The sequence below is a fragment of the Motacilla alba genome, chromosome 2 (assembly GCF_015832195.1).
Source record: "Motacilla alba alba isolate MOTALB_02 chromosome 2, Motacilla_alba_V1.0_pri, whole genome shotgun sequence".
Taxonomy (NCBI): domain Eukaryota; kingdom Metazoa; phylum Chordata; class Aves; order Passeriformes; family Motacillidae; genus Motacilla; species Motacilla alba.
This window is the reverse complement of record NC_052017.1, coordinates 5093103-5381460: the sequence shown is the minus strand read 5'-3', so window position 1 is coordinate 5381460 and position 288358 is coordinate 5093103. Positions and strand designations below refer to the sequence as shown.

Sequence of the window (288358 nt, the reverse complement as noted above, 5' to 3'; positions counted from 1 at the left end):
ACTCTGTGGCAGGTGGTGTGTAAAGGGATGTGTGACACAGCTACAGGCCTCAGAAATGCAACATTATCTCTGAGACAGCCTTTCCTACCCATCAGAGCCACGGCACTGCTCTCCTTGAAGGGTGGGAATTACTGTTCCCCAGTTTGAGCCAAGAAGTTACTGAATGCTGAGGGGTCCACAGGCTGCTTCCAGGAGGGATGGGAACTCTCTATCATCTTGCACATGTTTGGTGCCTCAGTGCTTCAGGAACCTGATAATATCATATGTCTACTCTTCCAGGTTCTCTCCTCCAGCCAGTGCCTCAAACTTTCTCTGTGATTTTTCCTGATTTGTTCTAAAGATTTTTAACAATGAATAAACAAATGAATAAAAAATATTACAACATATACTTGCATATTATATACATATATATCTGCAAGTCTAATTAACCATATATTATAATTATGATAGATTATGATTAATATTTAATTCTATATAATATGCAATAAATAATAAATGTAATAATAATGCTTTTCTCCCCTGTATTTTCCTAAACATACAGCACTCTTCCAGTACCAGTGCACAGGTTTCTGCTCAGGATCCAGTCCTAAAACCAGGCTCTTCTTGCATAGCATAGTTCTGATCAGCCTCACATGTTCCTCTGATCAGTCTTGCAGCTCAGCTCTTTCCATTGTAAAAAGCTTATTTTCCACCTCCATCTCTCCTGAATAAAGAATGACCATCCCACCTTCATGGAGCTGGGACCAGGTCCCAAACCTCTTCAACACCCAGGTGTCTCCACAGGGGGAGAACAATGCACTCTTAGGTTCACCCCACATGGGACGTGTTTTGTTAGAGATTTAAAGAGTTATAGGAAAGCAATTATTTTTATCGAGCATTTCTCTTGGAACATTGTGCAACACAGGCTGATTTTGGTCCTATCCAAAGCTCATCCTTGTCCCTGCACAACCCACTGCTGCCCTAGTGCTGGATGATGGCTTCCTAGAGCTCCAGCCTTCTTGTTCGAGAGCCTTTGTATGGAAAATCCCATTTAGAAAAGTCAGTGTTCACAAAGGAGACAGAGCAGTCCCAGTACTTTATTTGAATAAAGGGAGACATTGTCCACGAGGTTTTCTCTCTTGGGTTTCATAGAGTGCAGCCTCTTTTGATCCCAAACTCCTGGCCACATGTGGCCCTCTTCCTTTCCCCATTGCTGAGGCACCAGGAAGGTGTAGCCTACCACATATTCCCCCTTTTAACCATGTCTTTTTCCCCCACAGTTCAGTAACTTGGGCTTGTCCAGACCTTTTGTCAAACTGTCAGGGCTCTGTAACAAACCCATGGCTGTTAGAGACATTAAGAGCCATTTTAAAGTCAACATCCATCCCCTCACCCATGGAACTGTTTGTAAAGACATCAGCACACATCTTTCCCATCACCCTCACACCCACCCCAGCCTTTACCATCCTAATTTCCTTCATCGTTTTGGAGGTTTCCACTGTGAAATCCTGTCCAAAACCTTGTCCCCTTCAAGTTTCTTCGGGTTTTTTGTAGGGAACACTTCAAAGGCAGATCTGAGCCCGGTGGCCTCCTGTACAGAAATTAACTTTTTCAGTGAATCCATCTCAGGATTTCTAGTTTGCCTTCCTTCAGTGTTGTGGAAGTAAAAGCAGTCTCGGGTTTTAACCATTTCACAATTTAAACTCGTTCCCTCTAGAAAATGAACTAAACCCTTTTGCCTATGGAGTTGTTTTAGCAAAACTTCTGTCTCAAAATCCCTGGAGTAGTCAGCATGAATTCAGAGAGTAGTGATGGCTGGGAGAGACTTCTGGGGCTTGGCTGAAGCGTGGGGAAGGGTCAGTGGTACTTTGATGGGACAAATTTTTTTCCCTTCCATGGGAAAACACTGGGACAGTGGGAATATGGAGGCCAGTGGGAAGTGAGGATGGTGAACGACTGCACAAGCAGGACCCAAGCAAAGAACAAGTCCCAGACTCCTCTGACAAGCCCAGGGACAAGCCCACTTCCTAGCGAAGTGCTTACTTTAATTAGGTCAACATTTGTGGTCAGCCAAGCTTCCACTTCAGGTGTTCTTCAAAAATTCAGCAAAGCTTCAGGCAGGGAACTCTTACATTTGTAGCACAACCTCTGGGGTGCTGGGGCTGCCATAGTTGCTTACAGCAGCTCACACTGTTGGACACTGCTGGTCACACCTGTTGGGAGGGCTCCAGGAGTGCTCAAATCACCGTGAAAACACAGCATTTTCAAGGGTGAGATGTTTCTTGCTTCTATGTGTTGGTGAAAAAAAAAAGGAAAATATCTCCACTGGAGTGACTTTACCCAATCTGATATTCAGAGCTGGAGATAAGCCCAGGGGAGTGGTGGGCCCCATGGCTGAGGATGTGTGGGAGCTCACAAGAGCTGCGTGCCCAGCAACGCCTCAGCAGCACTTTGGGCACCAGCCTGGCAAGAGAGATGCTTCACCAATGCATGGGTTTCAGAAAAGCTGGATCCCCTTTAGTTCAAGGAGGAGAATGTCCTCAGAGCTCCCAAATCCACTTTTAAAAGATTTATTTTTATTTTTATTTTCCCCAAGAGAGGCTCCTGCTCTGCTGTCAGCACTCCCATGCCAGCTCGACGTGGCTCTCCTTCATGGGACACTGGGCAGGGAGGGCTCTGCAGCACCGGGATGTGACCGCTGGGTGGGAGCTGCAGCAGCCTGGTGGCAGAGCCTGAGGGCAGGACCGGGCTAAACTTCCTACGTGGCAGGAGACACCTCTGCCTACGTGCTCTGGGACTGCAGGCAACGTGCTGCCCTCAGGCACCGAGCAGCAGGAGCAGCAAGTGTGGTTATGGCATCTTGCTGCTGTGGAGATTGAAGTTTACTCTGCATTTATCTCCTCACAGCAAAAGCCTCTTTTAGTGCACACTCAGAGCTTGCGTACAAAGGTTTGCTTCTTAGGAAAAAAACCCCAAAAAACTAAAAAAACAAAAGGCAACTGGTAAGAATATGTTTGTTCCCAAAAGTTCCAAAGGGGAACCTTTGTTTGTTTAGGAGGTGTCCCTCTTCTTCAGCTGGCAGGAGTGCTGCAGGAGTCATCACAAAAAAGCTTTGTGGGAAGTCAGATCTGGGAAGAACACAATCCCCTACTTATTCTTGCCCAAGTTTTCAACATCTGTCTCAGTGTTCAAACCAAGCCACATCCCCTTTGAACCGCTCTGTCTCCAAAGATGGTGTTGGAGTACCCTGGCACGCCTGACCCCTGAGCCTCCAGGGATGCTCCATGCCAACATATGCATTGCATAGATTAGGATATTCTCAGCCAAGACAATAGATTTAATCCTTGGTGACAGTGTGTAAATAAAACAGATTTTAACATCTGCTCTTCTGTTTTTAAAAAACAATGGCACTTCGTAAATAATACAGCATTGTAACTCCCAGAAGGCTCTAACAAGTACTTTATTAGGTGTCACGTCAGTGCCCCATTTTGCAGCAACTGCCCAGAACTAGATATGCTATAATTCAGTTACACTGTAAGTAGCTACTAATGAGGCACATTATTATAAAGAGCCAATGCCGTGCAGCTAGACCGCAGTAAATCTGGAGTAATTCCAGTGAAATCAGTGCTAAAGCATGAATATGCCCTTATGACATGAAAAACAAAGGCTTGCTCAAAAAAAGGAAAAAAAAAAAAGAGAGGAAAGTTCTGAAGAACTGTGACATTTTGAGGAGGGGTTTGTGGAAAGCTCTTAATTCTTATTTGTTTGCCCTTCCCTCTTTTCGTTCTCATCTGTCATTTATGTATTGAGTATCCTGACAAGTCTGCCTGATGATTAATGCTGCTGTTTTGTGGGTTTGCATAGTGCCTCCTGAGTACTTAGCAGGTCTTAGAGAGTTCAGTTCACTAAGCTCTCAGCTTGTCTGGCAGTCCCAATGGCTTAATAATGCAAAATCATAAACCAGTCTGCAACTGATTCAACTTTTCCTGTCTATTCTTTAATCGGAAGCTGCTATGTGGGATCTGGAAGACAGCAGCATAATTAGGTGTGTGCTGACTGGGATTTCCCTCCAGCAAGCACAGTTCTGACCTCCAGCTCCACATATAAGCAGGGATTTTGGGGAGATGGATTTTGTGGGGATAATAATGCTTTCTTCACTGTAGGATGGAGAAGTTCATAAAGCAGCTTTTTGGGCAGAGAAAGATTTCTGTTCTCTTTCCTGAGATTGCTCACTCAAATATGGTCTTAGAGCAGAGCTGAAACTGCTATATGCTCTCATAGTATATCAAATGGGATGCAACATAGCTGCATGATGTAACCCAAAAATTACCTCACCCTCCTTAAAACCAGTCTTATTCATCCAGTTTCCAGCTGATAGATTTATTTTTAGCCCTGAATGGCATTACCTCCCATAGCAGACAGAGAGGCTCGTTTCTGATCTCTGCCTAATTAACAGGGAGTGTGTTTGCAGAGCCCAGCCCTGGAGTGTGTGTGAGGACAGGTCACTCCGTGGGCATGTGCGTGGGTCGGAGTGCGTGTGCTGGCTGACAGCACACCCATCACACCCATCCTGCCAGGGGGGTCACAATCCAATTTGCTGCTTCCTTTCGATCCCAACAACGTCATTACCTCCTGCTAATGTGGTTAGGAGGGAGCAGGAGATGCTCTGGGATGCTGGATGGAGGTGGTGAAGCAGCACCAGAGCACGTGTGCAAACCCTGGGCTATGGGGGCAGTTGCAGCTTGCAGGGCACAGGGATGCTGGCCATAAAATCAGGGATCCTGACCATAAAATTGGAGCTGGGACACTGACGCACATCCTGTGATGAGATTGCTCTAGGCAGTGTTAGGCAGCAGCCTGACACCTGTGTAAAATTACTTTTCTGTTGTGATTTCTGCTGTTTAAGACAAATCAACTCTAATTCAGCAAAAAATAAACCTCTGTGAAGCTTCACCTGGGCTTCCCTAGGACTGCTCATGAGCCCCTGATGGGCAGATGCTCCCACAGACTCTCCAGAGACAGGAGTGGCAAGCATCCATTGGTCTTGTAATGTTTCTTCTCTCCCATGCTGGGATGCCAAACTCACAGCAAAGCTGGACAAAACACTTTTTTTTTTCTTTATTAAGCAGTAAATATTAAGTGGACCAGCAGTCTGCTACCCTTCCTCCTAGGGGAGCACCCTAATCATAAAGCTATAGGATCACACTTCTGCTTTCCTGCCAGCCCAGCCCAGTTATAATGTAATTATTTCAAAGACCAACATTTCATCAACATCAGGGAATGAAGCACACATCAACTCTTCAGCATCCTCTACGATTCTGTGGCCATGGAGCCCAGGAAATTGATTCTTACATAATGTTTTGGGTTAGAAGGGACCTTAAAGATCATTTAGTTTTGACTCCTTTCATCATGGGAGGTTCCCCTCCTGTTTTTGGGGGCAGAACCATGATTTAGTCTTCCATAAAATAATCAGCTTCCTCAGATGTGGACCTTCAGGAGGAGCATGAGGAGCTGTTGAATTTTGGAGAGGGCAAAGCATGATCTTGCAAACATCTTCGAAGCACATCTGCAGCCCAAACTGCACCTGGTAGCTCCTAAATTTGCTGCATGATCAGCTCAAGGAACAACCAAGGTTTAATAAACCTTTTTAAATTTTCAAAGTGAGCAGTTGTTTCTCACAGTGCTGGGATATTTGGTTCTCCCAAGACGGGTGCATTGGGAAGTGTTATTGTCAGACCCTGAAGTACCTGGAAATGCTAATTTAAAAAGACACTAGCAGCTCTGAGCTTGAGAGCCTCCTGAGCCCTGCCTCTGCAGGACAAAGGGTTTTCACCTGGCAGCCCCAAGCAGCTGTGGAGGCCATGGGGACTTCAGTGCAGAGGGAGGGATGTGCACTTTCACCTGCAAAAGGAGGGTGATCAGGTGAAAAACTCAACGAGTGTGAAGGGCTTGGCTCTTTTGACAGTAGGAGCAACCAAATAATGCAGACAAGCAGAAATACAAAAAGTGTTTGCACTGTGCTCCAGCCACAGAGAAAGAAAAAGAAACCAGATATCTGCTGTCCCAGTCCCTGAGTCTGGATGTAAATTCAGACTCCTTTCCCTTTGGTGCAAAGGTGGACTCAATTTCCACTGTTCTATGTAGGAAGTGTTTGTGTTTTAAAAGCCCCCCCATGTTTTCTTATGTGTCTTTGTTACATAGCTGATTTTTACTCTTTTTTTTTTTTTTAACAGCTTTTTCTTTTTTTTTTCCTCAGCTATCTCATGCAAGGTCTATTTTTTACCCATTTCCTCTGGCTCGGCACAGTGAATCACTGTTCACACAATGCTGAATGAAGCCACTAATTAAATATGTGATTTTTATTAGACTGTAGACAGGCTATACTTACAAGATGGTGCAGTAAATGGCTTGTTTGTACTATTCTTTAACTTCTCTCCTGCCCCTACCCAACTGCTTTGAGTGCAAACATGTCTACACTCACAAGGTATGGTGGCAAATTCTCTCTGGATTCATGCTTTTGTACACAGATCCACATTCTTAAATAAGGAAGTCTGGAAAAGTAATTGCATGGCTGCTTGTGACTCATTTGGTTACTCTGAAGTAGCTCTGAGGCTTGAAAGGGCTCTCCGTGCTCATGCTGAGCTGTTTGCTGACTTTGCAAGGAGTTCATTGAAGGGAATACCTGCTCTGGCACTCACACAGAGGTCAGTCAGAAAAAATTCAGGATGGAAACGTGCCCAGGGGCACAGTCTTATGCAGGTCTGAATTACAGAATCACAGAGTGGGTTGGGCTGGAAGGAACTTTAAAGATTATCTCATTGCAACTCCCCTGCCATGGGCTGGACACCTTCCACTATCCCAGGCTACTTCAAGCCCCTTCCAGCCTGGCTTTGGACACTTCCAGGAATGGGGCAGCCACAGCTTCCCTGGATAACCTGTTCCAGTGGCTCACCACCCTCACTGTAAAGAATTTCTTCCTAATTTTTCATCTAAATGTCCCCTCTTTCTATTTAAAGCCATTCCCCCTTGTCCCATCACTCCATGCCCTCTCCAGCTCTCTTGGAGCCCCTTTATACATTGGAAAGGGCTCTAAGGTCTCCCTGGAGCCTTCTCTTCTCCAGGATGAACAACTCCTGCTCTGTCAAGCCTTTCCTCATAGGAGAGTGCCCCAGACCTCTGACTCCTTCCTGTCCCTCCTCTGGACCACACCGATGAGGTTCTCAGCATTGCTTTTTTTGCTTAAGCAGGAGCAAGGTGGCAGATTTCTGGCAGAGCTCTGGTTAATAATGAATCACATTCCTCTGCTGGCCCTGCTCACATCTGTGAGACAGCCCAGCCACCTCTCCTTTGTGCTCTGCCCTGCCAATGTCTCACTTCAGACACGGAGCTGGGCTGTAGCTCGGGGCACCCAGTGTTTTATCTACTGTAGTAAAAATTCATTTATCATGACACCTCAAGGGGTCTGTGCAGCAGGTGAAAAATGGGTGGAAGTAGGCAAAGAAATACATCACTTTACAGTCACTCTTTCTGTGATGGAACAGATTAAAAGCAACTATGCAAGAAAATAGAATCCCAAATCCCAGCAAAAAAAATAAAAAATAGAGCCTTACAAAGATAAGAAATATGATGTTGGGGGGAAAAAAAGAAGCTTCCCTTCTGTTTCTCAGACAAACAGTCTTTTGTAGTGAGGATGTGTGCTATTTTCTTATGGCTTTTAAATTGGTTTCTTGATTTGTTTCTTTATCTGCTCCCCGAGACTTTCCTGATTAGTTGAGATTTCTGCACTCACTAGTTGATTAAATAATGAATACATTTGTTTGATTTGCAGTTGCTTACTTAATTAAAATTTCTTTTCAGTGCCCCAATTTCCATTATGATTTCAATTTTGCATTTAATCACTCTGTTGTTCTTTGCTGCCACCTCTCTTAATAGAGGTCTACTCTCCTCTCAGCCTTATTGCAAAGCCTGTCTCAGCTGCTCATGGGCAGAGAGAAAACTCCATTTGTGCAGTTGATTTAGACAGGAACTTGAAGCCTGGAGGGAGAGAGAGGAGGTTGAACTTGCAGGAATTTCCAAAGATTATAGATGTGGTTTAGTCTAGGAAATTAATGAAAACTATTTCTATCATTGTCTGGTCAAGGAGCATCACATTTGCCTGTTGAAAAAGATCAGATTTTATATTTAACATCCTGTAGGCCAAGGCTAAAGGAAGCTTTCTCCACCTTATATTGCAGACAGAGTGATCACCACTGTTAGCCAGTGGTTTGTAGCAGTGGGAGAATGTGTCCTTCCCCAGAAAATGTGTGGTGAGGCATGAGCTCAAGGTTTTAGTGTAAATCCATTTTGAGGAGACTGCATTTTCTTGCCTTTATTCTTCTTTCTCTTCATTCTCACTTTCCTTCTCACCTGGATCTGCTCTTTCTTCTATATTTGCATTCTTGCAGCAGACACGAAATTTCTGCCCTGAGCTTGCTCCTCAGTCTGAACCTTTTCCTATTCACTGTTGGGATCACACATGAAACGGTTAATGCTGTGCCATCACCAAAGTTTAACGCCAATATCACAATCTAATTATTAAGAGGGGAATCCCACTTTTGATGGTGGTGGGGGCTGCAGACATGGGCACATTCCTATGCAACAATTCACAGTCAAAGGGGACCCTGAGTCAGGAATGTCATATTGGTATTTCAGAAGAAAAGGCATCTGTCGTCCCATGCACAGTAAGCTCAGCAATTTTTTTTTAACAGCTAGGCAAGGCAGAAACACTTCATGACAAACCCCTCCCCAGGCACATGATAATGCTCTTATGATGGGGTTTTTGGAGAATAAAATATTTATTACATATTTTGCCATCTGCACACGTATTGCAGTAAGAGTCATCAAAATGTGTAGCTGGAAAAACTGATCAGAGGTGAAGAGGGTACAACACAGAGGGGTTCAAGGAGACAGGAACTGAGGACAACTGATACTTTGGGAAGCTGGGAGGAGGGAATGACCAGGGTTAATGGCTTAAATCCTTATCCACCCAGGAAATCCCTTTAACTCCACTGAAGTGAATATATGTCAGCTTAGAAATCACAAGAACATCTGGTTTATGTATTTGCAGAAGTAGGATTGGTTAAGGACTCAAATTTTTCTGTGCCTCCACATCTGCAGCTATTAATTCAGCAAGAAATAAAAACGTATCCTTTAAAGCTGCCCACAAATAACTGACTCTTCTGGAGTTAGGAATTATTTCTGCCAACACCAAAAGCAGTAGGAACAGATCTCGTAATCTTGACAACTGTGTGTGATAAGTCTATGACAAATGTGCCTTTTCATAGAAAGTAGAAGTCAGCTATTCATAAAAAAAATCTCCAAAAACAAACAAACAAAAAAACCAAACCCCAGAGCTGAAAGAAACCTTGAAAATTTATCTTTCCTGAGCATAAGACTTCTGGGAGAAAGAATCAGAGCAAAAGCCTTCCTTCCCCTAAAAGCTGTCTTGTTTTTAGAGAAACAGACACAGAATAAATAAGTGAAAGAAAGTATCTCATCCATCACCTCTTTGAGGAGGGACTAAAGTGTACTGAGGGGAGCAACACCATGAAGATGTTTTCAGAAGGGATGTGGTGGACCTTAAAAATAAATACATGGCATTAAGTGCATTAATCCTATTCAAACACTTATCCTGGACATTTCAACAGCTCTCTTGCTCAAGGAGCAGCTACCTGAACCTTTCCTGCTCTGAGCTGTGATTTGGATCCATCCCAGTGACCAGTGGTAATGACCATGAAAGTGAGCCACATGCGAGTAAACATCTGACACTGCTGGAAACACCCATTTATGAATTATTTATCTGCTTCTCTTACAGACAATGGAGTTTGGGAGTTAGAAGAGTGTGTGGCTTTGGAAGCACAATTCACCTTGTCCTCTAACGCTGGTCAGATGAATCCTCCACAAAGTGAATGGTTCTTTGCACTGAGTGCAACAAGAGCTAAGCCTGATGGCATGCAGGAGCCTGGGTGGCAAGTGCCTGAAGCTGAAGGGAATTAATCTTGCATGTCGTGTGCCTCTGTAGTTCTTCTGTTCTCTGCATTGATGGACCAGACAATATACAGCCAGGTCTTATCACTGGGAGGAAAATATACATATATGCAGCAGGGAAAACAGGAGCAAAGGCTGGTCCCACCAACTGAACCAGAGGTTATCTCCTGTCTCAGCTGGCCATTCCAAGTAGCATTTCCTTTAATATAATTTCTTCCAAGGTTAGGTACGAAAAGGTCCATTTGAAGTCTCTGCTGAGACATAGGTGCCTCACAAAGGATGATTATGCCCCTCTTAAATTAGAGATCTCAGGTAAGTGGGATGAATCAGACTCTGGAGGAATTTATTCCTCTCCACTATCTATTTAGGTTCAATTAATATTATAGAGTTTGGCATTTGCTGAGAAGTAGCAATAGCAGCAAACTTGCTCTTGCCATTTAAATCTTCAAGTTAAGTTGCATACATGCACCTGGTTAAAACTGCCTCCATGAATTTGAGAGATAAAATGTAAAGAAAGAAAATCAGCCTGATGCAGGATTTTATTGCTTTTCTTAATTCTCTCACGATTCAACAACTTTCCCATTGCAACCTTTTGCAGCTCAAACTGGTTTAACTTGTGGATTAACCACCTCCAAAAAGATAAATCCCATTTTGCCAATGAAAGGCTTGTCCCACTATAAAACATGTCTGTGGAGATGTTGAACATCTCTTGATGCAAACATCCCTGGGGAAGGCTTTTGACTTGGTATTAATCACAGTCTGAAGCACCATCAGCCTTAACATTTCAAATTCAATTAGCTCTTCCTCACGCAGTTCATAATTCAGATGGTTTTGTTGTAAATCAACCACAACATAATAACCTGAGTCACTTTTAAGCACTCAGTGGACAAGTGTGTGCTCGGTTCTTCAATAAGTATTGATAGCAGGTTCAAGTCACAGAACAAAGATTCAATTATACCCAGGACCAGCAACGTCTCGAGTATTTCTGATCAAGGAATTCATTACAGAACGAGCCCTGGAGAAGTTCATAATTGAATCATTTCAATGAAAAGGGGATGCTGTCATCCTCAAGGCTGATGGGTGAAAGTAAAACAGGGATTTTGGCATGGCAGCACCCCTGTATTATATGGAAGGACCATAGCCCAAACCTCCCTGAAGGCACAACCCATTCACACAATTGAGTCAACCTGGAATTAGGGGAAATACTGGGGAATGTGGCAATGTTTAACAAATGCCTGACTGATGTAATTTGGACCCTTGATTGTACAGACTGCCTTGAAACCATCTTGTTTCAGCCTGTTCCTTACACTGCACCACTGTGGAGAGCAGCTCTGGGAGGAAGCTGATGGCTCCTGGTGGTGTTTTGGGAGGGGGTGGACTGGGAAAATGAAGTATTTTCACAGAGAGGCTGTTACGGAGCTCCACAGGCTGAGAAGTGGAGCAATATGGAGGGAAAGCCCAAATGCTGTGAAGGAGAGAAAAAACAGCTCGTGGCGAGAGCAGACATCTAGGAAGTGCTCGAAAATTACGTGTGACTGAGCATTAAAATCCTTTAAATGAACATTTGGGCTTGTGTTTACCCAGGAAGGTTAGCAATAAAGGAAACAGAGACAAGCACTCTAATGAGCTCTCATCCCCTGAGGCATGTGTTGCCTTTTTTTCAGGTAACAGCACCCTTTCCAGTGCTAATGATTTTCTTCTGTGTTGCAAGGCAGATTTTCTTTTGCCATTTGCCCTCCACCTATTCACGACAGATGGTGTGATGTGCAGTTTTGGGAGCTAGTCTAGGGTGCATGAACTGATGTGCATTAGGCTCACAAATTCAATTGTGTCTTACCTGTCTGACCGAGGAATCCATCTACTAGAATAAGTAAAGAGTCAGAGAAAGGCAGCAGCTTATGTTTGTTTATTGTGGTATTGTGGTTTTTTTAGGGAAAAAAAAAAAAGAGAAGTAGTTTTGCCTTTCTGCCAGAACTTTAAATCACATTTCAACAGAATATGTCAGGGGCTTAAGGTCATCCTCTTATGAAAGCACTGGCAGAGGGTCTGGAAAGTTTCAAGCTGAAATAAAGGTTTCTGGTCTAGATAAATTCAAGGCATGCAGCAAGATGCTCTGCTCTCATGGATTTAGGTCCAAAGCCTGCAAACTCTGAACTACTTAGCTCACATGAGTAGATCAGTTGTAAGAAGCCTTTGTATCCATTTCCGGGAGACAGAATAAGCATGTGCATAAATAGCAATAAATCAGGTAAAAATCAATGTTTTCCACCCTCTTTGGAGGGCTGTGCCTGCTCATTCAGTCATGATAATGATAATTCTAGCTGGTGCTCATCCTCCCCAGTTTTCCCTCTGTTGTAGGAGGCATGGTTGAGGCTCAGGACAATTTGTGCTCACCCACACATGACCCACAACTAACCTAGAGACTAAAGCAGCATTAAAACCTGACCTAAAGCAGCATTGTGGGGCTCAGTATAACGTGATTGTTAAAAGACACAAATATGGTAAAGACACAAATATGGTAAAATTAGAGTATTAATCACCAGAACAGGATTTGCCACGTGCAAAAGTTTTTTCCCCCCAGATCATACAGGGCTGTATTGACAACAAGTTCACACTGGACAGAGCTGTGCTCCTGGGGGATTATTCCTTTCCTCTTGCTGGACTGGAAGAAGAGCGTGTAGGGAGAGCATTGAGATGAGGTGAGTCCCTAAAGAGCAGACTGTAACAACTTGAGCCATCACCCAGGTTTGATGCAGGGCTAAGCCAGACCACTTTGCCAAAGCAGGGAGCCAGGTGAGGACAGTCTGACCTCTTAGGCCAGCAAAATATTGCACAATTATTTGCACTGGGTTAAGAGAAATGGCATTATTGCTGTTTACACCCTCAATAATACTGCCACAAATTTATGAGGGGTCAGACCTAGAGCATCTGTTGACCAGCTCACAAATTCCCTTTTAGGACAAATTTCCTCTGTAAGCAAAAGATTTAAAAACATCTCTGGCACAGCAGCCTGGATGGAGGAAGGCTCATAAATTGTAAATTCTCAACATTAGTGACTGTTTTCAACGAGCAATGAGATCTGGCAAGGAAAAACAGGTGAGCAGTGTTGTTATATTTATTTATCTATTTAAGCTGTAGCTCTCACAGTTTTTTACCCCATTCACCTCTTCCTAGCTGTCCAAATTTGTGGTCTGTGTGAAGATTTAAGCTCTAAGTCAGACACTCACATGTTTCCTCCTTCCTTCTTTGTTCACAGAATGTGCTGGGTTGGAAGGGATCCATCAGCATTGTCCAACTCCTGTCAACAGGACACCCCAAAAATCTCACCATGTCCCTGAGAATATTGCCCAAATGTTTCTTGAACTCTGTCAGGCTTGGTGCTGTGACCACTGCCCTGGGTTCCAGTTTCCAATCACTCTCTGGGTGAAAAACATTTTCCTGGTATTTAACCTAAACCTCCCCAACTCTGCTTTGTGCCATTTCCTCGAGTCCTGTCACAAGACTGAAGAATTCAGCTGGATCTTTGCAGTGTGGCACCTACACCAGCTTTGGATAATATTGATGTTTGACATCAGCAAATACTGGGTCAAAAGTGTGCATGGAAAGTTCACCTGCAGAAGGAAGAGTGTTAAGTGGGAATGCAATGGGAGCATAAAAGATAAAAAGCCCTGAACTGAGGCTTTACAATCTCAAGCTGCACTGTTTATAAGGTCTCCTTTTCACTTTGACCCAATGTGGAGGTCGTGATTAAAGTCTGGGATGTTCTTTTCTGCAGTGTAAAATACAGAGCAAAAAAAAAAGTCACCTTGTTCCTCCTGCTGCCTCTCCCCTCTACCTTGCAACACGTTTCTCAACATGTTCTACCCAGAGACTCCTTCCTCAATGGAACAAGTGATGGGACAGTGAAGGAAAAATTCTAACAAACATTTTCTCAAGGGAAAAATGGCAAAAGTTGTTAAAATAGCATAATTTTAGATGGAATTTTCAAATTAAGCTGTCTGGTTAATTTTCCTTGATAGTGAAACAAGAAAGATTTCTCTTTCTCCTAATCTCTCTCGCGTCAGGGAAGCACAGGCACCATTCCAAAGGCACCATTTTTTCCTAGTTTTCAAAATTATGTTGCCAACACAAAAAAAAGAAAAAAAAAAGGAAAAAAAGAAAAAAGAAAGAAAAAGAAAAAGAAAAAGAAAAAGAAAAAGAAAAAGAAAAAGGGAAAAAAAAGTCAGCTGAATAAAAATTTCTTATGGAGAGTTTTGGCTAAAAGGCCAAGGAGAATTACCAGTTATGCATTCAAATGGTTCTATGCCAGACCAATCAGCATAAGAGGTGTGGACCAAGCCCTGGCTTTTGAGGACATTAAACAATCTGAAGATATTGAAGTGTGACTTTGTTTAAAGCTCTCTCCTGGGGCATCATTTTCCCTGGTGATTAATGGTGTTCCTGTGACTCAAACCCTTGGTGATGTCAAGACCTGCCCTTGTCCATCCCAGTTACCAGAAATGTAATGCAAAAGGAGGGTTCAGCCCAGAATTTCATGGAAAAGGGCTGAGTACAAGGTTTGATGTATTAATCACAACAGTGTCAAGGATTGAGATTGTGTGGAACAGAAATTTGTCTTAAGAAAGGGGCACCACAGTGAAGTCCAGATGATTTCTCCTCCTTGACCTTTGAGGGAGTCTCATGCCCTACTCTAGAGACCAGACACACATATTAATACTTTCCTGGTCAACACTTGCATTCGGTTCATTCTGCATACAGTATTTCTTCAATTTCCTTCTCAAATCTGTGTCAAAATGAATGGAAAGATTTGGTACCCCTTGAAGGTGTCCCTTTGAACAAGACTGAGCTTGCACTTGGCCTTCCTCAGTGCTAGTGCAGGACTCAGCATTCCCCCAAATCCCAATCCCTTGATCTTATCACAGTGAGGAAGGTGGCACTAACAAGAGCTCACCAGAGGAAATGCACTATTGAAATAATAAATATTCTGACTTTTTCTTCCTTCCCTGATCAAATATGACAGCAGAGGTCTAAGATGGACAACCTTTTTCATTTTCCCCCATCCTTCAGTGTTTTGATATTCTTATTCTTTTTGTTTGGGATCATGAAGCTCTTTACTTGCTTTCACGCACAGAAAAAAACTCACATTGGTATTAGGTGCTCGAATTTGGGCTGGGGAGGTAAAATGTGGCCTTTTAGCAGATGTGGCTCCAGGCTGCAGGATGAAGGGGACCAGGCACTGGATGGAGGTGCAGCCTTTTTCCTCCCCTTTGCATGGAGTGGTGCTGGAGGGATCCTGGCTCCCAGGGAGAGGGATGAGCACAAGAAAGCCAGGCCAATGCCAATTCTGGGAAAGTGGATTGTCTACAACATCTACTTTTCCTTGTTGCACATCTTAACCCGTTTACTTATCACATGGTCTTGTGGGAGCAGGCCTGTAATTGAAGCCATATTTGTTTTAATTGCCTCTGGCTTTCCTTGCCACTTGGCACATGTACAAAATGAGGAAAGAAAAGCTTTTATGGGAGTAAAATTCTATAAAGAATCAGTCATGTACAAAACAGACCACATACTCATGGGGGGGATGTGAAAGTTGCTTTGACCATGGGTTGTTTTGTGCCATTAACTTATTATTATGCATCCCAGGAATTGGTGGAAAACCTTTTTGCTTCACAAAGTCTCTCCTTTGCAGTGCTACATCAATTTTACCTAAAGCTACTGCATCTTAGTACTTACAAAGGGGATTAGACAGTGCATTTGCCACAAATAAAAGGAATCTTAGCAGTTTCATGACAACAAAACTGACCACACTTTGCTGGGTGCTGGCACAAGGTTTGGGTGTTGACTTCTCCCAGGGATGACATGTTCTAGAGCTGATTTCATACCCTGCACCAGCATTTGGGCATCACCTATCCAACCAAACTACTGAATTTCTGAAGAACTTTCACAGGGAAGGTCTGGAGGGTGGCAAATCACAGGGAGAGCAAGCTGCCATGCCAACTGCTCCAGCCCTGTCAGCATGGGGGGGTCTGGGGCTGGAGCCAAGCCCTCGCAGGCACACAGTCCTTTCGCCACTCCAAGGCACGAGCAGATGGGGAAGCACAGCCCTTTCCCAGCCCCTTATATGGAACAGATTTCAGTAAAGGAGATAATCCAGCCCGAAGGGGTTATACAGATAATACCCAACAGGCATGATGGAGACACGCTCTGTGAAATCCCTTATATGGCAGAGCTGGATGGGCTCAGATCTCCCAAATATCTGGTGCATAAGGCAGCTCGGCAAGGGGTCAGACAGCAGGCAGAAAGCCCCAGTGCAGAGACAGAGCTCATCTTCCAACCACTCCCTTTAACAGCTGATCCCAGAGCAGTGCAGCCTCTCTGCCTCCTGTAACCACCTTTGGAGGGGATTAATCTCATTTCAGTTGAGGTGCCTACCATGCAGACACCTGCAGAAATGCTGCAAACTCCCACTGAGGTCACTAGAGAGACAGGAGCACTTCCAGCCCTGTTTTTCTGCCCTGGTTGGAGCCACACCATGGAGATCATGAAATGTTTTACTCCTCTCTGGCTGTACCAGTTGGTGCCCCCACCAGACCCAGACATTCTCACTCAGACAAACAAACCCATCAGTTAGTTGCATGTGAAACCTGGCGCGTCTTTAGATACCTTTTTCCCACCCCCACTTCAAAAATAATTACTCAGCCTTATTTTTTAGTTTGTTTTAATAAATGCGTTCTTTCATCTTCAAATAGATGAAAAGCACTTCATGTAAGTATTCCAGAACAAAATGACGTGTTGTTAAGGCAGTTCATGATTGTTGTTTGTATCCAGAAAACTATGCTTCTTGAAAGATTTTTTAATAAATATGAACTATTCTTTCCAAGTCAAGAACTTGTAAATTTGTGACAAAATTCCAGCCTTGTTAGACTCAACTCAAAACAGCTATTTTACATTTGAAAGCAAAAGAAAAAACAACCAAAGTGACTGGTTGCTACATTTTCTGATGTGCATCTCCTTTTGAACTTTATTATAGTCACTGTGCAGCTGAAGAACAGCTCTGGGTAGGTATATCCAGCTTCATAAAGCCCATGGTGCTCCACCAAAGGAGTCAGGCTCAGAGGGCCCAGTGTCAATTTCCCAGTGGGGAAAGTCTCCTCTTCCCTGGAAAGGAATGCACCTTTCTCCATGATCCCTCTTCCTTCGTGGCAATAACCTCTCCCTTGTTGCTCATGCACCATGAAATATGTCAGAGGGTGCAGTAGAAGGATATCTTAGCAACTGGTAATTTTTGGAGTGGAATCAGGATTTATATAGTCAGTTTTGCAAAAAAACAGGTGTTAGAATATCAGGCTGGGATATTGATAAACCAAAATTTCTTCTGACAGTGGAAAAAGTGTCCTCTTGAGCCTCTGGAAAGATTAAGCCAGTGTGAAATATTTTACATATTTTTCCCCTTTTAATTGTTAATTACCAGTATGGTGCTCTTTGTAAAATGAACAACTTGAACTGCTCTGAAGTTTCTGAAGTTCCTAGGCTGAATTTTTCTTCTGGAGAGTGTCCTATAATAGAAAAGGAGCCAGTCCCTTGTGTCTCTGCTCCATAGGGGAGAGTAGGAGGGAACCTGGGTACTGACTTGTTACTGCCTGAAATTTCTGAAAGGGAAAAAAATGCTGAAAAGTTTCAGAACAGCTTCATAAGTAGTTTGCCTTATTCCTCTCCTAACTGCATAATTTTCTGCTCACAAAATGTGTGATTTGCACACGCTTGCAGGAGTAGGGTCTACCCTGCTGCAGCTCGTGTTCCTTGAGCTGTTTATTTGTCCTTGCTCGCCGCTCTGCCATGGCTGCCTAGCAACTCCGTGGGATGAACCAGCTCCCTTTCATTTAGGTGTTAAATAATCTGAAGTGCAGTGATTTTTTTCCTTGCACAAACATCAGAGGACTTAATAACAACAGCAACCAAACACAGCACCGGAGTAATGAGGATGATGTCCTAATATAATGGAACAACCTGATACCTGGTGGTTTTGAAACTCTGGTTTGAGATGTTTCTTAAAAAGCACATGTCCACAAAAACAAGCAAATTATTTTATGAGCCTTGCATTGGTAAATGTGGATAGGTAAAGTAGTGATCCATTCACTACACACATTCCAGATGTGCTCATCTAAAGCTTCATGAACTACCCAAATAAATGTAAACGTTAAAGTTTGGCAGATGAAGTTTCCCCTTACTGTTGTGTCCCATTCCTGTGTGGAATGGAAAACTCAAGAATGGTAGATGTTTGTGGTTGAAAAAGAATGGCAAAAGCTAAAGTGGTCCCAAAACAAAGCTCACAGAGTTTTATTAGCAAACTGCAAACTCATCATGTAAAATGGTAAGTTTTGTCCCTACCCTGCAATAATAAGAGGAATTAAAGTATAAAAGAAAAGAGGGAAGAAAGAGACAGTGAAAGGGAGATCAGGTAGGAGAGGAAAGGAGATCACAAGTCCTGGTTCCAGCACTGATCCAGCCAACAGGGTGTCCAGGGTCCTGTGAGCACTGCCCAGGTTTCATGGGGGTACCTTTTCACAGGTAAGTAAGGTTCAGGTAAATCCCTGCTCTGGGATGCCCCACTCACTTCTCCTGCAAGTGAAAATGCAAATGCAAATGCACATGAAAATGCAGTCCATTTCCCTGGATCCTTCTGGAAATGGGTCAGAGGGCTCTGAGGGTCTTTGATAGCCTTAATGCCCCTCTATTGTCTTTCCCACTCCTCAATCCCATTCCTATGCTTGTGCAGTTCTGTGCTGGGTGGTCTCCATGGACCAGCAAATGGAAGTTGGTCCCAAGGGAAATGCTGTCCTGTCTCCTCACAGGCCCCTTCTCCAGCTCCCAGAGTTTGAGACATGGCAGTGCATTCACTCCTGTTCCCCAGGTTTCCACACTTAAACCAGAAATTCTTGCTGCAAAGTATTTGGCGTTGACTCATTAAAATTTGCTTTGGGATTGTTAATTTTAATTTGTGATCGGAATAAAAATAGACTTTGGGGGAGAAAAAAAAAAAGAAAACACCCAGCATTGTTCTTTCAGGAGAGATGTTTGTGCTGCAGAGTCCTACCTGGGATGGACAGAATCTGTCAGCTAGAGATGAGGGACAGGAATGAATGAAAATGGAATAGAAAGACCAAATCCACTGTGGGGCATGAGCATTTCATAGTCCTGAATAGTGCAGTAATGCTGGTGGTTCAGATGGTGCAGGGAAGGAGTGGAGACAGAACTTTTCTGTAATATATTGTGATGAAGATAGGAAACTCTCATCTTGTGAGGCTCGTGGGTGGCTGCTTCTGCTCACACAGAGAAGAGCAGCAATTTGCTTAAAGGTCATGGCTGTGCCAGGCAGTGGGAATGCAGGCTAAGGTGGATGCTATCCTGGGACCTAATCAGCTCAATTCAGCTTGAAATTAATGAAGTTGCCACAGCAACCTGAGATGGCGACTGTGTTCAGGTGGATTGTAATGGGCAAGTTATTTCAGAGGTGTGGAGAACCAGGAGTGCTGTGGGGAAAAAATGACAGTTCCCAGTGTCTCAGTTCAACCCCGGTGGGCAGCTCAACCCCACACAATTCACCCTTCATCCACTGTTTGGTTACAGATGTAGTGCATCCAAGTGACTCCTCCTCAAGAAATGCACAATTATTAACAGAGCTGTTCACTTTTCCAATGGATTTGCAGTGGACTAACACTGATGAGATAATAGAACTAAAAGCACATCACAGCTTTGAGTTAGAAGAAGCATGAAAAATAGTTTTTATTTAATATTCTGCTTCCCCCTCTAAGTTTTCTCCTTTGTCAACACAGAGCAAAACCAATTAGTCACATAGACCTGTTGGAAATCAATAGTAAAGTCAAGTACATCTGTATCATTTAATAATGAGGTGTTTAAATAGTTCTTCCAGAGGCAGACTCTGCCTCAGAGCAATGGCGCAGATCTCAGACTCTGCTCATCATGGAAAGCAAAAAAGCAAACATTTTACATGTTAGACTACTCACATAATTGTTTTTCTCAAAGAGCAGGTCCTCCTGAAAAACTGCTCTGTAGATGGAGGTCTTTGTGCCAAACTCCTTGTTAATCCTTTTTCCTTGTAAATATGTTGGCAGAGAATGCAAGTCCATTAAGACTCAATTTAATATCTACAAATTCCTATTAATCTATAAATGCCCTTCCATCTCTTTATCCATTGTTCTGTCATTGCCTGGTTTTCTGCTCCTTGTGTAACGTGTCGTGGTGGAATATGGTTTGGTTTGGGAGAACCTGCTGCTCTGGCTTTTTGAAGAGCCTCTACAACAGTTTTTATTACTTTAAAAGTGTGTTAAAACAGTGTGCTGTCTCAGTTAAGCTTCTGCTTTTCCAAAGGAAATCCATTTAGCTTTAACATATTTCCTGCCAAACGGAAACCCGAACTGTGTAGCCTGGGTGAGTCTCCTTTGGGGATAGTCCTTGCCTTTCCTTTCCACTTGCTACTGAAACGACAGCAAAATCTGCTGGCCAGCCCGCCCTCCCTTTTATCAGAGGCAAAATTAACTTGTCCCTCATGTGTTTTGGATTCCAGTCTAAATCTGGACACGGGGAGTTTTGTAGTTGGTGCTGACCTTGAAACAGGACACGGAGGTGTCTCTGAGCACACCTGGCTGCAGGGTCCGAGCAGCTGAAAGGTCTCCAGGAGCAGAAGTGTTAACTACAGCCAGCCCCAGCCTGCTTTACTTCCATTTGTCTCACCCAGAAAGTCCCTGCTCCTTTTGGCTGAGAGATCTTTCTGTTCTGGTTTGTACCCCAATAAAATCCAAATCAGAGGTTTGAGACCCCATCAGGGCTGTTTTGGGGACAATTCAGTTCAAGGTGACTTCACATTGACTTCACCCCTGCCCTGGGCTCCTGTTGTAAGTACAGATCCTCCACTGAGCATTTTGCAGGCTGTATTTATAAGGCCTGTTACAAGGGCATCCTGCTGTTGGGTAGGCAGGAGAGTGGGTGCCACTCAGGTGATGTTTATTTTAAATAATATCATTTAGAAGTGGTGAGATAGGCAGCAAAATCCAAACAGGGAGCAAGGGAGAGGTGGGGACCACGTCTGTGTGCATCCATGAGTTCTGGTTGGCAATGTCTGTCTTGCCTGGCTCCAACCAGAAACGTTTTCCCCTTCCTTTTCCCTCTTTTTCTGTCCTCTCTAACAGCTCATAAATTATGCTAAAAAAAAAAAAAAAGCTTTTTTTTCCTGCAGTGCTTTGTCTCCTCCTCAAATTCCTGCCACATGTTGGGACTCTTACCCTTTCTGCAGTGAGAGCTGGTGATATCAGAGGCAGAGGACTGTGACCTTTAAGTGTGAAAAAGTCAGAGGAGGAGATAAGTTATAAGAAGGTTCCTGCATGAAATAATTCAGTGACAAGGTGTTTTGAGGGACAAAATAACTACTAATGTACAGGCTGTAATTCAACAGCTGAGGGGAAACCCTAAGTGATCTCCAAATAAAATGATAAACTAAAAAAATGGCTTTAAGACTCAAAGATTTATTTTGCTATCTGAGCTCTGTGCTCTCCCAGTGTACACAGGGATGTAAGGGCCTGAACCAACCCTGAATTAGGAGCAATGATGATACTGCAATGTTTGAAAGGCCTGTTCTATGGAAAAGTGAAAATCCTGCCAGTGAAGGAGAATCGATGGTACACAGCAATAAAATATTGCAAATGAGACTGAAATAATTTGTTTAGTTGTTGCATTTTGCCTAGGCTAAAAGCAGTGCATTATGTCTCTCCAAATTTCACTAACGCTGAAGAAACACGTGGACCTGCACATGACCAGGTCTCCAGCGAGCCAGAAGACTAAGGCAGTCCTGTGGATAACTTTGGGTTTGGAATTCTATCAGCTCTTCTGGCTACATCCTCTGTCCAGACTTCAGAGCCAGATTCCTCACGCTGGCAACCTGGATCAAAGGCAGAGGGAATGTTTCAAATTTACATGGGCTTAGGTGGGAGGAAGATCAGAGCAGACTCGTGACATGGCCAGTGATAGGACATGAGGGAATGGAATGAAGCCGTGCCAGGGGGAGTTCAGTTTGGACATTAGGACAAGGTTCCTCGCTGAGAACATGGTCAGGGAAGTGGTCACAGCACCAAACCTGCCAGAATTCACAGAATGGTGCTCTTAGTCATGGGGTTAATTTTAGGTGGTCCTGCAAGGAGCACTGAGTTGGGATTAGTGTCCTTGTGGATCCCTTTCAATTCGAGGTGTTCCACGATTCTACATTTTAGAAGTCCATCAAAATGGGAACTGTAGCTGAACAAAGAGAGAAGGTAGTGCTCTCTGATCACCACAAAGGGGAATGATGTCCCCAAGTTTTGGGGGTCATTTTAGAAGGTGCAGAGTCAGGAAGCACATCAGTAAGGATTTTGTAATGTCTTCATAACAGTGATGAAGGATGACCCTTGATTTAATCACAAAATCAAAAGGAGGAAGAAGCTTTTATTTTAGGACGAAGTAGGAAGGAAACATTCAATGTTGAGCTCCTGCATTTGCTCAGGTTTTGTAGCTAAACTTCTTTTCAGAAACCCTTGAGGAGAAAATATGGAAATTATATTGGCTGGTCATGTGCTGGAGGCCTCTGACACATTTGGGTGAGAACCATCACAGAGAAGGTTTTCCAGAACAGGCAGATGTCACCCTGAATGCTGTGTCTTGGGCTCAGTCCTGGTATGTTAAAACAGAGCTGTTGTCTGCAGATGCTAACAGGAAACTACTCATTTTTGACAAATTAATGTCACATAACAAACACAAAAATATCTGTGCTGTGCCAAGCCAGAGCTCAGTCTTGGCCCGTGTCCCACTGTCACCTTGAGCAAGGGCAGGGTGGGCACACAGGAGCAGTGCCCTGTGACATCCCAGCAAACTCTCTGTGCTTGGCAGTCCCAGGAGGATCTTTCATTCATTGCTTTGCACTGCCACATTTTGAAAACACCAAAAAAACCCAGGATATCTGGAACATTCCCTGGTCCAAGCTCCAAAGCTGCAGTGCACAGACAGTGCAGAATATCTCATTTTATATCTATCCCACATGCCAATTTGCTGGTTTATTTGACACCTCCCTACTCCTTGGACCACAGGAGCCAGAGTCTCCTTCTCTATTCATATTTTTCCAGGCCAGTCATGATTTTGTACCTCTCTATCACAACCTCCTTCACTTTATCTGCCCTCTATTAAATCCATCTCCACACAAGAGCTGTTCCATACCTTTGATCCTGCCTGTCACCCTTCTCTGCACCAACTCAGCAGCATCTTTTGGGCAAGGGGGAGATGGGAACCTGGGGAAGACTCACCCCACATTTATGGAGCAGCATGTCGGTATCCGTCCCAGCAGTGCCTAAAAGTTGTTTTGCTGCTCAAGGCCACCCATTCAGCTATTTTCTTAGAATACCTGTTTCAGCTTCCAGATTTCTTTCCTATATTGCAGCTATTTCTCAAAAATAGAGGGTTTTGCCCACCTCTGTCTGGAATTGGCTGTGTGGTGGTGGCACAAGCCAGATTCCCAGCTCAGCTGGGGAGAAGATTAGAGACTTCAAAACTTGAAGTCACATGAACAAAGCAGTGCACGTGGAGGGAAATCAATGTCTCTGTGTTTGCTCTGGATACAAAAAGCACTTAAATCACTGATTAAAACCACTGCTGCTAGCAGACATCAGGGGTGTGGATGAGAAGAAAGCAAATAACTCCATGTAGACCTTTACTCCAGAGCTGTGTTGGTAGATACTAGGCATGATGGCCCCTGGTTGCTGCCTCCCTGCCAAAACACTTGGGGCATTTATTGTTATTGTTATTTATTGTTATTTTTAGCTTGTTTGATGAGGAGGACTTCCAGAAATAGTGCTAACTCCAGAGTCTTCAGAGGGTTTCTCTAGTGCAATTACTGCCTGGAATTCAAATTGTGGGGGGAAGCCCCAGTGCCAAACATGTTCAACCACCCTGCAGACTGTGCAGGATTGAAAAAAACCCCAACTTTTCAGAGAAAATTCTTTCCCTTCCCACAGGGCACAGGTTACCAGAAACCTCCAGGACTGTCAGCAGTTGGTAGCTGGAGCAGCTGAAGTCTTCTCTGAGCTTTTTGCCAGCTCTGTAAGAATTATAAAATTCTTAAGTTATGTAAATAAATCCCTTCCCTATATGTTGCTTGAACTTAATTGGGTGATGAAAATATTGTAAGTTTGTGCTTCTACAGCATCTTTCATGCAAAGATATCAGAAGTGCTTCACAAACATTCACTAATTAAGCCATTAAACCATACAACACCCCACTGAGTCTGGAAGGATTTATAGGGATGTGTACAGTAAGAAGATTAAGTTTTACTCTTAGTAGTTTGGGAGGGGTTTTGGCTGAAAAATGGAAAAGTAAATCCAGAAATTATTTTTCTATAGAAATGACTTAAACATCTAATATATTGGGATAATATCAGCAAATCAGAGACAAGCAGGTTGTGGGTGGGTAGTCTTGGGACCACATCAGTGAGCACCACACTGGGAGGTTTCTCCACATTTTCCCTACCCTGCAGATCCAAGAAAAGTAGGCACAGCTTGATGTCAATCCCTTCAAGTTTAAAACAGCCCCTGCCCACTGGCACTGCAGAGTGCCTACACTTTGAAAAACACAGGTGCCCACACAGAGGGCCTCTGGCACCTTTCCCACATCCATCACATTAAACACATCTGTGCTGGAGAAATATATATATATATTTTTATATATTTATGTGTGCTCAGAAGCTGATGGTGATGCATATATTCACCCCTGACTTGGATCTGACAGCCTGGATGGGAGCAGAAGGGAGGATGGGGCTGTCACCTCCTGACTACCACCTCCAGGAGGATGAGGAGTGCGCCGGGTCTGGGGAGGGGACAGATCCCACACTTTCCCACAGGATGCCACAAGAGCAGCGGTGCTGGGTATCAACAGCCACCACGGTGTCAGCAGACCCCACTCAACAGCTCAGGCTGAGCTTTTGGGTTCTCAGCCACTTCGGTATCACCCCATGGCACGAAAGCTGTTGGGTATCGCCTCTGCCTGTCATCTGCTCTGAGCCAGGGTGTCGGGGCTGATGGCCGGGGGACTTTGGAAAGTTTTTCAGCTCACAGATAAACAGCAGCAAATGTTCTCAGGACAACACATTCTGGAGTCCCAATCTTATCAGGGCACTTAGGACGTAGCCTGTATACACGTTTCAGGCCAGACAGTCAGAGCACACAAACAGCCGTGAGGAGCACGTTGGAGGCTGCAGGATTTTCTTGCTGCTTCTTTCTTTGTCTTGCCATCCTGCTCTACCAGGGAATGCTCTGCAGGGCTGTCAGAAGAGTGCTGAATAAAGCTTTGCAGAGATTGATGCCAAACCTCGTATCGCTGAGTGCTTTTACAGCAAAAAAACTCAGCCAGTTGTCTCACGGGGGTGGTGGTAGAGAAAAGCAACTCAGGTCATCCACTCAAATTGTGAGGGGGTAACGTGAGACAGTTTTGAGTCCTGTGCTTCCTGCACACAGCTTAAAGGGTGCATGGAATTTGGGGAAGGAGTTTGTTGTACTGCTGGTGTGCAGCCCCATTCACTTTGCATTGTCCAGAAGAGGCTAAACCAGGCTGGCAGTGCAAGCGTGGGCTTGGGGCTTCTCTTGTGGCTTGACCCAGCTTTGCCAAACAAGCTCAAACCTGCCTGCACTGAATATTATAAACTTAGCTTCAGTCCCTGCTGTACATTCATGAGTACTTGTGTAGTTTGTAAAAAATCATCCCACTGCTGTGACTTGGAGAGCTCAAAAACACCAGAGACAGAAATAAACTCTTGCATTTCAACAAGTCTCTCATAGCTTTTGTTTGAGTACAGTCAGGGAGTTCAAACTGAAATACAGGCATTGCAATTTGGGCTTGGGAGAATCAATATGTTTCACACCTACGTGTATGGTGTTACCTAAAACTCCTCCTCCTCCTCCTTCCTGTCTCTGCCTGGAGTCTTTGCTGCTGCTCAGTTCCTGCTGGCAGATCCCTGTGATCTTCCTCCACCAAAACAAGCTCCCCCGCTGAAATCCTTCCAGCCAGGGGATGTGATGGATGTGAGCCCACGCATCAGCTCCAGCTTCACGTTAAAGTCAGATGGGAACTCCGGGTGAGCTCCCACATATGGTGAGGGATGCTGCCTGACATCACATTCCTGTTTCCTACACTCTCTTCTGCAGCTTCTACACGACAGGTCTGTTTAATTATGCCTCCATCTCCTCTGCTGGTTCAAGACAGAGCTGTGGTCAAGAGCGGACTGAGCAAGGAACATTACTGGCCTTTGACAGCAATCAACCTTGAAAATAGAGACTAAGAGTACTTGTTTGCAAGCAGAAAGGACAAGACTGTGAGGGGTAAAGGGTTCATCTTCCTATTGCTTCTCAAACCTTCTTCCCAGCATTGTTTCCCCTAAATGCAGATGTAATTTTTGGTGAATGTTTGTGATTTTGGTGCTGCAAACACTTTTTCTGAGCCTGCTTTGCTGCTGCTTGTAACCAAGCTCTTCTTGGGGCACCTGTGTGATAGGGTGAAGGACCCATGGTCTGAAGAGTCATCCAAGCTAAAGTATTGCACTTTGGGCTGATTTTTGTGTTACTCTGCTTCATTTGGAGTTGGACATGATGGCACAGTCCCTCCAGAAGTGCTATGATGTTCCTGGGTATCAAAGGTGTTGCTGGGGATGTGTCTCTGCAACCAGAAAACCAAGAATAAAACACCAATAATCATCAGTTTAGTTTAGCTACGATTTTCTCTTTTCTTCCTTTCATCACTTATATTATGGTATTTTAAAATTTCCAGGCCCTTTTATCCTAACTGAAGGAATCTCCATTCCTACCAGCCACTAAAAATCAGATTCTGCCAAAACCTCTTCCTCAGTACCTAACATGAGGTTAGATATGGGTACAAAAGAACACAACATAACTTGACTCACTTTTCCTTACACTTGCCTCTTCACAGCACACCTGTATAAACCTATATTGTCATCTCACATAAATCAGATTAATGCTGGTGTATTTTTAGCCCTTCTGTCTCCTACTTTTTCATACTTCCCTGTCCATCATCTACCCTCTCCCCTGCCTATTGAATGTTTGCAGAAATCCATCCATGCCAGGGAGTCTCCAAAGTCACAAGGACTCTCTTGTTATGGCTGAGGACACTTCTGGGGGTCTTGTGGTCCACAGCCTCCTCTGACTGGGGGTGGAAGGGCAATCTGAGGCTTATCTGGGCTCAGATTATGTTCACAGACATAGGGAAGAATACAGGGATTTAAAACTTTTCCTTCTGTTAAAAAATTGTTTAAACAAGCAGTTGCTGAGGGAGATGGAGTTGTTTGGCCTTGAGAAAAAGGGGCTCAGGTGGGACCTAATCATGCCCTAAACCTCCCTGAAAGGAGTTATAGTGAGATGGTTGTGTGTCTCTTCCCTCACCCACTTAATGAGTGACAGGATGAGAGGAAACAACCTCAAGTTGCACCAGGGGAGGTTTAGATTAGACATTAGGATTTTTTTCCACAGAAAGAATTGTAAAGCATTGGTACAGATTCCCCAGGGAAGTGCTGGAGTCACCATCCCTGGAAGTGTTCAAAAATGTATAGATACAGTACTTGAGGACATGGTTTAATGGTGAACTTGATGGTTGGATTTGATGGCCTTTAAGGTAATTTCCAACATTAACAATTCTAATATTCTCTGGTCCTAAGAGATCATAATTGCCTTTCACCACCAGAGAGATGGATATGCTTCTGCAGTGGGTTTTTCACATAATTTTGTATTACTTATTTTTGATTTTTATCTTACCAAAGATCTTTACCAGGATCAGAGAGTTGAACACCCACACTGAGGCTTTTTTTATAAGGTCACTTGACATCTTTATTCCAAGCCTCTGGTATTATCTTGTATGAGAATGCACTTAAGATAAACATCTGTCTGAGGCTTATCTGGGCTCAGATTATGTTCACAGACAGCAAGAGAAGAATACAGGGATTTTAAACTTTTCCTTCTGTTAAAATTTTGTTCAAACTTTACTTAATCTGAAAAAGCAGAATGACAAACTTAATTCAACATCCAATGAAGTTGTTTAAAAAAATTTCTTCCTGGGGTATGAGCTGACCTTTTCCCAAATAACAGAATGCCAGTGGTTCCGTCACAGGCCCTCTTGAAAATGCCAGCTAGGTGTTTTTCTGCCATCTTTCCCCACAACTCCTATAGGAGCTGGTTTTCTCAAGGCCTGACTGTGCTTGTCCTTGCAAAAACCCTGAAGGGAGCAGAGATGAAATCATTCCTACTTTACCAGCTGGGAGCTGAGACCTGGAAGAATAAATCTGGAATTTTGAAGCCCCAATGGAGCAATTTAGCTGGGCAGATAACAAACTTTGGGCATGAAGCACACAGGTGTAGATCCTCCTGTGTTTGGACGTGACCACGTGGACAGGCTGTCCTTGTGGTGACCGTGGTGAATTGTCACTTCAAGGGCAAGGAGCAGACACTGAGTCTGTGGCTGTGCCTTCTCTAAAAGCACAACAGGGAGGACAGAGCCAGGGCGACACACTGCTGCCAAGGGACCTCCTCTGAACTATTGCTCCAGGCTGTCTTTAAGTTAATGGAGAGAAATAGGTGTCTCAGGAGAGTGATCCATCTTCTCCTGATACAGCTGTCCATGGGGAATTGCTCTCTGGAATTGCCTGTTTCTATTGACTTCCAGCGGAGCTGAGAGATTCTGTCTCTGAATGAAACCTCATTTTAGGTGAGAAAGTCAGAGAGAGGATCTGACCTGGATTCTGCCAGTGACAACCAGCCCCTGGAGCAACCTTTCCCATGGCTTTGCAGTACCCAGGGCACATCACCCCATACCTCAAAGCAGCTGGTTAAAACTGAGTATTCTACAAAGCAACTCTATGGTTAACCAAATTATGTTCCACAGGGGAGACACTTAGCAGATCTACAGAAGGTTTACCTGCCTTCCAGAGGGTTTTCTCTTACCATTACTCCTTGTTGCCAAGCAAACTGGTAAAGTTAGAGGCAAAACTGTCCCATATCAAATCTTCAGAGTTTACATTTATAATAATCTCAATCACAAACCACCAAAGAAGAAGAGGCTACATTGCAGTGACATAACCCATGAGCCGTGAGCATCCCTGAAGGCAAGCACTCAGCTGTTCAGCCTTAAAAAGAACAGTAAAGAGAAACAAGATCCATGTGTGAATTCTCTAATTCCTTTAAGATTTTCCACAACTTAATTTCATGAAGGCAGTTAAGGGCTTGCCAGCAGGCATTGTAAAAAAAGGATAAAATATTCCTGATTACAAATACTGGCACAAGGTTTAATATTGTATTTTTGGGGTGACCCATGGGAGGAAGGAAGGATGAATCTGACTCCATGTTCTCAGAAGGCTAATTTATTATTTTAAGATGCTATATTATATTAAAGAATACTATACTATGCTGTGCCAAAGAATGCAGAAAAGATGCTTACAGAAGGTTAAAAAAATAATAATGAAAAATCATTACTCTCTCCAGAGCCTCGACACAGCTTGGGCCTGATGGGCCAAAGAGTCAAAACAACTCACATGAAACCAGTGAAACAATCACCTGTTGGTAAACAAAGTCCAAACACATTCCAAAGCAGCAAAACACAGGAGAAGCAAATCAGAAAATTATTGTTTCCCTTTTTCTCTGAGGCTTCTCAGCTTCCCAGGAGCAAAATCCTGGGTGAAGGGATTTTTCAGAAAATATGACTGTGACAGTTTAATAGTAGGATTAAATTTAAAAAATGTCCCATTCTTCATGACCACAGCTGCACTCCCTCTTCTGCATCTAGGAACCAGCATTACATTGGCAGAACTTATTTCACCTGTACCTGTTCAGTAGCCCTGTACATCACAAACACAACCAAAGCAAGAGGTGGCCTCATGTGGCAGTACCAGTTTTTGGTTTCTCTGGGTCTGGATTGAAGGCACTTGGGGCAGTAGTTCATGTTTTACTCAGGTGTTTATTATTTCTTATCAATAAAGCAGTCTCACTACTGTGAGTTTGGCAGCTTTTCATTAGAAGGCACAAAATGGCCAACAGTCTCTTGTTCCAAGGTCTTTTAAGACTGAACTGTCCAATTAAGAACTGACACCTAGATTATTTTCCCTTTTAACCCAATAATGGATCCCAAAGAGCAATGTGGACTTTTCTGCCCAATGACAAAATGCCACCCAAACCCATGGAGAAGAGAAAGAAGAAGCATCAAGAAGAAACTCAGGAGGACACCCTGTGCCTCCATCTTGATTCCATCCACAACATACTAAAAATCCCAAACCCTAAATTTCTCACCAAGTGATTCATCTACACTACTGTCTATAATCTATTTCACACTTTTGTGGATTCTGCTCTATCTTGAAGCCTAGGAAACTTTCTCCATGAATGAGGGTCAGAGTCAGTGCTGCCCTGGGGTCAGGGCACCCCAGAGCAGACAGAGAAATATTCCTGGGTTTCCTGGGTTTCTACAGCCTCACTCAGTGTGGCTTTACTTGCAGAGCTGACCCCTCCCTCAGGAAATCCAGCTGGAGAATGGACAGCTGTGTGCAGCTGCTGCACGGAGCGCCAGCTCTTGTCTGGCTGCATCTGCAAGAGAGATGTCACAGGGGCAACTGCAGATGAGCTGCTGGGTCAGCCTGTGCCACCCCCTCCCTGCTGAGACCAGGCTGTCCTGGCACCAAGAGCATCTCTGGGCTGGGAAGGCTCATTCTCCCTGGCTCAGGGGTGAGAGGAGCAGTGCAGCTGGGAGCTGGGGGCACACTCCTGGGGCTGGGGAAGGGAGGATGGATGGGAAGAGCTGGCAACCCACGCAGGAATGAACCCTCCCTTGGCAGCTGTCATCTAGTGAGGCTCCTCCAGACCAAATGGCACTCAGAGATACCATGCCCCCATCTCCTCAGCAGCCAGTGGGTGTTTGTAATACTTGCTCATGCTAATCAAGATCTATATCACTATTCCCATAATTATGGGCTCTGCAAGAGGCAATTCTCATGTCTTGTGAGGTGGTCTGAATTCCAGACACCTTATTTTATCCACAAGGATTTAAATGGTGCTCTGAAGGCAGGATATGGAGAGGGCACCCAAGAGGTTTTTGCCTGTGTCTACTTTTCTATTACCAACATGGAAAAGATTGTTATAATAGTCCCAAATAGCAGCTCTTTTGAGCACACCTAACTGTCCAAGTAATATTACTCTGTAGTACCTTTCTCTTGTGCTAGCACCTCTGTTCTCTTAATTATTCTTAGCCGTAAAAACAGACATACATTTGAAGTGAGCCAGACAAAGCACCCTGTCTGTGAGACAGTCCAAATATTAGAACAAGCAGCCAGTGGTTGTGAGAGGGATGACATGAAAGGGATGGGAAATCCTTCACCTTTTTGCTTGGAGTGCAAGGAAGGTTTCCAGATGGAGAAAGCCTGCCTTGCACCTTGCAGCCATGCAGTGAGGCTTCTCCCACTGAGTGGCTAACAGCTTCCTCATGTCTGCTGGGCAGGACACCTTCCCTCACCCCACGACCTTTCCTTCTGCCAAACACAACAAATATGGGTCAATGGCTTTTGAAGAGGGAAAAACTCCAGAGCAATCCTCTCCTGACGCTGAAATAATTCCAGTGCTTGAAAAGTGAGAGCAGCTGTGGCTGCTTCCACATCCACAAGCAATGCAGCTTGCTCATTGCCAGCAACCCTTAATCCTCTTTGAACTCCTGACTTTACATATCAGATGGTTGCTCCATGGAGTAATATCTGTGTATTACTGCCCATTCACTGTAAGTATTTTACAGGGTGATACAGAGATGAGAAATGTATTCTCAGGAGGCTCGGGCACAAAGGTTACTGGATGCAAATCATATTTGTGTCGGCACTGGCACATGTTTGCAAAACCAGGAGCAGGGTATCAAGTGTTAAAATGGGAAAAATTCCCTCTGCATCCTGTGAAAATGCTGGCAGCCCAAGGGCAGAGAGTGCCCGTGGGTGTGGTCATGCTGTACTGGCACTGCATGCTAAAAGTAATCATTTCATACACCAAATAAAGGGATAAAACTATTTCAGTGAGCAAAAAGAGGTCTGTCCTAGTTTGGGGAGAGATGATAAAAACCTTTAGGTCTGTGTGAGAGCCACAGATGAAGGAGCACACTCTATTAGTGCTTGCTCTTAAATTTACTTATTTTGCTGTAGCCTGTGTTTTCCTTCAAGTCCTGGCTTTGGGAATGTAGTGTGAGGTGTTTAAAACAATTTCCTCTGGAAGGACTTTGAAAAAGTTTTTTGTCTTACAGGGGAGAAAATGCTGTTCATCTTGTAGCCTGAAAACGTGACCTGCAGATGCTGAAATGTCAGAAATAAAAGAAAAAAAACAAGAGAGAATTTTTTTTTTCCCATTTAATACCGTTTTGTTCTCTCACCTGGCTGTTGGGGGCAGGAAGAGATAAAAAAAGGGGGAGCCTGTCATGATTTAGTAGCATTTGTATTTGAAATTCCAGCAGACAAGGGGAATGGGATCCCATGGAGATGGATACTCCCCCAGACTGGAGTCACTCATGGCTGGGCAGAAAGGTATTCCTAAACGTATGAATTACACACAAGTTAAGGATAATTTTGATTTTCCCCAAAAAGATATTTACTAGTTTGGTTATTTTTTTTTTCTTTTCAAAAAGTTGATTTGATTTGGTTTGATTTCTGGTGCTTGTTTTATTTTGTTTTGCTTGGTTTTGTTTTAATAAAATTACTTGATTTCCTTACAAGACTGAAACTTGTTAATCACAAGCAAACACTTCTCAGAACAGATGGCTTCACTGCAGAGTAAATTTCTCAGTGAAAGGGGATTTTGATGGACAGACAGTGCTCAGCTTTCCCCTAAACTCTCCCTTTTGTACAGGGGCACTGGCATGAGGGTTACATGGTCAGAAATGTTTCAGCTGTGTGAGCTGCATCCCAAGGCAAACCAGCCTTGGAGTGCACACTAGGCTTGGGTGCAAGCTGATTTTAGTCATTTGAATATATCTAGAGCAAAGTTCATGCTCATGCTTTATGCTGCCAGTGCTTTCAGGGGTGCTGAGCTCTAGGGTCTCCATCAGGAGCCAAACCCAGGTTTGGGTCATCATCCTTGCCAGGTGGTGTCTCTGATCCTTCCTTCACACCTGCCTGCAGTGCTCTGCAGCTTTGACAGCAGAAGGAAGGTCATTGATCAACAGCTTCCTTGTGGAAAGACATTCACCCAGTTCATTCATAATTCCATAGATTAATCACAGACTCACAGAATGGTTTGGGTTTGGAAGGGACTTTAAAGATCATCTATTTCCAACCCCCACCTTCCACTAGACCAGGTTGCTCCAAGCCTCATCCAAACTATCCTTGAACACTCCTAGGGATGGGGAATCCACAGCTTTCTTCTTTGTGTTTGGGTCAGCCTGAAGAGCAACATCAAGGTTGAGTCTTCCAGCCCTATCCTGTCAAGCCTGTCCTAGGAAAAAGACTGGAAAGAAAGAAGAAAGTCTGTTGCTGCCCAAATCTGCTGCAGAAAGCAAAACCTGAAACAAATATGAAGAAGGGTCAGGAGGTCTGAGGCCCTGTCCTGTCCCCTGAGCAATTTATCACTGCCAAAATCTTACCACAGCCGTGTTGCTAATGGCTCTTGAGTGAGGTGCGTGTACTATTAGCATCCAAAAGCCTTCTCTGGGCTGAGCCCATACTTGGGAGGCCTGGCCACAGATCAGACCAAGGAGCAGCTCCACATCCCCATCTCACAGAGGGATTGGCTTTAACAAGCCCAGAGGGGCATGTGGGGACAGGACTGTGTCCTGCAGCCCTCCCACTGCAGCTGGGTTTTGACTGGAACAGAGGTGACCCCAGGAGCAAGAGGCAGAACAAGCTTTGCCCTCAGCTGCTTGTGGAGAAATCCAAAAGTAGGACATTCTCCTGAGTTTCTGCCCACAAATCTGAGTCCTTTACGTAAAATACTGGTGGTGCTTTGGAAGAATCAACTTGAAGGACTTGGACAAATTTTACTGATGGATGACAAATGACAGGGATTTCACTAGCTAGAGACCAAGAATATGCCAGAAGAACATAATCCTTGTACTGCAACACAGATTTAGAAATACTATTTTGCTCTGAACTTCACTCCCTCACATTTTTCCTGAATAATATGAAAACATAAGGTTTACAAAGGAGAAAGGCAGTTTTCCAGAACACACCAGCTCCTGTCCTCATTTTCTATGCAGCCATGGTGTCAATCACTGAACACAACCTGAAGGCAGGTGTGATCACAACAGCAACAAAAATTATAATTCTTTTTTCCAAAGTCCATTTCTGAAGCTTACAATCCATACTGAGGCAAGAGGCAAATTAAAATGTGAATTTGCTATTTAGATCCAGGGATATTCCTTCAGCTCAACACAAGTTAAATATTGAGGGGTTGCAATAAAGGGATCCAAAGCCAGAAGCAGTGGAACTGTAACTCATTAACATCATTATTCACTAAGAGCTTATCTGATATCCTTGCAGAGCAGGTCACACACACAATAGAAGGATTTCTTTGATAAATGAAACATGCTAAAAAGTGAAAAGATGCTGGAACTGCCAGGGCAAAGGTAACTTGAGGCTGCCTCACGCTGTGATACACCCCAGGGATACTTATGACTGAAACAGGGGGTTCCTTTCTGTCCTTGTAAGAGCTTGTGTACACCTTACCACAGGACAGTGGCAGGAAAAAGCATTAATAATAACATACATGGAGAAGGGACACATTTGGAAGACACAAAAACACAGAATCATCAAACGGTTTGGGTTGGAAGGGACTTCAAAGATGATCTTGTTCCAGCCCCTCTGCCATAGGCTGGGACACCTTTCCCTAGGTTAGGATGCTCAGCACCCCATCCAGCCTGGCCTTGGACACTTCCAGGGATGGGCCAGCCACAGCTTCTCTGGGCAGCCTGCTCCAATGTCTCACTTCTCTCAAAATTTAAAAAAAAGGAAAATATTCTTCCTCATATCTAACCTAAACCATAGGCTTCAGGCTAAAGGATAAATAATGGGTTTGGGCATCTGCTTCTATGTGGCTTCTCTGACAGGGCTGATATTTAATTATGGCCTGTGCTGTGTGGTAGCTCTTCCCAGTCTTTCCTAATGTGCTGGGCTGGAAGGGTAGGGAGAAGCTGTCAGTAGTGTGCAGCAGCATAACCCAGATCCCTGGCTGCCAGCCAGTGTGGATAACAGACATTCACTCAGGGTGCTCCTCTGACAGACCCCAGAGAACCTTCCCAGAGCATTTGTGGGCCTGGAGTTTGCACCACTTCCACTGTACACAGGTGCTGCCATCCTCTCTTGCACCACCCTGCTGCCACCTCACTCTGGAGGACAAAATTCCAGGTGCCCCACAGTGGGCAGTGAAGTTCTCTCCTCCAGCATCCACTCACCTGGCCCTTGTTTGAAGATGTGTACTACAGCCAGAGCATGGATGAGTTTCCCTAGAACTGTGGATTTACTGCTTGAACTCCTTGTATGCCATGCCCTGTTCCTGCTGCAGTTCAGAGACATTGTGCAAAAGGACTAAAATTTGTCTCTTTGGTGAGTTTCATCTGGAAAATTTAGCAGGTAGTAGGTTATAGCACATCTTGTCTGCAGGGATTGCTCCTGCACAGGGAAAATCCCTCTTGCACAGCATCCCTCGGGAGCACCAAATCACACCAAGCTCTCAGTCCTTATCTCCAAGACACCAGCAGGTCCCTCCTCCCCTCAGAACTCCAAGGGCTGGATGCTGACAGTGTGCTCTGGAGGCACTGCAGACCTGTCTGTGGTAGGGGTGATGCTCACAAGAGCACGAGGAAGAGCTGCAGCAGAGGCCAAGCCCAAGTTCAGCAGGGATGTAACCCAGGAGCTGATCAAACCTCAAATCTCAATGCCTTCTGCTCAGAGCAGGGCATGCTTCCTTCTCCTTGTTTACCCACAGCAGCAGGTGCCCAAACCTGTGGGGTTTCACCCCCGGATTGGGGTGACCCCAAAAGATGGAAAAGTCTCTCCTCCAACCCGTGCCTTCGAAGAAAGACTCAGTAGTCTTCTGTTGTCTGTTCTCAAGGTAGTTTATTGTTGGTTATCTAAAAGATTCTTCTCCTGAGCTGCTGTGGCCCGTTCAGCAGATCAGACAAAGGCACACTGCCCTCCCAGGGGCTGGTGCCATCTTTTATATCACACATTACGTGTTACATGTTTATACCTTTCTCCCAATACCTACTATCTATATTGAATGGTGACTTTCTACTCTAAACCAATCTGTGAGTGCCAACATCACCAAAGACATGGAGGCTAGGAAGGAGAAAGAAGGAGGGCAGGGCACACCCAAATCCCTCCATCTTAGAACCCCCTGACCCCCATGTACAAAACTTGGACCCCTGCGTACAAGGCTTAAAACCCCCCTGTACAGCACTCCAAAATCCTTCCTTTCGTGACTACTTCTACTACAATATCTAAACTTTTGTGACTTCTTGCTCTTCCCGCAAAGTTGGTAAACTGTTTCATGGGTCAGATTCAAAGCCACAGGGGTCTCTGGCTGCATGCCAGGGTCTCAGATGCTTTTGACCTGGGTCCGGAACATCCAAGAATGTCTGCGGGACATTCTGAGTTCTGACACAAACCCACATTTGGTGTCCTCAAAACACAGCTGAGAAAAGCCAGTGCTGGTGTTGTTGTGGAGCTGCTGTGCTGATAAGGGATCATGAGTTTGCAGAGCACCCTCAGCGTGACAGCAGCACATGCAGCCCATCCCAGGGACACTCCCCAGCCACCCAGAGTTGGCAGAATTGTTGCTCCTGAGGCATGAGTGGTCTGAGAAGGAAACTGGAGGAGACACAGACTGCTGCTTGGACTGAATTGTGGGGGGAGTCTCCCATTCCCACCCTCAACATAAAACTCAGAAAGAGGAGCCATGGAGGCTCTACGTGCAGCAAACTAGGGTGGAGTGACAACAAACACTGTGCTTGCTGCTCAGGCAGATCTAAGAGAAGGTTTCATGAAGCAAAGGACTGGTCCAGGGAGGTGGGACTGATGCCTCAGGTTTTAGCTTTTATATTTTTCCGATTCTGTGCTGCTTTAGTGTGTGGGTCTGAGCTTCATATCAGGGGATGGTGAGCTCTGTGCACAGAGCAGGGAGACAAAACAGTTCCTGCTCCAGCTGGGCACCAAGGACAAATGATCCAAATCTCAGGCCCAAGAGCATAAACAACATGGGCTGAAGAGAGAAAAACAAGAAGGATGGGACTTCATAGGTTAAAGCTGTAGTTGGACAATTAACTCCAAGATACAAATGGAGCAGAACTTATAAAAGTGAGAGACCCTGTGACTGGTTGTCCATTTTTTGTGGCCATTTTAGGTTGTGCTGCCCAAGGTGGATCCATTGAGGCCTCTTAATAAATCCCTACTTTATTCTTTAGCTCTGTCTACCCTCTGCTCTAGGTCAGCCTTCACAAGGCACCAGGATGTCCAGGGAATGTCCAGACATGCCCAGACCCAAAGGTTAGGGGAGACAGATTTGGATGTTGATCATGTGTGGAATCTTGCCCATAGGTTTTGATACCTTCTGCTGCTCCCAGCCACTGCCTGCAGTTCCAAAAGCAGCTGAAATGCCAACATCAAAATTCCCAACCTCTCCTCCAACATCCACAGCTCTGTTTCTACATGTTGGGGATTGCACTAGACACCACCAACAAGTTTTGAATTCCTATTCAACACTGTCCTTTCAGGGAGCTGACACATGTGGAGATGTCATATGTCTCTTCCCACAGGTCATCCCACAGAAACATTGCTGAAACAGCCTCACCCTGAGCCACTCCAGCAGGTGCCATGTTGAGTAGTGTTCATGTTCCAGAGCTGACACAGAGGAGGGCCAGGCCAGCACATAATATTCAAATTAATGGATTTGATCTTCAAGACACCCCTAATAGCCCATGGTGCAAAGCTCTGTGATGGTGTAGCCTTTGCTGCAATCCAAATTATTCCCAGGGTACTCCTGAGGTAAAGCCTAACACTTTAGGGGATGCCTGCATGGTGTGGCTCTACCACAGCTTTCACTTTCCCCAGGTGTGACATCTATTTGACAATTTATTTTCTGAAAAGCCTCAATCATTTCAAAATAACTAGGCTTTTTATTTCTTTTTTTTTCTTTTCTATGGATAATTAAACTTTGCTCTATTGAAAGGCTTTCAAAGAACAGCTGGCAGAAAATAAACCCTCAAACTCCAAGAAAAGAAGGAAGGGTTGCTTTTACAGAGTAATCTAAATTACCCACACTTCAAAAGCAGAGCACAAAGGAGGCATTTAAATAAGGGCCGTTTGTTCTGTAGTTGCTGTTACTGGACAGTGCTGCAAACCCTTTTTTTAACTCAATATAAACAGCCTTTTAAAATCCAAAGAAGTCTTTAAAAGGCCATCAGATTAGGGTTTGAGAAAAATTGTTGCCAGATTACATTGAAAGTTAGTCCACAAGCCAGGGGGAATGCTTCATGGGTTTGAGTCTGTTTGCTTTTATGATCCTCACTCTTCATTTCTGGCCTGCAGTCAGTCACGGAGGGTTTGCTGTTCCTTCCAGGCTTCCTCTGCAAAGAAACAAATGGGAAGATCTTCCCCTCCAGCACAGTGCCTTGGGGATACCTTGCCATCCTGCTGTGTAAAAGGCAGCATCACCATTTCCAGCCAATTCCTACATTCTTTAAAACCCTGCTTGTGTTCACATCAAGCTGGAGGAGCAGGAGGAGGATTATACACAGGCTTTTGTTTGTAGAAAGGATCCCCCAACCTTGTGAGCCTCTGACCCTTTCAATAGTTGTGTCCCCCACAGGACTCATTGCAGCAGGTAAGGAGCAGGGAAGACATGTACAGTCACACAGCCAAGCTTGATTTAATTAGAGATGCTTTTAATTAAATCTTGTCATTGAAGCTGTAGCAGGAGCATGCTTAGATAAAAATATAATGAAGATTTCCTTGGCATCAAAGAAGAAAGGTGTGACTTCAGCTTAATTACTTAGACCAGCAGAGGTAGAACTTGGCTGTATGTGAGAATTGGCACCAAATTAAGGCTGCAAACAAAGGCATTTGCTGTACATCCTGTGGCTGTCCTGCAGCCTTTACTGGCATGGTGCCTGTGCAGTTTCATGACAGCTGAGATACAGCCCTTGTTTAGGTGGAACAATTGATCAGACCTACAATTACACTGTGATAATTGCTAAGAAAAGAGGCCTCTGCTGTAGGCAGGCAGGTAATAAATAGGATGTACATTAGTATTAGGTTCCCTTGAAATTCTCAGACCAAGAGGCAGGTTTAGGAGATCCCTGAATCTTGCTCAAATGCAGCTGGGAAATATGAATCTCATGGATCCTGGATGGTTAAAGTCCTTAATTGCTATTGGAGGACACTGTTGCAGGAAAGGAGCTGTTGATAAATTTCTCCCCTTCCTGGTTTCCCTTCCAGAAAGGGGATGTTTCTCTGATTTGTGAGTCACTGAATGCTTGGAAGGAATGTCTAATTTGCCTCCTCATTGCCAGACACATCCCAAGCTCATCATCTTCTACCAGGAGGCAGAGAGAATGACCATTAAACCCCACAGTGAATGAAGAAAATCACATGCAGAATTTGCTGCCTGTGCCTTTCCCATGGCACTCCAGGGTTTTAATGCAATTTGGTGTATCCCAGCCAGTGGTGCTTGGCTGCTTTTAATTAAAAAAAAATTAAAGGATTTATGTTGGGATTAAATGGGATAATTATTGATTGATCTCTGCCTTCTAAATTGAAAAGCATTTGGATTAATCAGCTTTTAAATAGGAAATCACTTGGCTCTGGACAGGAAGCCAACCTCAGGCTCTGCACTCTAGCAGGGCTTTATTTTGCCCCTTCAAACCTGCTGGGAAATGTTTTCCTTTCTTTTCTTCGTGCTTCATACCCAGAAGAAAACTGCTTTCACTGAGACAGGCTCTGTGTCACAAGTGTTAAGATCACCCTGCCTTGCACTACTGGCAGAGAACACCTGCCAGGCTCTGCAGCATCCTGATGGAGCTGACCAGGAGTTCTGGCTCCCTCTCAGAGCCTTGTGCTGGGAGCTGGGCCAGCCACCTCCCCGAGAGGTCCAGTCTGGAATGAGATATTCCATGGAGGAGGGAGCAGCTTTGTACCAGCAGAGATGTGGGTAGCTCCATCTTGCAGGCCAAGCAAAGCAGACACCCAAAGAGCCAGCTCAGCAGTCAGGAGAGGCTGGTAAATAAAACAGTGTAAAGCTGGTTCTTGCTCAGTGCTGGGACTGTGTGCATCACCCCATCTGTAAAAGCAGTTGGAAATCAGATTAAGCAGGTGAGGAAGGTGGTAAGGCAATGTGAACTAAAAATAATAATGGCACACTCAAAATAATAATATCCTCCATCCCCAGCTGCAAAAGTAGGCTGCTGACCTAAGCACTGTGAGTTCAGGCTTCTACATTTATCCTGGGGCAGAGATTGTGTAGCTGTGTGACTCTCATCTATACTTGGAGTATTCCACCTGCATGGAAACAAAAATCTTCTTAACTCACATGAAACCCCAAATGGAGAATTTGGAAGAGATGATTTGCTCTTTTAGGGACTTCCAACAGGATTTTTCAGCCTCTGAATGAAAGGGTTTGGGTTAAAATTAAATACAATTTTCAGTTTCAATTAGTCATATTTCCAATGTTAGAAATTAAAAGCAGATTTTAACTTCCCCCTTTGTGAACGAGGAGAACAATGTGAGAGGAATGTCCAGATCACAATCTTTGTCTTTTCCCAAAATTTCCCCATTTTGTTTTTTAAATTTCTCCCTTCAAAACACTTTTTTAAAGATTCCCCACATGGAGAGAGCAGAATACCCATCCAGAGAGCCTGCATTTTTCTAGGAAGCTTTTCTGCTGAAGTGCTTCAATCAGTGGGATGCTGGTCCAGCAGTGACTCATGCAGACCTCCCCCACGGTTTCACCCACCAGAGGGAGGTGACCTGGCAGCAGACTACACCCCTCTGCAGATGGAAGGTAATTCACACTTGAAAGGATGATTTGAGTTTTTCAGCTCCCCAATAATTGGAAAAAACGACCTTTCTTCAGCTGAGTGAAAGCCTCTCTTCCACAGACAACCAAACTTGGAGAGAAAAGCACCCACATTGTGTCAGTCCCATTCTTCTTGAAATTCTCACCACCCTGGCCACAACCCCTGAATGATCCATCCTGCAAATCTTCCTTAGGAAGAGCATACTCAGAGCTCAGCCTCACTCACAAGTGTGTCAAGAACTGCTGATGTGGTTATGGGAGACTTTCTTACTCCCTACAACTCCCTGAAAGGAGGTTGTAGTCAGGTAGGGTTTGGTGTCTTATTCGAGGTAAAAAGGGATAGGGCAAGAAGAAAAAGTATAATGTTGTACCAGGGGAGGTTTAGATTGGATACTAGGACAATTTTCTTCATTGAAAAGTTTGTCAAGTACTGGAACAGGCTTCCCAGTGGAGTGGTGGAGTCACCACCTCTGGAGAAACTGCAAAGCTCTGTAGATGTGGTCCTGAGGATATGGATGGGTGATGGACTTGGCAGTGTTGGGTTAATGACTGGAGTCTGTGTTCTTAGAGATCCAACATAAATGATTCTATGGTTAGATAATGATGATATAAAAATGGATGAAGCATTATTTGAACTGCAAAGTGACTTTTCTCATCTCAGGGTGACCAGCTGGTGCATTTTCTAGAGTGGCCTGGTCCTCAGACTGACTTCACATGCCTTGGGTAGAGGAGTTCTAATGGACATTAGGAAAAGAATGAGTTCCACCAAACGTTGTTCAACCCACTTGAGCCATTCAAGCTTTCCTGCATCACACTCTGTGTCTGCTTTTGGAGATGAGCACAAGGAAGAGCAGTTTTTTCCTACCTGTGCATGCAAAAATATATGTACAAGCTATTTTCAGTATTTTCTGCTTACCCGAGGCCTACAAGATAGTGTAAAACAGAGCTTTGTCAGCCTTTTAAGGAGAGACTACGCAAAAAAAATTGAGGCACAATAAAATGAGTCAATTAGAGAAGATAACAGGCAGTGCTTTTATGGCTAAGATTCATTACATTTGAAATATGTAAAAGCCAGTGATATAAAAACCCAAAGGGTAGACATCCTGCTTTGAATGCAGGCAGGGAAGAGTAAAATTCACTCCTGTTGCTCCCTTTTCCAAAGTAAACAAGCTGAGCAAGGCTAAAGAAAGGGAATTTTTCAGAGTGCACAACCAACATCACCATCTTCTTAAGCTTAATCTTGCTAAGATCTTTTCAGCAAACTGCACTGTGCCATTGCCCATAGTGACAGCCAAACCCACCCTCAGGTCTGTCAGTCAAAACCAACAGTCCTGACTGAGCATCTGATAACACCACACTGCTGTTTTCACCTGCCTGATGTGGGATTAATGAGAATATAGAGCCATATTTTTTTTTTCCCAGGGATCACAGCAAAACAATAAGAGGCAATGGCACGATTTGTAGCAAAATTACGTATAAAAAGAGAGAAAATCCCCAGAAGAGTGATGCAGCCTGGAGCAGGGTCCCAGGGAGCCTGTGCCATCCCTGTCCTTGCTGAAATTTGAAACTGAGCAGACAGGACTCTGACCCACCTGATTTAACATCAAATTCTTGGAGTGCACCCTGCTTGAGCAGGATATTGGACCTCCCAAGGTCCTGAATGGTTTTATGATCTCATGGCACATTACTGACTTACCCAGCAGAGATCAAAGCTATAAACCACGAATTTTACTTTTGCCACAGGCAGTTTTTCAGAGACCTTTGGTCCATACTTTACATGCTTTGCAAGGTTGGGACTAAGGGCTGTGAATTTGATCTGATAGGCCCTGGGCAGCACAGGAGGCACAGGAGTCCTAATGTCTGAGCAGGAGCTGATATCACCAGGGACACCCTCAGCTCACTGCTGTCTGGAGTTTCCCATGCCAGGCATGTTGCACTGTGCTACCTGAAAGGCAACAAGAAGCATTAACAAACAAACATCTTCTCTGGCCAGTAGAAAAGGATATTTGGGCAGGAGAGAACAGAAAGACTGAATTTCTGAGTGATGCTCTTGCCTTTAGCAGGTGTTACTCATGGTAGGACACTGCCTCATGCCTGAGGAACTTCTAAGGCACCCACAGATTTGCCCCTCCAAGAGGCTGTTGCATTGAAAACCTCTTACCAGCTCTTTGCAGGCAGAAATTGGGGCAGGCAACAGCTGCTAACAGCTCTCCTGCCCACATCACTGTGACCTGCTTCAGCAGCTACCTCTGCATTCTAGGGCAGCCTTGGTACAGGATGACTGCACAAAGGTAACCTTCACCTATCTCCTACGAGCCTCAGCATGCAGTTCTTTCTTCTCCTACCCTATCACTTTTCCACGACCTCAAACTCCCCCAGCAGATTGTCAGAGTTTCAAATGATTTATTCCAGTAATGGCAAAAGCCCTGCAGACTCCAACCCCTTCTCCTCAGCAGCTGCTGCTGTCTGGGACAGCTCAGGTCACCAGAGGGTGCTGCTGGTGCCCTCCAAGAGCCAATATGGCAGCTGGAAGCTAAAGGTGTTCTTCTCCCCCAGCTCCTTTTTTTTCTGAAAACCTGTGTGTTTTCAGGCAGATTGGCCTTTTCTCCTGTGCTCTCCCCCTTCCTGTGATGATAGGCTGTGTAAAGCCACCTTTCTTTGCAGTCTCAGGCTTGAAGCATCCTGGAGAGTGATGGTGTGTGAAATCCCGAGATTTTGTTGACACTCCTTCACAAAGCCACGTGGCAGCCCTGGGTGCAGGAGCAGGAGGTTGGTGAGGCTGACTGGTTGACCATGGTTACACTCTGAGAGGATTTTCCACCACCCCACAGAGGAAAGGAGGGGTTGTGTGCATATCTGTGCTTGTGTGCCGTGCACAGCGCACAGAGAACCACCTAAAACTTGTGCATCAGTTCCATGGGACAGCAGAAAAGTCCATCTGGACCTTTTGGCTTCTCGTGCCTGAAGGTGTTGTTGTGATGGATTATCCCCATAGTTTCTGAGGCATCCTTGAATTTTGTCTTACATGTTTCTGTGCTATGTTTGCTTTTAGCCAAGTTAATCTTGGCTGTCAGTTAATGAGTTGAGTACAGTTAATGATGTTCTACTCAGAGATTTGCAGTTTAGTGTCACAATATGACACAAAAAGACGACACGGACACTGCTGTTCTCCAGGTGAACAAAAAAGAGGGACCTTTATTTTCTGACTCCAACATTTATAGTTTTCCAAAAGTGACAGTGGATTGGAGGGGGACAGTGCCACCTCTCCAATGACACTGGACAGACCAAGAGTCCATCAATTCTCTCCTCCTCCATGAAAGAATGCAAAACATAAGTTGTTTACAGAACTGTGTGTGAGAAAGTTTGTTACAAGAATGCAAATATCAGAAGGCTTAGCAAAGTCTTAAAAAATCAGGGTGACAGTTTAGCATGAGGAGGCTGGAGTCCCTCCCTGGGCTCTTCACACTGCTTTCAGAGACCTTTCAGGTGCACAGCAGTCACGGAGCATTTTGCAAAGGAGTGCCTGGAAATGAATGCTGCAGTCCTAAATGAGCTGCCGTATAATCCCTCTATCTGCCTCAGACTGTCTCAGATTAATTCTATTTGCCAGTCACTTTCCCCTCTCTCTAAAAAGGAACGTATTTTTAGCCTCTCAACAAATCTGATGCAGTGGAGTTTCCCTCATGTGTGTTCTCACTGTCTCCATTTCTAAGTGGTTTTTTAAAAACTCTTCTTAATTTCTTGTAGCCCAGGACTAGGAATTTAAGATTTATACTTCTTGCAAGAGACAGAGCCTCCAAATTCCACCAAGACAAAAAATAATAATAATTCCACCAGTGTGAGTTTGTAGGGTCACAGAAATGCTCTTCCTGGAGACAAGCTCTGCGGTGGAGCCAGTGGCTCTCTCCTGCCCGTGGCTTTAACATGCCCTGGACAGGCCAGTTGTGGTTATATAATACTGGCTGTGGAGCAGATGCTGCTGTGTTGGGGCTGGGAGATTACAGCTGGCATGCACGACTAATGGCAGCTTTCTGACAAATGCAGCCGCCTCTGTCGGGCAGGGATTGCAGCGAGGCAGCTCCAGGTGTCCCTTCCCTGCAATCCCATGCAGCTGGGATGGACACAGGGACTGGAGGCTGTAGCAGGAGCAAACAGCCTTAAAAACAACAACAACAAGGAAAAAACACCCCAGCAAATTTGCCAAAACTTGCTAAACACACATGTGACTGGATGAGCACTGCAGGCTGTGACTGAGGGCTGTCAGACACGGGTGTCACGTTTGGGGGAGATGATCTCCCGGGATGGTTGAGGTGTTCCTGTGGCTGAGTGTCTGACTGAGCATTTCTTCATGCTCTGTTGTGATTCACCACATGTTTGGCCTATCGAGTGTCTCATCACCTTTTCCAGGGCTGTGACTTGGCTCTGTGGCATGTGCAGCAGGATGCCACGGCGGGATGGGACAGCGGGCCCTTATCAGCGTGCCGGGGACAGCGCTGGGAGAGGCTCTCACACCTCACTATCAAAAGGCTACCTAAACAACCCCAATCTGGTCTGACTCCCATCCAGGAAATCTCATGAGCCATCTCTGGGTGAGCTTTTTCCAGGCAGGTAGTTGGGAGGGAAGCAGAAGGAGAATCCCCAGCTGCTGCCCACAACAGTGCAGCTCTCAGTCCCCACCCTTGAGAGCCTTTCCATGTCTGACTGATCAATGCCAGTCCCTGCCATCCCCAGGGAGCTGCAAACGCAGCCTCCCAAGTGTCCTGCAGTTCGACAGACACAGCCTTTGCTGTCTGCTGACTCCCAGCACATCCCTCCAAAATCCTGGGCTGCTACATCATGTTAAAGTGATGGATGAGGAAGAGCTGTACCCAGCAGATTCAAACCTCTCCTTGTTAGTGCTTAAAGGTTGCTTCACATCTGGATCCCATTAAAAAAAAACAAAAAAAACAAACAACAAACTATCCATTTCGGTTGCTAAATAAAGCTCATCCAGGTGTAAGACTAAATGAACAAACATTTCTAGTAAAACTGGTATTGTCTGGCTTATGTGCCACCAGTGATGACCTTATGCTACCTTAACAAAAAGGCTAAGCCGCACTAGGGATAGGATCCAACTGGATCCCTTTCCTCATTAAGTAAAATAATCATCAGGCCACCTCCTACTCATCCCCATTTGGCCATTTCCAGCTCCACACCTTCTGTTTTTTTCTGATATCTGGCAAAATCAGCCTTTTGCTCTTCCCACCTGCACTTGGGACAGGCATGGAGATGAGAGGGAGTGCTGCATTCTCACGGCTTACACCATGGGACATCCCATCTCTCTGTGTGGAGATGTGGGAGGGTTCCCAATTTGCCTCATTCATTTCTTATATCCGTACTGAGAAGGGGCATTTCTGAGAAAGGAACTAAAAGGAGATCTGAAAGCTGTTCAAGTGCCTTAAACTTCATAGAATTATAGTGTCTTTCAGGTTGGAAGGGACCTTAAAGATCATTTCATTCCTACTCCCCTTCCATGGGCAGGGAACGCTCCACCACTCTTCCAGGCTGACCAAAGCCCCACCTAACCCAGCTTGAACGCTTCCAGGGGTGGCGTATCCACCACTTCTCTGGGAAAAATTTGCCTCATAATGTCCCTTGGGAAGGTTTACCCAGGACATTCTTCCTACTTTCCAGTCTCAATGGAGTAACAACCTCTCTGCTCACAGTCCTGAACAGTGACAGGTCAGATGTAGCCTCATCCAAGGGAGGATTGGACCTTGCTGGGCTGCAAACATGTGTTACTTTCTAATGAACACTGTAATTATTCCTTTTTTTTTGCCCTTCCACCTCATCTGTGTACACACACTCCATTCATTCACCCACATCACAAAGGGCAGAGGATGGTGACAGATTCTTCAAGGGTCTATTCTGCATTGCAACCCTTTGGTTGCATTTGGGGCTGGGTACAAGCAATACCTGAGTTAATTTTAAACCTGTTGACTTCCAGCAATCAGGTTAGAACAGCATGGGGGTCAGCATGGGCTGAAACATGTCCCCAAGCCAGCAGATGAATCAGCACACAGAGGGCTCTGCCTCATGTCTGTGGTGACACTGCCAGCAGTACCTGAGCTGTGCAATTCCCATTTCCCAAAGGCATGTCTACACAGTGCTGCAGCTCCTAGCAGGGGCGTCACCAGAATAAAATCTTGGGCTCCAGCCACTGTCCAGACCACAAAGCCTCCCTTCTCCTGGTAAACAGCAGCTGCTTTGCTTCCCAGAAGTGACCACACTTCAGCAATGGCTGTTGCAATGTAAATATTTTCTAACCCCCCCAGAGACACGTGGGCAGGCTGTCCTTAGGGGTTTGTGTCCTTAAAGTGAGAGATGCAAGTGTGGAGCTGGATGGTCACACGGGGTTTGTTCCTTCATACAGAGTACAAGAGCAGGTGATCACATATTTGCTGTTCAAGAGCAGCTGCCAGCTGAATCCCACCACAAATGGTTCAGTAGTCACCTAATCAAGGATATTAGAGGTGCTGAACCACAGGAGGAAGAACAGTGACCTTTTAAGGACCCTGATTGTAGCAGAAGAGTGGCAGCTCCACGGTGCCATGGCATTGCTGGCGCTGGGCAGTCCATGCCATGTGTCTTCAACCCAGCTCCTGTGCTCCTGTGGGAAAGCAACAAGAGATGGGATAGCAAGTCATCATGACTCCACAGGCTAAGCCCCACAGACCCAGAAATACCCAGAGAGGCAATATTTCACTGTGTGGCTGGAAGGAAGCTGTGCAAGTGATTATAGAGATTATTGACATCACCATTGCCACCAAAACCCTCTAGGACAGCGGTCGTTTTCTTAGGCTGTTCCAGGGAAAGCTAACATGGCAGAGGAGCCAAAAACAGTTACAGCAGACCAAGGAGGCTTCAGGTAACAGCTTTTAGTTGCTGATGCACAGCAGGATACTTCTCAACCCCTTTTTCAAATATGCATGAGGCTGGACCTCATTCAGTTGCCAATAGCATATTAAGAATATTCACATTGAAGAAATCTTAGATGACCTTGGTTCTTTGCAGCAACAGCCACCTGGGACAAAGGCTGGTTTTGCTCAAGCCAGGGCTGGACTTGATGTGGATTTTTAGGGAAGCAGGCTGGATCTGGGGCAGCTTTCCTGCCTCTGCAATCACAGTGTGGTGCTGCAGCAACTCCCAGCTCTGCTCACTGCTGCATTAACCATGGAGAGGCACTTCCAGGTGCTACAAAAACCCCAGTGGGAAATGGGGACTCCCACCTCCAGGACAGCTACTAGAGAGGAATTAAATTCTGCCAGCAGTGCCAGAGACATCTGGTGTGAGCTGGATGCCCAAGCTTGACCAAAGCTTGAAATTGTAGCCTGAATCTTAACAAAACAAAAGGCAGATAAAGGAGCAGCACATTCAGAGAGAAAACTGAGGAGTCGAAATGCTTGAGCACAATATTTCAACGTAGTGTCTTCAGCCAAAACTGCCCTTAATGAATATAAACATAGTTTTGGTTCAGTCAAAATGTTTAACATAAAGTTGCCCAAACGATCTGAATTTGGGACTTTGTTCAACTATTGAAAGTAAACCATCTGTTGGCTGCACTACTCTCACTGAAAGTTAGGAAAAATCCTGGCCAAGAATTACCAGTGAGGAGCTGCAGACCTCCATGCCTGGGGGAGGGAAACGGGTGAGGAGCTGTGGTGTTTCTGGAGAGTACCTTGGCATGGCTGAGGCTCCTGGTCTGCCACGTGGCCTCCCATGAACATCCCATGGCCCTCTGAGCTTCAAACACCAGCCATGGGCAACAGGACAGGCTGAGTCTGCCCCAAGGCTGGAGGACATCCACTGCCCCTGCTCTTCAGAAAGCATTTTGAGAGCAAAAGGGGAATCCTCGACTTGTTTTGCCCTCTCAGAGGTCTGAGCATGCAATCTTTATAGAGATTCCAAGTGTCAGCAGAAAGCTCACTCCTGGAACTTGCCCACTGCTTCTCTGTGGCAGAAACTACATTTGCTCTACATAAAAGCCTTTGCTTGCTCACAGCTGAGTGATCAGCAGCTTTTAATGTGCTATGACAAGGACGACTGGGTGTTGAACCTCTTGGCTCTGCTGCAAGATCACTTTTAGCCTGCAGTGCAGTTCGAGCCTTCCTGCTGAGTGTGGCAGGAGACATACCAAGATTTCTTAGATGCCTCTTTGCTCGGCACAGAGGGACAGCTGCTGTTGGGAGAGCTGCCCAGAGCACCCTTTGTGGCTCAGCAGCACTCGGGCTGGACACAGGGAGAGGAGGAAAGTGGATTTACTGCTGAGTCAGATGCATTTGTCTCACTCTGGCCTTGGGTCCTGGGGTGATGTTGCTGACACGCAGCAAACTGTCTCTAGCACAAGAAATATCACTGATAAACATAAAGTAAAGAGTTTTAACAAGCAGGAATCAACAGCAACACCAAAGTACACTCACATCTTGGGTCATTGTCTGCTTGGGATGGCATTCTGGCCCAGCAAGTTTTCTCCCCATGAGTGATGACAGCAATAGCCAGGTCGTGCTTTGCATTCTCTGCGGTCATCTTCTTGCAAGCCAGCAGATATTTGAACCCCACTACCATTAGATTTTGTGGTTATTTTATAATGCAAGTGTAATTGAGCCCCTCTGTGGCTTTGGCTTCATTAAGGTTGCGCTCATTTTTAGAGTATGAAATAGCCTACCTTTTCCATCCTCAGGAAATTCAGAACAGGTTTTGGCCCAGCGAAATGTCCTCAAAAGCCCAGGATGGAGATGAGGGGTCCTCTCCTGGTGACTTGCTTTCAGAAATTCCTCCTGCAACCCCGTATTTCCATGTGTACACACACATGAATGCAGAGCTCTGCTCTTCTGGTTTTATTTTTTAAAATATGATGAGATTGGTTAGACTTAGAAGGAAAAAAAAGTCAGCAAACATCCTTTTCCCAAAGCCCCCAGTTTCTAGGAGCCTACCAAGGAGAGCTCTCAAACCAGCATCTATCACACTTTTTGGTGGCTTGACAAGCCAGCCAGGTTTCTCACTGGGACTGAACAGATGGAGAAGCAGCCTGTCCAAGGGAACTTCCCAGGCTCTCCCTGGCTGGAAGAGCCCTTTGTCAAAATGATTATTCCTATGCCACTGAACAAGACATGACCAGACACAGAATTCAGTGCTGCCACACCATCATCCAGACTACAAAGCTGCTCTGAGCACTGCAGCACTTGCTCTCTGTGTGCTTCCTGGTCATGCTAACAGCTTGGTGCTGTCCCCAGGTCATCCCATGCCATCCATATTTCATCCCTCTGCACCCTCATACCCTTCCCAATTTCTGATTGTCTCCCATCTCCAGCTGCCTGTCCTACCAACATTTCTTTTTCCAGCAGCCATTTCCCCTCCAGGAAGGTTTGGAGGTTTTGGGAGGCACTGCTCTAGCAGCATGTCCTGACGGGTGAACAGGGAAAGATCCCTGGGACAGCTCTGATTTAGATCAGTCTCCCAGACATGATTTTCAGGGTTCAGACTAAGGACTGCTTCAGCTAAGCAGGTTGGAAGGTGAGACCCCACTCAGAAGGACCAGAGTTTATTCCTGCCATCCTATTAAGCCTCTGGGTAAGAAAATCAACCTGTGACTGGTTTTGGTATCCAGCAGGAATGTCACCTATATGAATTGGAAACACAGCCCAGGATGTGGTCCATGCAGATTAACAAGCCTGACTGTCTCACTGCCCCAAAGCTGCTGATGACTGAGTTAACAGAGGGCATGCTTTTATTTGGCTCACCTAAAAGCTAAAGACAGAGTAAAAAAAAAACCCAAACTCAATAGTTGGAAGTTAATGTATATCCTTACAAAGAGGAAAATTGGCAGAAAACTACTATTTGGAACCAGCATAGGGCATCTCAAGCACTTTGGAGGTGGGAAGGAATGCAGCATGTCTCATTCTGGATGTGAGGTGTGCCTTGTGCCCAGGTTTTTAGACAGAGCTGTAAGCCAGGGAATATTTTATTCACATTGAAGGGACCACCTTCTCTTGGCTTTTGTCAGTGACATGACGCCCTTAAGGAAATCTGAGCCTTGCAGACTGAGCTGTCTGACCCCATTAGCTTGGGAGGGAGATGAGTGTTTGGAATGGAAACTCTCATCCTGGATCTTTCATAGACCAATGAGACAGAGCACCAAGGTGCAAACATGGGAGTGAGTCACAGCAAGCTGCGATGAAGTAGAGATGATATCGAAGCATTAATAACAGCATCTTCACAGTGCTAGGAAAACCAGCTTTGGTGATCCCAAGGCAGGGGAGAAAACAGACTTACAGGGTAAAGAAGCTGTTCATGGGCCTGATGGAGAGCAGGAATTCACCCTCCATCAATAAAGGGATTTATTTGCTGAGTAGGTGATAACATCAAACTGACACCCCTGGAGGGAGAGCATCCCAATTTAGGATAGCATCACGAGTATGTTTTGCCAGTCACTATGAAGGTATTTACATGCATTTAATCCACACAGTCAGCTGGTGTGAGAGTCAAAGCTCTCAAATTAGAGCTGGGTAAGGACCTTAAGCTTTAGGCTTCAGGGATTTGGACACAGCTCTGAGACCAGAACTGTGATACTTGCAAGCATCAACTGCCTACACCAAGAATGGAGAGGATTAAAAAAGCTCAGATTGATAATTGCAAACATCATCAGATAAAAAAGATTGCTGCAGGATCATGTTTCATCTCATTCTTTACTCTGGGAAGGTTCTTTTAACTTCATTTGGAGTTTACTTCAGGACAGATTGCTAGGATGACATGTCCTGCTTGCCTACATGGAGGTGACAAGATAATTTTACTGAAAATCCCCCACCCTCCAGCAGTTCTGAGCACTTGAACTAAATTCCTTTCAGAGGGAACTAAGGAGGGGAGTCCAGTGTGAGCATGAAGGAGTGTGCTTTGTCCACCCTTCTCAATACAAGTTGCAACACTGAACTGATTTGGGAGGGGTAAAGCAGCAAATCATCCCTCCCTGTGTCTGCGCATCCTTATAAAGCAACAGCCTTACCAGCCCTGTTAGATTTGGACTGGGGCCACGTTTACCACCTTTTGGGGCCTGGGTAGTTCTCCACCTTCCCCCTGTCAGTGTCCAGGAGTGTTTCTATGCCAAACACTCCAAGAATGTGAAGGCTGACTAATCTTCAGGCTGATCTTCCCATCCTTCCCAGGGAGGCTGAGGTGAGAGGGGATCACAGCTGCTGGGTGGCAGGCTCACAGTTGGGCTCCTGGAGCTGTTAAGTCCTCAAGACCCTACTAAAAAGTGAGCTTTGCAGCCTTTGTGGGTTTAAGGTTCCTGGCATATGCATACCATATGTGAAAGGCAGGATTTTCTTACGGTGCAATAGGTTAGGACAAGAGTGGGGTGAAAAACTGGGGCTTTATCCTTGGTGGCCACACCTGACCTCTGCACCCATGACCTCAAGGGGGACAGTGTATCTTTAGCTGCACTAAGGCAGTCCAGTGTCAGGCTCAGAACAGGGTCAGAAACATGATTTCAGCTGAGCATTTCCCTTTCTGGAAGGGAAAATATCCTCCCTGAAGCCTAGAAAGCCTCTGTGAGTGAGAAGTCAGGTGTTTTCTGGCCTCTGTTGTTTTCTCAGTGGACAGTAGGATAATTCACTCAGCCCAGCTCTACTGCAAATGCCATTGCAAGGAGCTGCTTTATTCCCAAGCAGCCACTCCTGGCAAAACAAAACAAACAAAAAACAAAACAAAACAAAACAAAAAAAAAAAAAAAAAAAAAAAAAAAAAACACCATGGCTTGAATGGCAAAAATCTTTGGCCTTAAACCAGGATATTTTAGTTGTGGTTTGGGTTTTTTGTTTTGGTTTTTGTTTGTTTATTTGTTTGAGTGTTTTTTTCTTGAATCCTCTACTAACATCCAGCTCTGCAGTGTTCCCTCCTGTAAGGACAGGAGAGAAACAGCTTGGCTAATAATTGCTCATAGGAGTAGCATCACTGGGGTTGAATATTACAGGGTTCCTGAGGGGCTTTCCTCTGACAATGAGGAGAAAGAGGACTTGAGTCCAAGTTCCCAACACAGCCATGAGTTTTAAAAAAATAAATAACCAAATCTTATTTCCTGTGGGTGTATTTTCTAGCCCACCACATCTTTTCTTTCAACTTACTGTATCACAGTGCTTTGTGATGAACTTTCTGGGAGGTGCATCCAACCACTGGAGCCCCACTGACAGGAGCACATGGAGATTGCTGCCTTCTGCATCTTCTCACTGCCTGAAGAGGAGAGTGCAGCGAAACCCTGGGGCTGCAGAGCTTGCCCAGCTCAGCCCTGCAGCATTTCTGCGGAGATAAATGATTCCTGGAGCAGCAGGCCTGCAGATAAGCAGTTATCTGTGCTGTGCACACACTGAGGTGTCTGTAGTGGCACTGCACGCAGCCCTGAGCTGCATCACTGCTGATGCTACCCAGGTGACTGTCACCTACTGTGAGAGATTTATGCCAGTGTCATCACCACTGAGCTTACCCCCCTCACCTGCCCTCCACACTATTCAGCAGCTGCTCCTACCAAAGCAAATCAAGGTACTTGCAAGTTTCTAATCCCCACCTTGCTTCTCCTATTATTTTCTCCAACTTTTTCTGAGAAGCCCTTCACATTTGTACAGCTGTGGAGAGAGGTACAGAGAGAATCTTACCTCTAAGGTGCATAGCTGTCCTCCCAGCTTCTCCTGGAAAACAAAAAGTAAAGTACCTTCCATCTCAAGTACCTTCCCATTGGATAATGGAGTCAATCCAAAAAAAAGCACAGGACACCAGAACAAAAACCATCTGGTTTTTTTTGTGTTTTGTGCCGTGGAATTGCTGGTCCTTGGTGGCAAAGCAAAGGCAAATTAACTGTTTCCCCTACAATATGACACGTTTATATGACCTGCCTGTGTGAGGCATACATATGGCCTACCTGTGCCTCTGTGTGAAAATGTTTTATTTTTCCTTAAGACTTGACCTCCTTTTACAACCTTTCCTGCTTGCCAGATTTTCACATCCTCCTCAGCTGATTATTTTTGAAAAGCTCATAGGAATTCATTTATCTCTGAGGCTTCCATCCCTCAACAAAACCAGACTGAAATAGGCCAAGGGAGAGACACAGGCAGAGGTGTATGGACCCTGTGACTGTACTTTCAGCAGTAGCCAGGTAGGTCCTGAGAGGCACCTGCCCTCCTTTGAGGACTGGCATCTTCCCTGCCTGGGTAAGAAGCTCCTTCTCCTACTGCCCAGGAGAAACAGCTATCTTTACCCCATTTCAACTATCCTTACCCCATTTCAACTGTCTTTACCCCATTGCAACTATCTTTACCCCATTTCAACTGTCTTTACCCCATTGCAACCACAGGCTTTAGAGAAGACCCTGCACATGTGCAGCACAGCACTGCTGAATCTCTTGGCACAGCTACAAAGCTCCTCCTGCAACATCCAGAGCAACCCACCTCAAACCACAGCATCCCACCTCCTCACAAGGAGGATATTCTCTTCTGCCTCCCTCTAAGGTTTTCCAGCAAACCTGCCAGCAAATCCAGACTCCAACAGACCCAGCCAAGCCCCAGAGCATCCCTTCAGTCCCCACTCCTGTAGAAAAGAAAGGAATTTGATTGAAGCTCCCTCTGGCTCTTTCTCTGCCTTGTCTGGCCTGTGGGGTTATGCAAGGACAGGGGGAGGTGATGTCCTCTCCTATTTAAGGTTTAGCATGGCTGTGGCTGCAAGCAATGGCTTTTTTGATGACTTAAAGGGAACCTATAAGGAAGATGGGGAGGAATGTTTTAAGGGAGTTCTGTTGTGATAGAACAAGGAGTAATGGTTCTAAACTAAAAGACAGGAGATTCAGACTAGTATAGGGAATAAATATTTTACAATGAGGGTGGTGAGGCAGTGGAACAAGAAGAGCTGTGGCTGCCCTATCCTTGGAGGTGTTCAAGGCCAGATTGAAAGGGGCTCTGAGCAACCTGGTCTAGTGGAAGGTGTCCCTGCTCACTGCAGGGCAGTGGGATTGGATGGCTTTTAAAGGTTCTTTCAAACCCAAACTCCTCCAAGATTCAATGAGTCTATGTCACCAAAACTGCCACCAAGGGCTGAACTGTCCATATTACACTGAGCCCTGTCACTCCAGGTTTGTATCCTCCATAGTAATTCTTATAATGAACACAGTTTGTCCCTGAGCTAAAAATGAAAATTATTTCATTTTTGCTTGGTCTGCAAGTTTTGAAAAGGAATTAAGACAAACTTGTGCAACTGGGACTGTCTATCTAGATGAAAAAAAAAGAAGTGTTAAAAACCTGGTTTCCCTATGGGAATTGCTAAATTCCCTTTAGCTTTAGAGAAACTGAGGTTCCACAGATGCCACAGAGGTTCTAAAGTAGAGTTACATAGTTCAAGTCACCTTTAAACTCCTCTTAGAACCATGCATGGTTTTATCATAATTGTCTGTGTGTTTTGTGTTTTTTTTCTCTTGAAGCCCCATTTTTTGAACTAATATAAAAAACAAAAAGCTTGAAAATATGACCAGATCATATAAACTTGAAGTTTTGGGGTATTAAAAATAAAGTAATGGTAGTAGTAATAATAATAATGAGAAGAAGAAGAAAAAGAGACAATTCTTTTGAATTAAAATCTCATTATGTAAGCCACACTGCTGATGTTTGAATGTGGCTTAGAGGTTTCTAGGACTGCAGTTATTTTCTAGGGAAAAAACACCTCAAATGCTCTGACCCGGCTGCGACTCCCAACCCAACGCGAAGCAATGAAATTCCAGGGAAAAAACAACTGCAGCAGCAGTCTCAGAAACTGTGCCATGGCAAAGGCACGTGGGCCAGGAGCTGCCCAAAGCCCTGCTTGTCAGCTGGCTAAAATAGCTCGGGCGGAGGTGCTGACAAACCCATGCCTGTGCTGCAGCCCAACACCTCCAGCCCTCGCGGGGTTATCGGTGACGTTTGACCGCGAAGCATTTTTTTGCTGGCTGCCAATAGCTATTCCCCGAGGACTATTTGCTTTCACATGCTTTCCCTTTGACACGGCTGCTATTTCTTTGCAATATGTAAACACTCAGAAGGATTTCCATGTTTGTTCTTCACCCAGCCTGGACAGTCTTTCGCGGCTCGATGGGGGAATTGACACGAAGGAGCAGCCGCTCCGCAGGCGTCCGGCGCTTTCTCTCCCTGTGCTCTGCTCCTGTCTGTTTTCTCCAGTTATAAACCCAGTTCTGCTCCAGTCTCCACACCCCTGGCACACAGCAGGAAAATGCATTCCTGGTGCCAGAAACACAACTGCCATCCTACATGGGCGTCCTTTAGAGACCAGTGGAGGCTTTGCACTGCAGAGCATTTATTCTTTATTTCTCCACTTCCTGCAGCAATGATTTCTGACTTTAAAAAGCCTCTTTCAATCTCAAGCAAATTACTAATATGTGACTTTTCCGGAGAAAACTTACTGGGTTGCCTGTGCTGCTGTTAACTCTCTCTCTTAATGCTGACTTTTTTCCAAAGGGATCTTGATGTATAATAAGATAATTTGCATCAAAAGTAAAAAGGAACAGAAACCACTAAAGAAAAAAAATCTCAAAATGAATCTAGAAATTGCAGGCCCTGACTCCAACCCAATGGATTGCACCTAGGCTTGATTTAATAGATCTGCTGCTTTGTAAAATCAACTTTATTTTACTTATTAATGTAGTTAAGCTCCAAGAGAGTAGCTACAAGAGATTTAAATTGGATATTAGGAAGAAATTATTCATTGTGATGGTGGTGAAACACTGGAACATGTTTTCCAGAGAAGTTACTGCTGCCCTATCCTGGAAGAGTTCAAGACCAGGTTGCACTGGGCTTGGAGCAACCTGGTCCAGTGGAAAGTGTCCCTGCCCATGGCAGGGGGGATTTGGAACTAGGTGATGTCTTAGGTTCATTCCAAGCCAAATAATTCCATGTTTTAAAAAAAACAAGTATAAAAATCCACATTTTCTGAGGAGACAGTCCCCCAGGTTCCATGCTAGGGCTGGAAAACAAGAAATGCAATTGGCAAATGTTGGGGTTTTTTAAATTTCATCCTGAAAAATAAAATCCTGAAAAAATGAAATCCTTCAGAAACTTTTCCAAGACCTGCATGAAAATAAGGAGAGTTCTGTAACCCAAAGCATCCCCTATCCCCTAGTTCCAATCCAAAGTGATTGGAAAACATCTATAGAAGTTAGGGAATTACAGTAAAAATCTAGAGGTGAAAATCTTCCTAGTGGGGATCATGACACTGAATTTCCTCTGCACGGGAATGTTGGCCACAAATTCTAACCAGGAATTTCCTTAACTAACCTGACATGTCTCCAGGGAGAATTCTAATTTCAGCAAACTGCTCCTTCCTAACCAAAAATATCTTCCTGAATTTCAGACAGATTCATTCTATACACGTTGACTCAAAAGTCAAATTATTGTATGACATATTTTAGCAAATGCTTATTAAAAAAAAAACCTCTTCTCCACAAGTCAGACTGCCCCAGGTTAATTTAAAACATAATTATAAACTGATTTTTATTAAACTAATTCAAAGGTCTGGCTGAATTTTTTTCATTGCAGTTCAAACTAGTTTTCCTCCTCCAGCTAATTCTACTGGGCAGGATGGGTTGAAATATCAATGTTGGGTTGATCCTCTAAATGATTCTGTTTGAAGAAAGATTTCTGAATCTGCTTTGAATTCATTTGATGTAGCCATAAATTCTCCACTGATTTCAAGAAGCCTTTAATTCTCTGTAGTTTGCCTTCCAATGTAAGGTGAACTGGAGGGGTTTTCATCAACAAGCCTCCTAGCAAAAGTCACCATGCATTCCCCAAAAAAATATGTAGAAAAAGAGTCAGAGAAATAATAACATAAATGTTGACAACATAACAAAAAAAATGCAGAAGAAATATTTGTTATCCTTATTTATTTAATAAAGAAACATAATAAACTTGAATTTTTCCAGGTACAAACAGCTTAATATGTCCTATGATATTGGCTGATATTTTCCTTGCTCTTTTTGTAGCTTGAGTGATTCATGTGGTAGCCTTTATTGAACAAATCAACAGAATAAAATGGTAGCACTCACCATGCTTAGAGACAGTGTGGGCCAACTATTGAGTTTGTGTCTTAAACTAAATCACTGCACTGGGAGGTTGTATCATGGCTCGATTCGGATCGGCATCTCCAGTAACAAAGAGCTTATTTGACATTTTTGAGGGGAGTTCTGCATACCATACAAAGATACCATTCCCTCTTCATCTCTAAAGAAACACACCACAGAACAATAGAAAACCCAATAGAAAACCGACCTTCCAGTTACAAAGGTTTTTGAAAGTAATTTACAATTCAGTTTTAGAAAGTTGCACTGTAAACATCTAGAGTTAAGACCCTCTTTCAGATTTTTTTTGCATTACTTCTTTTTTTTTAAATAGAGGTTTTGGGTAAAAGAACCATTTGTAATTGCATCAGTACTATAGGGTCTCACAGCAATGACACTAAAATGTTCAACTCAAGGGTGAAATGACCAAAGGAAGAGCTCTTCTCTAATAAAATCAGTGATCAGCTAATTGTCTCTTTACATTCCGTTCATTACTGGGCCTGACTCTTAATAAAAACAGTGGTTGAATCTTTTTTAATATAAGTTGCAAATATTTAAAATATTGTTAAAGCAGCATAACCAACAACTCACTTCTGAGTGCAGGCTGGCGTTTTCCTTGGGTTTCAGACAGTTTACATCATACATGAAAAAAAATCACATGAGAAATGCTCCTTTTTCCTTAGCATTTTTCCCTCTTTTTTTTTTTTTTTTAGTCTAAAGCTTTGAAAGGAAAATAATTTTGCTACTTGTCAGCCAATAAATGCTTGTTCAGCAAGTAATGAATGTACTATTTTCTAATTAAACAGTTTCATTATAGGCAGCAGCTTGTTGCTAATGATCGATAAATCCCATTGAGGAGAAAACATTTTAATCAGTAAGTCGTGTCCTCCGAGTGTCAGCCACTCTATAAACTCACAAGATACATATATATGTATAGATATACGTATGTGTGTGTGTGTATATATATATGCATATAAATATAAAAATCGCATACTCTTTCTGGGTGATATGTACAGTCGGAATAACATTACAGCATAAATACACAGGGAATATAAAGTTTCTCTAATTTGAGAAGCCTTGAGCAATTCTGAGTTTTTGGGGGAGGTGAGGAGTGGGAGGGGGGAAGGAATAAAGAATGTTTTTACTTCAAGGAACGACGAGTAGTCCCCTTAAGTTAGAATCTAATTACATACAAGATTTAAAGGCAACAAAATGCCCAGAGGAACAGCCCTATGTTATACACCATAGACATGGGGTTAAAAGGGCAAGAGAGCATGATTATAATAATACTTATATAGTATGGTTCATTCCCTTATAGCACTTTGCAATCAGAAAGTCTTACAACACCCTTGTGAGGTAGGTAAGTATTATTATTCCCATTTTACAGATGGGTAAACTGAGGCACAGATAGGTTAAATTATTTGCCTAAAAATCATGTAGTAAGAATCAGGAATAGACCCCAGGAATCCTGATGGCAAATCCTCTGAATTAACCGATAGACCACTCTCAAGTGAATGCCTGAGACACCTCTCAATGAATGGAGAGAATATATTAGCCCATATTTACACAGATACATTGTCATCCTTTTGACATATTGTCGTACATATTCTGACTTGTTTAGAGGACAGATAACAATGGCCATAGATAAACTTGACTGTAACGTGTTGCTTTAATTTTTGTTGCCAACCCCATGTGGTTTTTTGACTCCTTCACAACCTGGGATGTAACTAAATGTTAATGACAATACCCCTTAAATACATTCTTGATATCTTTGCTTCTCCAAGGTGAAAAAGCACAATTACTCTTCCTTTAAAGTGCAATGGCTCATTACAGAAATCTCAAGATTTTCCATGAAGTCCAACCAAACCCAAGTACAATCAGTCTGAAGGTGAAAAAGAAAGAACTTGTCTGTAATGATGGACATGTCTCTATATTCCATAAATAATTTCTCACATTCTATCGAGGCTGAAAGATAATAAATAATAATCTATGTTAGCATGTAAAAACCTCTAATACTTTTCTACAGCCACACATCCACCTTTCACTGCATTGTCATTTCTTTGGCCTGAAGCTGAAGGACACATCAACTGTAAATATTCCTTTGCCTACAGGAATGAGGATATAGCTGTTATCTAGTAGATCCTTGTAATCAGTTCCTGTATTTCTTGTCCTTCCCCAGAAATCTAACCATACTATCTGAGAAAATGAAAGATGGACCTTGAGTAAAAAGGATTCAAACCCTCAAAATTTGTGTACAGATCCAGAGGTAATTCCCCTCCCACCTTCTTGATCACACTGTCACAGCTGTTCTGCACGGCCCAGTTGGCATTGATTTATTACCACTAGTAGTATTTGTAAATTTTTTTTCAGTAATATTGATGCACCGAGCTCCAAATAAGGCTGTTTAGCTCAGTGTTCCTGGGGAAAATGTAACCTATCCCACTACCTTAACAGAAACTTTGCCAGCCTAGATGGTGCTTTGGATCACTACACACAAACGTGATGCGCTACTTCTATGGCGAGTTTGATTGCGGATTTCAAAGCAGATTCTTGAAACATACTAAAAAATTAGTGCTTTTATTAACAGTTTTACAAACAGAATCCATTATTGTCTAGTTTCCTGAAGGATAGAACAAGCCATTTCTCTCACTATTTTGACATCATTTGCTTCTCTGTTTTTTGTTGTTGGTTTTTTTTTTTTGGTTTTTTTTTTTTGTGTGTGTGTGTGTGTTTCTGCTGATGTGCAGTTGCAAGTCCCAAGAGGGAGGGCTTGGTGTAATCAACAGTTTAAATGTTGCTAATTTGATACTTTAATTATCAACAACTTTCCTCTTCAAGTGATGGGGATCCTGCAAGTTTCTATTACCTTGACTCAGAGTTCATCATGAAGAGTGTAAGGATCATTAATCTCCATGGAAAAAGAGACTTCTTTTTTTTTAAGTAAAAAAATATCAAATATAATAAATTTATGAAAGACCATTCACAACATATACAGTAAGTGTTACATTTTGCTACAGCAGCTGTGATTTTTTTTTTTTCTTTTTAGAATGCAAGGTCATACATCGCCATAAGTAAACACACTAATATGAGTAAGACCTTAAATGAATGTATACAGCCAGGCTTTATCTGTGGATAGATATACACTGTGTTTACTGTTTTACAGTCTAGCCTATTCTTATTCACACCACTGATATAACAGCTATGACCCTGCAGAGAATCTTCCTGTGCATATATAAATATAAATATTGAGCCAAGTCAAAAAGAGCAGGGTCAAATGTTATATGACTTATTAGACTCCTGTAGTTAAGGGTAAAAACTTCACTGTTTCTTTTGCAACTAATTTTTAATAAGAAGGCTGCTTCAATCGTTGTGTAGTTACAGCATTACATTCTGTAAACAATGTTTTAAAGCATTCTAAACAAACATTTAAACAATTGATTCTTTATCCTTGTCGGGTGAGAGAAGACAATCTATAGCCTCATCGCTTTTGCTCATGTCCGTTATCTTCAGCTGGAGGTTTTCACTCGTGCCTCTGGTGACGCTGTCGTAGGAGGGAGGGAAAGAGGTGGAGGACAGAGTTTCTGATTTGTCTATGGGCCTGCCGTAGTTTTCATTCATCATGAACGCAATGAGACCCTCCTTCTCGGGCGCATCGTCCTCCAGGATGCTGCTCTCCAAAGTTCTGTGCCGGTACAAGTAGGATGCCTGCTTCATGGAGCGCCGGAACAAATGTCTCCTGTAGGCCCTCTGGATGACGATGGCGGAGACCTCCTCTTGTTTCCGCCTGAGCGTCGTTGTAATCGGCTCGTAGGAGATCTTGGAGGGATTGGCTGCCATGAACTTCTCTTCCATCTGTATTTTAAGGGCATCCATCTCCCCGGATTCTCCTAGCACCCTTTTTGTAAAAGCAAACAAAATATCCAAGCAATGGATCCTGTCCCCGCTGACCATGGGCAGGTCCATCGCTATGAGTTTGATTTTGTTTGGTTTCGCTATGCGCAAAGGTTCTGACAGCGCGTCTGCAAAGTCTGAAAGTGCAGAATACTCAATAAACTGAGTGGCTTCGGGGTCAAACTTCTCCCAGATTTCATAGAACATATCAAAATCATCCTCGCTTAGAGGCTCTGTACTTTCCTCAGTGGCTACACTGAAGTTCTCTAAAATAATGGCTATATACATGTTTACAACAATGAGAAATGATATAATGATATATGTGACAAAGAATAAAATCCCTACGGCAGGGCTCCCGCAGTCTCCCTTTGAGCCATTTGCATTGGGAAGGTTTGGGTCGCAATATGGTGGTCCAGTGTTTAAAATGGGGTTGAGGAGACCATCCCAGCCAGCTGACGTGGTGATTTGGAAGAGACAGAGCATGCTGTTAGCAAAGGTTTGGAAGTTGAACATGTCATCAATCCCATACTCCTTCTTCACATAGGCAAAGTTAGCCATGCCAAAAATGGCATAAATGAACATGACCAGAAACAGCAAGAGGCCAATGTTGAACAGAGCGGGAAGGGACATCATTAAGGCAAACAGGAGAGTTCGAATTCCTTTGGCTCCCCGGATGAGTCTCAGGATCCGGCCAATCCGAGCCAAACGAATGACTCTGAAGAGTGTGGGGGAGAAGAAATATTTCTGGATGATGTCAGAAAGTACGGTGCCTTGAAAAGAAATGAGACAGACAGCAAGTTAGTACATGGGAAATAATCCCAGGCTTTCCTTTTAAAGCAATCAGTCAGGATTATTGAGAAAATAAATGGAAAGTTGCCCAGAGTGGAAGGCTCACAATGAAGGGAAAGGCATTGTTGCTTTTTCATGCCCATTTAATCCATAAGAACTTGTGAGACTGTAAGCAAAGAATGGTAGTTGCAGTTTTATTAAGGGAAAGATTTCTGTTGGTAATGAAAAACCAAGATCAAATCAAGACACAGATAACTGCAGCTTTTTGACCATGACCCACCTGAGAAATTTGTCTTGAGTGCAGATGTCAGAATTTGTCTGATATGACAACATTTTTGTCTGTAAAATAATGAGTCAGAAATGCTGGTGTGCTTGGCCTGGTTTTTTTTTTGAGCTACCACCAGAACAGTGCTGGTTTCTACTGTGTATCTGCTTGGTTGGTTGCTTGCTTATAAATTTTTCCAGTTTCCCTGATGGGCTGGGAAGGAACTAAAGGCTAAGACTGTGCTAGCAAGGAACTGAACTTGCACCCCTGTACTAAACTTCCTGCAGGAGCAGAGCACTTGGTCCAGAAAGTCTAATGCCAAGTCCCTGGCTGCACTGAGCCCTGCTGACCTCCCATAAGAAAAAGGCTCACTGGCATGGCACAAGGCCTCTGACACTGAAACATCCTGGCTGGTCACGGGACAGCACTGTGAGCAGCAGGACAGCTCTGGTTAGCTGTGTGCTATGGGCATATCCAGAGCTTCTGACATCAAGGTTCTGGTGACAGCTATGTGGCAGTGATGTTCCCTGGGTGACTCAAACCTATGAAATCCAGGATGTTCAATGCCCCCAAAGTGCAGGTGGGTGTCTGAGCACCAGAGATCTGCACTGGGGTCTTGCAGCTTCCCCAGTCCACTAAGGGTGTTCAGAGTAGCAGGAGCATCAGCTGATGTTTTCCTAGCAGGACACTTTTTCATTCACCTATTCCCTCCCTCAAAAAGGAAACTTTTTTCCAGAAGAGTTGAATTTCTGAGCTCCTTTTATTCACTGGATCAGTTGATCACCTTCCAGTTGCTGCTACTTCCAACTTTTGCGAAAATTCTTTTGGTAGGATTCGGATTCTTTTGACCTGCACTTCTTTAGCATCGAAATAACATCTCCAGAACAGCAAATGGCACAGGTTAACAATAAAACTGTCTCACGGTGTGGAGCTCTAGTAACAAGGCTAAGAAAAGTCAGATTCACTGCACTGCCCAAACCTGCCCTGAAGAACTATTTCAAACTTTTGTAATAAAAAGCAAATAGCAAAGCAGTAACAATCCACGTGTGCCACTTTCATGTGGCTTTTTTATTTCGCTTTCATTGGTTATGCAGAACTGGTGTTAAGTGCATGTGGTGGCCAGTTCATGTTTTATCACCATGAATCATTCAGTGTAGAGTTTGATAAACCACCTAATTTTTCTGATCGAACCAGTTTTTGTTAGGCAGTGGTATGCTAGTTATAATTACAGATTAAAATTGTGTTTAGGATTCAATTCTCTGAGTTGAAAGCATATATTATTGCACAAAACTAATTTTGCCAATTAATTTTACATCTGCCTTTCTAACCTTGGAGTCTGGGTGAAAATCCAGGGTCACCTACCTACGATGGACAGAATCACAACCACAAAGTCAAAAATGTTCCAGCCGTTGGTGAAGTAGTAGTGTCGCAGAGCCAGCATTTTGAAGATGCACTCCCCAGTGAAGATGGCAACAAAAAGCATATTGATCTTGTGGAGGATGTTCACTTTTTCTTGACTTTGGTCATCTGTTTCCACCATCATGGTAACCATGTTAAGGCAGATGAGAATCATGATGGAGACATCGAAGGCTTGTTTTGAGACGACATCGAAAATAAAACCTTGGTATTTGTTCTGAGGGAAAGGAAAAAGTTTAGCTGGGAAATTTGAGCCATGTAAAAATGATCTAATTGTCTCCTGATTGATCAGAAAGTAGAGTAAAACAGGCAATATATTGCATCTGATTGGTACTTTATAAACTTAAAAGTGATGATGAATATTTTTGATGGAGTTTTCAAACCCATTTGCTCCTAATGCTTTTTGAATCTGCTGTAAACAAGACACTGGACTGTGGCCATGAATTTATTCAGTGCGGGCAGGTGGCCACTGGCATATGTAAATGGCACATGTAAATTGCAATGTTAGTCAATGCTGCAGAAGAGGGAAATTTGTACCACAGGTCACTGGACTTGTAAATATCATCCAAAATCAAAACGTATAATTATTAAGTGCCTTTTGTTTGGGAGCAATAAATCTTCCTATCCTGGGGAGTGGAATGGTGCTAATTCTAATAAATAAACACTCAACTATTACACAAAGTTCAACTGAATTATGTTCTTCTTACCAGTGGCCTTGGGATTGGCTTTTGAGGTTTCTTAGATCCCAGCTTTTTCATTGCATTGTAATATTTTTTCTGTTCTTCTGTCATGAAGATGTCCTGGCCACCTAAGTATAGGGTGAGAACAACACTATTATTTTCAATGAAGAGAGCTTGCCTCTGCCCCCTAAAGTTCAAGGATGAATCCTCTCCTATTTCATTTCCCTTTCTGTGTAGCTTTCATCAGGCTGGACTGCCCAGAGGGACAGTGGTGTTGGTGCACAGAGGACACCAGGCCAGTCTGTGCCCCCGTGTCAAATTTTGTGCCAGAGATCCTCTTTGCCTGAGCTGTTTTGCTGCATTCTGTGGGGAATAGAATCCCCCACCCTATATTTTCAGGATGCTTATCCTCTAGGGATACTACAGACTGCTACAGCTGTGCTTTGTAGAAGTCCTGAAGGTGGTTTCTGCTCTGCCACTGCTGATCTCAAGGCTGCTGTGGCAAAGCCATTGCTGATAAATTTGCTCCTGGCCTCGGTCCCTGCAGCAGTCACAGGATGATGTGTAGCATATGCACTACTTATCTTTTTCTTTTGTTGGTTAAAATTGTCAATGATGACACCAATGAAGAGGTTCAATGTGAAGAAAGACCCGAAGATGATGAAAATCACAAAGTAAAGGTACATGTATAAATTACATTCCCATTCAGGCTGCTCCTCGCACTGCAAAGGGAAAAGGGAGAGTGTGAAAATGACACCACCTCTGCACACATCAAAATATTGATGCAGTCAAAACAAAGCTGTCCATTGGAAATAAAAGTTAAGAAATATGAGAATAATACTGTAACTCCTGTGAGAAATCAGCTCTCCTCTGAAGTTTACCACTGGCATCTGCAATGCCACAGTCATTTCAGCAACACTTACAACACTGTCACAGCAATCACACTGCCCCAGAAAGTGCAACTCCAGAATCAATCCTACCAAATGTTCTCAGTCTGAACCCAGAAGAGGAAAAGAATCCATTTTCTGATTATCCTAATGCCTGTATAAACTAATGGTACTAACAATAAAACAGAAGTATGATTGCAGTATAATTGAATCCTAATGAAAAACACTGCATTTATAAGTGCAACTTCTTTTTAGTGAGGGGTGGAATGGAATAATGTCTATTGCTGAAGAAGTGAGAAAGAGGTGACTTGAGTCTGATAACCTCAAGTCACCTCTGCCATGTTTGGCAACAGTGCTCAGATTTGCCCCATCAGCTCCTGTATCTAAATAAGGTGCATTCCCTAAATGCCATATTTTCTTATGGGTAATCCATGAGTTTCATTCAGCAGCAGGGAGGATACCTGTGCACATGTACCAGAAAAAATCACCATCATGAGCTATGTTATTCAAAGGTACTTCTCTGCTCCTGTGGTGCCATGAAGTTTTTCCACCCCTTATTCCTCCCCTAAGGCCTCAACTTTTGCCCTAAATTCAGCCTTTTAAATTCCTAGTACCAGACAGCTGCCTCAAAAATTAACAGTAAGTGTAAATTTGTTCCTCTAATACAATTAAAATAAGGAAAGAAAACTGTAGATCTTTTAATAAAAAGATAAACAAACCACACATGGTGTAGCAAGGGAAATGCTTTTTTTTGTTTGTTTGCGTTTATGGAAACCTGAAAGCTGAACAGGATGAAGGTAAGAACTGAGCTGTCACCAGTCACCAGCACATCTCAGTCAGAGCTGGAAGTTCACACCACCCTCTTTGTCTGCCAGGAGCTTCTCCACACTCCTCCAGTGGAGCTGCAGAAAAGTCACTTGCTCAAAGTGAAGGTGTAGGGAGGGTTAAATATTTGTCTCACAGGGCAATTCAGCTTAAAGCCAGCACTTTTAAAGACATCTTATCAACAGAAGCTGGAAAATAAGGCAGTAAACAGGGAGAGGGGAAGAAATATAGGGATCAATTTAGGTCTTTGATGGACTCAGACTAATTCTTGAGGTGCCTCTGTGTCCTGGGAGTTCTGCAGCAGGAATAGATAAATCAGTTGTGTAGGAGTAAGGGCCACATTTACTTTAATTTCTGGGTCATCATGCTCCAGTACAGATACCAACAATGAGGGTCTGCAATGTCCCAGCCAGAGTAAGACAGGGACTGGCACCCTGCATGTATTTAATTTTGTTGTGCTTGTTGTTAAGCATCATCAGTGCTGCAAAAGGCAATGGAACAGGAAATTATTAATTTCCTTGCAGAGACTTACCTCTCTTGAATCCACTGCTGCATACATAATATCCATCCAGCCTTTAAATGTGGCCTGAAAAAAAATCCCACATAAGACATAAGCATATTAAACAACTACACCCTGAAATGATATAATCTCTATGATGAACTTTCAAAATGCAATGTTGAGCATGTACTTCACAATTAATACATTGCCTGCCTTGCAATCTAACATGTGTCCTTGACTTTATGCTCATTTAGATATTTAAATTAATTCCGGTATGGTTTTCTCCTGGATTTTCTCATTTCTGTTTTTCGACTTTCTGCACTTGCAGGGATAAAAGAGAGGTTTTTAGAAGAGATTTTAAGAAGGAGAGAAAACATAACAATTAAATCTTTGGAAGTTCTGACCTGAAAAATTTCAAATAATGAAGAGATACGGCCACACATAACATTAAAGAATATTGTCTTGCACAAGCCTTGCACAGGTGAGATGGATCCCATCCATATCCTGCTGAAGCTTGGATTCTGCCCTCTTCTAAACCAGGGCAAATCACAACAATATTAAACCCCAGGGAGTTGCATAAATCACAGCTGACTTGAAAGAAGCAAAGGCAATCAACACCTGCTGTGAGCCTGGCCCTGGAAAATCAATCTGCTTTACTGTTCAGATTTTCTTTTTAGAAAGCTTTATGAAATCAGTAGTTTTAATATTTTTTTTAAAAAATAATTGTTTAAAGAAGAAAAGATTCCACAGAAGTCAGTGTCTCTTATTGGAATGTTCAATGCAGAAGGGCAGGGACAGCACTCCTAGGAGAAACACAGGGAAGTGACTCTTTACTATTCTGTAGCGAACCCACGACTCTTTGATCCCAATATTTGCCTCTGATTAGGCACAGCCTGATGCCAAGCACACCTGGCATTAGGTCTGACTCTGGCCTAAGCCCCACTGCCTTTATTTGGGTTCTCTAGAGTTGTTTCTCATTTGACTTCTGACCTACTTAGACCTACCCTGACCTAAGTCAGAGTGAGCAGGTAATGAGGCATTTTTAGATTTATTAATTTCATCAGATTTACATAGATTTATACATGTAAGACCCACGCCCAATACTTCTTTACATCATACTGACACTTGAATGGAATTTTGCCCTCTTGTGTAGGCATTCAATTCCAGATGATGCCAGTAGGAATTTGGCCAGAGGTTACCAAGAGAAACCCAGGCAGCTGGGTTGAGGTGGGCACATTCAGTGGTTTTAGAACTCTCTATTATTATATTAAGTCCTGGAGGTAATGCAGCCTTCCCAATTCCTTCTGAATAGTACTGAGCCAAAGGAAAATGTACAAGAGATCAATGATATATCTCTCAAAAGTATACATAAAACAGTGTTTAGAAGGTTGCACTTATTCTTATCTACTGCCTGAAAGAGATTAACCCACTCACCCAAATCAGAACCCTTTGGAAAATCTCTTCCATGGTGCTGGGAGTTAAAAATCACTTTAGATGAAGTATCTACAGGAACGATCAGCAGTTTTATCAAAACAAATAGTTATTTGAACCTGGCATGCTGATACTCCTTAAATATCCTAATATTTTCCTTTTTTTCCCATTCTCTTTCTAATCTGATGAAAGACTTTCTGCTGCCATTAGAGCTTTCAGCTCCAAGTGCTGCTCAGGAAGGGTGGCTGGGATGAGACATGAAATCCTTTCTCTGTGGCACAAAATTATGTGATCTTAGCCTGTACTTTTCTCCCACTTAGGAGGAAATATTTCCTTTTGAGCAGCTATTTTACCCCTCAATGTGTACCACAGACTCCAGCAACTCTCCTGCAAGGCACAGGGGTATGTAGTGATAAAGGATGATGAAGTGATCTGACAAAAATAAATATTAAGAGAATGAAGTGCTGTGATGTTCTGTTTCCCTCAGTGGTCGAGAAGCAAGAGAATTAAAAATCTGTGGGACATCTGGAAAGCTTCCCTGGACACTTCACCTGCAGAGGGTAAAAGATACTGAGAATGAAAGAAATATAACACTGAGAAAAGAAATTATTCATCTGGAATTAGTAACCACTTACACTCTGGATAAGGAAGTGACAAAATCTGTGTTTGAGTGTTTGTGATATTATCCTGCCTGGAAGCCATCCAGAGAAGCACCATTTTCTACTGAAACTGTCATGTGATGAGATTATCTACTGATAAACTCATCCTGGGATGGGATTACATTTCGTTATTTCACTGGTGGTTAGAGCTGCAATGCAGCAAATTAGTGGGGAGGAGGAAAGGTGGGATAGCACTGACTGCCCTCAAACCAAATGGTTCCTTGAAGTAAAGCAAGTCTTTAGATCTGTAAGCTTCTGGAATTTACTTTTTATTTTTCTTTTTTTTCTTTTTATTTTTCTTTTTTTTCTTTTTCTTTTTCTCTTTCTTTTTCTTTTTCTTTTTCTTTTTCTTTTTCTTTTTTATTTTTCTTTTTCTTTTTTTCTTTTTCTTCTTTTTCTTTTCCTTCTTTTCCTTCTTTTTCTTATTTTCCTTTTTTTCTTTTTTTCTCTTTTTTCTCTTTCTCATTTTTTTTCCCAGGAAAGGAAATTGTTCAATAAAAATGTCTGCTTCTCACGGCTGAAACCCTGGCCTTCACACTGCTGTATGTTTCTTTGGGCATTACTATTGATGAGAGAAATTTCTGAAAAGCTAAACCAGAGATTTTTTTGCACATTTTGTATCCACAGTGACAGTAAAATCAGGCATTGCAGTTCACAGAAGTGCAAGAGATGGTGTAATGCAGTAACTTTAGACACACAGCTCTGCCTCACGTCCATTTTGTGTCTGATTTATGGTCTCAGTCAGGACTTCAAACCTGGCATGGGGGATTGCTTTAACTCTGCAGCTCCTGCTTGCTGTGCTGGTCTGGAAGTGCTTCTGTTATCTCCCCACTCCTCATCTGGAGTCCCAAAGTGACACAGTTAATAGGACAAATTCAAAATAAGTAGGATTTAGTCAATCTATGTCTATTCTGTCTAAGAAGAACTTTTCCAAACAAGCCAGATGCTGCATGAAAGACCACTTATTTCATGGGTATTCTTCAATAGATTGCTGAAATTTCAAAATATATTGCAAAAAAAAATATGCAGAGGTGATCACAGGGTGTAAGTGTGGGATTACACAAGAGAAATGCAAAACTGGTACTGGAAATTTAAGATATTTCTTTGATAAGCTCAAATACAGATTTATAGAACACAGGTGCTTTGACACTTTAAGGAAATTTGGAATACAGAAAAACTAAACCTGAAGCACTGGGTTGTAGCAAGACATTTTTCCTGTTAGATTAGGGTTTTAGGAGTGTTAAATCACCAGGAAAGTGAATCATCTTTCTTTCAAGTCAAAAAGTTGTGATGACAAAGATCTTTCCCTCCCCATGAATGAAGCATTCCTCTTGCTTGCAGACTGAGCAGAGCAGTTACCTCTGTTATTTTATTGAGCTGATTTGGGACAGCCTGCTTTTAGTTGGAGGAGCTTGACATTTTGCATGAACTTTCTCAGACTCATTAACCCAAAGTGGCAACTTCAGGTCAGCACAATGAATCCCAATCAAGGTAGGAAAAGAGCAGAAGACATTTGGGGCAAATTTAATGCAGAAAGTTTTCCTGTGGGCAGACTCATGTCCTAAAATACGCTGCTGAAGAATACAGAACATTGAGCAGATTTCTTTTACACATTTCCATTTGGATTTGCAGGCATTTCAAAGGAACTTCAGAGCCACTCAGATCCGTGCTGGGGCAGTTGAAAATGTCAGCAGCCAAAAGACAAGTCGCACTTGAACGCTCATGTTTTGGATCCTGGCGGGTTGTAACCCAAATGCTTATCTCCTCCTTGCCCTGCTGTGCACAGGGATGCACAGAGGTGTCTGACTCTCCAGGAGAGCTGGGCTGTCAGCAGAGCCCCTGCATTTCCCACGAGGGTTTGCCCATGAAATGTGAGCCCTTATGGAGAATATTTGGCAAGGGGCGCCTGTGACCGACGCTCCTGGCAAAGGAGATGCAGATGTTTGTGCCCCTTCTTTGTGTGTGTCACCTTTTCACTTTACTGCCTGTGGTCAGCAGCAGACATAAGAGCTCCAGGTGCAGGATTAAAGCCAAAATCAACCCCCTAATGGAATCTGGCTCCTGCTCTTCCTCTGTGAAGAAGGAGCTGCCACCTGTCATAGAAATCCTACCTGATTTCCTGCTAAAACCAGTTTGTTCAGCCTGACCAGGCCTTGGTTTATAACACTTCTTTTGCGACTAAAAATCTATTTCTCTCCTACCCAATACAAAATCACAGGTTTGAAAGAAATCTGTAGGGTCATCAAATCCATTTTCAACTGGAAAAGAGCAGTATTAGCCCCTTCTCTTCAAATGTGTGCTGAGATCCACCTTACAATCAGTTATGTTTCTTCTGCCACCACTGATCCCAGCAGAAGTGACTAGAAAATACTGCTTCAGGATATTCCTTAAGAAATGCCAGCTTATGAAAAGCTAAAGATTTTCAGAAAACTGGAGCTTGATTCTTATAAAATAAATGGTGAAGGAACAGCTACCTCTCTGATGGAGCTTCCCCCCCTCAAAAAAAAAATTAAGTAGGCAATTGTTATGTAATCACAGGAATTAAAAAACTTCAGGTAAAGCACAATATTTTAAACCTGGAAATTCTTGCTCATCTACATTGGATGTCTAAATGAAAGACAAAGAAAACACTATTTAGAACAGAAAATCTAATTAAAGGCATTCAAAGTGAAATAATCTACTCTGCATGGCTGAGCTGAATATCATAATTACGTGCAACAGATAAAAGCTCTCAGTCTCAGCAAGTTTATGTCATGGAAAGAATCAAAAGTGGTTGTGCCCATTCCAAAGTTTCTGCTTTCCAGAGGGTGTGAAAGAAAAACTCAATGGGCAGCGATCAGAAGATCTCAAACTCAAGTGTTTGTGTACCAGGAACTGCACACATAAGAACAAGGACTTCTACCAGAAAGGAAAATTGCTTCATGGAGCAGTTCGATGCATCTGTGACAGAGAAGACCAGATCTGAGAAAAACAAACTCTCTTCCGGGGAAGGAGAAGGGCTGGCAGATCTGATGGGGACCTGGGCCCCTTTGGAAGGGCAGGAGGGGGCTGAGGGCAGTACCCTGCTGCATTGCAAAGGGTGAATTCTATAGGGGACAAATGAATTGAGCTCCCAGAACACAATTTTTTATCCCAGAATTGAGGGATGCCATCACAGGTGTTTCAAGAAAGAAAGCTCCCTGTCCAAAGACGTAGCAAGGAGCTTTAACTCTGCATGCAAAAATGGCAATGAGCAAACACTCCAAGCGCACATCCAGCCCCTGTCATCATTTGGCTCCAGATTAGGTACAATGGAAATAAGCATCATAACCACTACGTTATATGAGGGGCCTATGGAATTGAAACCAAAAACAACTTGTCTGAAATCACCCAGCAGTCCAGCAGCAGGGCTTGGACAAGGTGGCCTCCCCTGTGGTTCTGTCTGTTAGGTTGTCCTATGTCAAAACACAGTGAATCTCAGTGCATACAACCCATTTATCTGTCTTTTAAATTTGATGGTGGGAAGATTCTAGAAGTGGCTTCCTTCTGCCTTTACAGCACAAATATTGCCATCAACTTTGACCCTCAGCAGTCTCTTTTCTGCCATGCTCTTGCCACCTTCCCAGAGAAGCTGGGCTGGGGGCAGTGTCAGCAACCTGATCTTCACCATGACCCACAGCTAGATTCAATCTGAATCATTATTTTAGCAGGTGGACACAAGGTGAGGCACCAGCGTCCTTCTTGAAAATGGAAAGTGAGCAGAGGGCCATAAATTAAAACTACAGCTTCATGCAGTAACTTCAGTTGGGAAACAGAAGGCACTAAAACTTCATTTTTTTCCCAGCAGGATATAGTGGATTCCCAGGCTGTTCAGCAGGGCCAGTGCACTCTGTCTGCATGGACAGTTCTACCTCTTTCATAGATTTCTTTTCTGGAAGTGAACTTTGCTCTGGATTACAACATTGACAAAATGGTCTTTAATTCACCTCAATAGTCCAATCACCTCCCAGAGAACTGTATTAGTGACACAGCAGCAGAAACCCAAATTAAAACCATGAACTGCCATAATATCTCTAGGCCAAGTTAATATACAAAATGTGATTTATTTACGCTTGAGAAAAGTTATTGTCCTGAGACACCCAGAAAAGCCCAGAGGTTAACCTGAGCTTTTAAGCTGATGGTTTCAGTGAGAACCAGCAACATCTGCCCATGAGTTTCTGGTGGCCACACTTACCACTTGCAGCAGAGCCAGGTACCCAGCACCAACATTATCGAAGTTAACTTTAACCTTTGTCCAGTAAAACGTGCCTGACACGTTGTAAAGTATGCAGTCACTCATGTTGTTAATAATTTTAGAGTCCAAAGGCATATCTCCTTCTGTCTTATTAATGCACTTCCCAAACTTCCCAGCAAAGAGGTTCACTCCCATGATGCTGAAGATGAGCCAGAAGATGAGGCAGACGAGCAGAACATTCATGATGGAGGGGATGGCTCCCACAAGGGCATTGACCACCACCTGGAGGGAAGCAAGAAAGGGAAAACAGAATTAATATCAGCACTTTTATGGACACTTCATTAACAAGCTGTTGTGCACCCTTGATTAATGAGTCTGAACCCTCACATGGTGACAGGTGGACAAGCACTGACACCACCTAAGGAGCCAGATCATCTCTAAAGGCTTCAAAAACGACTATTTTTTCCTTTTGGTACTCAAGGAAAGAATCTGTTGACATCCCACCCAAGGGCTGATGCTTTTTCAAGAGGAATCTCTGAATTCAGAAGTCATCTTGACCTCTCAGATCTTTCTAGATAGTACATTTCAGTCAAACTATAATAATAATGTGATTAATTGGAAATGGCTGGGGTGCACTACAGTGACTCAAAAAGGGAGAAAAAAAGCTTTCTGAAATCTTTGAATCCACTCAGGCCTCTGTAGCCAGTGGGTTGTGAACTATAGCTGTGATAAATTTTGCTTAATTAAATAATAACAGATTGAGACATACTGTACTAAGCCAGCTTCCCCTATCTGATCAGTATGCATGATTAAATGAGCAAAATCATTCTAATTTAACAAAAAATGCTTTTTTTCCCCCCATGTATAATGCTGTAAAATTCCTACACATTAACCCAGGCAGGGCTGTAAACCCCTGCATAAAATCATACATTAAAACAAAAAGCAGAAGGAGCTTTTAAGGTATGTGGACGATGGCACTGGAAATGGACACCATGCTGAAGTCAAGAAAAAACACAAAGTTCAGGCCATCTAGAGATCCTCCACAGCTGGCAGGTTTGAATGCAGGACTGTGATACCACCACATCACCCAGGCAAGGTGCACATCATTTGCTGTTTTGAGCACTGTTGGGGCTTAAGGTGGTTTAGGCATCTGTGCACATCAAATCTTACACTGAAGAACCAGAGAAGATCACTAAAGAATCAATCACAGAATATCCTGAGCTGGAAGGGTCCCAGTTCCCAGTCCTGCACAGGACATTCCAACAGTCACACCATGCAAGACATTTTCTGAGGGAACAACTTTGTCACAAAATGTAGTTTTCTCCTTTCCTATGCCAACCAGGTTTCTCCATGCTCACAGCCTTTGGAGATGCTGCCTTTGCATGGTGCAGGCAATGCTGCCTCCCAGACGGCTGCAGACACCAGCCCCACAACATGAATTTCTCTCCATCCCTGTCTCATACTTTGGAGATTAAAATCTGATAGGAGGCCACTCAGCTCTTCTTCTTCTCCATCTACATTTCTGAAAGTGAGACAAGGTGATATTGATCCATAAAAATTAAACTTTATTCAATTGGTGAATGTGATTATGGAAAATGTCAGCTCTTCTTTTCTCTTGTGTTAGTGTCCAATTTTCTGACAAGCTAATAATGTAACATTCCCTTCTCCATCATTTTTGCATTGCTGTGGAAGAAAAATACCCAGAGGAGTGAGATGGTTTTCATGCATGTATAGCAGCAGCTTCCTCTACAGCACACAATACAAAATTATGTAGATCTTCCAAAACTCAGATTTATATTTTGTGCATTTATGAATGAAGCTGATTTTCACACAGGAAAAGCTGTTTCACCAATTGTTTTGTTTTGTTTTTCTGTATAGGCCCATTCCTGATGACTTTTCTCAGATTTTTTTTGTTTTGTTTGTTTGCTAATTTTATCTTTCAGTTTTGGACGTCAATCAATTTCTAGCCTCATCATTTTTAGACCAAATTTACCATGTTAACCAAAATGCCAAATAATTTCCAAATCAAGGGCTTGTTTGGATATAGTCTTGGCTCTTGTGAAAGTAGTTTCCAATTGCTTCTCTGCTCAACAATATTTTTCTTCAGTTTTAACCCATGCCAGCAAAAACACATGCATTTGTGTTACATGTGCTGCTGAACCCAGGTTTCAGCAGTACAAGTGATGGCCATGCCCACATCCTGCTTTTTCCCTTCTGCTGAGTTATGTTCAATGGCCTGTAGATAACAAAACGAGGCACAAGGCTGGAGCAAATCCTGCAACACCTCTCTGAATGAATTATTAACAGGGGGGTTCATTCTTCCCTCGCTGCTTCTGCTCTTACACCAGGGTGATGCCATTTGTTCTGGTGGGAGCATTCTTGTTTTTCACTGAGACAAGTGAGAGGAAGACCTGGAGACATTAAAGGCAGGTCATTATCATAAACTCATATTAAAAGTTCAGCTGCATATCTTGCCATGGAAAGGGAGGAATTTCTGCTGCACTTTGGAATAGCAGCACATATGTCCATGTGTAGAAAAGGTTTCATGCTTGTTGGTTTCCATCAATACCTTTACAGGTGAAACCACCTTCCAGGTGACTTCTCTAGGGACAGCCTAGAAACTGAGCCACCCTCTGCCCTAACTCACAGTGTGCAATCCATAACCTGTGTTTGGTCCTCAGCTCTCCTGATCGCACAGGCCACCTCCTCAACCAAAGCTGATTCAGATTTTTAATCCAGAAATAGACTTGCACGATGAGTTAATCCTCCCCTTGCTCTGATAGAGCCCATCAGACTCCCCACAGTGATTTCAGACCCAGACTATAACTCCCAGTGAAGCTCAGGCACAGCTTTTGCAAAGACATCTAATTTACAGTGTCATGATGTCAAATAATGGAGGAAAAAATGTATTATTAGATAATCTGTTCCTGGTGCCCTTTGTCCTCAGTTTTAGAAGCAGTTGCTGCATTTTTAGGTGGAATTTGTTGAATTTGAGGCATCTGCTCTCAGATGTCTTCTATCATTCCCATCTTCACTGGGGGGGAGTTACCACTGTGCATTGCTCTGGGTAATTAAAAAATCAGAGCTTCCTTGTAGCTATCATGTTTCTTTCAGATTTTTAATCACACTCATAGTTCCCTGCAGAGACTTTCCCATTTTTAATTCCCCCTTTCCAGCCCTTTCATGGAATTTCAGTGTTAAAGCACTGCACTGTCCCCCTGTTTCCTGGGTTATTCCCCTGCATATTCAGGGATTCCAACAGTCACCTCATTTGTCAGACTGGCCCCAAAACTTGTGTCCTGGTGAACAGTCATGCTGATCCCTGTGTCCTTCTCAGCTGCTGTTTTCCAAGAAACATCCCCCAGAGTGACCTACATTCCTCCTCCCAAGGTAGCCAATGTATGTGGGTTTATTAAAATGTGTGTTGTACAACAGATCTATTTTTCACTGTGATCCAGATCAGCCAGCATAATTCCCTTATCTGTAATTTCACTTACACTGATTTTGAGTGCTGCCAGCAAAGATTTTATATTTTCTTCCAGATGCTGTTGAAGTACAGATTAAAGATGGGTCTCTTTCTGAACAATACCTCACCCTGAGATGCTCATCACCAAATTTACAGTGTAGTCACTGCTTACAGTTACTTTTTGAGATCCATCAGCCATTTCAAAATGTGTTTACTTGTCTCGGTACAAAGCTCATGTTTTCATCACAATATCTCATGGTATCAGATTCCTTTCTGAAATCCAAGGATTCAGTATCAGCACAGTCACTGTCATCAGCATAATTTGTAATCAAATCAAAGGCCCATATCAGTTTTACAAGAACTATTCCCATGAAATCATGCTAACTAGCATTAATTATGCTGTTTCTTTCCTGCATACATCTTGTAGCAGTCTCACCATGACTTTACCCAGTATCATTTTCACATTAAATGGTCTCTCATCATCCCCCTCATCCTTCTAAAATACTGCCTAAAATACTGTAAATACATCCTTCAAAAATAGCCTCCCTTGCAGGGAAGTGCCACCTCTGAAATAATTCCCTGATGGACAACAAATGAGGAGACATGAGAGATGTCATTATTTGGGACAGGCTGATCTAAGGTACTTTATTCTGGGCTCATGACTGTAAAGCCTCTGAGTCTACAGTCCTGTCAGGTGGGATCTTGGTCTTTCTGGGGTCTTTTCCTGAGGACTGAGGGGCAGGATTGCAGCAGTTCATCCTTATTTTGCAGACCTCTCATGGCATAGGAGCTGCTGAGACTTGTGCCAAACTTGCAGAGCTCCCAGACTGTTTGAAGATAGGGAGAGAACTGAGGTCTGATGGCAACAGGTCCTCTTGGCCACCCAAGGGCTACTCTGTGCCTTTGTCTCAGGGAAAGTTGCTTCCAAAATTTAGGCACAGCATCAATGAAATAAGTCTCTTTCTGCAGTAAATGAGAACTTTCTTGGTTCTGTTCTAGCCCTGCAGACATGTTTCAGTTATTCAAGAAAGAGGCATTATAACAAAACAAACTATTATTATTTTTTCACTGTCAGTGTTTGCTTCTCAACATTATCATTATTTAATCCATCACTGTGCTGGCAATTTTCCTGTGCATTTTGGAGCATATGAACTCCTAATAATGAAAGGTCTAACTGTCCCTAGTCTTGTTAAGTGTGGTTAGACAAACTAAAACTAAAATGATTTGCTTTTCCAATAGCACGTATTCTCAATTATACTTTATCATGGTTTACAAGCTAATTCACCACCTCTGATAGCTCAGAATGACTGAATATATTTCAGCTGCAGCCATGGTACAGGAAAGAAAAGGGGATATTGAGTCAGAGACAGAGGGGTCTGTAAGAATGAGCATGCTGGGAAGGAAATTTGCTGGGCTGATCCATGTTAAGATCTTCACCAAGCCAGCCTCTTGCTATTCTCAGAGAAAAATGAGGAGTTTTTCATGTTACTTTTTGTCTGTTCTACTAATGCTTTTCTGATGTTTTTGGCTCATTTCCCCACTGCTATTCAGGTTTGAATCCAATTTAGTTAAACTGATGTGAAACCATGAGTAAACAATTTGTATGTCAGCTTAGAACACACTGAGTTTTGCTTGGGCTTGTAAATGCACCAGTAAAAGCTAAGCCTTCATAAGCCAAGTCTAAACTGATTTGAGAGAATCTGTGCACAAATCACTCTGCTAGTTGAACTACTGCTTTTGCTGATAATGAATGCTGAAATAGTTCCATCTCTGAATGTTTAATAAAGACCTAGAGTGAGGTCATCAAATGACAGGAATGAGATCTTTAATTATTGTCAGTAGTGCAACCTCGCTTTGAGCCTTTGCACTTTGGTTTTGTGTTATTTGGTCAATTACCTCCAAAATATTGCCTGACTGCTGGAAAGATTGTGATGATCAAAGCAATTCAGGTTTGGGTGCCTGGGTAATCAGAGCCTTTTGAATCTTTTTGCCTAAGTACTAACACAGAGGTGGTCTGCAACTATACTTGCCTCATCTTCATCCACAAAAATAATATGATTTAGCTAATCACAAAATCTTTGGAGCAAAGTGTTATATTGCCAAATCTGGTCATCCACAGAAGAGGAAAAGAATGGACGTGGGGCTTTCCTACACTGTTGTATGGTGATGTTTCCTGGCTCATCTCAGTTCTTAGGCTCTCCAGCTTTCAGTCTCTTGCTGTGAGAGCATTGCAATGCGAATAATTCATTGCTGGGAGATCAGTGCATGAAATACACATTTAGTCACTGATGATTCAGACCAAAATTTTGTCTACAGGAAAGCTATACCCTGAATATACATCACTGTGAAATATGTAGCATTTTCCTTGGCCTAGCAGAGAGATTTGGGAACATCAATATAATTTGACATAGAATTTTGTCACAGATTTGCTTTACCTTGCTATGCAATCTGCAAGGTTAGCAGCAACCTCAGCTCACACAGAACACAGCTGTCACCACCTGCAAGTCATGCGTGGTGTGAGGAATTAAATAAAGTGCTTATCTAAACAATAATTGATTCTTGTTTGCAGGTAGACTTAACAAATAAACAGGTATGCTGTGGGAATATAGCCACGGTGGCAAAGGAATGCAGAAAAGAAAGAGATGGATGCACAAGATGGAGCAACAAGCACAAGCTGCATGATTTTAATGTTAATCCCAACATTCCTCATTAAAACTGCAATCTGTTCGAAGGGGAAAAAAAATCATTCATTCATTTGCGTTCCCTATCTTTAGCATTTCTAATTTTTGCTTTAATTATTAGTGAAAATGTCCTTAAGAACTTTCTAATCACTCTCATTTTAACACATGTCAAAACAGGGAGCAAACTTTAGCTTGGCTGCTCCCCTGATGCACCTTACAATGCAGAGGTAGTTGATAACCAGATGCTTCCTCATCCGAAAAGCTGCTTTTTTTAAGGTGTAGTGTGTCAAGCTAGGTAGCAGGATTAATTTATCACTAAATACAACCAAGGATAAAGATGCAATGATACAACCAAGACCCAGGAGGGATTTGTTGCCGTGATAAAGAACTGTCATTCATTTGCTTTGGCTGACAAAGCCACGTGCAGCAATCCCCAGTTACACTTTGATCCACACAAAGGTGAGCTTTGAGGGGTGCAGCAATCCCCTGTTACACTTTGATCCACACAAAGGTGAGCTTTGAGGGATGCTTTGTGTCCTCTTACCCTCATCCCCTCAAACCGTGACAAGGCTCTCAGTGGCCGCAGGGCACGGAGGGTCCGGAGGGATTTGATGGGTCCCATCTCGGAGTATCCAAGAGTGTTGGCAACCAGGCTGATTAAAGAGACCTGGATGGAGACACAAAGTGAAAATGCAACCCGTTAGAACACTCCTGACCTTCTCCTGTTGTCACATTTCTCTTCACAGAGAAAAGCGAGGCACAGTTCTTCCCAAGAATATTTCTAAAATTCACATTCTCTGAACCTCAGAGAAAGGAAAAACAATTCTTATCATTTGCTGTGCCTGTGTTTGTGCAAAAGCAGAATGCAATATGGTGACTGTTTATCCACAGTGATGGGGTTTTGTCTCCTTGGCCTATCAGGGCCAAGTGTGTGTGTGTGTGTGTGTGTCGGGACTGTCGGCTGAGAGTCATGAGATTCTGGGTAGTTGTGTGCAGAGCTGAGTGCTTGGCAGATTCAGTTTAGATGTAATTTAATATAGTGTAATATAATATAGAATAATATAGTATAATAAAGTAATTAATTAGGCTTCTGATAAGATGGAGTCAGATTCATCATTCTCTCCCCCAACGTCAGGGGCGAAAATATTCACTATATTTTCCTTCTCTTCTGGCTTTCCTTCCTGGAAAGAAAGAGCTGGTTAGTGGGACAGTGGGGAAAAAAGGTCTTAAATAGGAGCCATTACACTGGAACCACACAGAAGAAAGGATGATCCTTCACAAAGTGGATGAAAAAAAGATCACCATAACAGACCCACCCCTCAGTGCTGTTTCTGTGCACTCCCCGAGGTGTGTGTAAGTTCCACTACCCAAAAATGAGTCAGGTAAGTGTTACAATTGAGAGTTTTTTGGAAGAAAGCACAGTTAACCCTTTCCAGCAGAGATAAAGGATTTTGGTATTTACATTTAATCACTAGTCTTCACTTCTAACTAAGTGATTAGAAGCAAGTCTCCTACATTGCTGGCAGACATGACTGTACCACAGACCTTAGAATGATGTGCATGGCTCTTCCATTCTGCTCTTACTCACTTTTTGTGGTTTCTGCACAGTCTCTAAAGGAGATGGAAATTTGACAGGTGCTCAGTGTTGAGGTTCACACCTTTCAAAGAGTACTTTGAAATTAACTTCCTGAATCTGCAAGCAGCATGGAGGGGTTCCCATGCTCTTCATGTTCTCAGAGCTTTTGTAATGCCCTAGTTGGTCAGAAATGTAGGTGGTATCAGGCACAGGATTGGATTCTGAATGAACTGAGTGGCAGTGGAGATTATGAACAAATGGAGCAACAGGGTTCTGCACGCTCAAATCAGTGTTCACAGCCCGAAATCTTACTGAGCAAAGAGTGAAAACAAACAGCTCTCCAGCACTGTAGGTATCATGCCAATTTGCATGTATTAAAAAAGCCCAAAACAACAAAAAAACCCAACCAGAATCAATCACCACACACTACAAAATACTATATTTTTAGAAGGAGAAACCTGTGTGTATTACTTATCTTCCTTTTAATTTGTTTGGGTTTTTTTTCTTACTTACCATTCTCACAGCCCCAGTTATCACAGTACTGGATATCTCATACTCACCAATGGGAGTGTGCAAAGCTCATCTGTGAGGAGTGGGGGCTGTTGCCATTTTCAAGATAGCAGCTAAGCCTAAAAGCAGGGACTCCTCTACTTTATAAAAATAGGTGCTAGGAAACTCCAGCACCACCTTAAACACTGACAGCTCTTGAGGATAACCTTCCTTTAATTTTAGGATGGGATGATTTTTACTCTGAAGCACACTGCTGGTTGACCAGCCCAGCATCACCCAGAGGTCTGGGATAAATCAGGGCAAGACCAGCCTGGTCTCTAAGTTCCAAGACAGTGTCCCCTGTGGAGCAGCTTTTCTCCTGGATATACATTTATTTACATTCCAGTGCTGTCGGCACAGCTAAGCACTTTGTAAAAACTCACTCAATTTGTTAAATTATTTACCTGCTGATGGCTTTATTGTGTCATTTGGGTGACTAAGGGCAGGAGGTCTCAGAGACACCCAGCTTGAGCTGGGGTTTCTGCCAGGATAAGTCAGCCACTCTCCTGCAGATGACTAAGTGGCACAGAGGCTGGCTGTCACCCTGTAACTTGTCACTCTTTAACAAGGTGTGACACAGACTCACCTCCTGTCTACAGACCCAACAGCTGGGGCAGAAGGAAAGGCTTTATAAACCCTTCTGCCTTTTGGTGCTGAGTGCACTGTAAGAACATCACACTAGACAGGCAGACTGGGTTCAAGGTCTGATGTCCGGGGCTTCATAGACATTGAGGAAGTAAAAATCACCAGCAATCCTTGGCTTCCATCTCTGGAACAGCAGATCTGAACCTGTGACTTGAGCATGATGCCTAAGTCATTTTAGAGTAAGCAATGCCACAGGTTTGACATGCTCCTTCCACCTGGAGGAGTGATGGGATTTCAATCCTGCTCACTCAATGCTCACAGTTGAAGAAAAAAATCTGGTTTTAACTTAAAAACCCTCTTCAGCTCACCAATGCAGCCATTTTCTGCCTTCCTGTTTCTCACCAGCCTGGTTCACATCCTGTATGCTGAAGCTGCATCAATACAGAGTTCAAATCCTCCTTTTATTCACTCTTCCCACTAACTTAATGTTGCCTAAATAATGGTAAAGGGCTGAGGATTTGTCTAACAGCAGTAAGCAAATGTGCACCATAGTTATATACTAAAGCCATCCCATTAAGTCGTCTTAAAAGTCCAAAAAATAACTGGCATGAAGGAGAAATCATGATAGGAAAAGCACTGTGCCACATATTTCTGTCTTTGGTGGAAAGTTGAGTGTAGAAAACATTCTTAACCTCATAAAGCCTTGGAGGTTTCTATCCAGAAAGGCTGAAGGTATGAGAAGAACAGCTCAATGATTGTTTGCTCAGAGACAGAAACCAAGATCCATACACTCACATACCAAGAGAAGCTCACTAATTTGTAAAACTGATCTGTAAAATAAATGCAGATACTTACATGAAAATTAAATAGAGGCTACCCAACACCCTTCTTTGCTAGTTTCACCCATGATGACTGAAAATCAGATCTTATCAAGGTTTTCAAACTGCTTTGGTTGGAGCATCTGCACAATTTCTCCCTCATCCTGGATTTGTGTCCCATAACTGCCCTTTCTGCCAAGGCAGAAGCTTTTTGGTTCAAATCCTGCAAGACCAGACTTGGATATGAGTGGGTTCTCATTTCCTTTGGAGTGGATCTGAGTGGGTTCTCATTTCCTTTGGAGTGGATCTGAGTGGGTTCCCATTTTCTTTTGAGAGCCACAAATGTCACCCTGAAACACATCACAGGTGGTGTTGCCCTCCTGACACAGATTTACACAGCATTAGATATCTCTGCAGAGGATTAGGTCATGAAGCTGTGTGATATTTGGCAATGATCTACAAGGCTGGAGTCAGAACAGAGTTTGAGACAACTTGTTTAAATGCTTGGATGTTGGTTTTGAAGGTATCCCTGTCAAATTTTATTTATAGGAGAATTACCAACGCAGGGACTTGGCCATTTGGACTTGATTAAAAGTGACCCAGAAGGTTATTTTTAGGAAAAAAAATCAAGCAGTTTTCAAAATTGGTGCTGACTGCCCCACATAATCACAACAAAAGGTGAAGTCAGCTATTTCTGTTATTTTTTTTTTTTACTGTTGCAAGGCTATGCAGCCCAGAGCTGCTCTAAAGTTCTGCTTTGTGCTATGCTCAGAATCAAAAATGTGCTGGCACCCAGAAAACACCTCTAGGGTCAGTGTAACCTCCAGATTCAGAATAAGTCACACACACATTTCTAATCTTTTCAGTACCTGTTTGCAAATAGTTTTGTAGGTTTTTGTAAAAACCTACCCCTGAAGCAGCACTGTAATGTGGTGGAGACAAAGTGAATCCTAAGGATTCACTATTGCTTGGAACCATTTCCCATAAAACACCCAATTTGCTGTTGACCTTGAGCTTTGACCTCAACTTCACCTTTTTTACAGCAGGTCACAGGTAAGCTGTGGAATCCCTCATCCTCCTGTGCACTTCTTCTGAGCCAAGCAGATTTATCACAGCTCCCATTTCCTTCAAGCATTTCCCCTGGAGGTCTTTCCAGAGCTTGCTTGATCTTACTAAAGCTTTCACAGCTTTCCATTTAACTTAATCAGGGAATGATTTCCCTGTGCTGGGTCTAGACTGTTCCTTATCCCCTTGACTTGCTGCTCATTTGGTGTCCCTGAAGTCTCCAGCATGTCCTTCTAAAGTTCTTCTAAGCCTTCTGATGTTTACATTTTTGTAATGGAGTTTCTCACACACTTCTCATGTAAATAATGATTGTTTTGCATTCCTTTCTGGAGGAGGAGAGAATTGATGGACTGTTGGTTTGACCAGTGTGGTTGGAGAGGTGGCAATTTCATCCTCCAATCCATGGTCATTTTTGGAATTCTGTAAATATGGAGGTCTGGAAATAAATGTCCCTTTTTTTGCCTTGGACATCTCAGCGTGTGTCATTCATTTTGTGTTGTATTGCGACACCAGCAGAATGCTGTCACTGGAATTTTCTGTCCAGTGCATGACCTGGCCAGCAATGAGGGTCCCTGAGGGGCAGAAAGGTCCTCATAAATCAGTGTGGGCAATCCTGCCTCCACAGACTTCAGCCTGTGGCACACAGGTCTCACTAACCTCATGGCCTAGGATGTCATTCAATTCATTAACTCTTGCCTTTTGCATTCCCTGTGTCACCTCAGCACAGCCAAGAGCCCAGCCTCAGTGCTGGCAGACACTTCCCAAAATTTATTCCAGCCCAAAAGAGTGGAAACCCTGAAAGAGTCAGCATTTACTGCCCAGCTCAATGGCAGAGTTTTCCAGCAAAGCTTAGGCTCCTGGCAAAGCCTTGTGGATCCTACCTAAACAATTCATCTTCTTGCTATCATAGACAGGCAGAGAGGGTGGAGCTCTCTCTGATCCTGGAATTCAGGGAAGATTTTTACCCCTATTCCTGACTTTCTTTGCCCAGAGATAGTTTTATCTTTGTATCTATAAGAATATTGTCAAGAAATATAGACCTGTATTTCTATATTCTTTCATTTTTCTACATTCCCACATTATTTCTATATTCCCACATATTTATATATCCCCACATATTTATATATCCCCAGATATATCTACACACAAGTTTATCTGTACAGATTTTATAATAATTTGCATGAAAGACGCCTGGAGCTGGGCAAAGGGAGAGATAAATGAACCCCCACAGCTTTTATGGTTGCCATTTTCAGTCTCATGATCAAGGGAAAAATGAGAGTTTTTAATCTGGTCCACTGGGCACTAGAAATACCAGCCCTGGGGGTTAACAAACCTGTGGCTGGTGTTTTGAAAGCCAATCTCCTGGAATCTTTGTGCCTTGGTGGCATTAGCTGGGGTCTGGAGTGTCCCACTGTATGATATTCATATGTGTTTCCAGGGCAAAATCAAGAAGAATCAATGAATTTAGAGGGCTAGAACACAGAGAAGGATCTCTGATGAAAGGTTAGCCTCACTGATAGCTGTATAAATTATATAAATACATACATAATGTAACTCTAATGAGAGTAATTTCTGAATGCCTTAATAATTTTGATAATTCACTTCAAAGTTTGTCTAGGAAACAGAACCTTTTTTTTAGTAATTTCCAATTTCTTGTCACAATTTCACTATTTTGCAGAATTTCTGTCATTCTTAAGGTAAGAAATATGACTTTTGTACGTGCCCAGGTGGTAACTGGAGTAGTGTTAATTTCCCAGTGTGCTCATGCTGGTCTCACAGTCATTCACCAGTTACAGATGTGCAGCATTGTCTGACTATTTAAATTATTCACCATGAACACACAGAGATAAAATTCTACAATAATTTTATGTGCCTTCATTATCTGACAGTGACCTAAGCAATCAGTGTTGTAAACCAATGTAAACCCAGTGAAGCCACCAGAACAGAATTTTAAGGTGGCAGAAAAACAATTACAAAGTAGGGAGTGTGATAATGCAGCACAAGGAGGGGGAAAAAGTCTTTAATTAGAAGATCACAGAGGTTTTTTTCCCAAGGATTGATTGCATTTAGAGCAGCAGTGGGTTCCTCCCTACATGAACACATTTTAATATCATATTAGCAACCTCCGCAGACTCCCAGTCCATGGGGGGTGACAGGGAGTCAAGGGCACAAAGTTTGGGAGCAGTGTTTCACCCAGAGCTGGTGGAGGTTCCTACAGCAAAGGAGAAACTGGAATAACCTGTTTGAGCTGGAATAAAGGCTGCTCCTCTCTCTCTCTCTCTTTTATTTATTTTTCTTTTCATTCCTAGGAGAACATGATTTCAGATAACCTGGGAGCATCCACTGGACCAGGCTGGAAGCAGAGAGACCTGAGCAGCACCATTCCAAGGCAGGCACTGCCCAGCACAGACTGCATGTTTTAATTAACCCCTGATCACCACTGAGGTGAATTAATAGCAGAGCCCTGAAAACTAGGAATTCAGACTAAACAACAACAAAAATCATCCTTGGATAATCACATAAATCCTAAAACCAACCAGAATCTCCACTAAATGCCTGCTGCTGCACGTCTGAGACCCTGTGAGTCTCTGTCTCAGGGAGAAGGGGAGACCTCCTTCCTGGTATGAGCAACAGCATATGCTTTATGCAGCCAGGGATTTCATCAAATTAACCTTCTTGTTCAAATTAGAGGGGAGGGAACAGCAGGAAAAAAAAAATTAAAAAGACATCTGAATGGAAGCACAGTAGCTGAGCTGAAAGCTCTGGCCACTTATTTAAATAAGCAGTTCCAGCTAATGCAGGCTCCTGGTGCTTTCAAATAGCTTTTTGTGTGCCCCAGAAACACCTGTCTCTCCCTCTCTAATTGTGCCTTTTACAAAAAATAAAAATAGAAGAAATAGTGCTTGGATTGCTGTGGGTGCCTCTTTTTAATCCAGCCTGGCCTCTCCTGTATTTGCTGCCAAGGATAGGATCACTCAAAGACCTCTTCACTGTCCAGCACCTTTCAGAGCCAGGCTTGAAGTTACAAGTTTCTCCTCTTGATTTGAAAAGGAACAAAATTCAGTCTTTACCCCAGATACAAGCTGGAAAACCTACAGGGAAACAGGACTTTGCAAATAAACTGAAATATACGGACCTTCTTTTGGCTCTCTGAAATGTGGTTGGGGAAAGGGAGCTTGTAATGAGGTTGGTATTCCTTTCAGCATTCACCCTTTCTCAGCAGACTTTTATTGTCATTTTGCTTTTTTTAAATATCCCTTTGTCCTTTCATTCTGACACTGCATTTTCTGCCATACAGATGCCAAACTCTATGATTGTACCTGCCAATCCAGAAATTGCACATTATGAAAGAAAGGCATAAAGTTAAAGGAAAGTCTTAAAAATAGGACACTAGAGAGACACTAAAGTGACCTAAATTCCCATCTCTGCTCCCTGTTTCCTTGAATCACAGCCCTCATCTTCAGGTAAAGACTAAAAACTCCTTAAGGCTGCTCTGGGATGCTCCATGGCCTGGAGGTGAAAATGTGTCTGGAAATGAGCTATCAAAGGGCTTCCCTCACTGCAGCACTTCATTACTGCTCGTGGAGTGCTCTCACATATTATAATATGATGGGCTACATGAGTGCCTAGATTAATTATAAACAAAAATTATCTCCTGGAAAGCCCAGTGCTACTTCCTATTATCAGGTTTAAAAACTCATTTATTTCATCCTTTAACCACTTTTTTTTTTTTTTTTGGTGGTTGTTGGTTTTTTTTAATTTCTCTAGGACTTTTTTCCACCTTTTTATTTTTTTTCCCTCCATCTACTACTCAGACTAAGGCTATAAAATTCTGTTAATATTCTATGTTCTCAGCTTGTCTCTAGGTCCTCATGTCCAAGCTTTTCAAGGCAATGTTTCCTTTTCAGAGGGCAGCCCTGTTGCAAACAGCATGTGTCACTCTTGTTGGGTTAAATGCTTTTAAATAAATCATTCCTGCATCCTAATTGCTTCCTGGCGGTTTCCTGAAAAACCTCTTTATGTCTTGCTGTTCTCTTAATCTGTCACCTCCCCTACACCTGCTCAGGCTTTTCTAACAGCTCCAGTCAATTCCCAGGGCAGATGGCCGAAATCAAGAATTAAACCTCAGCTAATTTCCGAGGGCGAGTCGACTGCGAGCTTTCACCCAGCGAGGCAGCAAACTGACTTATTGATCTGCACTTTCCTCCCCCATCGCCATTTACAAATGGATTTTCAGCTTGTCTCAATTCACCTTTTTACTGCAAACAGGCACCTTTGCCACACCTTGACATCCAGTATATTAGCACTGGATAGGGATCAAGAATCACAGGATCTGCTGAGTTGGAAGGGATTCACAAAGATCATGGAGTCCAACCCTTGGCCCTACACAGAACACCCACAAAGTCACACCTTGTGCCTGAGAGCATTGTCTAAACTCTGTCAGGCTTGGTGCCACTTCGCTGGGCAGCCTGCTAGGGATTCCTGTGAATTTTGGGGATCATGTGATGTAACTTGATCAGACAAAGCTTGGCCAAGTCCCAGGGGCTCCCTCTGCAGTGGCTGTGCAGGTGCAGATGCCTTGAAAAGTCTGGTGTTTCTGTTATGATTTAGAGCAAAACGATTTCTTCATCATCAACTGTGTTCTGCCTCTCATCCAGATGCTGTGTGGAGACAGCCTGGATTCAGGGCAGCTGGAGAGGAAAGACTTTCTCCACTAAAAAAGATCTCCAAAGCCACCTCCTGTTTCATCCCAGGGAGCCCTCCTGATGCTGAATGCTGAAGTCAGGAGTGGATTTGGTTGTTATTTATTATGTGAAGGCAGTGTTACCGTGCCAGGGGTGGACGCAGTGATTCCTGACAGAACATTTCCCTGGGGCTCAGCCCCATAGACTCTGCTGCATTTCCATCCCAGCTGCTGGGAGTTGAGGTGCTGAGGTGAAGGCAAGTTTCTTTCTGGACAGGATCAGGATCAACCTTACTGAGATATGACATAATGAAAACAACAATAAAACCAAACAAAAAAACCCTAACAAAAGCCCCAAACCCAAAGAAATCCAAAACCCCGAAACAAACAAACCAAACCAAAGCAGCAAGCAAAACCAAAAGAGAAAAATCTGTTTGTGTTGCCTCCTCAAGGTGCTGCTCTGGATTTGCTTGTTTCCCTAAAGCATTTATTTAATCAGATGTTCCAAATCAATATGAAAAAATATCAAATTGCTGTGGGAAACAGGAAAATCTTAGCTTGAAAATCAGCTCAGTTTAGTTGGGTTCTTGAACCTGACTGATCCTGAATTGTATTGAATGTGTCCATATCATATTAAATATTCCAGAATGGAGAGGGACTCTGAAAAATTGTAAGATCCCTGACTTTTGCCAGGAAGGATAATGGTACAAGCAGGAGTACCTACTAAAAGTAGGAATGTTAATCTTCATTTGACTTAGCACAAACATCCCAAAGTCAGCCATACCAGGGTAGGAGGTCAGCACAAAGTCTCTACACCACCAAGGCACAGCTTTCAAGTTTCATCCCAATTCCTCTCATCTCTCCCTCACTAACAAAGAATCCCTGTCCATCTGCAGGCTGCTTTTACCTCTTCATTTCTTCCTTTTTCCTCCTCTTCAGGAGGATAGTCTTGAGCTCCTGACCATCCTGGATGGTGGGAAGATGATTTTTTTTGGTCTGGAACTTGGGGTTTCAAAGGTGCTGGTCATCAGGGAGAGGAACAGTGGGACAATCCCTCATCCCCCTCTGTCCCTGGAGAGTTTGTGAGACTTTGGATTGTTAAACACAGTGAATGTGTCTCTCCCAGCTCAGCTCTTCCATGCAAGGGAGAACATCCCTGTGCATGGAATTTGGCAGCTCCACTCCCATTGATGGAAAGGGCCAAGCAAGCTGCATGAAGAACTCCAGGATTTTATTAATTATTTTCATTTTAAGCATAGTCTTCTAAAAAAGGACATTGAAAAGTGCTCCATCTTTAAATAACTCTGAGAAATAAAAATGTTTGGTAAGTCTAGCTCAGCGAAATCTGAGTGGAGATGGGTTTTTTACAGCACTTTTGAAAGTTGAAAAATCTGCTTCAGTAATTGAAATTCTTCAGCATTTGCAGTAATTATTCATCTCCCAACCACTTTGCAAGGTGCAGGCAGATGGTGAACTAGGCTTACAGTGGACTTTTCTCCTCACCTCTGTTTTCCACCCCTTTTCCTGCAGCTGCAGCATGTTTTGTCCTGCTGTGCCCTGTCTGAAACTCAGCTTGTGCTTCCTCTTGGCAAAGCTTGGGTCGTCCCCTCTCAGCATCCATGTGGTAATGAACATGAGGTGCAAACCAAGATAAGACCAGACATTTGGATGTTTTTGCATGTGCTGTGTAGAGATAAAGTGTGGGGTGGCAGCAGGGAGATTTACAGCCTCGACTGACCTGCTAACACACATTAAAACCACCTATCTTCATGTAGATTTTTTTTCTTTTCACTTACCCTCAATTAGCTAATATGTACTAAAAGAGTATTTTTTTTTTCTCTTTCCTTCTTTCTTCCTTTTTCTTTTTTGTTTTTCTCTTCAAAACCAGGCTCCCTGGCTTCTGGAGAGGGACTCTCACTCCTATTGGTTATCTGTGAGCTTTATGCCATCAGAGAGGCTCAGAAGAATGTGCACTGAGACAACTTCACAAATCCCACATGTGCATTTGCTGCAAGGAACTGGGAAAAAGCTAGTCAAAAACTGAACCCTGAAGTTATAATACCCTGTTGTACCCATGGACTTCTGACAGCTCACAGAGAACACTAATAAGTTCTCTCTTAAGATGCTGCTCCAAGTGACAAGACATATTATCTTTAATTTGCCTTGGCTGTACTTTTGTCATTCTGCTCCTGTGTGCCTTTCTGAACACAAACTAGACAAAATTCACATGCTCTTAGGGTAATGTCCCAAGAATACAAATTGGATTTCAGTGCTGTTTGGGAATGACTTATTACAGCAGATTGTGTAATTACTGGTACAGCAAACAGAAATCACCTTGTTAATCAACAGGGAATACAGATGGAAAAAACAATTAAAGTAATCATAAGCCATCAATATTTACTTCACACAGCAAGTTTTTAATTGTCACTTAAAGACAATTCGACACAAGGGCATAATTTAATTCAATTCAATTTTAACTAGGGAGAGAAAGACTGTTTCAAAATGTTCATCTCAGATTCAAGGATTATTAGCTGCCTCTTAACTTGTCTGACAGTGAAGTATTTGAAGCAGAAATCTTAGAGCAAGTGCTTTCCAGGAACTATCTTGGAAAATGTAATACTTTTATTTTTGTTTAAGTGTTCAGGGAAAGTGATGGTGCATTTAATGCCCGAACATCCATGAGTAGATCTCAAACAAGCAAACAGGAAATTTGGCAGCAAACAGGAAATTTGGGAAGCTGCTCAGTGGGGAATACAAATCTCTAGTTACCAACTGAGCAGCTCCAGGCAAACACCAGAAACATGCTGTGTTAGAACCACTCACAAAAGTTATTGAGGAGAGTGAAAAAGACATATAATTTCATTTCCATAAAAGCATCTACAAAATCCTGCCTCGTGGATTTGTTGAATAATTTTTTGAGATGCCTGGCCTTCAAATCCATTGCTGAGCTGCGCTTGAGCTATTTTGCAGACAGATCTACCACCCCAAACTCTTGTGAGCCCCTCCCTCCATGGCGGGAGAGATGGAAAAGGGGTGGAAAGAACAACCTTCACCCCTGGTGACCCAGCTGGAGAGAAACTAGTGGGGCATCAGGGCAAAAACTGAGAATTAGAGATGTTCTCCCCTCCCTGCTACAGGACATAGTGCAAGGACCATCCATTGCTGGAGATGGCTGGAGGGGAAGGAGGCTGCCAGCATCCCTAACAAAGCAATTGTTTAAGAAAATAGCTTTCTCTGCACCTGAAGACTTGAAAGACAGGATAATCTTAGAAAGAATTGGCGAAGAAACCCTCATCTCTGAAATCAGAACAGGACAATCAGGCTGGGTTTTTGTAAGCCTGGATTGAGACTAATTTGGTCAATTAAATTGAACACAAAAGCTGCAATGGAGATGATGGATTTGTGATAATGGACTTTTGTGGAGTGATGACATTAGTCCAGGTTTAAGAGGATTTCTCTGTGAATGCCACAGGCAATGAAACTTGGGTGTGACTTTTTTTCCTGAGTGTTCTTACTAATGAGTTGGGAGTTCACACCTCTCTCCCATGAGCTTTCTGTGACAGCTTCTCTGGGGTTCCAGCCTCTCACCTCTGCCTTCAGTGCATGAGCAGCAAGTGAAGAAGCTGTTAACTGCAACACCTCCTGACTCTGAATGATGCTAAGCCCAGACTGATGTCTTTCCCAAACCAACCATGCAATGGAATAATCCATCCGCTGTCAGCAGAGACTGGGACATAGCTCAGAATTAATTGGCTGAAGCTCAAGCTAGATAAGCTCAAGATAATATTTATAGGTCAGAGGAAACAATTGAAAGGAACATCAAGCACGACACCAGCCTGCACAGCTGGTGGAATCTCTCTGCTCCGTGTTTCAAATCTCTCTCTGCTTTTGCAGGACAGGCCTGGTGGAGAGCAGTTCCCACAAACATTCACTTTGGGTGCCACTGGCCAAGTTCACACTCCTCACTTAATCTGTATTGTTCAAAGAGGTTTTGATTGCATGGATGCTTGGAAAATATCTGTCCTTTATGGAAATACTTGCCCATGCATCCTAGGAAAGAGGATTGTGCATAAATGTCATTCCCGATGGTGATATTGATGTCTGTCTACACTTCTATCTGTCTGCACAGATATACTGCAATCTGCCTTTCCCTCATGTGAAAAGAGCTGTGGATTGAGGGCTCACCACTGCAGTTCATGAGCACAGAGAGCTGATATTGGCAGTGCAGAAGGGTGTTACTTTTAGCAGTACACTTCTTTTTCACAGGGTAACTTGTATGGATGTACGTTGATGTTTGTTCAGTATGCCCAACTTCCAGCAGACATCTAAGGCATCTTCCCCAGGTGCCCTGAGCTGAAATGAGCCTGCATTTTGTGGTTTGATTAACCCTTTCTCTTTCCTCCCAAAGAAATCTGTAGCAGAGTGGTTAATAGGACATTATTGTATTTCAATGTATGTGAAAGCACTCTCTGCTACACTAGCACACTTCTTTGAGATGCTGAGAAGCCCATTACCAGAGATCATCCTTTAGGGATTCTACATCCAGCAAAAATAGCTCAGTTTGTGGATTACTCTGTATTTTGATGTTTAGGCATTGCAAAACAGAATTTTCTTTAGTAATCCACAACTGTCAGATGGAGATTCTGCTGTTCCACTGGCCCAAATCAGTGTCAAAGGTCTTTCACAAGGCAGGATAGATAGAAAAAAAAAAATAAAAATCAGCAGCAATATGCTTATAACCCCTCTGGGTTCAAATCCTATTTAGAAATAGTGAATACATGCAAATTTTGAGCCAGTTTTATGAATTATTCAAAACAGAAATTAGATTCAGACTTGCATTTGTACAATGAGAAAGCACAGATGAGAGATGGTTTCACATGTCCAATCAAAAATCGACCATTGCAGCTTGAATTTTGAATACTGATACCAAACCACTAATGAATAATTTGCAGATCAGGAATTTTTAAGTGAATAATTTTAAACAAATAAATTTGAGAAAATCAGACAAGTGGTTCATCTGCTTCTTTTGGAGCAGCTAATTCACCCATTCACTGCCTTCTGCAGCTCACTTGCAGTGATTTGGTTCTCAAAGCACCAAAAAGAAAATGCAAATTGAAATAAAAAGTGTGCTGGAAAAATTATAGGATATTACTGTGCCAATTCAGAGTGGCAGGGTTAGCAATAGGGTAGGAGGAAAGCATCTGTTAAACCTGCTAAAAATATAGCACCAGGTTCTCATAATCTGCACTAGGAAAATATTTTTAAGAAAAGAATAGTGCAGGGGGAAAAGATTTTTTCACTGAGAACCCTAAAGATCAAGTGATGGCCTAGAGTCAATCAACAACCAAAACAACTCAAGGGTGGAGCAACTTTTGGGTTGGACTGGGAGCTTGCAAAGTGGACATTTAAATGTGGGTTGAGAAAATAAAATATTCTGGGTCACTAAGAAGGCTCTGGGGTTTATTTTCTGGGGACAAGGGAAGTCCCAGGGCCGGTGTCCCCCCTGTTTTATGCCATAGGATGTGTGACAGGGGATGGTGAAGCCCCCTTCCCAGGCCATCTGTGGCTGCTTCTCCAATACATCTTTATAAACCCCACCATTAAAGGGCAAACATGCGCCTAATTTACATTTGGACTTTGTGTTCTTGTGTGGCTCCTGTTCCAAGGGGGGTTTGCACGCCGAGGACAGAATTTAGTTTAGTTTGGGGTTTACACTCTTTGGTGCTAATGAGATGTTATTCTACAGGTGTACAGCTAATTTCAAACTTTAACAGAGTTCCAAACTGCCTCAGTGAATTGATCCTGCACAGGGTTGCTCCCGTCAGGAAGACCTCTGCTTATGGTTGTGCCAATATTCATCCCTCATCCAGGCCTTCTAGTCTTCAGAAGTTCATTGAAACAGTAACTCGAGCAACAAATTCCTGGAAGCCCATCCAGTACTTTAGGTGAGTCCTATTAGTCCCATTTTGGAGATGGAGGAACAAGAAAAGAAAAGCTATGTCACCTAAATCACAGTAAGAACAGTTTTCAGAGCTAGGCTATAACTTAGGAACAGGTAGATTTCAATTTTGTGGGTAAATAATTAAACCAGGCCTTCCTTTTCTGCTGGAGCTAATCTGAGAAAAATGAGTGCCTTCCCTTTAAAAGGTTTCTAAGCATATATGCAAAGAAGAATTTATGACCTACAATTTATGTAAAGAATTTCCTTTTCATAAATCAATTTATTAAAGCTCTGGAGAAGCTTCCAAAGGCTGTGATCCAGCAGTGCACTTAAACATGACCATAACTTCAAACAAGCAAATTGTCCCATTGAAGTGCTCTCCTGGGCTGGGGCCAAAGAAAGTGCAGTTCTTCCCTGGAGTCAAGGTTCAGATGTAAAATGGGGGAAAATAATTTCTCTGAAGTTTAATAAATTACATAATCATGGCAAAGCTCTGCCAGCCTCCCACATTAATACCTCAAGCTAATAAGAAGTGGCCTCAGGGAGATTATTGCCTCCTCATTGATACACTGAGATGAAATGTTAGACTTCATCTGGAGGACGCGGTGTTGCTGACTTTTCCCAGATTTGGCAGATTCCCCCATCAATTCAAAGTGAATCTTTGAAGGAGCCAGCTCTGGTACTAGCAACACCCCTGGGGCATGAGCTTCCTTTTGTTCAGACTTCTAAGGATTATCCTTAAACCAGTAGAAATCAGCGTGGCGGTATTTCAAGGATTTGGAGTATTTTGCAATGTTTTGTAGTAGTGAAGACACTTTGCCAAGAGGACTTTTCACACCTTCTCCTGGACTCCTACACTGGTAAATATTTGGGAGCCAGAACTGAACATACTGTTACACACTGCTGGCAGCCTGGCCGAGGAGCTCCGCCAGGGACAGCTCCTCTAATCTGCTGAAAACTGGTGTGCCCAGGTCATGGGCAGAGCAGGCTGAGGTGGCTGGACCTTGTGCTAGCTGGGAGTGTGGAATGTGGGAATCCTTAAATATCATTTAATGTGGCAAAAAATAGTGCAATTAATCCTTAAAGGTAAGCTCATCTCTCCACAGCAAAAAAGATCCTTTAAGCCAGTAATAAACAGATAGACTATAGTAAAGCTATGAAATGCAAGGTAGTTAATAAATGACACGGTTATGAAAGTTTCTTTTTAGTTGTACCAAGAGGAGGAATTGTGGGAATCCTTAAAATCAGAGGGTTTTGGGAAAGCTTCAAAAGGCAAGCCTCAGAAACAGCAGATTTGTGATTAGAGCTATAAAAGTTATATGAGAAGTAGAATGTAAGGACAAATAGAATATTGGTCTGTTTGGCTAGAATAACTCCCTAAAGTACAGAAAAGCATATCTAGCAAGGTATTAGGAAGTTCTAAGCTTAATAATGGAGCTCTGTGCATTGTATCTTAAGGCTTACAAGCAGGTATTGCACTTGAAATAAGCAAGCACTGGTTTACCAAAGGTACATGTGCTTATAGTGGTTGGACAGAACTACTGTCAATGTGCTTTTGCTTTGTGTGATTGGTCAAAAAACTTTTAAAGTAAGTTAAAAGGTCTTGGTCTGCTGCCTGGGATGTGAGCTGCTGGCATCTTCCCATTGTCCCGTGTAATGAGACTGATGCTGGAAAATAAAACAGCTCAAGGTGCATTCCTCAGCAGTCCCATCCCATTCGTGATTTTGTACATAAACCCAAAGCCAGCAATAGAATGAGATGTTGAATGCCAAAGGAAAGGGAGAATTCCTGGGGATGGGAAGGGGATGTGCCTCAGATTAGCAGGGCGACACATCCACATCACCGCTGACAGCATTGCTGCTTGCTTTGGGTCCTGGGGATGCACAGTTACACATCCAAACCTCCTTTGGGCTCTGCCTAGGGTTGATGCTCAGAATCAGAGTGACAGCTGTCATTTCACAGATGCAAAGCTGCCAAGCTTAACAGCCCTTTCCCACCCACTGCAAAATCCAACACGAGAAACGTTGTAGTTCCAAAATGATACTCACATCCACAATGAGGAAGTCCAGCCAGCACCAGGTGTTGGTGAAATACTTCTTGAAGCCATAAGCCACCCACTTGAGGAGCATCTCCAGAACAAAGATGTAAGTGAATACTTTGTCAGCATATTCCAGCATGGTTTTTATGTTTTTTCGATCTTCAAGGTAAATATCTTCAAAGGCCTGGAAGAACAAAGGCTTGGTTAATAACTGCTCCTGAGCCCTGTTGGAAAGCATGGGTGTTGCACTGCAGGTCTGTATTTGATAAATTATCACGTACAGTCTGTGATTTTAACATTACAATTAAAAAGAGTGTTCAGGCACAAATAGGACTGACCCTGACCTGAGAGATCTGTTCAGCTTTTCCCTGCAATGGACACAGCTATCTCCCTCCAGTCTCTACTGGCTGTACTGGCTGGACAACCTTTCAGTGCAGGAAGAGCTTCTGCACCCTGAATTTGGAATGTGAACCCACAAGCAGAGTGCCACTCCAAAATGCCCAGATTCATCCTGCCTCATCTCCTGTTGGCTGTGCCAATGCTACCCAGGCACCTCAGATGTCCCAGGACACAGGATGTCTATATTTAGGAGGCAGAATATGACCCTTGCATTTAGCCAAATAGATCTTATTGCTAATGATGACAAATTGGGTTATTAACCTGCCTGTGTTATGGAGTACTGGAGTTCCCTGGCTTCTGTTCAGCCATCACATTTCAGGTGGCTGCAGCTCTCTGCCTCAAGAAATGCTCATTATTATTCACTTAGCAGAACAATAATGTTTTAAAGGTCAAGGTATCTATCTCCCCATCTCATCTGTCTCTCCAAATAATCTCATGCAGAGCATTATGAAAAGAGTTTCAGTGTCTGTATCAAATATGAGGAACTGAATAACCCCTTTAAAATATTTAAGATCTAAACCAATAAGCTTCCCAAAAGAAAGAAAATAAAGATGTCTCATAATTTAGCCTTCACTTTATAACATAAGTCAAATAAAAGGCAGGATCCTGGTGTCAGGTTTGCCAATATGCAGCCTGTTTTGGGGCTTCTAAGTCAAATTATGGTCTGCTTCCCCAGCTACTTTTGCTGTTACACAAGCTGCTCCCAAGTCCCTATAACCTGGATAACCCAAGCTGTGACATATTACTCTCATCCCATCATGTGACCCAGAGCACTTGGCAGCAAGAAACATAATTTGAGAGGGTCTGTGCTAATCATCTGAATTATCTGCATTTACATATTTCCAGATCTGTAGCTACTTTCTGAGAAGCTTCAAAAAGTTAGCAAACACCCAGTGCCTGGAGATACAAGAAGTGTGGTACTTGTCACTCAGGCAGTCACACTGCTCTTTTGCCTGCCAGGGAACAGTAATTAAACTGACAAGAAAGCTTTGGCAGCCTGTGCCAAAGCTTGTCCATTTGTCCCCACACTTTGGGGTGACGTTTTCGCTGCAACCCTGTCTCCTATCTTGCCTTCAAAAATGATATTTCAAGGGTGTGAAAGAGCTGCTGGAGAAAGCCTGAAAACAATGCACAGATTGGAGTTTATCACTTCTCTTAGGGGCTCACTCACTTTGTCAGATGACTTGCTGTACTTTGTAATTACTGCAAAAATAACAACAAACCATTTAAAGTGATTTCCTCCTCTCCCTCCTTTGCTCTCCCTACTTTCTACTAACTTGTCCAAAAGTACATTGTGTTTTGTCTACTAAAAGCACACTGTCAGTCAGGAAGCAGCTTATTAAGGGATGAAAAATGTGCTACCTGGACACTTCTGTACTTCTGGACAAGCTATGGATATTACCCAAATGACAAAATTCTGGTGCTTTGCATTTTTTCATGGTGACAACAGATGAAACCTCTCTCATATAAAATATCAAGAAGGGTTTTTTTTTTTCTGCTTTGCTTTGTGTGTTAAAAAAAGATTTAAGCAGGATACCTGCAGTGTTATCCAAAATTACTATTAAAAAGTAGGCTTCCAGTTTGGGTGCTTATGGCTTAAAATCTTAAGAAAGGTTTTTGGATCTTCTGCAGTAAGCTGAAGATATATTTTATTGGTTTAACCACATACATACATACATACATATATATATATATATATATATATATATATATATAGGCTTAAAGATATATATAGGTCTTCTCCATTAAGAACTTAGGGTGTCCTAGAGATGCAGCCAGATGAGCTCAGTTTTTGGAAGAGAGCAACCTGGAACACCAGGAAAAAAAAATTGTGTGTTGCCTCCAACATCTCCAGTCCAAATACTGAAGCACGGTGCTGATATGTGAGAAAATGCAGGATAATTTGCCCTTATACAGAACTGCATTGGCTAAATTGAAAGCTGCAAAAACTAAATGAATGCATGCAATTTAAATTAAATGAGCTTTATATTGCAGTCTTTAGTTATCTAAGGCACTTTTAATTACATATGTAAGGAAGTGTATTCATCTAAAGCATATTATAGCAAGAGACATTCCCCCTCTAAAATGTATTCAAAAATTAACATTCTGATGCTCAAGCTGGTGCAAAAACTGTCAGAGTCCATTCATTTCAGCAAAGCTGTGACAATTTTCAGAAGCCTACTATTTACCCAAGTTTTTCAGCCTCCTATTTTTCATAATAAAATAAAACCCCCTGGGTGACATTTCAGCCCATCCCTGGTGGACCAGGAGAACAGTCCATCTCTTTGCTTTTTTGCATCAACATTTATGCATTTCCACCGTCACCTCTCCCTTCAGAGACTTTCTCTGAGCTACATAAACTCAGCCCTTCTGTGTTTTTTCCTCTTTTTTTAGGCCACTGATAATTTGTGTTGCTCTTCTCTGGAGCTTCTTCAATTAGCCCATGTCTTTCCCAAAGTGCAGCGCCCAGAGCTGAAGCCAGTGCTCCAGCTGAGGCCTCCTTGATGCCAACTGGAGTGGAAGAACAGGATAATTTATACAGCCCAGTGGGGTGGTGGGCTTTTGTGCAGAGCTGTGATGGAGTTTATTCTGTTTGTTGCCTGATCCCTCTCCAGTTCTTTTTCAGTAAATCTGCTCCCTTACAGACATCCTTCATCACACCTTCCTATTGTGATTATTCCTGGTGAGGGGAAGCAGGCACTTTTCTAAGGTGATGCTTGCCTTACTGCTTAAGGCAGATTCACCCACTTGGCTGGAGTCAATCCTGACCTCTGGAAATGCATGGATAACCTGTCCAAACATGGCACTGCCTGCAAATTTAATAAGTGTGTGTCTTACTCCATCACAAAGGAGATGACTGGTGACCACCAGACTAAAGCCTGGGGAACTCTCGATACACATCTCTGCTCTAGGTCAAGATAAAAACCTGGGAGAAATCCCACCAACCCCAGGGACATTCCTGACATGCAAAAGAGAAATATAACTACATCCCTGTGAAGAGCCAGGGCTGAAAATACACAGAGGATAATTCCAGAAAGCAGTGGGATCTCAGGAGGAGAGGATCCCCTATCAGAGTCCTGGGCAATTACAAACCAGTGTCCATAGACACACGTTCACCTGGGCACAACAGGATTTGTGCAGGGAAGGTATTGAGTGTTAACCTAAGGTGCATTCAAAACAGGAATACAGGCACCCACTAGCTCCATGGGTAGCACTGATTCACTGCCCTCTGTGTCTTTTATAATTTTGATTTGCTGGTTACAGAAAGTGCTAAAAAAAAAAAAATTAAAAAAGGAGAAGAAAAGGAAAAAAACAAAGCCATCCCTGGAGCAAAATGCAAGCCTCCAGATGGGAACTCTCATGGAGAAGCAGCTATGGGATGTTGAAGCAGCAGTGCTGGCAAACTTCCTCACACAGGCTTCCTGAAGGATTTTCTTTTCAAAACATGTGCAAGTCAGAATTTTATGTCACAGCAGAAGAAAATTCCCCACCATATGGTGATGGCAGGTGAAATCAGAAAAGCTGACAATCTGTTTTAGCCCCAGACTAAATGCTTTGCTTTGCGAAATGACCACTAAGGGTTCATAAGATCTTAGAGAGAGCTAAACTGGAGAACACTGGAGACCCATGTCCACTTTTAAACAGTTAGGAAATGCTGTCACATTTACCAGGGCTCCACTGCTCAGCAGGATCATGAAGATGATGAATGTTTCAAACCAGTTGTGCTCCACGATTCTGTAGCAGGTCTTTCGCAGCCTCCACCAAATTTTGCCTGGAAATTTTGTGATGTCCACTGAACAGCATGGGAAGAATCTCACACAGACTGTAAGAAATAAAACAAAAACAAAGGAATTGTTAGAAAAAGCCCATTTAGTTCTTGAAGCTGCAATAATAGGCTGCTAAGGAAAATTACTTTTAGCAATAGACTGCTGCACAGTGTCTTTCCTTCCTCTTGCTTCTCACAAAACCTCTCTGCTCTGCCTTCCATTTCCCTCTCTCACTCCTCTATTAAAAAACATGCAAAATCACTTAAAATGTGTCCCAGGGAGTTCTCCCAATGATTTCTGTGATACAGAATATATTGGCCATGAGTCACCAGTGCCCTAGGTCATTCAAAATGTGTTAACAGAGCTCAGGCAGCACTTCTGATCAGGACTAATAACTCTGGGAGGTTATTAGTGATAGCTTCCACATCCTTTTGAATGGAGGAAGGTTATTTTCTTGCTAGTACAATACCACTGGAATTACTGATTAAAAGTGGCAATCTGATGAAAGAGAGATGATGAGAGGAGGTGCTACAGTGCAGATGGGACCAATGTGCATAAGAGACTCAGGCAGCAAAAGCAGTAGCAGATTTTGATCTCTTGGACTCTCATTAGCTTAAATAAGGCATTAGAACAATCTTGGAATTATACTGAGGCAGTTAAATCCCCTTTGATGTCACAGAAATTTAGATATCTGCTCCATAGCAGGATCCCCAATGATGCTTTGTAGCACTTTCTGACCTCAGTGACAAATAGTGTGTGATAGCTGAGTGCTGTGCTGGTAATGGGGCCCACATAAGGATTTCTGATAGGCAAGACCATGGCCATTTTTAGTTTCCTTAGCAACACTCATTTGTTGTAGCAAAAAGATATTGTCATTGGTAACAGACAGATCCATCTCTCCCACTTCAAAAACACCATGTGCATTTCCTTGTGCTGGGCAAGGACTTAAAATGGTGTGAGAGGACCCTGGGAGCCAGGAATTGTCCTGGCCAGTCAGTCTCCAAGTCAGATAATCTGACTCAAATGTCACATTTGCTGATGAGAATGACCCTCAAGAACTATTTTATTTTCAAAAAGCAAGCTTCTTACCTTACATTTATTCCATGTGTTCTACAGGAAGAGACTTAACTATGCAGGTTTATTGGCCTCATCATGAGAAAAAAAGCCACAGGCCAACTGCTTCTATAGCTGGAAGGTGGCCAAAGTCACCAACATGTCTTGAAACACACAGCCAGTGGCCAGAAGTGACAAGGGAGGATGGCTGTCTTACCACGGTGATGCAATGCAGTGTTTTTGTGAGTGGAAATAATATTTAGGGGAGGCAGCTTGGGGAGAAAAGAGGGTGAGTGCCAAGGTGACAGAGAGAGCAGAGGCTGCTAATTCAAGGTGGCACAACTGAAGTGCCTGAGCTGCCTGGATATGGAAGGAGATCAAGTGCAGCTCCTGGGATGTCAGAATTCCCAAGCTGGAAGTGGGGCTGTGCTGGCACAGGGCTCTGCCAGGAGGAAGAGAACTGCTAAGTCTACTGTGGTGCTCCTGGCATTTTCTGTGAGTTTGTTTTGTCCCAGATCCCTCCTGTGCAGCAGCAGAACTGTGGGGTCCTTCATGGAGGAACTACCCCCAGAACTTTTCCCCTCACATTTCGGAGATTTTGGTTGGGTGTGGGCTCTTGGCTGTGGTAGGTTTTGGTGTGGGACTAAAAGGACAATAAACCATTTATGTAAAGGCAATCATAGCACAAAACTACTCGATCTCTAAATGCCTGCATCACACAGACCCACAGCATCTCCCAGTTTACCACTGCATTCTGGAACTCAGAGAAATTCTGCATTCTGGAACTCAGAGAAATTCTGGGCTCAGTCGGAATACACTAAATTTTTCAAACTTTTTTCGAAAGGCATAATCCTGTGAGAAGATGGAGATGTAAGAACCAGCTCTCTATCCCTTTGTAGGTCAGGTACCACTTCAGCAAAGGCAAGAATTATCCTTCTAAGCACTTCAATCCCAAACACTAAAGAATCAAGGCGAGCGATAAAAGGACATCATATTAGTCACTACTTTTTGTTAAAACCAGTACAATGCTCACAGCTGGCAGTGCATGTGGGTTTGGGTGTATTTTAGGAAGTAGGTACACAGAACAGACTTCACAAAGGAGATTCTCTGCTGAGAGAGGTCCATCAGGAGAATCCCACCAGCACAACATGACCGAGGGCACTATCAGCTGCACCTCAGCAGTGCTGCCAGAAAACTCTTGCACTGCTTCTCATCCCACAGCCCACATGGTCATCAACACTTTCCAGGTGTCTGGCTCACTCTCTGGGCTTATAATTCAGGGAGACTGCCCACCTCATTGTCACCCCAGCTTTGAATCAGGAAGATCAAAGGCTTGGGCTGAAATCCCTCACTTATCAAATGAATACTTCATGAGCAGGTTATCCACTCTGTAAGTGTGGATTTTATGTGTTAAGCAGAACTCCCCCTTTGTACTGGAAGTAGCCACTGCTTGCAGTAGAATTAACTGTCCTTGCATCTCTCTCCTTCCCAAAACCAATTCCAATTTGGGGAAAAAAATCAGCTTTTTTCTTACATAAAACATTTACACATAAACACTTTGCTCTTTTTTCATAAATTTCTACCTAGATGGTTACTTGGCTTTTTTATCTCTGAGACAAATGCTTAGGTCCAGCCAGTAACAGGCATGACATGCTCTGCCATGCTCCTGCAGAGTAGAAATGCTCTGTAAATACTGTTGGAAAAGGTTAGAATCTCCCAGGAAGTGGTTTTCCCCGCTGTAGGAAAATTGGCTGAATCATTCCCTGGAGGAGTTCCACTACACAGGGAGCCTACATGATTACCTGAGCCCAGGCACAGCTAAAATTAGGGATCACCTTCATATTAGAAACTAATGAGCAGGCACTGTGGGATCCAAAGTCACTTCATTCTGATGGGAAATACGTACAACACAGTTAAACCAGGCTATTACTGATTTAGTTGGCTTCCATCTGATAGTCTGCAAGTACAGAGAGGTATTTTTAAAGACAGAAAGCCAGGTAGCACCACTATTTTTTTTTTTAATGCTCTTTGATTGCTTTCATGCAATTTCAGTCTGAAAAAAGAGTCCTAGTTACTGACAGTAATACCTTGAAAAATCCAAAATAGCTTATCAGATGAGTCAGCCTAAAATCACAGTGCTATTAAATCCCATGCTTTTGATTGGGCCCAATTCAGAAATGTTTAGACCAGATTCTGCTACAATTGCTAATGTCAAGCAGTACTTCCGTGAATAATTGTGCTGTCTGCAATTCAGATGAAATGCTGCTTTTAGCTATTCACAAAGAGAAAAAGGAAAGAAGAAGAAGAAAAAAAAAACCTGACCCAAAACAGGTCTTTTAATGAATTAGTAGAAACCTGTTTCTATTTAAATTTTGTGATTTTCCTTCCTGGCTGTGCTTTCATGCACAGTTTTCTGGACTCTTTCTAATGCTGGTAGCCTACTGCTCTGATCATCTTGACCTAAGCTTACATGTTGAGTTAGAAACTTCACTTAACCAAACAGAAAAAGTTTACTTGACCTTGGTCTATAGTCTAACGCTTTGTTGTTTTGGTTTTTTTTTTCCCATTTCTGTGAAATCAAAATATCAAAATAATTTTGATGCATCTGAGGCATGACCTGGAGAGGGTCTGAGCAATCCTAACTCCAGCTGTTCCTATAATAAGGCAGGTGGTCAGCAAAGCCCAGCTTTGGTGCACTTTTATCCACACGAAGGAGAACATTCATTAACACCTTTCATCACAGCAAGTGTCCAGGCAGGAATAAAACCTCTGGCATTTCTTATGACAGTTACTCATCTTGCCTGGTCCAACAGATTTGTGCTGTCTCACTGAAGTCAGTGCTGGGAGGGAATTGGTTGTCCAGAAGGCTCTGACCACCTTGTGATTTTGCCAGGGCTTAGTTTTACCACTGTAATTCATGTTGGGCAGCACTGTTTTTGAGAGCAAACGGACTCATTTCCACCATGGTCTTTTGGTTGGTAGATTACTGCTCATCAGAACACAGAACAGTGGAAGAAGTCCCCCCATGGGGTTGAATTATTTACTGGTAAATCTGTGAAGCTTTTCTGAGCTGCATCTGTGGTCATGTTGTCCAAGAAGAATGTCTGTTTTCAATTGACATTCTGGTATTTCATACCATTTCTCATAAAACAGAGGCCTATTTACCAAGAAACCTTTCCAAATGCACTAATACCCCATGATATTATTTACTTTTTGGTCATATTTCATAAAAAGGGAAATAGTCCCTTCAGTCATTAGGGTGTCCTATAGCACAAACTGAAGATTAAAAAAAAAAAAAAAGGAGAAGGAATTTAATATACAATGCATTCTATGCATTCTGTGTAAATATCCTTTTTGTTCCATATTCACATTTTCTAGCCTGGTGCACTCTAATCATGGAGCTCTTAGATTTGATTGCATTACCTTGGTGCATTGGGGAAAAAAAAATCTCTTTATAAATGTGGGAGTTATACTGCAAAACCTTCCTCCTCAATGCCTGACAGCCAAGCCTACTGATTTTAGGCTTATGGGCAAAGAATTTATAAATCCACTACTTGTTCACACCAATGTATATACTTAAATTTTCATAAAATTATTATTTTAGCTTTGGAGGGATCGGGCTGCTGGTTCTCTCAATAAACCAGGAACACCAATTCATTTTTACCATTCTGTTGTCCAGCAAGTGTGGTACCTTGTGTTCAAACCACAGCAATTTTGTGAGTGCCTTTACACAAGGGCTCTCAATTATTGGGACATTCATTTTTAGAACAAAACAGTATTTTTCTTAGCTTTGAACGCTGGTTACAGCATTGCTCAGTTTGACACAAAATACAACTTCCTAACCATGAAGTCAAGCAGGCAGGTATTCATAACATGGGTTTTATATATATATATTTATATATATATGCCAAGCTGGGTTTCTAATACCAGTCTGGCTACCAGGGTGTGCACAAATAAGAGAGAAAACCCAACTGTACCCTCTTTGAAAGACCCCAACTCTCTCCCCATGCTGGAGGGAACATTATCTCAGCAGACTCTTCTTATTTAACCCTTTCCTCATCTCCTGGCCCCACTACTAATTCACCCAGGGGAATTGGAATGGGATGACCTTTAAGGTCCTTTGCAACCTGAAGCATTCCATGATTCTGTGACTGCACAGCTGGGTTTTACATTATAAAAGAGAGATTAACCATCACTGTCTCCAGCGTCTGGGTACCTGAAACACATCAGGAGAGCTGAAATTTTACTTGTTTGATACAACTCTGGGCTGCCAAGAGGGCATCTGACAAAACCACAGCTCAGTGTTTTACCCTTCCAAGGGTTTAACAAAGGTACATTTCCTGTTTATCTTCTGCTACTCTCCTCAAAACACATCATCAAGGAGTGTGACACCTTGGAGCAAAGGCAGTGGGCAGCCTGGCCTACTACTGGTGTCATCTGTGCTTTGAGTGAGGGGGTGGATGAGTTTTAAATCTAGAGGTCCTGTCCAACCCGTATTAATTTAATTCTGGATGCATAATAGGGCTGCAAGAGTCTTATGGTGCCTGAAAATTGTGTACAACATAATGCCAGCAGGCTGTTCCTGGTGGAAAAGCACAGAGTAGCTCAGGTATGACAGACAGAGAGAAGTGATACTTTAAAACTTGGGTTTGTTCCATGATTTTTTCCTAGAATGCCATTGAGCACATTTTGTTGAGTTTGGCTTGGTTTTACTCAGCCTTTAAAACTCATCTAGTGGCAGTCCCTGTAGCTCTGTTTAGACTTATTCCATTTAATGGTCTATTCTTTTCTTCTCTTCCCTTTCCTGTTTCTAAACAGCCACTATCCGCGGTTGGGAAGGGCAGGACACAGATCCCACCACTAATCAGACCAACTTCACTTGGGCACGCGGCATTTTCCAGCTGACATTTGGGCGTTTTAGGAGCGATAACAGCTCCTCCCATGGTCACATGGAAAGATGGTTCTGGGCGTCCTTGGTGTCACGGGTTGCGGCCAACCCCGCGCTGAGCGAGGTTGCTCATTCCCTCATGACCCTCTGGTGATATTCCCTTGAAACCTCTGCCAGCGGGGAATTACGCCTAAGGACTTGGTGGAATCTTTCTCCTATTAGGGTCTGGGAGAGAGGAGCGCACTGTGGCCCGAGGGCTCTCTTTGGATGACCTTCTGTGAGACACAGAAGATAATGTCCAAAGAGGGAGCAAATTTTGCTGCAGAGAACACATACCGATGGAGGTAACAGGACTGGAGTGTTGCAAGGCATCTGGAGGAAAAAATACCCAAATAGCTGGCATTGGATAAATGTTCCTTTCCCATCAACCAGAAATGGTCTCTCCATTTCTATCAGGTTCTTCCCAGCAATACTTGCTCGCTGCCAGGGCTGTGACCCTACCTTGCCTTCACATTTCCTGACCCAAGAATGTTCCCTGTTGACCCTAATCAAAGCTATTTTGAGATGATAACACATTAACAAGTCTCCCCAAGAAAAACGACCCATGGCTTATCTGGGTCACCCAACTCCCGGAAAACTGTGACCTCAGCAAACTTTCAGCAACTATTTCAAGAACAAGCATTATCTTTGTTGCCTTTGTTATCTGAAAAAAAGGGGCCTGAATCTGGAACATATTTGTTCAGGACATAACCTATGCTGGATGCGTTGAGAAATGTCATAGTTTGAATTTAGATAGCTACAGAAGTTAAGAAATTAACCCTTCCCCTCTCCCTCTTCTTTGTCACATAATCTCCTTCTTTCACAAATATTAACTTTCATACTCCCAAATGTACCAAATATTGTTGTATCTCTTTATAAAAAGTCAGTAAAGGCAGCACTAGATAAACCTGCCCAGTGCATGCCCTTCAATATTTTCATTTTAGTAGTTTAAAGCCTAGTCATCTCAGCTAATTAGACTGCTGTTAGTTGGCTTACTTGGTTTTTAACTAGGCTGAAGTGACAGCTGCATGAGGTTTAATTGCAATAATAAGTTTGGGCAAAAATATTGGAAATATTTAATAGCAGTTGATTATAGGAAAACACTTTGTTTCCCTGCATAAATTAAACCTAATGTTAACGTCGTTGATGTAAGAATCATTTGGACTTTCAGTTTATGGCAACTTGACTCGTAATTTTATGAGTTAATAATCACATTGTGTTTGTGCATTTTTGCCAAATCCACGAGCAATGTGACCACATTTAGCCAAAACAGTAAAGTCTGAAAAACGTGCATGGAAAATATGTGCTGCACAGGAAAGGAGAGTAGATGTGTTGAGGAGGATGTCACCTGCACCTGCAGGACAGGAGAGCAGGCTCTCCTTCAATTCCCATTTAGAGCTCGAGGCTCAGCTGGCTGCATCCTGGGACAAGAGAAAAACACCTTGACCTGCACAGGTACTGGTGAGGAACTAAGAGAGATTAGGAGTAAGAAAAAAAATGCAGGACCAGGGGTGCTCAGGAGGAATGGTGCAGGAGCCAGAACCTGGGTGGAAGTAACCCAAGGCAAGCTTGGGGTTCAGCCCACAGTGCCTTTGCTTCTGCATTTTTCTGCTGCCAGGATGATCAGCAGCCTTCAAAGCTGGTTAAATACTTCCAGGGATCCATCCAGAAGAGCCCTGCTTGCTACCCTGCATCCCACAGACAGCACTGAGGAAGATCTGACAAACGGGGTTGGTTCCACTGTGGTCCTGCACTGAGGAATTTCAGGTAGGTCTGGTTATTTTAAGAGGGATCAAATTACTGAGTGCTGCTGCTCTGGGAAAGAGTTGTGTGGTGTCTGCTTCATTTCTTTTTAAAAAACTGGATGGTGGTCATGGCCAACCACAGTTTCAGAATTTGTAAAGTGGCATCTGAACAGCCTTGATCTCACAGCACTGGCTTGTTTAGGCATCTATAACATAATCACTTTGCAGGGCACAACAGAGATTGCTGCTCACTAGCCCCATTAAGAAATTTATTGTGAAAGAATGAAAACACCAGATCTAATTTCGAAACGTTATTGCATGGGCCTGAATAATTACACCATGCTTTCTTCTGTCAACTGCATTAATTTTTGGCTACTGCTTTTAAGCAGAGCTGCCAAAAAAATGTTTAGATCCTAGGGACATTTGTAAGCCCTGCAGGGCTCCCTTACCTCATTCAATCATCTTTCTCATAGATATAGAGATGCACATTTTTGCTGACTTCAGGGGCATTCATATACCCAGCAAATCATCTCTGTCTGATCCCATCTGAGCTGCTCTGTTTTTGTTTATAATAATGCTTGAATTTTCAAGGGACTATTCTTACATTCAGCTAACCCTGTTTTTCCCAACCCAGATTTATAGGAAAACAAAAAAATTGATGGAGATGATAATATTTGGAATAGAACTCACTCTGAGAAGAAATAACTTAGGATGCTATTTACTTTATATATTTATTTTAACATAGATCTTCTGATGTAGCTGGGTTTTACATCTGTGTTTTGGAGCAGGCTGGTGTTAAAATATTACTAAAATTATGGTGAATTTCAGTATTAAAAGAGATATGTAAATGTGGTCTGTTGTTATCTAAGATAATTATGTTAAATGCCCTTTGCATAGCAGTTCTCTGACTAGATGAAATTTACTGGATGTGCTAATCTTGGCACCCTTTAAAATAAATGGAAGAGAGTCCCTGAGACTCATGAACCCTCCATACAGATTCTGTGAACTGCCTGGTATTTAAGCAATGGAAACATTCTGATCTGGTCAGTTCTTTACCAAATTTGATCATGCACACATATTGGAAGGCAGAAATCTCCACTGGCCAAATGACAAAAATCAGCATTCAAAAAACAAAGAAAGAAACAAACCACTCTTTATGGGACAAATTATGATTTTAAAAGCCTAAGACTTTAGAAGCTGTGGAGCATTTTAGAGCGTGCTCTTGGCTTATCTCACCTTGGAAATCCAGACTAATTGTCACAAGGGATTTTGGGTGTGTGTTTGGAGCATTATAGTGCCTAAGAAACAAAGTGCATCCAGTGAAATACTACTGCAAGCAACCAGAGCAACATGGTGAGAAGCTTGGGAGATGTTCAGTAAGAGAAAAGAAGGTTTCTTGCCCCAGCATTGCAGTGAAACGTGCAGGCTCTTACCTTCAGGGAAGCAATCTTCAGGCTCCATCAGCTCCTCAGCAAACTCGGGGATCTGCTCCAGCAGTTCTGCAGGATTTGTCAAATCCACTGTGCTGCCTTCAGAAAGACTGATTTCATCAAGCTTGTTGTCAACAAGAGCAAAGATGTGGAAAACAAATTGATCAGTTGCCCTGAAGGAAGTAGCTGAGTTGTCATTCCACTAACCAGCACCCCAGCTGAAGCCACCACAACAGAGACACTGCCATGCACTTCCCAAGGTGCCACTCCTTGGTGACAGCTCTGCCTACCCTGAGAAAAGGGACTGACCCATCAACAAGAACTTAACACACAGAACTTATTTTTTGAAACAACAGAGAAGCAAACCACAGAAAGAGAGTGCACAGCCATTTAATAATAATCACAGAACCTCAGAATGATTTGGGTTGGAAGGGATCTTCAAGATCATCCAGTTCCAGCCCCCCTGCCATGGGCAGGGACGCCTTCCACTAGACCAGGTTGCTCTGGTTAATGGTAGGTGGAACCTTGGAATGATGGACTTCATCTGTTTGACATCCTGAAGGCTCATACCTTTGGGTGGGGGCTACCAGAAGTGTGACCTATTTCCTGAAATGCTGAAGGATGAATTGGATGACCTGCCTTGGGTTCCTGTCTTTTGGGCCTCATTCCTGAGGTTCCTCACCCACAGCTGGTGGGTGAAATCTTCACATGCTCACTCAGGACCATGCTCTGCTCCTGATGACAGCCTCTCCTCCAGCATCCAGCCACAGGAAGCTAAAGTACAAATATGTTGAGAGGGATCTTCCTCCTGTGTCATCCCATGTCTAACTTGTTCTCAGCACATGACATGGCCCCTTGCCTTTCTGTCACACCATTCTGATCTCCAGGTGATGTAGGAGAAGGGGCACATGGCTTTTGGAAATGTCTCAAGGGCTCTACCACTTGCCTGAAATATTTGACACCATCATCTTAGGTGCATTGTTTAAATTCAGTGTTTCTCAGATCCTCCTCTGCAAAATGGGGCAAGAACATTCCCACTCCCTGAAGCATTGGTTGTCTCATCTATTTAGAGCAGGAACTCTCAAGAAGATCTGGGTAAAAAAAATTCTGGGGAACATATTATTTTAAAAATCTGTTTTGAAGGCTGAACTAGTGATTAAAAGACATATGATACACTATTCAGTAAGTCATCCAAATATGAAATGGAAATTTCATTTCAGGTTAAACTTTCCTTTAACAGAATCAAGACACTTTCTTTAGACAAAAAGAGGAAATGTCTCCTCCCTGTTTTATTTGCTAGCTAAAATAAAGGATTTCTATTTTGTGTTAATCCTAAATTAAATTTTACTTTATTTACTTTTAAATTTTACAAGCTAAATATCTTGGTCACTAACGTGAAAGACCTGATATTTGCCCAGTCCTGCTCACAGTTTGTTTCTGGATGTATTAGAGCATTATCTGGTATAAGTGGGCAATATCAAAGCTGGTATCGTCTATGGGTCATGGCAATGACAAATAGCTCCAAGCAGGAGAGATGTGTCATTTGTGAACTGGTTTGCTCCGTTCTCTGAGTTCCCACTTAAAAGTTTTTGTGCTTTATCTTGCAATACTATTGCCTTCATTTTAAAAAATGAGGGCAATAATACTTACCCACGCTTTTAAACAGCCTGTGAGATAGTTATATGAGAGATGGCACGTACAGATAAAGTATTATTTTCATAAGCATGATGGTGATGGAGTAAGAGACTAGGCACAGCTTTATATATTTATTATTAATGTGAAAATGGGTCCTCTGTTTTCCAGCATACGCAGTCAATGCAAAATTTATAGCTGAATTCAGAGAAATGCTGAACCTGGGGTAAAATGGGCAAGACTGAACATTCCAGCAGCGCTCGCAAGCGGGGGTGGAAGCTACTTGTTTGCAATTAGCTGCAGCATCCAGAAGGTCATAGTCTTGGCTAGGGTTTTTAATGCTGTACGCAAAAGACCTGCAAACAATTGAGAAGGGACCTTTTAAAAAGAGAGATCCGAAAGAACAGAACAGGTCCAAGATATGGATAAAGCTTCTGAAAAGCCATATTCAGAATGCAGCTGTCGTATAGAGCCCATTTCCTACAGACTCACAACAGTGTATGATGGTGGAAAAAAATGTCATACCAAGTTCTAGCACAGTCAGAACTTTATGATACTGTTCATTAGGGAATGCATTTAGTCATTATGTGTTCTGTTATGAAGATGTCAAAACAGAGATCACTGAAATAGTCCTAAATCATATGCAGCTGTAGGATGTAGAAAATAGGGGTTCCAATGAGAAGAGAAGCTTTGTTGGGTATAATTCTTACCAATAGCCAGAAATCAAAGAAAACTGTGAGAGCAATGTCAGCTTGATAACATTTTCAACTGCAGAGCTGGATTTAGCAGAGACAGGTTAGGAAAATCACAGAACAAAATACAATGAAATTATCATAGACTGTTTAGTTATTTATCAGGAGGAGTTTTCAGGAAATATTAGAATCCATCAGGGTCAAAGGGAGGTGGGGAACATGCAAGGCAAATAGACAGGTTTTCTTCTGAAAAGCCTTCAAAAAGAAGAGGAATAAATGAACATGAATTCAGAAAACTGTAGATTAAGGTTTGAGGGTCTGAACAGGGATTAGAAAAAGGAACCAGACATATGAGAGATAAGGAAAAGATTAGGGATGATTCTGGGAAGGAAGCAAAGGTTACTCTTTGTCGGAAAGGTTAAAGGGATTAAGAAGGTTTTCATGAACTCAGGGAAGAGTCAGGGACACAAGAGCCATTGATGACGGGAATGCAGCTAATCAAAATTCAGTTGTCTCAGAAAATAAACACTTCTTAAAATCATCCAACAAGGGGATCAATAACAAGAAGGGGGAGAGCCTGTTGAAATTAATATAATAAATGTAAGTAGAGAAATAGCCAGAAAGCCTATATATACACATATACAACCCAGCAGATCCAGGCAAGGCACGCTGCAGAGCATAAAGGGATCCAATACACCCAGTTAACACATCATTAGCAATCAATAGTGAATGCTCATGGAAAACTGGAAACGGCCCAGGAGAGCAGCAATAAGTAAACACAACATTGAGCTGAGCGAGGAGGAAAAGGGAATAATCATGGGAATCACAGATCACTAAACACTTGCTGCAGGTCTGTGATTAAAGTAAATTAAATAAAGACAGAGAGGAGAAAAGGAGAGAGCTTACTGAGAGTGAAATGTCATAGACATAAAGGCAGTGAGGTGGTTCTCCTGTGTGCTAAGAGAACTCTGCACAAACAGCCTGAAAAGAGCTCAAAAGAAGGCAAAAAGACAAATACAGAATCTCCTCCTTCTTTCTTGGGATAGGTGAATGTAGGAAGTGTGCCAGGCAGAGGCAAGGAATCTATCAGAGACCCCTTTGGAAGATCTTCCCTTGGTGCATAAACTCAGTTTGCAGAAGGCAGCTTTTAAAGTGTTTGTTGATGGAGTGACTGTTTTAAGTCCCTGGACAGGGCTTCCACACCCACTGCTTGTGCCTGTAATAGCAGCAAATTGATCTGAAAGTGTTTTTCAAAAAGCCTTTAGCTTTTTTAGCAGTGAGACGCTGAAATCTCATTGAAAGTTGATGTTTGCTCAAGGCTCTAGCCCTCTTACCTCCCTTCTCTGCCTCACGTCTGAAAATCAGAGCCCTAATCTATCAAATTGACATATGATATATAAACCTTAAGAAAACAGTTGGATGTCTGTTACAGAAAAGCCTACTTTTAAAATAAATTGTAATTGGCTCAGGTTCACCCATTGCTGTGTGGAGAAAAGCCATTCTAAGGACCCAAATATAGCACAAACTTTCTCTTCAGAGGAGGAAATCTGCAGGGATTAGGGTCAGCATTATCTTCACTAAAGATACAGAAGAGGTCCTGACCAATATAATCCTCATGTTAGCTGATAATATTAAATTGGAGAGAGTATTGAAATCGAGGAAGCAGAAGGGAAAAGAGAAGGGAAACATGGAGAGAATACAGCAAAATGGGACACGATTTTAAAAAGTACAAATGGGCAAGTTACAGGAAAATTTCAATGGACATTTTGAAAACTTGGAGTAATATTAAAAAAAAAATAGATGTGATTTTGCAGTGGGATATAACGATGTAGAAAACCATATGAAAGCATCATGTCTAAATAATGAGATATTATTGCTTCTTTTACAGTTCTGTAGAAAATGTATTTGGAATATTGCACTTCCTCCTTGGCAAAAGAACTCAGAAAAGGAACAGTTGAGGAAGTTGCAAAGAAAGAGGTAAAAAAAGTCAGCTAAATGGCTCAGAGATATTAATTTACAAGAAATAATGAAATGAAAGAACAATGGTGCATGACTTCAGGGGATAAACCCCAGACAATAGGATGCAAGCAACAGACTATTAAAGTAAGCAATATTAATTCATACAAAGAGACTGATGGATAAAAAGACTGTAATGAAATGGCACTTGAAAAGGAAAAAAAAGGTGAGAAAAGGCTGGTATTCAAGGAAATATACCCAGGCATGAGATATTTCTTTTTAGCAAGTGAATTATTCCTTTTGGTAAATGAAGAAATTTAAGTTTAAAGCCAGAAATCCATTTAAACCAGATTCCAAAAAGTTGTGTGAATATTTTATGGGTCAGCATTTTGGCAGAGAAAGCAACCAGTTTGTACTCCAAAGTCCTCTCCACCCGTGACACCAACGATTTTATTTCTACAGTGCCTTTCTGATGATTGATATAGAATGAATTTTTAATCATATAATGGACCCTTTACCAACGGAGTTTTACTCGGAACACGTCCAGCGTTTCCTGTTACTGACAGTCACTGAAAGCCCTGCCTCTTGGCCATACCAAATCTGTGACTCCCTTGCAGATGTTGGCTTTATTTGGCCACTTGCAACTTCTTGGGACATTCATCAAAAATATGACGAGCGTGTCCTGGCGTGCTGGCACCAAGATTTCTTCTGCACAGGGGGACCGTGGGTATGTCATGTCCACACGAGATCTTCCAAAATAGCATCCTTTGGGCTTTGCTCTTTTGTGTTGGCATTCATAGCCTCGTGTGAACTTCCGTTCGATTTCAAGTCATCCCTGGATTATTGCCATGTTCCTCCACCTCTTTCTAAGCAGCTGCAAATAGAACCAATTATACTCTGCTATAGAGGGGTGGCATTTGTGTCTCAGGACCCTTTGAAAGCTGAGGGAGGAAATGGGGATTACTTCTTTATCACGATGTTGCTGTATATATCGAGGCTAGAATGTTCCTGACTTATCATGACATTTTGTTATAGCACTAAAAAAGGACATAGTTTTCTGGCCTCTCTGTTAGGATCACAGGGTCCATTTGTCTTGAAAAGATATTTAAACATGAAGGAGACCTAATCCCCTGAGAGAAAAATGCCTGACATGGTCTACTAATTCCTCCTAGTTATAATGCTTCTTTACATTGTTTGAAAGTTTTGTATTTCTTTGCTAAATATACATACTTTTTTTTTTTTTTTTTTTCCCTGAGACCAGGATATCAAATATTTGAGTCTTCTTCCTCTAAATTCAGGATGTTTTCTTTCTGAATATGAATATGCCATGAAGTACTCTGGCAAGGATTGCCCTTTAAAGAAATGCTTCACAGCTGGAGAATTTCTGGTTCCTGTGAGTGGAATTTATCTCACCTAAGTGTGCAACCTAAGTGCTCCCTTTATAGTTAATGGAGAGAAATGGGCACTTTTATGAGATCTGACCTAATGTAAATGCTGATTTCGGCTGGAGACACATTTACCTGCCTACATTGTCTAAACAGAGGCTTCAGATGACAAGTCCAGATGCAGATTGTCTACATTTAGTTCAGTAAATTCCACCCATAAGACAACATGAATCAGCAGGCTTGGAGAAGGGGAGCCCTGGCTCTGGGATGGGTCTGTTTCCTATCATCCTGTCAAGATTTCTTCATGGGATTGCTCCTGCTGGGCACAAACTTTCCTGCAGTTTTACAGTAGAACTGGGAAAGGTGTGATGTGTGTGAGTGCTGTACCATCCTTTCCTTTTCATCAATTTTCATCCCACACAACAATCCCTGGTTCCAGTCTCAAGCAGCTGTGGAGTTCTCCAAACTCCCAGGACATTTCAAACCTCCATTTCCTGATTTCAAAGGGAGGAATCCATCACTCTCTAATAATAAAGGCAATGTTATGTCAATAAAATACTAAATCTGAAGGGGAAGAACCCCAAACAAGTCAGCAAGGAGAATACAAGCAATTGCACAGCCTGGAGTCACTCAGTGTACAGTACTAACACATTATTTTTGATATTTATGGTTATGAGGACAACATCATCCTACAACTTGAAAATAAATGTCAATGTGTACACATCAAGAAACAATTAATGAGCTGCACTTTGGCCAAATCAGCTAAATAATACCAGGGCTTGCTCTTTAGCTAGCACCTTCACATCAGCTACTTAAATTGTCCCACCTTTCTTAGGTGTGTGTGAACAGGAAAAGAAATGTTAATCTGTGACAGAGAGCAGATGCCCTCCAGTGAACTCAACATTCAGGTCTGCCAACTCAGCAGATGCCATTCCTAGAGCTGCTTTTCCGTGGGAAATCACACACATATTTTCTCCTAAAATGAGACAGTAACATTATAGATGATTGTGTGGTGTGGTTTTTTTTTTCCCCCAAAAGCCTCTTACAATTCCATCTTAATTTATAATGCACGTTTTCCAAGCTTTCCAATTATTTTTATAACGACAAAATCCTCTCTCTTCTTTATTAAGACTGTAATACCTATTAGACAATAGTGCTTTCCTACCCCTTGACAAACACGTATTTCACAAGCCATAAACCCCACATAAACCAGTGGCATGCACTACAGAGCTGGTGCAATGAATTTCATGCAGTATCAGGTAGGAAAGTTGGTTGTGTTACCTCTTTTTGCCCTACTGGAGGTGGTGGCTCAGCCTTCAACTGCTTATCCACGTGCAACTCACTTAACTCTTCATAAATCTCAGAGCTCTGACTCCGGACGCCTGGGCTTTGGCATCGCTGCCCCCTCAGCTGCAGCTGCTTTTCCTGCTGGAAATAATCCTAGATGGGTTTATTTTCCTTTTCTTTGATAGCATGCTTATTTCTTAAGGAGAACTCTCCAGCTAGAAGAGAAAACAGCCTGGACTATTCTCGTCAGGGGACGACATCTTAAAGAAAATGGCAAGAAATGAGATAACACAAGTTTATGTTGCAAATTTTGAGCTTTAGCAACTTGGATATGCCAAGATATCTGGCTGTAGAAAATGGACATACAAATAGACCAACTTTTTTTCTGAGCTTTTGTTGCTGAGGTGGGATGAAATTTCCTTGCCATCTCTATATTGAGCCTGGTTTTGAGACAGAAACTTCCTCCAGTGACCTGAGGTGCAGAGAGAGGTGGCTGCCAAATAACCAAGGAGTGTACTCTGAACATTCACAATCAAGTGGTGACACTCAATGTAAAAGCTGGAGAAAGGCACAAGGGCAAAACCCAATATTGTTCTACGAGTCTGCTTGAAACAGTGTGAAAAATCCCCACCCAGAGAAGACACACATTGCAGGGGAAGAAAATGCAAAGTTCACTGGAAAAGATAAACGATATCTGAAAATAGATATGGAAAAGCTGCAGGTAAACACGCAAATGTTTGAGGCTTCTATTCAGCAAAACACTTAAAGCCACTTTGCACCCACTGAAGCACACGGTGCTCAGCCGCAGGCTGAAAGGAGAGCACTTCCCTGAAAGGGGATGGACTCTGGAAGCACAGCAATAATTTTTTCTCTTAGTAAACACATTTGACTAGACCTTGTGCTCGCTCCTATGCGTGGTGCCATTAAATCCAGCCGCTTCTTCCTGGGGTGGTCATTATTGCTGCTGAGCTCTCAAGAAGTTCTCCCAGGACTAATGGCAGAGGAAAGGATGTTTGCAGGGTTGGTCCCTCACTCTGGAGGCCCAGGTGCTCTGTTTGCGTGGCTCGATTGATCCACCTAAGGCAGGGATTTCACTGAAAACCCCACAGCTCATCACAGCACTACCACTGTTCATGCCATTACTAACGCAGCTACTAAAATATTTATAAAACTCCAGCAGGATTCAAAGGGCTGTGCTGAATTGCTTAAAGAGGGACTTCCATGCTGAGAAAAAAATTACAAGCAAAACCAGATTTCAATAGTAATTATTTAAACCTATTTATCTTTCACTTGTCCAGCTTTTTTTTTTTTTTTTCTTTCCCTTGGCTTGACTGACATTCAGTGTTATTCAGGTATTAAGCAAATTTCCCTTCCCCAGGGAGCCTCAGACTACCTGCCTCAGCTTTAAAGCCACATCACTGCAGGAAGTCCCTCAAGAGGTACCTGAAGCAGAAAAACATTTTATTCCAAATGTAACTATCTGAAAGACCAAATGACACAAAGGAAGCAGTTGGTTAAGCAAATTGCTCTCTGTATAAATAGTTTTGGACTGTCAGGTTTGTACCAGTCTTTTCAAATGTCGTTGTATGCTTCTTGGAAATTAATTTAAAATCAAAATTCTTGTTTCATGCTTCGAGGGCATATGGTTTAAAATATATTCCAACTTTAATAAATCAAATTATGCCTGTCCAAACATATACCCTCTGCATAGGAAGGTACTATATACAATTTCTAGTCACACGTTAGCACTGATCTTCATAGGTCAATAACCACAGAGTTACAGGTATGTCTCTGACAAAAAGTAACACTTTTTAAGGCTTTTAAGCAGTCTTTGTCTTTGGAAATAGTTTAATATTCAGGAGAGAAGCCAATGTGGAAGGCACAGTACACACAACTAAGGCATTCAGCCATAAAATGTCTTTTTTTTTTAATGCAATGTGCATACAGCTTAGTACCAAGTAATCTTAATGGCATGATATTGGTTACACCACTGGAACAACAGAAACAATTGTTTCACGTTGGAAGTGCAACACAATCTGAGGTGACGTCTCAAGTTCATTTATGAAGAAAGGTTGTGCACTCAGATTCACCAGAAACTGCGCTGTAAGAGGACAGACACTGTAACTCAGCTGATCTGATGAATATTCTAATTGTTAAGCAAATTTTTGTGTTAAGCTAGACTCAAATGCCAAACTTACACCAATTCTCTATTTACTAATCCCTCTGTGAGGTACCAGGACTTTGCAATGATTTCACAGAGACTCAACTCCAGGAAATGTGGTCCTGGCTTCTTCCCAGAGATCACACTTGTAGCAAGTATCCAATGAGTTAACATGAATTAAAACTGATGAATATATCCTGGCAAAATATTCAATGGGGGCACCATGTGCTCAGACCACAATTTGGTTCATCAACGTGTGTTTTCAGACTTGTCCTCTAAATTTAAAAGCTGGGAGGAAATGAGTAAGAGAAATAGACTGTTCCAAAGAATCTGGTTGTGCAGACTGATCCCAAAAGGAGTGTTAGGGAATCAACTGAGTTTTTGCAAGCAACCAATGACAGCCCTGGTGAGCAATTCTCTTGAGATGTGACAGTCTCACTTCCAGCACACAGCACCTGAAAATCAGCAGAGACCTGTCTGGGGAAAGGTGCCTTTGGTTTATGTTGTTTAACTTCAGGCTGTTTGCTTTTGTCCTTATTCCAGATGATTTGTTCTTCTGGTGGCAACGGCAGCAGGTCTATCTCCTGTACAGCTTCCCACCGTGGGTGGTTTACATAATTTATGTTTAATTTTTGTATCAAGTGCCACGTTGCCAAGGCAATACACATTATGTTAATATTTATCAATTCAGTCGCTTTCTTCATTTGTAAAGTAAAAACATTGAATGGTCCTAAAACTTTGTGCATGCAAAGGGAAGGTTGGGAGCCCAGGACTGTCCTCAGTGTGAACCAAAAGTTTGCTCACCTCTGCTCTGACACAGGGCCTAAAAAGAGGTGATCTGCCAGCACCATACCAGCAGAGGTAGAGGGGTGGACAGTGCTGTCCCCTCTCACGCTGCAGGCCAGTTGTAGCACCAGGAAAACAGCTACCAGATTGGAAACAAGGCATAATCTGGGTGACATCTCAAGAGTGCTGGTGCACAGACCCACATAGTTGTTTGCTGACACAAATAAATGCAAAGGCTCCACACTGCGTCGTGTCTCTGAGAAGCACACATCGCCTAATTGTTCCAGGCTCAAATGGGGATTAGTGCAAATGCCTCTCCTCTGGAAAGAGGACTTGCTGCTGGCAAAACAAGGCAAATACCTGTCATCAGCGTGGATTCACTTTATTCCTTCCCCATGGAAATATCATTTTTTCCATTCTGTGCAAACAAATTTAGAAAGAGGATCCCAGGACTTGCTTTTCGGGCGGTGATAGGTACAAATGGGTTCTCCTGATGCTTCTCTCACTCCCTAGATCATGACCCTGTCTTATGACATTTGTTCCCTGATTCTCTGGCCGTGGCTGTTGTGAGAAAGATGTGCAAATCCTTTGATAGCAGGAAGCTTCCTGTCCCGAGCAGGTGGGGAGGAAAGAAATGGGAATTGGCTCTGGGGCCCTCCTCCCTTGCTGCTGTTACTGCAGAGGCAGTGAGCAAAAATGATATGGATGGATGAAGCTAATTATTTTACTATTTTATGAGAAGGATAAGGGTTTTCCCTTTCTCTGGTGAGACAGTGCAAATGCAAGCTGCCTTTTATTCAAGTCACAATGCAATGGGAAGCTTTGATGCCATGTATCCACTTCCCACCATACTCATGCATCCAGCTGCCTCTTTGAAGCCCACTTTTGAGACACTAATAGACCTTCAGGTGTGTCTGAGTTCTGCAGTCACATTCCAGGAATGAGTTGGTCAGGATATTTCCAGGTACAGACTCAACACTGGAGGCTTTTCCTCGTCCCCCACATACATGCCTGCACACACTGGGCCATGCCAGGGGGATCCTCCTTTACCTTGGGATGATGCCCATGAGAGGAGCAGCAGGATTCTGACAACAGAAGAATCTCTGCTTTAGCAATTCATTAATGAGGGACACCATGACATCGAGTCTTCTCAAGAAATCCAGCTCCTTTAACAGGTGACAACACATGTTAACCTGCAAAGTTTCCTATGCTCAAATCAAATTTTGGATACCATAAGGGAAGTCTGAAGAGCTTTTCATGTGTAGTAAAGAGGGCTGTTTACTCTGTAAAGTGGTTGTTGATGTTTGTGTTTCTCCTTGCAGACAACTATGGATTTCACAAAATTGCTGTGCCTGGTAGCAATTGGCACCCTTTCTCAGCAACAGTTTGCATCTAGTAACTGGCACCCTTCCTCTGCAAAGGAGCCAACAAGTAAATGATGGTGAAAACTGAACTGTTTATATACTACCTCCACATAAGTGGAGAAGCAAGCAGATTGCAGAGCTGCTGAAAGACGGTGAGCTTGCATTACTGCCTTGGTGGCACTTGTTCCGTTTGTAAAGTAAACAGGAGACTGCAGTCTGCAGAGCTGACAACTCTCAAATATGCTGAATTCACTCTTTCTGAAAAGCCTTGAAAAATCTGAGCTGAAATGGGAGAGAAATAAATAACCACAAACGGGAGAAACGAATCATTGGTTCTTATTACCAGAACAGATCATTTATGATCCTGGTTCTTCTCTTTCACAAATAAATGTAAATCCTTGTAGCACCAACAAAATCAGTGCATTTATCTTTCTGCATGAAGAAAGATCACCAAATATATCAGGAAAATTCCCTTACTTCCATAATATGACAAGGGGAAGATTAGTATCACTTATTCTGCTAGGAATAAAAGAAGGCTGGAGAGCAGCTGTCAATTTTAAATGTGCACATTTAAGAATCTCTCTAACCTGCTTTGAAGATTTGCTTCTGTAATGCAGAGTTGCCACTACTCAGTTTAATGGGCTATCACAGGGAAACCTGGAGCAATACCACACCACAGCACGAGGATTATAGCTGAGACACAAAAAGGTCTTGTGCTACACTGTGTTCATTTCTAAGAGCATTTTATTGGCAGAATACAACATTTGCAATACCAATGTAAAGTGTGTCAAGTCCTACCTTAAGGCTGACACACACATGTATCATTTAAGACCTGCAAATATTTCATAGAGGGGACAAAGCCAGGAAAGTCTAAACCTGATTATTAGAGACTGGTGATGCCCCCTCTCCATCCTATGCCACTTGGTCCATAATTCTACTTCAGCAGGAACAGCCAGACACCACAGCTTAGTGCACTGATTTTTGTTCCATTTTGCAGCATTTATCCACCCCTCCCTGTCATTTCTCTTGTCATTCATCTATGCAAAAGCCAGAAACAAAATGGTGCAAAGGGAGCAGTAAAACATCAGAATTAGAAGGTGTTGCTCACGTTTGCTCTGTGAATTCATATGCATATTTTTGTTTTCACTTTCTTGATGACTCAGCCTTTATGGGAACCACATTTATAAAAATCCAAATCACTAACACATGCATAAGATCCACACGGGCAAAACAGGTTAAACACAATAGTCTCTGAGTTCAGAAAGAGCAGAGTTTGTTGCCCAGCCCCTGGGTAGATGATGCCCCCAACCTGGATGTCTGTAGGTCCCAGGTGATTTTCTGTGTGCTGTCACCTTTCAGAGGCATGGAAGTCTGAAGTTACACCTATGCAAGTTAAACACAGATCTTATCCTCCTGTTTGACCTAAGAAACACATTTTTCCCCAAAAAAGTCAGAGGATATTTGTAAGAAAACTCCAGTACCTGCTCTAGAAAAATAACACACCTGTGAGTATTTAGCTGGATAAAATTATCTGGCCATTACAATTCAGGATGTCCAAGGGCAGGGCTGGCCAGAAAACACAGCTGTTCAGCAGAGCATGTTAGCAGCAGAAACTCCCCTGGAACCAGCCTGACCTGGTATTTTCCTCTATTTTGAATAAAGGTGGACTAAAACTTTGCCAGACAAACTTCATCACAGCCACTAACTGATGGTCTCTGCATGAGAGTTGGATGCTTTGCAAAATGTCATCCCTCAGAGGCAGCAGCTCAGCAGTGTTCCTTCTTGGATTAATCCAGAATATTTTAAGCCTTTGAACTCTGGCTGCAGAGGAGCAAGGCACGTTTTTTCTAATGGCTTCTGTCTTCCTGGCCCTAGATCTTTTACCACACTGAGCAACACACTGCCCATAATAAAACAGAAATTCATTATTCCAAGGGTCAACTCTTAAAACTTGTCTGAGAGGAAGAACTTGGCAAAAAGATGGACTGCCAAAGTTAATTTATACTGTTATCAATTCAATAGGCTTAAACAGGCAGTGAAAGCGTTTCATAAGTGTTCATTGTTCAGAGTTCAAGCTAATACCTTCTGCTAAATTGCATTTTGAAGTTTAATCACAATCTACTTTATGTTTCTTTCGGTAATTGGGATTTCTCCATAGTATAATATGAAAAACTCAAACTAATGGGCTTCTCTGATGGAAGTTTAAATTTTGGAAATTTGCCTTGGAGTGCAGTCAGTGTGAGTGCCTGAAATAACCCAGAACCTTTCACACAATTAAGATGTTAATATTTTGATCATTAAGAAAGTTTTATGTTATTACAGGCAACAGCAACAAAATAATCATTATTTGAGGTGTTATTTTGGAGTGCAATTAAAAGGAGCAGTTTTACCCCTCCAACACATGCACACACTGCCTCACATGGCACGGGAGCTGTTGGGGAACTGGCTGCTGCTCTTTTTGTCCAAAATGCTAAATGTCAGCATTTTCTTTATCAAAGGGAGAAACAGTGAGAAATGCTCATTTCTGGTCAGCTTTTGCTCCGGGGAGGGACATGGATCCTGGGAAATGGCATCCAGCAAGCTGTGACTGACTGACGCACAGTCCTGGGTCCGGGCACTTGTCCAAACGCATGTTGTCAACTCTGCTGTGCCTGATATCAGCTCTTTCAATGCCAGCCTGGTTTTTTTTTTCCCCTCCTTTCCTTCTCTCCTCCATCAGCTCCCTGTGTTTCCTGCACCTTAGGCGTTATGCTGTGGACAAATATGTCAAAATATGTTTGCCTGGCACCAAGAACTGAATAAGCACCCTAAAACCTCTGTTTGGGGTGTGAGTGCTCCAGTCACGTCAGCAGCAATCTGACACAGGAGTTTCTGCCCCACTCTGCTGCCATGAAATAAACACAAGCATCTTTCTACATGTAGAAGCCCAGATGAGGACACAGGTGCTTTAAATCTGCTGCTGGGATTTACAGTCCTGTTTTCTTTTTTCTAATGCCCTTGCTGCTACTCTTCTGAAGACAATAAATCCAGGAATGTTCTCTTTTATTGCCAAAAATAATTAGCCAATAATTGAGTTCTACACAGTGTTCAAGAAACATGAAGCAAAAGATACGGCTTAAAAAGTGATAAATCCAGGCAAACTATATACAGAATAACAAAGAAACCCCCTTTTCATCTTACTTAATGATCAGAAAAATATTGGCCCAAATAAAGGTGACAAGAAGGATGCTGTAAGATTTATTGTGTGCAGCATGCATGTACACACGTGGGCTCACTCTCCTCCCAGTGAGAACTGGGGAGTCATCAGCAGGATTCAATGGTATTTTATCTAGTTATACTCAGAGAGAACGTGTCCCACAGACTGGAACTGCAAACAGACAGAATATAAATACTATTTGAAAAGGGCATTAGGGCTCCTGACAGCAAAGTATATTTCCTGCAGTAAAAGGCTGAAATTAATGTACCCTGTCAAATAAACACATGGCTTCATAGTATCTCTGATTTATAGGTGTTAGAATTATTAGGAGCATAAGATATTGTCACAAACAATTCTATAACAAAATCTTTGTGCACTGGCATTTTTATAGCAATTTTCAATAATTTCAGCTACACTTACATCAACCTGGAATAATCCCACTGACTTTTACAGAATCCCTTCAGGTTTAGAAGCATGTTTGTAATGAACAGGAATTGTACAATAAAATTTCCACTGTGTACAAAGAAAACAGATGTGGGTCCACATGCAGATGGTGAACTTTCTGTTACCTGAGAAATGTCATTCTTTTTTTTTCCCCCATCTTACAAATGATGCATCATAGCTAAAATAAACTCACAGGCTCCCTGCAGAAATTAGCTGTAGTCTTTGACTCAGTGCTATGAGAAAGGAAAACCATCATACTTTAATGGTCTTTTCTGACCTCAACATTATGAATCTCTTACTGGTAGAAACTTGGAAGACAAGCCATCAGAAACAGTTTCACCTTGTCAAATGAAATGAGTAAGTAATTCTGGAATATCTAAGAGGAAGAAGAGAATAAAAGCTTGGGGTTTTGATCCATTTCAGGGCAGTATAGAGACTGCACCAATGGAATAGAGACCAAGGGAAGCCAGCTCTATCTTTTTGATGTGTGCACAGGCAGTTACTCATTTACAGCTGGAAAACTGTTCTCCCTGGGAAATGTATTTCATGAAGTCCAGACAACGGCATACAAGGGGGGAGAAATGTCAATTGAGAAAAAACCCATATAATTGAGAGAGCAAAGTGTGCTCTGGAGCAAAGAACATCCATCCACTGTGCAAAATCCAGGTACTGACCATCCCTTGGGTCCTCTATGCAGACCCAGATCCAAACATCCCAAAAATGACAGTAGAGCTGCTGCTGTGCCCAGAGCGGTCTAGGAAAATCCCACTGAGAAGTGGAGCTGTGCAGGTGGGAAACCAGGAAAGCCTGAGAGGCAGTGAAAAACACAGTCCTGCAGGCAATATTCCCTGCCAGGTCAGGGAAAGGTGACTCCCAGGAGACACGGCAGCAATTCTCTGCAGTTTCAGGATTCCGGGAGCCAGGGGTGATCCTGAGGCAAGAGAACAGGCCAGTCCTCCTCGGGATGGCACAAAGTGGCTGTGGGGGTACCTGGGAGCTCAGCAAGACAAGGCAGGGCTCTCGGGACGTGCGTGCCTGGAGCCGAGGCCGGGCTGGGCGGCCGGGGAGCGCTGGTCCCGGCAGCAGGCAGGCAGCACTTTGTGTGTGACCCAATTAGCCACTGCCTCGGAACAAATCAATAATGGCATCTTCTGGAGACAAGCAGGCCAGTGCTGCTGGCTCGGCAGGGCGCTGCCAGTGAAGGCACAAAGGTGTGATCTCTGCGGAAAATTGGTGTCCAGGCTGGGTTCTGTCACTGCAGAGGGGCTCAGTGTCAGATGTGGCCATGAGCCACAGAGCCACTGCAGCGTGGGGTTTTGTGACATTTTCTGAAAAATCCCTTTGCCCAGGATTTTTCTCCTGGGAAGCTGAGAAGCCTCAGAAAAAAAAAGGAAAACAATTCTTATCTCGTTTGCTGTTCTCCTGTGCTGTGCTCACATGTGCTATGCGTTTGGAAATTGTTCACCCACAGGTGGTTGTTTCATTGCATTCTGCTGTGAGTTGTTTTCACTCTTTGGCCAATCAGGGCCAAGCTGAGTTGGGACTCTGGAGAGAGTCACGAGTTTTCATTATTATCTTTTTAGCCTTCTGTAAGTATCTTTTCTGTATTCTTTAGTATAGTTTAGTTTAGTATTCTTTAATATAATATAGTATCATAAAATAATAAATTAGCCTTCTGAGAACATGGAGCCAGATTCATTGTTCCTTCCTTCGTCTGGGGACCCAGCATACACAATAGGTTTTCTCCTCAGTGGCATGCTGGGTGGCCAAAAACAGGAGGTTTGATTAAGGCAACACATGTAGTAACTCAATTTAAGGAAGGGCAGAAAGATGTAACAACCCTGCTGGACTGAGTCAAATGAGAAGGAAAGAGGAGAGCCACTCTTTAGGTTGTACTACTAAGATTTCCCAGCTGTAGGAAGTCATGGATGAACAAAAGAATCCAGACAGTGAGCCCAAAAACCTGAACCTGACTGTGGTAATAGGTACAAGACAGAGTTAACTGTAAGTGCAGGATATCATATTTTGGGGGCTGATTTAGGACACCCAGCATTACTCATCTGGAACCTCCTTTAGGCCCATTTATCAGGATTCCTCTGAATCAAAAAGTGATGTCACTGTGAAAAAGGCACACACTGTTCTGGGCTACAGCTGTGGGCCACTTGAAAGGGAAGCACAACTAAAGCAGAAGTTTTTGAAGATAAAAGCTTTGCACTTAGATATCTAATGTAAATGGTACAAACCCCTCTGATGTCTACATTTAGCAATGTAGCTAAATTGCAGGTAAGTTGTTGTAGAATCCATTGCATTAGTTGGACTGGACTATCCACTTAATCGTCCCATCACCTTGCTGTCCCCATAATCTATTTCTTTCTTCTTCAAGGCACTGAAAGGTGGTGCCACATATGAAAAATGGTCATAAAGCAATTACAAGACACTCTGTGAAGGCTCAAGATGGTAACTTCCACATTTTAATCATCTAGGAAGCCAAAATGAGAACCCAAAAGAACCTCAAGAAGATGCAGCCAGTAGATTACTGTGGTTGCTGCTGAGCTCTTGGGAGCTGTTTTCCTGCTGGGAAAACCCATAATTTACATGTCAAGTACAGGGAAAAATTGAAGGAGAGTTATTCTTTCTTCTCATCATGAGGCTAAAATCATTAAATCCTTAAGAAACCTTGTGGACTGAGAGGGAGAGACTCCCCCAGCACTATGAACAGGTCAAGGAGAAGGGGTTAGATAAAGACACAAACTAAAATGCTGCAGTGGCCAGCAGCAACACACATATCACACAGCAGTGACAAATTAATTTAGCTCAAGGCAGCTCTTTCTCAGCCTCCCTCCCCATTTCTTGTGCCTGTGCTGACTTTCATGGTTCTGTTTTTCTTTTGAATCCTTTCATTGTGGGATGTGTGGGCTACAGGTACAGGTACGTGTCCCCTGGCTCTCCGAGCTGGCAGAGCATTTCACTTGCATCTCAGTAATCAAAGGAGATTTGGGAGCCATCAGATGGCATCACTCCTTCAAAACCCTCTCAATGACAGTGCCACAAATTGGCAGCTTTCAGGACGACGGCTGCTGCCAGTGCAAGCTTTGATAATAGAAATGGCAGCTGAAATTTAAACTTAGACATTTCCATTACTCAGAGGAAAATGTGCAGTCACAGAAGGTTTTCTCATCATCTGAAATTTCAAGCTGCCACGTGCAATGCTTTGGGCTCCATTTCTCATAGCCACAATGGCTTATTTTTGAGTAGTTTTGTGACTTTCTGGGAAGAACCTGGGAAGTACCCTTTCTGGTATAGGAGCTGTAAGCTAAGATGATCCTCACCCTAAACCACCCCATTGAGATCAATAACTTTGTGGTTCTGCCCAAAACCAGCATCCCTTCAGCCTTTCTCCTTTAGACTGGACAAGTCAGACTGATGGAAGCACAGGATATCTGGGCTGGGATCTTCAACTGACAGAGGATGTGAAAAGGGTGTGTAAGAGTTGTGTAGGTTTTCCAGCTGTGCACTGCAGAGGCATTCATCCACATTATCCCTTTTTATGCATCTCCTGTCACCTCCTTTTCCATGCTCTTGCACCAAAATCCACTTGCAGGAGGAGGAAAACATGTTCTGGCAGTGCTGCCAAAGGGCTGCTCAATTCCAGGTCAGCCAACAACTTTAAAGGGAAGCAGGGTACATTGTCTTCTCCTCAGAAGTAAATGTACATACACATTCCCTTTGTACATACTAAAATATTGAAATATGTAAAAATATGGATTGTAATTAGGGGAAAGTTGGAATAGATTTGAATGTTTAGCATACCCTTGGTATTTCTTGTTTGGTTTCTGCGTGATGCCCTCTGCACAAAGTGATACTTCACCCTAATTGTGCCCTCTCAGTGCAATCATGTAAATTTTGCTCTTGTTCATGTTGTTCTTCCTTTGGGAGCTCTAATCTGGTTATCCTGGACATCCTGGAGTGGAGGAGGAAGGACACCCATGGAGTTGGGGCTTGCAGGATTAAAGTTTCTGGCATTGAGTGAGGAAATTTATTCTCCGCAGTCCCACAGGGATGTCCTTGGTAAAAGGGTCAGCCCACTGTAATGTCCCACAACTCAATATCCAGGGAATTGGGATTTCATATTAGCCTTCAGATACAATAATTTCTTTTGCAGTAACCCACATGTTGATCAAGTGAATTTTTCTCTGAGTCCAGAGATCATACATCTTTGAAATGGGCACCAGTAAAAATGACAGATCTTCTAATTTGTTGGCATCTGATTTCTCATGGCTCTGCTCCTTTTAGGGATATTTACAGCTGTGCAAATTTATTAGGGTTATGCAGAAAAGCAAATGCAAACTCATCACACAATTATAATTTCTGCTGTTAAGCTTCTTCCTATTTTTGTTTATTTATTATGCCAATGTATTTTGAGTTTTTGAGTTGGAACAGCGTTGTACACACACATTTTCCCCTCTAGGAATTTGTTAAAATTGCTTTCTGGATATATGAACTCTCTGCTTATTTGGACCTTTTCTGCAGTAGACCCCTCAGACCTGCAGATAAAAACTGCAAACCATTGATCAGGGCTCTGCACAGGGGAACAGCAGTGACCTGCAGCAGCTGTTTGTCCAAGCCTGGAAAGCACTAGTGACAAAGCTAATTAATTCATTTCTCAACTCCATGCCTTCTGTTTAATGCACATGCCAGCAGTGAACCACATTATTTCACTGCAATCCAAACATCTCGTGGTAATGCGACAATGTTCCTCTAATGTTTGTTGAGAATTTCATTAAAAGATACAGTGGGAAAGCAGAATCTTGGTTTGCTTCTCCTACTGGGTTTTGTTTCCCCCTATTTTGTTGCACTCTGAATTCCCAATATTTCTATTACATGTGATGAGGTTTCAATACTGTTGAAACTCTTAGGAGTTTTCTTAATATTTCCAAATGAACTTTTATCCATAACGTTGTTTCAGTGAAATGCCTCTTTTTCTACATCAGCTCTTTCTCTCATGACTCTAATAGATCTTACTAAAGCTCTAATTCCACATTTGCAGTATAAAATGATGGTAACCTGTTTCTTCCACTAATTTACACACATAGTGCACCTAAAGAGAAATCTGAATTTCTACACTTTTAAAGCACATTAAGACATAAAAATCCCAAACTCTCCATTCCCTATGCTGGGATTTGTCTCGCAATTGTGAATGTTACTATTTATCTTGAGAGAGGAATGATGCAGTGGTGCAACACCCACCCCTGAGCATGCACAGGCACACACTTCCAGAGTTCAAAATTTCAACAAGCTCTTGCTTTCAGTGTGAAGGAAAAAAAAAATCTGAGAGTGTTTGAGATTGTTACCATCTGTCAGACATAGCAGAAAGCTGTGGGCATGTTTAAAGACTAAAAAGAAAAAAAAATCACCAAACTCAGAATTCCATAATTAAACATTTATACACTAGGCAATATTTACAGCTCACCTGATACTAAGGAACTGTCCTGGTTTAAGCTGGGATAAAGTTACTTTTCTTCCCAGTAGCTGGTACAGGGCTGTGTTTTGGATTGAGAATGAGAATAAATGCTCAGTATATAAACTGAGGGGAAAGCTGGCCAGGGGCCACTGCTTGGGAACTGCCTGGGCACTGATTAACAAGTGGTGAACAAATGCCTTGAGCATCACTTGTTTTGCATATTCTACTTCCACTATTATTATTATTATTATTATTATATCTTTCTTTTCTTTCCATTAAACTCTCTTTATCTCAATTCATGAAGTTTAGTTCTTTTTTTCCAATTCTCTTCTTCATCTGCTGCATTCCTATTTCACTTTTCAAATGTTCTCTGCTTGTTGGTTCAAATACAGCCAAGGAATACGGAAGGACTTCAAAGAGAAAAACTAGATGCTATTCATACTACCACATGGATACATAGATCATTTCAATAAAATAGTCCCTAAACAGACACAAAAAACCCACCCTAAAAGTGTTTACCAAAAATTGCACTCACGTCTTTTTGCTACCTAGGTTTCTATTTGGACAGTGGAGCTTGGTGATTAAGTTTTTTGACCTCTTGCTGTTCCACCCCCCCAGAGAAATGATCACTGTGAAAGACTTTTTGGTGATGCACGGGCACTGAAGAGATTTCCACTACACAGCAGCAGAAATGGACCTTAAGCAGCTGATTTGTGCCCAGCTCCTGACACAGAGTCCTTTCTTGGAGCTTTTTTACGACAGTCCTTCCTTCTCTAACAACTATTTTGTTTTCAAACTTTCTTGCCCTCAACCATGAGATCAAGAATCCCTCCTGACAGCTGGATCTGAAGCAGGAGCTTTGATCCAGTGCCTGCTGAACTCCACTGGTTTCAGCCAGCGTCAGAAAGTGCTGGATCAAGGCTGGAGGTTCTGGAAAACATTAACTAGATATGGTGTGTGGAGCTGAGAGATAAAGCTGGTAGAAAAGGGAGAGGGGGAGAAGGAGACAAAGAAAAGCATTCCCCTGAAGATGTTTCTTCTTCATTTCATATAACACTTCAAACTGCACAGGACTTTTCAGCCTTTACTACTGAGTGCTCTGGAAAGAAAAATGGAAATCTGCCATGTCACACCAAAGAGCAGGCGAGTAACTTTCTCTTGTCAGAATACAAATTATAACACATCTTCTCTCTTTCTCTGGTGCTTTGTCATAACATCCTCTGTCTTATTGTATTTTAAAGAGAACTACCTGGCCCTCAATTCTTGTTGCACAAATCAAACCAAGACTGAGCCCATTTTGAGAAAAATCCTCCACTAACCTAAGAGTTGTTCTGTAGCATTCCCATGATTCAGCTGAAAGGCAAAAGAACCAGTCTGCTGTGTGAGAAAGGATTTAATTTCTCTGGTTAGAAGAATTAACCTAGAGAAGCACAAAGAAAGGAAATTTCTCTTGTTGGAAACTGAATTTTGCTCTTGGATATGCATCTGTAACTTCTTCTGAAGTTAGCAGCATATCAAAGGCAGGATTAGGCCATAGGACATTTGCATCACTAGCCATGGATCCAGACCAAGGGTGGGAATGAAGGGCATTTAATAAGCTGAAATTAACAAATATTTTAATTGCCTACCTGCTCCATTTCCGTAAAGGTGCTCTGCTCCTCATCCTCCTCCTCAATATCCGACTCACCCACAGCAATAGGAACACAAATGGACAGGTCAGGATTGGTCATAAAATCATCATCTGTAATTGCTGGGTGTTTCTCTCCACTCTTATTGACCCCATCCTCAGCACGATTCTCCTTGTGGTTCTCCATGTCTTTGCCGAGCTCGGCGGTGGCGTGGCTGTTCACGCAGTTGTTGAGGGCTCCTGGGTTCTGGGCAGCGAGTTTCATCATGGCCTTCTTCTCAGCTGTGGTCTTGGGGTGCCGGAGGACGTGGCAGCAGAAGTTCCAGGCGGCTTTTTTGGCGTACTGCAGGCCCCTGTTGATGCGGGCGAAGGCGAGCTGCAGGTTGTTCATCTCGCCGTCCTCGTCCGGGGCCGAGAGGTTGTCGGCGCTGAAGGAGCTCAGCAGCAAGGCAAGGAACAGGTTGAGCACCTGGAAGGAGTGAGGTTGAAAGTAAATCAGTGAACTTTAATTGGGAGGAGGGGAACGTGTGTGTGTGGAAGAGGTTTTACAGCGATTTCTGTGACCCAGGGATAAGTTTGATAAGAGGATCCATGTTTACCTCTGAAAGAATTTTCTACCAAGGTCGTTGACATAGAAACCAAGAAAGAAAGGGGGATAAATAAGAGAAATCTGCAACTGTCTATTCCTATAAGCACTCTGTCTTTCATGACCAATGAGTAAACTTATGAGTTTTGCAAGAATGTATAAAAAGCATGCATGCTATAATAAAAACAGGTTTGAAGCCTTCTGAAAATGGAGTGTGTTGCTTTGTATTGTGACCATCCCAACTATGACATTTTGGTCCTGGAAACAGGAGGGTCTGAGTTTCATCTCATCTGTGGCACCATAGCCCCATCATGGAAATCCTTCTAATTACAGGTGGTTTCAGCAGGAAAAGGAGTCTGCAGGCATTTTCAAACACATTGACCTCAGGTGCAAAAGTTTAGCATGGACAATAATGCACACTGGCATTCCCTTCCTCCCTCTCCAGCCCCAACACCCCAAAACATGGAAAATCAAATATAAACTCACAAATAGAATACAAAAAAAGTCTCCCAAAAAGCTCTGGGAAGACCTCACTGTGGCCTTTCAGGGCTCAAACAGGGTCTGTAGGAAAAATGGGGACAAACCTTCTTGTAGGATTGTTGTAATAGTACAAGGGGAAATGGCTTAAACTAAAAGAGGGGAGTCTCAGACTAGATTTAGGGAAGAAAATTTTGAAGATGAGGATGATGAGGTACAGGTTCCCATCACTGGAAGCATTCCAAGTCAGGTTGGACGGGACTCTAAACAACCTGATATAGTTAAAAATGTCCCTGCTCACTGCAGGGGTTTGGACTAGGTGCCCTTTAAAGGTCCCTTCCAACCCAAATTCTTCTATGATTCTATGACAATGATGTACATAGGCAAGGCACTTCAACCATTCTGTACATTTGAAAACATTTCTAAACATTTGTATGCATTTTCACAGACAGTCTTGTTTTAAATATCCTCTGGGCCATGAAGGAAATCTATTGTGACTGTGAATAAACACCTCTGAGGTCATATAGCTTCAAAAGCTTCTCCCTCCAGGCTAAAACAAGCCATCACAACCAGATTACTGTGGCCAAATCTGAGCAAGACTCACTCCCAAAGCAGGCTTGGTCTGGAAAATGCTGTTACTAGTCAGGAAAAAAAAAGCTATTTGAAGATTTTCACAGGTCTATGAAAAGATCCAAACTTAACTTGAGACTGTGTGTTACCTTCCTCTTGTTCTTGCCACTTCAGAACTCTATTTTGGTGGCAGTGCATGGCAAGAGTAGACACAACTAGGCATTTAAGTGACATATTTGATGGTTTAAACCTCTTTTTACACCCCTGCCCCGAATAAATGCCATTACATCCAATAAATAAAACCAGCTTCTTTTCAAAGGCCATCCCCAGTAATACATCCCACAGGCTGGTCACCAGTTGCTGTATATGGAACATTACATCTGCTCATGGTCTGAGAAGAAATAAATTACAGCTTTTGTGCTGAATTTATCAGGGCAAAAAGTTCATACTGGAAGTGGATGCTTGGGATGACAGGAACGGTGCAAAGGTGACTCAAACCAATATCTGCTAAAATATATTTACCCCAAAACAAACCAATCTCAAATTGCCTGGTATCAACCCAACTGCTGCCTGTACCAAGTGGGTGGGTGACAGCTCTGGGTACTGGCAAGGAGAGGTCAGTGCTGCAGGACTCCTGCCATTTACAGCAATAAAATGGACTTTGTGCAGGTATTTTCTCTGTGATCTCTTAATGCTGCCAGAAATTCCTGTCAGCCTCCTAACTTCTCTTGTTCTGATAGTACTTTAAGTTGATAGCACCTGCTAGATCAATATAAACAGCACAAAAAGTACTTCTATTTAACTGGGCCTTACCAAAGAGCCACTATCTTCTGCTATCATCCCCTTACCCCGTTCCCTCTTGTTTCAAATATTAAGAATATATGGGATAGAATTCTGAAAACCTGGTCCTAGTCACTCTGATGGCAGTGTGTTTGAAGTGCCCTGTCAGTGCTGTTTTGTAAAGTGCCCTTTGCAATCACTGTGACTGAAAACAAAAGCAGTTGGTGGCACAGCAGATGCCCCCGTCCATTATGAACCACCGAATAAACCATTGCTGCCCCAGCACTGCCCTGCTCTAAAGTAAAGTGAGATTAAAGCTAATTGTTTCTTAGCTGGTCCACCACACTGAGAGCTTGTGTGGGTCTCCTCATCACTGTGGTGGCCTGGTGGGAATCAATTTTTCCTTTCGCACCCCACTCACAGGTGATGCTGTGTGAAACCAGAGCAGTGGATGTGCAGCCAAGCAGGTGGGAGCCCATCAGGGAAGGAGGCACTGATAAATCCCCTTTAGCCATTTTCAACCCAGTTTGACAGCAGGATGAGGTCTCAGAGACAACCACACTGCTACAAGTGTCCTGGAAATAAGCATGTGTTTATGCAAGAGGAAGCAGCTGGAGGAAGGGAGGGGATAAAGGAATGCAGAATAAAAATCCTGTGGATTCAATTCAATTACCTTAACAGAGGTGTCTGCTGATGCTGGAGGGTATCTGAGATTTCTGCACCAGACTACAGGAGGTCTGTGACCTCCCGAAGCTCCATCCAACCAGGGCATCCCAGTGTGTTGCAGGGGGAGACGGACTGGCCCAAATTTAGGGGTCTGAATTGTTCATCAAGGATGGCAGCTGCCTCCAGCCTCAAACACCAAACCCTGAGAGTCTAATGGTGCACCTAAGCCTCATTTCAATCAGAAATTCATCTTGTGGACAACAGAGTGACCAAGCACAGGTAACTACACCAGGGCTACATGCATCTGCCAGTATGTCTTGTGCCAACTGACCCTTCCATGCCCAAGTCATCCCCAGGCGATTCCCCAGAAGGACACACTGTTCTGGGAGATCTGCATCCAACTGGAGGCCAGGATGGATACCTTGCAGTATCCCCAGAGGTCCTCAGGCAAAACTGAGTCAAACCCTAGACCTCTGCAGAGTAGTGGTAGCCCAGACATCGCCATACATTAACATCTCCTTGTATGCACAGGGATTTCATTATCTGAAGCTGAATTTCATCCTATACTTCATTAACTCTGCTGTTCACTAAAGGTTTGAAACACCTTGATTCACTTTTCTGTATTTATTTCAGACATCAAGCTACATATATACATTAGATATGTTTGTCTAGATACACCTGCAGATACATGTAATAGGTGGTAGCATCTTCAGTGTTGTTATTTACCATGGGTTATTAAAGCAGTCTTATTTTCTTCCCAGAATTGCAGCTGACATTTTGCACAAAGAACCATTTGCACTTCATGCTTTTAGCCCAAAAATAAATCTCAGATATCACTCCCTGCTTCCTTCATGAGCAGGTAACCTCAGAGTTGCATTGCTGGGCATTCAAACAGAGTGAACTGCTGAATAAGCACTTTATGTTTACTTATTCCCACATTTCACTGTACACTGCATTTTCCAGAAAAAAATATATGCCTAACCCATGACTTACCATATTTCCTGTAAAAGGTTACTAATAATACCCAGTCCTCCTGGCTGCTAACACAGTGCTTTCAGTTTAAGTAAAAGCAAACTAAAGATTACCTCAGTTTCCAAAAGCAATGGCAGATTTGTACGTCCTTATGGATCCCCTTAAAAAGAAATCTGCTTTCCAGTGACACTGAGCAGCAGACTGTGAAAGCAGGTCGCTTTTTTGGACTTTGAGGTTGGGAATCAAATGACAGATGCACTCAAAGAACCCCAAATTCTTTTAGTATAATTATATTAAGCTTTTAGCCTAATGACAATCCAGCATGCTTTCGTTGACCTTCTCACTTGTAATGCCTTTTCCAAAGCTCGTGACTCTGGTTGTGCCAGTATAAGGCACAAATGATCAGATTAATCCAGCCTCACGTCAGGTGCCTCCCTGAAGTGCTTGAGCTGGAGTTTTCCCAGGATGTCTGTAGACAATGGAGACAGTCTGGCATCCCAGGGGATGTTGAGGAATGAGCAGTGCCCACCAAAGACTAAGCAAGCCTGGATTTTGTATCTCAGAGCTGGATTAAAGGTAGATGCAGGCCAAATAAGCCACACTGAATCACAGAGTATCTCAAGCTGGAAGGACCCATAGAATCACCAAGTCCAGCTCCCTGCAGGCCTATCTAAAACTAAATCATATGAGTAACAACACTGTCCATTGTCCCACCCAGCAGCCCATCTTGGTGACAACCACACTCCAGGACAGTGGTGACCTTTACAACCAGACAGCCTTCCCCAGGGCAGAGGGGAGCTCAGGGTGTTCCAGCCCCAACCCAAGCAGCAGCACAGGGTAACGAGCCAGGCACTGGGCAAGGTGCTGCACCAATTCTGTGCTGGCAGCAAGTGAAAAGCACAAAGGCCTGGAGCTGTGAGGTGATTCCAAGCTCTCCATCCATGGGGGGGAAACAGGCTGCTGGAAGCACCCATCCTCCCCAAAAAGCTCTAGGCAGGGAGACACATATGCTGCTGTGGTAGGCTGCAGTCTGAATATCTCGGCTCCATCATCTCCTTTTGTGTCAAACACAGGGCAAAATCAGACAATTTCTATTCAGATGACACCTTCTCATCAAATCCTGTTTGAAGATATATCTGCAAGTGCTGCTGCTGAAGTTAGAACACTTTTGGAACAAAACCATGAGACTAATTCTTCCTTTCCCTTCCACCTTTCTGTTTGCCTTGATTTGGCAAAAGTGGAGCAATATAAATCTTTATGTATTTAACCTTCCATCTGTCATTCAGTCAGAGAGTGTGCAGGTCTCCTGAGCTCCTGTGAATTGACTCAGGACTGCATTCACTGCCCTGGGCCCTCACTGGTGTCACCCAGGAGGAGGGGAAGGGATTTTACACCTCTCTTCCCTGGAGAAGAATAATTTCCTAGGAGCCAGCCAAGCAGGTTTTGCTGTAACAACAGGGTCCAGAGCGGAAAATACCCCCATCAGTGAAATCTACCATGCAAAAAGGAAGCCATTAATCCAAATTGTAACCCTGTGGCAGCTCATTGTCACTTCTGTCACTCAGCTGCATAGGAAAGGCCAGACAGTGTATGTGAAATACCTGCCAGGGATCACCAGCTACTCATTTAATACTTTTTTCAGCTGCTCATTTAATGCTTTTTTATTGTGGACAAAACAGGGCCCATCTACCTTAAGTGCCGGGTAGATACACACCAGCAAGAAGCTCTTCAGGCACTCTCTGACCAGTGAAAATATCTGATTTTCTTCCTTCCTGTTCATGGATGGCAGTGGACATCTGCACTGTTCTTTGGCTAGCACAGATGGGAGAGATGCAGTTTGTTCTTTGGAGACCTTCTAGCAAGCCTAACAAAATAGGAGCCAATTATTATATTTTGTTTACTGCAGCAGAATCCACCAAGCTGCAAAGAAAAACTGCTCAGAAAGGGGCTTTCATTGCACTGAGTAAGTGCTAGATCTAAGTTAGAGATCTGCAGTAATGGGTCAGTAATATAGTCAGTCTCCCTGGAGGATTATTTCCTTCCTTGGAAGTGTATTTTCCAATCCTTTGTACATTTTCATCCCAGGCCAAAGTCTACTAAGAGAGAATATTCCTGCAAAAAGCAATTTACATGATCACTTATTTTCTATATTCCCTATTCTTTCAGCTATTTGTGCTTGGATAAGAAGCTTATATCCTCCCAGCCCAGTTTCCCTTTATCCTGGAGTCAATCTCGTAATCCCATTCTTCTGATATCTTAGTTTCTCACTGTGAAAATGATCATGATACCATAAGATTGGCAAGAGGTCTCTCTGGCCTGGGGCAAGTGAGGGAGAGCACAGGTTGGACACCATCAATCTCCTTCATTTTTCTTGCCCAGGATCAGCTGGGAAAGCACATGGAAATGGGGATATGAATTTCTTGCCTTGCAGCCACACAACTTCCCACGTGGAAAGTGTTTGAACCCACAAGCAGGAGAGCAGTTGCAGGTGGGGCACTGTAGTACCACTGTAATACCAATTCTTCCAACAGGAATTTTTTCTCATCAACTCTGTATTAGTCTCTTAGATGAAATAGCTGGTTTGTCTGTTTAAATATAAGAAAATGAATTTTAATAAAAACTACTCAGCAAATACAATCTATTTCCTAAGTAAAATCTCTGAACTACTTCATGATGGCAATGAGAGTGGATGTTCTCCTTAGGAAAGAAAAAATGCGAGTAATATGGTAAGAATAATTGTTTCATATGCAAAAAGTGGCTGTAATTTCAGAGATTTCATGTGAATGATTTCTATTTACCCAGAAAAAGGAGAGAACAAGGCTTAATTTTACCACTGGCTTATGAAGAATAAGTAGGGAGGCTGATGCAGCTTTAGCCATCTTCAGGAATGGGGTGAGTTGAGGGTGTTCCCCCTACCCTGAATGTTTTTGTGGTATTTACAATAAAGCTGGGGGTTTTACTGACAATTCTTCTCTTCAGGTACTGAACTTTATGTTTCCCTGCAGTTTTGGTGTGTCTGGTGCAGCTGTTTGTCTCTGAGCAGTGCAGGGCAGAGAAGTGATGCTGGAGGGGAGCTGTGCTCACAGGCGTTTGATGGGGTGGGGAATGATCACCCAATTTCTCACTTCAGAGTTTAAAGGGGTATCTGAAATCAATGGGGCAAATTCCTCAGTCCTGTTCTCTTCACTTTGCACAGGAGGGACCAACCTCTGCCTCTCCTCATCCCCAGGTCCTGCAGCACCGCACAAGTTGGAAGATCAAGGTGCCTGTGTCCTTGTCACTTGAAAGACAGTGCTGGAAACATCAATCTGAGGCAACACGAGACACTTCTTACCACAACCTGGTGGTTGCCTCATGTTTCCAAGGCTTTTTAATCTGTTATTCACCTACGTGCATATAACTGTGCAGACAAATTGTACCACTCCAAATCTGGTCAAGAACTATTGAATTTGGATTTCTTTTGTAGCTGATGACTTCCAGTGTTATTTTTTTTTCCTAAGTATGTTCCTTTGAAGTATTAGAAGATGAGTCTTTGGAAACCAAGTGTTTTCTTGAAATTTCTGAAATTCCAAGTCTCCAAATGTTATATGTGAGGAGGAAGAGAGGGTGAGTGGAGTCAGATAAATTCTTCCCACTACTGGAGCCACAGCATAAAAACAAACATGTTCCTGCAGGTTTTTAATCAGATATCAAAACAACATTAATTCACCAGAGTAGCAAGGACTCCATCAGAGCTGCTGTGGACTTCTCAAGCCACTGTCTAGACAGACAAAACGTGCTGTGAGACAAGTCCAGTTGAAAACTTCTCCCAGCAAAACCAGCTGTGTTTGTGATGTTAAAGGCTCAACGTACCCCAAAAACATCAGGGAAACTATGGAAAGTTTATTGTTTGCAAACCAAGAGACAATTACCCTTCTGCTAAGTCAACAAAAGTGTTTGGCTGTCCTGCTGAGGAGGATGTCAGGACAATCAGAGAGCAAGACAGATTGCACAGTCTGGGGAGTCTTTGCTATTGCTGCTCCCTGCAAGGAGTGATGATCAATGAGAAACACCTGCATTGCCCTGGAATATTTTCACTGGCTGCATGCAAAGAACAGCTGCTCTACCAATTATACAATGACTAGACATAAGGAAAAACCCTCTAATTCTGGATGCTTGAGCTCTGCAGTTTCTACCTGAAGACCACACCAAAGCTAACCCTAGGGGGCTCACGTGGAGGACACTGCCCAGTGCAGGCAGAGTGGGATCCCTGGAGTCATCCTTTTACAATTCAGATCCTGCACCTCCACAGAGAAAGGGACACTCCGTTGTGACCAAGGACTGTGCTAAGTTTTGCCCTCAGCCATCTCAAGGCCATCGTGTTCCTTGGGCAGTCAGGACTGGAGATCAAGAGAAAGAGGTAATTCCCATTCACACATGGCAGAAAACAGCTGGGGAAAGGTAAGCCACAGAGAACCAAAAGGATAAAAAACCCCACATGGAAACAGAGTAAAATTGAAAGAAAACCAGTGATAATGGGCACAGTAAGTAACGGCTTCCTGTGGCCAATATATTACAACAAAGAAAAATCAGCATGAGGGTAGGCCCAGAGACTCAAAAATTAAATCAGAGAGTCAAGAAATAATTAATATTATATTCCCCCCCTCTTTTTTTCTTAATTTTAGGGAGAACATGGCTTCCTTAAAAAAATCTTACTTTCTAATACATTTCCCAGGTTTAATATTATAATTTGGGTTCCCTCACAAAATCACAGTGAGGGAACCCACTTCCTATTAAGTGAAATGTGAAATGTGAAAAGGATACCTCTACAGTGAATTTGGGAGGGGTAAGGAGGTTCTGATTTTGTGCAAGTGCAGATTCCTGGAAGGGCAGAACAAAGTGACAGAGCTGCCTGCCAGCCAGGAGGCCTTCTTTCAAGACAGCTCCAAAATAGATTTCTACCAGTAATTTTGCACAGTATGAAATCTCCTGCCTTCACAGTACATGGCTGGGCTTGTGGCTTTCACAGACCTCTGCTGGAGAAGCCCCATGACTCAGAAGTGGGACAAACCCCCACATTTCATTAAAGAAACGGGAGGATTTAGCAGCAGTGGTGCCAGTTACATCTCCAAAATGAAAGCCATGCCCTGCAAGGTGGGAGGTGCCGACACACACACTTCACTGCTATCCTAAAAAGTGACATATTTCATCTGCCAGCACCTGCTCCTGGGTCCCACAGTGTCCTCAATGGTCAGCCCATCCCCTTGGGTCTCTGGCTCAGCTGTGGCTAATTCTGCACATTTCTTAATGCTTCCAAAATTCCCATGGAGATATCCATGGGTAAGAAGGGAAGGAGGTGAATGTTCTTATCCTACAGGACAAAGCTGGCTCTGAGCTGTGCTTTTCAGAGAGAACTTACTAGAAACATAAGAAAAACACTCCAAGGAGGATTGGCTACCAGCATCCTTCAATGCAAATCTGTGCTCCACCACATGATCAAAGCAAACTCATCTTTCCAGGCAAGATGACCTCATCTCTGACTTCCCTCTTCTTTCAGAAAACACAAAGGCATTTTGCTGATGTGGAAATTTGAAAATTGTTTCATTTATTAATTGTATCTGGTGCCTGGCATAAATCCTAGGAACTGGGGTTACTAAAAACTTTTAGTGCAAGATGGCTAAGCAAAGGAGAAATTCAATGGTGTCAGTTGTCCTTAATAACATTTCCATGGGTTTATTCTCACTGCCAGTCTTCTAGAGAGAAGGCAGGAACTGAGAGCCAGGTAGAATGGCAATTTTATGACCTAAAAATTGCATCTCAGTAGCAGACAAACACCAGCCAAGGCCTGTTCCCCATCCCTGGGGGCAAGCAGCTGACTTCTTTTCCCCCAGGCAGGATGGATTTGTGGCTGCTCTCCCCAGCCAGGGTTGTTCTGAATGCCTAGGTACCAGCTGGGATGGGGTGGCCAGGGAATGTGCCAACCAAGACAGGGGAGGAATGCTTATAATGTTTGTTTTCATGCCTCAGTTTCTAGAGGAAGCCACCTGCCTGTGTTTTCAAACAGAGATCCCTCAGCAGGCACTTTGCACTTGCTGAATCTCCCAGAAACGGGATGGAACAACATCCAAATGTGGGGACAAGAGAACTACAGGAGGGGAGAAGGGACATGGATGTCTTCCCGGAAGAAACACCTGTACAAAAGGGTTTATAACACAAGGAGCAAGTGAGTGCTCTTAGCTGTGCATTTTCAATGAATGAGTCTGTGAGAGAGGGGCCAGAAAGAGAAGGGAACTTGTGGTAGGGAGGAGGCTGCAAACAGAGGAAAAAGGGCATAAACTGCAAGTAGAGCTGCTTGAAAACCTTCCATCCCCCAAGATTTTGTAACTTTCCGTGAAAATTCAGCATGGAAAACGTCAGGTATATTTCAATCCAAATGTTAAGGTCAGTTGGCATGTACCCTTTTCAAGAGAAAATGTGACTATGACCTACAGATGGCAAAGCTTGGTCAGAGCATAAAACCCCTTTTGCATTGAATTGATTACAAGAATTTCAAATGGCTTCAGGACAGCATCTTGGAACTCGCTTGTGTATTGGGAAGGGTGAAGTCAAGACACATAGTGAGAGGGAGTTTGGAGAAGATGTCATGGAAAGCAGAAACCCAAAGCAATGTGGAAACAGGAGGAGGTTTGCTCTAAGGGTGAGATGAGGAAGATTACAGCAGAGATGTGAGACAATGTGAAAAAGGGAATTATAATCACCTCTGCTGTGGAGATGGGCTGGGAGAGTCAAGGGACTTCAGCCTGAAGAAGAGAAGGCTCTGGGAAGACCTTAGAGCCCCTTCCAGTGCCTAAAAGGGCTGCAAGAGAGCTAGAGAAGGACTGGGGACAAGGGCGTGGAGGGATAGGATAAGGGATAATGGCTTTAAACTGAAAAAGGAGAGATTTAGATTAGATATGAGAAAGAAATTTTGCACTGTGGGGGTGGTGAGGCACTGGAAGAGGTTTCCCAGAGAAGTTGTAGCTGTTCCATCCCTGGAAGAATTCAAGGCCAGGTTGGAAGGGCCTTGGAGCTACCTGGGATAGTGAAGGTGTCCCTGCCCATGGCAGAGGGTTTGGAATGAGATGATCTTTAAGGTCCCTTCCAACATAAACCACTCTTTGATTCTAGGACAATGAAAGCCAGAACAGACCAAAATGGAAGAAAATACATTTTAGGTAGAAGATAATTAAAGGAATGGCAGATTTGGTTCATATACAATTAGAACTAATTTAAACATGATTCTGGCTAAGAATGACCCAAAAAAAAAAAAAACCAGGGAAAAAAATTAACACATGAATATGGAATCAAGGAAATAGAACAAAAGGGACTTAAATAGTAAAAAAGAAACAAATATTATACGAGAGATGAAAAATCAATAGGTTTGGTTCTCCTTTCCCTTGTAGTGTTTGCAGTAATATAAAATTGATGGACTAGATTTATATCTCTTGGAGATTCTCCTCAGTACATGTGGGTCAGTTGGTTCATTGAATTTAGAAAAGTTTAACACAGTAAAACACAGACGAGTGGAATTTCAGAAAGATCAAGAAATGTGGAATGGTAGCAGGAGACCAGAGGCAGGACCCCTTGGCAGGAATTTCTTACTGTTGAATAAGACCCCAAAAGGCAGGAAATTGGTATCTGATCCTGTGTACTACAGTTATTTTCCAAATGCATTATTCAGCATTTTTCCTTGGGAAGCCACAGACCGCGTTGCCACACATGTGCTGGGTGGAGAAATCCAGATATTAATGTGCACTGTACATGAAAATATAAATTCCAGTGTCTCTTTAATATCATACACCTGCCAAGAAGGTTAAGTCTGTCATGACTCACTGGTTGTTTCACATATTCTTTTTAACAAGATATTTCTAGAGGCAACTGTTAGAATGAACAGCTCACTGCTTATTTTTGGTGAAGGAAAAAAATGTTTGTAACAGGGTTTTTTTTTAAAAAAAATAGTATAAGATGTTTAGGAGTAGTGAATAATGTATTAATTTTGTACCACCTGGTCTATTTTAGCATTAAAACCTTGCCTTTCCCTCAGCACATGTTAGGAATAATTCTGTTGTCATTACCCTTTCAATGACACCCAGACAACGCACTGTGACATTAATAAAAAGAGACACATTTAGTTGTACCTACCTCTGCACACTCTTGCCCAATTAAATTTGACTCGGTGCCTTCTAGATTTTAATAACTACCCAGTTATTAGCAGAAACTTAACCACTGACAAGCCCCTACTTACACTACTAATCAAGGACACTTGTAGTACAGAAAGTGGGCAGGTTTACCCTACTGATGCCTACTACACCAACAGGGCTGCACTTTTCCAAATAATAACTTATCTCCCCTTCAACCCCCTGGAATAAACCCAAATCTCAGCAAAGAATCCACTAGAATCTTCACAAGTAAAATATCTATGAGGATATAAAACATACATATTGTGTATCTTATTAAAAATATTTCGTCTTGTCAGCAGTTCATAAAATGGAGTCAATGCTTAAACAATATTTTTAGAGAAATATCTTTGATTTGGAAACACAATTAGAACAAAAGGCATGAGGATGGTTTCCAAGGGGTTGGGTCAATTGAATTAATGTATTACCATTCTTCTTCCTTCATATTTCCAAGACACCTCACAGCCATAAATGTTAATGGAAGATAGTTTTGTGTTCCCTTACATACATGCATACGGAAGAGCACTAGCATTGTTAACAGATTTTATTTCTCTCTGATATATCCTAGTGACTCATTTATAGATCAAGAAGCAATATTTATAATTCCACTGATGAAAATCTGCACCAAATGCCAAAATCTGTCACAGTCCACTAATGAATCTGCTTTGGATTATTGCTTTGGGAATTCCTTATGTCACCAATAAATTAAAAAAAAAAAAAAAAGCTTTAGTCCACTTTTTGCTTTCAGCCTCCTTTGAGCTTCATCAGAAGCAAAAGCTCACTTCTCTTCTGTATGCCAACTTCTACTGGGATTTGAGCTAGCTGTGTTTTCAAATATCTACCTTGCTGTAGATGAATATTGCAGGGAAAAAATTGGCAGGTTTTAGTATATATTTAACACAAACACCATGTAATACCTTGAAAACACACTTGTCCCCTAACACAAGATGCAAGCTCAGATTAAGTCACCAAGTGCCAAGACTCAACTCTCCAGAAGAAACAGCTGAGCCTGTAGCAGATACAGACTCTCATAAATCTGAAGTGACAGAAAGAAGCAGATTACTTTTTAGAAAAAGGTTTTGAAAGTAGTCATTCCTCCTATTTATTTTCAGGTGCATTTCCCTCACATATCTGAGGGGAAGCTGCCCTAAACCTCCCAGGTTTGAATAGCCTCCACTCAACCTGCCATAGAATGGCATTTTTTAAACCAGCAGTCTTTGATGGCTCATCATAAATACAGTGATGTTAATTTCCCCAGACTTCTTAGCACCAGCATCTGGTGTTACACGTGGGGGTGGGACATATCTACCCAATAAAATAAATTATAGTTATTTATGTAGGTACTGATAAATCATACACCTTTTAAAGCCTGGAGTGTCAGACAAAAGCTTTGTATTTGAAGTAACCCACAAGAGGATGGAGGCTTTCCATCTCTACTAGAAGCCATCACAGGCAACTGGACTGATGGATGGTTGGTGTCAGGATTTATTTTCTTTAAGCATCAGATGATGCCATCTGTTTCTGGTGGACATTTCTTTAACCCTGAGGATGTTTAATACTTAAGCAGATATAGCCATATCCTTGCCCAAAAGCATCGAGTACCTGAGTGCTCTGCTTCCCAGGCACTTCTCAAGAAAGGATGGATAATGGGGAATACAAATAGCTAGAATTGCTTTGGGACACACAGAGTGTTCAGGTAGCTGGCATGGAAATGATGAAGGGAGAAGCTGGGAATGTGCTGGCATTTAGCTGCCTCCCTCGGAGGTTTGAGCTCTGCAGCATCACACCAAATATTCCTGCTGCCAGATGAGTAGGAGCAAGAAGGACAGCAGTGACATGCTGACAGTTGTTCTGACACCACTTTCTTTGTATCCCCAGTTGAGCTTATTGATGGATTCTGGGCTGCTCTCCTGCAGAGCCACATGTGACTCGGGAAAGGAAACTCGCCTCCCTTACATAAGTGCCCGAGCTGATGAGACGGACTCAAATGGCACTTCCACTTCTCACTAATGATCTCTTGGGCTCCCTGGCTTCTTCTGGACCCTCAAACTCTCCAGCCCTTGTTGCCAGTATTTCCCAGCTCTCATTATGGCTCCTGCAGCTTTCTGATCAATCCTCCTCCTCCCCGGTGCCCCACGTGCCCTTCGCTCGCCGCGTTGCAGATTTTGTCTGTCCTGACGATGACTGCTCCTGACATGCCTATTCCTGCCTGTTTGTCTGCTGGCCCTCTCAGCTGATGTAACCAAAACACAAATACATATTTCCAGAATGTTGGGAGCTGCTGAAAGGGCAGATAAGGTGAACAGCAGCATCCAGGACATGAGCATTGGGGTGCAGAGAGAGGGGAGGGAAGGGAGTGCTCATGTGAGACTTGGGACAACCTGAACTCTCTTCAAATCTCTGGTACATTCCCTGTTCCTTGCAAAAAGCTGTTTTTCCACAGGTTTCACATAGATGCATCTTATCCTCTCCTCTTTCCATTGTGCAAGAAGTAGAACCGATGGATCCTAAGGAGAGTATATGCTTAGAGGCAGAAGTACAACATGTAAAGCTTGAGGACACTGCAGACCTCTACTGTGATTCAATAATTAAAAATCTGAACCCTAAATGTTGTAATTTGGGCTGTCATACCTTCTTCCCAAACCTGCTTTAATTTCCAGCAAGCTGATCTAACCTAGTTCGATTTGCAATTAGAAGGCACACAATATTTTAAAATTCCACTTCGTTTATATTAATAATTAGATGCAATACAAGTACTACATTTTCCTCCAAGGAGATTAACCTTTACTCACACAGTGGATGTCTTCAGTGGCCCCCATGAGTAAGTCATGTTTGTCATTAAATGCAAAAATAATTACTTGATTCAGGGCAGCAAGTCTTGCTGGAACCCTTGAGTTAAAAATTTCTCTAGGGATAGACAGACACAAAAAACCCACAAAAATGGGGCTTTGCTATTCCATATTTTCTATATAATTTGAAAAGAAAATAAGGAGATAGCTGGAAAAGTGCTATCATATGTCATCAGAGTTCCATTTGCATTCATTTATTGAAAAAAGTTGTCTGAATTAAACAGGCTTTGTACTTTTTGGGGTAAAACAACCCTTCATCACCCTTTAAAAAGTTTTATAGTCTTGAAATTCCCTGGTTTAATGCTTCCTGTCTTTTAAAAGCATTGGGGTTTTGATGCATCTTCCCTCAGTGACAGCCCTATCATGTCAGGCAGAAATACAAATCTCCATCTGAAGACCACCTTTGACCATCCTAATATGCTTTGGTTGTCTGAGCTCTTGAAATGTAAAATTGTAATCCACTTTTAGCCAGGCCTGCAAGATGCTATTTTGCTATTACTTCTGGTTTTACCACAAGGGATAATGATAGTTCTCTGTACCCATTTCATTTAAACAAAGAGAAAATCTGACATTACCATAAGCCTCTTTCAAGCCCAGACGTGATCTGCTGAGAAATTTGCAGTGATGGAGAAGCATCAGCATTGAGTGAGACAGGACTTTATGGATACTCCTACACTAATAAATTAAATGTGCTCAGGGATATTTTCTGGCACTGAGGGCAAATGCAAAAGAACATCTCAATCTGTGTTATTAAACTTCTTCATACTCTGCACTGATCACAATATTCCAGCTGGGATAGACCTGAGCCTGTGCCTGTGCCTGATCCCAGCCAGCTGATGGATTCCCACAGGGTGGGCTACCAGTTCTCCTTCACAGGCAGCCACATAGACTCACTCTTTTGTTCCTCAATTAGAGATTGTGGTGCTCAATTAGTGACACTCAGTAATTAATTCTAGAAAAGGGTTTATACAGAAGCAAAGCCCCCGTGTTGAAGACCCATGCAATCCAAATATCAACCCTGTCTCACACATTTACACACTACACATTGCAGCTGCCTCTTTTGTGTTTTTTTTTTTTTAAATCTGTTTTCTTCACTCTAAACATTGAACTAAAGGCAACTTTAGCAAACAAAACAAAAAAAAAAAGTATTAGACAGACACATGGGACCCAGTGACACTTTATATTGCTTAGGGTCTCTTATTCAAGAAAGTGATTCAGGGCAGGGAATTTCTTCTCATAGATTAAGCTTCACATAAAGCTGTAGTCATTTCTCTTCCCCACCCAAACAATCCTCCCAATCCCAAATCTCTCTCTTGCACATCTGTCAGGCCAGGATCTGTGCTAAATGATCCTTCATCTTTCCTGCTTTCTCCTCCTCCTAGGTCATTATTCCCATCCAGGATGCACTGGTGGTGGACAATGTTCTCATGGTCAGGAGGGAGACTCTTGTAAAAGAACAGGATGAAGTGGAAGCACCAAGAAGTTCTGCATTGCTCCCATTCACAGAATCATCTCCTGCTTTGGGTTTGAAGGGACCTTAAAAACCCCCTATTTTCAACCCCTCTGCTATGGGCACAGAACCTTCCAGTAGACCAGGCTGCTCAAAACCCTGTAACTTGATTTTTCTTTCTTGCCCAGCTGCAGAACTGTGTATCTGTCAGAACAGCTCTGGTAACACATTTTTTCAACAGATTTTGCCTGTTCAAGGGGGAAATGGTGGTGAATGACTTATAATGAGGTTCTGTTGGTGTCTGACCAGTTTGAAAATCCTGATTTTAACCTGATGGAGGTTTAGTGGGACTTACTCAGAACACCTCTTCAAGGATCCTTTCCTACATGGAATTATAGAAAAGGCATGTAGGCAGGCACAAAGTTCTTCCACCAAAGAGTGTGACATTTCCATATTTCTGTCTGTTTCATGGGCCAAATTATAATAGAAAAATCATCCATAAGGGCTTCTTGAGATGAGGAAGCAGAATAGAAAGACAGGTTTCAGGCACATTTGACTTTTTCAAATAAAAGTTTCCACTGAGTTTAACCAAAGTGGTCACTTCAAATCTCATCCAAAACCTGCTGAGCAGCTCTGCTGCCAGGCACTGAAATTACCATAGCTAAAAAACAGGACCAGAAGGTCCTCTTGGGTCAACATATCAAGCCACATGGGGATTTCTATAGCTGTCTGCCTGCTAGGATGGCAGGGACAGAAATCGGTAGTTTTAGGGGCTATTTAGCCCTTTATATTTAGATTTTTTGGGTGGTAAAATATTTTATGACTTCACAGACTCCATTAACCAGATCTGGCTATAAAGGCACCTCCATGTAATTATTTCAGATGCAGATGTTCATGGTGACTGATACATATGCTCTCAAACACTTTCTGTTGGTAAGCTACTGGATCATAACATAAATATTTAAACAGGGCTGAGTGCATGACCTTACACTTTGTATTTCATAATTCCATGCATCATGCATTAATTCAATAATGGTTATGCAATCCTGCCTACAGGATAGTGTGATACCCTAGGAATTAGTGGTGCTTTCTACCTTAGTGTTCTCAGAAAATGTCATCAATATTTTCCTGAGTGAATGGACATCAGGAAAAAAAATAAAAAAGGGCTAGGACTGATCCTAAAGGAGGAATTCCATTCTTACAGTCTGCTTTTAAGGAAAATTCTTAAGGTATCACTTTCCTGGTTACAGACCCTACATGTTTACATGCTTGTGACTCCAGTAAATGCAAATTCCACCACGGAAATGCAGCAGTGATTTGCCAGCGTGTGGTGGGTTGGGGAACAGGGGTGGATATGCCATGGATGTACTGGCATGTGCGAATGGGACAGAGCTGAGACCACAGCAGCCCAGAACTCAGCCCTGAGGGCCACTTAATGCACTGCAGCTCTGTGGATTTAACACTAAGAGATGCTTTTTGGCTCATGCAGCCCAGCTGGAGCAGGAGCAGAGACAGCGAGTGCATTTCAGGCTGTCCCTCCCTCAGTGGCACTTCAGGAGAGGCTGGCAGGATCCATACTTCATCCTGGTGGCCATCAGAGGGTAAAAGTGTGGCTTGGCCAGCATGTGTCACACACCCCCAGTGAGGCTGGGAGGTTGTCCAGCCCGTGATGGAAGTGTCACTTTTATTCATGCACGTTGTTAGCGCCCAGCACACACAGCTGTCCCCTGAGAAGTGGCTGGTGTCACATTGGCTCTCACCAGAGCAGGGGGCACCAGGACCTGCCTCCTGACCCTAATTCTCCTACCTCATCTCAATAATTCCTGTCTTGTGATTTACCTTCACCTCGGTAACATAAATATACATTAAAAACATGTTAAGCCCTTTTGAAAACTTAACAAAATGTGTAATTATTCACTTAGCTATTTCACAAGCTCTCTCTTCCAAATGAGGAAGAAATTCTTGAGATCTGTCTCGTTCGCCTTTACCTTCTAAAGCAGCCTCAATGACTCTAAAATGCCACCTGGCAGAAGCAGCACAGCTTTATTGTGCAAAAGGCAGTTACACTGCACACAGTTTCCCAACAATATTGTAAAGTTTAGCTCCTTGAAGATGATTCACTCATCAGCTGACCAGCCTTAAATATAGTTTTGTGTGGCATTGCACACAAATTGTCCCAGACATTTTCAGGATATATGAATACCACCCAAAGACTAAGGATATACTAAAATTCCTTTCAACAACTGGACTGCTCTATAACACAATGTTGCCCAGGGCACCTATTAAGTTTCCTGGCTCTTCTTCACCATTCCTTTGAATTTTTATGTTAGTGAGGCTGGATAAGACCTTCAAACCAATCACTGAACATACCACAGAATTGAAGTGGTTGTAACAATTTCCACACCAGTTTGCAGACTTTACAGGTGTGCAGGTGAATGTTTGCTCCATAATCCTCAGCCTTGAAGTTGGGAAAGTGACCACAGACATCACCATAAGGTAGATGTGACAGATAAAAGTATTTAATTTAGATGCATGTAGATATTCTACACCAAGATTTTCTCCAAGCCTCTAGATACCATGGAAGAATTTAGAGTCCAAATGAGATACAGCCCCAGGATAATATTCTTTATCAGAACTGACTCTTGAAACTCAGAGGAGGAAAAAGTACTTCAGCAAGTTTTTTGCAAGTTTTTCTTTGCTGGCACAGATGGCAATGGAGTTACAGGTGAAAGTTTTTGCACATGAGTATTTTTATCTGAAAGGGCTCGTGGTGATTTTAATCTACCAGAACTTTTGGGTCTGATGATGTTATGAGAGTGAGTTGGTGAGTTCAATCCACTCTTACTGAAGAAAGCAACAATTTTTCTGGTGCCAGAGGTCTAAGATGACCTCCTCTCTACCTGCTAATCAACATCATGAAATCTCCATTTTGGTGCTGGATGAGTGTCAGGATTCAGAATCTGTTGTTCTTTCACCTATAAATAATGTCCTTCTTTTTTTTTTTTCTTTGAGAGACCCAAACACAAGAATTATTCCTCTTTATCAGTCTTTGCCACATCCTTACAGAACTGTTGGCTGAAAAGAGTAAAGCTAGCAATTTTCTCTTTCAGCTGACCAATAACTCCAGCTTCTCCATGCAGACAGAGTTTTTCAAAATCTGGTTTTACATCTGGGACAGTTTTGTTATTTTTTTGAGCACAGAAGGTTAAATATACATAGATAATGTTAATGCAGTCTCTGCTGAGACAGATTTCATACTTAGCAGAACTTGTGCACATTAATGAGTGTTAATATCTAAGGGTATCAGATGTTGATAATTCACATCTTTTAATAATCCATGAATATTTCAAATGTTAACATTTTCCCCAGAATTTAACACATATTCTTTCCAGCTTTCATCATCATACACAGAACACACTGCTTAATGGCAAGGGGAAATTAACTTTCTAGATCTCAGGCTAAACTCTCCTAAAAGATATAATAAATAATGTTTTTTCCTAAATAAAGAAAGTAATATTCTGCCCAGCTCTTCTAATCAAATTTAATTCCAAGAAAAATTTATAGAACTAGTAAGTCATAGAAAAAAAACCATAAATAATTTCTCACTTTTTGAGTAATTACAGTTTAATCTTTCGACTTTTATTTAAAAAACCCTCAAAAATATACTTTGCTCTTGCAATCAACATTTTCATGTGAAAATAACTGTTAATATTTAAGTCAATGTAAACAAAGCAACACACTTTGCTTTTCTACAAGCTCTTTCAAGAACTTTTCTACCCCAGCAGCCGAGAACCAAAACATTGGGTATTTAAAAGCAAAACAACCACTAAAAGCAATTGGTAGCAAAAAACCAACATTTTTTTTTTAACAGCAGCATCTGCTATTGAATAACTCACTACATAAACAGTAAGGCCATTAGAGCCACAATGTCAAAGATGCTCTGTAAGCTGAACAGGCAAAACATTCCCACAATGACTGAGAGCCAGCAAAGCGCTCCTTAAGATGTCAACAGGGAAATATAATTCAGTCTTAATAGGTTCAGAGCTTATGTAAGCCATGCTTATGGGATAGTCTATTAAAAAACCAGCAAGTGAGCCAGTGACATTACTGTAAACAAAACCTGCAGCTTCCTAAAACATGCAAGCTAAAGATGTTCAAAACTCCTCTCAAAGACAGTGTGCTGTGGTAAGGTTTGTGGGTTCTGGACCAGAAGTGAAGGGAAATATAAATATGTCCCAAAACAGGGATAGGTGAGGTGTGTGATACACCTGTACAGAAAAGAGATCAGGAAAGCCTTCAGCCCCATGAACAGCATAAAATATAAAATCATTGTGATCAACCCATTTTCTTCCAGTAAAACATTGCTCTTCTGAAAAAACCCAGCAAGTCTTCATTCCCAGCTAGTCAACTAGTAATGCAGCTTTGGGATAGGAGCAAATTTGTCTTGGTGACAACTCAGTTCATTGAACTGAAATTGTGGAGCAATGTGAGATTTACCATTTCTGGATTAAAAACCGATACATTTGCACATGACCACCAGGAAAGGAAGAAAAGAAAAGAAACCATCTTGAGAACTCACCACCAGGTTTCCTATCACCATGACCAACAAGAAGACCAGAAGGCACAGTGGCTGCCCAGCTACTTCCATGCAGTCCCACATGGTCTCGATCCACTCTCCACACAAAATTCGGAAGATGATGAGGAACGAGTGGAAGAAGTCGTTCATGTGCCACCGTGGCAGATTGCCAGTGGTGCTTATCTTCTTCACGTTGTCCAAGTAGCTTTTCCCAAAAAGCTGCATTCCTACCACGGCAAAAATGAAGACGATGATGGCCAGCACGAGAGTGAGGTTACCGAGGGCACCCACTGAGTTACCAATGATTTTAATGAGCGTGTTTAAGGTCGGCCAGGACTTTGCCAACTTGAAGACTCGCAGCTGTGAACAGAACATAAACAACAGTGTCAGCTCACAGAAGCATCAGCCATTTCAGCCAATGAATTATTAAAGTGAGTAAAACGTGAAAGATGTTAAATGCCGCAGTGTGTGTGGTACAAGGTGATTTTAGCCATACTTCCTGTTAACCTCATTACTTCTATTAATAAAACATCAGTTGGGCTTCTCAGATGAGAATTAAGTTTTCCTGAGCTATGCTCTGCCTGGTTAGATAGACATGGTTTTAATGGCACATTCCCCCACTAGTGGGGAAAGGATGGAAGGATGACATCTATTTCTTAGTATTTTCTTTTGTGTTGCTTTTCCTCCTCAAAATAAACATCCTGACAGGCACCTGGAAGGAGGGATTTCAGGTCTGGTCCCACAATGACAGAAGGAATTCCTCTGTGCTTCAGAGCAAGTCTCAGTCAGATTTCATTAGCTGTTAGCTCCCAGGGTGAAAATCACCTCTGTACCGAGGATCACGCAGTCTGTGCACAGCCCACAGCCCACTTAAGACCTATTTTAAGGATGTAAATGGTGCCTAGCCCTTGTGCTGTGTTTTCAGCTGAAGGTCTAAATTAAGCCCTATTGAAGCAGGATTGCACCAAAAAACTGGAGGGAGACACCTAGGACAGTGATGGAAAATTTATGCTTTTGAGCAATGCGGAGAATTTTGGGGGGAAAAAAAAAAGTTTCTTCTGGTAAATGTAGCCACAAGGGCTTATTTTCCTGATCTTAAAAATTTTGAAGCCATATCATGGCCAAAATAATTAGCATGGACATCCTGGTACATGAAGTGCAACACAAATGTCAAGCTGGCAAGGAAAGTACTTTTTTGTTCCAGAATGTTGCCAGTCTCTCATTAATAGAACACCACTGTCCCCTGCTTAACAAAGGAGCTGACAGCTAAGGAGTTCCTGTGAAAGACAGATGCTATGTTATGCTGATCAGTTCTAGAAAAAAAAAAACCAAAAATCTCTCTCTGAATAATTCAAAGACATTTTCTTTTGACAACATCTAAAAGAACAGTGGCATGTTTATAACATAATTTAGGAATAACAGCTCCTAAAACAACAAGTTATCAGCTCTTGCATTTCTTGGGCTATCAATTTTCTACTGTCTGTGCTAACAGGTGTACAGGTATAAAATGGCAGATCTTTATTACAAATTGGAATTCAAATATTTTAAGTGTGCTACAAGTACCTGGCACAGCTAGAAGGAATCAAATTATGTTCTCATTTATCCTGATGTAAATCTGGAACAATTCCATTTATCCCACAGTAATTAGTGTCACATACTGCTCACCAGCTTGCAGCAATTATAGGCAGATGCATTTTTAAGAAAATACGTTGCATTCATGTCAGAGTTTATATGTAATTAAAAAAAAAAAAGATGGTTAAGAACAGAATAAGACCATTACCAGTCGAAAGGAGCGTAAAACAGACAGGTTTCCCATGCTGGACAAACCCAGTTCCATCAGGCTTAGAATAACAATTATGCTGTCAAAAATATTCCAGCCCTGTTGGAAATAGTAGTAGGGGTCAAGGGCAATTACTTTGAAGATCATTTCTGCTGTAAAAATCCCAGTGAAGACCTGCAGAAAGAAAATATGAAGTCAAACCAACCTTTTAAGCACAACTCCTTGTTTGTGGAGTTTCCACTCACAGAGGCGAACCCAGCAGAAAGTCACACACATTCAAATACTTGCTTCTTTTGTGGCTGACTCTTAATCTCTATTACAATTTTGTCTAGTCTTTTCACAATAATACCTGATGCTAAACTTATAATGACATCTGACTTCAGGATCTGGATTGGAACATACATTTCTGTCTCCTTCCATCATCTCAATAATCACAGTGGTAAAAAAAAAAAAAGGAAAAAAAAGGTGTAAAGGCATCTTTTATAAAGGTTAAATCTATATATTTCAGTGGAGAAAGCTAAGTGAATGGAGAGTGTTAAGGGCTATTTGGCTTGCAGTGTATCTGGTGTATTATCCCTTTTTATTTTGTTCTTATTATCAATAGAAGGGCAATGCACGCCTCCAGTTATTCTGAGGTTATTGCTGGCAGCAAAGACTATTAGAAACCCTAATTTGAGCCTTGGTGGGTTTTTTTTTAAATTTATTTTTACAAATAGTCACACCAATTTTCTTCTCATTGCATCTTGGGAGCACATTGGTTATTTATGACCCAGTTCAAATGTCATATGTTGGAGCTTCTAATTGGAACATTTTTCTTTAAAACAACATATAAATATTACCTATGAGGCAGAGGGAGCAGGGAAAGGAAGGCTGCTGACAGCAAATTCACTTTTAATAGATTCCTGTAAAGTATCCCAGAGAATCAGATTTTGTACTTTTGCATGTCCTGCTTAAGTAATGTTTTAAATGCATAGTGCAATGCTACAATCAACTTAAAATGACAAAATGTGGGCACCAAGTTTGTCATATACTGTTTTATTTTAATGCCACATCCTTGTACAAGCTGCCCAGAGCTTTGTGTTTCTGGAAAATTCAGGAATTTCTGAAATAGAAATGGATACATTTGCAGAAATGGATATCTGTAAAATTAAAAATACATGGTTTTCTGTGAAACAATCAACATTAAGGCACTTTGTTGGTAAAAATGGGAGTGGGGGAGGGAAATCCAGAGGTCGTGTATCACTAATATACAGTCAAGGAGAAATGTTTTCCTTCCAAGAGATTGAGTATTTGCAACATTAGCCCAGCAAAACTGATCTACTCTGAGCAACAGAGATGATACACCCACTAAGACAGGAAAGGCAAAGAGTAAAATCATACAATTATGATATTAAAGAATAAAAATAAATTATCATAGCCTGAATTTGAGGGGTGCTTGGCTTTGCTCTGAAATGCTTCAAGAATTAATTGTTCCACGTGGCCATTTTACACAATTCCTTATGGAAAATAGCTTCTGTTTCCCCTCAGGAAAGTGATATCTTGGATTGCAGCAATACCTTGGGACGGAGCAACTTCCCATCACCACCTCATAGCAAGAACACAACAAACAACCTGTCTCATATTTCTAATTAGCAAAGAACTTCTGAGTCACAGGGGTTAGAGATACCAAACATTCCCACCATAATGCTCAAATTTTTCCTGGGACAGAGAGCAAGACAAGACTGGATGTCTGTGAAATTCTATCCAGGGGCCTGCCTTAAAAAAACTACGAGACCACGCTGCACACATTATGCAACCCTCCTGCTGAGAAAATGACTCAGGAGGATCACTTTCTTTGCCTGAATCATTTTAATCAATAGCCTTCTTGAGAAGGAAATGTCACAGCAAGGCAGCAAAATGTCTGAGCCTTCCTGAAGGCATCAGGAGCTGTGTGTGTATGTACCAGCCACAAATTCCACACAGCACCTGCTCCACTGCACCTGCACAAGGGGCTGGGCGTTTCTTGTGATAAAGGCTGGAAAGAAAACAAGTAGATAACATCCCACTGGTGCTAAATATGACATTGCTGATGTGGAGCACTTTGTCTTAAAAAAAAACCAAAAGAAAAACCCTTTTATCTGTCGTTTCAGCCATTTAGGCTTTAATGTTGCATAATGGTACCTCAGCTTCTAAAGGAAAACAGAAATGGAGGGAGTCTTGCTCTCTCCACTCATTTTTTAAGTGGTGGCACTGCGTGGGCAGATGAACTCTGTACACGTGCTCGGCTGGCCTTCTGATCACATTTGAAAATGTTCATTCCTGTAAGGGATGAACTAAAGGGGCCTGAAAGTAGCAGATGCTGAATGAAGTAGATGGACAATCACAGCAGGAGAGCCCCAATGACTGGCAGATCCAGAGAAAGAAAATCCATATTCCATTTTCATTCTTTCATTTCTCTCAGAAACATTCGCTCAGAGTAAAAAAAAAAAAGCCAAAAAAAAAAAAGCCAAAGACCTGCCCTGTTTAATATTTCCCCTGTTTAATGCCAGCATAATCACTCAAAGAGGGTTAGATGTAACGGGAAGACAGCCAGCCAGCCAGTGTGGGGGCAGAGGGGGGGCTGCCAGTCTGCAGCTCAGGGGATGCAGTCACCTGGCAGCCTGCCCTGGAGCTGGGACTCCCTTCCCTTTCACAGGGAATTGCAAAAAATGTCAATTTTCATTACAAATGACTTTGCAAAATCTTCCACGAAATGGAGTTACCTTTCTCTGACCTGCTCTGCTCACAATTAATCCAGTTATGCAGGGGTTTAGTAAAGCTGGTGAGGGTGAGCTGAGACAGGCTGGGCTTTCACGGACCCAAGCTCAGAAGGGAAGCCCCAAGCCATCAGCCTGCTACAAAAAATGCAGGCAGGCAGGCTGTTTTGCTTAGTTTACACTTTAGCACAAGGAAGAGAAATAGCTCTAGGCAGTGCTAAGAAACTCACAGGGAGATTTTTCTTCTCTCTTTTTTTGGCAAAATTTTGCAAAATTTGCTTTGTGAAATTTCTCTCCCTGGAAAAGGAAAAAACCAAAAAAAAGAAAGAAAAAGGTGTCTCTTTGCAAAACATCCCTGTTTGCAAAATTCCTGTCTCTACCGATTGTCTAATTTCTTGATGGCACCTGGCACAGCCCTGCTCAGCCCTGGCAGGTCTACAGGAGCTGTGTTGGCAGGAGGGAAGCCAAGGGCTAAAGTTTCACTGCCTGTGGTCTGCAGAGGGGGAAGCTGATCTGCCAGAAGCAGAGTGAGGAGCAGACACCTAGACTATCCCAAGTGCCAGAGAGGGAAGTGGAGGCTTTGCCACCTGCTTTGATGGATGCAAAGGAATTTTTTCAAGTCATCTTAGAAGGTCACAAATTGTTGAGCAACAAGAAGGAATGTTGGCTGCAAAGTGAAGCTGGGGACAGTCCTGTAAGATGATTTCCAAGCTATCCTTATCTACTGCTTTCTTCAGAGGGAAAGATCATGGCTTTGGAGCAAGAGAGACCCAAAGAGATTTCTGCTTAGCACAACAACAAAGGGAGATTTGCCAAGACACACCAGTTGAGAAGCTGGAGACAGGTCCCACAGCCTACGGGAATAACCTCAACCTGCCCATGGAAGCCCAGAGCTAGAAATAACAAGGGCCAGGGTAAAGAAAAAAAAAATCTGTATGTTATATCTCATATTCTAGGACTGATACAAAATGCCTGGTTTTGCTACTACCTACCCAAATTTGCCAGAATGAGAAGCTTCTCACTAAAGGCAGGACTCCCACCTGCAGGGTCTCTGTGTGCTCCCACAGTGGTCAATGGCTACTACAGCCACAGCCCTGCAGGCCACTGTTCTCCTTATCCAAAAGCAAATGGCACCACAACATCTCATTAATGGGGCTTGAAACTGTCCATTACTTTCCACCGACTTTAAAAGGAGACAAAGACAACAGGCAGACTCCTACACTGTAAATACCTAAACTTAGGTGACATTAATCCAGCTTTGAGATACTGCAGCCTTTGTTTTTACAGAAATAAAGGGCTTTTTAACCTCTGCTGTGAGCTCCTCAAATGCAAACTTAGCAGCATCCACCTTCAAGAGTCTCCAGATCACTTTTGTTCCTATAGGATATCTCTGCTGCTACCACTACATTTTAGGGGCAGCCCCACCATGCCATAGCTAGGTGGCCTGTGCCTTTTCTAATTCAGACTCTTCTACAATTAAAAGGACTATAAACATTAAGTTTGAAAGCAGTAACACATGGCAACTTCTAAACATAACTCGGGGAGAGATGATGAAAGAAAAAGATTCCGTTTTGTTGTAACTGCAGAATTTTAGTGGCCCCCCTGGGCCATAAATTGTATCACATTGCCCTTGGTAAGTCTTTTCTGCTGTCCCTGCTGCTTGACTGTGGACTGTCCTTCTGCTTTTCTTTGGACAAGTGTGGTCTCTGCTTGCTTTGCATCTCTACACCCACCTGCTCTGGTTTGCACATTAAGTTTCACCTCACAGCATTGGCTGTGCTTTTCTCCCTGTCCCCTCTGCCCTGGGGTTTTCATAGGACCCAGCACATGCAGAAGATGCCCAACAGGCACCTTCCAGCATAGATATTAACCCATGATTAAACACAACCCCATTTCCCTCCAAGATCTTGCCTTGCTCTTTTTCTGCAAGTTTCTGTTTTAACACAAAAGTCACTATTAGTCACCAAGAACTGCTGCCTTATGGGTGCTTTACCAGAAAACCCGAATAAAGCTCATTAACCTTTCTCTTATCTCATTTCCTTAAACAGATACCTATCAGGAACAGCCCAAAACCATGGCTTTAATGGTTACTAATAACATCAGAATAGGTGAGCTTGATAAAAATAGACATTTGTTCTTCATTCAGTTCTTTTCAGAAGGAGGTGGCTGCGAGCACTTGCTTGACAAAAGCAAAGCAATGCTGGCAGTTCTCATGGCCAAAACTTTAAAAAAGCAGGAAATTCACCCCTCAGCTGGCGCTTCAAGTTCAGGCTGACTTACCAAATTGCCTATGTACAGCATGTGCTCAAACTCCTTGGTCATCTTGTAATGCTCCAGGGCCATGAAGAGCGTGTTCAGCACAATGCACAGGGTGATGGTGAGGTCGGTGAACGGGTCCATTACCACAAACTTGACAAATTTCTTGATTAAAAGCCAAAGTGGGCAGCAATCCCAAATGAGGAATTTAACAGCAAAGTGGTTCCAGCAGGGAGGACATTTCTGGTGTGATTCCTCAAGCTCTAAGTCACAAGCAGCAAAGTCACAGTCAATTCACACTGAGTTATACGACACGAGAACACTTAAAATTACTCATTACACAGAGGAAGGCCCACAAATTACCCCAAACTTTTTTTCCAAGATAAAAATATTCCTGTCCTAACAGGCTGGCAAATTACACACTTTGGGGTTTTAGCCAGTTGACCTGCACTTAGCAGACAGTGACCTGTTCTGAAAGTAAAAACCTTTTAAAAGTGTCACAGGCAAAAAGTGAGAATCACACTAAATATGTGAAGCCTAGTATTATATATAGGCTTGGATTCTTACTCTATTTTCCATTTTGCCAATTTGAAATGGATAAGAATACACTATCTTCATTTAACTTAGATTGGAATATCTATTTTTCATTCCCTGGTCACATTCTCAAAAGATCTTAAGTAATACCTTTTAAAGCAGATAAGAGATGAAAGAGCTTAAATCCAATATTTAGAGCTGATTTAAGTACTTGAGGACCAGAGTATCACTGGTTGTCAACAGAGTTTCTGTCCTTGATGTGCAATCCAAAAAAGCATTAAATATCTGATTTTTTGAAAGGCCCACAGACAAAATCAGGGAGCACATAAGCCAGTTTCAAAATGCTACTAAAAAGGTGCTTTCTAAAGGTGCTCTTAAAATATTGCCCCTAATACCACTTTTACATGCTCATTTCACCTATGCACAAAAGAATGGAAATAGCTTCCTAAGTATAATTTGTGTTAAATGGTGAAAAAAAGAAAAGTCAAAGAAGACAGTCAATGGCTAAATGACAGTGATCAGCAGAATTGCTTAATGCCTTCCTTTCCTGATTCCTTTATGGGCATGGAATGCTGTATTATGGTTTTAGTCTATATAATTAGAAGCTGCACTGATAACAGGAAAACTTCAGCCAAGGCTGTTATTTCAATCAGTTCATAAACAGCCTCCTCTCCCAAGGCAGGATGCATTTGGGACAAGGGGATATGGCCCCAAGCTGTGCCAGGGGAGCTTCAGATTGGATACTGGGAAAAAAAAATCTCTTCACTGAAAGAGTGGTTCAGCACAGATGGAGTCCCCATCCCTGGAAGTGTTCAAAAACTGAGTGGACGTGGCACTTTGCAATATGGCTTGGTGGCATGGGGGGATTCAGTCAAAGGCTGGACTTGCTGATCTTGGAGGATTTTTCCTCAGATTCTCTGATTCTTTATCCACTTTTCTTCAAAGGACAAATGAGCTGTGGTATTAGGTGTCTTCCATCAAACTTTCAAAATACCATATGGTGTCCTACTTGCACAGGTTTTGTACACACATCTACACTGCTCTGAGATCTTTGGGAAATCAAATTCCTCCCAAGAAATTACTCTTTCCAGCCTCCAAAGAGAGGGTTTGCAGGTAAAATTATTTGGAACCATGGATTTCAATGCAATTTTTTTTTTAAACTCGCCTCTGAAAGCAAAAAAGGGTTTAGAGCAGTCAATTCCTTAAGGATCTAATTTTCCAGGTAAATCTAGAACCCATGGATCTATATCCTTATTCTTCACAACATAAGCTCCTTTAAGTCCAGGTTGCTGCAAAAAGGTTTGGTTTCACCCTCTTCAGCCTCAGCCATATGTTATTTCTCTCTCCTTTTGCCAGCTTTTGTGCTCCTGGACCTTCTGAGTGAGCTGGTTCTGCTTTGTTGATCCAACTGAAAACCAATCACACAAAATGCAGGAACACAGCAAGGGAAGGAGAAGGGTAGGACTGTCGTCTTTTGGCAGTGATGTGGCATTGAAATGGTTTAAATCAATTAATAATCCACATCCTTTCTCAGTAAATATGATATTTGGAAAACACAAGATATTTAATTTTTTTTCTAATAACTGCAAAAGAAAAAGTAAAATTAGCCTCTGTTTTTTCAGCTACTGTTAGAAATTTATCAGAAAAATACAACCAGCATTGTGACGATTTTCGTCTTATTTTTAAATTTAAAAAGAAATAGGGGCTTTCTTGTCTGCAAGGCTTTGTAATGTCTGGAAAAAACAGACAGTTCTTGACTGCCCAAGAGCTAAGAGTAGAAATCAAATAAGTAAAGGGGAAGGGATTTCTGATCAGGCTGTTTAAAAGTTTGGCACAAATCTTAGAACCATGAATAGGATTAAACCCTGTGATATATTTTTTTCTGATCTGATGTTCCTCGTCAACAAGTATTCAATTTCAATGACTAATCAATGTCTGGGAGTTAGGAAACCTTTGATAAGGATTTCTTCTACACAGAATCATAGAATCATTCAGACTGGAAAAGACATTTAAGGTCACTGATTCCAGCTGTTATGCCTTGACTGCCAAGTTCACCACTAAACCACATTCCTGAGTGCCATGTCCTCTGAGTTATCCTAGCCTGGATGGTCCCTATCTCTGTGGTATAAAGGAATAAAAAATATCATTAAATAAGCAAGAATTCCAGAAGTCCAGACCTTTTAGGCATTCTTAACACATTACAAGAGAGCAAATCAGTCACAAAGCTAATTGCTAAAAACCCTACAGAAAACAAATAAAACCTTTGCAGAGTACATTAAACACTGGAACACACCAAAGCAATTATTTCCCTATTAAGAACACAGCTCTTTATTCATTCAAACACAAATATATCTTCTGGCCACAATACTGCTGAATATAACCATGGGGAGGGTAAGAAACTGAGGAAGAGGAAGGGCTTTGTGGTTTCACACTGGGCAATGTCCAGGTCCTGTCTGTAAGGTCCTGTCCATCAGTCACACTAGGCTGCAGGAGAACCCACAATTTCCCTTGCTACTGTCCTCTTGGACCGACATTTCCTGTGCTCTTAGGGGCTACCTCCTCTCTCATCCCTGTTTGCGTAGGAGACACGAGAAAGTGTAGGAAGCCCTTTCATTCTACAAGTCAAAAGATTGGGAATGCGGGGGTCTTGCTCTGAGTTGGCTCGCTGTCAATCAAACTGCAAGAGGAAAATGCAAAGTTCCTGCCTGTGGAAACCCAGAGGAGGAAAATCCTCCTGCAGCTCATGAGAAGAGCAGTGGAAGAATTGGTTGAGAAATATTTGTGTGGTTAAAGCGTCCTTCAAGCACCCTCAGATTTCGTGGTGGGACTCAAACACACACCACACTGCAGTGTCCCTGTTGTGAGAGACTTAGAGACTTTGAGGCTTTCCTCCCCCGCAGTTTGGAGGTTCTGCACATGCCAGGCTTTCCATCAGCCCCAGAGAGATGAGACACCAGCACACGTACAGTCAGTCACCCAAAACCAGCCTGGTGCTCTGCTACCCTGCACTCCAGCGAGCCCTGTGTGCATCTAACACCACGACAGCTCAGAATCTTAAATCTTACAGCTCCAATTCTGATTACATGGCATTTTCTCTGGATTTTTACAAGTCCATGGGTAAGATAAGGACTGTGCTGCCTCTTTTATAGGGGTTGCAATAACTACTCTTAGTGCCTTCTTTCAAAACTATATCAGGGTATTTTATGTTGTTTTTTTTTTTCCTGCCTTTTAACATGGATGTGGTTTTGAGCTGGGAAATTGAGGAGGTCTCTTACCTTCCAGGGCACTGGTGATGATGCTGACAGCACTCACTGCCCTCTGCCTCTGAAAGGGCTCATCTGAGTGGTCCACGGAGGGCCGGTGGGGCATTAAAAGCTGTTTCTTGCTTGCCTCGTCCGAGGGGGAGGTCTGTTTAAAGGAACACACTGGATCAGCACAGTGAAACCAAGGCAGATACTGGGTAGAAATTTCAAAACTGCCTAAGCATTAATTTTGTCATCTGAAGAGTCTAAAGCTCACTGACTTCTGAGTTAAAGGCATGCTGGTGGGGCACAGCTTTTGAAAATGGCACTTTGAGCACTTTTGGAAAATTTGTTCTGCCCTTCACCTTTATGTAAACTGTGGATGAAAATAAAGGAAGGCTTACAATGCCAGAGGAATAGCAGTGCTGCTTTCTCATGCTCTTTGCTTGTGAAAGAACGTCTGCTTAATTACATTAATTAATCCATTCTTTCTGAAATGTGTTAAGTATTTAATTATACAGCTCGAAAAGGAGAAGGGCGTGGGCAACAGCTCCATGGCAGACCTCTGATATCATACCAAGCAAACTGACTCCCCAACACATGTTTTTCCTTGTTCTGAAACACTGCCAAATCTCAGGAACATATTGTCATTGTGGTGATCTTTGGTGTTATGGATTCTGAAGCTCCATAATTAGGGGAGAGACTCAGCTTCTTTTTCTCAGGAAAAAATAAATAACCTAACCCTTGTTCTCATATTTCTCAAGGAAAAGAATGAAAAAAAATCCCTAAGAAATCAAATACCAGAAAAACAGAACTCCCAAACTGTCTTTGTTTAATGTCTCATTTTAAATTAGTTTTATTCTTTTTGTAGGCTTGGGTTTCTGAAGTCAGACAGAAATACAGTATGGCTGAAGACACACACTGCATGAAACACTTTATACTGTCAGCTCACAGGAGCAAGATGTTAAGGCTTTTATTATTACAAGCTCCCACTTCATATAGAGAACAAATCCCTCTCAGTTTACTCCTCCAGATCCCACACAGGTGGAAAGAAAAGTGGTTGAGGTGCAAGAATCTGGGAAAGCCAGGTTTAACAACATTCTCTGTCAAAGACCTCCTGGTTGAGACCCTCAGTTTCCCGAAATAAATGTTTAACAGCCCCTGCCCTGGTCCTCGAGCATCCAGGCTGTGAGGCCAGAAACACTGTATAACAAGACAGGTGTAGATGGATGGATCCAGATGGCTCTTGTGTTATAGCTCAAGGAAGCAGGAAATGAGAAGAAATCCCTACAAAGATGAGAACCTCTGGTTGATTCAGATATCAGAGTAGCTGCTTTAGTTTCTCCATAGACAAATGAGCTACAGGAATTAAATTCAGTCTTCTGGATCTTCTCATCACTTGGGTCTGCAATGGCCCTGACCCCCTGATCAGCACCTGGAATGCCAACTGAGGTGTGCCAAAAGCAGCAGCTCCACAGCTCTGCTGTTTGTGCCCGGGGACCCAGGATCCCTCCTCTTCAGCATTTCTCTACCAAAAATGCTCTTCAAGAAAGGCAATTCCACAAGAAAAGCAGGAAATGAAGGTGCTGAAGCTCTACAAGCTGTCTTTCTGGACTGTGACCTCTTCAGGGCAGGAGATATCCCCAGCAAAGGGCAAAGATGTTTGGCCACTGGTTGACCATGAAAATTATAACCAGGATGCTGGTCCCCGGCCACTTCAAGCACTGCAGTTAAAAACACCAATCACTGCAAGGCCAGAGTAAGGACTTTGAAAGCAAGCACTTAAAACATTAGCTGGGCAAGAAAAGCAGTAATGCTTCAAAATGGCCTTTATTTCCCTCCTAAAATGTCCTTTTAAAGAAAAACTCAACTGAATCTGCTCATTGCCCATTGAGTTACTGACTAAGTAATCTCAGAAGGAAAGTTATAATCAGAAATTCTTCAAAGAGAATCGTGCACAACAAGAAAACACTCTCTCCTTGGCTTAGGAGCCAGGGAATACCAGGAATGGTGTTTCAGATGCATTAGTTTGCTTGATTTCCTTCACCTCAAAAACATCCAATAAAAACCAATGAAACAACAAATGTTTTATTAATGAAGAAAGCATCTACAAAATTGCATAATCATTCACAGCAGTTTGGAATACATAACAAATACATGGTACCAAAAAGAAATAGCTAGACAGGACGAAAGAAAACAGGAGGGAGACAATTTTTTAAATAGAATAAATTTAAACCAAAAAAAAGAAAAGAAAAGAAAAGAAAAGAAAAAGAGGAAAAAAACGCCAAACCACAAGTTTGCCTTTGTAAAACGAACCATAAGAAAACCTGAAATTTCAAATCTCTGTGGATTATTTCAGTCTGTTTAAACTCTAATATCACTCCATCCTTTCTGACCTAAAACATAGGAAGTACCAGTAACATGTCATCAGACAGCCTCATTCCCAAGAGTCCTTCACCTGAAAGCCACCTTTTATTTACAAGTGCAAAGTGGTAGAAATCCAAAGGAAAAACATTCACAGGTTCATTCTTCCTATTTTTTTAAAATTTACTTAACAGAACCAAGCCCCTGTTCCCTGCCAGCCCCCTGGCACCAGGCACACAGCAGAGGTTCATCCCTAGAGCCAGGACACAGAGTGTGGCAGGCAGTGCCACCGGGCAAAGATTTGCCAACAGAGCAGTAAATCCAGCACGTAGCCACGTTGTCACTTACTAGGAAGAATTTTTCCAGGAAAGAAAGTTTCCATCCAGGTGAATCGCTTAAAATTAGTAAAGCTGCTTAAGGAAGGTCATAAGCTTTCACCCTATGTAAAGAATAGTTATGTGTGGGTTTGGGTTTGTACTATTATTATTTGTTTTAGAATAGAGATGCCTAATAGTCACACAAGGAACCGGCAGCTTTTGCACTGTGAGACAGAAACAATTCCAGGAACTGGACAAGCAGGTGGCATAAAGGCTATTATGATCTCTGAGAGAACACACACAAGCACAGTTTCTCATTGTACTTATATTTCTATAGAAATTAAGCATAAAATAACAGCAGTCTCCACAGTTATGCAAGGAGTATCCCTAGGATCCAGATGAGAAATCACAATGGAGTTAAACATAGGAACCTCCAGCAGGAAAAGATTATTTGTGCTGCCCCCTGATTGACTGGAAAAGTTCCTCCTTTGGATTAGCTAAATTCTATAGAGACAAATATACTATCCAGTAATTTACATGTAAATGAGGATGCATAAAAGAGATATTTTCTTCTCACTGCCTACAGTTTTGAACTATGTCAAAAGGATTATGTGAAGATGGGCTTAAACATAGCAGCATTTTTAAAGATCATTTTTGGGAAGCAGGACAGGTTTAATTTTACTTGTACACTGCAAAATTTTTCAAGCAGAAAAAGGTGGGCAAGCCACACCATGAGCAATGGACCCAGAAAGGCACCAGCACAAATGTATAATGAAATTGGAGGTGGCCATAATACAGCACAGCATTAAAAAGAAACCATCTAATTTTGGGGATGCCTGAATATTTAAAGAGATGCACCTTAAACTAAAGCAGTTTGAAATATTTGTACCAAACCAGAGCGATTTACACTTAGAATGTACAAAAACAAAGTTTGAAATGAGCAGAAACAGAGCTGTGGTGACAACTCTGTGTGACAGCATCAGAGGGAGCTTTTATCCACATAACTTATTGGAGGACTTTTGGATGACTTGTTCTGTTGACCTTTATTTCTGAACATGGAAACTGCTAACACTTTCCCTTTTCACCAGTCCTGTGCCAAAGCAAAAAGTGAAAGAGAGAAATTTTACCTCAGGGTGATTTTAGGATGAACATGAAAACCTCAAACCATTGTGGTCAGCAAAAGCCTTTTATGCTTAGCTGAAACAAAAAGCAAGGTCTTTTTGTTTGGTTTTTTTTTCTTTTTAAAATAATATCACAAAAAATAATATCATCTAAAGATAAATTCCTAAATCTTTATTTCAGTCCCTTGATAAACAGCTTGGCCCCTCTCCAGGTGTTTTCCCTCCTGCCAATCTAGCAATGCTCAGCATTTCAAGTTTCTTAGAAAAGAAAGCATAAGTGTGACCAAGAAGAAATTCCAGAAAGGCTGTGTGTGCAAGAGGGTGTCCCTAGGTTACTCCAGCCTCGCTGTCCATCCCAAAACCATGTCACAGGCTGCCCTGCCCTGCTCCTGGACTGATGGGAAGCTCTGGTGAGGAGGTGCCCCAGGGAGAGCAAAGCAGTGGGGATCACCACCTAACAGCCAGTGCCCACTTGGAAACCACCCCTCCTTCAGTCCTGCATCCATTTTTCTTCCACTTCCCACCTCTGGAACAATTGCAAAGTCAGGTTAAATTAAAAATCTTGTGATTTTCCCTGGACTGTTACACGAAAGGCTCCAGTTGGATTTAAGAGGCAAGAAGAGATGGTGTTTTTTGTGTTCCTTAACCCTCTAGAAGTTCTTGACAGCCACAGGTGAGATCTCACTCAGCCTCATCAGAATCCATGGATAAATTGAGCTCCAGGTAGGAGCTCATTAACTAAATCAAATTCTGCCCAAGCATATCAATACCTTGTGAAGGGAGGTGTTAGTCTAACCTCTTAACTAAGAAACACCAAGACACAACAGAGCAATGCAAAGCCACAAATAAATACTGCAGGAAGGTGCAGAACAACCTTTAGGTGGCTGTGTGCCCTGAAGTTATTTAGATAATATATAGATTTTCTCTAAATAAGGCAAAAGCCAAAATGTCACCCAGCAATCAGCAGGAACATAAAAATGTATCATTTTTCAAAACTCACCGTTTCAGGTCAAGGCAAAAAAAATTAGGATTTCTAGCATAATCACCAGGTCCTGCTTATGTCTTATTTACACTGGGGTAAGTTTGATAAAATCAGCAGCTGCACCACATGAAGAAAGCTGGTGGGAGAACAGGACAGCTCTGACAGAGTCCCCTGCATTTCCAGAAGAGTGACAAGGACTTGCCATGGATTTCCTGGCACACTCTCCTTGCACCCCTCAGACTTGACCACCTGTTGCTCTTCCCCTCCAGGTGACAGCTGCCAGATCCTGACCTGGTTTTGTGAAGGGTTTTTGCAGACCACACTTTCATATTGCACCACTTTGCTCTCCCTACCACCTCTGCAGGCTTTCTGGCTGGAACCCTCACAGCACAGAACCCTCTGTGCAGCTCCCCACGAGCTCCCCAGCCTCTTTCTAACTAAAAACAACTCCTTGTGGGAAATCTCTTGTGGCATGGGGACACCCATGGGTGTTGCAAAGTGTGCAGAAATGCTCAGGCTCCTTGTAGAGGGTAGGATGTCCTCCTCTTGCTCAGGTACTGAAGCCCCTGGGGACTTTCAGGACTACTTTGATGCAGAGGAGCTCATGGGCAGGTGGCTGCTCGGCATGGACCATGCTGACCAGGGTCAGCAAACCTGATGGCCATCAAGGCTGCCTCAGCTGATGAGACTGATGGGCTCTAGCACCATCCATTGAGATAACCCAAAATCTTTCCTTTTTCCTCAGCTGGATTTAGGAATTAGGGAGACGAGATGGACAGTGAAAACACACTTGGTTTCTCATGGAAACCCACTCATCCATTCGTGCCAAGCAGCCAAGGCCATCTGAAGAGCATTTGAAACTGGATTTTTTATCTTACATGCTTTTCTGCAGCCAAGTGCCAGGACGTCACTCCTCTGAGTCACCAGCCTGAGTAGTGGGATAAGCTGCTGCAGCCACTTCTCTCTTGGGAGAGGGCAGCTGAACTGCACAGATGTTTTCATGTCAGCTCAGCTGCCACCTGCAGCATTCCCATGGGGAAATGGCCCTTGGCTGGGACGGGGCAGCAGTTGCAATGACACAAAAGCATGGAAGTTGCTCATTGCCGTCCCAACCCAACCAATTTGCCTGGGCAAAACTGTTCAGGGTGAATGTTGCTAAAGCTGATCAGGCTAAAATGCTCAAAAGTGGTTAGTGACTGTTTGTGCTCTCCTGGAGAAACCTGAGGAGGACCCACACTGGAATAATTTGTGACGGCTACGGGCTAAGTCATTATTTGTGACTGAAGGTCTACAGGTTGGAAATGCAAAACCAGAGTTTGATGTTTGTTCTTTTAAATGATATTGTCTTTTAAATCAGAAGTGCTCCTCCAAGCTTTCCCCAAATCAGAATTCAGTGATCTGCCCCCTTTATTAGCAGTCTGATGGGTGTGTGTTGTGCTCATCCGATACTACTCAGCATCACGGAGTGACCTAAAAAAGTGCATCCTCAAAAATCTAATGCTGTAAATTGTGGGTTTTTTCAGCTCCATCTACAGCTCCAGGTGTTCTATTTGCTTGAGCAAAGCCACAGTTACACCTCAGGAAGCTGCAAGTCAGGGCTGAAGCCGTGTTACAATGATGCATTTTCATGGACTGGCCCTTCATTTCTTGCTCATGGAAGACACAACAGATAGCCCAGGTGGGTCCTTTTCTACCATGGGCTCACACTTGCTCAAAATAAATAACAGCAGAAGGGTCAGTGAGGTTAATGAGGTAACTGCAACATCTTTCTTTCTTTCTACCTTTCCCAAACATATAAAGAGACTGTAAAAAGAAACCAGAGCTGCTAACATAGAACAGATTCACCTACAAATTTTAACATGAAAAAGGTGAATATCATCAAATGCAAAGCCAAGAAAAGTGCTGATTTATCTCCAAGCATGCTGAGGGGTCAGATTTGCTATTTCCTTGTGCCTGAGCCACAGCTGAGGCTGCACGTTTGTGCCCAGTGCTTATCCCTGCAGTGAATACATCTGTACAGCAATGGGCCCCTCGCCAATTAGCCTTTAACTCCCGCTCACATTTTCTGGATAGATTAGATACCAAACCTGTTTTGCAAAAAACACAACATCCTTCACATTGCATCACTGGACGAGCATCTGTTACTGTAGTGCCTGGGTGTTGTTTCCTAGATGGCCAGGGAAGAGCCAAGGGAGCTCACCCACCCCAGCCATTCCATTTCCAACATCCATTTATTCAAAAGGCAGGAAGCAGACAAATGAAAATAAATGCCAGCAGAGCTCAGAGCCTCCCTGTCACCTCAGGACCCACTCCTGTAAAATACTGATATTTTCTGTGAAGGGTTGAGTGCTCTTGTGCTTTGCTAAGCTTTTTTTGACAGCTGGGACAGCCTCAGCAGCCTGCAGAGCTGCTTTCCTTACAGAGAAAAAGGGGACATCCTCTACTCATCTGCTGAGGTCATACAACTTTGGTTCAGAATTTTTTTTTTTAACAGACTCAAAAATTTTCTTCCCCAGCTCCTTTAATACACACTTTTTTTTTTCTTTTTTCTTTTTTCTTTTTTTTTAACAAAGCTAAATCCAGTAAAACTTCCCTATCAACAGCATTTCTGTCGTTTACAGAATTGTCTCAACACTGGTCATCCTCGTCCACAGAGAGTAAAAGTGGGATTACCAAAGTCCTAAATGAAGGAAGATGTGAACATCCGAAAAAGCAGCAACAGTCTCAAAACTGTCAACAAAACAGATAATTCTCACACCAACCAGTTTCCCACATGTAGCTTGGCCCCTTCTCTCATGAGTGGTGTGAGAGTCTATTTGCAGAACTACAGGGAATGCCCAGATAGGTGAGGAAAAAAATTCAGTCCAAACCCTGAAAGGAATAAAGCTGCTTGGCTCCAGAGAAAAAAACTGCTTCTCAATTTACTGATAATCTGACACCACAGCTGGGATCCATCACACTCACCTTTCTCTTTAGGAGATACCTTGGCTAATACATGTTATAATCACATTTGCTTTTTTTTTTCCCCACCAACATAACCTGGTTTTGGCACCTTGTTACCCTGAGTGGGCTTTATCTCACCTAATGTAAGACTTGTGGTTAAAGTGAACAGAAAAAGGCACTTCCAAGGAGAGAGATTATTCTGGTCTGTTTTTGATCCCTAAAATGAAATTAATCCTGCCCACACTGAGTGTAGTAGTGACCTCCATAATTTAAAGACTGTTGAGAGTGACGAACTTCAATGCAGATTATCTACATCAGAAAAGATAAATTCCCACTGTCTCAAACTAGCAACCTGTCCAGATTGCTCTGCCTGTGGAGCAGCTATTTCCAAAAACACCATCTCATGGTGTTGCTCTGCAACAAAGATGCTGGCAATCTACAAGAGGGCTGAAATCTGTTGATCATCTGCTCATATTTCCTGGGTGTTATTTGAACTGGATGCCAAATCTTTCTGGGAACTACCTTTGGACTGAAAGAACAGCCCTCCTCAAGCAGCTCAAGAGAAGACCAGAGGTCAGACGCAAACAGAGACCAACCAGCAAGAGAAAACACAGTCTCAAGATGGAAAGATTCACAGAATCATTTAAAAACCATAACTTTCTATCCACCAGACAATGTCAGGTATTCGAAAGTCAAAAGAAATCAAGTTTGAAACTGTCCCTTCAAGAAAAGGAAGTCTCTGTCAAACTCAAGATTTAGGTATTTGCCTCCTGACAGCTCTGAAGAGAAAATCTCACCAGAAGGCATGAACCTTCCTGATGAGGCACCAGGCACACATTTCTCTGTGAATTAACTCATTGTGATCCCACCCTGCCTGGAATGGTGGATCTGGGTTTCTCACCGTAGACTCCACATGGTGTAAATAAATTACAGCAATCTCCAACAACATTTAGAAGGAAACGAGAGCGCGAATCACATACAAAAGTTATAAAGTACTCACCAGGTCGCCTGTCCCAGGCTTTTCCATAATAACTGGGGGGAGCAGTAACCCTGCAGGAGAAGTAGGGTCTGGGTGGAGTGCCCCGGTGCCTCCTCCTATCAGGGAAACCACACCATTGCAATCCACTGAGCTGTTCCTTTTGCCCGTCTGGGTGTAGTTGGGAGTGGTAGGGTGAGAACTATGGCTCACTTGACTTTGCACACTTGGACGCCTCCCAGATCTTGGAATTAAGAGAGAGCCCCGGTGGCTTTCATTTTCCCCAGCGATGCTGATCTCATCATCGGCAAAATCTGTCTCGGAGCAAGTGTCTCTGCCACGGAGTCGGAAACTGAAAACGCTTCCGTGGCTCGTTCTGCGCTTCACCAAGTTTGCACTGGGACCATAACTAATGCCAAGGAGAGTCTGGAAACCCCCAGAAAGGAAAAAGGGGAAAGAGAAACAACATTTTGCAACACGTTTTTCAGGAGCGAGGAAGTTCTGGGGGAGAGCAGTAAGTTCCATTTTAAACCAAGTGCTTCAGAGAAAGAGAGACTTAATTACAGGTATTCAGACTCCACAAAGTTAAGAGGTTGGACAGTCATTCCTATCCTTTAGGTATTTGTCTAAGGCTTGGCAATTAAAGATGTACTGAAATAGGAAGGGTCAAGGTGGCATTCAGCTCACAGCGTGAAACTTCCTTTGCTTCTACTCCCCCCCATGGGACAAGTGCCAGAGGACCTGGGAAGGCAGCACAAGGAGTGGAAGACAGGAGCAGGGAAGGGGATCCAGCTCCAATCTACTGCATTATCACATATCTTCATAACAGCTAGGGAAGGAACAGTGCAGTGGGAGAAGAATAGATAAAGAAATAGGGCAGGAAATGAACTGCAGGGAAAATGAGAAGAAGTGGGAAGAAGAAGAAGCAGAATACGACGGAAGAAGGTGATAAAAGAAAAAGAAAAAAAAACCAAAAAACAAACCAAGAGCAAGAAGAGGGATATGGTTTATTAGTTTGTAAAATGATTATCTCATTGCACATGGCTGCTTAAGGGCTAGGTAACCTCAGCACACAGCAGTCTCCCTCACTTAAATATCAGCCTTGACGATCCACTCTGACGTCAGTTCATGAGACTGCAACTCTGCCAGAGCATCAGCAAGATGTAGCCAAGGACTAAACACACCTAAAATCTGGCAGAGCAAAAAGGATCTTCAGAAAACGTGTAAGGAATTCAACTCTATCCCTTTCTCTTCTCTCTAAAGAGGAAATTACTGGAGTAAGAGCATTTAGGCAGAACATATTTTTGAATTTATGCCTGCACAGAATTTCCAGCTTCTTCAGAACTTTCCCATGAGCCAAGTATCTATGAAGAGAGGTCAGATTGCCACAGCACCCACAAACCAGACAAATCAAATTAAGCCTGATTTCATACTGTGCTGTAGCTTACACCACTGAGTTTTGTAATGATGCTATTTAGTGACGCTGGTACATGGAGGAGTACAAAACCAAGGCTCTTTCTAACTAAAAACAACCTTTTTGGATTGCTACCAAATTTCAGCTGGTCAAAAATCCATGCCTGGGTTTCCACGGCACAGTCATTGAGACTGATTTCTGATGGCAACACACTTCCAGCTGCTAAGATAGCATCTGAATGATGACTCAGCCTTATTCCCTCCAACCATGCCAGACACAGCCTTGCAGAGAAGATTTACTATAAGCTTTGAAATGTGTCTCCCATGCCTCTCATGCATATGACATCCAGGGGCGAAAAGTGAAAAAAAGGAATATTAATCTGAGAAATAAACTGAAAATGCACAGCTCCAATCCATGGTGCTTCTGGCACGTGGTGTCCTGAAACCTACCCAGAATGAAGCTAAAGAGCAATTCTGGGTTTAGAAAAGGTGCGATTTGTTACGCAATCCTCTTAACCAATGAGACGGCAACGCAAACAATTGGATTAAAAAATGCATGTCAGCTACAGAAATCCAGCTCTGGGTAAATTTTTTGAGCTGGGGAGTCATTAATTGGTCACATTTACTTACACCACTTACATGTTTTCTATGAGGTTTTTATGGCTGCCAAGGATCCCTAAATTCACTGACAACAAAATAGAGAAGGACTTAGCCCATTACATGGCTATTCAAAACAACAAAACAAACTGATTTAAACTTTGCCCTCAGTTAAACAAAGACAAATTATCTGGAGCTATTTATGATCCCTTGATACATACAGCATGGGCAGATTCATATTCATGCATGTCAGGAACATTTACATAAAACCTTATTTAATAACACTGTCACTCTGTTTTTCTTCCCTGCAATTGAAAGTAGAAACAAGTGCCACAAAGTTTTGACTTGGAGGCAACTAGCAAAAGAATATAAAAATGTTAATAATGTCTTTGTATAATATTTAAAAAGCCCTCAGAGACAAGTTTCCTCCTTTTCTCCTCCTCTCTTTTATTTTTAAGCCTCGTAGGTTTCCACTAAGATATTTTTTTATCTGTAGTAGGGATAGGATAGATATAATCAGATGAATGAAAGAAAATAAACCAGATCGAGGGTAATCTTGAGGCAAAAAAAAGGAAAAAATTGAAAAAAACAGGATTATAAAATGTTTAATGGGCATTTTAAATTCATTTTAAAAATAAAGTGATAATGTGTTTCCTCCCACTGTTCTAGCACAGACTGTATGCTGTAACTGCTGTCTTAATATCAGTTATGATATTAAAGACCTGTTTCTTCTAAAAGTTTCACTTTAAATTGCCTTGCTCAGAGCCTGGCCTTTCCAGGAAAGTACAGTGTGGAACAAGTGATGTTTCAGACCATGGCTTACCATCCTCCTTTGACCATCATCATAGTCACACTTGGGATTCCTTTGGTCTTCCCCATACTCGTCTGTCCCCAAAGATTTCTTTTTCTTTCTCTTATTTCTTCTTTCTTTTGCGCTTTTAGGTGACATTTCCAATGAGCTGAGTGACATTGAATCAATTCCTTTAGCTGCTAATGCCTAAACCAGAAGATTGTAGAAGGTATAAATATTGTAATTTCAGGATTTCAGTGAAAACTACTACTGCTCAGAAATTAGTTTTCATTTTAAATTTTAAGGTTGCATAGGAGAGACATTAAACATTTCTGGAGATAAGCAATCATAAAACTTAGGAATGGCTGCATAAAAGGATGGTTTTTATGTGGAGCTCCCACACAAGACTGTTTGACATATCATGAAGGAACAGCCTGTGTGCACACGCCGTGCACATATCTCTGGACTAACGCTTCTGGTGTCAGGCAAAGAAAAATCTCAAGCTGGGGAACCTCAGATTAAAGTCCCCCTGGACCTCAGCCCCTTGAAGGGCTGGCCAGGAGGGCAGCCCAGCTGGCTGCTGGGATTTTCCCTCCCTGCACAGAGGGATGCCAGGAGCAGCAGGCAGCTCAGCTGGCACGTTTCTGTAAACACTTATCCCCATCTCAGCGCAGGCAGCTGCGACCAGAGATGCAAAGAAAGAGCCACGGGTTTAACTGGAGAAAAGGTGGCCTTTGCTGTGCCATGTGCTTCCGTGCTGTGCTGGCTATCTGCTGGGATCTCTGCAGGAGCAGGCTGATAACACACCAGCTGCTGGGAGCCCTGCAGAAGCCCAATTCCAAAGCCTGAGCACCAAAACCACAGCCCTGGAAGCAAATGAGCAGCCAGAAGGAAGGATCAACAGGAGCTGGGGCTCTGTCCCCAGCACAGGCAGGAGGAATGAGGGGACTCTGGGCACAAGGATCAGGTTTGGAGGTGCTGGAGAACCAGTGGTGGCCACATCAGTGGCCTGGAGAGCAGCCCAATGCAGAGCCCCCAGGTGAAACACCTGAAGAGAGTGAATTGTTAAAAAAAGTCTCTCCCGGTTCCCCAGAACAGAAGAAACAGATGAATCCTCAGTGCTATTGTCTGTAAGCCACTAGAATCAAACAGGCAATCATCTCTCCACTGCAAAATACTCCCTTCCTCCCACAGGCATCAGTCCAAGGAAAGTGAAGGCACTTAACAGCCGTGTAAAGAATCAATCATGTATTTCAAGGAGTAGCGGTCGCTCTATCAAGCTGAGAGCACAACAAAACTTAATTCCTGTGGGAAATATCTTTCATAAGCAAGCTGCTTAGAGCAGAGAGGAGGAGAGCTCAGACACTGGTCTAGGTTGTTTTTGTTGGTTTGTTGGGGGTTTTTTTTGAGTCAATTGATTTAATTGCTATACTGAAGTGCTTTCTCTTCATAAAGATTTGGCAAGTCTTTTGGTGTTAAGCTCAGATTTAGGAATGTGTTAGACCAATTGTATAAATTGACTGATAGTCCCCAAGCAGGTCTATCAATTATATTTCTGCTCTCTTTATACTGCACATCATAAAAGCTGGCCTGAACAGTTTTGGTTTTCATTTTTGATTGCTGTCATATTTTGTTGATCTAAAAAACATTACAGGTTGTGCTACTAAGCATGTTGTACTCATACTGCAAAATCAGCTAATTTTTTGTTTCTTATAATTTTCTTACCTTTTGCTTGAATTGTTTCTGTGCTCAATACCTTTCTCAGATACTGAAAAAGGATTTGGACTGAATTGTTCCTCATGGCATGGAGGACCATAGAATCATAGTACAGCTTGTGTTGGAAGGGAGCTTAGAGTCCATCCAACCCCGTGCCATGGGCAGGGACACTTTACCAGATTCCCCAGTGCTCCATCCAGCCTGGGCCCGAGGATGTCCCCATGTCCTGCCTATCCACCTGCTCTGTTTGGGCTCCTGTGGCTGGACCTTGTCCTGCTCCTCAGGCACTGCAGACCTTAACCCACTGCAACAACTCCAGGGGCAGGAAAGGTGTGTGGGACCAGGCATACCTGGCAAGGACATGTGATGGCTGAAGGATGGGAGGAAGGCTTAGCTCACATGAGCACTGATATGAGGATTATGCAAAAGAGAGCTCTTGAGGCAAGAATTTAGTGGTACAGTGAGAAAGTAAAAACCAAGACCTTGACTGAGGTTTGGAGAACCTCAGATTAAAATTGAGTATCTCTAACTCGGGTGAGATATCTCAGAAGGACATCTGAAAGCTCCACGGTGCAGCCACCCAATTCCCTTTCCTGAGCCTCTCCTTCCAAATGTCTACTTTGAGATGCCAGGAGTTGATTTGCAGAATTACTGGACTTCATTAGTGAACATCATGGACCCAAATCACTCCACTCCTGAACTTCCTTCCCACAAAACTAGGATAATACTCCAGGAGAATTATCTGCAAATACAAAGGAGCATTTTTGAAGCACATGGAGTCTGAGCAGTGGCAAGAGGCCCTGAAAAACCTTGGAGGATATTAGTCACTTCCCCTTCCAAGCAGGCTTTGACTGCCTGAGCTGGGAAGTCTGCTCGAGCTGCCTTAAGGCAACAGAACAAATGATGAGAATGCAAAGAGCTGCTCTTGAGTCATGTACTGTCCACCCTTTGCACTGAACAGGGCACAGGGAAGATGAGAAATGGTTGGCTGAAGAAAAGACTCTATTATGAAGCATATAAACAAATGGGAGAAATTCAGATTTTCAGGGGCAACTTTGTTTCTTGACACATTATGCTTTCTGGGCTTAATGTTCCTTTTTTTTGTGTACACACAGGCTTAATTGAAATCAAAGCCTTCAAAATGAAATTCTTAAATATATTTAATTATAGTTGGGGCTACCAAAGTTGACTGTTATTAGGAAGAGCTCAGCTGGAGTCAATACACATGAAAATTTGTACAAAATAGGTACAAGCTGGAGCTCAGTTTGTTCCCTTAGGTTACGGCAGAGTTACTCTGTTGAAAGTGGCTGTATATGGACTAAATTGCATTTACCTATTACTTAAACTATCAAAGAGGATCTTTAAAAGGACTTAAATGATTCATAAGCCACTACTAGCACTTTGTCAAGAGTGAATTGCATTTTCTATTTTCTTTCCAAGGATTTAAATGGGCTTTGGATTAGGCCCTGAAGCCATATGTACCCAAAAGAAAATTATGTATATTAGTTTATATTGTGTTTCAAGGATTTATTTCTCTGAACTACAGTGCTACGTGTTATTTCAGACTAATTTTCTTATTGTCTTCTTGCTCACAGCACCTAAAATGTTCTCTTCTGCTGTTTAATAGAAGCTTTCTACCCCGCACAAACCACATGCAAATTAAATACTGTGATTAGGGCTATAAGGCTACCTCCACCATTTGGCCTCCCTGGTTTGTTTAAATTTATGACATAACATTAAATCCATACCCTTTGCATAATTTGCAGATCTTAACCTCAAGGTCTGCCTGTTTACTTTTCCAGGAATGAAGCTGTATGTGCTTCAAAGAAGTTAATCTACACCTTCGTTATCAAACAACTGGATATTTACAGCAGGTTGAGCAAGACAGTGAAGAAAACAATGTATGCTAAAGGGGTGGTGAAAGGAGGTTCACCTGGGGCTCTGGCTGAGCTACCAAAACAGCTGGGTTGTGCTCAAATGCAGATGTAGCTTTGCCATCATTAAAACACCTCACATGCCAAAATATATTAATTTTCTCTGCTGGCATACATGGCATGGTTAAACCAGTACAGCTCTGGATATGTATACCTCAAATGGCCCCACTCCTAACAGGGAGAACTATATTTTTTCTTTCACCAAAAAATAAAAAAAAAAATGCAATAACTTCATCCAGTACAATTAACATTAAACTGCTTTCAAGCAAACTCTTACTTTGGTTATCACACAAATGTAAAATAAAGAGGATGTGAATCCCAAGGTCACATTTGTTCAAATCACCCAGAGCTAATCACGTCACATAGTTCACTGACCTCCTGCTCTTTCTTCAACATCTCCATGGCTTCCCGAAACTTTCTTTCCTTCTCCTCTGTTTCAGCAATAGTGGCTTGGTTCTGCTCCTCATATGCCATGGCCACAACAGCCAGAATCAGGTTGATCAGGTAAAACGAGCCCAGAAAGATAACCAGCATGAAAAAAAGCATGTAGATCTTCCCAGCAGATCTGAGAGTCTGTACGTGCAAAAGTAAAATTAACACTGCTTTACCATGTTTTTAAAAAGAAAAAGAAAGTAAAGAAAAGAAGGGGGTTCTTTTAAAATTAGATTTATAATATAATTGAATTCAGCCTTTGTTAATAGTTCAAACAGAAAGCCTTTGATGAGAAATGACAACCACATACAAGGAAATAATCTCCTCACCAACAAATTTTTATACCTTAATCAAAAATTGTGTGCCTTGCAGTGAATTAATTTCTATAAGAATAATGCTTTCAATGCTTTCCTCCTGTATCAAATATCTCTGCTGGTTTTCTTTTAGAATAGATATTAGAGTCAGTTGCACTGAAAAATTCCCCCACAGTTCAATCTGGTTTTGTCTGGTGTGTAGAAACCATCCAAGTGGGATTCATGTTGGATCCTCTACAATCCAGGTCCTTTTTCAGGGAGAAAAATACATGTTTAGGGTGCAACTCAACCAAATATCATTCAGACAACTGTGTCAGGATGAGAAGAACCAAACCTTGGGCTCTGTTGAATGTATCCCCTGGTTCTTCACCAGATTTATTGGCATAATTGGAATTTAGGGGGACAGCTTATGTGTAACAGATATGTAACAGATATGTAACAGATATGTCCCATGCTCAGTGTGTTGATCCTACTGACAGAAAACACTGTGTGATAGTATAAGGTCAAATAATAAAATGGAGTGATGTTCATCCTTATTTGCCGTGACAGTTTCTGTCTTCCAGAGTTGTACACGTAGCCCTTTGCCAAGCAAGGGAATGCAGCTGTTTAAAGAATCTTCCGTTTCGTTGTTTTGCATTTTCCTGAAGTGAAATTGTATAACTGGCTGTATGGGAAGCTGAAATCCCCCAAATCTTCAGTGATGTTTACCTCAGTACCTTCAGAGAGGTTCTGTCAACATTATCCCCTGATTTCCATACGATCACCTTCCAGTTTTGGCAGGTTTGAGATGCAGCAGCAAATTGTCAGTGGCTTCAAGGACAGAGAATGTAATTCAGTACCAAACTAGCATGTGTAGTTCTTTGGAGTTTGCACACATTTCAGGAAATGCATGCTGAAATGAGCATTTACTCAGAGACCCTTCCCATATGACTGTGAGTTGAGTCTGGATCTGTTTGTGCCTCTGTCTGTCAGGCGTCCATGATGAAGAGCTTGCAGCAGAGAGAACTGAAATGCATCATATAGTTTTACCATTTTCTGAATTTTTGTTCATCACCACGCCTTGCAAAACCAGATATGACAAGAACACAGGTGCTTCTCTGGCCTTTTCTGGAGCTGGACTCAAAATATTAACTTGTGTTTCACCAACCACCGAAAAATCACCAAGTGGTGATGTGGTGATCTTCCTTAAGTGGTGAACTTCATTTAGACTCAGGTGAACTGGTGTCTTTCTCTCAGTACCACTTTTTCTCAATTTCCCCAAACACCTGGCCTAATGTCTTCAGATATCCCCCCTCTTAAGAAAATAAATTAATAATTACAACAGATTGTTCTTCTCCAGAACATCTGATTATCCTTCTCTAGGACGTGCACAAAGCACAGTTTACCTAATAACCAGCAATTCTTTTTTGTCTTTAACTGTTGTATATGCCACTGTAACAAGATGATGTCTTTATTTATGTTTTTGAACAGTAATAAAATGACCCCATACCTGTTGGTAAAGACGCTCCCAGTAATCTTGGGTCATAAGACGGAACAAGGAGAGAAAGGCCCAGCCAAAAGTATCAAAGCTTGTGTAACCATGGTCAGGATTTTCCCCAGCCTTCAGACATATATATCCCTCAGGGCACGTGCTGCAAAACATCAAATACAATCTGTGAGATGCATCTTAGATGGCTCCAACATGGAGAAACTGATTTCCAGGGAAACACATCCAATGCCTCAGGTCAAGAGCACAGGTCATCCATGGTAAGCTCCTTCACTGTGCAAAACCACAGGAAACAGGTGATGCTACTTCACAATATCCAAGGTCTTGGTAATCTTATCTTTTCTTTGAAAGGATAAACAGGAAAATAACAACCACAGCACAAGCTGCAATGGGAAATAATCATCTAGCATTTCACAAATTTTGAATAGACTGGAATTAGGGTTTTATATATGATTTCTCTTGGCACTTATTCCTAATTAAGAATCAAAAACCTGTTTGTCTCCTGTTACAGTTGCAGGTAACACTGTGATGGTGAACCTGCTCTTTTGGTTACACAGTCTGACACTGGCTGGGCACCACCAGCCTGTGCTATTGGAGCACCTTCCTGATTGCTTCCTCTGCCTGACCTCACTCACCTCCCAAAAGGATTAAATGTTTAATCTAAGAAACCCAGCCCTTTGTTCCACTCACCGCCACAGTCTGGGGTCATGACATTTTTTTCTATTTCTGCCAGGAAATGCTTTCCTTGTGTGTCTTGTGGATTACTGTATTAAATGGTATGCAGATAGCATGAATTTCACTGGCTCTCATTAACCTTTGAGGCTCTTTACAAGTAATTTTCTAGCCCCATATGCCAGAAGAGATAAAAAGTGCTCTCAGTGGTACTGTGTAAGCACTGAACTACATCATCAAGTGAAACACAAGGTAGAAGAGATCCTGGGTTGAGGTTCCAGCCTCTCAGAACAGATTAGTCAAAAACCCCCACAGCTCTTGCACATCAGAAGCCACTCTCTAAAAAATAAGGTATGACCAATTAGAAACTGAAGACATAGAAATATGCAAAGGCTTTCTTTGGCATTTCTTTGGTATCCTAAGAAGAGAATATGAGATCAAGTGCCCTGCAAACTTGTGGTATTTGGGAATTTTTTTAGGTGAGAACGATCTAATATCCGGAGAAGCAGATCTCAGCAGAATGTGCAGTTACACCAGCTCTCCCTGCTCTACCAATCCTGCAGATAGAGATGAACCTGGTACAATTCCCTGCAAATTCCAGCTGCCACAACTGGGGATGGTTGGAACATAAGGGATTTTTGGCATATCACCAGTCATGTAGATGGTATAGCTTTAAGCTTCATTTTCTCCCAGAAAAATATCTTACAGTTTCTCAATTCACTGCTACTTTTTTTACCAAAGCAGAATATTGCCAGAAATTGAAATGCAAAGCAGAAATACAAATAAAGCAAACTAATTTTTAAGATTCCAGAAAAAAAAATTGATCCCCGAGAAAGCAGAGTGTGTGTCAGTGTGAAAACTGGTGTTCTTTTTCTTTAAAAACTATAATTTTTATACAGATATAAAATAAATTTTACAGCACAGGATAACAACCTCTATTGCATGTCAAAATGAGAACATGTTTTTATACAAATCCATGTTGTTTGCCACCACCCTTAGACATTCAACAGCACTTTTAGAATCTTAATTTAGTATCAGTAGTGAATCACAAATTTTGAAGTAAGTCTGCTTTGAACGCTGATAAAAGGAGTGCTGAAGCATTGCAAAATGTGTGCAGATCCTTGTTTACAGTAATTTTCAGAAAAAGCAATAAAAAATGAACAGCTGATGTTTAGTGAATTAAATGTTACACACAAGTGGGGATATAATAAGTGACTCTGTCACCTTAGGTAGAGCCAAGTTAGCTTATACCAGTCAAGAATTCAGATAATAACATTTACATCTCACAAAGAAAGAAAAAGAGTCACTCCTAATTTTTGCCTGCCAGTCTAGAAATGCTGCCTTCTAGATCCTTCCTACTTTGACTATTTTTTTTTGTAATAAGAGCCACATTCCAATAAAAAATAGAGTAACTTCACTGAGTTAAAGATAATAAAATGCAGAAATCTCATATTTTTCCCCCTAAAATATGCAGATGCACAATGAATGTCTCTTGCATACCCATGTCCTTTTTTGAGGCAGACTTTTTCACTAAACCTCCTCTCTCCCAAAGGCAGCATCTGCTGTCACTCTTCTGCAGAGATGTGAGATTTCTGCCTCTGATCTCCTGCAGCAAAGAGCCTTCATTGCCCGTGATGTGCCACTCAGCTGCTCAGGAGCTCTGAGAAATGGATTCTCCAGGCTCCTGAGAAGGAAATTCCCTTTGCTGGCTCTAAGACATCGTGTCTACACAAGACACAAACATTTCTGTAAGGCTGATGATTTCTGCTATGGGAAAATGACTTCATTCACACACTGGGTGTGGTTGGAAACTCTCTGATCATGTCCAGAGGTGCAGAGTCCTTTCCTTCATCTCTCCCTAAAGAGAAATCCTGAGTGGCTCCATTGCTCTGGTCTCATTGTTCTTATTTTATCATTTTTACTAATGGCTAAAACAACCCAATGCAGCTGAGAGAAACTTTGCTGGTGGTTATTTTAATGGTGAACTTCAGCCTAGGCAGGGCAGTCACTTGGAAATCAGGCTTCTTCTACAATAAGTTGCCTAAAATCTTAGACAAAATGGAAATTTTGCCATTAATATAAATTATTGAGAAGGGTGAGATTTTCCTCTGAATCTCAATTAGTAGGGAGAATTTCCTCTTAATCTCTTCCCCCTTTTGAACAAGAGCCTGGGAGAAAGGGGATTTTGGAGCGTTGGGATGAATTTTCATAGGAATTTCTGAGAATGCATTAGAGGATAAAGAGTCACTCAGGTTCACTGCCAATGATGCTTTCTAGGGAAACTTTTGACAAAGAAGAATTTTCAAGCAGGTGCTCAAGGCATTTTACTTTGCTTGGAAATCTGTAGGACACGGAGATGTAACCCCTCTAACTGTGAAAGTGAGCAGTAGTACCTCAGAAGAACACTTTCTGATTATAATACAATTAGTATTATACACATATAATACATTTTTTTGATTTTTCATTCTGTCCTTATAGGTTATTTTCTGACCCCATAGTGAATGGTTTAACCCCAGCTGGCAGCCAAACCCCACAGAGCTGCTCACTCACCCCAGTCCCAGTGGGATGGGGGACAAAATTGGATGAGTAACAGTGAGAAATCTCATGTGCTGAGATAAAGACAGCTTAATAAGGCAGAAAAGGAAGAAAATAACAACGTTAATAATTACAACAATAAAAGAATTGAATTACACAAGTGATGCTCAGTGCAACAGTTCACCCCTTGCTGACCACTGCCCAACCAGTCCCCAGCCAGCTTTCCCCCACTGTTTATATACTGAGTGTCTGGAATATCCCTCTGGCCAGCTGGGCTCACCTGTCCTGGCTGTGTCCCCTCCCAGCTCCCTGTGTCCCCCCAGCCTCCTCACTGGCAGAGCATGAGGAGCTGAGAAGTCTTTCACTTAGTAGAAGCACTTCTTAGCAACAACTGAAAACATTAGTGTGTTACCAACATCATTCTGATCCTAAATCCAAAACACATCATTGTAGCAGCCATGAGGAAGAAAATTACCTCCATCCCAGCTGAAACCTGGAAAACACACTTCTCTAATATTTTTTTTCAGCTTTAAGAGCATTCAAACGAGGTGCTGCAGGAACCCCAGCCCAAAAATGTTGTTAATGTTAGCTTACACTCTTATTATGGCAACCAGACCCTTGAGACAGAATTTCCTACTTGTCAACTCCTTATTCCTACTCACCCTCTTTCGTAGCCAAGCAGAGAGATAACCCACGGGGTATGGGAACATGTTAAAAACACTGAGAGGAAAACAAAACGCTGCTTCCCAGAAAAACATTACAGAAATTTAGGTATAAGGCTCTCACATGAGAATATTATTCTGCAACTGACAGTATCTCCTCTGAGGATTTTTTTAAGGAGCCTCAAGATTTTACTGAACCTTCCTCCATGTATGACATTAAGCTTACCCCCTCTGAATTTTTTAGCAAACTCTTCAGCTTCTTTTACCTCAGGGAAGCATTTGAGAGGATTGTACTCTCCTCTGATGCACAGGGATGGGCAACAAAAACAAGCTATATAAATATACCATCCTCCACAGGAGTGTCACAGGATGCTGTTCAATTGATCACAATAAAATTAGTGTCATTGATTCAGAAAAGTTAAAAGCAGCAGCCTACCTACCTATCCATCAGGCTGTAATCACCACTGCAAGCTGGCATTGGTACAGGAAATTAAAGGACATAAGAAACAGCTTTGGTTTAAATAACACAGGCTGGGAATGCCAGAGAGCTGTAGCTGAGGGGCATAATTACAAAATGCTCTGTCTCAAGAGTTTAATCTAGGCAAGCCAAGCAACCTGCTGATCCAGCCCACAGTGGCCAATAGGGCTGGGCAATAAAGGAAGATTTGTAAAACATCCGTGCACTGGATTGTAACATCCAGAGCCTGAAAATGCAGGGAGGGTTTTCCATGTGCTACCAGCTGACATCTGTGAGGTGGGGGCTGCACTTTCTTTGGGTTTAGGTTGCAAAGGGACACTCTGGCTTGCTCACTTCTGAAGCAGTGAAGCACATACCACAGACACAGCAAAAATTATAAAACCAAACTTCTATTTTGTTTAAGAGTCCCTTAGTGTCCCTGCTTAGGTCACACCTTAAGCCTAAGAATGCAGAACTCAAGCTGAAAAGTTTGTAGCTGATATCTTTGACACATGGCTAAATCCTGGGCAATGGGAATCGCCCTGGTGGTTGAAAATGGAACCCCCAAGGTGGGGTTTGAAAGCCTGGCAGCCTTTGAAGGACAGACAATGCCCATGGCCTCCATGGCTGGTTGATGTGCACAGTAGAGACTTCCTCAACCTGCCTCATCCTGCTAAAGTCCACAGACCACAAAAGAGAGGCTTAGGTTTCCTTTAGACCACAGATCTAAGTATTTTTCCCTGCACTTTCCATATTTTCTCCTTTCCCTGGACTCTGAGGAAGGAGACAGCAAAATAGTCAAAATAGAAGACCATACTGTGGCTTAGAGATCCTTAGACTAACATTTGCTCTTACCCAAAAAAATGAAACTACCCATTCTAAAATGGGAAAATATTTTAAAAAATTAATGTTGCAAGGGTAACTGGGCATGTAGGAGAAAGGGGCCAAAAGCCAGCAGCACTTCAGCCAAAGCCATTGATGTCAGTGGGTGCTTGATGTGCTTGAAAGTCACAGGTTTTTCCTTTCCCTGCTCTTTCTTGTTTTGTAATATTAAAGACTAATCACAGTTAGAGTGTCTGACTTACAATTCCCCACTAATTACCATCTAAAAGCCAAAATCTGACTTGCAGTACCATGCTTTGTCTTGGATAGGTCTGACCAGGAGCTCCCAGCAGCTCTCACTCCAACCATCCAAATGGACAGAGAGAATACGAAGGACATTTTTAAAAGCAAGGGAAGGGGTGCCAATTGTCTGAAAGGATGGAAGTGCAAGCAGATTGAACCATATGCTGCAGGGAAATGGAGGAAAAAAAAACAAAACAAGGATGACAAAGAAGAGAAGAAATGCTCAGAATAAAGAGCAACATCAACCAAGAATTGAAACTGGAGAAAAGAGAAGGAGGTGCCCATGAGCAGGCTTGCGCACAGGCTCAGAGCACCCACGGCCCTGTGCATGCTTCTGACTCGAATCCAGGAAAAGGTTCAGCCTCCCTCACTGGCTGCTGGCTCATGGAGCAGATGGAGAAGCCTTGGGTTCAGCCCGTGACATTGGAGCGCTCCGCGCGGACGCGAGCGCAGAGGGGAGAGACCCTCTCCTGCAGCCTGCCTTCCTCAGGCTCCACACTGCTGCCAGGCAAGCAAGATCTTGTTTCTTCTGACTTGATCCAGTGGCCAGACACCAGAGCTTCTGTCTAACCCACCAAACAAAATGTAGGGCAATAATTTATCATCATAAACATAACAGTAGATTACTGCCTAATGAAGGCTGTAGCCTCTAGTAAGTCTGCTCCTCTCATGTGGCTGATGAGCTTATTACAGCTTTGACTAAGAGGTAATATTACCCCTCCTTAAGAATTGAGTGGATTTGGATTTAATCCCTACTGCTGCTGTTTGACCAGAGACATGATCTTCCAAATACACCACTGATCCCTAGGATTGGGGACTGTTATTATTGCTCCTAAACCTGTATCATTCCTCAAGTCATGCCCATAGCACCTTCAAGGTGTCACACTTGCTTTCTGTTTGTTGAGGTTTTCTCACCATGAGCAGACCATCCTCACTCTCCTGTAGCTGTAACCAGCTCAACATAAATGGAAAAGCTTATGTGATTTACATCAGGATCTGGGTAAATTCATTTAAGGTGTGCTGCACAGCCTGGCGGTTTGAAACAAATTCACTAGTATTGCTTGATAATCTGGGATGTAATTACCTATTTAGCTCTAGTAGTTTAAGCAACACAGTTACTGCCAAAATACCCTTGCTTTGGTGACATTTGAAGAGAACACATTTGGAAATTGTGTCCCTTTCTCCACTCAAGCAACCTTTACAGCCTCTCCCACCTGTGAGCCCAGCTGTACCACATCAGGCTGCATTTGGTGAGGGTAACGCACACACCAATCCCATTAGGCACATGCCAAAGCTCCCAGTATCCCATTTGCTGGAATGGACCCATTCTGCAGCAAATTAAACACTGGCAGACCATGACCTGCCTGACAAAGCTGGGTAGTCCTGACAGGACTTGCAACCAGGGCTTTCTCCTGAACTGAAGATTTTCTCTCTTCTCCAAAAGTTACTTCTTGTTTCTATTGTACTCTGTTCCTTGTAAGCACAAAACAAATTCCTGCAGTACATCAAAGGGGAAAATGCAGTCAGATAAACAAAATGAAAACAACAAAAAAGTTCTGTCTGATTAAATGAAGGAAAGTCAAATTTCAGGTATTGCTGTTGCTTCCCAGGAGTGTCTATGTGCAACTCCTCTGCCCCACTCATCCACAGACTGCACCTCTGAAATACCAAACCTTCAAGTCAAGATAGCTCTTCTCACCCTGTTTGTCCAGCATCCAGTACAATGTGGTCTGAATCTAGGACTTTCTTGTAGAAAACAATTAGTATCAACAAAAACAGCAATAATAATAAAAACCACAGATATAAATTGAGGCAACTTAGAGCTGCAATGGTCCTAATTGCCAGCAGCAGAATAACAGAGGCAGCTGTGTGCACCTTCCCCTGGTGGAGCTCCCCAGTTTCTGGTGGAGCTGGGGCTGTGTTGCTGGATGCTGTTTGACATGTTCTGGTGGACACACATTTTTCCAGGCACTCCCCTGCCAAGTTCTGGGTGAGAGCTGCAGCAGCACTGGTGGAAGCACCCCATAGCAGCTCTCCTCCTCAGCACGGAGCATGTTTCTTCTCTACCCTTCAGGGGTGTGATAAGCCTTTACAAGGTGCTTTAAATCACTGCCTGGAGGATGCATAAAGGCAAAGGAATGTTACTACAGCTCAGAGAGATCAAAGTGCTGCATCGCTGTACGTGTAAGGAGCCTGCTGACGGGAGGGTGATGGGGAGATACTGCCACAAAAACCCTGCTTTTGGTGCTCATGGAGACCATGAAAACAGGCATCTGATGCGATTTTACATGGGGGTATTAATTACCTTAGTAAAATGCCACACCACAGAAGAAAACAAATGTTTGGGGTTTTTTTTCCTGATAATGCCTTAGAAAGAGTTAGGACTGACACAAAGACTTTGAGGAGCACTACAACACATGGTCATTCCTTCATCCCTTATATGCAATGAGCTCAGTGACAGAATTCACCAAACCATAGAGAATCTTGTCCCACCGTGTACATTATTTTAATGTATCCTGTTAAGAAAAATCAAGGTCATAGTAAGAATAAAGGTAGCTAAAGTTTCTATAGCAACAATTACTAGGATGCAGTTGCCAAAGGTGCTTTCTTGTTTTTCCTGAAGTAGATTTACTGGCTGCTATTTCCTTCCTGTTCACTAGTCTTTTTTGGTAATATCAGTACAGACATGATGCAAATGTGCTTTCATTGTCAGGATGATTTTGTAGACTCTTCCTGCCCATGAGCTGAACACACAGGACATATCATGTGTAAGGGTAAAAAAAAAATTAAGCAGTCTGATCCAAAGGGGGCACAACTGACTTAAAACATGTACACTTTTCTGAAAAAGCCAGCTCCTTGTTGTAATTGCAAATGAAAAAGTGAAAAGAAAGAATTTAAGTTTCTCTTTTGTGTCTGTTTGTTTACTTTGTACATTGACAGCATCTTGTCTCTTTCTCCTAATGGATGAATTTCCTTGCTGTTTCTATTGCTCAACCAAACCTTCAGGCAGGAGGTGAAATAAAAACAGCAGCCTAAACACAGCGGACAAACATCCCAGTGAAATTACAGCAGGATGAAAGTGAAAATGCTTCAGAGCTGAAATGCATCTTCCTTTCTCACAGACAGATAATTCCACGCTGCTGCAGCCCCAAAAAAATCTTTACTCTGGAGAAGCAGGGGACTCTGCAGTGCTGTCACCTCACCAGAGTGAGTGGGTAAATGACACCAAGAAGGAACAAGTTGGAATTGCACAAGAGGGCTGGTGTGGCCTGACAGGGATGTGCTCCACACTGGGAATCTGCTCTGGTGGTGGTCTGCTCCAGCAGGATGCCTCCTTGGATCTGGAGGTGGGACCAGGAGGACAGACATACAGGATGTGTGTATGTAGCTATGTATTTTTATAGGAAGTATGTGGGGGTGCCTACTGTTACCTGCTGCTCTGCAGCCTTCACAAATCATGCTCCACTTGATGCCAGGACTAGATTTCACTAAAGAAAGAGCAGTTCTCACCTTCTGCTCCCACCTAAGATCTCCCAATTATTTGACCATTTTACTGGATCTTTACTGCACCTTCCTTGAGGCTGAAACAAGGTGTTCAACTTGGATAAGATATGTACTGGGGATTAAATTGAAAACCAAATTTATAGAATTTGTAATTCCTTTTAAAAAATCAGACTATCTGAGCTTTCTCCATTTATTTTAAACAAATAAAAGAGAAGATGCTGAAATTGCAAAGAGAAACAATTTGTGTATCTCCCAGTGCAGCCACATCCAAAAGAACTACTAAATTTAACCTCCAAATGAATCTAAAACCATCAACAACTGCAAATACACTACTTTTTTGGGGTTTTTTTGTTAAGGGAGCCTTACTGTTAGCACTGCTCCCAGTCTGACCAATCTGTCACACACAGAGCAAAGCATTTTTCTATCAGTTTCGTTTTCTGAATGTGCTTGTTGTGAAACACCAAGCAGGTGTCATTTTGAGCCAAAGAATATCTTTGATCACAATAATTTGATTTTCTCTCTCCTCCAAAAGTTACTTCTTGTTTCTATTGTACTCAGTTCCCTGTAAGCACAAAACAAATTCTTGCAGTACATCAAGGGGGAAAATGCAGTCAGATAAACAAAATGAAAAGCAACAAAAAAACTCTGTCTGATTAAAGGAAGAAAAGTCAGATTTCAGGTTTCAAGAAGAAGGTTTCTGAGGCATCACATGGGAAACCCCACAGACACATTAGCCCTTCTGCACCTAAGAAATTTGCCATCTCCCTGACATTCCTACCATGTCTCTGTAGCATGGTTTTTAAAGTAGATTCTTGAGGTTGCTTGAGCATATCTAAAAACACAAATAAATGGGTTTTTTTTCCTGCCTCTCTGCCAGGTCAAGTACTAGACACATGTTTGCTACAGCTGAGTGACATACATTTTTTGAAATCCCTTCTGAACTGTAATCATTATTACCTAGATCCATTACCTCCTGCTTTATTGGCAGCTTGGGTGCTTGTTCAGAAAACAGTCCCTCCTAGTAATGTAATAAAGCCCCCACCTTGGAGATAATTAGATTGCCTGTGATATAGAATCCACTGATGATCATTTCCCTGCTGATTTTGGCTTGCTACTCCAGCTCAGGTTGCAGCCTCCATCACTACACGCTCTTGCATTAGACCACTTGAGTCTCATCACCTAACAATTGCCAGAGCAGATTTATTTGGATTTTTTTTTAACTCTTCCATAATAACAGCAACCAGACAAACCTCAGAGTGTCATTAACATGCTTTTAAAAATGCACTGAAATGGTTTTTTCAATTACCTCAAGATTTAATATCCTAGCCACAACACAGATATGCCTCAGTCTGACAACAAATCCTTCCAGGAGAGAGCACATGACACTGCCCTTCCCTGAATTTCCTTTGGGTCCTCAGTGTGTCCTAGAGGCTGATGAATTCAAACTGTGAGCAAAAGCACATTCCACAAATGCTGTGAACACTCAGACATGGCCTTGCCAGCTCTCTTGCCTTACCACACCTTCCTGATGCCCTGACGTCTTCCCAATCCAAGAGTCCTCACTTGCCACGAATTTCATTACTAATAAATGAGGGAACCACAACCTCATGCATCTACTTCCTCTGAAGTCCCCTCCCTTGCTCCTGTGGTGCAGAAGGTCCCAAGCATGCAGGTTTTGGTTTACTGTTGACCACCCTTGCTCTTGGCTTCAGTCATTGAAGGGTGAGAGAAAACAAATCCACTTAGGTACGTCAGCTTGTAAATGATGCTCTCCCTGTCCCAACAGGTGGGAATACATGACTTTGCACATCCCCTGGGGCCTGAGGATCATCTTTCTAATTATCTTCATGCCCTTAAACAACAGCAGTGGATGACTGGCAGCAACCCTGTGCGATGCGTAGCAGATGAGACAACACTTGGTAATTCTGAGCTAAAAAAACCCAGTGTAAGTAGGAATATTTATTACCCATTTTTGGCCATTTAAACCTTACCCAGTGGTATTAAATACTTAACTAAAGCAGCAAAAGGCTGAAGAAGAAAGAAACGAGGCATAAAGGGATAGTTGGTTTCCCTTGATGTCACAAACATTGACAAGTTTTGATGTATTTATCAAAACAAGTACAAGAACACTCAGTTTGAAGGTGTCATTTTTGTCTTCTTATACCCAAGAACTGCAAATTCTCCCCTGACTGTTTCATGCTGTAATTCTCTTGTGGGCACAGTGCCTCCACCAGAGGTTTTCTCCAACCATGGCTTTTTGCTGCAATTTATTAACTTTCATGGGGAGGAAAGAGGGTGGGTTTGCTCATTTGCCTTGCTACAAACTAACCCTTAAATCCACACAGGCTGCCAATATATAAATACTCCATGGGTACTGGATTGGTATTTAACTTCCCACCAGTTGAACAATTCCAAAGCAGTAGCAATCAACTCTTTCAGCACTGCCCATGAGCAGCAGCTTTCCACCACCACAGCTCAGGTCACCAGTGAGAACAATGAATATTCCATCACACACAAAATATTGTTGCTGGGCAGAGCACTTGTTTTTCCCAATATTGGTTTGCAAAGCCTGAGGTTCACCAGCACAATGGAGATTGCCAGATCCTGGGATTCCCGGGAAACATCCCAATAGTCTTGGAGTTCTGCCTGAGCCTGGATAAACACAATGTATTACAATCAACAAAGGCCCTAATTAATGGATGCTGACATTGTACCTCCCGAGGAACAAACACAGGGGAAAGCATGGCCCTCTGCCCAAGGATCTTGGAGTCTAACTCAGGCTGGCAATACAGATCAGACACACCAGGCCTGCAGAGGGAAGGCTGACACGGAGCTTTCCCTTTGTCTCATGTCAATACAGATACAGGCAGTGGCAGCAGAAAGCAAAACATCTCTCCCCAGGACCTGAGGGCTTTTCTTGCCTTTTTGTCCACAAGCAAGTTCAGATTTTATCTTCCCTTCATCTCCCTTCATCTCCCTGCACACACATGCCTTTTTTTCTCATTAAATTCCTCCTTTTTTTTTTTTTCTTTTTCCATTCTTCTACATTTGGTTCTACCAGCTCAGAGCATCTCCCTCCAGAAGCAGATCATCTCACCTCCTCCCCTCTCTTGGCCTAAGACACACACCTCCCTGGTTTAAATGCTCTCACATATTTGGCTCAAAAGTTTCTCTGTCCCACTACTCCAAGGTATTTTCCACCTCTTCCTATGACTCCTGACAGCCTGCAGTTTTGCATGGCTCGTAATTGCTGCTGACCACAGAAGATCCCATCTCCTTCCATTCTGTCTGAGCTCTTCCACTTCCATCAAGATCATGAGAAGCTGTCAAATAAAATCACACGCTCTGACAGTGCACTTGGACCCCGGGGATGGGATGCAGGAGGAACCATGGGCATCTATAGAGGGCAGGGATATGAATAAAATCCTTTCTGCAGAGGATGTTAGTACCCCCCTGGATCTCTTCACTGTCCATACAATGAGAAAATGAAATACATGTAGTCCATAATCAAATCAAGTGCAAATGTAGATCCCAATTCAACCCTGAGTACCTTTCCACTTCCAAAATATGCTATTTTTGGGACATTTGTTGATTCGTTTATCTTCCTTTGCCAAAAGCCAGGAATTCATCATCAGTTTCAATCCCTCCAGGTGTTCTGTTTCATTTCCATTAAAATACTCTCCTCTCAGCCAAAATTTTACTTAGTTTTCACTATTTTTTACTGAGAAATTCAAATGTATTGAGAAAGAACTGTAATAAGGCCCCAAAAGATTTTAAACCTGAGTAAGTGACATATAGAAACTTCTCCTCCCTGCAGTTGAGAAAATTGTATTACTATTCACAATATTGTCATTATTCTCTCTATTATTATGCCTAGACCCAAGGAAGTTGAAATATCTACTTCATGCTGGTGAAAAGTGGACAGAACTAGAGGAAAATGTAGTAATAATAACAATAATAATAATAAAGGCAACAAAACCAGACCAGCATTGAAGATATTTTTAAAGTACTTACCCAGCATCAGTGCTGTTGCCACACAGTAACACATCTTCTGTACCGTTTTTTATGAAATAGTTCACTGCAACAGAAATAGAGAAATGGCTTTTTAATAAACACATTCTGGGAATGATAACATTCAAAAATATCATCCACCAACCAGCATATTCAATTGGGACAGCAACTGAGAGATGAATGGCATGCTTTTGCTTTGTTTTGCTACTTTTAACTTCAATGAATTAAAAAAATAAATACATTTTTTCAAATCTCTGCAAGCACTTGCTGTTTGTGTTCCAAATCTGACCTGTTGAATAAGGTGATAATGGGCTGTGGGCATTGTTTTTGGGAAATTCTATTCGGCCATGTCTCTCTGTTCAAACCAAGAACATTGTTACCAAATTCTGTAAGTGTAATGAAACCAAACCATATGCTAGCCTGTAACTTTTAGTCTCTACACTGATGAGACACATATTAATTGAAGTTTGTGGCAGAAATTACTGACTCATAGGTTAAAAACATAACCAGCTATAACTCTGAATGTAACAATATTAACAAAGCAGCCCACTCTCCCAGTCTGGTGGATTCTGCTCAGCATAGGAAACACACAGTATAAAGCAAAAGTAACAAAAATGCTCCCTGTTGAAGATCAAACAAACAAGGAAGTATTCACAAAGACAAATATTTATCACTGTAGTCATCTGTAATGGCAATGGAGAGAGACAGAAACTTCTCAAGGGAGCCTCAGAAGAGCAAGCTAAATTTAAGTGCTGTGGATCATTCCCAGGTTGACTCTCAATAAGGCTTAAGGAAATTAGCATCTCCAGGCTAATGAGAGACTTTGCATACACGCTTCTTTCCTCTCCCCAGCCAACCAAGTCTAACATGCAGAGTTACAGAACAGGAGGCCAATTTCTTCTCAAAAGGATAAGCAAAATCAGTGTTCTAGAGGGAGCATGAAGAAAAGATGTTCTAAGGAGCATTTCTAAAACCTGGATGGTGGCAGGCAAGAACAGATAAAAGCGTTGCTCCAGAAACATAAAAAATGCAAAACAGAGGTGTGCAGCTCACTGAGGAGAGGTGAATAATCTGGTGTGCTTTGCTGCAGCAGAGAGGACGTGATCCCCTCTTGGCCAAGAGATGATGGTGGCAGCCTTGCCTGGTACGGCTTTGTGAGCAGAGGGGCCTCTGCAGATGCTGCTCACAAGAGGTTCCCCATTCCAGGCTAACCCTGTGTTGTGAAATGTTTTAAAAATCAAGAGTGACAGCTTATCCAGGCGGGCTATGCAGGGAATGCTCAGTGGCTCAAGCACTGAACAGATGTGCTGTGGCTTTCTCAGTAAGCTGTGAGCAGTGGAAAAGCCCTGCTCTGCTGCATGCCAAGAGGGAATTACTGCCCAGGAGCTTGTGGTTACAGGGGCACGTGATGGTGTTCACAAGTTATCAGAGTACAGATCCTGCTCAGACTGGATGCTTTTCCACTTTCTACAGAAACACCTTGTGTGACAGCAGCACTCGGGACTGGGTATGGTTGAGGATTGGTGATCAATCACCACAAAACAGGGAAAGATGCCACATCTGCATCACCTTTCACCCCCCAGTTCTGCTGGGCAAGGATTTGTGTTTTTCTCAGGACAGGTAGCACCTTATTTGGGATGCACAGAGTCAGTGACACAAACAGATCAAGACCACCTTCTCTCTGAACTAGATGGTCTTTAAGGTCATATCCAACACAAACCATTCTATGATTCCAGGTTTGATTGAAATCCTGGAGCACAGTATTGGTTGAAAACCAAACACCTCCTGGTCAGCCAAATCAGAAGATAAAAACAGTTTGAGCACAGGATTAAGGAGGACAAGGATTCTCTGTGTGCAAACAAGAAATCTGAAATCTCGAAACCACAAAATACTGCTGTTGACTTAAGCATTTACATTTCTAAACCCAGCAGCAAGGCAGGTGCCAAAGAGCCCCATGAGATGCAGGCTGAGGAATTGGTGTGTAGGTGCTGCTGGGAGGGCACACGTTCACCATGGGGTCTGTGCAGGGAGTGCCACAGCCGCTGTGACAAACCTCAGGCTGAGGAAGAGGCGAGCTCCCGATTCCCCACTGATAAATGAAAAGGGGGATTAGAGCTTTACACCCAAGGAGACAAATTGCTGTATTATCAAAAATGTGCACAACAATCAATCTTTGCTTCAAAGCCCGCTGGTTTGGGTTTCCATCAAGCCTGCTGGGCAATCAGAGAGCTGCAAGAAGCAAACAGGCATCACTCTTGCTTTAAGGAATGAACACCCTTGGTACCATATTAACCCATGGCCTCAGCTTCCCATCAGTTAACTCTAACCTGGGCAAAGAACTAGGAAATCCTTTTTCATGCAGAGCAGGATTTTCTCTCTGAAAACTGCTCAAACTGAGCAATGTCACATGAAAACAATGATTTTTCATTGCCTTGGAAGACAGCAATTAATTTTTGGTTGGTTTTTTTTTTTTCACTGAAAACTATCAGCTTATGAGTGGGGAAAAAACAGAAAAACAAATATAGAAAACAAACCTGAAAACCTCTATTGTAGGTTCTTCCTTTTAGGATTTTTCTTAATTTTTTAAGTGAAATTAAGCCAAAACCATTATATGTGTGTGTACATAAACTTTACGCAAAATGCCATTCCTTCCAAAGGTAATGCTAATTTCTTTTCTCTAACAGCTTTACTAAAACATTGGTGTCACAGTCATAGGGTACATGTTTCTTTTTAGGAATTTTTCTACAGGAATTTCCAGAGTAAAGTAACTACCTAGTCATATTAAAAAAAATAAAAATGGTCTGAATAACAAGGTCTCCTCCAAGTCCTTGTCCTGCCTCCTACACTCTCAAAGCAAATAACAACGGCCATAATTTTAAAGTCACCATATGCAAGTGGGTAGAAGCACAAATTTTCAATGTCTATTCTTGCAATATCATCCTCACAAAGTCAGTTCCTCATCATTTTGTCTGTTTCTTTCTACACTTTTTCTGATTTCTCAGTATCTTCCAGGTTTCTGCATTGCTCCCTCCCACACCAGGTGGTTCTAGCAGAGTAAACATTCAGAGTGTCTCCACTTGTCAAATTAACAGAGGGAAAAAAAGCAAACTTCCTCAAAAAAAAAAAATTATTCCAATTAAAAATATGCTCCAGCTTGTGCTTTCCACACCTTTATCACACAACTGAGCAGAAAGCCAGTAGGGTACACAGACTGCAGGGTACAAACCTTCCTCATTTCTGTGTAAAGGAAAGGAAAATTTTCTCATTCAGAAAACTGAAAAAGGTTGGAGTCAGCTCAGAAAACACAACTTCTGCCTCCAGTTTCTGCTCCTCCCTTGAAGGCCTTCCTAAAACATTATTTTGACTCATCTTACAACAAATTAATTCCAATTAAAAATAAAACTACCCCAACAACCCTATATATTATCACACTTGCATAAAGAGCAACATTCAAATATCATTAGTCACTGCCCAGAGAAGAGTCCTCTGGCTGACTTTCTGACAAAAACTTCAGAGAGGTGTTTGTTATCTCAGACTATTTATTGCAGCCACACGGGCACTCACTGCTTGGAGACTTTCTCCCAGTGCTGGGGCTGGCACAGAGCACTGCCAACCACCCAACGCCCCCATTCCAAATTTAAAATGCAGCTCAGAAAGCTCCGTCTCCTTACAGCTGTGATATGTGGCACGGAGAGGAAACAGACAACACCCCCTCCTCGCCCTTTCGCCCACTGGCGCAAACGCGCTTTGCCTCCCGGTAATGCGCGATAATTAAAACGAATCCTCGCTGCACTCGCTGTGTGCACGCTGTGTCACACACGGCGAAGCCTCTAATAAATGAAATTGAGTTTGGAGATGAAAAACATGCCTGACAAAAGCCATGGAACAGGCTGTATTAAGGGTGTTATTAGGGGAGAATGCTTGGGGAAAAAATGGAACTGCCGGTTAGTTCTTCCCGGCTAAAAGGGGTTGTAAATAATTGTAATAATCAGTTACTCTCCTGCTGCTCAGCCCCTGACGGGAGATCTGGCTGTCCTTTGCTGTCCCCTGGCATTTGCTGCTGCAGACCCTTCTGCTGAGTTTCAGAGGCTCTTGGGTGCTCTCCTCTCCTTGCTTCCCATCCTCCCTCTTTCCCCGGGAAATCACTTCTAACCCAGCCCTCTGATGCCTCCATACCCTCTAATCACATGGAAGGACATTTCCTAAACTTCAGTTCAAAGAGGAACAGGAGGAGTTACAACCAAGATGACTGGGTGGCTAGAGAGAGCAGAGATCAAGGGGAAAACTTTATGTACAGCATTGCCAACTGCATGACTTCTGTAAGACTCTGCCTGAAATTTCTCTCATCTGCCTCACGATCATTGTGAAAAAGGCAGAAACTGGGACCACTGAAAAAGGATTCTGTATAACATCCTGGTTTGGTGGGAGCTTGCCAGGGTCCCAAAGCCGGAGCAGAGCCTCTGGCCTGCCAAGTTATTATTCAGCAGGTGTGTCTGCCTACTCCATGGAACGCTGCCTTCAGCGAAAGAAGGGGCGATGTGTCCTTTCTCTCGCCTGCATCTCTTTCCAACAATGATCCTGGAGTCTTCCCACCTTGGCTGGACTTTTCTGAGATGACCTTTTGGTGGTCCCCATGGAGGACCCTACATTTACTGTGCAGCCACTGTGATAGATGAACTGAGTTGGGAGAAGCCTTTTCTCCAAGGACTGAGACATGAGACCCCTATATAGAAAAACTCCCTTTCTCCCCAAGGACTGAGACTGAAACCCCTAACACAGGGGGAGGAGTGTGGGGGAGGCAAGCTGAGATGTTTGCCAGCAAGCTGACCACTGAAGACAATGGCTTCAAGTAGAAGACCAAGAAGACAATGGCTCTTGCCTACTGCTGATGGACTTTTTGTACCCTTTTCAATAGATCATTCTTTATTACATTTGATTTGATTTCGAAATGTGTCCCCTTCCCCCAGTCTAAAAGACTATAATAGAGATTAGGGCTGACCAGTATTTTTGAGATCTCCCCGATGTGAATGCGACAGGTGCCATCGACCAGACTTCAAAGGACTTCATCTTCTCTACGTTTGGTAGCTATAACCTCCCTTTCTCTTCTACCCTTTCTTTTCCTTATGCTTTCCCTTTTTTCCCCAATTCTCTCCAATGCATTTTGCTGTGATCATTCAATAAAGTACCTTGGTTTTGATTATTACTGCAAACCCCCTTGCGCTGTCGGTTTTTCGTACCTTGAGATCAATTAATGAACCATCACGAACCCCGTTTGTAAGGATGGATCATGACACTTTGTGGTAAACACAGCCCGGAATTCTGGGCATGAGTTGTCCTGCAGGAGATATGGAGGGGCTGGGAGGAGGTTGTAGAAAATCATACAACTAGGTGGTGAGAGGAAAGTGTTCTCCTGCAGTTTGAGTCTCTCTGGTAGAGAGAGACTAGCTCCTGCTAGTGCTTCTCCCCACTCTCCAGACAAGTCAGAGAAACAATTTTCCTGCCAGGCTCAGCAGTCGCCACAGCACAGAAAATGTCTCCAATTTTGACAGTACAGCTTTTTCCCCCTTTGTGAAAAAGCCACTAAAAATATCAATCAAGTCCTCTTGAGCTAGATGGCTCCCGTGCTCTAGGAAGAGGCTCTGAAAGCCTCAGAGATCCACAGTACCTGGTTTGTGCTGTTCACATGGTCTGAGGGAACAAAAAAGCACATCAGGAGCTTTTGGAGGTGTGCACTAGAGGAGAGCAGAGAATTTAGATGCTCTCAAATCGGCTTGGGGACCTTGCCAAGCCCAGGAGCATCCCCAGGAAGACAAGGTAGGAGACAATGACTAGCAATAAATGCACATGCTGGCTTTTAAACATCTTCAGATAATCTCCTTCTGTGCCTCTGTGCCTCACCAGTCACTCAGACCCCCGCTCTTAGGCTGTAGGGTGCATAGTAACTAAAAGCATATTTAGTACCACTTGTTTAGACATATGCTCCACATGAATAGGCAGCAAAGTGCTGAAGTGTGCTCTCTGGAAGTTTTGTAGAGGTTTTGTGTTTTGTGGAATTTTTTTTCATATGTTTCAGACGAAAGAATTAAAATCAAAAGCTGCTACAAAGGTCAAATGCATTTGTGATTACAGACAGATGATGGAAAAATAGAAAAAATCCCCAACTTCTGCACTTACTGTGATAAAGAAAACAAATAAATTGGATCAAAAATGGCTGGGAGACAAAGAAAAAAGATTAAGATGAAAAGTCATTGTGCGGGATCTCTGTGGGCTAACAGAGGGCTGCACCTGCACTCCTTTGTTACATTTAGAAGTACAAGGGAAAGAGAAGGTGAGCAGAGGGGTAACAGTATCTCCTATACACAGTATTTTCCAGGTAAATAAAGTCTGAAGCATGGACTGAATGAGGAGCACTAGAGACACCTACTCCACTAAAAAAAAAGAGCGGAGAAATGCAAAACGGAATATTAAGCTGTCAGAGAGTGAAGTAAAGCAGAGAAGGAGAAAATCTCACCTATTCATAACCTTGTCAGCCCTTAAATTTCCTGTAAAAGTTCAGATAAGAGAGATGGATTCTTTTTTTGGTAGAGCTTCTTAGTCAACACTTTTATGTAATACAAAGCTGTGATCAGAGGAAAATGTAACATTGAGATACAGGAGGGCAAGGATGGAGCAATATGGACAAGGGGATCAAGTGCAGCCTCAGCCAATTTGCAGATGACACCAAGCTGGGTGGGAATGTTGATCTCCTGGAGGGCAGGAAAGGCTTCTCACTCTCTACAACTGCCTGACAGGAGGGTGCAGCCAGGTCAGGGTCAGTCTTCTCCCAGGGAACAAGTGATGACAGAACTGGGAGAAATGACCTCAGGTTGCACATGAGGAGGTTTGGATTGGATACCATGAAATATTTCCTCATGGGAAGGGTTATCAGGCCAGGCAGGTGGTGGAGTCACCACCCCTGCAGGTGTTTAAAAGATGTGGGGACTTGGACACTTGGGGACAGGGTTTATTGGTGGACTTGGCAGTGCTGGGGTAATGGTTGGTCTTGATCTTAAGAAAGATCACTTTCAGTGCTTTCAGTAGGGTACCTGCCAGACTGCAAAGTATTGAGAAGTAATGAGAATGACTGGGAAAATTTAGGAAGAGCAGCAATTGAAAAAAAATAGGCATCTTTTATCCTAGAAAAAAGGTGGCTATCACAGAAAAAAAAATAGCATGTATTCTGGAAAAAGAGAACAGGGAGCTTTGTGTGCTCCTGGTGACAAGAACATGATAACAATGTTTTTTGCCTTAAGAAAATGGAAGGGGGAAAAGAAAAGAAAAATTTTCAAACCTAAAGATAAAGGAAATATTTTTCACTATATTTCCCATTTGAACTGCTGAAGTTGCTGCTGCAGGCTGCCCCTGTGGACAAAACATTCAAAGAAAGATTTGTTGCCTGTGTAGATAAGGATATCCTGAGTTACAACAGTTATTGTTAATAGAAAATGAGAAAAATATCTATACTTTGAGCTCTACTAATCATTTGCTGGAGCAAATGGGACTGTTCAGTGGCACAGAGAAATGCTGCTCTAGGTATGCCAAGGCCAGATGGAGCCTGGGAATTCCCATATTTTATCTCTACCACACTTGGTGGAGTTCAACACTGACGGAAATTATCAGGAGAAAATATATCTTTACTTATTCCTTAAAACAAGTGCAGTAAGAGCAAGCAGCGATGCAAGGTGTTCTCTGCTCATGGGGCACCTGGCCTGTGTGCTCAGAGGTAAAAGCAGGAGATGGTCTTGCCCTTGCAATGCACTTTATTGCTGAACCTGGAGCATGGAGCAGTTCATGGACAGACCTTAAAGGGCACATAGAAAGTCCTTTTAAATACACATCACTGTTCAAGCCAGGTGGTGTTTTAACTCTGCAGTTTATGAACAATTTGAAGGTGCAGGAAAACTGAAAATGTTTCGTCTGAATTTCCCATGGCAGATCTCTCCTCAAGTAGATCTCCCCTTTCTATTAGCAGTGATGAGAACAAAAGGTGCAACTGAGGTAGAAATCCTCCTATTTCACAAAATGTTTCTAACATTTACAGTATAAGAACATCATCTTTCACCACAAGGCTGAAAAAAAAATCTTACTGGATGGTCAGGAAAACACTGTATTGGATTCAGCATTATCAATTCTTATGTTTTTCTGATCCTTGCACTTCTGATGGGGTTTTCTTATTCTATTTAGCTTTAAAAATTAAAGTGCACAGGTACAATACCCATGTTAATAATACATCAGAGCATTAAGTTTTGAGCATTGATGAAGCTATTTATCAAAAGACCCACAGTACTTGAACAAAGCCACAATATTTACAGTTAGAGTAATGTCAATGGATTCCATTCTGACAAGCACCATCTGAAAGCCCAGAGAGGTTCCTTGTTTTAATCACTGGTTCATTCACAATCATACATAAAAAAACACCTATTCCAGTCCCAACTTGATTTATTGCTTCTCTCTTTCCTCCCACCTCCATAATTATTCATCAAACACTTGCTGTCTTCTATTACCACATCAGACAACGCCTCAAACACTTCAGCTCTCCCCAAACTGGCCACATTTATTATCTGACTTGGACAAAATTCTTTCCTCTACAGTTCCCATACAGATCCAGAGTATCTGTTCCTAGGGCTCCATTTCAGTGGTTCTGGAAACAAAAATTATTTCATCAGGGCAGAGATAACAGCCAGGCACAGAGCTTAGAAAATATACTCACAGCCTCATCTACATACAGATGTACATTTCTATATATTCACATATCTATGCCTCAGCATCTGTTCCACACAAGCCTTTGATCCCTTTGCAAGTGCCCAAGAAGACCATGATTTGGATGGGTATACCCAAAACTTCACATACTCTATACATCTTCCTAAATATAGAACTTGAAGCAACCTTAAGTCTTCCAAGTCTAACTGGAGGTGATAAAAAAATTATATTAATCTTGATAAGGGCTTTTTCTTTTAAAAAGTTGTTTCATTTTTTCCCCCTGATCACTGTTAACTACGCAATTTGACTCCAGAAGAGGAAAATCACTGCCATGAAATGAATGCCAGAGACTACTCCAGAAGAAAAAAATAACAACCCTGAAATACCTGTTTTAAGCTATAAAAATAGTAGCTGATTCCTCCCACTAAAAGGCTCATAAAGCTTGAACATTCATTTATTTTACTTGTTAATTTTTTTAATGTCAATTGCTTGGACGAGACTAACGGAAATTACAGGGTTGCTCTTTTTTACCTTAATAGATTCTGATTTTGAGAGGGAAACATATATAGAACAATTTGAAAACAAGACTCTTTCAGAGTGTCTTAAACAAGGTATTTAGTCTAAAGAAAAAGAAAATGCATGGGTTTCAGACTATTATTCCATAAGTGATTTTATATAATTTAATTATAGTTTTAAGGTTCTTCTCTAAAGCTTTTTTTCTTATGCTTTCAGCCCTTACATTAAACCCTGCTCAACAAAAGGAGTCAGATTTCTACTTACTGACTAGTCAATAATCCATTTTCATAATGGAATACATAAATGACATTAAAGATGCTAAAATCACCAGCTACATGAACCAACTACACCCAGTCCACTGGTACATCTCCAAGCCAGTGACACATCTGACATCCTATAGCTTTTAATCTGGTCTAACTGGCACGTTCATGAAGTTTCACTTCATCAAATACGTCTTTAATTTAAACACCACAACCCAAGACAGGCTTTCCAGTTATTTGGAGCTGCTTTCCTCGAAATCTTTACAAGTATTGAAATTTGGCTTATAGTTTTTTAGTCAGCTGGTATTTCTAAACGATTAACAACTCTCCTAATGATAACTAACAGCACAATGACTTTGATATTGATGTATTGATCTCATTATTTTCATAATGCTGTGGATGTAAACTATCATTATTTTCAACCTTTTTTTTCCCCTTTATTTCATTTCTTATGTACAATCACTGCTGCAGCTAAAACTCCAGTCTTCCAGGTTTGTTATTATTAATATCTAAAAATAATCCTCCTTGGGCTTATTGATCGCAATCTCTTACCAAATCTAGAACTGCAGGTAGGAAAATAATTACTTATCAGTAGTCACCATTTTCCCAGATGAATGATTGTAATTTTACCACTGGCACTTGACATGAAGAATTTTTTAGCCTGATTTTATCTGATGCTCAGCTGTCTCTCATCCCCCAATCCATTCATTCAAAGAGTAGTCGCACAGAGGGAACTGGGAGACCTGATGAGCTACTTCTCCCTTAATCTTCATTTTTCCCCTCTCTAGGTTTGCAGTGGTAAGCATTACTCATTGCAGACAAAGCCAGAATGGAGTAATTTTTCTGATAAGCCTTCCCCTTAGAAGTTCCTGTTTAAATTTTGAGCCATTTAAATGGATAGAAAGAATATAAAAGTTCTCTTTTCATCCCAAAGAGAGGTGCTCAGCAAAAGGCAGATTTTCGACCTGAATCTCCACTATGAGTTGAGGAAAGACTAAAAATTTGTCTCATCTTACCACAACTGCTGTGCCCAGAAATCAAGCTGAGACACCAGAAGCACCCACAGCAACTTAGCAGAAGTTTCTTCCACAGTTAAGCTTTTAATGACAATACCTGGACACTCCCCTTCTTGATAGTCTAATCAGGAATATTTTCTCACACTTTTATATTCTAGGACTTTGTATTCTAGTGTTTAGTGAACCTAAATAGGAGCCAGTTCGAATTTTCCCACCAGATCTTCGTGCTTATAATTTTGCCTCTTCCCAAGTTACTGGCACTTCCTCCAGCTGCAGAAGCCACTGAAATGATGGCAAGAACAAGCAAAATGTTGTGTGGACAGGCAGGAACTCCTTATGGGATTTAGTGTAGGATCATTTCATGGCAGACGGAGGGGAAAACCCAATGATTCTCAAAAACATTAGCAACCTTGCAACGCAGGATTGACAAGATTTATGGAAAAAAAGATTTTCCTTGAACGCACTGGTAGAACAGGAAAGTACCCATGGGTCTTGAGGATGGAGTTAAGGGAAGGAGTTCCAGTCTAGGGTTGTGGTGGTTGTTTCCTCAGGGATAAACCAAAAATCAAGAGCTACCACATAACTGTGGTTAAGCCAGTGATGACACAAAGTTTATAAACCGATGTTTTTCCCCATATATAAAACCAAAATGAGAGGATCGAGAAGACAGATGAGAAAAAAAATTCCTGCCTGGAGGTTTAAAGCAGATAAGGAAAGATTACAGAACTTCGTCCAGATATGAAGTAAGTTTTGAATAAAAAAGCAGAGCTGGAGCTATCCCAGGCCATCCCAGAGACACAACCAAAATGTCCCCTGTAGCAAGTGCCCACAGCACACAGTTATCTCAAACTAAAAAGGGCTTTGAAAGACTCAAACCCAAGTTCTTATCTTCCTTCACACCTCAAGACTAAATTTCTCAACTATTTCCTCTGCAGCACCAAACAATTCTTCCCTCAATTACCCTTTTAAGGGGTTTTACTGATTTCTGTTTTTTCATTCATGCAAAAAATGGTTATAAGGCACAGGAGGAGGCTGATGCCATTTCAGAGGTTCCCTACTGCACTTTAAAATATTAAAAAGTTCTTAAAGAATACAAAGCAAATTTTTGCTCTTCAAGAAGACCAGAACTGTCATATCAGCCCATTTTGGTGTCCTGATGAACAGAATTAAGAATTTCTCCAATTTAATTTTCAGTGGTTTGCACTCCTTTATTTCTTTACATCCCTCTTTTTCTATAAAGTATTATTATGGATCTCTGACAGTACTTCAGGTTTGTTTTCTGGGTTTTTTAGGTTAGTATCCTTGCTCCAAACGAAATGACTCAGCCACATTGGTTTTGAAATCTCCAAAGAGCTCTTGTAATTTTCTGTGCTCCCTTTGAGTGAACTCTACTATCTCAACATGTTGGCCAATTTTCTTCTCCAGTTCTTCTTCAGAACAAACACTGACATGATTCTGTTTCTTAATATATTCCTCTTTTTATCTAATTTGGTCTGCCTACACTTTAATCTAACTGTATGTATTGCTTAATTCCCTGCAGTACTTGAAATTCGGACTGTTATTAAATTGTGGTCAGTGCCTCTCCTTTAAACGGTCACTTCATTTCACCAGAATACTTATGCAAAATGAAATACAAAGCACAATCCCATCCAGTCACAAAATGAGCCAGTCCTTCCATTTCTGAATCACTTTAGTGCAATAGGGGACGTTAAATGAAAATCCTACTTAATATTGTTCTCTCTTGCCTAATAGTTAAGCCTTCTTCTTGAGCATTTTGAGGAAGGCTTCATTGTTCTTATGCAGAGGTCACTACTTTTTTCTTCTAAATCTGCTATTTTTCTAGGTCTTCAGGGGGCCTGCTGCACTGCCTAAACTCTTTGACAATTTTAATAATTTCTGTCTAGCCAAAGTAAGTGACAACTGTTTGTCATAATGGACCATGTCTTTATTTTCAGATATTATGAAAATACTAATTAATATTATTAGTATTACTTCCTTGTAATACAACATGGTCAAAATTTAATTCACTTTAATCCATTATCTCACAAGTTGGTTATCTTTGTAATAGGCAAATCTCCTCTAGTGATAGCAAGTATATTTTCAGGACCCTATTAACCATTGCTGGATTTCCTACACAGACTTCCAGGAGTGTCTGCCCTCCTCCCCATATCAGGACTACATAAATAAACTTGCTCATGGTATGCTGGAGCAGCTGTACAATTCCCCACATTCAAAGCAATGCTGCAGCTGGCCCTGACATTATCTGTATTTTAACAGACTGTCCTGTATCACATTTACCCTATTTCCATTTCCAGAGAGCCAGACTATCTTTACGGCTCCATTTCTTCCTTTCACCTTTCTTGCAGGGCTTTGTGCTTCCAGCCATCACTGTTTTTATCCCTCAATGCCTCTTAGAGAGAGGGAAAGCAGCTCCTCACACAGGTCTCAGTTATCTGTGGGTAGAGGAGCCCTGAAGTGCCTTAATCCAGCACAGGTGCACAAATATCTTTACTAGCTCCTCGCTGGAAGCAGGGATGGGATAACACTTCAGCAGGTTCCACACCATCCAGCAGAATTCCAAGAGCTCTTTCCCCTTTCAGCTGATAAGAGGCTCTGAGACAGGGGCATGGAGAGGACGCATAAGCTGATGGTCAGGGCCAGTTCCAAAAACAACCCTCACTCAGCCAGAGCTTTGTGACCTGTCCTTCCTTAATGCTGAATCCACCACATCATGCCCTAAAAACACGCATGGTAAGCTTTCTATTCCTTGAAGGAAATCTTCTTAACACCACTGCTTCCAGGGTTCTCTGACCACAGGGAGAAGAATTGAGCAGGAATGCCAGAAGTCACCAGTGGGGAATGGAGGGACTGCCCTTGGACAAATCCCCGGCTCAACAGAGCCCTGGGTCAAGCCAGGCAACTCCCACGAGTCAGATTTGGGGTTTTTATAGTGCAGGTGGCTGGAGATGTAGGAGCAGAGCAGAGTCAGAGCAGAGCTACTCCATGGCAGCATGACACTGCCTCTCAACCAAAACTCCAGTTAATGGGTTGATTGTGGTGTTCATTTTTCTCCTTAAAATAAATAAAATACAAAAGATCATGAGTTTGTACAGGATGGTCCAACTCAAATAATGAGTTAGGCCCAAACAGCAAAAGATTTCCTAAAAAAAAATTCCCTTGGGATTTTTCAGATTAATAAAGATTGAATTGCTTTGCTTTACCTTTTGAATTTTTTAAGGCCACTAACTCAAATGTTGAAGTTTTTCTAGAAAACACAAGAGCTATAAATTGCCTTCAGAGAAACAACATGCAAACCAGACCCACACACACAGAGCTGAAATTTTCATGTGATTGCTCAATTCCAGAAAACAGAGCTTTAAAAGTATATAAGATCCCTTAAAACTGTGAAAATCATCAGTGAGGCAGCTAGGACTTCATAGGAAAGCAGCAGAAGTATTTTCAGCATGAACTGTGAAGGCGCCATAGAGATCCAGAGAAAGGTACCTAGGTCTTTCAAAACCCCATTGACATCATGATGAGCCAGTAGTCCCATTTTGCTGATTCAGGTACAGATCTTCATCAGTATAATTTAATTTTTAAAAAAACACCAAAAAAACCACCAAAATCCATCATCAAAAAAACTCCACCAAACAAACAAAAAAACACAACCAAACAAAAAAAAACCCCACCCCAGGAACAAACAAACAAACAAAAATACTCCAAACCTCAAATGACCAGAAACTGGATTACAGGGCATAAAGAGGAGCTTACCTGGATCACTAAGAAATTCCTCTGAGTTGTTCCACGTCCTACCATCCAAGTACAAGGAGCCATTGGTGAAGTTGAACATGGTGTAATCCCTGACACATTTGTGTCTCAGGTTGCCCATGAAGAGCTGGAGGCCTATGAGGGCAAAGACACTCAAGCAGAAAACGGTCAGGATCATCACGTCTGCAAGTTTCTTAACAGACTGGATAAGTGCCCCTACAATGGTCTTCAGCCCTAGGGAGATAAAAGCCAAGAGTTTATAGACTGAGAGACTGAAATGTGCCTGCAGACAGCTGCTTTTCATGATGAAAATCTCCATGGAAAGGGAAATCTGGAGGGCTTTGAGTACGTGTTTGCAACTGGATGTCAGAAAGCAGAGACAAGTGATCACTATGAATGTCTCGTTTGGCGGGCTTTTGGACAAAAGTCCTGGAATTGCACAAACACTGATTTAAAAATGGAGGGGAAGAACTGGATGGAGGGACAGTGAGATATGAAACTATCCATGGATAAAGAAAGCACGGAATGTTTTATATTTTCATGGAGCTGCAGTAAAGGTGGTAAAGCCTAAATCCCATTGAATTTTGAGAACGTGAATTGCTTTTAAATCTCTCCGGTGATTCTGATAACTTTATCCCTCACATAAACAGATGAAGAGGTATGGAAATGCTGTTTATTCCCTGATTATTTTACATATTTTAGTGCCAAATCCAACATGATGTTCTCATATGAATAATTCCTCTGCCTTCAATTCATTTGCTTAAGACAACAAGAATTTGGGATTAGGAAAAAAGCAAAATACAGGCAATCAAATAAATGCAGTGGAAATTATTTGAGTAAAACGACCTGAGGCTCCAACACTACCTGGGCAAAGTTAATAGTTTTATAGTATGCTGCCAAAGTAGATAAATAATCCCATTGCATAACACCAAAGGTTTGGGTCACACAAATTAGTTTCTCTTTTATTATTTCACCCTATAACACTAGCTTCTGCTTATTCTTCCATAAATATTCAGATTTTAAAAAAATTATACAGTTTTCTAAAGTGATAGTTCTTGCTTTTGAAGTGTTCCTGGAGATCAGCACTGTTTGAGCTGACTGAATATTACATGACTACAACAGAAAACCCCATTCCTTTTTTAAAAATGACCCTTCTGTTCTAAACTAGTGTGCTGCAGCTGGACATTAATATCAGCTGCACATTGGTGGCAATTTTTTCATTTCTTTCCTATTTATATTTAATTAATAGTAGTAAGTACTAATGAGTGCTTCTGATAATCTGTGTCACTAGTATGGCAGCAATGAGAAAAATTGATTTAAATAGAAAAAAAAGAAAATGCAAAGAGGAAACAGGAGGATTTCTCCTGGGCAATATTCAGAAGCACATTGATTTGCTCACTGAATACGAACACACACATTAAATCTCAGTTCCTTGGAATTCCACCCCAAGAGTTTGGCAGTCTCAAAGGCTGAGCTAGTGCTGCATAATTGCAAATAATGTGAAAATGTACTTCAGGACTCATAGGAAAGCAAAATTAGCTTTTGGCTTTGCTTAAAAATCTCTGGTTAGAGTGAGGGGAAACCAGGGTTTCTCAGATGAGGATGAGCTGCTGGAATGAACAGGTGCAGCGATCCCTAAAATACTCCACTCTTGCATAGGATATTGCTAATCTGTGAATGATATTAACATCTGCAAAATGGCCCATTTAACTGAAAGGCACTGATCCATCAGGTGGGGGGAGCTATCCCCACTAAATTCTTTGTTTGCCTCTCCAAAATTAGTTTTGGTAAAGAGGGCAAGGTTAGACAGGCTCCTGCTCTGTTAAAAAATAAAAGTACAAATTGTTGCAGGACAAACATTGGGCAAAACCTGGATTTTCATGCTACCTCTCCTCCTCACCAGAAAGGGATTTTACAAATAAGGTCACTTCCACTCAGATACTTAGAAAAAGGCTAACTTTGAATTTTTGAGCCCATCTGTAGGTTTGGCTAGCTGTTTTCATGCCTAAATAAAATGAAACCTCTACTGCTAATCTAGCCTTGAGTAAAATTTTTACCTGAACTGAAATTAATTTTAGCTGTAGCCCAATTCTGAAAGGACTTCTGGGGTGTCACCCTTGCCCAGCATTACAAGACCTTTAAGACAGTCAGGTCTTACACAAGTAGCAAGGTAAGGGAAAAGATTTGCAAATAAACTAGAATTTTAATTTTTTTATATCTAATATTCTGAAATATTTTCAGTGATTCTTATCATTGGTTGTCCTTTGAATGCACAGATGTTGCTTTACTGATGTTGGTTAAACTTGGGAAATCCAAATGCAAACTGAGTCTTAAGGAAAAAAATGCTACAAATTCTTTTACTGCCATACTTCCTGAAATCCCTGCAGAAATCCCTGCAGAACATTTATTTGTTTGTAATACAAATACAAACTTGGAGTCTGTATTTGTACCAACTAAGTGCACTAATTAATAGTACTCATATGGGCAAGGACAATGGGAGTCCTAATATGAATAGGGATAATATTAGAAAAAAAACCCTACAAAATTCTAGTCACCAATAAAGACACTCTGTTTTCAAAATCAGGCCTCAGTATTGCCAATTTCAAGGTCATTTCATGAAACATGTTTTTCCCAGATTACTTACTGGAGTTGTAAATAGAATAGCAATTCTATACTCTTTGTTTTACAAGTTCGTTCCTTGCAGGTATCAAATAATTTCTTTATGAGAGTGTTTTCTGCTTTACTTCCTTTTATTATTTTTTTGTTTTGTTTTCATAGCTTACGAGCTTCTGAACAATTTAAGAAGATGATACTTTAGTAATACAATTTCTGTAATTAAAGACCATTTAAAAATAACTTGTACTCTGCCTCTTGGACCTTTATTAAAACTTTCCAGGAAAACCATTTGGAGAGTGTTGTACTTACAGCTGAACTGGTTTTTCTCACCCTTTAAAACCAAAATTTTCTCAGAAAATTAAGTAGCATCCATCAAGGTGGTTGACACAACTAAGTGCCAAGGCTAAAGAAAATATTTAATTCACTGCTCATTTAAACGATCTGTGCCTCTAAAACAGAAGGGCTGAGGGGAATTAAGGACACTCAGGACTTCTTGCAGGTGCCCTGCATCTCTCTGAATCAATCCCATGTTTTGTAAAAGCAATGCTAGATGTATTCAAATTTAGAGCACGGTTAAATCTTCTGGAGAAATAATCCTTCTTTGAAATAGTGCCAATGAGAGCACTGCAATGTAGCGTAATAGAAGATATTATTTATGGGGCATTAAAGGCATTTACTTAATTATTGCAAGTTAAACTTCAAACCAGGCAGCATGCAGGAAAAAACCTGAGGATCTGATCCAAAGCTGAGTAACATCTACAGCTGTTAATAACAATGGGTCTATAGATTACTCCCTGTGGAGTAAATCAATACCAGGCTTTTTCTGAGTCACTGACTTCTTTCCACACCTCTGGGCCAAATCCTGCTTGCATGACATGAAAAAAACCACAAGCTCCAAAACCAGTGGAATGAGGGCTGTACAGGCAGCCTGACATCCGCAGAGAGCAAGAAGAATTTGGCCCAAATGTTCCTGTTAAGGCAGGTAGAAATTATCACATTCAGAGGTTAATCAAATAATCATTTTTCAAATGCAAATCAGAAACCATAGAAAATGCAAGCAACACCAAACAATGAGAAATGGCAAGATCCCAAAACACCATCCATTCCGTTTGTGAGATGTGAGTAAGTATTAGCATAATTCAGTATGACATCCATACCAGATGTTGGCAATCACCTACAGAACATCAGAAACGTTCATGCACAGTCTGGAAACAAGTGGGAAGGAGAAGAAAAATAAAAAAAAAAAAACACAAAAAAAAAAGAAAAAAAAAAGAGTGTGACTTGCAGCAGAGTTGTCCTCATTGAGTCCATTCCTTTCCCTGAGGATACACCTGTATCCTGTAAATGTCTGCATGAGTCACAGGCATGGAGGGAGAGAAGGGCTCACCCTTGATGAGTGTATTTTGTCATTACTTACTGAGACATGGGGCAGCAAAGAGTTTAACAACGTGTTGGCAGAGTTGAATTGGTGTCAGCATTCCTGCAGGCTGGCCTAGCGTGGAAAAGTGACTGACAGGCCAGTCTCCAAGGAAAACACAAATATGCCACATGTTTCTCACCTCTGGGATAGTTACTTCTTGAGTTAAGTGATTTATCCACCAAAAGGGTGACATTTATCTCCCTGCAGCAGGATTTCAGTGCAGTGAACGGGGGTCTGTCTCCTCCACGCAGTCTTAATTCTTGTTCTCCGAGCTCTGTTCTGGCTATCACAGAGGCACTGGATAACATTCACAGCACTATTTATAGCCTTTAGTCTCACACTAACTTAAATGGGAGCTGGATCAGGCCCCAAAGTGCCTTGGCCCAATTTTCTATGAGGTCACCTTTCCCTGGTACCCTGTCATTTTGTGTGAGGTGTCCGTGGTGTACACGCCTGCTCCAGAAAGAGCTGAGGAGCTTCTCTGGGTACAGCTGCATGCAGGCAGTTTTCAAAATCCTGGGGATGATGATGAGGATTAGGATGATGATGGCCTGCTTTCTGTGGTCTTTTGATGGAGAGGGTGTACCTCAGGGTTTACATTATCTCAATTAGTACTTATCAAATACATTGGTGATTTCCATGAGGATAAAATATGATTCAAGACTCTCTGTTGTTGTTCCTATTGAGCCTTCTGGGATTTGGATGCTCTGGTAATGGGATGCTGATGGGAGACAAATGAATGGCTTCAGTGGGTTGCTCTGCTGCTGACCATGGTTCCTATCTGGCTAGAAAAACAAATGAATCCAGTTGCCATGGGAACGCGCAAGACGCCAATTAGTAAATCAAATCACTGAGAGTTAAAGGTTTTAAAATGCTCCCATAGAGAAAATGTTACCTATTTCTAAGCACCTGAACCTGTACAAAGCTTGTTTTCCTCTAGATATCATGGACAACTGGAAAACAGGAGGAAATGGACGTGCTCAGTGCAGAGAAGGGAAAATTGACGGGTTCCATGGAGGTCTTCCGGCACGTTAAGAGCTGCCACAGGAGATAAGGCACTGATCTGATGTCTCACACAGCTCCAGGGGAAAAAAGAGAGATCTGATGAAGCAAGAGAGAGAGGCTGCATTCAGAGACAGGACCTGCAGGTCCGTGCATATTTGGAGCAGGAGATACTGGCACTCTGGCACCCAAATTGAGCCTCAGCTCTCCAGTGAGAGGGAAGCTGGCTGGTAGATGCCAACATTTGTGTTGTTGGGTCTGGATCTGAACCATCCACCTGGGACAAATCTTCTAATAACAAAAACAATGAGCTGCTGGAACAATTCCTGGACTCCTCAGGAAGACCCTGGGACCTCCACCTTTGAAGGGCTGCTCAAAGTCAGGCAATAAATACCATGCCATGCTTGAGCTGTACTAAATGCAGCCTTAGGCCAGGGGAATGGACTCTGAATTTAGGAGATCTCTTTCAGCCCTGTGAGCCTGTGTCCCCCTAAAGATGCCTGTGCCTGCTTGAGCACTTAGAGCCAGACATTAAAGGTAGGTGAGATTTTTAAAAGCACTAATTGTCAGCTTTACTGACTCCCTCTGGAGTCAATAGAGAAACTCATTGATTCCAAGTGAAGCAGAATGCCTTTGAAAAGCAGCCTCTAAGTGCTTTGCTGGACAGAAGCCTCGCACCACGGAGGACTTGGCCCGTGGCTTTCTGTAAACAATTTCACTGAGCACGGCCAGTCCAAGCATGTTTGTGCAAATAGAAGTACCTGATGGAAAAGTGATCAATTTTATTGAGGGAAAGCTCAGATATTTCCAAAGGAGAGCACAACCTGGTGTTTTTCACCTGAGATGTGAAAGAGGAAGCAAAAATAACAACCACCTTCTCCTCTCTATGGCAATTAACCCCAAAAATCTCATGAAAGATGTTAGTGCTCATCATCTTTTCATTTTTAAGCCTGCTGGGGGAAAATATTTCACCTCAGCATAAGCCTATGTTATCATTAAAAACTCCGACTGATCTCCAGAGAAACCACAGCATCATGTCCAATATATCTTTTAAAATATATATGCCTAACTGTAAGATGAAATTACTCCTCTGAAATGATCTGCTAATATTAAAAAAACCCACCTTGTCTGTTTTTCACGGGCAGCTATGGCAATTTGTAGCTCTCCACATTTGTAATTTAATACTCAGGGCATAGGTAATCTTGATGATAAAATCAAAGGCCAGATATTCAATTAGCATATCTACATGCAGTTATGGCACCAAATAATTCAGGAACTTGTACATAAAAATGCAGTTATCAAAAAAACTAATCAAATATTCAGTCAGAATGAAAAAAAGAGAATGTGAGTTATTATGCATTACTTTAATAAATAACACTCCTCTTTTTTTTTTTCCCTATTAACTTACAAATGGAACAACTCAGTGTTTAATATCACTGAAGGGTTTTGGTGTATTTGAATCTGGATATTTTGAATCTCAGCACTCAATTTTCCCCCACTAAGTCATATCTTATCATTTGATGTAAAACAAGCTTCAACTCCTCCTCTGATATAGGACAGCAGAAAATTGTTATATATATAACTCAGAAAAATAGACATGCTCTGCTCTGAAGAGGCTCAAGCCTGAGACAAGATGTAAGGTGAAAGGTGTCCCCTGGAGATGGACGTCCCTCCAAGTTAAGTCTTCAAATTGCTATCAAAGGAATCTAGGAAACAAACTCTGCCTTTCTCTCTGAGCAGCCACTGTCATCTCACAGGATCTGTAAAGCTATGCTCAGCTCTGTTTCCAAAGGGGAAAAAAAAATCCTTTCTCAGTGGAAATCCTGTTAGAGAAAACTTAAAAATCCCCACAAATCTCTGCTCACAGATTATTCTTTAAAACTTTAAGACAAAAATTAAGACAGGTACCAGTTTCAAGGACCTAATGAATCTCTTTAAAATCTGTATTGGGACACACACTTCCAATGAAAAGTACCTTGCTTTCCCAGTAATTTCCCTGGTTTCTGTTACTGTGGTATTGGAACAAGGAACTAAACTCTAGACCCAGACATATATTTTTTCTTAACCCTTCTATTCCTGAATTCCTATTTCTAGCTTATACCCCATGTGGTGATGAGTTTTAATCCATATCCCTATAAGTTTCCTTCACAGAATTTGTTTAGATTGATATTATAGTGTATAATAGAGTGGGTGGAAAAGCCTTTCTAACCTTAAAGACCTGTGAGTGAGAAACTGAGCAGTTCTCTCAATGTTTTGAATATTTTTAACATGCAATTGCCAACATCTGTTCAGGATTATCACAGATAGGATCTACCATGCATGGGTTTTGCTATCTTCTCTACCTTGTCATGCAGGTTGGAGACGTTAAACACTGAGGCTGAATGAGACCTGTCCATAGATAATGCTCAGCAATAAAGTTTTGTTGCATGGTTAGTCCTCAGTGGACTCACCTCTGCATAAATTACTTAATAATATTTTTGTTTTAATAGTAAGAGATTATATAAAGAGCTTCTTTCACTGCCAGATGTGTAGTGAAAGTGATTTTTCTTCTTTTTTTTGAGGAGGTGAAGAGGGGAGAAATCATATCCTTGAAAATATGAGAAAACATGAGTCGAGGAAATGCTGAACCTACCAAAATAAACACTGAAATGTTTTCCAATCTCTTCAAGGCCCAAAATTTCAGCAGTGTTTCTATCGCATGCAAATGGATAAACACCATGACAAATTAGGCTATCTGTGCCTGCAGTCTTGAAACCTCAGCTCATAGCACAGATTTAGATTCCTCTATCGATGTGCTCTTAAACATGAATATGCATTTTGAGGTCATTAACCTTCCATTTCTAAAAATCAATATCCGAAGGTTTTAAAAGACTTTCATTGCCATCTTCATAGGGTTCACAGATGAGCACTTCGTGTATGTGATTCACAAGCCACTGTTCTTACTGCAGCACTTGTGAGCTCTGCAATTATGGAGACACTCTCATTCCTTCTGCCCACAAAAACCATTTTGGAAAAACATGTGAAAAAAAAGTGTATTCTATTGACAGGTCACATTCCCTACATTCCTCCATTTCCTGATCAGTATCTATGGTTAAGTCTTTGGTAATTACAGTGTTTACTACTGGAAATGGCATGTAGGCTTTAACTGCAGCCCGAGTGTTTAACCTGATTTTCACCTGAAATGACTGAGATTGTTTTCAGCGCCCGCAGTACTCTGAACGTTCGTAAGGCTGAGACATTGCCCAGGTCCACAAATTCAGTTATGTATCTGTAACAAGGGAAAGTCACACACAGACAATGACAAAACACCAGCCAAAAAAAAACAACAATCAAAGGGACAAAGAGAGACAGAGAAAGAATCACTTGTAGCTGAGAGCCAAAACATAAGGATCAGGGCATCTTACCTGGGATTACTGAAATAGTTTTTAAAGCTCTCAATACCCTGAAAGTCCGAAGAGGTGAAACACTGCCTACATTCACAAATTCTCCTACATACCTGTAGAATTAAGTCACAGTTATTTGGAATTATACAATAGAGTATGAGACTTGTTTGAATGTAGAAAGCATTCATACACAGTGGGAGTGAACGCAGCCAAATGAGAGGTGCATCCACTTTTCAGGCTGCCCTTTGATGCCGTTTGCCCCAGGTTTTTATTAGTGCACATCATTTCAAATGCTACTTGAACTATTAAACTTTTTTATTAGACATCCGTCCTTTAAAACTACTGGGTGAACTCTGTTGTGCTGTTCAGCCAAAAGTACTTTAAAAATTTTACCATCATGTAGTTGGACAAAAAAAAATTCTTTACATTATTGGAAATATTAAGAGTTATTTTCCTGCTTCAAATACTCAAGCAATTTTCACATAATAGCTTCTGAAAACTACATATAGGACAACACAGCAAAATAGTTCAAACATTTTGACTGTGTTATTTAGTTTAAGATGCTGTAGTTCTGTGGTAAAGCAAATTTTGGTTTCAAGAGATGCTTTAAATTGTATTTTGTTTTATATTTCAATTTCATGCCTTTTGGCTGTGGGAAGATGGAGTCAAAATGAATATAACTGCCATCCTACTAAAAACCCTTTATTATTAAAATACCAGTGCCAGCTGTTCCCTGCCATGCCTCTCTTGGTCATCCTGGAGACTCATCACATCCGAGCTAAATGCTCCCAGGAGGGAACATTCCACTCAAGGAACAAGCTTCATTTAATCAGTGTTGTACAAAATTATTTCCTCCCAGTCAGCATGCAGAAAAACCATAGTCACCACTGTATCTTCAGAACAAAAGAGATCTTGGACCCTTGAATTTCAGTTCTAAAATTCTACCAAATTTCATTCAACTGCCCTACTTCTTTGGGGCCTTTGTTTCCAAATGTTAGGGAAAAAAAATTCACCTGGTTATTTTAAAAAGCCTGCTTAAGTGGCCTTTGTCCAAAGGCCCCTGGGGAGGACGAAGCATCCTCTCCATATCTACTAATCCAGATTATAGCCTGGAAGAACAACATTGCTTCTCTTCATAGTCTCACAGGGGAGTCTGGGCAACGATTTACCTTTTTCCTCCCCAGCTCTACCCTGTGCTTCTCTCCCAAATTCTTCTTCAGCATGAAAGATGGAGGAAAAAAATAATTTGGGGAGAAACACCAGGATGGGAATATGGTTTTGCTGACCAGAAGTTTGTAAAAAAAAACATTATAAATATGTGAACAAGCATATGAAACAGATAATACTGCTGCTTGTAATAGTCAATTAGGATTTATTTTGGTCATTTTTTAAATTAAAATGCTGCTGACCAGCTCTTTTGTACCAGGGAGTGAAAAGTAACTGGAATTCCTACCCTGAGTTTTCCCATTAGCCAGGGAATTGCTTATTGTCTTTAAGATTTTGACAGGGCACTTCCCAACCCAGAGCTACAGCTGCTTCTCCCTCACCTGTGTCCTGGAAAGAGGCACTCACTAGTCTGGGAGAGAGGGATCTAAACACGGGCAGTTTCATAATTTCCTTTGAACCCATCCCTGACCCCAGAGAGGGTCAAGAGCCATGGCTGTGTCTGCTGGCTCAGGACAGGAGAAAAGCCCCAGAGGCCTGCAGCACTTCTTATTCTCCAGCGTGCTATTTAAAACAACTCTGTGTGGCTCAGTCTGTGCTGTTTCTGCCCAAAAGAGAAGACAAGAAGCTATTTTGCAAGAACTCTAAAGCAAATGATGGTCTTCCCACTGCAGCATCCATCAGTGAAATAATCATATTTTCTGTTATCTCAAAACCCTTGGTCCATCTGAATCTCACGGCCCCTTATCAGGCTCCTCCATTTTGAATTCCCAGCCCATCTTTGTTTGCAGACACAGAAATACCTCTGGCAGCACACAGGCTACAAGCAAAGACAACACCAGAGTTACCTGTGTGATCCATCTTACTTTAAATTACTTGCAAATTGGATTTGTATGAAGGCTAAATCGTATCAGAATAGATTCCATTATCCAAGTCTCTGTACTATCTGCTGCTTGCATACTTGGGAAGGAGGTTTCATTGTACATATGAAGATCATATTGCAGCCACTTTTAACTCTCTCACTGCTGCCTGTGGGCTCAAGGGAACACTTTTCCATTTCTTTTTTTATTCCAGAATTCCATTTATTTTTCCATTCTTAAAGGCTTAGTATAATATGCCTTAAAGTAAGAACCAATAGGTGTGGATTCTAGTTCTGCAGAGATAGTTGGGTATTAAGAAAATAGTTTGATATTAAGAAGTTTGATAGTTCACAGTTGTAGGTCCGCCTGTTTTAGGGATGTTCTAACTAAGATATGAAATAGCATTTGGAAAGAAAATCAAAAGGTAGTTAGGAAAGAAAGCACAGAATCCCAAGCCTCTCATAAGAAAAGGATTTAATGATTTTTCATGATCCTTGGGCTGGAGCACTGAGTGGCCATTCAAGACTAGAATTAGAAAATAAAAAAGAGGGGTAAACCCACAACCTGTGGGCACCAAATCCTGGCTCCTACCAACAGAGTGAATAATTCCCCTGTGGGTTGTTGTCCACCTCAAGGTCTGTGCAAACCTTCTCATCTTTCCTGCTCCCTACATCTCAAACATCCAGAGATGATGTAGAGACAATTTAAGGGGTATGCAGACTGTGTCCCCCACTGACTGTTCAGACCTGAATTTCAGTCTGAGACTCCCCCAGAGCTGAGGGAGATGCCTCAGCCTCTGCCCAAGCTGACAAGATGAGGTGAAGCAGATTCATGCTCAAAACTGGAAGCTGTGGCTCCTCTTGTCCTTTTCTCTGCTCTTTTCTACCTTACTGTCAGAAACTTCCTTCCTTCTAGAAAAGTGAGAACCCATGCACAGAAATTCTCCATCTTGTGCTGAAGTCTGAGACCTACAAATAAACTCACATCCTAACTCACAAGCAGATGGATGATTATACCCTGCTTTTACCACCTGCCTGATGGACAGGAGAGAGGAGAGCAGGATGGTGACTCTGTGGTGACTCTGTGACTCTGTCCTGCCACTAAAAGTTGCAGGAGAATTGCACTTAGCAATGCTTGAGGAAAAGTCTAGCTGTGAAAAATACTCAATGTGTGCTGACCTCCAAAAGATTCTTCCCATCTGCACTGATTTGTTTTTTTAAAGGCTTATCATAGTGGCCAGATGTCAGTTCAGCCAAATCCATAGGAATGCAGCAGCAGATACCAGGACCTGGCCTAGGGCTGGCTTAGATCCAAAGCCTACTGAAATAACCGGGAGTGTTCCTGAGGAAGTTCACTTAGGTTTTACACACCTTCAAGCTGTTCTGCTGCTTAGAACCACAGAATTATAAAATATCTCAAGCTATGGGAAAGGACCTATAAGGATCAAGGGTGCTATAAGGATCAAGAATGCAATTTCCTGCTCCTCACAGGACTACCAAAAACTAAACCACATGACCAAGAGCATCAGCCAGAGGCTCCAAGAATACTTGTCTTGATCCTTGTGCCCTGACAGAGTTGTCCTTTCAACTTCAGTGGCCTCACTGGTGTTTTAGCTGACTTTGGTTGAATATTCTTTCCTGATTTTGGTTCCATTCAAATTTCACAGCCCCTGGAGTTCAGCTCAGATGTTGGTGCTAAACCACTTGAATCTCACTTAATGCTGTGCATTATGGGGTTTAAAGATGGCAGAAAGAACTAACCTAAACCCAGAACTGAATACAGGTATCATTAAGCAGAAAAAAAAACAGCGAGATCAGATCAGATCAGATCAGATCCTTCTGTGTTTAGGAAGTGAAGCCCTTCAGGCATCTCTACCAGCTTTCAGTTCAAGATGGCACTCTTGTATTCTTTGCACAATTTTCTCTTTCGTGACAATGAAGAAATCTGGATTTCTCTCTTAGCTGGAGTACTGACAGTGTCAGACCTCTGCCTTTGGCTAGAGCTTGGGCTGACCCTGAGTCCCCTGTGAGTGCTGGCTGACTGCTTCTCTACCCCTGTGTATTTTTAGCCGTCTGGATGTTGCAAATCCATCACCTTCTTCACAGCACCAGAACCCCACATGCCCTCAATGAACTCTAACAATCTAGGCAGAAGCATACAGCTGAAGGGGAATATAATGGTGGGGGCCAAATTTCTGTTTCCAAAATATGAAACAAGTTTCAGAGGACTACAAATTAATTCTCAATAGTAAAATAGTAATTATTTTCCAGGTGAAAAGGGTTTGTGAAAACAGGGACGTGAAAACAGCTCTGATGATGTGATGGATAGATAGAGTATAAATAGGGATTTAAATACGTGGGTATTCAGTCACACTTACAACACTTTCTATTCAGGGGTCTGGAGCTTCCCAAAACTACATTAGATAGGCAGATATTATTACAGATATTTTACAAACAGCACTCTCTGTAGAGCACAGAGAGAGTAAATAATTTCTCCAAAATTGTGTAGTGAATTCAGAGAACACAACTGAGAATTCCTCTGACTTCTTCCTCTGAAACCACTCAGGATAAAAATCTTCCTTCCTAATACACTTCAGCCTTTTCTCATTTTCAGTAAAATTTGAGTGAAGAAAAAAGAAACATCCAGACAACCATTTAAAAAGTTCTATTGCATATAACTCTCTTGAAAAATATAAAGGAGTGCTACTTACGCCATAACAATAACACTGAAATCCAGCCAGTTCCATGGATCCCGAAGGAAGGTGAATTCTGTCATGCAAAATCCTCTTGCTAATATTTTTATCAATGACTCAAAAGTGTAAATGCCAGTGAAAGTGTACCTGGGGAAGAGAGTGGCCAAAGAAGAAAGAGAATTAGCAAGCAGCAGACAGCTGAAACTGCAGGGGCACAACTCTGGGGTTGCTCGTGTGAGCCACAGCTGCAGCACTGGGCTGTGCATGAGCAGCCTTGTGTGTGGACCAAGGAACAGGTGAGGAACAGCAAAATACTGGGGACAGTCTCAGAATGAAGATAATTTCCAGCACGGGGTGTCCTTTGATGAATCCTCACTCATTAAGTCAAGCACGGATACCACGCTGCTAAGCTGGGCTATGGGACTTCTGAACCTCTCCCATCTCCAGTGGACCAAGAGTGGATTAGGGAATCATGGAATGGTTTGGATGGGAAAGGAGCTTAAAAATCATCTCCTTCCAACCCCTTTGCCATGAGCAGGAAACCTTCCACTAGACCAGGCTGATCAGAAATACATCCAACCTGGTCTTGAGCACTCCCAGAGATGGGAAGTCCACAACCTCTCTGGGTAACATTATGCCACACTCCTTGTTTTTCCAGCTGGGAGGAGGGTGGTTGTTCCATTCATACCTCTCATCTCTTTCTGCTCAAGACATTTTGGAGATTAAAAAATTGCCACTGCTTGTTTTTATTAGCTAGAAAGGGTAATTCTCCTTCAACCTCCCTTGTGTTTCACTATCCCTGGCAAATCGCACCAGCCTTGAGAATTAAAAAACAAAATGCCCTCACTGAAAAATAATTTAAAAACTCCCACCTCACTACTGTACACAGTAATTTTTACCTCCCTGACAGTAAAGGAGACACAAGGCTAGTTGTTTTTTTTTCCCCCCCTGGTAAATTAAGTTATTACCAACAGCCTCCTGACTGTGACAATCTGGGCTAGAACATAGATCTTACCTTTCATAATAAAGATGACACTTGTAATAAAATTTAGCCAAATCTCTGTGGAGGACAGTATTGCCTCTGATTTATAGCCCTCAGATTTGTACTCACCCAGGGCTCTACCTGCCATCAGAGACAGAGTTCAGGGCATACAACAGCTCTTTTTTAATGTTGCTGCCTGAGACACCTAGCCCAATGGACTGGGTATTCTAGGCCATATCTTAACAAAAGAAACAAATGTTTAGTGTCCCCCTACCCTTTTTCTCCTAATGAAGATGCAGATGATATCAAAGCCTATTAAAAAACCTCAAACACCTCAAATCCACTAAAATACAAATCTCCTAAGTCATGATGTGAAGGGCTGTCACTGGAAACACTGGCTTGTGTGCCCTGTTCAGTGCCTAAACATCAACTGGTGACATCACACATTAGAGAAAAATTGTAGCAGTTCAGATTCCTGTTTGGTAGAAAAAAAGGTGTGGGTGATTGAAGGGGGCAATATAAAGAAGAACATTATGCATAAAATATATTTAACTGTATTACACTGAACTGCAACTGGTCAAACACACAGATATCATGCCTCCTGCCATCGTGTCACACTGTAGTGCTGCTACTCACATGTTATAAAATCTCAGTGTGTTTCATCTTAAAATGGGGATTAGCAGGACAGTTTGGGTGCAGCAGGGGGCATTAAACGTGTCTCACTTTGACCATATACCTGAGCATTATCTTGTACCCAACTTTTTCACAGCTCCTATTTAGCTTTGCTCTGCTATTTCGAATATAGGTCACCCATGTGACAGTCTCTTTAAGTATGTGTATTTAGTAATACACACAGAAAACACATGCAAAGAACTAGAAAAATACTTAACAGTACATAAGCTCATTAAAATGATAAAGCACTTGTATTTATTCAGCATGTCAGATGGGTTTAATTGATTGTATAATCATCGTCTAATTCTAAATGGATCGGTCAAAGTCCTCCAGCAACTGAACAGCTTCTTTAACAAAAGTCAGGGTTCTTAAAAAAATATTTAGTGGGGGGAAAGTTAATTGATTCCTTTTTTTCTCAAAATGGTAAGAAAAAATGCTTTAAAGGAAGATCTAGGACAAATGTTTGCACAAGGTTATTCTTCTATCCCCTGTGAGTCTCTGAAACAGCAGAACAAAATGGATTAAATGTATCTTCTCCAAATCCAATATTAATCAATTTGAATTACAGTTCATTGGGTTATTTTGCTCCTCCAAAGTACTTGACTTTGATTTCATTCCATCCACTTGAGGAGGAAAAGCTGAGAGATATGAGGGGACACAGGAGAAGAGGAAACATGGAAGGATTCACTCCATGCTGCATGAGTCCATCTGCATTTCTGCTCTGTGTTTTCTGCATGCTCTGAAAAAAACATCCACATTCTCCTCTTGCAGAAGACACAATATTATCATTTAAGGTACTTCCCTCCAGAATGTTTGAATTTCCAGCTGTACACCAACTGGCCAAATTTTGATGAGATCATCACGTGGATGAGATGTCTGTGATTCAGCAGAAAACATCATGGCAATGGTTATTAAAGTTTTCAACAGGAGAAGGACAACATCAGGGGAAAGGACAGCCTCAGACATACTTGAGGGTACCACACTATACATGAAACATCCTGGGATTAGGATGTTATTGTGATGGGATGAAATATTTGGTTCAGTGCTGCCTATAATTAGTAATTTATGGCCTAGAAGATGTGCCCTGCATGATTTTATGGAACCTAAATAAGGGCATTTTACTGTCTCTTCTTACAGCCCTGAGTAGACCAACCACCAGGCTATGAAGCAGCAGATGGCATTTATCATATGTCAGTCAAAAACAAAAAGTGTGTTCTGATTGGTTCAATGAGCCAAAATAATTGTTTAATGCACTGTAGGTTGATTAGCTTGTGCATCTGGTATCTGTTTCTAAAAGGAATATTTTTAACCAACTTAAAGAAATGAAATGGGTTTTCATTTCACTGAAATTCCTTAGCCTCTTTGCAAATTAATTAAAAAACCAACAACAACAAAAAATAACCCCCTCCAAGCAGCACCTTTGCTATTTTTCCTGAAGGCTTGTCAAGCTAAAAAGACAGAAATTCTAACAGAGGTGTTTCCAGATAATTTGATGCTCATAAAGTATTCCTGTCAATCATTACAGGGGAGCACTTCTCATGCTGTGCTCAGTCCAAAAGAAACTTTTTCTTCTGTGAAGTTTCAGATCAAGGATGAAACTAAGTCATAGCTCCATCCATAGTTCCAATAGTTCAGGAACTATTCTCTGAATTAATTCAACTTAAGCTCCATCAGCCTATTCTGATGTGTCCAACCATCAAATCTCTTGCATGGGAACCATGGAAGGCTGACCAGTTTCAAACAGGGTTGTCCTCAATACATGATTTCATCCAGATGTAGCATAAAAGGTGCCTTTGACAATAAACATGAGATTCATAGACTAAAAATGTTTGGTTTGCTTTCTAAGGGAGTTTTCACAGGCTGAAACCACTACCTGGAAAAACATTTTGAGAGGGCAGACACCACAGTCAGTACTACTGGAAAGAAATTAGACAATAGCAAGCAAGATGCAAATAAGAACACCACAAAAGAAAGAGGAAGGATGGGGTGAGGATGGGACAGCTGTAAAGCAACAAGGATACTTACTCAACATATTTATTCCATGACGGAGTCTCTGATTGTGCCATGAACACACAATTAGTTAAAATAGTGCACATGATAAACATACTGAACAATGTAAAGAGGCAAATTAAGGAAAACAAAGTATTTGATACAAGACTTAATAAATTTTTGTCTTTTCACACAAGGTGTGACAGCTCAATCACAATTTGCAAGGTGCTTCAAGAACTACAAGCATTTGTTTGCAAGTGCATAAGGAGACAAATAATTATATAAACATAGAAAAATGAGGGAACCTTCCCTGCTTTTTTTTTCTTCTATCTTTTAAACATACTTAATATAGTAAACAGATGTACTGACTCTGCAGTCCTTTCAAAGTACAATACCCCAAATTTACAGCTGTGTTGGTCAGATGACAATGTGCATAGGTGCACAACTTTGTATGAAAAGAGGGATTAGTCTCATTTAAGTATCCACAGAAAAACCTGTGTCTGCAAATTCCCACTTCATTTTTTATCCTGAAACATTTCTCAGGCAGTAGGGGAAAGTTACAAATCTGGTCTTTCTAATCTCTTTAATGGGCTTGAGGTCTTGCTTTCAGTATAAAGTTTCACCAAAAGCAAGTATGAGTTTCATAGCACTAATTTTAAGGCTTGGTCTGCAAACCTGCTGGGCAAATAGGCAGCCTTGGTCTGCAGGGCTCTCTGCCTCTGCTGAGGGACCAGATTCCCTGCTTGGAGGCTAAAACAAACCTCCCAGTTCACACACTTTGCTGCTAAGCTGAAACCATAAACATAAAAAGCACCCTAAATCAAATTCCTGAAATTGGAAATAGAATTCACTGGATGGCTCTCCTAAAAGGACATGCCACTTTCTGCAAAAAAATGACAAAATATGATGGGATTCTCCTGCATCAATAACTGGTCCCATGCAACCAGGAAAATCTAACTACAGAAGATAAGGCAAAGGAAAACAGCCTGCAATCCAGTCAACAGGCAGGGACCCTTCCCAGGGAATATAAGTAAAACCCCAAAATAAATTTCTTTTTCCTTTTTATTTTTTTTAAAAAGTTTGGTTTGGATTGAGTTTTTTCATCACTGTAGTTGATTCTGTTTGTGTTATTTTTTGTTTGAGGACAGTGATTGAAGGATTTAGTTTGAAACCTACGTCCTGAAATGTTTGCATTAAATTTATCCTCTTGCAGAGCCCAAATCTCTGCTGAATACAGAGTGGAACGTTTTCCAATGGGCCACATAAGCAACTGCAAGGTTAAATTGGTAGTAACCAACCTGAGGATTCCCCAGGGCCACCACAGAAGGCAGTAATTGAACTCACAGGGACTGCTCATCTCACAAACATCTTCCACTTCTGGGCCAACACCTCCTACTGAAGGACTGGAAAGGATGTGACTGATACCCACTCACATTTGCTCACATCAGCTTCAGATATATTTCTGTAAGTTTTGTCATTCTTGTTAACATAACTATTAAGTTCCAGTTAGCCTAGAAAACAGTGGATTACTTTTTTCAGCTCCAGTGAAATACTGTGGATGGAGCACAGGAAACCAGAGACCAGTCTTCAGACCATGTTAAACAGATAGCATATTTCAATTCCAAGCAAATAAACTCCTCCATTGGAATTTAGGGTCACTGCTTTGCTCTCTACATGCCTGTTTCCTTGTGATATAAACTGAATCTAACAGCTTTCCCAACTGCTCACTTGCAGGCAGGTGTCGTCATCTCCTTATTCAAGAACCAAAGAGAATAAACCAGAGAACACAGGTTGAAAACATAAGGGTCAGCTCTGGGACAAGAAACACACTACAAATTCAACCTGGGTTTCATCATCAAGCTGAAAACTACAAAGAATATGAAAGAATGAAACATTTCAGCTGGTTATGCACCAAAATTAAATGGTCTGTGTTAAATTAGAAAGAGAAAACAGAAATCCCCACAGAATGAAAATTAGCATTCCTACCTGAATTCAAATGGAATTGTTTGCATTAGAAAAAGTCCATGATGATGATCTACTCGGAAAGGACAAAGCAAAGAAGATAAAACTGAGATAAGCTGTATTAGCAGCATTGTCCATTCCCTATCTTAGAACTGCTATTAAATCAAATTTTCCAAAGCCTACAAACTAAATACACTAAGCTACTCATCAGGATCCTTTCTGCAATAAATTAAACCTATTATTTCCAATTTGAGGTTACAGAATAGCCTTTGCACAAACCGATTCTAAAAGTTATAAATTTTATCTCCCAGCACAAAGATATCGAGTCAAATGCAGCATACTTCTATTCTAGACTTCATTATGATGGATAATTGTTAATTAGCAAACTGAATACTAGAGGCTCTTTAGGTGATCATTGCCAAATTACATATAATATGTGCAAGCAAAGGTTAGTCCCAATGAATAGAATGTATAATTGGTGCTTCACAAGATCTCATTTTGCCTTATGGAAAGTGTGCAAAATAGGATGGGAGGAAAGCTGCAAGCAGAAAATATGAACAAAAATTGGAAATTCTATAAGAAAAATATTTTTCTTTTTCTGATGCACCAGAATCCATAATTCTAGCACCAAGGAAGGTAATTTTTACCAAACCTCCAGCCTGGATCAGTGGTAAAGTAAGAAAAAGTAGCTATAAAACCTAGAAAAACTAGAATTTACAATTGCTACAGATTTTATACAGACTAGCAAACTGCTTGGAGAAACCAAGGAGACCACAGAATGGTCCTTGGCTTGCAGGCAAGATGAACTAAGAGGAGTCTTTTAAACACAAGGCATCAAGGAAATGTTACCAGTGATTTAATCTCCTTAAAAGGTGGAGATAGTTAATAAAGATGTTAATAACAGCTAATAATGATGCAGAAGACAAAAAGTGTTTATCCCGTTGGGGATACAATCCTGCACTCCCCATGTCCTCTGGGACAGGGATGGAGCAGGGCCACCTTCTGGGCAGCCATGAGGGCCCTGGACCATCCACGAGACCTCACAGATTCTGAATAAGAGGAGAACTAGAAATATCTAGAAGGGGTTTAAAGATACATTATTAGTTGTAATAAACTTTACCAGGAGGCTGTGGAAGTTTTTCCCCTTGGAAGGGTGTATTTTTGAAAGACTTGACTTCTCAGTCTTGGCTGGATGAGCAGTGAACACATAGCATCTATCCTGCCAGACATCTCAGAGAAGAACTCCACATACAGCACATACAGCTACTTAACCAGGAAATGTGACCCCCACAGCTTCTTTATAGGGTGATTTTACTCTGTCCTCTCTATTCTGTTCCACTGTTGGCCTTCATGGTGCACTCAATGGCTGGAAATTGAAACATGGCATCCACTAAAGAAACTGCCTCAGATATTTACGTGACAGGGCACCATTTGCTAATGCTCCTTTTAGGATTTTGCCCTGGGGAAAATAAAGATTGCTTGATTACAGTCACGCAAGAGGATGGATCTGGTTCCCAGGTCCATGTCTGGGATATTATCTGCTTCAGTACCTGCGGGTTTGGGCTCCTTTCTGCCTGGGATATTGACTGCCTGCTCAGCCACTTGGCCTTTGTATTTCAGGTTGATACAAAAGGTCTTTATTGACAGAAAACAAATCAGTGCCTAATGTAGGATCTTCGTTGTCTCACTGGGACTGAAGTTGTTGTCTGCTGCCTGTGCCTGTCAAAGATTCAGCTGTTGGATCTCTCAAAATTATCAACACAAGGTGATCATTTCTGTCTTTCTGGAGATAAACTTATGTTTGCATTGAAACCTGCCACTCCCAAAATCTTACACTCCTTATCTGACTATATTTCTTTCTTGACAGCCATTTCAAATGCTCTCCTGTGTGGTCTTTATCCTTGGAAGTAACGTGGTAAGGATTTCTTGCTTATTTATCTTCTGTTTAACTGCTACCAAGGGCATGTAGCTCCTGTGCTACACATTCCTGTGACCTCTTGGCTTCACCAAACAATGTAGAAAAAAAGGGAGGAGAAGACAGAGCAAACTTCCAAAGCTAGAGGCAATACTCTCAATTTCTTTCTAAGCAGCTCAGTTTCCATATTCTTCCCTTAGCCATACCTGGGCAAATGCACTGACCTTGATTAACTTCAGCAAGGCTGTGCTGAGGTGACTGTGCCTAAAAAACTTGGTTGGGCTCTAGGTATGCAGCAGCATGTGCTGCATTGTGTGCACACATAATCTGATCCACCAGCTCATCTCTCTGCAGAATTCTGCAGTGTATTCTTAGTAACCATAATAATATCCTGGCTGATAACACATATTCATTTTTGCATAGAATTATTGCAATCAGAAGCTTCACCTGTTTTTCCTTTTGATAGAATATCTATAGTATCACCTTTTTTTTTTTCCCTCCTCCCTGTATGGAGTGGGAGTCTAATTTATTTCCCAATTTGTTTTCCCTGAACTTTGATAATTAACTAATATTTCTAAGATGCTACCTACTTAATATATATTAATTCTCTGTGGTGGACATGAGCATTGCAGATGAGAGACTTCCATCACTAAAACATCACGGAATGATCAGAGCAGCATGTGAAGTCTTTGAATTATCACTGCCTGGTCTCCCACGTGCACCCCAGAGAAAGCAACCAAGTCATGAAAAAAGGTGTGTTTTTAGTAATGTTCACACAAAGCTGAACATTTGGGTCAGTTTGGCCTTCCAGAGAGATGTGACTATGTCAGAATATAATGTTTCTGGGGTTGTGTGAAAAAAACAAGCCAAAACCAACTACTGCAGCCTGCCTTGCATGACTTCAGAACCAGAGCTACAGGAAATCAGGCAATGCCCTTCCATTGGAAGATCCAGCATGACAGCCTGTGCCTTTTTTCTTTGTTGGATAACATATCCAAGAAAAACAAACTTGAAAAGAATCAACAAAGCAATTTTTGAAATATTCTGTTTCAGGAGAAAAAAAATTCTCATCTGAATCAGTTTAAAATTAAATTGTGTCTGCAGACAGTGTCACAGAGTTTTACCTCTGGGAGGGATGGCTGAAGGGCTTGGTAGCAAAGCTCTCCATCAGTGCAGATTTCCCCTGGTTGCCTTCCTTTCTGAGGTACTACACCCACTTTCCCTTCAGTAAAGATGATCAGTCCCTTCCCACCAATTAATCCTGAGTAAACTCACCAAACTCTCCAGTGCTGTTCACATTATCTGATGCCAGCAGTATGATACAGTCATTTTTATAGCTCACATAACAATATAAAATGAAACAAACCGAAAATCCAAGTGCATTTCTGCTTGTGCAGGCAAATTCAGCCAGAAGATTTAAAACAGCTTAATGAAATAAAATGGTTTCTGACTTCCATCCATCTGTGTTTAAAACCCATATAAAATACATGAGGAGGAAAATCAACAGAAAGGATATGAATGTACCAAAATTTTAATTGCTGCTCTTCTGATTGGATGGAAAGGACTAAGTATATACAAGGCAGGAGTGGCACTAAATCGAAAGATTGTCTTCCCTTTGTTCAGTACTATAAATGTCTGGAAAACAAAACAGAAAATGAGGACATTCAGTATTTGCATTTATACTCAGCTTGTCCAGCCCACATACCCCTGGGAAATTCCTGCCAGCATCCCATACTTTTCCCCCCTCCCAAGACCCTCCAAATCCCTCACACTTGGTGGAAAGTTTTGTCCAAGGCCTTCCCTACAGAACTGACTGTCCTTTTGTAATATCCCAAGTATTTTTTTCTTTCTTCAACCCTTATTGGATCCTGTGCCATCACTTCCACCACGGGTCTGGGAAGAGAGCAGAATCACCTTTAAAAATAAAAAATTACCTGGAGACTAAAATGTGACGGAAGAAATTATGTGATGCTCTTCCCAGGTGCTGCAGATCTCACTGTGTTGTTGATCCAACTTCTCTACTTTGAACACTTTGTTGCTCTCAATTTTGTCTCACCAAGTAAAAAGATGTAGAAGGCACAGTTCCACACTAGGATCTGACCTTGGCACTGACACACTCTCATTGTGCTCAGATGAATATGGCCAGAGAAAAAAAATTCTCTGAGTTATCTTAAACCAAAAACAAAACTGAATTGATGCTGACCCAATTTGCAGAGCTCTGAAGATGCCCCACTAGGCATAGAGGAACTAATATTCACTCAGAGACAGAATTGAGACACCCAATATATAAAATCTAAGCAATTCACACACCTTGAGTCTAAAAACTTCATGGCACTAAAATTGCAAATCTATATCCTGTTGCTTATGCCCAGGGATAGCAGGCAAACTAAAAGGTAAATTAATTCTGGCCCTTCCAGGTAAGTAATCTGTTTGTCTTTATCCATTTAACTTTTATTCTGTGGCTCCAGCACCTAAATCCACACTGCTTTAATAGAAGTACCATTGTGGTCATATTAATTCATTGTTTACAGGAAATAGCATAGCCCAAAATCAGGAACAGCAGTACCTGAAAAAACTGGAAGCTGCCTAAAAAATACAAAGGGCTTCCAAGCTTTATTTTTTCCTCTTTGTGAAATGCTTGGAAAGGAGAATGAACTGTAGTAAGCAACCAGCCCAGCTCTGCTGTCAACAGCCTTTTGACAGAAGCTGTTTGCACTGCTGTGGCTTTGGTCCAGCCTGCACGTGATCCCTCATCAGGTGATGCTCGCTTTGGGACAAAGTTCACCATTCTGCAAAGTGCCAGCACTGCACATGCTGCTCACACCTCCCTTCTGCTCTATTTTGGTCATCTTAAATGGAGTTTTGCTCTTCCTCAGCAGGAGCAGAGGCGCTGCTCTCCAGGAATGGTTGTGAAGGTGCCTCCTGCTCTTGTGCAGAGTGCTCGCACAAGGCTCAAGTCAACCAGAAGCCCTTAACATTAAGGGGCTTAAGTGATAAACAACAGACCTGTGAAGTCACAGCTCATGCAGAAGGCAAGATAGGGCAGATAAAAACCTCGGGCTTAAATTAACTCAGCTACTGCTCTGCTCATTTCAGATATTGTATATTCATTCTCAGGGTTATCTGAAAACACACAAGTTTAAATTATGCTTTTTATCCTTTGCCCTCCTGCCTAGATGTTTTCTGGGAGCCCTGCTCATGCTAACATTCTGATCCCTAATCTAGGAAAGAAGTATTTTTTACTTTTTGTAGAAGGATAACAAGCAGAGCACTCAAAGCAGAGGTCATGCTTTAGCAAAGGCAGAGGAGCAGGCTGGTGCTCACCTTACGGTCATTGTAGAAAGGGTCAATGTCCTCCAAGGGCTCCCCAATGAGCTCTGGAGAAACAGTCCCATAGATATCAGGCAGCTTCTTGCAAGCTTGCAAGTCAAACTGAGGCTGAGGTTTCTCTTCCTCGCCCAGCTGCTCTCTGTATTCCTGCTTGGCATTCCTGGCGAGCTTCTCTGCAATTCGCTTCTCGATGGCAGCCAAGGACTCGGGCGTGAACCGGTGGAAGCTGTTAGTACCCGGTGGTAACAAGAAGTCAGCCATCTTTTCATCCTGCTTTGTCTTTACTGGTCTTTACTCCTAGTAGTGGAAACAGCTGGAATTAAAATAAAAGTTATCAAAAGTTAGCAGCACGAGGAAAGCAAGAAGAACAAAGCCAGCAGAATGAAAAAATCTCCGACAAACTCAACCCCCAAGCAGCTCGTTATATATTATCAGGAAGCTCTTCATCTGTTTTTATGTGGTTAATAGAACATCAAGGAAAACAAAAATGACTGAAATTGTAATTTCAATAAAAAATCACACATGATCAAATCTAGACAGTCTTTATAGATAGACTGTGGAATATTCTTCAGTTCTTCAGTCATTTGGGATCCAAAATTCAAACTAAGAAGTAACTTAGATTCACACAAGCTTAAATTTCATTGAAAGCCACAGAGATTCAGATTCCTAACTCATTTTTGAAAATGCAGCTCTGGGAGTGGATGAACAATGTTCCTAAGATGACTGCAAGGCAGATCTAAATCAGCCGATGTCTGGCCACATGATGCAAAATCTAAAAATGCCCCAGCTGTTCTAGTCCAAATTTAAAGAGTGAGGGGTCAAGTTTAGATTTTTAAATCCCATAAAAAATTTCATAATCTCTTTCTTAGGCTTCTGTAACATAATTCTAATTTTCCTTTGGGATAGGAAATACCATCTTCAAGATATCTCCTCAGGACTTTTGAGCATTTTCTTTTCCTCCACACCCCGAAATCTGAAGGATGATGGAAACTCAAATGTGCCTGGAAAAGCTCTGGGACATTCATGAGGGCACACCAAGCTTCCAAGATGCTGAACAGCCACTGCTGCTAGCTTGCTGTATCTGAAAACCAGGCTCCTTTAATCCAAGACCAGTTTGAATATACAGGAGTTGGACTTGATGATCCTTGTGCTTTCCAGCTCAGAATATTCTTTTATTCTATGATTCTAACCCAAACCTGTAAAGTTTGATCATCTTGTCCTGATGGTACTTCAATGTTAACACTTCCAGTCTCTGCCTGAATGAAAACAAGTAGGAATTTTCCCATCTCTTCAACTTACATGAATAAAACCAAGCGTGAAAAGCACAGCCGAACAAAAAGCCTTCTTGTATCTGCACTAAACAACACGGATAGCTGTGAAAATTAATGTAAAACTACTGTTTGAAAAAGGATGAAGCTTATCCCTGTTCTAGCAGCCTGCACAAATCCATCCAAGTTCACTGAAGCTGCATTTTGCAATTTAAAGTCACTTTAGAGGCATGTTTTTCCAGCGAGAGAAGCCCTCACTCCGCAACAATTAAAACTCATTTCACAGAAGAAACACAGACCTTGTATTTTTGCCACCACCAGGCCATTCATACTCCATCAGAATACACTCTGGTGACAAACAAAATAGTAGATTTTGAGGTGGGCTACCCTCTTCCATTCAGCAACGCGTGCAGGATCCCACTCTTTGTTCAGGCACAACGTTTGTTTTCTGCTTTCAGATGGAATTTGTCCATTTACAATGGATAGTTCCAGATAGTTTGCGTCTATTAGGCTCTGTGATGACAGCATTTTTGTTAGCAAACAAGACTCTAACTGGACTCTGCATGACAAATAGCATATTTATTGACTCAATTTCTCTGAGTAAAGGACGCTTTCAAATAACTACTGTCTCTCCTATTCTGACTTCATTTTAAAATGAATTCATTAAATTGTCATTGATCACAGTCTATCACACAGGAATGATTTACTGAAGCTTGTACATTATGCTCTGAATTACAGCTGGTTTGAACAAGCAGGGCTAAAATGAATTATCCTTCCTGGAGTTTGGGGTATTCTGACATTCTTCTTTTGTTAGATTTATTCTCCTTTTTTCTTTCCCCTCTGCCCTCCATGTCATTTGTTTTATCCCCCTCCTCCTGAAAAACAGGAAATTAGAAGCTTTCCCACAAATTGAGTTTCCTACGCCCAACGCTTTGTGACTCAGCAAATAGAATTTCACTTTCTATAAATGACATCCATACAGGTGGACGGAGAATTCTCTGAGATTTTTTTTGTCCTTTCCATTTTTGTTTCTCCAGAATGAAACCTGTCTCAGTGCTGAAGGGGGACAACAAAAGCCAGTGGCTGATCAGGATTGCTGGAAGGGCAGAGAGGAAGTCTCTAAACTGGAGGTGAGAACCTTGTGGGCCCCTAGCTGAGGTCCAGATGATCATGAGCTCTGTAAGGCAGTGAATGGGGAATGACTGTTTGCTTTTTCTAATAATATGAGAACAGAGAAACTTCAAATGAAATCACAGAGCAGTGGCAAAAGGTCCATAAATGATTTAAACACAAGTTGCTGCCTCTGACTCAGGAACCTGGGTGCAAGCAAGAAAAGCTACTCATGCTGGTCCTATTTTAACACTCTTCCCAGTCTAAAGAAACCTAAATGTGTGTTTTGTCCACACAGTCTCAGACTTCCTTAAGGACTTCCAAGAGAAGCCATTCTGGCTACAGAACTACTCAATTTCTTCCTCAAAAGAAAAACAAACAGATAGGGGATGGTGAGGGAGATAAAGTAGCCCAAAAAGCATAATTGGCATCAGAAGTTTTAGTTATTTTTTCTAAAGGGAATTATTTTTGTTTAAAGCTCTCTCTCATTAGAAAATTGAATCAAATTCAAACTGGTCAAAACCAGATCTTTTCAATTTTATCTAAAATTTCCAGAAAGGTAGCTGCCTAGAAAGAACCGGAAAATCCTACACAAACTTCATTAGCGTTTTTGCTAGTCATCTATTTAATTTTTCTTTCTAAAAAAAGTACATTTCAGCACCCTTACAATTGAAAATTTGTGACATGTCTTGTCTTCATATTGTATATAAGCTAAAGTTCCACATTTTAATATATATTTATATTTAGCACAATTCTTTTTCAATTTCATATGCTTTCAGGAAATGGACACTATAATTTCACGGGTCCTTTCTATGTCTAATTTCTTTTAATCTGTGAATTGCAAACATTTCTACAAATAGCCAGGGTTAGCCCAGATGTTTCTTAAAAGGGTAAGAAAGCACCACAAGTTAAAAAGGGAAATCATCAATGACTGAATCAAAGGGTTGGAATGCCATTTCTTAAGAGATAATAGCTGTTGTGACTCACGTGTTTACAATATGAGCCTGGATTTTTCCATTCCTCACAGGCATATTTTTGAAGTGCAAGGCTTCAAACACATTGTTTCTGTGATATCACCAGGCACAGAATGAAAATTTCCCTCTTGCTTGGTCAGTTAGCATCGGTTGTTGCTGATAAAATGTTCTGGTTATGTAAACAAAATGTGCATATGAAAATAAAGCCCCAAGAAGAATTCTTTCTTTGGTGTGGCAAGAAGTGAGCACAAACAAATTAGGTATTGCTAGAACCTGTATTTATTCAGAAAGATAAATGCTGTTTTCCATCGCAGTTTGAACCTTACTGTCATGGGCTTCAGCCACTCCAGTTCAGCATATCTTTCAGGTTCTCAGAACACCACCTGCATGTCCTGCAAGACCCTCTGTTGTATCAAGGACTCGTGAGCTTATATTTCAGGCCCTTGGCAATGGTAATAAAGGAACCAAACTGGAAGATCAAGGTTGTGAAAGCGTCTTCTACAGACACGATCACTTTGAGGACTGCCCTCATCTGCTGATTTCCATGATGCCACTCAGGAAGCTACTGCAGACCACGGGCTGGGGAGAGCAGTGTTTACACTGCAGTTCTGCTAGTCCAAACTCTTACAAAATACTAATCCCAGAGCCCTAAATTCTCCTTTTGTTGAAGAAATGTTTGTGATTAAATAACAATTTTGATTCCTAATTGCTGTGGTAACAAGAACAGTCATGTGGATGGGTTTTCTTTCTGTCTGAGACTACATGGAGCACAGTCATCTCTTCCCCCCACACACTCCTTTTCCATATAATCTCTTTGGCATTTTTCTTTGACCTGCAGAGCACAGCAAAACACGAGAATAGTAGGCCAGGGAAATAAAGAACTGAGCAATGACACATCTAATTTAATGTCACTGGTCTAGATTAATAAATTCATATGCATAAATTTACACATAAACACAAACACCTAATCAGATTTAAAAAGACTACAAGTTGATATGGGATCACATGGAAGTTTTATTCCAGCCATGAAGTAATGTCTTCATGGAGAAGTGTTTTTAATTCAGATCAAAGAAGGACTTTTTGTAATAAAGATGAAGAAGCTAAAGGAGTCTAGGTGACTGAGACACACTTCATAATTTTTCTGACAACAAACAAATAAACGAACAACCTTTTGAGACTTAATCCACTTATATTTATATCACAGTTCACATTCCACACTGAGGAGGTGCCATGGGAAATTCTCTTTTAACTGAAAAATTTCAGTTGCTGTTAGCACACACTTTGAGGATCTGTGTGCTCACATCAAGGCAATCCTCAAAATTTTACACAGCGCACTCATTACTTCTGCTTAAGCTGATATTTGGTTTGTTTCTTTTTCCTCCAACAGGCATAATTCTTTCAAGACCACAAACAGTGCCTGATTTTGCAGCACATGTTCTTAACACAGATAATCAGCCACATCTCCAGCTGCCATAAATCAGCACAGCTCTGCCCAGGGAAGTCACACCTGGGGAATTGATCTCTTAGGACTCAGAATATTTGGCTAGAAATGTTTCCTTTAAAAAGAGCACCTTCACACCAAAGCATGAACACCAGATAGTGTGTAATTGAGGTATTAAACTAATGGCCTAGAAGGTAACTAAGCTTGCAGGGAGCTGGAAAACCTTGAGCTTTTTGCACCCTGTGAAGGCAATCTGCAAATGCTTGTTCAACCAGAAACATCTTGTTAGGTGAGCTCCAAGGTGGAGGTGCAAAAAGGGCTGCTGGAGAATCCAGTGCCTGGTGGGGACCAGGCTCCCATGGCTGGTCTCCAGGGGAAAACTATGGTATTCCACAAAAATCTGATAGAAATGGCTGAAATGTTCAGCTCTTGGAGCTCTCCTGGGCAAAGCACAGTGTTGAAACCTGCCCAAGCTGACACAGGAGGAGATGTGAGCCAGAGTTCCTCTTGCTGCCCGTGTCACAAGGGCAACCTGCAGGTTGGTATGACATTGCATAACACATTTCCCAAAACAAGCCCTCTTGCTCACCATGGACGCTGATCAGGAGCAGAAATAAATATGTAAGAGGACTCATTGCATTCAAATTGTTGGGAAAAGCCAAACCAAGTAACACAAAATCCCCAAAACAAAACTTCAGAGTCACAGACCAACAGGCCTTTAGTCACGACTAGTTCTGCCTAGGCAGTATCTTCTTTTAAATCCAGTTTAATGGGTTTTGCTGGCCGCTCACTCATCAGAATCATGGCATTCTGACATTGCCAATGACTTACTGAAAAAATAAAGTCTGCAGAAAGCCAACATGTGCTAAAGGAAATGAATTCAGAATATTTCATCCTGATATTGAAAGGGTATTTGGGAATGATAAATTTTTTGCCAAGAATTAAATGCTGGCACTAAGGCTTCTCTTATGATAAAATAAATATTTTTAGTGAGCTAAAAATATTCTGCTTTCTTTGCAGGTGTCTTTATTTTAAATTACTCTGCAACCAAATGACATAAATAAGCAAGAGAGAAACAGCACATTATAGTTACCAATGCAGATCTCTATATTTTGCTGAGAATTATAATTCTTTGCACCCAATAGGTTTTCATGTCTATTTTAATTAACTAGAAATTAGCCTCAGAGTTATTTTACTATAAACTACACAGCCCTCAGATCCAGGGAAAGATTTCTCCTTTGCTACTCTGAACCAACAGAGCTTGGAAAGAGCTACCAAGAAAAAGTGATGTTTTCAGCTCAGGATGCAGTCACTAGCTTTTGAACAAGAAATAGGAAATCTACAGGAAAACTCCATATTGTGACAAACATAATACACAGTGCTCACACCACTAGGTGCTTTGAATGCTCACATGAATAAAATATATCAAATCTGGTCCATTTTATTCACAGAGTGTTTTGTAAAGACATAAAGACGAACAAAGGAAGCTGTAAAACAGCTATTAAAATATATTCTGGTGCCATTATATGATGGTTACGCCAGAGAAAGAAGGCAGCTTTAGGCTAGACAGCAAAATCTTGGCTGCATGCTTCTAGGGAAGAAGGAGCCACGTCTGGAGAGCTGTCTGATGTATTACCACAGTTATAAGTAAGGCTTTCCTGATCCCCTCCCATCTAAGTTATGGAGACACATTTCATCAGCAAAAAACAAACAGACTCATAAAAGCCAATCATCAGAACTGACATGTTTACATTAAGAGAGATGGATGAAACTCTGTAAGCAAAGCCAGGGTCTCTTTCACAATGGTAGCACTGTATTAAGAGACAAACATGATATAACAACTGAACTTCATTTTTAATAGTGAATAGAGCGATTTCGGTTTTCCTTCTTTCAAGGGACAGCAACAAAAAGAGGCTGAGGTGAAAGATCAAGAAAAAATTGGATGTGAAAGGCTGGGAAAGAAAGACCCAAACCATACAAAGTTAAGCTGTGGGAGGGTGGCAGGTCCCCCTCCTGCATTTGGCTGATATGAGGTGAAACAGCAGGTCCTGCCAGTCTGCAACAGCACTTCGCTCCAAAACCACTTCCTTCACTAAACTCCACCCTATCCATACACCTCCAACATACCCAGCTTCCCATCCTTCTCTACCTCCATCCTTTTCCTATGCCTTAGCCAAGAAAATTCTCTCCTCCTCCCACCTACTTTATTCCAGGCAAACATAACCTTTTACAAACCTGTCTTTGCCCACAGCAATAACTCTCAAGTGACATTCACACCAGTTCTGTGATATTTTGTCACTACTACTTTATTCTCCTCTTTGTTCCATGCAAAGCATCTCTGTCTATGATGCTGGGTGACCCTGGACAAAGATGCAGGGTCTCTGTCTGTGTTTTTGGGTAATTTTCGGTGATAATGGAGCCCCAGCTACTGCCAAACATTTTCACTTCTTTGGCAACAAAATACAAGAGAGAAAAAAACAAAAAGGCACAGATTTAGAAGTTCACTGGCAAAATTATCTTTTCAGGTAATGGTGATGGAGACTCAGGAAGGATAACGGAATCTATCAGGGAGTTGATGCTTGCTGGAGTATATTGAAGATTTGATTCATTATTCAGTGCACTGTAAATTTGACAATACTATTTGGCTAAAGCTGGTGGCTCTTCTACTCTGATGGAAGAGATTTCGACCCCCTTCCCCCCCCCGAGAGACAGAGAGGGATTATTGCTGTCCAGAGGGGAGGATATTCTGCCTGTTTGCAATTGAAAACCGCCTGGGTTTGTTTGCCAAGTTTAGGAATCAGAGTTAAGAGCTTACATGGGTTCTGGGGGTGCAATCCTCAGCTCATGTCAGTCAAGGGGAATATTTTGTGTGACTGCAACAGGCAGTGGGTCAGACCCCTGGCGTTGGAGAGATTGAGTTATTTGTCTTCTGCTTTTCCCTACAAAGAAGTTTACTTCAGCCACTCGGCGTAGCTCCATGGCAAAGATGCAATGGGTGCTGGTGCTGACTGACAGTGATTTGATTTGAATTACATAATGTTCTAAACCATTATGTAAATTAGTCTGACAGAAACATGGAGGCAGAGCAGCCAGGGATTTTTCATTGGTTTTTAAAAAAATATCTAGTAGCCTTTTAATGTTATCACCAAGATTGCTGCCTTCCAGCTACTACATTTTGCTGGTAGGTTAGCTGAATTAAACTTTATTTCTCCTGACATTAACTAAAACCCAAAGTGCAACTGAGCAAATGATGAGGAGCATTTAAAGAGTGGTAAACGTGGATGATTTTAGAGGTATAAGAGTGAGTCACATTACCAGGAGTGGTTTTGGCTATGTCCCACTGATGTCAATGAGACTCACGCTTCCGAGAACCCCGTGGCAATCCCAAGCATCCCTCCCATTCTCCCCTGCACAATTTCCTCATCTTTTCATCTTATGGGAGGATTTTTCAGAGTAAACAACTCATTGCACAAACAATTCTATTCCAAAAGCCATGACATTTTCTGTTAATTAGCAATAATACAATCACCCAAACAAAATTGCTGGGGACATTGCATTTACTAACAGGCTACATCCAAACATGCATTTATGTGTCACCGGTGCATGCTCGAGTGGTTGGTAATTCTCAGCTGGGCCTGAGGCACAATGCACTGGAAGGATACAATAGAGGCCCAGTATTGCAAACCCTGCTGTGGCTCCTTGCTTAATTTAGCTTATGGGACCAAACAGTCAATGAGCAAACCAGAAAATAATACATCAAGTGGCCTGTGAAAAGGAAATCTCTCATGATGATATTTCATCAATGCACGGTGTTTTCTAAATCGAAAATGCACAAGCTCCATATTTTGGGAACTTCCTTGCACTTCCTGTAAGAAAAAAAGCCAAAATAACCCAAAGAACATTATTCCTAAAAATAACTTTTTCATTACTTGATTGGCCCAGAAAGCCTACCATGTCCTGGGCTGCATCATAAGAACTGTGACCAGCAAGAGGAATAAGGTGCTCCAGCCCACCTGGAGTGCTGCAACCACATCTGGGACCCCCAGCACAGGAAAAACTTGGACCTGTTGGAGCAGGTCCAAAGGAGGGCCACAAAGACGGTCAGAGCACTGAAGCATTTCTCTTAGGAAGACAGGCTACAATAGCTGGCTAAGAGAAGTGAAGGCTCCAGGGAAAACTGACAGAACTTCCCAGGGCCTAGAGAAGCTCCAAGAGCGGCTTTAGACAAGAACACGTAGAGGTAGAACAGATTGGATTTAAAGTGAAAATGAGTAGATTTAGATTTGATATTGGGAAGAAATGCTTCCCTATGAGGGTGAGGAGGCCCTGGCACAGGTTGCTCAGAGAAGCTGTGGACACCCCATCCCTGGAAGTGTTCAAGGCCAGGTTGGGATTTTAGCAACCTGGTCTAGTGGAAGATGTCACGGCCCATGGCAGGGGGGTTGGAAAAAAAATCATCCTTAAGGTCCCTTCCAAATCAAGCCATTCTGTGATATGATTGTGTGATTACTAATAGCAGTGATAAACAGCAATTCCACAGAGAGATCATCCAAGAGTTTGACCTAAACTCTTCCTAGATATATAAAAATAATGGGGTTAAGAGTCCCCAGATGATATTATGAGTTATAACATCCTCTACCCAGACAGGGACCTAAAATGATGCAGAATGCACTGCTTGAACATTCAGATTTTCTTTTTGCTTTTTCAAGACAATTTCAAGTAAAATACAAATTTGACAAGGCAATGGAAGATCTTGATCAGATCTGTTAATTTTTAATCTGCCATCTATGAGTCTAATGATTGAAGTACTGCCTGCTGCTCTCTATATCCATCTTTATCCATCCTAAAGTGTAGTTCCTAAGCTTAGACAGGGCAAATAATGTATTCTAGATACTTTTAAGTAAAAATATATATATTGGACATGCAACTCTTGCGAAATAGCCTCATATTCTCAGAATAGAATGAATCAACTAAAATTTAGCTTCTCTGATGGATTGGAATAGATTAGCCAAACCAAAGAAGAGCAGGATGTTACACATTCAGGGAGAAATAGGCACTGCTAGGGCATGAGTCATCTCTCCTTTTTTCAATGTCTACTTCAGAGAGATAAACTATGCTTTAGACCCTAGCAAAGCTTCTGATGATTCAATTTGTTTATTGTGATGCCAAAATTCTGGTGTTGATATGTGCCTGTAGGTAGCTGTGAACTCTGTGCCTACATTTGTCTGTTTGCCTCTCTCTGACAGAGCAGGGGCATCTGGAGAGACGTCCCCTCCCAAAAATTCAGACCATTGTGGAATATGATGCAAGGTGCGTGAGGTGTGGTAGTTTTTCCTCTGCCTTGACTCTTTTCAAAAATAGAGACCAGCAACTCCAACCCCATGATGGCAATGGACCAAGGGGCTGTTCCATTCCAGTGCATGGCAAACCCCAACACTTCTACAACAACTTTCCAGTGCACACAATTACTTTAGAACACAATATAGATCTTCAATTTTAACAAATGGGATACATTTAATTAGTCAATGCCAACCACGTTGTTCCCAGAAACGAGGTCACACAGGTTATCCTGATACTCTTAGACTCACCATAGACTCACAAATCTAGAAAATATTTAATGCCTTACACTGTGTTTCTACAAATTAAAGGGGTGTTTGAGGTCTGAACCATGCAGTTACACGGGCAGAAGTGGTTTTGAGGTAATATTTTTTAACTGGCAAATATTTTTAAAAGTAGAGTGAAATGTGGGCTAGTGGCACCCATGACTCCTGGGAGATCACAACAAAACAATTCAAAACAGAGCTGAAAGTGCACATCTTTCCTAGCTCTCAGCCACTTTCCTATTCCAGTCTTGGGCTTGTCTTGCAGATCGTAACAAAGCATATAATGATTTTAAAAGCAGAACAAGTGTGATGGCACTGTTCCTCTCTTCCCACATAAATGTTTAGCCTGGCTCCAAAATATTCTTCTCTGTCTCTACTTTCCTTCCAAAATTATTCCCAAAACTTCTAACTCCAAAAGAGCTGACTTAGACCCCAGCTCTCTCCAGCCAATCTCTACTGTCAGACAAAGAAAAGAGAAATGAAGTGGAGGAAAGAAAAAAAGCAAATTTGGATGGCATTTCACAGATCCCACTTATCCTGTCTCCAGGATATATTTCATACCCTCCAAGGGCCTATTAACCATCCTTTGTGTATTAGATTGCTTAATAGCCATCTATGGTGGGTTAATCCAGTCTGAGGAGGATGGAGTTAGAGAGCACCTTGGTGGGCACCTGGCCCCCATCCACACCATCCTTTATGGAAATTGTGCCTCTCCCTTTTCTCCAGGTCACTGAGCTGCAAAGAAGTTGAAGGATGTCCTGAAAGACACGGTCACAGCAGAGCAGATTGGAGCTTTGCACTGCAGCCTTGGGCTTCAGCATGACTTAGAATCACAGAATCATTTAGGCTGGAAAAGACCCCTAAGGTCATTGATTCTGACTTCTGCCTCACCTTTTTGTCCCCTCAAGGGATGCTGCTGGCAAAGGAAGCTGTGCAAAACACCATCACAAAACTCCCAGGAGAGCCTGCAAGCCAGCCCTGAGGCCCAAGCAAGAAGGACATCAAGCCTGAAAGATCAGACCATTAAAAGCATTACTGATCCTCTCAATTCTTACAATTTATGATTCTCCCAGATGAATTGAAATTAAATTGAATACTCACATTAACAAAGTAATGGGAAATCCCAGTTCACATGCTTCACATTTAGCCTCACAGTGGCTAAAAAATAGAGTTCTGCTGAATTATCTTAACTCCTTTCTCCTTACCTACCCAAAGCACATCTCAGTGCCTGGCCTACTTGTATCTGTTATTTAGGTATTGCCTGGATAGGACAGATAGCACTGCCTCAATGCACACAGAAAGATCCCAGATCCAATGGTTTCAGAGTGCTCTGCTTCTGGTGGCTCAGATGGAGAGCAGAGACACAGGCCCTGCTCTTCCAGACTTTCTGACACGACTGGTGATGCCCTCAGCACCAACCAGCTCAAATCTCACATTTAATCTCACGAAATCTGGGTTCATCTTCACAAAACTGCCTCCAAACCCAGGGCCAGGGCTGTTCACCACACTGATCCTGCTTATTCTCACACTTCTATCTTCATCTGGAGGCCCTGGCTTAAACTGGCTTTGCTACAAACAAAATAGAAAAGTTTTACCATGCACGTCTGAAAATAGAATTGCAATCATCTATGCTTCCGTTACTTTAAAACTAAATTTATCAAGAGATTATTCTTCCATGAGGTTTAGCACATAAGATGTCTTATGTTTTAAAGTTCAGTCATTTCACAGTTATTTATGAGCAGAAAATCTTATGGATTAATTTTATAAAGAAGCACAATGAGTTTGGGGATCAGAACTCCTTTTGGTGTACAGAATCCCAATAACTCTGCAGTCCATCAAGACAGTTTTCAGCTATTTTTGTAATATTGTTTGTTGTGTTCACAGATAATGTGCAGCTGAGCACCAATAAGGTGAAATATAAAAGGTTATAGTTTAGTGTCAGAAAAATCTTCCAAGTAACAAGTAAGAGACTGATGACTGAATAAGGAGAGGGAAAAAAGCCATATAATCCTCTGGGGGTTTTTATTTGTTTAGTTTCTGCATTAGACAGTTCTTTGAGTGCAATTGATTTTGTAGTTTCCTCTGTAGTTTCCAATTAATCATCCTCCCTCTTTGTGAGGATGTTTTACACAAAAACAGGAGACAGGAAAACATTTCAAAATAGGGAAATGTGCTTATAAAACCACAGCACTGGTATGGATCTGCAGAAGTGAAGGTTCTGTATGAAACCACCCTTTGGAGGAGGGGAAGGGGGAGCAGCATTGCCTGTCGTGTGGAACAGCTGACTGTAAATTTCCTATTGAAACTCTATTTCTATGGAAAAATGCTTTTCCAATAGAGAAGCGTTTAAGTAAAGAGCATCTACTTTGAGTTACAAATTTCTTTCTGCAACAAAGAAGCCTCTAAACTGAAAAGGGAACAGATTTATCAGAGAAAATCACCATTTTTCATAGGGGAAAAAAAATCACTTTCTCTCCAAGAATGATGGGAAACAGGCCAGAAATCACCCTAATCACATCCTATTGCTGGTTCTCCCACTGGCTTGATGTTCCCGTGTTTGTGTTCTTAAAAAATATGAAAAAATTGGGGATTTTACATGGTCATCTTAATCCAAATATAAAAATCAATTTTAAAATTACTTGCTTTTGACCAAACACATTCTATCTCTTTAAATCACAAAGAAAAAAAAATGACAGTACCTATTCAAAGCCAGGAAAACATGCTTTTGTTCTAGGAGTCATCATTACAGCCTCATCCAAACATGAAACTTTTGATTGAGGACAAGGATCTTTTGGAGCTTTGAATGAGTAACAACGGGATTATTACAAAAATAAATAAAAGATGAGCAAGCTGCCACTTAAGCTATGGATTTCCCACTGCAACAGCTTCAAAACTTTCTTGAAACACAACAAATTAATAAAAAAAAGGGGGGAGGCAGACGATATGGCTCTGTCTAACTGATAGCATGAAAACATCAAGCACTTTGATTCAGATGAATAAATAATGACGGCGTGTTATCCAGGAAACAGCGCAATGCCAAGTCTGTTTGATCTCAGACCAACTGTTGGGTAAAAGTATTCTGAAATGTTCTCCTGGGCACATGGGCCAGCTGCATCTCAGCTCTGGGACTTTGATTATTTCAATGGGGGTCTTATTAAGAGAAGGAATCTTGTCCTAGAAGAAATTTTGTACCATGTCACCTTCCTGAGGGGGAACTCCAGCGTTACTCTGCTTATTCAGGAGGCTGGGGCTGTGAGACTGGGGATTCCAAGCATCCCCTTTTATTTCCCCCCATCCTCCTGCATCCTAAATTGAGATGTGAATCTTGTCTCTTGCATTTCAGGGCTGCCCCAGAAAAGCCTGGAAATCATCTTCCCTGCAGGTTCCAAAGCCCACACCAAGGGCTGTGAGGCTCCAGGAGCATCTCCTCTCCCTCATCATTGTACAGCAAGGAGCACTGCCCTTATTTCATGGCTGGGAGCAAATACCAGCCTGATTTAGGTGAACAGGGGTGCTGAACACTCAGTGCACAGGAATGGAGAACAGGACGGGAGAGGGATGTACTTCCTTCAGAACTTCTGGAGCCTTCTCCTAAAGTATCCATGTGGCTGGCACAGCATGTGGTACAAGGAAATGTTGTGGATGAAGCAGCTAGAAACTCTCCCCTGATTCCAGCTGCCCCATAATTTGCTCTGTTTCAAGCTGTGCTTCCAAGCCTCAGTGCAACCCCTAAATGCCTGAGAGATCATTTAATTGCAGTCCACTTCAGACCTGCCTTCTCCCAGGTCAGTCTGACACAACTCACCTTCTCTCTAAGGGAGAGTTCATCATCTCTCAGATTAGCCCCAGAATTAAATACCCAGCTCTTTTACAGGAAAAGTTATCTCCCTGTCCTTTTCAAAACATCTAAAAACCCTCTAAGTTTACAAACATGCACTGCTCAGGCAGGTGCTCCTGGACTTGTTCACCTTTTTTCAGTATAGTCACTCTCTCCATGAAAATCTCCACTGGACACGTGGTTCCTTCCCTAATAAACAGGGCTTTGGGACCCTGAGAGCTCAGCTGAGAAAAAAAAAAATCCCAAGCACTGAAGCAGGAAGTATAAAGACATCTGAAAAATGCTCCAAAGCTTCAGCTTCCAATAAACATATGAACTATAGCAACTGCCAAGAATTATGACTGCATGACATTACAACCAGCTCCTTGCTCTTATTAAAAAGTGAGCCCGGGCATCCGATGGGCAGATGGGCAGCACCACACAATCTGCTCTGATCCACCATCTGAGCTTTCAGGGATGCTCAAAGGTTGCCACAAAGCAAAAGTTTTCATCTTCAGGAAACATGTGAGCTCTGCAAACAGCTGGATGCTAGGATTTGGTGGTGTGTGTAGACTGAAGTGAGGAAATTTGGAATTTCAGATGGTTTTTTTGTATGGTCTGGAATGTGATGTCTTTCAGTCTTCCTGTTACAGGGAATATAATGGGTTCTGATTGCTAGTTTTAAATAGAGGAAGGTAATTTGCACATTTTTTGTAAGTGAAAGTTAATAGTCTTGGAAAATGTTAAACTGATGAACTTCTTTTTTTTTTTCCTGATGAGTATGAAAAGTGACAAAGTGAGGTCCATGGAAGCATAGCAATATCACCAGGATACACCATGCAAATCTTGAGAGATCGCCTCTGGCAAGATGAGGATTATTTTACATTCACAGTCCTTGATTTTACAAAATGCCAGCTTTCTCAGTCGGGTTTGTGTGCAGGATTGTTGAGATCTTTGTGTGACCACACCAATAGCCCTTGCTGTCAGTGCTCATAGATAATAACAAAGAGATGGCGTTTTGGAGACTGTGAACATTAAGCTGATGTTAGTCAATCAAAAACTCTTTGCACTACTAGCTGCAGCCCTGAGCCATAAGAAGAATATCCTGAGTCTTTTCAACACTATTTCTGAGCTGTATATCCTCAAATTCCCAAAGCTATGTCTGATCTAAGGTGGGATAGATGGGCAGAAGGATCTGGACAGGAAGGAAAAGAAACACCACGAGCCTTGCTGTGCTGTGGGGTCTAAAATAAAGATGCAGCACCAGCATCCAATTTGCATTTCCCAAATTTCCCCTCTGGAAATGTACTTCAATAGTGTTGGCTCTTACCCTGAGTAGTGCTGCTATGAGTCTTTGTTGGGACTGCTCAGATTTTCCCCCTGCTTTTATAGATATTGTTCCTTGCTGCGCTTCTTAGCAGAAAGAGAGAAGCATAATTTATTAGGAGGGATGGTATTTTGATCTGTGACCATCAATAAGTCTGTGGCCTTCAGATCAAACACCATTATCAAGACATCCATTGAACTGGAAACAGCATTAGAAGGGAGACAGCTAACTCAGCATTAATCAGGATTTTTTTTTTTCTTGAAGTATCTGAATATTTCTGATAGCACCAAACATCTGGCAATTCCAGGCAAACCCATACTGATTTATTAAGGGGGGCACACAGACAAGTGAGTTGTGACACTGCACTACAAGCATTAAACACCAGACTGATAGAATAATCATTTCTAGGGTCCGATATTTTCTTGCCAAGATCCAGAAAACTGTGAAAAAATAATCCAGTCACAAAAGTGTCTTACCACTACCAGTGTCAGAATTTAAGACAAGGTACAATAAACATTTAGAGACCAGCCCAGTGTGCTGGACAAACCCAGAAGCAGTCTAGTAAAACTTGTATGTAAAGCAAGTAAAACAGTATAACTTGCTCCTCTGCCTGACCACCTGCTGGTTAACCACAGTTAAATCTTCATTTTAACCAGCATCTACAGTCTTTTAGACCTGGAGCTCAGACTGCAGTTGTGCTGGTCAGCTGTAAGAACAGCATCCTCATCACTGCTCTGCACAAAGAAAATGCAGGTCTGGCTCTTTCCGCTTTCTTAATATTTATGCATCTGGTCTGGCAGCATCCATCGTCAGGGTAGCCTTAGCTGGTGCCCCAGAGGGATGAAATAATGGCAATTTCAAAATGAGCCACAAGATGAACGGGAATGAGGAGGGTGGGAGGGAGCTGCTATCAGGAGTCTGTCAGGGTTAGGTTATGTCAGGCAGTACCTCTTGTGGCACAGGAAGAAAAATAAACCACCACAAATTAGCAGCAAAGGAAAACAACGGGTGTGAGCTTGTTCCAGCACGGGGTTGGGGTGGGAGAAGCACTTGGCAGAACCTTGAACAGGATAAATATTGCCAAGGGAAGAGGGCCTGGGTAGAGGCATGTTTTGTAAGGAACTTTGCAATCTTCAGGGGTGGGGAGTGAGCCACTCCTGGAGCACAGACCATGCACCCACAACTCCCATAACCAGCCCAGCACAGGCAGGGGCAGAAAGTCTCTCTTCTCAGCCTCTGGAGAGCTAGTCACCAAAAGGCAGCAGCTCTGCAGTCCCCAGGAGCAGAGGGAATGCCAGACTTCAGCTGGGAAGCTGCTCTTTGTCATAGAGCTGCTTTTCCTGGCTGCAAGGGGACAGGGGGTTCCTCCCAGCTGCACACCTGATGGAGCAGGGTAAGGGCAGCTTGGACCCTCCAGGACAGCAGGGTGACAGAAAATGGCCCTTTTCAACACAGAGCTTTGTTTCACACACCACATAAATTCCCTCCTCCCAAACTCCTCCAAGGAGGAACTTGGCTGAAGTTCTGCTGCATCGTCAGGGCTTTAGATTAACCCAGACAACAAAGTAAATTACTAATCCCGAGGACTAGGCAGGGTATCACACATTCCTTCACCATGTTAAGTGCCCAGCTGAGGGGGAAGGGCAAGGAAGGATTTCCAACTCTGTACAAACATTTTGAGCCTCTAAATTGAAGCCCAGCCCCAAAAATTCCTGTTGCTATTTTTTGTTCTTTGACAGTAGCACCAGATGAAATTATTTTGCACTGGACAAACATGCTGTGGATTGACAAAAGGCGGAAAAGCGTGAAGTTATTTACCTCTTCCACCAGCAAAATGAAAGCATCCCATCTTTCCAAAGCTTTTTCCCTGCAGCCCATCGTCCCCTGCCTCCCCATATATAAACTGCAGCTGCACCCTGAGCTGGGGTGGGACACACTCAGAAGGTCTGAAAGCCCAAATAGCACCAGGTGAAACCTTTTCCTTGGCAGGTGTGAACTTAATCTGGTGTGCATCACCTCAAGCAACCCCTTTACCCACTACCTCATCCAGATTCCTCCAAATGAGAATTCAAAGCCCTGATTCTGAGCCATCAAACATCTTGTCCTTGAGAATGTTCAGAAAATACTAGGACCCCAGCCCTGCTGGTGCAGGGGGACAAGACAGTCTCTCCAGGCTGTCGGCTGGAGGTCACTCCCCATCCTGCTCTTCAAAGCCACCTCGTGGGCCCCAGCAATGCTTTGAAGGACATCCCAGGACAACAGGGATGTCACAGGAGCAGGAAGGGGGGAGGAACATTACAGCCCAGCTGCCTCACTGGGCTTGTGTCTGGGGGTGGCAGGTTCAGTGACAGCTATTCCTTTTACTTTTGGATTTCTGTGTCTGTTTGAAGAGCTGTACCAGCTCTGCTATATAACCAGGAGCACAGAAAATTGGGCTAGAAATGCCAAGACAACCAGCACCCCAAATCCTAACTTCATACCTTTTCTTCACATTTCAAGATCTATCTCCAGGAACATACCTATCTTTAGCTTGAAACTAAATTCCAAGTCTTAATACCTGCACAGGACTTAACTCTTTTTCTTCTTATAACTGAGGCTAAATATTTCCCCAGCCCTCTTCTCTCAGATTAAAGGCTCCATCAAATCCAACCCCTTCCCAGCACTCCTCTGGGATCATGGGATCACAATCAACTGAGTTTGCTCTGAGATGTGCACTGGGATGAAAGGGTCATCAGCTTTGCTGTGCGTGCAGAGTGGCATCCTGTTCCCCGGAGCCCAAGCACCTCAAGGGCTTCCCCACCTCCCAAGGTCTGCAACCACTGGCAGATTCTAGGCTGCAAAACATTGTCCATTGTGAAAGGTGGCAGACAAGGGTGTATTTGAGGCTCAGGTAGGCACAGCCTGTTTTACCTACGCAACTGAAATATTTCCACATTCACACCTTGACTGAGAGGAAGCAGCAGAGTCTTCATCACCTGCTCAAGGATAAAAAATGACTTAGCTTGTTTCACAGGCCCTCAACAAACAGGGACAAATCCATGGGGTTTGTCTCCTCAATCCTGTTTTGGGCAGGGGGGGTTCAGATGTGGGGAACTCCAAGCCACTTCTCACACACACCAGATTTCAGCTGCTGAGACTGGGGACTCGGTGGCAGGGTTCACATCAGTGGACTGATGACATTCAATATTGCAGGTGTAATGTAAATAAACAATCAGAGGAAAGGAGAGCACCATTTCTTTTTATGCTGCACCAATCCTCTGTAAATACTCAGAGCTTTTAGTATTAACTACCCCAGACAGCGAAAAAAAACAGGATGAAGAGAGGACATCACAGGAGTCCTTGCACTAGTTGTTTTTTCCCCCCTTTTTAGCCTAGTTTCCTGAGGAAAAAAGGCTTATCTGGTCATGCTGTCTGTCTTTTAATCCCCTCTAATAACTTTTGAATCCATTGGCCAATTTCAACCACACTTGAGACAGATGTAGGTATTTCAGACATACTAAACTCATGTATAGAAATGCAGAGCTAAGTAATATAAATCAGTGGGAGTCTGTGCCTCCTCTGTGGTGTGCCTCCAACCCCTTATGCATTCTGAGAGCTGGAAGCCAGCATGTCCATCAGTTTCGGGATGTAAAGGAATCTTCAAAAGCCATTGCACACATTGACATTTAGCCCCACAAGTGGTCAGGAAGAAACCATGGGCTTGGAAGGGTGAGATAAAGGTAAATGAACTAGAGCCACAGGAAATCATGTTGAATTAATTTTGCCACTCAAAGCATTGGAAGCTTTATTTTTCCTGTCCTAGGATTATTCCTCAGAAAAGCAGAATCAGTGTGTATGTGCAGGTATTAATATTGTGGCTTCCTCTCTCATCCTTTTCTGCCTTGAAAGAATAAAGTCTAAAACTTAGCTCCTGCAGAAAGAGGAGGAAACCAACACTGATAATCAATCCCTTAAAGCAGGGCCACGCAGAATAACGAGACCATGAAAGCCACTCAGCTCTGCTTTTGGTTCAGGGGCAATAACTTCCTGCAAAGCTTCTGCCCAGGGCAGCAAAGCAGCAGTGAAACACTCCCACAGGAGCCTGATGGTCGGGCTGAAATCCTGCTCTCCTGAGAGCAGCATATGGTGCACAAGAGCTGCAGAAACAGCCTCTGAATTTACACACACTTTTAGTTTTATTTCCCTGCCTACACACTGAGGATCTGCAGCTAGAAACAGGACCTTGGTGTCTCACCAGGAGGTTCTGTGCATGCAGGCACGATATGATGAGAGCAAGTTTTGAGCCAGGAGCAGAAACATGCTCCCAAACTCTTGTGCCCTTGCCACAATTGGATGCAGGCAAGCACGGGACTAACAGAACTTTTTCCCACATGGCAAGCTCAACGTGTTTCAAAGCTTACACACACGCACAAAAAAAAATAAAAAATCTAGCTCAGCTGCTCTATATCATGAGAAATGGCTGATGTGCCCAGCACACTGGCAGACTGCCTGGCTACCAGCTGTGGTCTGACTCCTAACCCTGCTAAAAACAGAGGTCTGCCAGTGGACACAGTGCCACAGAAGCTGCAGAAAACAATGCCTGCCTTTGGATGAGCCTGAGAAACCACGATCAGGGCCAACTCAGGGCCAATGAGACAAACAGAGCTCGGGGTGAGACTTAGGCAGCTGGGCTCTCTCCACTGGGGATAGCAATGACCTGGCATCCTGGAAGTAGTAGGAAAACCCAACCCTGGGTTCTGCCTGGAGGGCAAGAAGTTCAAAGGACTCTAAACTGGCCTGTGGCCAGACTGAGAGGAATGTTTCACTGGGTGCCTGTAAGATGCATTTCAAACATTCCCCTAAAAATGCCATTTCCATGTAAGTCCTACCGAGGCAGGCTTGCTCCACTCCTCTCCCAGTTAAGGAACGCAGCAATTATGCCCACAATGGGAGATCAGCTCCCTGCTCCACAGCCAAGCTGCTTTCCCATCAGTCAGCTCTGACTCTGGAGGCAGCTCTCACCTCAAAATCACCACCTGACAGGCAAACTCAAGCTGCTGGCTTTGAAAATTGGAAGGACAAGGCTTCAGGTGTCAGGAAGGCCAAATCACACTTGGAATTGCTTTTTCTGGGTTTGTAAGTGCAGACGTGAAAGGTCAGTCTCCGTGATCTCTAGGAACCTTGTGCTCTTATTTCTCTCTCCTGCCCTCATGAGCACTTCCCATGCAGCCTGTACACACAACAAACAAAAACTCCATAATTATTAACCAGCTTGTGATTTTCAATGCCACATACGTTCACCCATCTCTAGGATTCAGGATTTACTGTCTGCATCTCCTGCAAATCTTGTCTTGAAGGCAGCCCAAGGGCTGCTGTCAGGAGGCAAGTCAGTACAAACTTTTTCCCCACAGGAGAGTTCATCTATTTGCTCTTCCCTAATTACTGTCACTTCTGTATTCCTTCACCCTGTGAACAGATCTGTTCAGGTCAAGATGCTGAGAAAAATCTGGATTGCCAAGTCCAGTATGGTTGGTTATGTAGTTCCACCATGAAGGCCAATGACTCTACTTTGCAATCCTTTTCCAGAAGGTGCAGTTTGCTTGTCTGTCCTGGAACTGACAGGAACCCTGAGAAAAGTCAGATGATTTTACCTCCAATAAGATAAAACAGACTAAAGTCCAGCACAGAGCTACCTCCATGTGATGTAAACAAAAGTTTTGTGGGCTTTTTCCTTTGTCACCTTGTCTGGCATGTGTCCTGTGGGTCAGTTGTGACCTGGAGGATTATTTCTGCCTGTAGAGGAGTTTCTTTCAGGTATACAGAAGATATTTAATGGAGATCACACCAAGTTCATTCACGTCTCTGGCACTGCAAGGTTGCATTACTGCAACACACTCAACAGAGCTCCAACTTTCAAGACACTTTTGTCAAGATGTAGTGAGGCAATCTACCGTCTGAACAAATCACACCACTTGAGCACATTACACATGAAATACACATCTCAGTGCTGATTCACTCCCGTGCATCATTCAGCAGGAAAGTCCTTAGCAACAAACTCCAAGAAAGATTTTAGCCTCAGCTATTCCAGTACTGATGCAGGACTCTGTGACAGAGCTGAGCTGTGCCCATAAGACAGACCCTGCCTCTGGAAGTCACACAATCTGTGAAAAATATCTCCCCTCAATCTTGGCTGAATTCAGAGTAGGATAATTGGTATCTTTCTATTCATTTACAGCTGAATGCAGATTTCTCCTTAGTTCAACTTTTGAGCTGCCATTTGGTCTCTGGAGACAGCTGCTCCTGTGTCCTCCCCTGCCAAAGAATAAAAACTGGTCCTCTCTTAGCCACAGCAAAAAAAACCCTCAGCTGTAGGGTGATAGGTACCTTTTAAGTCCTCCTCACAAAATAGCAGATAATAGTTGAGGCTTGACTTTGCACTTGGGCTTGATCAACACCCAGTTCAGAGGAGGTGGGAAACACAGCGAGACCCCGATGGCATTTCACACCTTCACCTTTTCCTCTCCTGTCCAAGCAGCAGCAGCACCTGCACAGGCAGGAGCTGGTGCCCAGCCTATGTGCCAAGGGAGCTGCAGCTCCCTGCACTCTCTGGTTCACTGCTAATGCAACAAACAGCTTTGGGTGTGCAGTATTGGTTGTGACAAGCTGGAAGAGCTCCATGCATCAGATGATGAAGTTGTTCTTGCTACCAGCAGGTACAATTGTCTTTTCTGCTGAACTAGCAGCACACTTTCTTCTCCATTTGCTCTTCACTTTTTCCCCTCTTTGACTACTTTTTAAATATTTCACAGATGCACTCCTGTGGCTGAGCTCTCTGGCACATTTTCAGCAGTTTCGCTGAGCCTGCATTTTCAGGGCCTATATGGGGGTAGGATCCCGGTTAGAACCACTCATGCCAACATGCTTTGAATGCTCTCATGTTCCTGCAGCATAGTCTTGCCATGCACAGCAAACTCCATGCAGAGAAAATACTGGGCAGACCCCAGGAGAAGTATGTTTTGAGTGCTGGAGAGCAGCACAGACCTTGGAAAACAAAAGCTTTTGTGTTTCATCACTTAAGCAGCACATTTTAGCCATCCTGCCTCAGCAAAGCACATGGTGAGAGCACAGATGCTCCAAGATCACACAGCACCAATGCAGAGGAACCTCCTGGCAATGTCTGGGGTCACACAAGGCCACACACGTTGTGCTCTTTCTCTACACCTGATTAACCATGTAAGGAATGCTCACACTGTTCCTGACCATGAAAACATTGAATCCAGTGCTGTCCCTTGGGGTGGGAGGTGCTTCTGCTTGGAAGGAAGCAAAAGCAAGGCGATGGGGAATGTTCACCTAAGCAGAATTGGAGGCAGGAGTGGGAAGGATTTGGGAAAAATAAATGAATGGTGGTGAAGAGAGAAGTTCTGGAAAGATACAGGTGGAAAAATCCTTCACTGGGCCCCTGGGACTGGGAGGGGCTTTCTGGAGCCCTCTGTGGGGGTTTGAAGAAATGGACAAAAAATTTGTTTGCTAGTGTACGGTGTAGGGGCAACCTCCTGGCTGTGCCATTCCTACAACACCTTGGGCATGCAATTTACCTTCATTTTTATCTCTGTAAAGTAAAAAAAACTATGCTCCATGTGATGAAAGGATGCTTAAATGATTTTGATTTCTGACCAATTAAATACCTTTTGGTGTGTTTTGTTTTGTTTGGGTTTTTTGTTTGGTTTTTTTTGTTTGTTTGTTTTGCTTGGTTGGTTTGGGTTTTCTCTTTCCAGCTATCTCATTTTCTCTTTTTTGAAATCCAGTGCCTCATTTTTCCAGCCCAGTTTGGCAGTATCATCAAAAGCCCAAAAGCCTAGGTACCTCGCTCAGACAACTCAAGAGCACCCAAGGTAAACATAACTCTCAGGGTGATCCCCCATTCTCAGGAAGACACAGGGTGTCTTCCCTGGATTGCTATTCCTCTCCTCCAAAATTGTTATTCCCTTTCTCTCAGCTGCTGCAGCGCTTCCTTTGGAGGTTATCCCAGGCCAGCCCAAGCTTCCTTGAGGCTGGTTGAACTGGGAGCAACTGCAGAACTTCCCAGCCCAAGTGGATCAGTCTCCAAGGACTGTCTAACCCGCACTCCAGCCCTGTGATTACTCTGTTGTGACTTCACCCATTCCTTTCTCCTGGAGAGAAAAGTGAAGTCTCACAGACAATAAAACCCAGGAGCAGTGTCTGGACAATCAATGCCCTGCCCCTAAAAATAACACTTAAAAATCACGGCAAGTAACACAAGGTGTGATCCTCTCCTTTAGCCTAAATCAAACCACATGTGCTGTTGGTCACAGCACCCAGCAGTAAAATCACATTGTCATCCAAAGATTTCACCTGTGTGATACATATTTCTTTGCCAATTCCGATATAAAATTACTACTTTGGTAACAAAGAAGAGACATTCAGATTTTCAAAATACAGACTAGGTGCCTATGAGTTATTCAGGCATAGAAGTCACTTCTCATCAAAATAAGGTTTTCTCAGTCTGTATTTGAGCATTTCAGAAAGAAACTGGCCTTGCCAAGATGTTATTGCCTGGATCAGCATAATATATATGGAGGGGAAAAAAAAAGTAGAAAGCTGTACCAAATGTAAAATGCTGATAGCTGTCAAGAAACCTTGTAAAGCACAACAAACAGCACACAATCACTTCAGCAATTTGAGGCTGGAGAGTGGGAAGGTAGGCCAAAACTAGGAGCACCAAACACACACAAAACATAATTTATGTTGCTAAATATACCACTGAGGGAAATGTTTATAGGGCTAAAGGGATAATGTTAAGACTCATTATTTTGGCTGCAAGACTCCTGGGCTCAACAGTGCAGGGAAAGGTGAATCCCAAAAACCATTCTTAGTACATTTCTAACTTGGAATCTGTTGGGTTTCTCATTAGGAGCAGTGGGGAATGACTCACAGCTCTCCACATGCCCTGCACACCAGTGCTTGGTCTGAAGTGCTCTGTGTGCACAGAGCAAGTCCACAGCAGAGCATTAAGAAACCCATGGCCTGTGTGGTGATGGGCACAACAGGGGTGTCCTTGTCTCCAGCACCCAGTACTCCACAGGATCCAAACTCCAGTACAAGGTAGAGCATGCTGCTGGCCCAATTTCCCAGTCCTCCCAGTCCTCAGCAGCGTGATAAACCAGCTCTCCCAGTGCAGGGGATGGTGTCATGCTGAGCACACCTAGGTCATGCAGTGCACAGCCCCATTAGAGATCCCTGGACCAGCTCCAAATGAGTAAAAGCATCCACAGCAGCACATTATGATAGTAGGTCAGGTCCTAGAAGCAATAAAACCACATTAGCAGCATGTAAAACTATGCTAAGTAGCCTCTCTGGTTCTGCCCTGAAAAAAAAAAAAATAGCCTCCTCCAGTAGCTCTTTTGCTGCAACCATTTACAGGAGCACCCAGGATTCTTCTTTAGATGCACAGCAAAAATTCTCAGGGTTTGGGCTGCCCCTTGGGCACAGTGGGATGAGAAGGATGATATGGACCCTCAACAGCTCACGAAATCAGCCACAGAGAGATACTGCTGCTCGTGAGTGGAGTTTCCTCATGCTTGGGTTGTGACTGCAAAGTGCATGGGGCAAGAGGATTTGGGCTGCTGGAAGAAGTGATGCCTCCTTGGGGTTAAGAACACTCCTGTGTCTGAGAGCCCAGGAACCTGACTGCTGCTGAACTGAAGAAGCAGACACTTGAATGCAAGAGTAAGACTTAGAAAATCTCCAAACTATAAATACTCAACTTCCCCAAAAAAGTCAGTGAAGTACAGCTTCCCCACCAAGCCACGTTTATCACTATTATTAATATTTATCACTGCTGTGATAAATAAGATACATAAGCACACAAGAAAGGTAGATGGTCTCTGCAACAGAATTGTTACAAAGAGCCTAAATTATTTTGCACACAATCCATATTTCTTCCAAGGGACATAACCCTACAGCTGATACTGGGATGAAAGGGAACCCAGCAGAGATTGCACTTTTATTACATATTTCTCCATCAAGCAACTGATTAAAGTTTGCATTCCAAATACAGCTATGCTCTAGGCTTAAGAAAAATCTTCTCATTTGAAAGTCATTTCCCTCCCCTGCATCTGGGACAATCGGCAGCACGAAATAGAAAATATTAATAAATAAATATGCATCAGCCCAGAGTTCATGTTCAGTCAAAGCCAAGACGTGTGTCTTGCTAATGGACCCCAGCATCAGGAGGTCTGAAAGACTGAATTCTGATACTTCCAGCAAATTGAAGAAAACCTCACTGCTCTGCAGGGATTCAACTGTGATTTGGGAAGTTTTCCTTCCTCCTCACAGACCTTGGTGCTCAGCTCAGTGAGCCAGGGCTGTAGCTCACCTCCCAGCCTGGGTTTTCCCACAGAGCAGGGAACTTCTCCCAGAGCCCTGAGTGTTTCAGCCCAGCAAGAGTGCACTGAGGACAGAGTGGTCCAATGGTGCTGTTTGGTTGCAGGCTGCAGCTAAGGATGAAGTCAAAGAGGAGCACTTCACTGCTCAGCTGCAGGAGGACAGTGGCTGTAGGATGATGATTCTAGTTTTGACCCTCGTGTCACTTTTCTAAGCCCCAGTTATGTGTGGGCTGCCAGCAGAAACACGGAAGAAGGTGGCATGATAACACAACCTATTTTGTGGGGGGAAAAGAGGGTATTTGTTGTTGCCATCATTTGACATAATTTGGGAACTTGTACCAGACTGCCATGTATCAATATCCAGAGGCTTATAACCCCCTTAGTCCGTCCCTTAATAAAAGGGATGCTTTGAACTTTGGTGGTGTGGAGCAGATCTATTTTGCTGAGGCTTTCTGCAGAGAAAGAATTTCACCCTTAATGAGATGTAGGAGAATTTTCCCTTTCCTATTTCCCCAGTTCTCTCCAAATATCAGCTTTATCCTTCCAATCCTGTGTTGGCCATGTTGTGCAGAGCCTGTGCAGTCTCTCTTCCTGGACACTGAAAGAGTTCAAAAAAGTTTTTACTTCCTATCCTATGACAACCAAAATGCTGCACACACTCCAGAATGCAAAATGCTTTCTTAAAAAAAAAAAAAAGAAAAAGAAAAAAAGAAAGGAAGTAAAGAATAACATGATAACACGTAACACAGGGGCTTGTGTTAGAATAGAAAGAATCAGTAACAAAACTGCAGCTAGAGAAATTGCTGGCCTTTTTAAGGGCAAAAAGGAACTTTTCAAACCCATAAGGAACAAAATGTATCCTTTAAGTACCGTCAGACAACAGCACAGAAAGGGCAGAAATGTTCAATACCTATTTCTGCTCTGTACTGGGGAAAAATCCATGCAATGGAGCAATAATATGCTGAGAATGACATTTCACATTTAGGAGCGATAAAGATGTACAAAAGGAGTCTAAAATATCCTGGTTCCTTTAGCTGGACTTTCTATATCAACAAGTTATGATAATTGAACCCAAGAGTTCCTACAGATTTGGCCAGCATGTACTCTGAATGTCAGTGCTGCTTTCCAGAGTACTGGGACACTGTGGTGAAGCACCAGAAGAAAACCACAATTGTGGCAGAGTTTTATGTGGATAAACAGAAAGATGTGAGGGACGGAAAACATTTCTGCTTTCTGGGGGAAAGAGCAGAAGAGCTGATGCAGGGTTTGGTTAATCAGGGCTCAGGGGACAGCGATAGAAACTGATGGGAACATTACCCCATTTCAGTTCTGAGGTCCAAAGCACAAGGGTTGTGCTGATAAATTAGAAAGGTTTAGGGAAGTATCATTAAACACAATTAAGGGCTGGAAATCAGGCTCATAGTAAACACTGCAAAGAGCTAGATCACACCAAAGGTAATGGAAAGGGATTAATAAATCACAGTACCAGCACCCTTGGACAAACACAGCTAAAACATTACTACTCCTCTCCTCATTACAAAGTACTTTGCACTCTGTCAGAATAATATAGGAGAAATCCAGTGGTCAAGAACTGGAACAAAAGAAATATTAATTTGGCATAATGTGCACACTTTAAAGAAAATCATTTAACCATGCTTTACCAGAGACTAATAACCTACCAAAGACTGAAGGATGAAAAATCCATCCTGCTCAATTCCTCTTTACTTGACAGTACATGCTGTAGCTGAAATAATACTAATTTATGAGGAGCCCTCTGCTATTCTAGAGACAGAGTAGATGATCACGGTTTTATTTCACGGCTTTATAATCTCTAAATTATAGAGTTGAGCCTAAATTTTCCAGTCTTTTCTTTCTTATCCCATTACAAAAGGAACAGAAAGGCACAAGCCAAAATCATGTACTTGGGCTTCAAAACACCGCACAACACGGTGTGCACGGAGCTCTGTTATAAACTAGGATGGGAGGGAGGAGGAAGCCATCCAGATGAAAATGAGCAGATGCAACAGCACAAAATAAACATTACTGCAAAAATCTAGACAGGCTCGGCGTCCCTTGGTACAGAAAGATGTCTCAAAGCTCTGCTCCCTTTCTGCCGGCAGGCTGCATTAGAGACAGGCGAGCGTCACCCCGCCACACCACCTAATTGGCACCCGGCCTTCCAGGGAGTGGGAGATAGTCAGCCTAAAAATAGGCTGTCCTCTGTTTTGGCTCTCCCCTCCCTCCATCCCCCCTCAAAGGCACAAAGTCCAGGGAAAACCATCCAGAAAAGCATCAGCCTCACAGAGCAAGCCAGGAGGTGCTGCTGGAGAGGGAGGGTGAGGATGGGGAGCTGTCAGGGTGATGCCAAGCACAGCACAGGGGGGCTGGTCCCTGCCTGCCCTGCTGCTTCTGGGAAAGAGTGATTTCCAGCACCTCTAGCACTGGAGATACAACCCAAGCCCCTGGTTCCACTGGAGGTGTGGGGACAGAGCCACACAGACTGTCCCTGTCCTCCTGGGTGGTGTCCCCAGCTGACTCACTGCTGGAGCAAAGCAGCTGAGCTTGGCTCTTGTGGCAGATCCCACAGCAGCTCCTTCATTGTTTCCTGCTCAAAAACTCTCTTCAGCCACCCCTTTGCCCTGTGAAGGCCTTTTCTTCAACAATCCATGCAACTTTTGTTTCAAGAAACCAGCATTTGTAGGCTGCAAAGCCTCACAGGACAGTTTTTAATAGGAATTTCATTGACATTGGAGATCCTCACAGGACTTTGATGAACCCTTGAACTTTAGTCTGACATTTACGTGCCCAACACTCTGTATGAAGCCCAAATTAAGAGATCTTACACTCTGCTATTGATGCATTCTCTCATATGCAGCTTGACAAAGCTCCAGAACATCAGTAACATTTCAGAAAGCATTGGTTCTGCTTTTAACTGGATATGACAAGTCAAAATCAATTAGCGATTGATCTCAATACTGGTTTGGTTTTTTTAAAATTTATTTTTAGCCTGCCATTCAGTAACCAAAGTGAAGAAATGCAATCAATGAAGCAAACTTGCTTTGCAGAAAAGCATTTTCCTGGATTATAAGACATTTTGGGAGGTTTCTCAAGTTCCTAAAGACAACAGAGTAAATAACATTGCTTATTGAATTCTGCAGAGTGCTCTAACAGCAAGACTGATGGGTAGCCTAATACATTGTGTAGTTGCTATAAGCAATGATCTCCCATGCTAATCACAACTTTCACATTCATTAAAGTTGTAGGAGCCTCCTGGAAGAAATCATGTACCAGGGAACCACTCAAACATTTGCAATGCTAACTGTGACTATAAAACTAGCTTTCAAACTGGCATTGGGAAGAAAATATTCAACATTGTTTGACATCTCACAGACCCAAGTGTGTGAGATGCTGCTTTTTGAGTGCTGCCACGCAGTCCTGCAAACCAGCACGCATGTTCAGCTGGCACCATTTAAAATGAGCATGAAGTGATCGTACTCTGCTTTCAGGGTGGGACTCTGGACCACTGAAGCAAGAGGAGAAAATTCCCTTGCAAGGCCATTCCTCCAGGTTGTTGCTCAGGTTGTTTCCTGCCTGAGCAGGACTTTGTGCTTTGTGTTACAGGAGTTAAGGCAGGGCTGATCCCTGGCCATCCCCAGGGACCATCACGCCATAAAAACAGTGCAGCTGGCACCAGCCCCACCTTGGAAAACAAACCTCTCAAGCCCAGGGCTGGCTGCTGGCAGCTGTGTGGCTGTGCAGTGCTGGTCAGCACAGAGCTGCTATCAGCCCAGGGCTGAGAAGCTGAAAATCAAGGCGTCCAAAGGGAGTGCATGGGATGAGGGACCTCCCTGAAAGGGCTCAGCCATGAAATAGCCTCTGTGTTTTGGGGCATGAGGGCTGCTGGAACTGATGGGGACAACACTGATAATCCCTCCAAAATATGTTTTAAACCACCTTCTTCCTGATCCTGGCAAACAGCCCTCAAAAATAACCTCTCTAACAGAAATACAGCTTCTTACTTAGACCATCCACTACAAACCAAACCAAGACACCAGACAATGGTGTATTTGCCACTCAAATACACCATTTTCAGTGCTGTGATGCCATTTCTGTGCTTTCCCTGGCTCCTTGTGACCTCTGAAACTCTAAAATAATGCTGCACACAGTTTCCTCCTGCTCCTTTCCTCCTAGAGGCAGCAAGGACACAGTAGAGAACCGGGCACAGCTCATGATGTGCTCCTGCACTGGGTCTGCCTGTGACAACCTCATGATGGTTCCAAGCCTCTGCACTGGGCCTGCCTGTGACATCCTCATGATGGCCTTCAGCTCTGCACCACCATCCTTTATCCTTTGGGGTCAGAACACCCTGGTTTTGCCCATCAAGAAAAAAGGCAGCCAGCACACATATCTGTTGCTTTAGGGGACGAAATAAAACAACCCAGAGACTGGACTCTTCAAGGTAAAAAAAAGAGGGAAGCTTAATTTTTGACTTTAACATTTATAGATTTCCAAAAGTGACAGTGGATTGGAGGGTGACACTGCCGCCTCTCCAATGATACTGGACAACCAACAGTCCATCAAATTTCTCTTCCTCCATAAAAGAATACAAAACAATAAGTTATTTACATAAAGTGCACGAGAAAGTTCATTACAAGAATGCAAACATCAGAAAATTTAGAAAAACTTAAAAAGACAAAACAACACACATCCACAGCACTCCCCAAGCGAGATCCTGAAGACTTTATCCAATTGTCAGCTCTGAAACCACACCTTGGACACCAGCACCCTACGCAAGACTCGGGGAAAGAAGCACTTTGATCTGCAGAGGGTGGGTTTGGTTCAGCAGGGAAGGCAAAAGCTGCAGCAGAGCGAGGCGAGGAGGAGGGGCCCGAAGGTGGCTCTCAGCCACCTCCATGCTCCTTTGATCCCAGGGCCATGCTGGCTGCAGGCCAGTCCCTGCTGTGGGCTGTGTTAATCTGTGCTGGCCACGGGTGCCTCCCGGGAGGCTCGGTGGCAGCTGGAGATTACCGGGGTCAGGGACACCCTCCATTTTCCCTTCCTCGCAGCGATGGGCAGGGCAAGGCCTGGGGGAGAAGCAGCCACAGCCTCACTGCATGGGTGCACACAAGGCAGGGGATCCTCAGCGTGATGCCTGCTGCCTCTCACCCTGGTTTGCACCAGCTTCTTGCAATAGCTGGGCACACATGTCCCATCTGACATCACAACAGACAGGCCAGCTCCCACCAAAATGGACCTGATGGAGCCGGAAATTGCATTTTCAATATCCTCGCTTTATTCCTGATTTTTTAAAAAATAAATATATAATTTTATAATATACTTTTTTGTAATATAAAAGACAAATAAAAGTTGTCTTTTACATAGAGTTATTAACCCCTATCTGAAGCACATAAGTGGGTAGCAGTGTCAATACAGTCAAACATCCCCCTGCACAGAGGGAGACTCAGCAGCAAAGTCATGGGGCAGGATTAAAGAAGGAGAGGACATCATCTTTGTCCCTCTGTCACCTCCTCCAGTCCTTCAACAGGACCAGGCTCTCTCACAGCTCGAGGCACCCTTGGTACCTGACCCCTGATACCCACTCCTCCTCAGACACAAAGACCTATCCACAACCTCCTGAAGCCAATGAGGGTCTTCAGCAGGCTTGGATCCACACATGATGGAGCCTTTTCAGATTATTTCCAAATGCACTGAGACCCAAGGGTTTTGTTTGCAAGCTCCCTTTAAAACAATGCAATTACAGTCTACACCTGGCATTACCTGATCTCATGGGTGGTGGAGGTGAAGCAGTTACTGGCCTAACAATGGGGCATTAAACAGAAAATAGAACATAATATGGAATAACACAATAAAAATTCTGTGATGTATGTGCCTGGCTCACCACACAGGCACCTTCTTACATATGATGTTCTTTTGAGCCTCTCTACTCTCAACCCAGCAACATCCTTTAACAGCACTTGCAAAAACCAAACCTCCCTCAGTCCTGAACCTCTGAATCAAGTTGTCCAATGGGTTCAAAAGCTACAGAATAAGACAGATATACACTGGTAAACCAGTGGACAAGCCAATGGCTTGTGCAACTAATGACTACATAGAAAATCAGAATTTCCTGTGCAACAAAGACATTATGCTATTATTTCTTATAGTTAACAAATCCGAGTACTAAAGAGATACAAAAGCCATTACATCTGGCATAATAGTTAATTAAAAACCACCTAGGAGACAGCTTTAGAAAATTCCAGAGAGGGAATGCTATTTTGAAATGAAATGTCAGATATGAAGAAGTCAAAAAGAGCTTTACCTTTGGCTTCATCAGGCTCTGGATCAGGCCTTTAAAATAGTTCTGGACATGCTCCAGAAGACTTATTTCAGCTACATTTAAGCTCTGCGCTTTGCAGCTATTCAGTAATTTTCTCTGTTAGTGTTAAACTGTCCAGGGGACTTTTCTGCTCGTAAACAAATCCTCCATCTCCCTTCTGTCGCTTTTACATCGACACTGCATCACTGGCTTCAATAAACAGTCTCCTGATTCACCCTGTTATGAGACACTGAGCAGAATTAGGCACCAGAGATGTGTCTAAAAGCCTTGGTTTCAAGTTCTGAACATCACTTAGACTAATTAATAAAAGAAAACCACAGCCCAGAATATTTCAATGTTTTTGGATCACAGCCTCATATGCAGCCACTTGCCTTGCTCCCAGGAGTCTACAACCATCATTTTGGGGGGGTCTTTTTAGTATTGTTATTATTATTTTGAGGGTCTTTTATGCCATTCTCTATACCTTTGTAAAAAAAGGCAATGTGTGACCCAGCGCAGTGTTCCCAGGCTCTTTTTGGCCTGTCCTTAGAAGCAGCTAAAAAGCTTTACTGGGTCCTGATTACTGAGCACACAACGCTCAGAGCAAGACCTGCCAGCCCAGCACTGCTCAGGTTTCACAAGACAGGGAAAAACCCAAGAAACTTTTAACCAAAAGAACATTTTTTCCCAGATGTAACAGCACCTGAGGAGCAGAACTGTATTTCACAACTGCCAGAAAAAGCAATTTGTTCACACCAGGACATCTGTACACCTTGCAGGTGCTTGCTCAGGCACCGTGCGGACACAACAAAACTTTTGGAGGTTGTCAAGTAGACCAAGTTCATAGAAAAGCAAACTCAGAATAACTCAAGCAAAATTTCCACCAAGGGCAAGGGAACTCAAGAACCCAGGGATTTTCCTAGGAAAGTTTCTACCCCAATTTCATTCTCCCGTGAAGGAGGATCCACAGACTCAGTTCCAAACTGCCTGAATCCAGCAGGAACAGGAACATGATGGACCTGCAGGAAATTTGCTCTAGAAGCACTCAAGTACTTTAGCTAAAGTACTACTACAGAGGTGCCATAAAATGATGGGGCAAGGGGATGAAGCACAGAAAGTATTTGTTTAGTCTTTATCTTCCCTTATAATTATGATAATTCCTTTTTCTTAATTATTCCTTGTAGCTATGACGTATGGTTCTCATAAAAACTATTTACTTTTCTTCCTTTATCTAACAGCTGTCTGCTGAGAAAGATGGAAAAATAAACCAAACATGTTAAAAACAAGAGAAACTATTCATATGCCATGTATAATTGCAGGCTATATTTAAGTCTTTGTACATTATCTTTCAAATTATATTTAGTTTCAACAGGAGGGGGAAAAATCCCCCATACTTTCTAAAATTAGCAACAGAATTTGTATATTGTTTTCAAATCCAACTGCTCTTCCTCAGAAACTTTTGCCGGGGCATAATTAATATCTGTGGACAGGGAATCTGCCTAGATCAGATGTATTTTGACATTGGCCCACTGACGGTCACCCAGAGCGAAAAACGGGGGAAGTCCTCGGGGAAAGGGCTGCGTAAATCTGGATTAGCTCTGCTGAAGTCGAACAAATCGATCTGGATTTACGCCGGCAGAGCCGAGGAGAGGACTCGTCCCTCCGTTTGATGGACGAGGGGAAGGGAAGAGCCGAGAGGAGCTCGGCGAACCCGGGGAACTTGGGGCGCTTTCCCAAGGGACCCAGAGCTCAGCACGGAGCGGCGGAACGGGAACCACCCGCGAGCACCGAGCCGAGCAGAGCCCCCGACGTGAGACGCTGCTGAAAAGAGATAAAGAGGGGGGCTAAACAAATAAATTCAAAAAGTCTCTCAGATACTTGCAGTGCTTTGCAGACCCTCTCGCTGCAGACACGGCCGGCCTTTGCCCCTCGGGCAGCACGGGAGCCGCGGGCCACAGCGCGGTGGCGGAGGCTGGCACCCGGCTGGGGACGCGCCGGAGGCGATGCGCGGGGTCGGAGGCTGGGGACAGGGCTGGGGACGCTCCGGAGGCGGTGTACCCTGTCGGAGGCTGGGGACCGGGCTAGGCAATGCTCCGGAGGCGATGTGCCGTGTCGGAGGCTGGGGACCGGGCTAGGGCAATGCACCGGAGGCGATGCGCTCGGCCCCGGGGAGGGAGAGAGGGCGGCCGCGTCACGCCGCGCTGGCTGGACTAATATGGGGAGCAGCGACAGGCAGAAATGCGTCCGGAAGGAAAGGACAAGCCCTGTAACACGAGAGCGAAACGGGGCACAGGCACACACCCGAGGGGCTTTGGGAGGGTCTAGGGCTTCCAAGGGGATGGCACCGCCGGCTGCATCCGGGGTGGCAGGCACAGGAGCGAGTTTGGTGCAGGGGGGTCCCTTCCCCGCAGCACTCAGCTCTATTAAACGCGGCATAATTACCCTGTTATAATCAGGCAGGTATTTTAAAGAGGCTTTAGTGTGATTTTATAATTGTGCATTATGTAACGTGCTAGCAGCGTGTCAGGCCTCAGACAACATTAAGTGCCTGTCTACAGGTCAGGCTGTAACACTTTATGATGCTCCTTTCTCCTCTCCCCAAAAGCCTCCTGCTAGCATTGCTCTCCCTAAACCTCTGCCCACTTCTGGTAGCTGCATGACAGGTTGAAACAAAAACTTATTGACAGAGTTGCTCCTCTTTATGAGCTTTACACCATGGGCAGGGGGCATTTTTTCCCCTCATCATCACTTTCTTTAAAGTTTGTTTCCCAGGGCAGTGTCTGACCTTGCAGCAGGGACGCTCCTCGGAGGGCTGGAATGGGCGGGCAGTGGGGCACAAAATCTGAGCTGGCTCCTACAGGGGGGGATTTTTTCCCTGGAAATTACCAGAAATTATGCCTCTGTGCTGTCCTGTTTTGGTTTCCCAAGACCAAGGTTCTGTTAAGCCTGAAGCAAAGCTTGTTAGACCCAACTTGATGCAATATAGCCAGGAGCACCAGTGGCGTATTCAGCCTCTAACAAAACTTTCCTTTTGCGGGGGTAAAATAAACCATTTTATTATGATAAATAAAAGAAACACAGAAAAATCACTTTTGAAATAATACAGTCTTTAAGAATGGATTTTGGCCTTAAAAGTTAGTCTCTAATCTATCTTTAGCTAATAGGTCTTAAAAAACAATTGCCCATTAACAAGTTTTTCTTAAACTTTGTATGACACTGAATTTTTTTTTTGTTTGTTTGTTTACTCTAAAGACTTAAAATCAGTAGGGGAAAAAACCTCAGGCACAACTCCCACCTCCCAAGACCCCTTGAAAACCCTAAAACCTGGCTTAGTGTTCACAATCAGCCTTCAAGTGCCATGAATATTGAAAAAGACTAATTTCTTCCAACACACCTTAATTGTGCCATGGTCTGCATTCAGTCACCCAACTTTTATACACTTGCAAATAAAATCAGTAGAACTTTTTTAGATGTTTAATACTAGAGTTGGATTAAAAACTAATAAAGTAGAAGTTGCAGATATCTTTCAAACAATAACTTGAATGCAGAGCAGTTTTTAGGAATCCAGAAAGCTTTAAAAAGAATCTGCAACCTGTTGGCAGGGCTCTCAGCATTGCAGTAAAAAGCAAAATTTAGCAAACTGGGAAAACTCAATTCAAGATGAGAGGTGAAATAAATAATCCAAGAAAGTATGGACTTATTTTTTCCACAACATAAAAGTAAACTTCTAATTTTATAATTAAATAAAAAAGGGTAAAGGGAAAACTTGGACCAACATGCAGAATTTTTAATTTTTTCTGCATGTTTTGGTACAACAGTATTATTTGATGTGTCAAATTTCTACATTCAAAAAGCTCTTGCAATATGATGATAAAAATAAAACTCAGACCATTCTCGTTATGCAGAACAGTGATTAACAAAGGCTTTGTTCAACACAAAGAGCAGCAAGGCATGTTTTTGCCATGAAAGATAAGGGATCTTTTGACAAAATTTTGCACTTTAATGACTCACAAGGTGACCTCCTGGTGGGAGGCCAAGCTTCACCTCCTCAAAGGTGGGAGTGTGGGAAGAGAAGGAATTTTTTTTATGGTTCTTTTGCCATCTTTCATGGGAAGTTGCCTCTGTGAACTCAGACTGATTAAAAACCAGAAAAGGAGGGGTACAAACAGTGGTTGTGACAGCTGGTACTGCATGAATTTAAGAAAATCACTCTGTCCTGAGCCAGCTGAGGGACTGGGACAGGGGATAACTGTAATAAATGTGTTCTTATTCTTCTTCCAAGCTGAAATCTGGGATTTCACTCACTACAAGTGGACAGCCCGGATCTAGTACCATCAGCTCCAGAATTACTGAGAAATAAATAAGGAAACACAATTCTAAGGAAAAGAAGATACATTTATGAAGGTGAGCAGATCACCTGCAGCTGCACTGAAAGGAAGACACCGTATATGTAACAGAGCAAAAGGATCCTACACAACAAAGTTTCTGAACTACCTGGGTCTCTTCAGTGACACAAAAACTGCCAGAAGGAGAGAGGAGTTAGGGACATTCCAGTTCTGGAAAAGTTTTCTTTTCCTCATTATTAGTAACTCTAATTACTTTGAAAGAAGAGCAATGAGATAAATCCTGCAGAGCCAGAAATGTGACCTGATTTCCTTCCTGATTTAGAAACTGTCACTTTGCAAGAGAAACCCAAAGAGACGGAGCCAGGTCAAAGTGGGCTCCTCAGTTTGGTCTGCAGATTAAATAATAAACCAAGATCAACAGAAATATAACCACGGTTTCCTTTTGGTAGGTGTTCATAAGGATGATCCTATTTAAAGGATAAATAAACACATGTTTTTTCTGAACTGATTGCAATCATCCATGACACCATGGAAGAGATATTCACTACAAGCAAACAGAAATATACCAAACAGACTTCATGTATTTTGCTCCAGGTTAGATGATGAAAGGAGGGAAAAGCAATAACAGAACTCCAACTAAAAATTGCTTTATACCATGATTAAGGCCCTACCTCAAGACAATGTGTAAACCCAAAGCAGAAATTGAAGTGGATATTTAAGAGTGACACTGCTTCTGAATTACCAAGGTTCTATTTAAGAGAACTGAGAAATTAGTTGTTGTCACCTTTTAACAATCAGGGCTATAATTTTCCGGAGTAAATCATCAGAGACAACTTATGAGGTAGCAATTTTCAGGAAGAACTCAGCACCCACCCTCCGAAAACAACAGGTCTCTTCTATGTTTTTCAAGTTGAGCTTTCCAAAACTAAGGCACTAAAGGCGATAACAGATGCCAACAAGTTCCTTCTGAAAAGCAGAACTAGGATTTCCAAATGACCACCAACATGGTTTAATATGCCACCCAAAATGTTCTTTACTCCCATACATGCACAAAGGATTCCTCCAAGACACTGAACAGAAAAAGGTAATGAGAAGTTAAAGAAATTCCTATCCAACATAAATAGGATGTTTAAAGAAATTAAAAGTAGCTATATTTCATTGATCTCTCATTCAGGATGACATTTCCTATCAATAAATTTTTAAACATAATTTTGACAAAGTGTTTAAATCAAGAACACAGCAACTACTCAACCTTCTCCTGTCACATGTAAGGGTCCTGGGAGGCACTAGCTGATGCCACAGGTGTTAGTCCATCACAGCAAGAACTGAGGCCACTTTCTGGTTAAAGCCAGGAATAAAATGCTCTCAACTCTGTTGCAGTTTTAAAGTCTGTACCCATGAGCTGTCATTCAGAGTCACAAAGTCTCGTGGTCTACATACCCCCTTCATGGTCAAGGTATTTAGGCTACATACCCAATGATGCAACTGAATACCTTTGTGACCTCTGACGAATGATTGAGGGCATGAAACAGGATCCGTTCTGCCTCACTGTACAGAGCCCTGGCACGCTTTAAATCTGCAGGGCTCCTTGCAGCACAAACCACTTCTGTGTGAGAACTCTGGCTTTAGAAGCTGACCCTTCATGCTTGTAAAACCCTCAGAACCTCAGACAGAAGAGCAAAGCTGCTCTGTGGATGATTCAGAGCGAGCGGCAAGAGCTGAGAAAAACCATGTTACAACATCCAACTCCAGTTCATGAGCAAGTTCAGTAAAATATTAATCTGTGATTATTTCTGGCAAAACTGTGATCTGCCCCCTACCAAAGCTACATAAACTCCACTACTCAAGGCTGAGAGCTTTTGGCACATTAGTCTAAAAATACCACAACTTCCATGCTTACATGTTGAAACATTTGCCCCAAAAAGACATTATATTTTTTATTAAGGACCCTCTGTCTCTGAAGCTCTCTGTCAACCACATTTGCCACTTGAAAAGGCTACACCAGATTAAAAAAACATTAACAAAACCAATGGACATAACTACAAATCCAGCTGTATCATTCCCATCCCACCCTGACGCTTGGCTCCCCTCAACTTTTTTGGAACAGAGTCTCATCATGTCAATGCACTCAAACCAGCAGAAGTAACACTTCCAAAACCACCACTTTCTTGGTCCATTCGAATAAGAGGGTTTCACTCCTCACTGCCTCACAGCTCTGACCTTTCCAATTCTCTGCCACCACAAGCTTATGGGATCTGCCGGATCCATCTGCGTCTCCACCTGGTCTGCTTCCCCACGCCAAGAGCACGGATCAAATATACGTGTCTGAAAACACATCCCTGCTTTTTCTTCATGCCACCCGGGGGGGAACCCCCTCGCCGATTTAAGACAACAGGAAGCCTCCAAGAGCACTTCTGCCCAACCCCGAAATCCCGGGAAATTGCAGCAAAATGAACTTCAGCACCTTGGACAGGACACACAGACGGAAAATCGCCGAAATCGGCTCATTGGCCCCGAAAATGCCGGTGCCTGGACATGACCCTCTAGGACACATCTGCGGGCCTGTTTATTTTTAGTATTGACAAATCCTCTTTGAATCACCGTGTTTATTCCACCATCCACCCCGTGTTTTGGGGAGAGCTGCTCGCCAGCCCGGCAGTGGGAGGAATCGGGGCCACCAGCTCCGGATCCAAGGCTCGTCTGCAGGAGCAGCCACTGCCCCGGCTGCGACTGGAAAAGCTTGGCTCAGGCACTCACCAGGCTCAGCTCACCCTCTGCATGGCAAAACGAGACCTGTTGCCACACATGTGCCTGGCTCGTGTGCTTATTCACTTTTTAGAAGCTCATCTCCACCTCCTCGCCCAAATCCCCAAGAAAAATAAACTTGAAAGGTCTGATTTATTCCCATTGCAACACTTCGGTTGCATAAGTTTTGCTTTTATTTAGCTTTTGCTCTCTCTCACGGTGCTCCCAGTATGTCACTGTTCCCCTCAGGGCTGCCTTGATAAAATCATGATCACCTTGCTGGAGTGCAGCAGAGCTCTCCCTGACTCGCTTTTATTTACATGAGCCAAGCCAAGTTTTAATTTGTGCCGGTAAAAACTCCAAATTTTTAAAGCCAAGGTGTTCTACAAACAGCTTTGAGGTCCTTGGTGCCATTAAGAAACACACTTAAAATATGTCAGTTCTTACAACAAGTAATACCAGTAACACTCTCGCCATACAGAGGAACGATACATTGCCCCTGCCACCACAGAAATGACCATTCCAGCTCATTTCTTCCCTTCAACACCTGCCACTACATTTCCACTCCAACACATCTGACACCAGATAACATCAACTGAACAATCGCAGAGTATTTTCTGCGTTGTTTGTTCTTCCCGGCACTTCTGGGTGCGGAAGCAAGACGGAAACTAAACCGAATCCCTGCCAGAATTACCTTCAAACAGCAATATGCATCTCTATATGATTCTATATCCTCTGCTTCCACAGCCCAGCAAAGCAAGCTTTGCTGCGCCGACTTCCCTCTGCTCCAGCCCCCGGTCCCTCTCTCCGCCCGGCTCGGACGGGACGGTCGCGGTGCCGCTGCCGCCGCTCCTCCCGCCTCCAGGGAAACTTTGGGTTAGGGAAAACCCCGGCACTACTCATTCCTCCTCCGCCACACGCTCGGAACCGGGCATCCTTTCCGTTTCTTTCTTTTTATTATCGTTTTATTACCAAGCGAACCGACGAACGAACAAAATAAAAAGAGCGAAACTTACATTGGTTTATTTAATTTTTCCTGCTAAACCAAGAGTCCCAGAGCCACTTCATTGTATCCACAGAGTTTTTAGTCCGCGAGCGGTCCCGTCCCGCGGGGAGGAAGGGCCCGGCTGCCGTGCGCGGAGCGCGCTGCCCGCCCGCCGCCGAGGGCGCATGGCTCGGAGCCGCCGCGCCGTCTGTGCGGCTGCCGCGGGAGCGGAGCGGAGCCAGCGCAGCCCCGGCCGGGCGGGCGGGCGGGCGGCGGGGGGGAGCGGGGAGGGATGGAGGGAGGGATAGAGGGAAGGAAGGAGGGAGGGCTGGAGGCAGGGAGGCGCCGCCCGCCCCGCCGAGCGCAGCCGGGGCGGGCCCGCAGCGCCCCCTGCCGCCGGTGGGGGCAGGGCGTGAGGGGAAATGGCGGGAGCGGGCCGGGGAGCTGAGGAAGGCGGAGGGACAAGCAGGGGAAACGGGGAAGGAGAAATGATGGCAGAGAAATGGTGGGGAGGAAGGAAGGATGAGAAGGGCTGAGAGGAAGGGGATGAAAAATGGCACCGGGAAACGGGGCGATGGACTGCTAGTGTCATAGGCTTGTTTAGTTTGGCAGCGGGAAGCATGGTGAGGGAGCGATATTATCCTCGACTCGTTTAGTTTGGGAAATACCTCCAAGAGCATCAAGTCCAACTCGTAAACCAGCATAGCCAAGCCCGCCACTAAGCCCTGTCCCCAAGCGTCGCATCCATGGTCCAGGGAGTGAGGTGGGATGAACATGACTGGGGAGAAGAAAGGTGGGATGGGGAAGGAGAGGGGGAAGCTGGACTGGAAGCTGGGGCACCATGGGGACCTTGGAGAGAGAAGGTTTAATCAGGGCGGAGGGGATGGAGAAGAGACACCGGCAGCAGGACACAGCAAGGAGCCCCTCAGCACACACAGTGAACAGTGCCAAAGCTGGACCCTCTGACCATCCCCATCCAAACCCCGATCATCCCAAAAGCTAATAAATGTGCATGTCAGAGCCCCCCTGCCTCAAGGAACAGCTCCCCGGATCATGGTTACAGCACAGCAATTCTGGTGAGAACAGCAGCTTTCACCCAAAATAAGCTGCCCAGCAGTGACTGGGAAGATCATAGATGGACAGATGTAGGTGAAGAGAGGAGTGGTAAGGATTTTCCAGCCATGTGAAGTATTCAGGGTAGTAAAAGTGAAAGAAACTTCTGAAAAACTGAAAAAACTCCTCAGATTACTGAAGCAAAACAGGACAAATGGTAGGCTGGCATTGCTTTACTGCCTCAGTGATGTTCTGGGAAGTGTCTGCTGCCACTCTGGAGAGAGTGTGGAGCTGTAACAAATACTCAGGTGACAGCACCTAGGGTGGGGAAAGGTGCTGGGAAAAGAGCAGATCATTGAGGAAAAAACTGAGGAGCCACAGTGGCTCTGGGAAGGCAGTTGTTCACTCAAGAAGAGTGGACAGCTGAGGAAGAGCAGGTGTCCACTCAAGGACAAGCTCACGCTCAAGGGAATTACTGACTGAGGGATTCGGAGATCTGGAAATGCAGGAAATGATGGAGTGCATCATAGGGAAGAGCTGGGTGAGGAAGAAGAGAGAAGGAGCTGTGAAGAGAGAGTGGAGGTCAGAGACTGGAAAAAGCTTCCAAACAATGGGAGATTGAAGGGAATAAAGGCCAAAAGAGGCAGAAAAAGATGAACCTGGGGAACAGAGCCTGTGAAAGGTTAGAGAAGCACAGCAAGATATGTGAGGCAGAAGACAAATCCTCAAATGTTAACCTCTCAACATGAGGCTGAAGAGTGGCTGCTCAAAGGTTCTCATGAGGACCCAAAGAATATGGGGTGGGCACATCTTCAACCCCACAAAGGCAAATGGGTGAGTCCTTGGCATCTCAGCCACTGTGCCAACACATCTCTGCAGGACGCCTCTAAATAACAAGTGCAACATCATCTTTTCAGCGATATTTAGCAGATTTCCAACATCTTAATTTAAATTGAATCAAGAAAAGAATTCACACCAGAGTGAGAAAGCTGTGCAAGGATGGCTGCTGGGGTCGCTCTGCTCATCCCAGCTGCAGAGCTCTGCTGGAAATCCTCCACACTGGGATGGTCACAGTATGGTCCCACCCTAACAGTGCTCTCTGCACCCAGAAATGCTCCCAGGTCTTGGGCAGCAGAACCAGCATCCCTGATGGGGGGGTATTCAGACATTCAGAAACTCCTGCCACTGAGCCATGATGTCAAAAAATGGCATTTCTTGTCCCAAACAGCTAAAAAAATATTATCATGAGGTAGTTAGGCTTATACAGGGAGAAGACACATGAACCTACTGCTGCTTCCTATGGAAGAGGAGTAAATTTAATGCTTGGACTCAATGATCTTGGAGGTGTTTTCCAGCCTCAGTGATTCTGTGATTCACAGACTGCAGCACAGTGTTCTGTGCTGATGATACAGCAGGTGTTGATGTGTGTTTTGGTGCTGAATAGCGAGTTTGAGGGAATTTATATTTTATATAAAAATATAAATATATGTATATTTTATATTATATATTAAATATATTTATATTTTATAAAACATTTTTGTTTTATTATAAAACATTTTATATAAAATGAAATTTCATACTATTATATATGAAAATATTTTTATATTCTCTTCCATCCCATTCTTACTCCAATCACAATTTATGAATGAAGGTCCTCTGTCCCCCCTTCTTCCTTCAGAGCTGCAATAGCTGTGATCTCAAGGTGAAGAGCAAGCAGCATCCCAGTGTCACAGATTTAGTAACACAGCCAGGGAAAGGAGGGAAAAGCCACAAAATTTCACCTAATGCACCATACACTGCTCCTGAAAAATTTCTTGTCTTTCTTTTGCAGTCCATAAGAGAATTCTTCTGTAAATTTTAAACTCTACTGCTTTTTTTACAGAAGGAGGAAACACTGTTAAAACCTCGTTGAAGCACCAGGATGACCCATCTGTTTCATGTGTCTTTACAAATACAGAAATTACTCATAATACTAGAAAATCCTCAGTCCTGTGATAATGAAATCAGCTCAGTCTGAACTCAGCTTATAGAAAAAAAAACAGCAATGTTTACAAAGGGTATAAATCAGATTAGTAAAAGGTAGGAAGAAGTACAAGAGAAGGAAAGCTACGTTTAAAATTTCTTCCATGCCAGGAGCAGGACTGCTATGGTTCCCCCATTTTCTACCCCCCCCCCCCTCAAAAAAAAAAGAAAAAAGAATCCTTTCCCCCAATTTTCAAGCATTTACATGCTCTTTGGGTTCCTCTTTTTAAATTGCCTGCCATCAGGAGACACAGAAATGTAACCCAGGAGCCCACAACGAAGGCAGTATCTCCAAATCCCACAGCAAGTGGGGAACACCCTTGGCACAGGAGACCTCCTAGTGCAAGCACTAATCATGAAGTAGCCATGCTAATTGGAGCCCGACAGACTCTGATCAGAGAGAGAAAAATTTATAAACCCGTGCTGCCTTGCCAAAATCTTCCTCTCTGCAAGAAGCAGTCGGGTAATGCTGGCTTACTGAATGCCTGAAAAAGTTCAGGCAAGTCAGCTGAAACCTAATAAATGTGCATGTCAGGTGGGAGTAAGTACCAGCAGCAAAAAACAAAATACAACGGGAGATCAGTTGGTGTCATCTTTTTCTTCATTTGACCCCCCAAAAAATACCTTTTTCCCCACAAAGTGAGCACTGCATTCCTAAAGGGGTTATAGTCAGCAGTGCAGGTTGCAAAAACGCATTTTGTTCTCCCAAAGATGCTCATAGAGCCAGTCTTTTATCCCAGTGACATTTGTCACTGCCTTTTTAAGGAAAGAAAGAGCCTGAGAAATATGCAGTTCATCAAAGCCTGAGCTTGGGAAAAAGTTTTAGTTTGAAACATGTTTTGTATTTTTTTTATTTAAACAAGCAAAAAAAAAAAGGTTAAAAGTGGTTTGTGTTTTTTTTTTTTTCTTGCAAAATTCAATTTGGAAAAAAAAAAAAAAAGTAGTGTTTTCCTTCACTATTGGAAATGTTTCTCCATGCCTTCCCATCTTGCTAGCATTCAGTGAAGTGCTTTTGCTTTCCACAGAATTTGACTTTTTATAAACCCTTTTACTACCTGGGATAAGTGCTGCGAGAAGCTCCTTTAGCACGATGTGCCATGAGGCTGTAGTGCATAAAATTCAGTTTAGCCAACACTTCCCTCTACTGGGAAAGAAAAATACTGCCATTTGTTTTAATTCCCTTTGAAATAAAGGGAGAGGCCAGGGTGCCAAGGGGTTTTCTTGCCCAAAGATGGGGGATTTGGGGGCATGTGGGATGAAGAACAGCAATCACTAATACATTGCTCTTTTATTACCCAGACAGAAGAGGTTTGGATACCCCATATTGATTTTCCTTCAAGGAGGACGCCTACAAATTCCCTTCACTGAGGGTTTCTCAGCCCCACGGGGAGGGAATAACCAAACCAGCAGGGCTGGGACCCCACCACACCATGCTAAGGAACAAACAAGGTCAACCCTCTATACCAAACACCTTGTGTGGATCCCACATGGAATCACAGCAGGGATGATGCTAAAACTTCATTGTATAACACACTCTGGGATCTGGGCTTATTCCTCCCTCTAATGAGAGCCCTCATTCCCCCCACTTCACTTCCAATAAGCAAAGAGACCCTGACACAAACCCAGCTGCTGTGTCAGGATACATCTGTATCAGTCTTCAGCTTCTGCCTTTTAATTAAGTGTATCATCCTCATGGAGCAGCTCTCATCAAGCATCCACGGGGAAATCCTGTAACGCCTGGATAAATTGCTACATTTGTTCAATCAGACTCAGAGATATAACCCTAAAGTGAGCTTGTCTAATTTAATGGGGGGAAAAAAAAATTTACAGGCTGGCAGTGCCTCTGTCAACGACTGTGTCCAAGTGTAAAGAAAGCATTCAATGCTCTGATAGACATAACAGCTCACATCATTAAAGTAAAATTAATTTTCCTCTCCCTGAAACGGCTCACCTCTCAATCCCTCCAAAATTAGGCCACTTTATGTCTAACCAGAACACAGCTGCATTTTAATTTATAGGGGAAAGAAGGTTATGTTGGGCTGGGCTGAATTATGACCCATTACCATGCTTTTGCCACCTGTGGCCAGCACAAATATTTGGTTATTAGGCAGTTCAGAGAGCATAGGAACACAGCTTCATTAAGAGGGAAAAAGCATTTACATGGTATTTCATGATTAACAGGGTCAGAAAGGCAGAGCTTGAGTTGCCAGAAAAGCTTTCTGTGCTTTTTGGAGGAAGCAAAGATATCCAAGCACCCTCTTTCCCTACATCAGATAAAGCATCCTAAAAGGGGATGGTCACACTCTGAGCCTTTGCAAAGTGTAAAGTCAAAATTTATTTCCTCCTTTTTGTGCCAAAAGCATAACTTCAAGACACAAAAATCTTTTTATCCCTTCCACCTCTCTAACAGAACATCAGAACTAAAAACATCTCTGACACAGTCACAGTAAGCTGGTTGATTGATTGGTTTCAAACACCTGCAACGTGTATTTAGAAGCAAGCCTTAAGAAGCATCTTTGAGGCACAGCTAACAAGAAAATCCCCACAAAGACTGCAGGGAAATTCCAAGTGATAATTTTCTGTATTTACTACTCTGAACCCTCTTTTTTTTCACTGCAGTCCATCATGCCCTCTCTTCTCCATTTTAACACTAATTAAAGGCAAACTTCCTTCCACTACATTTACTTAATATTTTACATGAGTCATGAACAATTTCCTTTTTTTTTCTTTAATTTGAATCCCCTTATTAATTTCAATGCCTATTAGTTTGTATTCAGACTCCACCATTTCAGCTTCTGGGAAGTGCTTAGGGTACAAAGAGCTAAGCAATAATGACCACAATGTTTTTCAGCACAGAAACAGTCCTGGGCACTTCCTTGGGACTGCTCTAGGCTGTTGATGCTCACATAGGTCAGATCTTGGGCAGATTGTGGTCACAAGTGGTTAAGTGACTCAGAATTTCTGAAGAAACTTGACCAATCTGAGGCAAATTAAACTGTGCTCTTCTCCTGTTCCTTTCCTTGTAGAGTTTCCTGTAAGGGCACTGAAGGACAAAGATGATGTGGTGTTTCTTTCTCGGGTGCTTCTCATTGATCCTTTCATCCTTAATTTAAGTTTTAAATCCAGGGTTTGTAGACTACTCAGCTCTGACTATCCATGTTATTTTATTTGCAAAAGTGCCCACAGAGCATAAGGATGTGACAATATTTTCTTCTGAAGAGAGGACAGCGTGAGGACAGCCAGGAAAACAACCATGGGTCAGTTGGACTCCGTGATCTTAGAGGGCTTTTCCAACATTAATGGTTCTGTGATTCTATGACTGAATTCAGGGATCATCATTATTATTTTTTCAGCATTTTCAAGCTGATCAGCCTAAGGAGCCCCAGGTGGACATGAGGCCTGCCCTCGAGCTCTTTTAGCTCTGAAACTCTTAACCTGATACTGCAAAGGATCATTTAGGTAGGAAAAGACCTCCAGGATCATCAGCCCAGCAGCTATTAACCTAATACTGCCAGGTCCACCACTAAACCCTGTCCCTACATGCCATATTCCACATATTTTTCAAACCCTTCCAAATGATGGTGACTTCACCCCTTCTCTAGGCAATGTGTTCCAACCTCTGAATGCCCCTTTTGTGAAGGAATTTCTCCAAATATCCAATCTAAACCTACCCTGATGAAAGTTGAGGCATTTGCTCTTATCCTTAGGCTCGTTATCAGGGAGAGGAGAGGGAGGGAGCAAGTAAGCATCACACAGCCACTTGCTCACTCCCCTACCAGTGGCATCACAGAGAGGATTGGAAGAACAGAAGTGAGAAAGTTCATGGGTTGAGAAAAAGACAGTTTAAGAGAAAAAAACAAGAGCCACACACACAAGCAAAGCAAAACAAGGAAATAATTCTACACTCCCCATGGGCAGGCAGCTGTTCAGTGATCCCCAGGAAAGCAGGGCTCCAGCACACATAGTGGTCATTAGGGAAGACAAAAACCATCCCACCCACTATACTACCCCATTATTCTTTATCCCCCCCCTACTTTATACACTGAGCATGATGGCATCTGGTCTGGAACCCCTTGGTCAGTTAGGGTCAACTGTCCTGGCTGTGTCACCTCCCAGCTTTCCCACTCCCCTTACCAGCAAGGTACGGCGAGGAACAGAAAAGACCTTGGGTCTGTGCAAGCCCTGCTCAGCAATAACAAAAACACCTCCATATTACAAAACCAGTTTCCAGCACAAATCCTAATAGCCCCATACTAGTTACCATGAAGAAAATTTACCCCAGGCTAACACAGCACATTCCACCCCTTGTTCCATATCATTGGCATCCTGGTCAGGTGATAAAATACCCAACACAACTCAATTAACCTTGACTTCCCTTCCCATCCTTCAAAGCCATAAATAGATGAGTTTATCTGGGTGACCAAGAGCCCAAGAACTTCCAATCCTTCACACAAGGGGCATGAAATGAATGCATGTGAGAAGGGTGTGTAGGCAGCCAAGCAGAATGCCCATCATCTCACTGGTGCCCTCTGCTCTGAAGAGGCTTCAGTCCCAGCAGTAAAAGCTTCTGGTGGTGGGAATGTGGGTCAGAGAGCCTCAGCAATGGTCAGAGTAATTTTCTTAACAAGGTCATTAATAGGTTCTTTGTGTTCATTTAGTCCTTGACCTTGGGCTCCATCAATCACAGTGGCCACTCAGGACAGAAGGAAGGGTGTGTTCCACTGAGTTACTGGGCACCAAACCCATCTCAGGCCAGGTGTCTCTGCTGTTCCACTGTTTGTTTTAATGCTTTTGCTCCACTGGTCCATGTGGCTCCTGATACAGTGATTCCTGTAATGTGCGTAGTCCTCCATGGCTGCAGGGAACTGCTCCTCACCATCATCTTCACCACAGGTTTCAGGGGCATCTCTGCTTCCCCTCCTCCACAGTGGTGTTCCACCCATGGGAAACAGCTCCCCACACCAAAAGAGATCCTTCCCACAGGCTGCAGTTCTTCACAAATGTGACTATCCTCACAGGATCACAGCCTCCTCCAGGGCATGCCTGCTCCATCATGGGCTCATCCACAGTTCACAGGCCCTTTGGCTGGAGTTCACACTTGGAGCCCCAGCCTGTCCAGCTCAGCAGCACAGACACACCTGGCACATCACAGTGATGCCCTGGCCACCTGCCAGGCCAGGCAGGGCTGTTCTCATCACCAGGGCTGTTATCAATATGTGCCCAGGCACAGCAGAGTACCTTGACCAGCAATTGTAAAAAGGAGCCACTAATGAGGCTCTAATACACAGCCAGACAAGTGAGCCCCACGGCAGGCACAGGAGCCTGCCAATTAATAGCTAAATGGCAATAACAGCTATTAAATCAATCTAGCACATTTCAATCAAGTCTCTCATTGTCTCTAACCCTTCGAGCTGCACATTGAGCATGACAAAAATTCTGTTGTGGTTTAATCCCAGGCAGCCACTCCCCCACCAGCAGGATCAGGGAGACAATCAGAAGAGAAAAAGTGAGAAAACTCAAGGGTGGAGATAAAGACAGTTTAAAAGGTAAAGCAAAAGCCATACACATAAACAAAGCAAAACAAGGAATTCATTCAACAATCAATTCCACAGGCAGGCAGGTGTTCAGCCATCTTCAGGAGAGCATCACACATAGTGGTGACTTGGGAAGACAAATGCCATCACCCCAAACATCCCCCCATTTCATTTAGTGAGCATAATATCATGTGGTGTAGAATATCTCTCTGGTCAGTTGGGGTCAGATGTCCCAGCTGTGTCTCCTCCCAACTTGTCATGAACCCCCAGGCCCCTGAGCAGTGTGACAGTACAAGAAGCAGGGAAGGCCTTGGTGCTGTGCAGGTGCTCCTCAGCAATATCCAAAGCATCTCTAGATTGCCAACACTGCGTTCAGCACTAATCTAAAACTTAGCCACATACTAGTTACTGTGAAGAAAATTAACTCTTCCCCAAGGAAAAATCAGCACAATTCACCAGCTACACGTTCTGTCTGAGAGGTGAAGAGTCAAGCATTAACCATCACATCTTTGGGCTTTCTGCTTCTCTCTTTGGTCTGTATGCCAGCAGCCTGCAAACTCCTCACCCTCTCCTGCTTATTCCCAACTCCTACTTTTATATTTCCATCACATCCCACCACCAATTTCTCCCTCATCTCTATGCAGAAAGTAGTTTTAGACTAGGCTAGATGTGGCAGCTAATGCAGCAGGCCCAGTTACCTCCTGAGAAAAATTACATTGAAGTCACTAGGTTCCCTGAGCATCCAGAAATTCAACCTGTTAAAAATGGAAGAGTGTCTCAAATATTTGTTTTACTTCTTTGGAGAAGATTTTATACAAGCCTATAACTACTCAAGGCCATCAGCTTTTCACAGTCCATCTTTAATGCAATATCCTTCATCTGAGAATCAGAGCCCTTAAGAACCAGATGCCCTAGACTGGAAATGTCCCATTAAAGCACATCAGTGCCACACTGAGCCACCACATCTTGCTTTTCCAAGCTGATCCCTCTGAGTGCTGGGTCAGACCCTGACTGGGTGTTGAATATGCTCCTCAGCATCAAGCAAAGTCCTTTGTTTTTTCTCCTCTGCAATATTTGAGTGCTCTCTCAGAGAGTTTATTTTATTTACTCTTTCGTCTATTTTCAAGCATTGATTTGGGAGTGGCTGCAAATGGGATAGGACTGGGGCTTCTGCCAGATTTTTTGGGGGAATTGCTCTACTCAACACAAATACAGCCATCCACAGAAAATGATACAAAATCCTAACATACAACTCTGGTCTCCAAAAGAGTTGGGAGACAGCAACAGCCCCCTCTTTCCAGGGCATTGTGAAGCCAAACAGCAAGAATGGAAGCCAGAAAAGGACTTCCCACCACCTCTTAATTCTCACATATTGCTTTTTCTAACCGATTTCCACTCCTGGGCCCTTTCTGTACTCATATTCATATAGAAAAGAAAAAAAAAAAAAAACCAAAAAAGAAAAACAGAAGCTAGTTTCTACATTGTTTAAAGAAAAAGAGCAAACATGGGTGAGACACATAGGTGAGGCAGGAACTTCTGAATTCAGTGACAATGGGTCTCATTTTCTTCTACACATAGGGTAACTATTTAACTACTTTTCTGAAAAAAATGGAAACAGATAAATCACTCCTGTCAGTCCCACCCCAAAAACGTACCACAACTCCAAATATGTCCTTTCTCACCGCAAACAGAATACTAAAGACAAAGAAAAGTACAACAAAACCCATCCCATAAAACAGACAGGCAAACAAATGCAGTCACTCCTTTAGGAAAAAAAATAAAGAATGAAGGATAAACTCTTCAAGCCCACAGATACAGAAAGCCTGGCTTTCAACAATGAGAGGAAAAACTTCTCTAAAAGTAAAGAAATATACTTATATCTGCACTGCTACCTTGTGAGATATGAATGCCCCTACTGGTTTAGAGGACAGCTACCAACAAACCCTTATCCTTAGTCCAGAAACCAACCAAACAAAACACACCAAGCCCAAGAAACAAAACAAAACAAAAAAAACCAAACCCAACCTCCCCACCCAAGAACAAAATATCAAAAAAACCTCCACAAAAGCACCCCCAAAAATCCCACCAACCACCAAAAACCAAACAAAAAAAAAAATCCCCCCCCCCCCCCCCAAAAAAAAAAAAAAATAAAACAAACCACCCCTCAAATATACTCAACCTGCCCCCTCCTCTCCTGCCTTTTAAATAGTTTGTTTCCTGATTGTTGATCCCTTTCAGCTGTTGCCTGATGGGTGAACATGTTAACCCTTTCCTAGGCACATCCAATTAAGCTCCCAACTGCTGGTTCCTGTTCTTCATCTCCACCCAAGGAGGTGAAAATTGGCTGCGTACCATCCTGGCCACGACAACCATGCCAAACTCAGCTGTGTTATTGGTTTATCAGATTTGGAAGATGTTGACAAGAGCCAAAAACTTGCTTGATTGTTGAGGAAAATGCCTGTGTGAGAGGTTTTAAGCGCTCCTTCCACTCACATGAAAATAATAAATACAGAGGTGATAGTAACATTTTCATTGAAGGAACTAAATAAAATTTTATTGTAGCATTAAAAGTGTATCAAGAACTAGTGTCTAAAGTCAAGCTAATTTAAATGAAGAGGTAAGCTTTAACTGTGAGGCTGATTAACTGAGAAACAAATTACCAGGTGGAAATCATTCTCCTTGATGTCCTCAGGTCAAGAGCTGGAACCCCAGCAGAACAAATTACTTTAGTCAAATAAAGCCAAACCCACCTTTAAGATATTTGTCAGCAGTGACCTGCCTTTATAGTTCCTCTCAGTGAAAACATGGAAAATACCTTTTGCTTTCTGGTGTTACTGTCCCAAAACATATATATATATTTAAAGTCTCAGGGACCATCTCAATCAACTTGATGGGATAAGAAAACACATATTGGAGTATTGGATCTTGCTGTTGTGGGGAAACTTGTGCTTTACAACCAACAGGGTACAAATGACAAATTTTCCAAGTGCATCTTCCTGTGTGCAAGAGGCCTGGTCCATAGCCATGGAACACTGGCAAGTTTCCACAGGGAAAACTCACCACAGGAAAACATCAAACTGCACCCTCTTATAGACTTTGGAGGGAGGGTGGTTGATGCAGACTGTTCAAAATAAACCTTGCTCAATACCTGGTTTAACCCTCCCATTTATTCCTCTCTCAGGAGCAATCCCATTTCTCGACTTTTGTTTTGCAGGATTGAAGAAACCAGGATTCCAATTTTCTTTCTAAAGGCTCTCTAATTTCCTGTCTGCTGTAGAAACCCTTTAAATCTTGTTTGGTTCGTATGAATCTTCCTTGAGCATCTCATACCAGCGTGTGCAGAGGTGCAGCCTCACCAGTGCCTCCTCTTTGCCTCAGCACCACCTGCCCCCACAGGCTGTGTCTCAGCTGACAGAGCTTCACTTCCATTTTTGTGTTTCTGGATTGCACCACGTTACACATCCCAGCCCTTCTGCTCCAGGAGCTGATCCAGGTCTCCACAGGGATCTGCTGTTCCCATCCCCTGAAAGCACATGTCCCCATTTGGCCGTCAGTAGAGCACTTCATGCTCTGCCCCTTTACATTCTCTCAGGATACCAGGGGATGAGATTTGCCACATTCTTATTTCTTAGAAAATACATTTCAAGCCTTTTCAAATTCAACTTTCCACTTTCCTTCAAATCTTTGGTTGTTTCCTCTCCAAAATGTGCCCCACAGCCCTGCAATATACTTAGTTCAGATCGGCAAGTCTCTGCTTGAGGTGCATGTTACCTCCTTTTCAAATGCAAATATTACTTTTAGGTTGGATTTTGCGGATTTTTTCTCTCCTCCAACCTTTCCTGATTTGACAGGTTCTCACAAAATCCTTTGAGAAAGATCTGTAGGTTCATGTGCCATTTCTAAACAGGATTTTTGCAAAGGGGTTGTTCTGGAGTCCAGCTCTATTGTTTTAATTACCTTCTGTGTCCATCCATGGACTTACTCACATTTCCATTCAAATACTTCTTGTTTGCCAAGGAAAATATGATCCCATATTGACAATAGTCATCACCAAAATGTAAGGAGATTATTTACCTGATATTTATAATATATATTGATAGATAAACTTTAAAGCTATCCAAACCCTCATCCCTGGCCCCTTTTAAACCAAACTCACATCTTCTTTACTTTTTCTTCTTCTTTCATATATAGCCAATTATTTACTTATTACTGTTTCAGCTTCCTGTTCATAGTCCCTTTTACACTGGAAACTCTCATTCATTTTGTTTTCTGACCTTTAAACTGCAGCTTTCTTTTAGCACAACCCTCCTCCCTCTCCCTCTAAGCTCTCTACGTCCTGCTAATACTTTTTCAGATTTAACAGTTATTTATCTGTTAAGGTTTCTCTCTCTATACTTGAGACAGAGGGCCCACTTTTTTTTGTTTTACATTGAAAATGTCATTTTGATCGAAAACCACTAGGAGGAAGCATTCAACAAGTTTCCCTGTCCAGATGTAGAGCCCAGTCTTAATTTTATTAAATTCTGACAGTTTTGAGGAGGAGCTAAGGGGCCTGCTGGATCACAGATCCCTTTGAAAGTGCTGTGGCACACAACCCCTTGAAAGCACGTGTAACTATTTACCTTCCAGACAAACTGGCTTCTCTGCTCCTGCTAAAATAAGTTTTTTGCTAAAATCATCAAGCCTCTGAAGAACAGAAACCACCTCTAATTTACAAATTAATTTTCCCCTGACTACTCTATTTGTCTTTTAAACATTTTTCTCCCTTCCTCATATTTTCCCACCTGCTTTATTTACTGAGAGTTACAATGCATCCTCTCAGCTGTTATTTCTAGGCTGAAAACACTAAATTTCTCATATCACACATTATTATTCATCCTAGCATTGCATCCCAGCACATGATCTAGTTTTAATTCACAGCTGTTGAATTGCAAAGATCTCTGGTGAACAGGAAGAAAAAATGTTGCCTTTCTTTCAAGCACAAGAAGAGTTTCATGCAGTTCCATCAATTTGCCCAAGAGCTGAGAAACACTGAACTAAATTATTCATGTGGTTCAATTAATGATAGTTTCAATGGTAAAAAGTCAGTTTAGTTTATGCTACAGGTCCTGTAGAAAATATTGCTGAAGAGAATAGCTTTTGATTCATTAGTTTCTTCTTTTTTCCTCCTACCCCCTTTAACACTTTTGACTGGTTTGCAATTATTCAAGGATTTTCTGTTACTTTGATTTCCTATGAAAAATGTGTGTGCTTTAGGGGGTTAAATGAAGCCCACTACAGGGAGGCACAGATGTTCTTGAATTCTCATGCCATTCATTCATATATTTATTGTTCCACGTCACTATCAAAGGAACAAACTGATACATCATGTTGTTGAGCTTGTGTTTCTCTTGGGATGTCAAAGGGAAAAGCTCTCAGGCCTCAATTTTTTTTTGGTCTGTATTATTAACTTCTTTAAAAATGCAATAATTTGGAGTAAAATTTTAAGTGATATATAGTTTATGGAAGATGTAACTGTTGAAGAGACCTGGCTGTTAATGCAGCCTGGATTCAATGATGACTAAAATCACATGAAATATTGTTCTGAATGACCAAAAAAAGGAAAGCAATTAATATGGAAATAAGGCTGTATGTCACAGTACCACCACAGAAAAGTATGATGTTTGTAAGGACATCAGTGGAATCCAAAATTAAGAGGCTCAGAGGCAAACCAGAAGGATTTGGAACATGATTTATTTCTAAGGGCACATTTTCTAACTGCCATGCTTATATTCAGAATTGTATCTCCCAAATGGTTGGGGCCTCCCTGTGGCTTGGAAGATTTTCTTGAGGCCTTTCAGTGCATAAAGAGGGTTTATAAGAAAGATGGAGGGAGGCTTTTTATCATGGTTTTAGACTGAAAGAGGACGGGTTCATCTTTGACATAAGATATTTTTTTAAAAGGATGGTGATGCCCTGGTACAAGGTGCCCGGAGAAGCTGTGGCTGCCCTTGGATCCCTGGAAGTATCCAAGGCCAGGTTGGAAGGGGCTTGGAGCAACCTGGGATGGTGGATGGTGTCCCTGCCCATGGCAGTGGGTGGAACTGGATGGTTTTTAACCCAACCCATTCTTTGATTGTGTGATTGAAGAGCATGGCAAGGGAACTGTCTTCCCTAAAATAGTATCACCTGTACTGAGTTTCTGCAGAAGGTAAAATTCACCCTAGGTGGTATTTGTAATTTCTTACACCAACAAACAATTCACTTAGGGTGCCAAATGAACTTTGGCATCTGATCTCCTGCATTGGTGGAGCTCTGGTTCTGTTTCAAGGCAGCCTTTCCAGAGAGAAGGACATCAGTGATGCTTGTATATATTCTGACCAACAATTAACTGCTCTTACAATAAAAAAAATAGTTCTTCCTGGCACACAAACTGGCAAAGATGAATCATTCCACATTTAGGTATGGATGTGTTTAATGCAATCTCCTGGGAGGATGTGATACCAGGGCTGTTCAGTGCTCACCCAAATCCATGAGAGTGATGCATGTGGCTCATTACTGCTCCTCAATGCATCCTGCACATCTTGGGAAGCTGACACTGAACAGGCTGGAGCTGGGAAACACCAGCCCACCAGTGCCATGTAGTCAGC

General features: G+C 42.5%; 1 protein-coding gene across 6 annotated transcripts; it reads right to left on the bottom strand.

Moving 5' to 3' along the window:
* Positions 1–58036: 58036 nt before the first annotated feature.
* LOC119698372 (sodium channel protein type 5 subunit alpha-like) lies at positions 58037–273386 on the bottom strand. 6 transcript variants are annotated; one of them, XM_038130203.1, is made up of 28 exons: positions 273152–273386; positions 232798–233116; positions 230990–231108; positions 225633–225722; positions 221972–222100; positions 217031–217122; positions 208820–209050; positions 194521–194584; positions 181555–181696; positions 179695–179892; positions 175703–175876; positions 172894–173295; positions 164200–164332; positions 160415–160653; positions 155400–155573; positions 153623–153979; positions 132500–132967; positions 117454–117600; positions 110511–110631; positions 101254–101408; positions 97197–97370; positions 80474–80596; positions 73783–74064; positions 67513–67566; positions 65853–65990; positions 65296–65400; positions 64535–64805; positions 58037–62888 (listed from the first exon to the last, which is right to left on the bottom strand). In XM_038130203.1, the coding sequence occupies exons 2-28, from the start codon at positions 233062–233064 to the stop codon at positions 61654–61656; spliced, it is 6084 nt and encodes a 2027-aa protein (XP_037986131.1). In that variant the 5' UTR covers positions 233065–233116; positions 273152–273386; the 3' UTR covers positions 58037–61653. The 6 variants fall into 6 exon arrangements, with proteins under 6 accessions (XP_037986131.1, XP_037986134.1, XP_037986133.1 ...); XM_038130206.1 differs by having other exon boundaries at positions 117454–117597; XM_038130205.1 differs by lacking the exon at positions 273152–273386 and adding an exon at positions 270643–273143.
* Between the last annotated feature and the right edge of the window lie 14972 nt (positions 273387–288358).

Coding starts and splice junctions, on each gene's coding strand:
- LOC119698372 (XM_038130203.1), bottom strand. CDS start 233,064: ATGGCTGACTTCTTGTTACCACCGGGTACTAACAGCTTCCACCGGTTC. Junction 231,109..232,797: donor CTTTCTACAATGACCGTAAG/GTGAGCACCAGC, acceptor TTTGTTTTCCAG/ACATTTATAGTACTGAACAA. Junction 80,597..97,196: donor TGGACTTCCTCATTGTGGAT/GTGAGTATCATT, acceptor GTCTCCATCCAG/GTCTCTTTAATCAGCCTGGT.